Source organism: Tachyglossus aculeatus, chromosome 22 (assembly GCF_015852505.1).
Source record: "Tachyglossus aculeatus isolate mTacAcu1 chromosome 22, mTacAcu1.pri, whole genome shotgun sequence".
Taxonomy (NCBI): Eukaryota; Metazoa; Chordata; class Mammalia; order Monotremata; family Tachyglossidae; genus Tachyglossus; species Tachyglossus aculeatus.
Genome location: NC_052087.1, coordinates 3,846,073 through 4,102,543, shown reverse-complemented (window position 1 = coordinate 4,102,543; position 256,471 = coordinate 3,846,073). Strand labels below are relative to the sequence as shown.

Here is a 256,471-nt window from a genome sequence, read left to right as displayed (position 1 = left end):
AGCGCTCAATAAATCCGATTGATGATGATCAGGTTGTCCCACGGGGGGCGGAGGGGAGGCTCACAGTCTTCACCCCCATTTTACAGATGAGGTAACAGGCACAGAGAAGTTAAGTGACTTGCCCAAAGTCACACAGCTGACAATTGGTAGAACCTGGATCTGAATCCATAACCTCTGACTCCCAAGCCCGTGCTCTTTCCATTGGGCCACTCTGCTTCTCTGACAAAACGCATTTGTGAAGTGCTTACTAAATACAAGCTGATCAAGTTGGATACTTGAAAGTACAGTTCAGCAATAAAGAGAGACTGCTCTCAAAATGAGGTCAACCTAACTCCTCTGTGCCTCAGTTCCCTCATCTGCAAAATGGGGATTCAATCCTATAGTCAACTTAACTCCTCTGTGCCTCAGTTCCCTCATCTGCAAAATGGGGGTTCAATCCTCTAGGACTGTGGAGAGGGATTGTCTCTGTTTATTGTTGTATTGACTCTCCCAAGAATTTAATACGGTGCTCTACATACAGTAATCAAGTTGGATACAGTCCCTGCCCCACGCAGGACTCACGCTCTCAGTCCCCATTTTAGGGATATAATAATAATAATAATAATTAGCATTTATTAAGTGCTTACTATGTGCAAAGCCCTGTTCTAAGCACTGGGGAGGTTACAAGGTGATCAGGTTGTCCTGGGGGTGGCAGGGGGGCTCACAGTCTTAATCCCCATTTTACAGATGAGGTAACAGGCACAGAGAAGTTAAGGGACTTGCCCAAAGTCACACAGCTAATTGGCGGAGCCGGGATTTGAACCCATGACCTCTGACTCCAAAGCCCGAGCTCTTTCCACTGAGCCATGCTGCTTCTCCAATGACTTGCCCCAGGTCACACAACAGACATGGGGCAGGGTTAGAATTAGAATCCAGGACCTTCTGACTCCCAAGCCTGGGCTCTATCCGCTAAGCCACACTGCTTCTCGGCATGGGGCTAGATCTACAGCTTCTAAGCGGGCTCAGCCGGGCTGGGGGGTACCCCAGAGGCCCTCACCCCTTTCTTCTGCAACCCCCTGCTTTGGGAACCAGATAATAATAATAATAATAATAATAATAATAATAATAATAATAATAATGGTATTTGTTAAGTACTTTCTATGTGCCAGGCACCACTCTAAACACTGGGATAGATACAAGCTAATCAGGTTGGGCACAGTCCCTGCCCCACACGGGACTCACACTCTCAGTCCTCATTTTATGAATGAGAGAACTGAGGCCCAGTGAAGTGACTTGCCCAAGATCACACAGCAGACATGTGGTGGAGGCAGGATTAGAACCCATGTCCTCTGACTTCCAAGCCCATGCTCTTTCCACTAAGCAACGCTTCTTGTAGGCATGGGGCTAAATCTACAGCTTCTAGGTGGGCTTGGCCAGGTTGGGGGTACCCCAAAGCACCCCTCCCCTTTCCTCTGCAACTCCTTGCCCCTGCTTTGGGAACCAGATAATAATTATGGTCTTTGTTAAGTGCTTATTATGTGCCAAGCACTGTTTTAAGCACTGTGGTAGATACAAGGTAAGCAGGTTGTCCCCCGTGCAGCTCACAGTCTTAATCCTCATTTTACAGATAACTGAGGCCCAGAGAAGAGAAGTGGCTTGCCCAAGGTCACAGCAGACAAGTGATGGATTAGAACCCACATCTTTGACTCCCAAGCCTGGGCTCTTTCAATCAATCGTATTTATTGAGCGCTTACTGTGTGCAGAGCACTGTACTAAGCACCTGGGAAGTACAAGTTGGCAACATATAGAGACAGTCCCTAACCAACAGTGGGCTCACAGTCTATAAGGGGGAGACAGACAACAAAACCAAACATACTAACAAAATAAAATAAATAGTATAGATATGTACAAGTTAAATAAATAAATAAATAATAAATATGTACAAGCATATATACATATATACAGGTGCTGTGGGGAAGGGAAGGAGGTGAGATGGGGGGGATGGAGAGGGGGACGAGGGGGGCTTTCCACTAAGTCACGCTGCTCCTTTTTTTAATGGAATTGATTAAGCTCTTACTATATGCAAAGCACTGTTCCAAGAGCTGGGGAGGTTACAAGGTGATCAGGTTGTCCCACGGAGGGCTCACAGTCTTAATCCCCATTTTACAGACAAGGTAACTGAGGCACAGAGAAGTTAAGTGAATTGCCCAAAGTCACACAGCTGACAATTGCCAGAGCCGGGATTTGAACCCATGACCTCTGACCCCAAAGCCCGTGCTCTTTGCACTGATCTAGAGGGTCCTCCCAAAGCCTCTTAACTGGGGACCACCCTCCCTGGCTAATCCTGTTGCGCTCTGCCAAGTGCTAAAATAGTGCTCTGCACATAGTAAGCACTCTGAAAATATCACTGATCTATTGATTGATTGATTGATGGAAGCCCCTGCCCTACCCACCACTTATGTTCTGCCTGGGCACCAGGGCAGATGTTCCACAGACAGGCCTGCCTGGGGAGGAGCAGGTGGGATTACTGAGATCCCTGAGCCCACCCCATCCCACCCTGATGAAACACTAAATCCCCTAACCCCACCTTTCCAAAGCCCCAGGAAGCAAGGGGCTAGAAACCAGCACAAACTGGGGGGTGGGGGAGGGCAGAAGGACCCGGGTTCTAGTTCTGACTCTGCCACTTGTCTGCTGGGTGACCTAGGGCAAGTCACTTCACTTTCATTCATATTTATTGAGCACTTACTGTGTGCAGAGCACTGTAGTAAGTGCTTGGAAAGTACAAGTCAGCAATAAAGAGGGACAACTCTCTTTAAGTCAACTTAACTCCTCTGTGCCTCAGTTCCCTCATCTGCAAAATGGGGATTCAATCCTCTAGGAGTGTGGAGAGGTAATGTCTCTGTTTATTGTTGTATTGTACTCTCCCAAACACTTAGTACAGTGCTCTGCATACAGAAGTGGTCAGTAAATAGGCCCGTTTACAGTCTAGAGGTGGGGAGACAGACAGCAAAACAAGTAAACAGACATCAATAGCATCAATATCAGTAAATAGAATTTTATATCTATAAATACACATTTACTTATATACATTTATATACAGACATTTATATATATGTATATATACACACACACACACACATTTACTTCTCTGTGCCTCAGTAACCTCATCTGCAAAATGGGGATGAATATTGTGAGCCCTATGCAGGAAAAGGACAGTGTCCAGCCTGATGATCTTGTACCTATTCCAGTGCTTGGTACAGTGTCTGGCACATAATAAGTGCTTAATATGTACCACTTTAAAAAATACACCCCGTTTATGGGGTTGGTAAGCAGGCACAGGGAGGTTTAGTGGATTGGATCCAAAACGGGAACCCAGGGTCCTAGATTTCCAAACCTCTGTCCCATCCACCAGACTACACTGCCCCCACACCCCAGTATGGTCCAGATGAATAGAGTGAGGAAAGACAGATTATAGGGAGCTTTGGGGACCAGTTTTAAGATGTTTAACATAGCATTTAATAATAATAATAAGGTATTTGTTAAGCACTTACTGTGGGCCAAGCATTGTATTGAGCGTCGGGGGTGAACACAGCCAAATCAGTATGGAAACAGTCCCTGTCCCACTTGAAATTCAGTCTTATGCCCCAATTTACAGGTGAGAGAAATGTGTACTGATTACTCTGCTGGTAATTATGACGTTGGGGCAGCTGATGCCAACCAGCTTGGTAAATTGGAGCTCCCTCTTCCAAACAGAGCTGGGGTAATTGCTGAAAAATTGGGTGGGGCAGTTAATGAAGTTGATGAATTTAATTCCTCCTCCAGAAGCCGTAAAAGAAATGGTTTTCCCATCGTTCACTTATTTATTCATTGTGATTTGTTAAGTGCTTACTGTGTGCTTGGTGCTCTACTAAGCACTGGGGTAGACACAAGGTAATTAGGAGGGTCACAGTATTAATCCCCATTTTACAGATGAGGTAACTGAGGCCCAAAGAAGTGAAGTGACTTGTCTTAATGGAAAGAACAAGGTCCCGGGAGTCAGAGGACCTGGGAAGCAGTGTGGCTCAATGGAAAGAGCCTGGGCTTTGGAGTCAGAGGTCATGGGTTCGAATTCCTGCTCTGCCAAGTGTCAGCTGTGTGACTTTGGGCAAGTCACTTCACTTCTCTGTGCCTCAGTTACCTCATCTGTAAAATGGGGATTAAGACTGTGAGCCCCAAGTGGGACAACCTGATCACCTTGTAACCTCCCCAGTGTTTAGAACAGTGCTTTGCACATAGTAAGCGCTTAATAAATGCCATTATTATTATTATTTAATCTCCTCTCTGCCACTTGTCTTCTGTGTGGCCTTGGGCAGGTCAACTTAACTCCTTTGTGCCTCAGATCCCTCATCTGCAAAATGGGGATTCAATCCTCTAGGCTGTAATCTCATTGTGGAGAGGGACTGTGTCTGTTTATTGTTGTACTCTCCCAAGCAATTAGTACAGTGCTCTGCACACAATAAGCACTCAATAAATATAAATAAATGAATGAATCTTATCTCCCTCCTACTTAGTCTGTGGGACCAGACTATTCTGTATCTAACCCAGTGCTTAGTGCAATGTTTGGCTTAGAGTAAGCAGCTAACAAATACTACAGTTGTTGTTCTTATTGCTAATAATACTAATGATGGTATTTGTTAAGTGCTTTACTATGTGCGAAGTACTGTTCTAAGCGCTGGGGTTGATACATGTTAATCAGGTTGTCCCACGTGGGGCTCACAGTCTTAATCCCCATTTTGCAGATGAGGTAACTGAGGCACAGAGAAGTTAAGTGACTTGCCCCAAATCACACAGCTGGTAAGTGACGGAGCCAGGATTAGAACCCACAACCTCTGACTCCCAAACCCGTGCTCTTTCCATTAAGCCACACTGTTATTATTACGAGCTGTCCTAGAAAAGGAATGCAAAAAGTGTAAACAAACACAGTTACTCTCCCTCTTTCTCTTGCTCTCCTTCCTGGAGGTATATGAGGGAAATTGAAAATCCCGGAAAGATGTTCCTGGCATCATTTTAGTGCTAGACTAGTGCTAGACGTCCTTGGGGGACACAAGGCCTTGGTTCCCTGTATATATGTATATATGTTTGTACATATTTTTTTACTCTATTTATTTTACTTGTACCTATCTATTCTATTTATTTTATTTTGTTAGTATGTTTGGTTTTGTTCTCTGTCTCCCCCTTCTAGACTGTGAGCCCACTGTTGGGTAGGGACTGTCTCTATATGTTGCCAGCTTGTACTTCCCAAGCGCTTAGTACAGTGCTCTGCACACAGTAAGCGCTCAATAAATACGATTGATTGATTGATTGATTGATTGTTAGGGAGGCAGAGCTAGCCCACTCCACTCCTTGAAGCCAAGATGGAGTTCCACAGTCCCACTCCCAAAATGGAGTCCCACTGTGTGTCGAATCACACAGTTGACAAGTGGCAGAGCCGGGATTAGAACCCATGACCTCTGACTCCCAAACCTGTGCTTTTCCCACTGAGCCACGCATGTTGAGTGCTTACTATGTGCCAAGCACTGTTCTAAGCACTGGGGTAGATACAAGTTAGTCTAGTTGGACCCAGTCCCTGTCCCACAAAGAGTTTACACTCTTAATCCCCATTTTACAGGTGAGTTAATTGAGGCCCAGTGAAGTGACTTGTCCATGGTCACGCAGCAGACACGTGGCAGAGCCGGGATTAGGACTCGGGTCTTTCTGGCTCCCAGTACTGGCCTCTAGCCACTAATCAATCAATCGTATTTATTGAGCGCTTACTGTGTGCAAAGCACTGTACTAAGCGCTTAGCACTGTACTAAGAGCTTAGCACTGTACTAGTGGAAAGTACTAGTGGAAAGAGCATGGGCTTGGGAGTCAGAGTAAATGGGTTCTAATCCTGCCTCTGCCACATCAGATGTGTGACTTTGGGCAAGTCAATAATAATCATAATGAGGATATTTGTTAAGCGCTTACTATGTACCAAGCACTGTTTTAAGCACTGGGGAAGATACAAGGTTATCAGGTTGCTCCACATGGGGCTCACAGCCTTAATCCCTATTTGATAGATGAGGTAACTGAGGCACAGAGAATAATAATAATAATAATAATAATGATATTTATTAAGCGCTTACTATGTGCAAAGCACTGTTCTAAGCACTGGGGAGGTTACGAAGTGATCAGGTTGTCCCACAGGGGGCTCACAGTCTTAATCCCCATTTTACAGATGAGGTAACTGAGGCACAGAGAATAATAATAATAATAATAACGATATTTATTAAGCGCTTACTATGTGCAAAGCACTGTTCTAAGCGCTGGGGAGGTTATGAAGTGATCAGGTTGTCCCATGGGGGGCTCACAGTCTTAATCCCCATTTTACAGATGAGGTAACTGAGGCACAGAGAAGTGAAGTGACTTGCCCAAAGTCACACAGCTGACAATTGGCAGAGCTGGGATGGTAAGTGACTTTCCCAAAGTCACACAGCTGATAAGTGGCAGAGCTAGGATTCAAACCCATGATCTCTGACTCCCAAGCTGGGCTCTTTCCACTAAGCCATGCTGCTTATAATAATGATAATAATAGTAATACTTATAATAATATAATAATAATACCTCCAGAGGAGGTAACTGAGGCACGGGCCTGGGAGTCAGAAGGACCTGGGTTCTAATCCCGGCTCCACCAATTGTCAGCTGTGTGAGTTTGGGCAAGTCACTTAACTTCTCTGGGCCTCAGTTCCCTCATCTGTAAAATGGAGATTGACTGAGAGCCCCATGTGGGACAACCTGAACACCTTGTACCCTCCCCAGTGCTTAGAACAGTGCTTTGCACATAACAAATGCCATTATTATTATTAATCCCAGCTCCACCTCATGTCTGCTTTGTGACCTTGGGCAAGTCACTTCACTTCTTCCAATATAAGACTGTTCAAGCTAGCTTCGTTTAGCCAGTCCTCACACAAAGATCACATTCTACTCCCTGACAATCTCCAAGCAAGAGAATAGATAGCAGAAATGGTCCCTTTTCCTAAGCACCAACCTTCCCATTATTACTCAATCATACTTACTGAGTGTTTACCGTGTACAAAGTAGTGTACTAAGCACTTGGGAGAGTACGATATAACCACCAACAGACACATTTCCTTCCCACATCGAGCTTATAAGCTTCTCCGGCTGGGTTAGCCAGAACCACGTTTTACCTCCAGTTCAGCTTCCAGTTTCTGGCGTGCTCTTCTTCTGCCCCTTAAAATCCCTGGAGTTTCATTCTAAGCCACTTGCCATGGCCACTCTCAACATACCAACACTTTGGATCTGTGTTTGTTGGTTTTTGGTTTTTTTGACGGTATTTGCTAAGTGCTATGTGCCAGGCTGAGATGCTGGGGTAGATACAAGGTAATTAGGCTGGACATAGTCCATGTCCCACATGGGGCTCATGGTCTTAATCCCCATTTTCCAGATTAGGTAATTGAAGCACAGAGAAGCCAATTGACTTGCCCAAGGTCACACAGCAGACAAGTGATGAAGCCGGAATTAGAACCCAGGTCCTCTGACTCCCACTAGGCCACGTTGCTGCTCATCTGCTTGGCGAGTGACCCTTTTCGCACCCCCCCACAAAATTTCCCGTTTTCATTTCTGGAGAAATGTATCAGTGGTGGAGAACAGGTGGGGCCTGTCTGGGCTAGTTCCCGGAACAAACATTTATGGACTTAATTATTCCACCTTTACCAAATGTTGTCTTTTCAGTGACACCACAAAGCCCGAACAGCAGATTTCACAGTTTTATAGCTGTTTGTTTATAGCAACCTGTTTAAACACTGGATTTTTTTTTTTTTCACTTCAAAAAAAGCAAAGCCCCCACTGAGGAAAGAAGTATTCTAATTGGCAATGGACTAGTTTTCCAGAAGGAAAAGCTGAGAAGTGTGGCCATTATCTCATTAACAACATGCTCCGGAAGGGAGGTTAGACTGCTGACTGGTAAACCACTGAGGCCTCTCCTTAGGAGTTACTCAGAGGCCTCTGGGACTGATTCTGCTGTTTAATGCCATTAAATACGTGCTCCCCAAGTTGTGAGTCAGTCAATTGTATCTACTGAGTGCTTACTGTATGCTGAGCACTGTGCTAAGCACTTGGGAGACTACAATATAACAATAAACAGACACATTCCCTGCCCACAATGAGGACTTCAGACCACAGCGGGGCCCAGCAGATGTGATATTTGCAAGCCTTGTGAAAAACATTTAGTTGCCCCGAAAATAACATTGAGAATTCAACAAGTCCCATACAAGAAGTCAGCAGGCAATTACGTACAGCTTCTCAGTTGACTTCTCAGTTAAATTTGGAAGTTGACTGAATTAATATACCCGTCTGCACCTAGGAAACACTAAGCTTGGATGAAAATCTCCAGTAGGTACAGAGTTAGATGTCGCGGATTGTGTTGCTAAGGTTGTAGGCTGCTCAACAATGCAAGACAGTAAGCTTCCCAAGGGCAGGGACCTGTCTTTTATTAGTATTATACTCTCTCAAGGGCTCCTTTTGGTGCAGTACTCAGTAATAATAATAACAATGATTGCATTTATTAAGCGCTTACTATGTGCAAAGCACTGTTCTAAGCGCTGGGGAGGTGACAAGGTGATCAGGTTGTCCCACAGGGGATTCACAGTCTTAATCCCCATTTTACGGATGAGGTAACTGAGGCACAGAGAAGTTAAGTGACTTGCTCAAAGTCACACAGTAGACAGCAGGCATTCAGTACAGTCTCTGCACTGTCACTGTAAGCCGACTGTGGATGGGGAATACGTCTATTATATTGTTACATTGTCCTCTCAAGTGCTTAATACAGTGCTGTGCACGTAGTAAGTGCTCAATAAATACAACTGACTGCACTCAGCAGGTGTCCAGTGCAGTGCTCTGTACACAGCAGGTATTCAGTACAGTGCCACAAAAACAGTAAGTACTCAATAAATTCTTAACAGATCAATGAGTTAGTGAATGAATGATCAACAGAGAGGTAGAAAAATGAATCGAGAAGGAAGGCGTGTCCTTTGGGATAATGGCTTGATTTGGGTGTCAAGAGTTAGACTGGGCAGTTGTTTGTCCAATCTTCTCTAAGTCCCTAAAACCTAGTTCGAGCACTTAGTACAGTGCTCTGCACGCAGTAAACGCTCAATCGATACAATTGATTGATTAAATGGGATTGATTGATCTATCAGAGTCCACATTCAGCTTTTAGAAGAGTTTCACTAGAGCCTCATGTAAAATTGTTAACATCCAGAAACAGGAAATAATAACAACAACAACAATAATAATACCTTAGTTTTTGGATAGTGCTTTTATTCCCAAAGTTTTCTCTCATTGCTTATCTCACTTTTGCCCACACAACAACCCCGTGAGGTAGGTAGAAAGGCAGGTCTCATTATCCCCATTTTGCAGACGAGGAAACCGAGATGCAGAGAGGTTAAAGGACATGCCTGTGGTCCACAGTAGAATGGAGGCTCAAACCAGGCTTTCCATTTTCCAGATTGGTGCTTTTCCACTCCCTTTAGGACCACAAGTGATGAGGTCCTGGAGAAAATCAGACCAACAGCATCGAAGCAATACTGGTCCCATCTGGGCCTGGGAATCAGAGGACCTGAGTTCTAACCTTGACTCTACCACTTGCTCGCTAGGTAAACTCGGGAAAGTCGCTTCACTTCCCAGAGCCTCCATTTCTTCATCTGTAAAATGGAAATTCAAAATCAGTTCTCCCACTATCTAAGCCTGGAAGCCCCATGAGGGACAGGGACTGTATCTCATCGGCTTACACCGTATCTTCCCCAGTGTTTAGTACAGTGCTTGGTTCATAGTAGGTGTTTCACAAATACCTCTGTCACGAAGAGGAACACGTGAGGTGACTGAGCGACAGCAGGACATCTAAGAGCTTCTCTAAGGTGAGCTGAAATGGGGTAAAATACCAGCAGGGTGGACAGCAGAAAGCCTTTTATGTTTCAATAAAATGTCACCTCAGACCATGTTTCAGGTAAGTGGACAGTTGAGAGAGGCCAGCAAGAGACAGACACGCCTGGCACACAGTGACTCTAAAGCTTAGAACAGTGCTTTGCACATAGTAAGCATTTAATAAATGCCATTATTATTATTTATTATTATTAATGTGGAAACTGACTGACAATAAAACAAAAGTGGCAGACCTGTTCCCTGCCCATCCTTACAGTCCCACTGAAGGATTCTCTGAGGGAATCAGTTGGTCAGTCCATCAGTGGTAGTTATTGATGTGGCTCACAGTCTTAATCCCCTTGTAACCTCCCCAGCGCTTAGAACAGTGCTTTGCACATAGTAAGTGCTTAATAAATGCCATTATTATTATTATTATTATTATTATTATTAAAGGGGGTTGGCCTATGTTGAAGCAGAGGCTTCTGGGAGATCGCGACATCAAGAAGGAGACAGCAGAACAGGGTCAGGCACCAGTGCAACGGGGAAAGCTTTATGGTCCCGTAACATGGGTAGGAAAGTCAGTCACACACGTCAGCTGCCCCCGACCACATTGATAAAAAAAAACCTCATGCTTTCGAACCTGCCTCATCTTTGAACCCACAGTACAGCTCTATACTTCAGTAGCTGTAAGCTTTTATGTGCATTTGAGAATGGAAAAAAGCACGAGAGAAGTGAGCATTCTCTTAAAAGGAAAACATTTTGGGCCATTGCCTCCATGGCAAGAAAGACATGGAAATATTTTTCAAAAAAAAATATTTGGCTGTCTCATCAGTGAGAACAAAGCATTTTATTTTAACCCCAACCACAGAAAATTGTGTTTCTTATTAGTGACATTAATAATAATTATTATATTATTATTGTGGTACTTGTTAAGCGCTTACTATGTGGTGATGATAATGATGGTATTTGTTAAGCACTTACTATATGCCACGGCACTGTACTAAGCACTGGGGTAGATATGAGCAAATTAGGTTGGACACTTTCCCTAACCCACAAGGGGCTCACAGCCTCAGACCCCATTTTCCAGATGAGGGAACTGAGGCCCAGAGAAGTGAAGTGACTTGCCCAAGATCACACAGCAGAGAAGTGGCAGAGATGGGATTAGAACCCAGGTCCTTTTGACTCCCAAGCCTGGACTCTACCCACTAGGCCACACTTTGCAGCCTTTCCCAGCTGGAGAGGAACATAATTCACTTAAGCAAATTCCCCTGGCATCCTCCTGCCAACTACTCAGATGGAGTGGGTACTGGACAATTGTGCCAGGCCCGTGACCTTCTTCATTCATTCAGTCAGTCATATTTATTGAGCGCTTACTGTGTGCAGAGCACTGTACTAAGCACTTGGGAAGTACAAGTTGGCAACATACAGAGATGGTCCCTACCCAACAGCAGGCTCACAGTCTAGAAACCCGCCACTGCAGGTTCACTGGGACAGCAGAATCTGCTTTTCGGAAAGGCCATTCAACTCCCATACTTTTTTTTTTTTTTGGTATCTGTTCAGCGCTTACTAGGTGCCAGGCAGTTTTCTAAGTGTGGGATAGATACAAGCTAATCAGGTTGGACACAATCCCTGTCTCACGTGATGCTCACAGTATTAATCCCCATTTTACAGATGAGGTAACTGAGGCCCACAGAAGTGAAATGACTTGCCTAAGATCACACTGCAGACAAGTGGCAGAGATGGGATTAGAACCCAAGTCCTTCTGAATTCCAGGCCTGTGCTCTAACACTAGGCCACAGTGCTTCAATGTCCTGAGAGTGTTTCCACATGCTTTGACCAGCCTGCTGTCAGAGCTGGCCTGTCTAAGAAAGCTTTCCTCTACTGGACAACGAGAACTCAACAAGTCACATACAAGAAGTCAGCAGGTAATTATGAATGCCTTCTCAGTTGAATTTGAAAGTTGATTGAGTTTATGCAGATAATCATGAACAGCTTCTAGTTGACTTCTCAGTTAAATTCAGAAGTTGACTGAATTTATGTACCCATCTGATCCTAGGAAACACAAAGCATGGATGAAAATCTCCTTCGGGTACACAGAGTTAGATACTGTCGCAGATTTCTGTTGCCAAGGTTGTATGCTGTTCAACGGTGCGAGATTGTAAGTTTCCCAAGGGCAGGGACCTGCCTTTCCTTGCTTTATATTCTTCTGAGGGCTCAGTTCTGTGCCATGTCGGAAGATACCTGCAAGAGAAGACTGGTACAGGGTGCCAAATTTGGGGCATTGGGAAGGAAGAAACAGCACCAATAGGGTGGAGAAATGTCCAGTAGATGGGAATGGAGTTCAGAGGTCCAGCTCCATCAAAAGTTAACTCAAAAAAATGGCCCACCACTCCCAGCAGCCCTTGGCAAAGAGGTGCATGGGCAAAACATGTTTTACATCTGATATTTGTCCCACCTCCAACCCCATGGCACTTATGTACATATCTTTAAATTATATACTATAAATTATTTATTCATATATTAATATGTCTATGTCTATAATATATATTATATGTCTAGAATATGTCTATTATACGTCTATATAGACATATATAATATGTCTATTATATATCTATCTCCCCTCTAGAATGTAAGCTTGCTATGGCAGGGAACGTATCTGCTAGTTCTGTTATATTATACTTCTCCCAAGAGCTTAGTACAGTGTTCTGCACATAGTAAGTGATCAATAAATATCATTGATTGATTGATAGATTTTTCCAGTTTCCGGGCAGTTAGAACCAAGCTCTGGAATAAGATGGCTGGTTATGCCTTGACCTTTGGGAAGTCTGGTAACCTTTCAGGCACCATCTCCTCCATGAGGCCTTCCCTGACTAAGCCCTCTTTTTATTTTCTTCCACTCCCTTCTGCATAGCCCTGATATGCTCCCTTTATTCATTCCCCCTCCCAGTCCCATAGCATTATGCACATATCTGTAATTTTATTTATTTATATTAATGTCTGTCTCCTCCTCTAGACTGTAATCTTGTTGCGGGCAGGAAATGTGTCTGCTATATTGCTCTGTTGTACTCTCCCAAGCGCTTAGTACAGTGCTCTGCACACAGTAAGTGCTCCATAAATACGATTAACTGACAGATTACAATTTTACAGAATCGGGGCTCTTATCCTCTATCAAACACTCATTCGTTATGAACATTACATTCAGCAAATACAACTGAACTTGACACCTGGCCACGGCAGCTATTAATTTTCTGCCATCAGCAGTGCAGAGGGCTCTGGCTCCTTATCCAGAAACCCCTTTTCAATATTAATCTCATCTTCAAACCGATTACCCTTCTTCGTGACATTTGCAATCAGTTCAGCCGTGCCCCCGAAAAGCCAAAGGAAAAAAAAGGGTGGCTAGGGATAGGGGAGAGAAAAGATGTGAGAAAAAGGGTGTGTCTGAGACAGCCATCTCTGAGAATTGGAAGGAAAACCCAGTTTTTGCAACCTCTCAACCCAGCCGAGGAGAGCTGATGAGTCTTGTTTTCCGATGGGCTTGGCTCCAGAGCGGGCCACGATGGGGTAGGGGCTGTATCTTCAGTCTGATAGAGACGAAGCGTTTCCTGATCCCCTGCCTTGTTAAATTCATCTGCCTCTCTCCTGAGGACCACCCATCCACTTCTCATGCTCCCCCTGGACTCCCCAGGGCCAAAGCCTCGGGGAGCAATTCACGTCCGACTGAGCTGGTATCCCCTGGGTAGCAAGGAACTTTTGAAGAGCTGTTCTTCCGTCTTCTCCTTGACTCTCTGCTCCGCTAAAACAGCTGGGTGTTTGCTCCTGGCCTCAATCGCACACAGTGTCTTGGTGATGCTCTCCTCCTCCAAGTCTGTTTCCTCTTTCTTGTGCTCTACAATGTGACAGAGTAAGAAAGAGGACTGAAAAGTGGCCGTCTCTCCTTTTTCTTCATGGCATTTGTTGAACACTATGTGCCAGACACTGTGGCAGATACAAGATAATCAGGTTGGGCACAGTCCCTGTTCCACGTGGGACTGAGTCTTCACCCCCATTTTATCATCATCAATCGTATTTATTGAGCACTTACTGTGTGCAGAGCACTGTACTAAGCACTTGGGAAGTACAAGTTGGCAACATATAGAGACAGTCCCTACCCAACAGTGGGCTCACAGTCTAAAAGGGGGAGACAGAGAACAAAACCAAACATACTAACAAAATAAAATAAATAGAATAGATATGTACAAGTAAAATAAATAGATAAATGGAGTAATAGACTTAATCCCCATTTTACAGATGAGGTCACTGAGGCACGACGGCATTCACATGGGAGGAATGGGTCTCCAAGGGAGCGGTGAGATCTAATGGAAAGTGTCCCAGTCTGAGGACTTGGGTTCTAATTCCGGCTCCTCCACTTGTCTGCTGGTTGACCTTGGGCAAGTCACGTCACTTCTCGGAGCCTCAGTTTCCTCATCTGCAAAATGGGGATTAAATCCTACCTCCTCCAATTTAGACTACGAGCCCTGTGTGGGACAGGGATTGTGTCCAACCTGCTTAACTTGTAAGTACCCCATCATTTAGAACAGTTTTTGACATATGGTAAATGTTAAATAAATACCATTAAAGGAAAAAGAACAGGGAGAGGGGAGGGTATTGGAAAGGCAGCGGTCTTACCGTCTGAGGCCACTTTCCCTTTTTGTTCCTGTTCCCGTCTGCTCTGGTTATCTTCAAGTTCCAGCTCCTGGGCCCTGGGGAACACAGAGTCAGAGCTAGATGTATCTCAGCGCATTGGTGGACTGTCGACCAATCATCAATTAATTGTACTTATTGAGAGGTTACTTTGGACAAAGCACTGTACTAAGCACTCAGGAGAGACAGTGGGACAACCGTTTCCATAGCCATGATCATTACTGTGAGCCCACTGCTGGGTAGGGACTGTCTCTATATGTTGCCAACTTGCACTTCCCAAGCACTTAGTACAGTGCTCTGCACACAGTAAGTGCTCAAATACGATTGATGATGACGATGATTACTGCTAGTGAAGTTGCTGCTGCCGACAGGCTCCCTAATTTCTGGGGCCAAGGGGGCTGGAAAGACCATGGGTGGCACCTGGGCCCCTCCGTTCCGATCAAATGACCATCGGTCTCCTCGTCGATTGGGTCTGTCACTGCTGCAGCTCTGGCTACCCATCGTGTGACCTTTGGCAAGTCACTTCACTTCTCTGGGCTCCAGTTTTCTCATCTGTAAAATGGGGATTCAGACTGGGAACCCCATGTGGGACATGGACTTGTCCAACCTGATTAACTTTATCTATAGCAGTGCTTAGTACAGTGCTTTGCACATAGAAAGCGCTTAACAAATGCCATAAAAAAACACTGTCATCCTGCTCAAAATGAGCCCCATCTTGGGCTGTTATCATTATTATTGTTACCATTGTACTTCTTAAGCACTTTCCATATGCCAAGCACCATTGTAAGCAGTTAATTAGGTCAGACACAGGCCCTGCCCTGTGGGGCTCACAGTTTAAGTAGGAGACAGAATAGGTATTTAACCCCCATTTTTTAGAGTTGAAGAAATGGAGGAATAGGGAAGTTAAGTGACTTGCCCAAGGTCACACAGCAAGCAGAGTTGGGATTAGAACCTAGGTCCTCTGATTTCCAGGCTCTTTCCACTAGGCCACTCTGAACAACCAGCATTTTTGAACAAGACAGAATGATCAGGAATGGTTTTGGTAATTTGCTCGACCTTGTCTGGAGATTTAGGAGGGACAAAAACCCATGGGAAATAGGTACAGCTCCCCTGGAGAGATTAATAATAATAATAATTGTGATATTTGTTAAGTTTTTACTATTGTGCCAAACACTGTACTAAGCACTGGGGAAGAATACAACCAAATTGCATTGGACACAGTCCCTGTCCCACGTGAGGCTCACAATCTTTTTCCCCATTTTACAGATGAGGGAACTGAGGGACAGAGAAGTGAGGTGACGCTGAAAGTCACACAGCAGACCAGTGACTGAGCTGATTAGAACCCATGACCTTCTGACTCCCGGGAACTAAGTGCATCAAAACCAGTCACTGGGGTCTCAGTGGGCACCTTCTGGCTCCCATCGGGCTGGCAAACAAATATCAGTATCAGGTCTTTTTTTGAGTAAATCAACAAAGTATCATTGCAGCGGACTAAGCTGACTAATTCTAATCGCCAAGGATTTTGAAAGGGAGAATGGCTTTGAAGTTCTCAAGTGGAGTCTGAAATCATGATTCAGGCCGGGAATTCTAAATGCTTTAAACCTCTCCAGTCTTTCCAACTATTTTCCGCCCGTGCTCCGATAGAAACCGGAGAGGGCAAAGGTCATGCAGGCTGGACCCCACCAATAGTGCCCGCTGTGGAACCAGGTGGCAAACACCCAGACCGACCCGGCAGGACCAAGGTCCGTGGCAGGCAGGGGTAACCAGCTGTTCTCCCCGGGGCAGACCTCGGAATCAGAGCACCCCGACTCTTCCACTTATCTTTTGGGTGACCTTGGGCAAGTTCCTTCACTGCTTCACGTCTCAGTTTTCTCATCTGGAAAATGGGGTTTAAATGATCCTCCCTCTGACTTAGACTGTGAGCCCCATGTAGGACAGGGACTGTGCGCAACCTGATTATTCCCTACCTACCCCAGCACTTGGTATAAGCACTTACCAAATATAATAATAATAAAAATAGTAATAATAACGAATGATGATGCTAATAATAGATGGAGCCAGGGGGAAGACAGGGAGGGAGAATCAGGAAGTCTGGGTTTCCGTCAGGTGCAGTTTTCTACACTTCGGGTTGTGCTTCGGATAAAGCCGTGACCCTTAAAAGCCAAGCCAGACTCCATCGGAAATAAGTACCACCATCGCCCCTCCTGGGAGCTGCTGCCCAGCCACAAGCAAAGCTAGGAGCCAGACTGGCGGCTTTCCTGGCCAAGAGTCTCCATCACCTCGCCCCCTCCTACCTCACCTCCCTTCTCTCCTTCTACAGCCCAGCCCGCACCCTCCGCTCCTATGCCGCTTACCTCCTCACTGTGCCTCATTCTCACCTGTCCCGCCATCGACCCCTGGCCTGGAATGCCCTCCCTCCGCACATCTGCCAAGCTAGCTCTCTTTCTCCCTTCAAAGCCCTACTGAGAGCTCAACTCCTCCAGGAGGCCTTCCCAGACTGAGCCCACTCCTTCCTCTCCCCCTCCCCATCCCCCCGCCTTACCTCTTTCCCCTCCCCACAGCACCTGTATATATGTATATATGTTTGTACATACTTATTACTCTATTCATTTCACTTGTACATATTTACTATTCTATTTATTTTATTTTGTTAATATGTTTTGTTTTGTTGTCTGTCTTCCCCTTCTAGACCGTGAGCCCGCTGTTGGGTAGGGACCGTCTCTATATGTCGCCAACTTGTACTTCCCAAGTGCTTAGTACAGTGCTCTGCACACAGTAAGCACTCAATAAATACGATTAAATGAATGAATGAATGAAATACTAAGTGCCAGGATAGATACAAGCAAATCGAGCTGGACACAGTCCCTGTCCCATGTGGGGCTCACAGTCGCAATCTCCATTTTGCAGATGAGGTAACTGAGGCCCAGAAAAGTGGAGTGACTCGCCTAAGGTCACACACAACAGACAAGTGGCAGATCTGGGGTTAGAACCTTCTGATTCCCAGGGCCATGCTCTATTTACTATGCCACACTGCTTTTCCTAGGACTGTCCAGGAACCCTCTTGTGCTAGAGAGGATGACAACTGGTTTTCCATTTGCTTTGATCCTTGCTGGAGTTACCACTTTACTGCTACCATGTTAATCTTCAAAGCCCTACTGAGAGCTCACCTCCTTCAGGAGGCCTTCCCAGACTGAGCCCCCTCCTTCTTCTCCCCCTCCCCATCCCCCCCCCACCTCCTTCCCCTCCCCACAGCACCTGTATATATGTTTGTACAGATTATTACTCTATTTTACTTGTCCATATTTACTATTCTATTTATTTTATTTTGTTAAGATGTTTTGTTTTGTTGTCTGTCTCCCCCTTCTAGACTGTGAGCCCGTTGTTGGGTAGGGACCATCTCTATATATTGCCAACTTGTATTTCCCAAGTGCTTAGTACAGTGCTCTGCACACAGTAAGCGCTCAATAAATACGATTGAATGAATGAATGAATAATCCAATCCCTTATCCTACCCCACTTTGATTACTGTATCAGCCCCTTGCTGACCTCCCCGCCTCCTGCCTCTTCCCACTTCAGTCCAGACTTCACTCTGCTGCCCGGATCATTTTTCTATAAAAATGTTCAGGCCACTCCTCAAGAACCTCCAGTAGTTGCCCATCCACCTCTGCATCAAACAGAAACTCCTCACTGTTGACTTTAAAGCACTCAGTCACCTTGCCCCCTCTTACCCCACCTCGCTGCTCTCCTATTACAACCCAGCCTGCACACTTTGCTCCTTAAATGCCAAACTTCTCACTATACCTCAATCTCATCTATCTCACAGCTGACCTCTCCCACATCCTGCCACTGACTTGGAACAACCTCCCTCCTCATATCCTACAGGCAGTGATTCCCCGTGGCCAGCACCTGCTTCAAAGCCTTACTGAAGGCCCATCTCCTCCAAGAGGGCCTCCTGACTAAGCCCTCTTTTCCTTTTCTTCCACTCCCTTCTGCGTAGCCCTGACTCACTCCCTTCATTCATCCCCAATCCCAGCCCCACAGCACTTATGTCCACATCCATAATTAATTTATATTAATGTCTGGCTCCCTGCTTTGACTATAAACTCGTTGAGGACAGGGAATGCGTCTTGTTATATTGCACTCTCTAGAGCGCTTAGCACAGTGCTCTGCATACAGTCAGCACTCAATAAATAGGATTAGACTGACTGGCTGGAATGTGATTGAAGTGTCCACCCTAGGACCAAGGCAGTCTTGCAGAAAATCCATGGCCCAGTTACTCTGGGCAAGCCAAAATTTCAGCTGGGCATGGAGCAGGAAGGCTGATTGCAAAGCTTGGGGGATGGCAGTTTGGTTACCTAATAAATCAATCAATGCTATTTACTGAGCATTTCTTTTTGATGGTATTTGTTAAGTATTTACTCTGCATCAAACACCGTCCTAAGCCCTGGGGATGGTACAAGTTAATTAAATCAGACACAGTCCCTGTCCTGCATGGGGCTCACAACCCAAGTAGGAGGGAGAACAGATATTGAATCCCCATTTTACAGTTCAGGAAACTGAGGCACGGAGAAGTCAAGTGACTTGCCCAAGTTCACACAGTAAGCAATTGACAGAGCTGGGATTAAGACCCAGGCCCTCTGTCTTCCAGGACCGTGCTCTTTCCACTAGGCAAAGCTGCTTTTGTGTGCAGAGAGAGTGCTTGAGGGAGTAAAATACAAAAAAATTTGGCAAACACGTTCCCTCCACATAATGAGCTTCGGTCTAGAGGAATGGTAAGGAAATTCTGTTTGATGCAGAGGTGTGTGGGCAACCACTGGAAGTTTTTGAGGAGTGGGAAGAGTTGGACTGAAAGGTGTTTTAGAAAAGTGATCCTGGCAGCTGAGCAAAATAAGAACAGGAGAGGTGAGAGACAGGGAGGACAGTGAGAAGGCTGATACGGTAATAATAATAATAATGGCATTTATTAAGCGCTTACTATGTGCAAAGCACTGTGGTCAAGAGAGGCTATTATCAGTGCTTGGATCAGCAAAGTAGCAATTTGAATGGAAAGGAAAGGGCAAAGTTTAGCAATGCTGTGAAGGTAGAACAGCCAGGATTTATTGACAGATTAAATATGTGGGTTGTAGGAGGGAGACGTGTCAAGGAAAATCCCTAGATTACAGGCGTGTAAAACAGGAAGGATAGCGTCATGTCTACAAGATGGGAAAGATGGGGAGGACAGGGTTTGGGTGGGAAGATGAGGAGTTCTGTTTTGGACATACTGAGTTTGAGAGGTTGGCAGGGCATTCCAGTGAGGATGTCCTGAATGCAGCAGGCAATGTGAGACTGAAGAGAAAGAGAAAGGACATAGCTGGAGATGCAGAATTGGGAATCATCCATGTGGAAATGGAATTTGAAGCTGTGGGAGTGAACAAGTTCTCTGAGAGAGTGGGTATAGACAGAGATTAGAAGGGGACACTGAACTGAGCCTTACGAAACTTATTCCCAGAGTTAGCAGTTGGGAGGTAGAGTGAGACACTGAACTGTCAGAGAGATAGGAGGAGAATTAGGAGAGGACAGTGTCAGGGAAGCCAAGGTTGGATAATATTTTCAGGAGAAACGTCAGCTCGACAGTGTCGAAGGCAGTTGAGAGGTCGTGGAGGATTAGGGTGGAGTAGAGGCCGTTGGATTTGGCAAGAAGGAGATCACTGGTGACCTTTGAAAGGGTGGTTTTTGTGAAGTGAAGAGGACAGAAGCCAGATTGGAGGGGGTCAAGGAGAGAATTGGAGGAGAGGAACTGAGAAGACTGTGGGGAGCCCAGCTGTAGATTGTCGTGGGCAGGGAATGTGTCTGTTGTACTCACCGAAGCGCTTAGTATAGTGCCCTGCATGCAGTGAGTGCTCAATAAATACCACTGAATGGGTCCTCCTGAAGGCTGACAGTCGCTGGAGAACTGATTGCTTGCCTGAGGGAGGCAGCTCAGCAGGGTGTCCGCCCATGAGATTCCCAAAGCGTGAGGAGGCCAGGGATGTGTAGTTGCAATCAATGGTATTTATTGAGTGCTTCCTCTGTGCAGAGCACCGTACTAAGCGCTGGGGAGAGTATGATACAACAGAATTAGCAGACATGTCCCCTGCCCATAACAAGGTTACAGTCAAGCAGAGTGGCTAATAGATAAGCCCCAGCCTGGGAGTCAGAAGGACCTGGGTTCTAATCCCTGGCTCCGCCACTCATCTGCTGGGTGTGACCTAGGTCAAGTCACTTCCCTTCTCCGGGCCTTAGTTCCCTTATCTGTAAAATGGGGATTAATAATAATAATAACAATAATGGTATGTGCCAAGCATTGTTCTAAGTACTGAGGCACCGTTCTAAATGCTGAAAGACTGCGAGCCTCACATGGGACAGAGGTTGTGTCCAATATGATTACCTTGTACTTACCCCAGTGCTTGGCACATAGTAAGTGCTTAACAAACACTGTAATTATTATTACACGAGACATGGGCTATGTCCAACCTTGTATTTACCCCAATCCCTAGAAAAGTGCCTGGAACATAATAAACACTTAACAAATATCATTTAAAAAGAAAAAGAAGGAGAAACAGACGTTGATATGCCCAAGCTGTCCACCTCATACTGAAAATGGGCCCGAGGGGGAGAGATCCCCCCTGAAAATGCCCCCCCCCCGCCCCCGACGATCCTAAATCCCTCTCCCTTGCCAGCTTTGGGTCTCCGCGGCAGGTGAGCAGGACCCCACAGTCTCCGTCACTAATGGGGAGATGATATGCCAGGCCCCGACGTATCAATTTAGCTCAATGACGTTATCTGCATGCAGGAGGAGGAAGAGCCCTGGCTGGGCATCCAGATCCAGGAGACTCCCCCCTCCCCCTCCGCCACCTCTCTGACTCCCGGCCACCTCCGCGTCCCCTTACTTACATGCTCAAGAGCTCAGACTCATACTGCAATAATTTATTCTTCTCCAGAACCAACTTAAACCACTCATAAAAAAGCGGAGCCTCGTCCTGTGTGCCTGAATCTGCTTAAGAAATAAAAAATAAATGCGTTAGATTAGAATTCTTCCCCCCCACGATTGCAAGGCCGGGAGTCACCTCAGCTGCCCGTGTTGCGACAATAGCCCTCCCGCCCCCCTGGAATGGAGCTCTGATAGTGTATGTAGAGCTGGGGCCAAAGAGTATCCAGCTGTGGATTCTCGCTACGGGGATTTCTGTGGCACCGCAAAGAAATAGGAAGGGCAGGGGTGTGTGTGCGGATGGGAGAGCAATCCCTGAGGAAGAATTTCCTGTTGCTCTCTGAAGCTGCCCATTTTCCTCCCTTCCAGGTGCTGGATGATGATAATAATAATAATAACAACAATAATAATAATAAATAATAATTATGGTACTTGTTAAGCACTTAATAGGTGTCAGACACTGCTCTAAACACTGGGGTAGATACCGGCAAATAAGTTAGATGCAGCCCCTGTCTCACGAGGGGCTCACAGTCTCAATCCCTATTTTACACATGAGGGAACTAAGTGCAGAGAAGTGACTTGCCCAAGGTCACCCAGGCGGAGCCGGGATTAGAACCCATGACCATCTGAGTCCCAGGCCCATGCTATATCCCCCACGCCACGCTGCTTCTCTGTTTGTCTCATCACCTTGGCCCTAGGGACCTATCCGATGTCATCCTACAATCCTGCCCCAAGTGGGATGTGTCCGATTAGCTTTTATCTACCCCAGCTCTTAGTGTATTGTGCCCAGCACATAGTAAATGCTTAATAAGTGCCATTAAAAAAAAAAAACGTAGAAAGGAAGGGTTGAAAGAACAGATCTAGAATGAAAGGGGTGGGAGGAGCAATTTTGGGGTGGGGAGGGGAAACGATGGAGCTCTGAACATTGAGAGGAATATAGTGAGCATCCTGTAGCTGCATGGGAGAGCAGGCCCAGCCACAGTCCGGATGACATCCCAGGAGCGGAGGAGTTTGTTCCTCTGCCAGGCAATCCAGCCACTCAGGGCTGTGGCCTGAGAGCTCGTAGTGGGCAAGGATTGTCTCTCTTTATTGCTGTACTGCGATAACAGTGATGGTAAGTTAAGCACTTACTATGTGCCGAGCACTGTTCTAAGAACTGGGAGAGATACAAGGAAATCAGGTTGTCCCACGTGGGGCTCACAGTCTTAATCCCCATTTTACGGATGAAGTAACGGAGGCACAGAGAAGTTAAGTGACTTGCCCAAAGTCACACAGGGTCAGGATTAGAACCTGTAACCTCTGACTCCGGGGCCCATGCTCTTTCCACTAAGCCACGCTGTTTCTCCCAGGCACTTAGTACAAGGTTCTGCTCATAAGAAGCGCTCAATAAATGTGACTGAATGAATGAGTGAACTCAGCACCTTCTCCCCTCTAGACTCTAAGCTCCTTGGGGGAGGGGAACATGTCTACCAACCTTGTTGTATTGGACTCTCCCAAGTGTGCAGTACAGTGCTCTGCACCCAGTAAGTGCTCAATAAATACCACTGATTGACCGATTGGTTGGGACTGCTTTAGCCAGAAATGGGTTTGGAATGGAGAACCTTTGTGAGCGTTTTGCAGTATGCTGCATCCCTGTCTGCTTACTCCTTTGATGCATCCACTGATCCAGCTAGTCCCAAAGTCTTTGTGATTACTGAGGTACTTCTTAAGCGCTTGCTATGTGCCAGGCACTGTGCTAAGCACTGGGGTGGATCCAAGAAGCAGCTTGGCTCGGTGGAAAGAGACTGGGCTTGGGAGTCAGAAGTCATGGGTTCGAATCCCGGCTCTGCCACTTGTCAGTTGTGTGACCTTGGACAAGCCACTTAACTTCTCTGTGCCTCAGGTACCTCACCTGGAAAGTGGGGATTAAAACTGTGAGCCCCACGTGGGACAACCTGATCACCTTGTATACCCCCCCGCCAGTGCTTAGGACAGTGCCTTGCACACAGTAAGTGCTTAACAAATACGATCATTATTACTATTATCCAAGAAAATCAGGTAGGGCACAGTCTCTGTCCCACATGGAGTTCACCGTCTTAATCCCTATTTTTCAGATGAGGGAACTGAGGCCCACAGAAATAAAGAGACTTGCCTAAGGTCGCACAGCATAGTAAGGTCTGCTTCCTCTGCTTCTTGCTAAAGGAGACTCCAACATCATCATCATCATCCTGGTTGAGCACTTTGCTGAGCACTGTGTTAAGGGCTGGGTTGAGTTTGTAAAGATTTCAGAGTCTGTGCTCAGATATCCTCTTGGATTTTCCAGATTCCCCCCCTTCCCCCAGCCGCGCCCTTGGAAATGATTCTTATCAATCGAGCGCTTACTTTGTGCAGAGCACTCTACTAAACTCTTGGGAGAGTACAATATAAATGACACATTCCCTACCCACAACGAGCTTACAGTCTTGGAGGGAGGTGGGGGTGGGATAGACATTAATTCCTTCAGAAAATCACAAGCAATATATTGAGTAACCACTCAAGCGCACACATCTAATGTCTGCTGAGGTTCTAGAATCAATGGTATTTATTAAGCATTACCATGTGCAGAGCACTGTACTAAACGCTTGGAAGAGTACACTATAACAGAGTTGGTAGATACGTTCTCTGCCCACAGCGAGCTTATAGTCCAGAGAAAAGTCCCATGTAGTCCAGAAGGTGGGAATGTGGGAAAATGAATTTGGAGAAAACATTTGTATCTGAATTCAGGCCACACAATTTTTTCCAACTAATTTGAGGACAGAACTATGCCTGCTGTTTTGCAAATATGTGAGTATTAATTTACATAAATCTACATACTCCCCTCAAAGACATGGTCCCACTCCAGCAATGTGAAATAGATCATTAACATAACCTGCTGCCGTGTTGGTAAAAATAAAAATAATCTTTGAATGAGTAGAGCGTTCTTATTATTCTTCCAAAGTACTGTCCCCTCAACAATCACATTTTATCCTCACATCATCCCGGTGAGGTAAATAATAATGATGGTATTTGTTAAGCGCTTATATGTGCCAAGCACTGTTCTAAGCACTGAAGAGAAGCAGAGATCATTATACCATTTTACAGATGAGGAAACTGAGGCCCAGAGTGGCTATTGCGACAGGGTTCTGTCCTCTGAAACCAAGAACAGACCTTAGGGCTGGTGTCGGGGAATAATTAGGGTAACTGGGGAGAAAGACCCACCTAGCCTTGTGCCTATATTGTACTCTTCAAATTGCTTAGAACAGTGCTCCGTGCACAGAAAGCGCTCAAGAAATATGATTGAATGAACTGAATCAAATGAAAGCATTGCAGCCCGAATTATCATGGCTCCTTGGCTACACTCCAATCAGCCCAGTGCTACCCAAGAAATGGGCTCTGAATATGAGTGAATCCATTCGAAATGGCTGGGCGACAACTTCTCATTAATCAAAGATTTTAACTGCAGTCAATTAGGAGGTGCTAAATGGAAGCGATCCTACATTTTTATTTGGTAAAGTCATTAGTTGCCGTTTTCCTGACCTTTAAACCCAGCAAAAAGCCCTCCAGACTGAAAGCTTGTTGCGGGCAGGGAACGTCTGCCAACTCCGTTATACTCTCCCAAGAGCTTAGAACAGTGCTTTCCATACGGAAAGCACTCAATAACCTATATTCCTTATGTGCATATCTGTAACATTGATTTATATGAATGTCTGTCACCTCTTCTAGACTGTGAGCTCATTGTGAGCAGGGAGCGTGTTTATCAACTCTGTCATATTATACTCTCCAGAGCACTTAGTACAGTGCTCTGTATACAGTAAGAGCTCAATAAATGTGATTGATTAATTGAAAAAGCAACCTCCCACCTCCATGGTGGCCACCTGGGAGATAACCAGCAGAAACAGAGCAGTTTGAGAGTTGGAGTGTCCCCCAAAACTTGGGGCGGCAGGGGAGGGAGAGAGGAGCTGAGGGGAAACAGCGTGACCTAATGTATTGAGACCGGGCCTGGGAATCAGAAGTACCTGGGTCTAATCCCAGCTCTGCCACTTGTCTATGCCTCATTTCCCTCATCTGTCAAATGAAGGTTAAGACTGTGAGTCCCATGTGGGACAAGGACTACGTCCAACCCAATTAGCTTGTATCTATCCCAGCACTTAGTACAGTGCCTGGCACATTCATTCATTCATTTATTGAGCACTTACTGTGTGCAGAGCACTGCACTAAGCACTTGGAAAGTACAAATCAGCAACAGAGAGAGACGGTCCCTACCCAACAATGGGATCAAAGTCTAGAAGATGGGCACACAGTCTAGAAGCACATAGTAAGAGCTTAACAAACACCATGAAAAAAGTGTCGGGGAGGAGGTGGTGTTCTTGGTGACCAATGGTTAGCTCCAAGACTGAGCTCCTTATCTTCCCTCCCAAACCCTGTCCTCTCCCTGACTTTCCCGTCACTGTAGACGGCACGACCATCCTTTCCGTCTCACAAGCCCGCAACCTTGGTGTCGTCCTTGACTCCACTCTCTCATTCCCCTCACACACCCAATCCGTCGCCAAAACCTGCCGGTCTCACCTCCACAACATCGCCAAGATCCACTCCTTCCTCTCCATCCAAACCGCTACCCCGCTGGTTCAGTTTCTCATCCTGTCCCGACTGGATCACTGCATCAGTCTCCTTTCTGATCTCCCATCCTCTTGTCTCACCCCGCTTCAGTCTATACTTCACTCTGCCGCCCGGATTCTGCTCAAGAGAAGCAGCATGGCTCAGTGGAAAGAGCCCGGGCTTGGGAGTCAGAGGTCATGGGTTTGAATCCCGGCTCTGCCCCTTGTCAGCTGTGTGACCTAGGGCAAGTCACTTAACTTATCTGGGCCTCAGTTTCCTCATCTGTAAAATGGGGATAAAGACTGTGAGTCCTACTTGGGACAACCTGATCACCTTGTATCCTCCCCAGCACTTAGAACAGTGCTTTGCACATAGTAAGCACTTAACAAATCCATCATTGTTATTATTATTATCTTTGTACTTCCCAAGCACTTAGTACAGTGCTCTGCACACAGTAAGTGCTCAATAAATATAATTGAATGATTGAATGAATGAATGTGCAGAAACTCTCTGGGCATGTCACTCCCCTCCTCAATAATCTCCAGTGGTTGCCTGTCAACCTACAAATCAAGCAAAAATGCCTCACTCTCGGCTTCAAGGCTGTCCATCACCTCGCCCCTCCTATCTCACCTCCCTTCTCTCCTTCTTCAGCCCAGCCTGCACCCTCCGGTCCTCTGTGGCTCACCTCCCCACTGTGCCTCGTTCTCACCTGTTCCGCCATCAACCCCTGGCCCACGTCCTTCCCCTGGCCTGGAATACCCTCCCTCCACACATCTACCAAACTAACTCTCTTCCTCCCTTCATAGCCCTACTGAGAGCTCACCTCCTCCAGAAGGCCTTCCCAGACTGGGCCCCCCTTTCCTCTCTTCCCTTCCCCATCACCCCCCTTCCCTCCCTCTGCCCTACCTCCTTCCCCTCCCCACAGCACTTGCATATATTTATACATATTTATTACTCTACTTTGTACATACTTATTACTCTATTTTATTAATGATGTGTATATAGCTATAATTCTATTTATTCTGACGGTTTTGACACCTGTCTACTTGTTTTGTTTTGCTGTCTCTCTCCCCCTTCTAGACTGTGAGCCCATTGTTGGGTAGGGACCATCTGTATATGTTGCCAACTTGTACTTCCCAAGCACTTGGTACAATGCTCTGCACACAGTAAGCGCTCAATGCATATGATTGAATGAATGAATGAACAAGGAGAGCTCTTTGCTTGAGAACAATGTTCTCATGGGGTGAGAGGAATTGTTTTCCTGGCTCAGGCTCGTTGGAAACCAGGTCACTTGGATGATGGTGATGAACTCTACCATCGAAAACAACGGAGTAGCTTCAGTAGGACGGAGGAGCTGTGCAAAAGATTGGCTATAGAGGTTGCAAAGTACTCCTTATCTCTACCAGCTGTGCTCTGTAACAGTGCAACAAGTAAATAAGCATGAGAAAGGATGCAGCACTGGCATATATATATGTATATATTTATGTATTAAAATGCAAGACCCATCCAAGGCCTCCCAAATGGGCAATCTGCACCACAGTAAATGAAGCAGCAGGCAGTTGTCTTGTAGCCTTCACGGTTTTGACTGCTTTCGTTAGTTTATCTAGTTTTCAAGATTCCTGCTGGGCTCTCCCCTCAAAGAATACTCTTCGTTAGAAAAATCTTTACCCCTGATGTTCAACCCTAACAGACAGCCCCCTACCTCACATCCCCTCTGGACTGTAAATTCGTTATGGGCTGGGAACGTGCTGGCTAATTCCATTTTATTGTACTCCCCCAAGCACTTAGTACAGTGCTCTGCACATAGAAAGCACTTAATAACTGTGATTGATTCACTGACTGATTTAGTGCACTATTATTGAACGTTTGCTCAGAGCTCCCAGGAGGGAACAGCACTTAGTATAGTGCCTGGGACATAGAAAGTGCTTAACAAATACCACAATTTCTATTATTATCACTCTGCTTGGGGTCTTTTTGGTTGATGTTTTGTTTTTTAATGGGACTTGTTCAGCGCTCACTATGTGTCAGGCACTGTACTAAATGCAGGGGTAGATACAAGCTAGTCAGGTTGGACACAGTCTACGCTCCGCAGGGGGCTCACAGTCTATGTAAGAGGGAGGAGCATTTGATCCCCATTTTACAGGTGAAGTGAACTGAGGCACAGAGAAGTAAAATGACTCGCCCTGGGTCACACGGAAGACATCTGTCGGAGCTGGGATTAGAACCCAGGTCCTCTGACTCCTAAACCCATGCTCTTTCCACTAGGGCATGCTGCTTCCTCTGTTCTTCGGTCAGCCGATGAACGGACTTGATTGTGCTCCTGAGGGATTGCAGGCGAGTATTAGATCCTAAGGCTCTCAGTCAGAGGACCACAGGGTACATCTTCAGCCCAAACTACTTCCTCCTTCCTTCCATACAGACAGAATGACACCCCCCCCCCCCCCGCCCCTCCAGTACCACCTGGTATCCAGGAATCTAGTCTAGTGTCTAGTTTACATCAGTGATCATGTTTTGTTTTGTTGTCTGTCTCCCCCTTCTAGATTGTGAGCCCATTGTTGGGTAGGGACCGTCTCTATATGTTGCCGACTTGTACTTCCCAAGCGCTTAGTCCAGTGCTCTACACACAGTAAGTGCTCAATAAATACGATTGAATGAATTAATTTTCCCATGTTACCCAACCTGCTGGTCAGCCTTTCTGGCCCCCGGAAAAAGCTGAGCAGAAACGATCCTGTTGGCTTCTCTGTCAGACCTAAGCTAATCTTAGGCTTTGGTCACGTCCTTATGTTTCGAGGAAGAATGTAATTCCCACTAGTTAACGCACACTCAGGCCCAGTTTGAAAACAGGCAAATTTGGAGCAAAAACCATTTGGCTTTTTTTAATGGTATTTATTAAGCGTGTACTGTGTACCAGGCACTGTACTAAGCACTGGGTACTTAGTACTGGGTACAAGCTAATCAGCGCCACATGGACTTCACAGTTTTAATCCCCAATTTTACATTCATTCATTCATTCAATCATATTTATTGAGCACTTACTGTGTGCAGAGCACTATACTAAGCACCTGGGAAGTACAAATCGGCAACGTATAGAGATGGTCCCTACCCAACAATGGGCTCACAGTCTAGAAGGGGGAGACAGACAACAAAACAAAACAAGTAGACAGGTGTCAATACCATCAGATTAGATAAATAGAATTTAGCTATATACACATCATTAATAAAATAAATAGAAAAATAAATATGTACAAATATGCACAAGTGCTGTGGAGAGGGGAAGGGGGTAGGGCAGAGGGAGGGAGTGGGGGTGATTGGGAGGAGGTGCAGAGGAAAAGGTGGGGCTCAGTCTGCTCAGGGACTGAGAAGTTTACAGTTGAGGGAACTGAGGCCCAGAGAAGTAAAGTGACTTGCCCAAGGTCACACAGCAGACAAGTGATGGAGCCGGGGCTAGAACCCAGGTTCTTTGACTCCCAAGCCCGTGCTCTACCCATTAGGCCACAGTGCTTCTTACTTTGGAAGCTCAACCCAACGAAACACAACTGCTCAACAAAGGAGTCTCAAGACGGAAAGGTTGAAGGGAGAGATGGTCTACTGCATGCCTCGGTTTCCTTCCTAGGGACACCCCATCCCTCCTTCTGGGAGCAGGAAGCCTCCTCTCCACCGTGGCCCAGTCACCAAAGGCAGGCAACCATCCCAACCAACCCACTCCAATCCCTTCTCTGACGCCCTTTGGGTTTGAAGACAATCTGCCGCACAATCAGGATTTGTAAACCAGGGTGGGTTGTGTTTCTTCCGGGGACAATGTGGGGGTTGGAGGGTGCGGACACCCACTGGGGGGAGAGGGAGAAAAGAAAATCATTCATAGGGCTGTGATTATCTCTGACGGTTGGGGGGAGAAAGAAAGAAAGAAAGACAGAATTGTTGTCACTACAATTAGGAGATCATCAAAGGCTCATTTTGTTCATCAGCTATCACTGCACTTTGTGTGGAACCCACGCATGTTCTGCTAATTCAATGCGGCGGCTAATGAATAACTGATCTGAACAAAGGGGCCTTTCATTCCTGGCTCACATAATTATCAGAGGAGAGTTGCGTAAATGTCACTGAAGACTAGTGTTTTCAGGCCTGTCTCTAAATTTGGTTATTCACAACCTTTATAGCTCAATATTATTGCTCAACTGTGATCATTTTCTAATTATCCTAATAATACCTATTAAATCACTTGAACTATATAAGCACAGGCCTCCTCAAATACAACTTAACCTAATAAGCATTGGTCATTCATTAAGCTACAGCGCCTTTTTTTTAAAGGGGCTGAAGGGAATATTAAACAATGGAAGAACATTGTTATTACACAAATGTTATTACAAGTTCGAGCGTATTAATTTGGTGGGAGGAAGGGGCAGGGGCTGCTTTGCAGTATTCCAGATTATCCTCCTTTGTGGCATGTGACCAGAAGCAGAGTCTCTCCTGCCTCGGGTCACGGGGTTATCGGCCACTCTCTGTCCAATCACCCAGAGAGAGACAGGACACTGCACTCAATAAAATACAATTGAATGAATGATTGAATGAATGAATTTAAAATCAGGGGATTATATTCTAATCTAGGGCTACGGGGGAACTGAGTTGAATCGATCTTTTTTAGTCATGGAGGACGTTAGATATTTGGGGCAAATAGATCTGGAAACTAGACTATGAGCTCGCTGTGGACAGGGAATGTGTCTACAAACTGTCGTATTGTGCTTTACTAAGAGCTTAGTACAGCGCTCTGCACATAGTAAGCACCAAATACCATTGATTAATTGATTGACTCTCTCTTTCTGGCCAGATTGCTTCTTCCCCCGATTTCAGCTATAGGAAACGACTTTCTGACTCATCATTTGAAGAGGCCAATCTTTTCTTTACAATACTGCTAGCAATACCACTTCATCCGTCTGTCCTTCTCTGAGAAGTAAATCCTTTTCAACCCACTGAAACCTACCCATAAACACACTTTGGCTCATTGATGGATCTCTCGGTTTTGGTGTTGCTGTCTTACGCTGTCAGGTCATGTCTGACCATAGCGACGCCATGGATACATCTTCCCCAGCACGCCCCACCTCCATCTGCAATCGTCCTGGTAGTGTATCCATAGTTTTCTTGGTAAAAATATGGAAGCGCTTTACAATTGCCTTCTTCCGTGCAGTAAATCTGAGTCTCCATCCTTGACTCTCCTATGCCGCTGCTGCCCAGCCCAGGGGAGTTTTGACATGTAGCAGATTGCCTTCCACTTGCTAGCCACTGCCCAAGCTAGGAACAGAACGGGTATGCCCCTGCTTGACTCTCCCTCCCATAACCGAGGCTGGTAGAGTACTGGAAACTCTCCAGGTGCGACCCTGAGAAACTCTTGGTTTGAGATTTGTTTAAATCCAGGCTTCTTACTGCTCACATAAGCAAGCTCCAAACTATGGTCAGATTGCTGCAGTGAACAGAAAGGGAGTAAGATGGTTTCACTGGCCTGAATTCAGAATCTCCAAGCCACCTAAAGGAACTACCCAAACCCTGCTAGGATGCTGGCTAAGAAACATAAAACAGAAATCTGAAAAATATATCTGGGATGGATGGGGCTGGGCTTGACTCAAAAATACTACTAATGATATGAACATTTAAATGATATATTATGAACCATTTATGTATATTAATGTACGTCTCCTCTTCTAGACTGTAAGCTCATTGTGAGCAGGGAATACGTCTGCCAACCCTGTTGTATTCTACTTTTACTCCCTTCCTCTTCTCCCTGACTTGCTTTCTTTATTCACCCCTCCTTCAGCCCCACAGCACTTACATCTATATCTGTAATTCATTTATATTACCTCCTCCTGCTTTTTCCATCACTGTAGACAGCATCACTATCATCCCTAGCTCATAAGCCCACACATAACCTTGGCAATGTCTTTGCCTCATCTTTCTCATTCAACCCACCTATTCAGTCCGTCACCAAATCCTGTCTGTTCTAACTTTCACATTGTTAAAATCTGCCTCCTCCTCTCCATCCAAACTGCTACTACACCGATCCTAACCCACCTTGACTACTGCATCAGCCTCCTTGCTGACCTGTCTTCTGTCTCTCCCCTCTCCAGTCTATACCTCACTCTGCTGTCCGGATCATTTTTCTACAGAAACGTTCAGTCCACGTTTCCCCACTCCTCAAGAACCTCCAATGGTCGCATCAAACAGAAATTCCTTACCGTCGGCTTCAAAGCACTCAACAAGTTTGCCCCCGCCTACCTCAAATCCCTTTAATCAAGTAGTATTGCTTGAGCATTTACTGTACGTAGAGCACTGAACTAAGCATTTGGGAGTGTACAAGAGCTGATAGACACAGTTCCTATCTTCAAGGACTTAACAATCTCCAGAAAGGGGTTTCCCCTTGGGCCAGGCCATCATTCCTGGAGGTTTTTAATAGATGAACCACCTCGCTAGTGTACCTGGAACAGGAGACAAACTGAGTAGGAATCATGAGAGAAGCAGTGTGGCCAAATGGGTAAAGCCTGGACCTGGAAATCAGAGGACCTGGGTTCTATCGTGCTTTAGTTCCCAAAATGGGGATTCAAATGGGGTGGTGGCGACAGTGGGGATTGTCAGGGGAGGAATCAGGATCTGAGAAAAGGGCGATTTGGAATATTGGAAGGGAATCCAGCTGGAGAGGTTTCGGGTTTTGGGTACCAGGGAATGGCACTTTAGCTCCGAGACCCCAGTGGCTTGGAATTTAAATTTTTTTTATGGGATTTGTTAAGCACTAACCATGTGCCAGGCACTCTACTAAGCCCTGGGGTAGAGGTAGATACAAGCTAATCGGGTTGGCTACCATCCACACCCCACTCTTAATCCCCATTACTGTACTAAGTGCGTGGGGGAGTACAATACTACAGAATTGTTAGACATGAACCCCTTGGAGAAGAACGTTTCCCAAACAAAGCCATTCCTCTACTCACTCTCCCTTCTGCGTCACCTATGCACCTGGATCAGTACCCTTTAAGCCCTTGATATTCACTCTATCATCAGCCCCACAGCACTTATGAACACATTCATAATTTATTTTAATGTTTGCCTCCCTCTCTAGACTGTAAGTTCCTTTTGGACAGGAAATGTGTCTACCAACATTCCCAAGTGCTCTGCACACATTAAATGCTCAATGGATATCTTCGATTCATTGATTAACAGGTATGTAGTCCCCATACCTGGAGAGAAGATTGAAATAGTTGACAACTTTTCTCTCCAAGGATCGATACTTAAAAATAAAGGAACTAGTAGTCAAGAAATACACTGAAGATTAATGTTAGGAAGAATTTCTATGAAGATCCTGGGAAAAAATCATGAAACGTGCTGATGTATCTACTGCCACAGAAATATGAATTGTCAGTTCTATGGTGCTTCCAGTGACAACGTATGACTCCGGAAGTTGGACAGTGAAAAACAAGATAGAAAGTGTATCAATTCTTTTGAAATGTGGTACCGGAGAAGGCTTTTGTGAATGCCAGGGACTGCCTGAAAGACAAACAAATGCATTTTGGAGCAAATTAAGTCAATGTGGTCTTTGGAAGGCCAAATGACTCTACTTAGCATATTTTGGACACATCTTCAGAGGACCAATTCTCTGGAGAAGACACTAATGCTAGGGAAAATGTGGAAGAGGCAGACGACCAGCAGGTAGATGGATAGAAACCATAACAAGAAGCAGCGTGGCTCAGTGGAAAGAGCACGGGCTCTGGAGTCAGAGGTCATGGGTTCAAATCCTGGATCCACCAATTGTCAGCTGTGTGACTTTGGGCAAGTCACTTAACTTCTCTGGGCCTCAGTTCCCTCATCTGCAAAATGGGGATTAAGGCTGTGAGCCCCCCGTGGGACAACCTGATCATCTTGTAACCTCCCCAGTGCTTAGAACAGTGCTTTGCACATAGTAAGTGCTTAATAAATGCCATCATTGTTATAATGGAAGAACCGTTAGCAGGGTTGCGGATTAAGGCAGAAGATAGGACGTTCTGGAGAAAATCTATCCACAGAGCTGCTGTGTGTCAGAAATGACTCAACGGCATTTGATGATAACAATCTCCGTTTTACAGGTGACGAAACTGAGTCCCAGAGAAGTGCAGTTTCTTGCCCACAGTCACACAGTAGACAGAAATGCCAACTACTAGGTTTGAGCTCTTTCCACTAGGCCACCCTGCGTTCCTCGCTAACGCCGTAGTACTGCCCCTCCAGACCTTAGAACTTGTTTGTCAGTCTGTCATATTTATTGAGCACTTACCGTGTGCAGAGAACTGTGCTCAGCTCTTGGAAGTGTACAATACAACAATAAAAGGAAACAGTCTCTGATGAAAACGAGCTTACAGGCTAGCTTAAATGTTCCTATTCTTCATCGCTCACTCTATGTGTGGGGACTATGTGTGGGACAGAGATGACTGTATCCACAGACATGAGGCAGAGGGAAAGTGTGTGTATGTATGAGTGTGTGCATTCGTGCACATGCATACGTGTGTGTGTGTGTGTGTTTGTGTACCCAGTATTAAGACTGTGAGCCCCATGTGGGCCAGGGACTGTGTCCAACCTGATTACCTTGTATCTATCCCAGCGCTTAGAATGGTGCTTGGCACATAGTAAGCGCCCAGTTATTATTATTAGTGAGGCCTTTAGTATCAGGAGCATCTTCAAAAACAAAGCACAGAGGTTTCAATCCTAGAAGTACAGGCTTCACACCCCTTCCTTCCAAATGCTTCAGCAAAAGGCCCCCCACTGTCCCCTGGGGCTGCTGAGGGCTTGTGGGCTGAGCAGAAGCAAGTTTAAGAATTGCAGGTGCAATAGCTGGAGGGCCATTACTTTGGTCCCGAGACCTAGAACCAGACATGCGTTAGTGGTGAAGGTTGAGTTTGAATTGCGTCACCATCAGAAGTCTTTGGAAGGTGGGAAATAGCACTCAGGAGGACTGCTGATCTGACCTAGACAGAGTGAGCCACGCGTTTTTATGCCTTCATACCAAATCTTCAAAACTTGCATTGCCATCAAGCCAAGAACTCCCACACACGCACGCGCACACATACACGTACACTCTCAGATTTATTCTTGACTTACCCGACTCTCCCCGCAGGGCTTTCTCGAGTTTAACCCCTTGGATTTCTGCCGCTCGCTGCCGTTCCTCCACCTCCTCCAGCTGACGCTGGATTGCCTGCAAATGGAGATTTAAAAATGATGCGTGTGTAAACGGGTGCACACGGAGACAAGTAGAGCCTCTCAAGAAGCTAGGGATTCTATTCCTGTCTGGAAGAAACGGGCAGTCCACGGACCCTGGATTCAATCTGGAGGCTGTGGGGGAAAAAAGGCTAATCACTCTGCTGGGGCCACAGCCCAGACCAGCACGGCAAACATCCTCCCTGATTAGTCTGCCCTGGGAACCGGAAAGGGCAGGCATTTTCCAACATCACCTTCCACCGGGAAGGAAGTCAAACCTGCAAGCACCACTGCTTGTCCCAGGAGTTTGCTGCACGCAACTGAGTTTCGATCTCCACATTCCTGCTTCTTCTGGGATGTTTACAGGCAAGACGATGAGGAGGAGCGGAAACGCTGCGAAGCTATCTGGGGGACGGTCAGGAGTTTGGTCAGGGGAGGGAATCCCTCATCCAGGCCGATTTCTCACTATGTGACGGTGCGTAAGTCATTTAATTTCTCTGTGCTTGGTTTCCTCATCTACAAAATAGGGATTAAATCCTACAACAGTAATAATAATAATTCTAACAAAAGGCTTTGCCTCAGTTTCCTCATCTGTAAAATGAGGATTCAATTCTTGTTCTCCCTCTTACTTAGACCGTGAGTCCCAAATAGGACAGGGACTCTGTCCAACCTGATTATCTTAATGCTTAGCAAAGTGCTTGGCACATAGTAAGTACTTAACAAACACCACAATTATTATAATATAGACATTAGTATAAAATTCAAGTGCTTAGTACAGTGTTCTACATACAGTAAGCGCTCAATAAATACGATTGAATGAATGAATTTATAATGTACAAGTTAAACTTCAACTTGATTCTCTGTGTCCCAATTATCTCATCTGTAAAACGGGGATTAAGACTGTGAGCCCCTTGTGGGACACGGACTGCTTCCAACTTGATTCATCTGCATCTACCCCAGCGCTTAGTACAGCACCAGGCGCATAGTAAGCACTTAACGAATGCCATAATAAAAATTAAAAAAGAGGCTGGTGGTTCACTCTGAGAAAATGCTCCCACCACCACATCCCTGGATCTTCTAGAGTCCACCAACCCCTGAACCTAAAACTGCCTCCTTTACTAACTTGTGCCTACCTGAGCTGTGTATAGACGCTTCAGTTCTTCCTGCTTCATCAACTGCTTGCTTGTTTTTTCCAGCTTCCTTCGCCTCCTTAGACTCTGCCGTTCCTGGGAGGCCAGAAGGGGAGAGAATAGATATTGAGGAACAGTCAATAAAGCAGGATAACTCGACACAGAGCTTTCCTTCCAGAACACATTCATCCCCCACCGCCCCAACTTCCCCAGGCCTTTGACAGGATGGGTTTTTCGGGGCCCTTTCTTGAACAGGAAATCAGCACTCATCCAATCAATTTATTGAGTGCTTACTGTGTGCAAAGCACCATACTAAGCACTTGGGAGAGTACAATATAACAATAAGCAGACACATTCCCTGCCCACAGTGAGCTTACAGTCTAGCATGGCGTAGTGGATGGTGACCTTGGGCAAGTCACTTTACTTCTCTGTGCCTCAGTTACCTCATCTGTAAAATGGAGATTGAGACTGTGGGTCCCATATGGGATAAGGGACTGTGTCCAACCTGACTTGAATGCATCTACCCCAGTGCTTAGTACAGTGCCTGGCACAAAGTGCTTAACTACCATAATTACTATTATTAGATGGGGAGACATATTAATATAAATAAATAAATAGCACTTGGGAATGGCCAGTGGCAGTTTAGGATTGCGTATGTGGATATGTCACACACACACACACAAACACACACACACACACACACACACACACACACACACACACACATATGTTCCAAGGCCTCATTTATTGCTGAACCCAACACTTCAGTGGCATTCGGCATTTCACATGATATCTTTCTCCACTCAGCCCAGGACTGTCAGGGGCGATGGTTCTGGTCCACAAGGACCCCCAAACTCTAGTAGAATAATAGGTACCTTTCTCCAACCTGGAACCCATGAGCCCCCAAGACAGGATATTCCCCAAAGACGTTCGCTCCAGCCAGCACCCTCATTGTCCGAAACGGAGAAAAAGCAGTGGTCTGCCCGCCGTGAGCCCACCCTCCTCCCTCCCCGTGTAATACTCAGTCCAGTCTTCCTGGGTATCAATTTCTCTATGCAACTGCATGGCTCACTGCGCATCTCAGATTAGAATCAACATACCATTTTGCATGCAATCTGCCTTTAGTGCTTCTTTAACGAAGCTGCTTTTACCCCCCAGGGAAACGTGCATCTGTTTGTTTTCATTTTTTCAATGGTTTTGCTCAACGGGCCACATTTTCAAACCACTCTGTCGCTTGGAGCTTCGGAGAGGTTTCAAGTAAACACGTCCGCTTTTTTCAAATTGAATCCTCTGCAGAGAGAGGTGGCGGTGACAGTGGGGGTTCTGTGGGCAGAAATCAGGATCTGAGAAATGGGCGATTTGGAATATCGGAAGGGAATCCAGCTGGAGAGGTTTCAGGCACCAGGTAATATCACTTCAGCTCCGAAACTCCAGTGGTTTGGAATTTTAATTTTTTTTTTATGGGATGTGTTAAGCGCTAACCATGCACCAGGCTGGGGTAGATACAAGCTGATCAGGTTGGATACCATCCATGCCCCACTCTTACTCCCTGTTTTACAGATGAGGGAACTGAGGCCAAGAGAAGATAAATGACTTGCCCAAGGTCACGCAGCAGACAAGTAGCTGAGCCGGGATTATTCATTCATTCATTCATTCAATCATATTTATTGAGCGCTTACTGTGTGCAGAGCACTGTACTAAGCACTTGGGAAGTACAAGTTGGCAACATATGGAGACAGTCCCTATCAATCGTATTTATTGAGCGCTTACTATGTGCAGAGCACTGTACTAAGCACTTGGGAAGTACAAATTGGCAACACATAGAGACAGTCCCTACCCAACAGTGGGCTCACAGTCTAAAAGGGGGAGACAGAGAACAGAACCAAACATACCAACAAAATAAAATAAATAGGATAGAAATGTACAAGTAAAATAAATAAATAAAGAAATAAATAGAGTAATAAATATGTACAACCATATATACATATATACAGGTGCTGTGGGGAAGGGAAGGAGGTAAGATGGGGGGATGGAGAGGGGGACGAGGGGGAGAGGAAGGAAGGGGCTCAGTCTGGGAAGGCCTCCTGGAGGAGGTGAGCTCTCAGCAGGGCCTTGAAGGGAGGAAGAGAGCTAGCTTGGCGGAGGGGCAGAGGGAGGGCATTCCAGGCCCGGGGGATGACGTGGGCCGGGGGTCGACGGCGGGACAGGCGAGAACGAGGTACGGTGAGGAGATTAGCGGTGGAGGAGCGGAGGGTGCGGGCTGGGCAGTAGAAGGAGAGAAGGGAGGTGAGGTAGGAGGGGGCGAGGTGATGGACAGCCTTGAAGCCCAACAATGGGTTCAAAGTCCCTACCCAACAATGGGTTCAAAGTCTAGAATGGGGAGACAGACAACAAAACAAAACATGTGGACAGGTATCAAGTCGTCAGAACAAACAGAATTAAAGCTAGACGCCCACCATTCACAAAATAAATAGAATAGTAAATATGTACAAGTAAAATAGAGTAATAAATCTGTACAAACATATATACAGGTGCTGTGGAGGGGGGGAGGAGGTAGGGTGGGGGGATTGGGGAGGAGGAGAGGAAAAAGGGGGCTCAGTCTGGGAAGGCCTCTTGGAGGAGGTGAGCTCTCAGTAGGGCTTTGAAGGGAGGAAGAGAGCTAGCTTGGCGGATGTGTGGAGGGAGGGCATTCCAGGCCAGGGGAAGGACGTGGGCCGGGGGTCGATGGCGGGATAGGCGAGAACGAGGTACAGTGAGGGTTAGATTAGAACACAGGTCCTTCCGACTCCCAAGCCTATGTTCTCTCCGCTAGGCCACTGCGGTACTGAACCATCCTTAAAAAGCCCCTCCCTCTAGCTCCCCTGCCTCCTACCCCAGCCCAGATGAGGAAATCTGTGGAGTAAGATACCTTACGGAGCAGGGAGGCCTGTGGCTCTGAAGTGTCATCAGACGAGGAGGACTCGAACTTGCCGGTCTGGGCTCTGGAAGGCTGGCAGCTGCAGCCTGAGACAAAAAACCAAATTTTGGGCCAAAGTGACGCTTTCTCCAACTTCGCAGACCTTCCCCCTCCCTCCGAGGCTTGCACCTGTCCCGTGTCACTCCAGGCCGGCCCAAAGGACAACTGGAAACGCGGCCGAATGTGATTATTAGATTCCTGGCCCCTGGCCAAGGATTTCACTGGGGACAGAAGAGCGAGGTATGCATAATTTTTAAACATACCAGGTATTATGCAACAATCAATTAGTTCTCTAAACACCGTCGGGGTAGCCTGATGCCGAGAATGCATTCCGAAATGAAATCTATTATCGGAGCCCACGTCTGCTGTCGGCCTTGCTACCTAAACGATCGCGGGAGGCTCGCTCTGTAGGGTAATTGAATGCAAGAAGTCTGAGCCAGCTCTTAAACAAATTACCCTTCTGTGGCTCCCTGCATCTGGCCCCCATTTTTACTACATGACATCTGCTCAGTGTAAAATAGGTGGCGTCAGAATGTCTGGTTATGCAAAAAAAAAATCACAAATGTAATCAGAAGCAAAGGGACTTGAAGCACAAGGCTTTATCACACGGTCTCATGCAACGTAAATATTTCATTAATTACGCCTAAACAAATGCCACTTTTCTTTTCCCGACTTAAGAATATTATCACATCATCAGAGCGCTGATTAAAACACCGAGAAAGCTGGTGGTAGAGCCGGGCCATTCCTACCCCGCAGCCCAGAGGAGGAGGAGAGCCGGCTTTCGGTTGGAAAATGCAGATCATGTATTTGAAGATGCAAATAAATTCAAACTGGGTTGTAACAGAATCTCATCTTTTTTTTCTTAATGTTATTTGTAAGCACTTACTATGCGTCGAGCACTGTTCTAAGGGCTGGGGTAGAAACAAGTTAATTGGATCAGACACAGGCCCTGTCCCACATGGGGCTCACAGTTTAAGCAGGAGGGAGCACAAGTATTGAATTCCCATTTTACATTTAAGGAGCTGATTCAGTTGTATTGTGCTTTCCCAAGAGCTTAGTTCAGTGCTCTACATGCAGTAAACACTCAATAAATATAATGGATTGATTGAAACTGAGGGACAGAAAAGTTATAACGTGCTCTCCCAAGCGCTGAGTACAGTATTCTGCACACAGTAAGCACTCAATAACTACAATTATTTGATTGACAATAAATCAATTGACGGAGAAACAGCGTGGTTCAGTGGAAAGAGCACGGGCTTTGGAGTCAGAGGTCAGGGGTTCAAATCCCAGCTCCACCACTTGTCAGCTGTGTGACTTTGGGCAAGTCACTTCACTTCTCTGGGCCTCAGTTACCTCATCTGGAAAATGGGGATTAAGACTGTGAGCCCCCCGTGGGACAACCTGGTCACCTTGTAACCTCCCCAGCGCTTAGAACAGCGCTTTGCTCATAGTGAGCACTTAATAAATGCCATTATTATTATTATTATTATTATTATTAAATGACTTGTCCAAGGTCACACAACAGGTAAATGACAGAGCCGGGATGAAAACCCCAGTCTTCTGACTGCCGGGCTCGTGCTCTAACCATCAGGGCATGCTGTCTTGGTTTCAAACGGCTCTCCAAAGACATTCACACGGATCCCTGGACTCAGGTGTTTCACCGAGGTCTCCATCCAGCTGTCACTGCCAGATTCTTTGGATTGTTTTGTTGTTTTTTTATTTGAAACTGCCATGGGAACATCTGCCACTAAGCCTTCAACCTGCTGCAGGGTTTTAATGAACTACATCTGGATCTGGGGAAATGCTGGGGAGGGGCTAGAGTTGCCGGCTGTTATACACCTCTTCGAGCGATAAGCCCCTTGGGGATGTGTGGGGGGAAATGACATTTCTGACCATCTCAGAAAGGAGGGGTAGTGATAGCTGTTTTCTTTTTCTTAAAGGTATTTGTTAAGCACTTGTTATGTGCCAAGCACCATACTAAGCACTGGGGTAGATACAAGATAATCTGGTTGGACACAGTCCATCTCCCACATAGGACTCGCAATCTTATTCTCCATTTTACAGGTGAGATAACCAGGCACAGTTAAGCAACTTGCTCAAGGTCACCAAGGAGACAAGCAGTGGGGCCAGGATTATAATAACAGAAATTGTGGTATTTTTTAAGCTCTTACTATGTGCTAGGCACTGTTTTAAGCGCTGGGGTAGAGACGAGATAATCAGGTTGGATACAGTCCCTGTCCCACATAGGGCTCACAGTCTTAATCCCCATTTTCCAGATGAGGGAACTGAGGCACAAAGAAGTGAAGTGACTGGCCCAAGTGGAGACAAGTAGAGAAGCCGGTATTAGAACCCAGGACCTTCTCATTCCCAGGCCCGGACTTTATCCACTAGGCCTCATAGAACTCATTATTTCTGATTCCCAGGCCCGTGCTCTCTCCACCTGGCCAAACTGCTTCTCCTTTTATCACTGTGTGCAGAGCACTGTGCTAAGCATAGGGAATTAGGCCCTCAGGGGGCTACTCTCTACCTTCCTACTTTCCTTTCCCTCAGTCCCCCGGCCTCACCCAGCGTCTTGGAGGTTCCTGGGTTGAGCCCACTGGCATCTCACTAAGAAAAATGGGCAGTGAAGAACAACATCCGGAGGGCGCTGACCCACTGGATCGTTTCCCAACACACCTCGCCATCCCTGGGAATTCTAGACTTCATTCATTCCTTCACTCATTTAATCATATTTGTTGAACACTTACTGGGTGCAAAGCACTGTACTAAGAGCTTAGGAGAATACAATATAACAATAAACAGATGTGTCGACTTTCAACAGCTCCCTTTAAGTTGAGAAGCAGTGTGGCCTAGTGGCTAGAACATGGGCCTGGGAATCAGAAGGACCTGGATTATTATTATTACTATTATTATGGTATTTGTTAAGCGCTATGTGCTAAGCACTATTCTAAGCAGTGGGATAATAATAATAATGATGACGGTATTTGTTAAGCGCTGACTATGTGTCAAGCACTGTTTTAAACACTGGGATAGATACAAGGTAATCAGATTGTCCCACATGGGGCTCACAGCCTTAATCCCCATTTTACAGATGAGTAACTGAGCCACAGGGAAGTGAAATGACTTGCCCAAGGACTCACAGCAGACAGTAGCGGAGCCGGGTTTGGAACCCAAGTCCTCTGGCTCCCAAGCGTGTGCTCTTTCCACTAAGCCATGCCTAGTTCTGCAAGTTGACTGCTGGATACTTTGGCCAAGTCCCTTCACTTCCCCGGGGCTCAGTTACTTCATCTGTAAAATGGGGATTAAGACTGTGAGCCCCATGAGGGACATGGAAGACGTTCAACCAGATTAGCTTGAATCAACCCCAATGCTTAGTAAAGTGCCTGGCACATAGTAAGTGCTTAACAAATACCATTAAAAAAAAAAAAAAGCAAGGTCTGAGTGTGATTGTCTTAATGTTCCAGAAGGGAGAACTCGAACTCAGACGAATGCAATGGAGAAGGGCCTAGACAATCAATCGGTCCATCAATCAATGGTATTTATTGAGCGCTTACAATGAGAAGACCACTGTATTAAGCGCTTGGGAGAGCATGATACCACAGAATTATCAGACATGTTCCCTGCCCATAATGAGCTAACAGTCTAGAGGGGAAGACAGACATTAATATAAGTAAATAAGTAATTTATAGCATATAATTTAAAGATACATAATATAAATAATTCATTATGTATAATTTAAAGAAAAGAGTATCATTTAAAGATATGTAATATAAATTAAAGATACACATAATTTAAAGATATGCCCTTGGTAGAAATCTGAGCTGGGCTTCCCCTTTCACCCACACTCAAGAGTCCCTGGTTGCCTTGGCATGGACACTAATGTGATTCTGTGAAGTTGCCAACCCCAGTACCATCTCTCCAGGATCCCCTCTCCTGGCAGCTCAAAACAATCCCAAAAGGAAGGTCTGCTCTGATTCCCTCAGTTCTGCTAGGGAAACTACTGTCTGTTCAGTTATCATCCCATCTCCCTCCTACCATTCCTCCCCAAACTCCCTGAGCAAGTTGTCTACACCCACTGTCTTAAATTTCTCTCCTCCAATTCCCTCCTTGACCCCCTCCAATCTGGCTTCTGCCCCCTCCATTCCACGGAAACTGCCCTCTCTAAGGTCACCAATGACCTACTTCTTCTTGAAAAATCCAATGGTTTCTACTCTTTCCTAATCCTCCTCAACCCTTCTGCTGCCTTTGACACTGAGGACCACTCCCTTCTCCTGGAAACTTTAACCAACCTGGGCTCGCCGACCCTATTTTCTCCTGTTTCTCCACCTAACTCTCTGGCAGCTCATTTTTTTTTTAATGGCATTTATTAAGCACTTACTATGTGCAAAGCACTGTTCTAAGCGCTGGGGAGGTTACAAGGTGATCAGATTGTCCCACGGGGGGCTCGCAGTCTTCATCCCCATTTTCCAGATGAGGTAACTGAGGCACAGAGAAGTTAAGTGACTTGCCCAAAGTCACACAGCTGACAATTGGCAGAGCTGGGATTCGAAGCCATGACCTCTGACTCCAAAGCCCGTGCTCTTTTCCACTGAGCCACGCTGCTTCTCTAATCTCTTTTGTGGTCTCCTCTTCCGCCTCCCACCTCCTAATTGTGGGGGTCCCTCAAGGCTCAGCTCTGGACTCCCTTCTATTCTCCACCAACACCCACTCTTTTGGAGAACTTATTCTCTCCCTTATCTTCAACTACCATCTCTGTGGAGATCAGTCAATTAATCAATTATATTGACTGAGCACTTACTGTCTTCAGGGCACTATACTCTGCACTTGGGGGAGTACAATATAACAACATAACAGAGTTGGCAGATGCTTTCCCTGCCCACAGTGGACTTTCTGTCTAGAGGGAGAGACAGACAATAATATAAATAAATTACAGATAAGTAAATAGGTGTTGTGGGGCTGAGGGAGGGGTGAATAAAGTTCCAAGTTCCAGGATGACACAGAAGGGAGTGGGAGAAGAGGAAAGGAGGATTTACTCAGAGAAGGCCCCTTGGAGGCCCCTTTGAAGGTGGGAAGAGTAATTGTTTGTCAAATACGAAGAGGGAGGGCTTTCCAGACCAAAGGCAGGATGGGTTCTAATTCCATCTCCACCACTTGTCTGTTGTGTGACCTTGGGCAAGTCACTTTGCTTCTCTGGGCTTCAGTTCCCTCATCTGTAAAATGGGGATTAAGAGTCCTGTCCCATGGGGGACAGGGACTGTGTCCAAACATATTAATTTGTATCTACCCCTGTGTTTAGAACAGTCCTTGGCATATAGTAAGTGCTTATCAAGTACCATAATTATAATTATTATTATTATTCTCTGATTTCCAGAGCCCCAAACCTCTCTGATTCATTCATTCAATCATATTTATTGAGCACTTACTGTGTACAGAGCACTGTACTAAGCGTGTGGGAAGTACAAAGCACTTGGGAAGTTTCCTCCGATGGGGAAAGGTCAAAGGGATGTGCAGTTCTCTCTGGAGCAGGGTAGGGTCCAGGGGCCTGGGTCAGCAGCTCAGAGGAATGGGAGTGCTTCCACTTAGGCCCCTGGTTGTCCTGGCCTCATTTCAGGAGCTAACTCTGTGTGGCGATTCTGGGGCAGGGGTGGGGGAGGTGTCTGGAAGTGAGACCGCCAGGGCCACTGAGGCAGGGAGAGCAGGTCAGCCCCCTGGGTGAATCTAAAGCCAAACTCTAAAGCCTAGAACCTCCTGTTCTGATGATGGCAAGGCAGTGACTCGGAGGGAGAATGGGCCTTCAGGGGGTGACACAGCCCAACAGTGTAGAAAATGCATTTTTCCCCTACTGCCTGTGTTTCTCCACACCCACTCTGAACGGTAGGAGGTAAGACCCCAGCCGACTTCCACACAACCCTCCAAATGGGAGCAAGGAAAAGCATCTTACCGGCCGAGTCTCCTCCTCCTGAAGAATCAGTGAGTGGCTCTCCCAGGGAAACGGAGTGTAAAGATGGAGACGGTCCTCTTGTGGCCTCAGAGGCATCTCTGGTGTCCTCTTTCCTCCCGAGGAGTCTCCAGAGGTCACGGCACTGGGGGGTCTCTAAAAGTCCAGCCTCCCTAGTTCTGTCTCGGAGTCGGAGGGATGCAGAGAGAAGCCTCCGCTTGTTCTGGATGCCGGGGGGCCTCCAGGGAGGCTCTCGGGGGGCCTCCCGGAGGCTGACCTTCTCAAGAAGAGAGGGCACATCTTCTACTTTGGCCCGAGAGAGGCTTCCACGTCCAGGAGGGGTGGGAGCCGCTGCCTCTTGGACCCCAGGGCCGCCACCAGGGGACCACTCGTCTCCGGCCGGGTCACCTCGCGGAGACAGGGATGGGGACCCGCCTGGGGGTCGTGGCCAGGAAGGGGTCGCCGGCCTGGCCTGGGTGTCCCGCTCTCTGCCGAGGCTCGTTCCTCGGAGACTCATGGAGCGGCCACAGCGGGGGGGCCGGACGGGGGCCGGACCCTCCCCTGGCGGCCTGGGCTTGGGGTCCGGGGGCTTCTTCCCCGCTTCCGGGCTGGAGATGAGGGGCTCCAGGATGGACCGTCTGATGGCGCTGGCGATCAGGCGCAGGGGGGACTTGGGCCGGACCCCCGGCCTCTCAACTGGGCCGCTTCCCCCAGCCTTTACTGTTCTGGGTTTGTCTGGCCCTGCCTCGCCGGCCCCCCAGGGGAGCATGGAAGGCCTCAGAGCACTTCCCTTCCCACCGTCCTCGGTGCCCTTTGACGCTGGGGCATTTGGGTCAGCCTCACTCCAGTCCAGCAGCCTGGACTTCTGCTCTTGGGTGAGAAGTAGCTTCTTTAGACCCTGCTTCTTCCCCTCACCAGATTCTGGCTCACCTTTGCCCCTCCGAGGGGCCAGGGGGCCATCGGGGTCTTCGGAGGCTGAAGCGACCTGCACCCTCCGGGCCCTGTGCCCAGATTTGGGCACGAAGCACTCTGTCTGCCCAGCAGGGGAGAGGCTCCCCACCTCCGGCCTCTTGTGTCCTGACACAGACCCCGGGGTGGTGGGTGGAGGGGTCTGCTCCGATGGCTCAGATGCGATGGCTCTGATAGCCTGGAAGTGAGGCACATACAGGGGCATTTCCTGGAATGTCTCTTGGGGAGGCGTTCTTCTCTGGAACAACAGGCTGGGAGGCGTGAAGTGGCCGCGGGTGATTTCCAAGGGGCCAGCAGAAGTGGTCACCTGAAGTAGGGGAGGTAAGGTTAGTTCCAGACTCCACTCACTGATAATATAATAATTATTACTATTATTACTAAGAGACTCCGAGGAACCTGGATTCCAACCATAGCTCTGCCACTTGTCTGCTGTGTGACCTTGGGCAAATCATTTTTTTTAAATGCTATTTGTGAAGTGCTTACTATGTGCCAGACACTGTACTGAGCACCGGGGTACAAAAACTAACAAGATTTGGCACAGTCCCTGTCCCATCTGGGGCTCACAGTCTTCATCCCCATTTTACAGATGAGGGAACCGAGGCCCAGAGAAGTGAAGTGACTTGCTCAAGGTCACACAGCAGACGTGCGGCAGAGTCAGGATTAAAGGCCAGATCCTTCCCAATCTCAGGCCCGGGCTGTATCCATTGGGTCACGCTGCTTCTCTGGGAATTGGAAGCCCTGTAGCCAATAGGTCTAAGGTGGCACTGTCCATCATAGAAATCTTTTGGATTGACTTTCTGGTCCTGGTGGCTTCCGGGATTGTGGCCAAGTGGTTAGTACAGGATTGGCTGGAAGGGCCGGAGAGAGGGAAGGGAGAGACCTCAGGGAATCTCTTCCTCATCCTTCTAGGTTGGGTCACGGGTTCAGGCCAGCGGCAGAAGCGGTACTGCCTAATGGTTAGAACACAGGCCTGGAAATCGAAAGGACCTGGGTTCTAATCTTGGCTCGGCCACTTGTCTGCTGCCGTGTGACCCTGGGCAAGTCACTTCACTTCTCGGGACCTCAGTTGCCTCATTTGTAAAATGGGGATGAAGGCTGGGCGTACCATTAAGGACATGGACTGTGTCCAACATGATTTGCTTGTATCTACCCCAGTGCTTAGTACAGTGCTTGGCACATAGTAAGCGCTTAACAAATAACAGAAAAACAATGCCTAGCCCAAGTGGCTGGTGGCAGTGGTTGTGGTGAGTTCTGAATGTGGGCTTTTTCCGGATACCTAGCACAGAGACCAATCTGGGAGCAAGACCCTCGAGGAGGATTTTTTTTCTCCAGTTGCTCAGTTCCAGAAATAGAAATTTCCAGACAACTCAGACCAAGGAGCTGCATCTCCTGGAGAATTTATAGGATAAACCCCTCTTAGGAGAAGGAAAATATCAAGACAAACATGGAGAAGCAACCGTGGCCCAGTGGTTTGAGCATGGGCCCGGGAGTCAGAAAGATCTGGGTTCTAACTCTGGCTCTGCCACTTATCTACTGTGTGATCCTGGGCACGTCGCTTCACTTCTCTGTTCCTCCGTTACCTCATCTGTAAAAGGGGGATTAAGACTGTGAGCCCACCTGGGGCAGGGATTGTGTCCAATCTGATTAGCCTGTATCTACCCCAGTGCTTAGTCCAGTGCGTGGCACGTAGTAAGCACTTTACACAAACCCTAAAAAATAGGCCAGTCCCTCAATGAACAGGGCGCCTAGGTGCATTTTGGAATTCCAGTCCACAGAGGGGCTGGAATCAGGAAGTCCTGCCTTTGGAAACCTTTTCGTGGTAATGACCACAATTTAGTACTCCTATAATACAATTTCTAGATAAGAGAGCCCTTCCTGGTAAAGGAGACGGGAGTGAAGTGAGACCAATTTTACTAAGACTCTAGCTGACCAGGGCTCTGTCACACCTGGGCTTGGGGAGAGTCTTCGTCAGGAGCTGAAGAAGTAGGGTCCTTGGAAGACAGTCCAGATCTCTTGCCGTTTGAACCAACCAGACCTAGGAAGTAAGAAAATGTCATCTCTGCTTTGGGGTTTGGTTCAGTTTTGCTTAAAATAGTTCCAAAGATAGGAGTTTAAATTAAAACCCACTTTCTAGAGAGAAGAAGTAGAAAAGAGGGAGAAAAAGAGGAGGAAGATGAGAAGGAGGAAGAGAAAAGGAGGAAAAAGAGCAAGAGAAAAAGGAAAAAGCAAAGAAGAGCAGGAAGAGAAAGGAGGAGAGGGGAGAAGAAGAGAAGAAACAGGAAGAGGGTGAGTGTATTCCTGCTATGTGAGCTTTGGCAAATCACTTAACTTCTCTGTGCTCCAAGTTTTTCTTCTGCAAAATGCAGATTCGATACCTGTTCTGCCCTCTGATCCTCATTTGGGACAGGAATTATGTCCAATATGATAATCCACTAGATTTTTAAGATCCTGGGGTGCAGGGTTAGTGTCTACCTTCTTTATTGTACTCTCCCAAGTGTTTAGTACAGTGCTTTCTCTGCACCCATTAAGTGTTCAATAAATACCATTGATTAAAATGCTTGATTGATTGACTGATAATCCAAACTGTAAAGGTTCCTGTTCCAAGGAAACTGCAATTCAGTATCTTCGGAGCAGCTCCTGCTAAAGCCCGAAGCCTCCTAGTCAGCCAGTCAATAGTATTTACTGAGCGCTTATTGTGTGCAGAACACTTTACTAAGTGTTGGGAGAGTGCAACAGAACAATAAAACAGTCACATTCCCTGCCCACAAGGAGCTTACAGTTTACAGGGGGAGACAGACGTTAAAATAAATAAATTACAGGTTATGTACATAAGTGCTGTGGGGTTGGGAGGGGGAATGCATGAAAGAAGCAAGTTAGGGAGATACAGAAGGGAGAGGGAGAAGAGAAAAGGAGGGCTTAGTCAGGGAAGGCCTCTTGGAGAACATGTGCCTTCAATAAGGCTTTGATAGTGCCTGACACATAGTAAGCGCTTAACAAATACCATTAAACAAAAATGCTCTTTTGTATTGTACTCTCCCAAGAGCTTAGTACAGTAGCTAAGCGTGGCTCAGTGGAAAGAGCACGGGCTTTGGAGTCAGAGGTCACGGGTTCAAGTCCCATCTCTGCCACTTGTCAGCTGTGTGACTTTGGGCAAGTCACTTAACTTCTCTGGGCCTCAGTTACCTCATCTGGAAAATGGGGATGAAGACTGTGAGCCCCCCGTGGGACAACCTGATCACCTTGGAATCTCCCCAGTGCTTAGAACAGTGCTTTGCACATAGTAAGCACTTAACAAACACCATCATTAATAAATACCAATGATTGACATAAATTGGCCTCAGTTATCCAGATATTCAGGTGGAAAACCAACCTTGTCAGAAATAGCTGAATAGTTGGGGGCCTGGCTCAAAACATTGACTCACGCTGCCCTCCCTTGGATGCATCTGCTCAGGGGATGATTGCCGTCAGAGCCCAACAGTCTTGCCCAGGTGCCCGGGGCAGGTAGGTAACAGCAAAGCCTTACCCCCCTGGCCTGCCCTGTCATGCCCCAAGCTGGCATCTAGCTGGGCTAAAGACAGATGGGGGCATCCCCTCTCCCTAACCCCCTCACCCCCCAAGCAGCTGACACAGCAGCTAAGTGTGTTCTCTGTACCACCTGTCCCAGGGCTTTATTCCCCCCACGCCCACCCGCCCTTGGCTTTTCCCAGCTGAAACCCCCATCCTTGATTGAATATTCCAGGTGCATACGCAGATGGGAACCAATGATCTGAGTTATTGCCAAAATACCCCAATCGGTTTGATGTCCTCAAAAACCCTCTGTTCCCATTGATTTTCCCGGATCCAGTTTTGTGTTCATTTCCTCAAGGAACTCGGCAAATCCTTTCGTGATCAGGCAAGCAGAAGAGGGCTTGGTTTCAATGGGCCCAAGCCCCAGAGAAGCAGTGTGGCCTAGTGGAGAGAGTGCAAGCCTGGGAATCAGAGGACCTGGGTTCTAATCCTTACTCTGCCCATGGCTTGCTGGGTGACCTTGGGCAAGACACTTCAATTCTCTGTGCCTCAGTTGTCTCAACTGTAAAATGGGGATTCAATACCTTTTCTCCCACCTACTTAGACTGTGAGCCCCTTGTGGGACAGGGACTGTGTCCAACCTGGTTAACTTGTATGCACTCCAGAGCTTAGAAAGTGCTTAACACATAGTAAGCACTCAGTAAATACAATACTACTACTACTACTACTAATAATAATAATAACTCCTAGTTTAACACCCTTGGAAGATCACCTGGTTATCCCGTGGTGAGGATTTTGGCCTGTCTGCCCTGGCTGGAGCAGAGACAGCCTGGGGAAACTCATTCAGCTGGTAGGGTGGCCACAGATTAAGGCCCCGTGTTTCAGGAGACTCACTTAAAACCATTATCCAAACCCAGCCCGACACGAGGATGGGGTTGAGACTTTTGTCCTAATAAAAAGTGAAATTAGAAAACTGCAGGAAGATGAAGCCACTTTGTTACTAATTTAGTCATTAGGGGTTGTTTAAAAGGCTTAAATAGGGGGCATGGTGAGTTTCCCGGGGCTACGAGCCTGGTTTTTCTAGGAGTGCTGATCCAATCCCAGGAGGAGGAGCTTGGGAATGGGAGACTCTGGCTGTAGGTGCTCTGCACAAAGGAAATGCTCAATAAATAAGACTGAATGAACATATGGGCCCGGTTCCACATTCAATCAATCCATCAGTAATATTTATTGAACGCTTACTGTGGGAAGGGCACTGTACTAAGCCCTTGGCCCTTGGAAGAGTTCAGTATGACAGAGTTGATAAATGTGAACCCCACCCACAAGGACTTTACGGTTTAGAGTAGGAGATAGACATGGAAATAGATTGAGGATTTATACAAAAGTGAAAACCGGCTCTGATTCCAAATCCTGCTTTGGGAAGGGGAGGGCAAGGGAGGCGAGGCCAAGCTGACAAGTTGTAAGAGAGGTTGAGGGCTGGGAGGAGGAATGTAGGTGTCCAGAGCTGTTCTGGCACCATTCCCATTTGGGCTGGAATGAGATTTGGGATAGTCCCTTCTCCTGAGAGCAGAGAATGCCCCCCCTCCACAGCGCTTATGTATATATACTGAAATTTAAAAGTTACCAATTTATATTAATGTCTGTCAATAAATCAATCAATCATATTTATTTAGCACTTGTGCAGAATACTGCACTGAGCTCATGGGAGAGTACAATATAACAATGCACAGACACATTTCCCGCATCTACCTCTAGACTACGATCTTTACAGGCAGAGAACACCTCTGTTAATGCTGTTTTATTGTAATTAATTAATTAATGAATGATGGATGAGCCCACTGTTGGGTAGGGACCGTCTCTATATGTTGCCAACTTGTACTTCCCAAGCGCTTAGTACAGTGCTCTGCACATAGTAAGCGCTCAATAAATACTATTGATGATTGATTGATTGATTGACTTACTATGTGCCAAGCACTGTTCTATGCACTAGGGTAGATACAAGGCCATCAGGTTGACCCAAGTGGCGCTCACAGTCTTAGTCCCCATTTTACAGATGAGGTAACTGAGGCCCAGAGAAGTGAAGTGACTTGCCCAAAGTCACACAGCTAACAAGTGGTGGGTTTAGAACCCACACCTTCTGAATCCCAAACCCGGGCTATTGCCACTAAGCCATGCTACTTCTCACCCAAGCATTTGGAACAGTGGTCTGCTCATAGTATGCACTCAATAAATATTATTGATTTTTTAAATAGTATTTATTAAGCACTTAACATGTGCAAAGCACTGTTCTCAGCGCTGGGGAGGTTACAAGGTGGTCAGGTTGTCCCAAGTGGTGCTCACAGTTTTCATCCCCATTTTACAGATGAGGTCACTGAGGCCCAGAGAAGTGAAATGACTTGCCCAAAGTCACACAGCTAACAAGTGGCGGGTTTAGAACCCACACCTTCTGACTCCCAAACCCGGGCTATTGCCACTAAGCCACGCTACTTCTCACCCAAGCATTTGGAACAGTGCTCTGCACATAGTAAGCACTCAATAAATATTATTGATTTTTTAAAATAGTATTTATTAAGCGCTTACTATGAGCAAAGCACTGTTCTAAGAGCTGGGGAGGTTACAAGGTGGTCAGGTTGTCCCAAGTGGTGCTCACAGTTTTCATCCCCATTTTACAGATGAGGTCACTGAGGCACGGAGAAGTGAAGTGACTTGCCCAAAGTCACACAGCTAACAAGTGGCGGGTTTAGAACCCACACCTTCTGACTCCCAAACCCGGGCTATTGCCACTAAGCCACGCTACTTCTCACCCAAGCATTTGGAACAGTGCTCTGCACATAGTAAGCACTCAATAAATATTATTGATTTTTTAAAATAGTATTTATTAAGCGCTTACTATGAGCAAAGCACTGTTCTAAGCGCTGGGGAGGTTACAAGGTGGTCAGGTTGTCCCAAGTGGTGCTCACAGTTTTCATCCCCATTTTACAGATGAGGTCACTGAGGCACAGAGAAGTGAAGTGACTTGCCCACAGTCACACAGCTGACAAGTGGCAGAGTCGGGATTTGAACCCATGATTTCTGACTCCAAAGCCCGGGCTCTTTCCACTGAGCCATGCTGCTTGGCACATAGTAAGTGCTTAACAAATGCTATTGATAATAATAATAATAATAATAATAATAATAATAATAATAATAATAATAATTGACAGGCCTCAGCTTCCCTAACTTCTCCCAAGGACCTCTGGCTCCCTCCAGAGGCTCCAACCAGTGGAGACAGTTCTTCTAAAAAAAAGCAACTTCACTGACATTTCATTATCTACGTAAAGCGCTTATTGAGAGCCGGCAGAAAATTAAAGCGACTGTGGATTGCCGGGTCTGGGAGCAAGGAAGTAATTGGCAGTTAACTAGTTTCCTCTCCAAAGAGCTTTCCTCCAAATCACCAACACAAGCCGGGTTGGTGGCTCTTTTTTGGTCTCACTTCGGCCTGTAGCTCATGCCAAGCACTGAGATAGATGCAAGATGAGAGATAATCGGTTCGAAGGCCGTCCCCATCCCACGTTGGCCTCACAGCTTAAGGGAAAGGAAGGACAGGTGTTGAATCTCCATTTTATAGATGAGGAAACAGGCACCGGGAATAATAATAATAACTGTGGTATCTGTTAAGCATCTACTAGAGAAGCAGCATGGTTCAGTGGCAAGATCCCGGGCTTGGGAGTCAGAGGTCATGGGTTCTAATCCCTACTCTGCCACTTGTTTGCTGTGTGACTTTGGGCAAGTCACTTGACTTCTCTGTGCCTCAGTTACCTCATCTGTAAAATGGGGATTAAAAGTGTGAGCCCCACGTGGGACAACCCGATTACTTTGTACCCCCCAGCACTTAGAACAGTACTTGGTACATAGTAAGTGCATGACAAATGCCATTATTGTTATTATTATTACTATATACCAGGCACTATATTAAGGACTGGGGTAGATATGAGATAATTGGGTTGGACACAGTCCCTGACCCCCATAGGGCTCACAGTCTAAACTCCTATTTTGCAATGAGGAAACTGAGCCACAGAGAAGTCAAGTGACTTGCCCCAAGTCTCCCAGCAGGCAAGAGGCAGAGAAGGGATTTGAAACCAGGTTTCTTGACTTCCAGGGTCATTATCTTTCCACCGGTCCAGGCTGCTTTCTGGCCCTGAATAAATTAGGCCTTGAATACTTTCCAAATAGCAAGGGCTTAACAAATACCATAATTATTAATTATTATTATTATTAAATGTCTGCCCTGATTAAAATTGCTAATGTAGCTATCTATAAGTTATCTATTTATATTAATGTCTGTCTCCCCCTTTAGACCTTAAGCTCATTGTGAGCAGGGAATATGTCTATCATTCTATTATACTCTCCCAAGCACTTAGTACAGTGCTCTGCATACAGTAAGTGCTCAATAAGCTTAGTACAGTGCTCTGCATACAGTAAGCGCTCAATAAATATGATTGAATGAATGAATGAATGAATAAATAAGATTGATTGATTAAAAAAAACAAACGGACTCCATCGCCTCCAGCGTCACTGAGCTATTTGACGGAAACAGGGGGAGCTGATCCTGAGAAATCAACTGAAACCAAGGATCTCTGCATCGCCTGGGCTGCTGCCCCTTTACTTACTTGACTGGAATTTCTTCCTCCAGTTCTGGTACTTGTTTGATGATGGAGAATGAAAACTGCAGGCTCTTCGCAGAGCTAGGGAGAAGCAAGAAAGAAATGCCATTTAGCCAGGGAAGCAGCGTGGCCTAGTGGAAAGAGCCCAGGCCTGGGAGACAGAGGACCCGGGTTCTAATCCTTACCATTGACTTTAAAGCACTCGATCAGCTCTCCCCCTCCTACCTCACCTTGCTGCTCTCCTACTACAACCCAACCCAATTAGAGAGTTGGCACTCCTCTTATGCCAAACTTCACACTGTGTCTCAATCTGGTTTATTTCGCCGCCGATTTCTCACCCACATCATCCTCCTACATATCCTCCCTCTCCATACACACTAGACCACCACCCTCCCGACTTTCAAAACATCATCAAGGTCACATCTTCTCCAAGAGGCCTTCCCTGATGAGCTGACTTTTCCCCGGCTCACTCTCTTTGCCCATCTATAAGTCATTTATGCCCTTCCCCAGGGTAGGGGTGAGGACGATTACTGGCCTCTGGGCCAGTTCCATCCAGTACGATGACCCAGCTGGGAGTTGGGGGAATCAAAAGTGTGTTCTTGGCTCCTTTAGATCCCAACAAACTGAAGGTGGGAGTTGAGTTGAGAATTGAGGATGAAGATAATAATAATAATAATAATAATAATAATAATAATAATAATGGCATTTGTTAAATGCTTACTATATGCAAAGCACTGTTCTAAGTGCTGGGGGGGATACAAGGTGATCAGGTTGTCCCACGTGGGGTTCACAGTCTTAATACCCATTTTACAGATGAGGTAACTGAGGCTCAGAGAAGTTAAGTGACTTGCCCAAGGTCACACAGCAGGACCATGACCTCTTGCTCCCAAGCCCGTGCTCTTTCCACTGAGCCACGCTGCTTACCAATCCTTTGGAAGACAAGGGTGCAATTCAAAGTGAGCCAGATGGAAATGAATGAAATCTAACAGCGACGAGTTAAAACGGTGCTCTGATGGATGAAAGTCCAAGAGGCCCGGAGAGAGCAGAAAAAGGCCTGGGGGTCAGAGTGGACCCCAAGATGGCTAAAAGCCGTTCACGTAAGAAAGCCTTGGATGGATCCAGAGCTTGGATGGGTCGGCAGTAGCTTGACAGGAAGGAGACGGGGAGGGAATTTTCTGCTCCCCCTGCTCTGTCAGGATCCGTGTCGGAGTCCAAGCCTCATTCCGGTCTCTGCCCCTCAGACTAGAAAGGGAAAGTCCTGATGAAGAAGAAGCTGAGCCGGGGGGAACTGAGTGACGTCTGACTAAGGAAGCAGTTGGAAATATCGGGGCAGTAAAATCCCCTAAAAGGCCAACAGGCTGGTAATAGATGGTTTGCTTTTAATGCCTGCTGGGAGGCAGGGGAATGGGCATAATGACTAAACCCTCCTTTCCTCTTCTCCCACTCCCTGCTGCATCGCCCTGACTTGCTCCCTTTATTCATCTCAGCCCCGCAGCACTTATATCTGTATCTGTAATTTATTGATATACATTGTTGTCTGTCTCCCCCTCTGGACTGTATGCTTGGGCAGGGACTGTGTCTGTTATATTATTATATTGTGCGCTCAAAGTGCATTGTACGCTGCTCTGCACACCGTAAGTGCTGAATTAATATGACTGACTCTCTAGAAGCCTTCCCCACTCCAGATTCTGTAGCTCAGACTGCGGGGCTTGAAAGGGTGAGCTTGCGTGAGGGCAGCGCAAAGTGATGGACGCTGGTTCGGAAAACCACGATAAAGGCTTGAGCCTAGGCCACATTTTTGAGGCCCCCAGAAGCCAGTGGACTCATCCTGTACTCCCAGAAGATGGGTGGTGGAAGGAAGAGGGGGTTCTCTCCCAGTGTGGCCTAGCAGCTAGAGCACGGACCTGGGGGTCCAAAGGACCTGGGTTCTAAACCTGGCTGCTACTTGTCTGCTGTGTGAACTTGGGCAACTCACCTAGAGAAGTAGCGCGGCTCAGGGGAAAGAGCATGGACTTTGGAGTCAGGGGTCAGGGGTTCGAATCCCAGCTCTGCCAATTGTCAGCTGTGGGACTTTGGGCAAGTCACTTAACTTCTCTGTGCCTCAGTTCCCTCATCTGTAAAAGGGGGATGAAGGCTGTGAGCTTAGATCCTTGTAATCTCCCCAGCGCTTAGAACAGTGTTTTGCACATAGTAAATGCTTAATAAATGCCATCGTCATTATTATTATTATTATTCACTTCTCTGGGCCTCAGTTCCCTCATCTGTAAAATGGGGATTGAGTCTGAGAGTCCCATGTGGGTCAGGGACTGTGTCCAACTTACTTTGCTTGTATCCACCCCAGTGCTTAGAACAGGGCTTGACACATAGTAAGCACTTAACAAATAAAATAATAATAATAATAATGATGATAATAATAATAAAATGGGGATTAGGACTGGGGGCCCCCCAGAGCTGGGGGGGATACAAGGTGACCAGGTTGTCCCACGTGAGGCTCACAGTCTTAATCCCCATTTTACAGATGAGGTAACTGAGGCACAGAGAAGTTAAGTGACTTGCCCAAAGTCACATAGCCGACAAGTGGCAGAGCTGGGATTAGAACCCATGACCTCTGACTCCCAAGCTCGGGCTCTTTCCACTGAGCCACGCTGCCTCCCACTACCAGAACGATTGCAGACGGAGGCGGGGCATTCTAGGAGAGATGTGTCCATGGCATCCCTATGGGTTGGAAATGACTCAATAGCATCAGGCAAGACCCAGCACTTAGTATAGTGCCTGGAACGTAGTAAGTGCTTAACAGATACTATAAAAAAGGCTCCCCCCCCAAAAAAATGCTGGAGGACAGGATGGCCTCACCCCTCTGGACTTGAAACCAGGGAATCAATCAATCAATCAATCGTATTTATTGAGCACTTACTGTGTGCAGAGCATTGTACTAGGCGCTTGGGAAGTACAAGTTGGCAACATATAGAGACAGTCCCTACCCAATAGTGGGCTCACAGTCTAAAAGTGCTATTGAGGTTGCTTCTCCTGCCCTGCTAATCCTCTAGACAGTGAGCCCACTGTTGGGTAGGGACCGTCTCTATATGTTGCCAACTTGTACTTCCCAAGCACTTAGTACAGTGCTCTGCACACAGTAAGTGCTCAATAAATACGATTGATTGGGGAGTGGGCTTGGGGTGTGTGAGCTCTCAGGAGCAGCAGCAATGCCAGAATGCTCAAGCCGGGACCAGAGCAAAGGTCCTGGAGAGGGAACTGGGAGCAGGGGACCCAGGTTGGGGGAGAGGAACCAGGAGAAACCCGAACCTCCACCAACCAGGAATTCCTTTCCCTCCTCCCTTCCCAATAAAGCCTTGGGGAGACCCAGTCTGCTAAGGACTCTCACTGTGACAAGTCCGGACACCGGAGGAATCCTATCCCAGAACCCACTGTTGGTTTTCTGAGGGAGAAAGGGGAGGGGATGGGACAGGGAGGAGCTTGGGTTCAGCAGGGTTTCAGCAGGGAGACCAGGAGACGGGGCTTTGTCTGCAAAGAGGCTTAGGATCCTAGTGGGGTGGAGGCAGGGGGAAGGGGTGGGTCAGTCAATCATATTTATCAAGTACTTACTATAGGCAGAACACTGTTCAAGCGCTTGGGAGAGTATAATAATAATAATGGCATTTATTAAGTGCTTACTATGTGTAAAGCACTGTTCTAAGCGCTGGGGAGGTTACAGAGTGATCAGGTTGTCCCACGGAGGGCTCACAGTCTTAATCCCCATTTTCCAGATGAGGTCACTGAGGCCCAGAGAGGCCCAAAGTCACAGAGCTGACATGTGGCGGAGCCGGAATTTGAACCCACGACCTCTGACTCCAAAGCCCGGGCTCTTTCCATTGAGCCACGCTGCTAATCACGGGAGAGTGATAAAGTGGAGGAGGGGGCGATTCATTAATTCGTTCAATTGCATTTATTGAACGCTTATTGTTTGCAGAGCACTGTACTAAGCTCTTGGGAGAGTTCAATTAAATAATAAGCACACATTCCCTGCCCACAATGAATTTCCAGTCTAGAAGAGGAGACAGACATTAATAAAAGTAAATAAAGTACAGATCTGGACATAGGTGCTGTGGGGCTGTGTTGGGGATGAATGAAAGGAGCAAGTCAGGGTGACGCACAAGGGAATGGGAGATGAGGAAAAGTGGGGCTTAGTCTGGGAAGACTTCCTGGAGAAGATGGGCCTTCAACAAGGCTGTGAAGCAGGAGAGAGTGGTTGTCTGTCAGATTAGAGGAGGGAGAGTATTCCGGGTCAGAGGCAGGATGTGGGCTAGGGGTTGGTGGCGAGATAGACGAGATGGAGGCACAGGGAGAAGGTTAGCATGAGAGGAGCAAGGTGGACTCCACCTTCCCCTCCTCTCCCCTCCTCCAGCTTCCCTTGATCTTCTCCAGTCCCCGTCCAAAACTGGGTGGGATGGGGTGAAGATGGCTTCACTGGGGAGAGGGAGGACAAGGCCATATACAGACCCTCCCCTCAGCTCGCCGGAGGTGGGAGAGAACCTCCGGGCTTGGAGTGACAGGCATGAGGCCTGCCCTCAGCTGCAGAATAAGGAGGGTAGGCCAAGCCCCTTCTCCCAGGGGAGTGCTAGTGGCCCTTCCCACGCCAGCCCTCCCTTCTCCATCGTCCCGCCACTGTCTGACCCGCCGCTGACTCACTGTGGAGGGGTAGGAGTTTTGGAAGGCAAAGGGGGTGCTTACCATCCACGGCTTTGGACTCCACAGGAGGGACACTTGGCCTGGCCGGAGGGGCATTCAGGGAGAGGCGGCGGCGGACGGGCTTCGTGCTGTGGGACCCGGAGATGGGCAGGGGGGCCCTCCCTTCACAGGCCTCGGAACTGGAGAAATCCACGCCCAAATCTGACTCGGACTCCGAGCTGAAGAAAAACAGAAGGCAGGAGGAGGGTGGGGGGAGGTCAGAGGTCGGGGGGTAGGGAGGGGAGAAAGACAGTCCCGTTCTCTGCCCCCGCTGCCTTCATCGCTCCTACAGGGAGATAATAACAACAATAATGGCATTTGTTAAGCGCTTACTATGAGCAAAGCACTGTTCTAAGTGCTGGGGAGGATACAAGGTGATCAGGTTGTCCCACGTGGGGCTCACAGTCTTAATTCCCATTTTACAGATGAGGTAACTGAGGCCCAGAGAAGTTAAGTGACTTGCCCAAAGTCACACAGCTGACAAGTGGCGGAGCCGGGATTTGAACCCATGACCTCTGACTCCCAAGCCCGGGCTCAGAATGGCACTGAGCCATTCTGCTTCTCTAATGCAGGCCCAATCCCGCCACCTCCTGAATCTTCCCAGATCACCTTCCACCCCAATGCCACCATTCCAAGCCCGAGATCTCCTGGGCTAAGGAAGCACTGAGGCTGAAGGGGCTGCCCAGCCACACACCCCGCCCCAGAAGTAGGAATTTCTCCTCCTCTCCCTGCTCCAAGGGAACATGGGTTCCGGAGCCAGGCCTTGCCCCAAGTCTCTTTTGACAGCAGTGGAGTCAAGTTGGCGAAGTTGGACTCCACCTCGCAGCCTGAGACTCAAGAGAGGATTCACGCCAGTAATCCCAGTGGATAGAGCCCAGGCCCAGGAGTCTGAAGGACCCGGGTTCTAATTCCGCCTCCACCACTTGTCTGCGGTGTAGCCTTCATTCATTCAATCGTATTTATTGAGTGCTTACTGTGTGCAGAGCACTGTACTAAGCACTTGGGAAGCACAAGTCAGCAACATATAGAGACAGTCCCTACACAACAATGGGCTCACAGTCTAGAAGGAGGAGACAGACAGCAAAACAAAACATACAGAAAGGTGTCAAAATCATCAGAACAAATAGGATTATAGCTATACGCACATCATTAACAAAATAAATAGAATAGTAAATATGTACAAGTAAAATAAATAGAATAAAAAATCTGGACAAATATATCAAATGCTGTGGGGAGGAGAAGGAGGAAGGGCCGGGGGGATGGGGAGGAGGAGAGGAAAAAGGGGGCTCAGTCTGGGAAGGCCTCCTGGAGGAGGTGAACTCTCAGTAGGGCTTTGAAGGGAGGGGCAAGCTACTTCACTTCTTTGTCCCTTGGTTGCCTCATCTGTCAAATGGGGATGAAGATTGTGAGCCCCATGTGGGACAGGGACTGTATCCAACCGGATTAGCTTGTATCTACCTCAGCGCTTAGTACTGTGACTGGCACACAGAATGTGCTTAATAAAATACTCATCCAGAAGAGAGGGGCAGAGCTCTCTCAGCCCCCCAAACTCTGTCTATCAGGAACCTCAGAGTTCCCTCTGGCTTCCCAACTGTCCCCAGAAGTGTCAGAGGTCAGAAGTCAGGGGTCAGGAGGCATGAAGCTTGCTCTGGCCAGACTGGCAGTGGGCCTGACTTTGGGATCCCCCGGAGGTCTGGAAGAATTGGCTGTGGATTCCATTGTAAGCGCCTTGAGAACAGAGAACACGTCTACCTATTCTGGGTTGTACTCTCTCAAGCACTTGGTACAGTGCTCTGCACACAGTGAGCGCTCAATAAATGCCATTGATTGATTGACATCTGAGACCTCAAGCCATAGGCTGGGCCCCCACCCTCTCTGCCAATTAGGGCTGGGGTTATAGGGTGGTGCAAGGTGGGGAGAACATAATGATAATAATGATGGTATTGGTTAAGCATCTACTATATGTCAAGCATTGTTCTAAGCACTGGGGTAGATACAGGGTAATCAGGTTGGACGCAGTCCCTGTCCCACATAGGGCTCACAGTCTTAATCTGAGCAGCAGAGAATCAGTGTGGCTTAGTGGAAAGACCATGGACTCAGGAGTCAGAAGTCACGGGTTCTAATCCCAGCTCCGCCACAGCACCTCTATAAATGTATATATGTTTTTACATATTTATTACTCTATTTATTTATTTATTTTACTTGTACATATCTACTCTATTTTATTTTGTTAGTATGTTTGGTTTGGTTCTCTGTTTCCCCCTTCTAGACTGTGAGCCCACTGTTGGGTAGGGACGGTCTCAATATGTTGCCAACTTGTACTTCCCAAGCGCTTAGTACAGTGCTCTGCACACAGTAAGTGCTCAATAAATACGATTGATTGATTGATTGATTGTCTGCTGTGTGACCTTGGGAAAGCCACTTAACTTCTCTGTGCCTCAGTTGCCTCATCTGTAAAATGGGGATTGAGAACGTGAGCCCCACGTGGGACAACCTGTTTACCTTGTATCTACCCAGTGCTTAGAACAGTGCTTGGCATATAGTGAACACTTAACGAATACCATAATTATTATTATTAATCCCTATTATACAGATGAGGTCACTGAGGCCCAGGGAAGTAAAGTGACTTGTCCAAGGTCACCCAGCAGGCAAATGGCGGAGCAGGAATTAGAACTCAGGTCCTTCTAACTCTCATATCTGGTGCTCTTTCTATTAGGCTGCTCTGCTTCCCAACCTAACATAATCAAGGAAGGAAACTGAGGCAGTAATCTAGAAAAAAAATTAGAATTTGAATCCCCAACCCTTCCCCTTTGTCTTCCTGCCTTTCTTGTTTGGGTCCCATCCGCAATCCCCCAATCCCCAGCTTCCCATCCTAGTACGCCCTCACCCCAAACAACAGCCCGGAGATCACCGGGGAGAAGGAGGGATGGCGGGCAGAGGGACATGCTTGTGGGCAATGGAGGCTTGGCTATTTCCCAAGGGCTGGGAGGGGGGGGAGGGTGGCGAGTGACTGTCTAGCTCTCCGACCAGCCTGCCCACGTCTCCTCCAGGAAGGCCCAGGCCCAGCCCCGCTCCCCCGGTACCTGCTCCCATCGCTGGTCACCAAGACCCGGATGGCCAGGAAGTTGCGCTCGGTCACCTCCTGCTCGGGAACCACTCTCACGGAGGGCCACTCGGAGGAGACCGAAGAGTAGCCGCTCTCAAAATCATAACGCTCGGGCAGGCTCCTTGGCTTCTTCGGGGAGGTGGGAGCGTCTCCCAAGTAATCCTGATAACCTGGAAAACAGGATGGGAGATGAAGGGGGGAACATTATGCCCTGAGCCTGTGGCCCCTTCAGTGGCCGGAGGGACAATAGGTGATGGATGAAGTTTGGGTTGGTCACCCGCCCCTTAATCTCTCAGCTTCGGCGACCCTAGAGGTTCAGTTTCAAGACATTTCAAAGTCCGCGTCCCCCACAGACCCTCACGCCCTGAGAAGGTGAAACTGGTGAGGCGGAGGATGGGGCAAGATGCAACGTATCCCCTTTTCTTATGGTGTTTGTTAAGCCCTTACTATGTGTCAAAAACTGTTCTAAGCGCTGCGGTAGATACAAATAAATTCGGTTGGATACAGTCCCTATCCTGCATGAGGCTTTCAGTCCAAGTAGGAGAGAGCACAGGAGAACTGAGGCACAGAGAAGTTGAGCCCTGGTCACACCGCAAGCGATTGGCAGAGCCAGGATTAGAACTCAGGTCCTCAGACTCCCAGGCCTGTGCCCTTTCCACTGGGCCAGCTAGCTCAGGGACCCGGATCCTGGCAGGACAGAGCCCAAGATGGCTCAGCCTCTCCTCTAATCCCCTCCTCCTGACTCACCGCAGGGGAGCCCCACCACCCAACTCTCCCCTGACAGAGCTATAATGGTAGTAGTAGTAATAATAATAATAATAATGGCATTTGTTAAGTACTCACTATGGGCCAAGCACTATACTAAGCACTGGGGTGGATACAAGCAAATTGGGTTGGACACAGTCCCTGTCCCATGTGGGGCTCACAGTCTTAATCCCCATTTTATTCATTCATTCAATCAATCAATTGTATTTATTGAGCACTTACTGTGTGCAGAGCATTGTACTGCGCGCTTGAAAAGTACAATTCAGCAACAGATAGGGACAATCCCTACCCAACAAGGGGGTCACGGTCTAGAAGAGGGAACTAAGGCTCAGGGAAGTAAAGTGGCTTGCCCAAGGTCGCACAGCAGGCAGATGTCAGAGTCAGGATTAGAACCCACACCCTCCGACTCGTAGGCCCGTGCACCCTCCACTAGGCCACACCGCTTCTCCGCCTCCACCTCCTAGGAGTACTTTCTCCAGGGAAAGCGCATTCGGCAGTGAGTTGGAAGAAAGCATGGGAAGGAGGAAGGAATGAGTTTCCCCCCAGGGAAGCCTACGTGCCTCGTTGGCTGTCTGCAAACCTCTAGTGCCAGGATATTAGGTGTCACTCCCGCCTCTGCTCCCCGGCATGCCCCAAGGAAGCTAGATCAGAATGCCCACAGATGACTGGAAAACACCTGCTCCCTGCCACTGCCCAGGGGTAACCCCCTTCAGAGCTAATTGTGAAGGCTGTTCCCCTCCATGGTCTCCAGCTAATCTGTTCTCCAAGGGGGCTGGAGTCCTGGAACGGCGGCGAGTCAGGGGGCTTCGCTGCGGGCGCCCTTCGGGAAGATGGACAAAGACCAATCCCCCACTACAGGTCTGGCTCTGTTTATAGAGAAGCCTGCTCCCTTCTGCCAGGAGACAAGGTTTCCAGTCTCAGCCACTTGCTCTCTGTTGACAGAAACAGAGCCAAAAACAGCTAGGCATCCCTAGTCCCCACTCTGGCCCATGCCAGGGAGAGATGGGGGAGGGAGGGAGGGAGAGAGGGAGCTGGGACCTGTGCCAGGGTCTGTCTGAGAACAAGACTGACCGCGGTCACTCAGTCAATCGTCTCCCCAGCCCTCAAAGCCTTACTGAAGGCACACCTCCTCCGAGAGGCCTTCCCTGACTAAGCCCTCCTTTCTTCTTCTCCCACTTCCTTCTGCATCGCCCTGATCTGTTCCCTTTATTCACCCCCACCCCAGCCCCCCAGCACTTCTTATGTCCACATCCATAATATATTTATTTATATGAATGTCTGTCTCCCCCTCTAGCCTGGAAGCTCGTTGCGGGCAGGGAATGTGTCTGTTCATTGTTATATTGTACTCTCCATTCATTCATTCATTCAATTGTCTTTATTGAGCACTTACTGTGTGCAGAGTACCGTACTGAGCGCTTGGGAGAGTACAGAGCAGACACATTCCCTGCTTGCAGTGAGTTCACAGTTTACAGAGGGAGGCAGACACTAATAGAAATAAAAGGAAGATATGTACATAAGTGCCGTAGGGCTGGGAGGGGGGATGAAGCGCTTAGTACAGTGCGCTGCACACAGTGAGTGCTCAATAAATACAACTGAATGAATGAAAATGTGCTCTTCACACCCCCAGGGGTGGCCCCAGCGTCCAACAGCACTGGAGGGGAGCCCAGCTGGGGTACTGGCTGCTTCCCTAGGGAAGTAGTGGGCATTAGGAAGGTGGTCCTGGATCCTGACCCTAAGGGGGTGATCCTTGCCCCCATCCCCCCGCCCCCAGGTTCAGAAATAACCAAGAACACAACTCCCAGGGGATCACTGCCATTGGCTGGCCTCAGAGCACTGTTCTGGGGGTGGGTAAACAGAGTCCAGAGAGAAATTACCCAATTTCACACAGAGGGCACCACTGACCCTACCTGCCCCCACAACCCCGCAGAGTCCTGTGTATGCATTGTTGCCAGGGAGACAGGCACAACAAACTCACAACCAGCTCTGTCCCCGGGCCCAATTCCAGCAAAGGAAAATGACCAGCTCCAGGCCAATGGGAATAACTACACTAATACAATTAACCATTTGTTCAGCACATATTGGGTATCAAGCACTGAGGTAGATCCAAGATCATCAGGTAAGACCCCCACATCCCTGTCCCACGGTGGGGGGAGGGGGGTGCTCCCAGATGGAGGGGGAGGGAGAACAGGTAGCGAAACCTCCCCATGTTGCAGATGAGGAAACTGAGGCCCAGAGAAGTTGAGTCTTGTCTGGGGTCCCACAGCAGGCAAGTGGTGGAGTCAGAATTGAACGTAGGTCCCTGCTGATTCTCAGGCCTGGACTTTCTCCCTCTATACCATAAGCTCGTTTTGGGCAGGGAACATGCCTACCAACTCTGTTGTAGTGTTATTTTGTGCTCTCCCAAGCATTTAGTGCAATGCTCTGTACACAGTAAGCACTCATTCAATATGACTGATTGATTGACTAGACCATAATGCTTCTCAACAGTTGAACTGCACTGTCCTAACTCCAAGAGCCCCTGAGAGGCTCTGAACTGACCTCAAACTGACCACTTCGCCAGAGTCCCCTCACTTCAAAGCTTTATTGAAGGCACATCTCCTTCGAGAGGCCTTCCCTGGATGAGCCCTCCTTTCCTCTTTTCTCCCTCCCTTCTGCATCACCCTGGCTTGAGCCTTTTATTCACCTCCCCTCCCAGCCCCACAGCACTTGTTCATTCATTCAATCTTATTTATTGAGTGCTTACTGTGTGCAGAGCACTGGACTAAGCGCTTGGGAAGTACAAGTTGGCAACATATACAGATGGTCCCTACCCAACAACGGGCTCACAGTCTAGAAGGGTGACACAGACAACAAAACATATTAAGAAAATAAAATGAATAGAATAGTACATATGTGCAAGTAAAATAAATAGAGTAATAAATCTGTACAAACATATATGTGGGGAGGGGAAGGAGGTAGGCCAGGGGGATGGGGTGGGGGGAGAGGAAGGAGGGAGCTAAGTCTGGGAGGGTCTCCTGGAGGAGGTGAGCTCTCAGTAGGGCTTTGAAGGGAGGAAGAGAGCTAGCTTGGGGGATGTGGGGAGGGAGGGCATTCCGGGCCATGGGGAGGACGTGGGCCGGGGGTCGATGGCGGGATGGGCGAGAACGAGGCCCGGTGAGGAGGTTAGCGGCAGAGGAGCGGAGGGTGCGGGCTGGGCTGGAGAAGGAAAGAAGGGAGGTGAGGTAGGAGGGGGCGAGGTGATGGACGGCCTTGAAGCCGAGAGGTAGGAGTTTTTGCCTGATGCGTAGGTTGATTGGCAGTCACTGGAGATTTTTGAGGAGGGGAGTAACATGCCCAGAGCGTTTCTGCACCAAGATGATCCGGGCAGCTGCGTGAAGTATAGATTGAAATGGGGAGAGACAGGAGCTGTAATGTATTTATTTATATTAATGTCTGTCTCCCCTTCTAGGCTGTAAGTTCATTGTGGGCAGGGAATGTGTCTGTTATATTGTTGTACTGTACTCTCCCAAGCGCTTAGTACAGAAGGACACTGGTTCTAATCCCGGCTCTGCCACTTGTCTGCTGTGTGACCTTGGGCAAGTCACTTAACTTCTCTGGCCCTCAGTTACCTCTCCTCTGGAAAATGGGGATGAAAAGCGTGAACAGGGACAGGGAGTGTGTCCAACCTGATAACCCTGCATCTACTCCAGTGCTTAGAACAGTGCTTGGTACCTAGTAAGCGCTTAACAAATACCATCATCATTATTCCTATTATTATTAATAAATATGATCGACTGAGCGACTGCACCGACCTTCTGTTTTGGGGAGCTGGAGGTGGCAGTGTAGGCTACCCCTGAAAAGTTGGGGTGATTCCGAGCCTCACGGGAGTATGTGAGGGGCAGGAGGAAGTTGTCTGAGGGTCAGCTGCTTTGTACCCCCAAGGATGGGGCCTGGTCAGGCTGGGTTCCAGAGTTCTGGGCCTTACCTCCCCTTTGCCATATAATCTAGTAGGACCTGTCCTCCCTCCCCTTTACTTCCCGTGGGACAGGCAGGGGGTCTTATCTGATGATCTTGGATCTACCCCAGTGCTTAGTACAGGACTTGGCACCCACTACATGTTGAACAAATAGTATTAGGTTTGTCATTCCCATTGGCCTGGTGTTGGTCATTTTCCTTTGCTGGAATTGGGCCCAGGGAGAGACCTCACTGTGGGTTTGTTGTGCTTACCCCCATGGCAACAGTGGCTGGCTTGTGGAAAGACAAGGATATCGGGAGTCCGAGGACATGGGTTCTAATCCCGGCTCCGCCACATGTCTGTTGTTTATCCTTGAGCAAGTCTTGTAACCTCTCTGTGCCTCAAGTACCTCATCTGCAGAATGGAGATTAAGACTTTGAGCCCCACGTGGGACAGGGACTGCCCAACCTGATTGCCTTGTAGCTACCCAGCGCTTAGAACAATGCTTGGCACATAGTAAGCACTTAGCAAATACCATAATTATTATAATTATCATTATTATTAGGCATTGTCCCTGAGGCTGGGGCTGGGCTCCACAGTTTGAGGGAACTAAACCCTCCCCGTAGCCCTGGCCCTACTGTCTTTTGACTCCCAAGCCCATGATCTACCACTAGGCCAGTGCTTATTCCCTATCCCAGCGTTTAGTACATATCCTGGCACATAGGAAGTGCTTAACAAGTGTCACAAATATTATTATTATTAGGCCAGCTAATTCCAAGGGCAGTGGAAGTCAGGCCAGCAGGGCCCTGGGCTAGTTCCAAGGACAGCAGCTTTTTCTGATTGGGCCAGGTGCAGCACTGGCCTGCATCTGTAAGCCCTTTGGGTAGGGATTGTCTCTATCTGTTGCTGAATTGTACTTTCCAAGTGCTTAGTACAGTGCTCTGCACACAGTAAGCACTCAATAAATACGATTGATTGAATGAATGAATCTTCTAGACTGTAAGCCCGTTGTGGGCAGGGATTGTCTCTATTGCTGAACTGTACTTCCCAAGCACTTAGTGCAGTGCTCTGCACACAGCAGGCACTCAATAAATATGACAATGAATGTATCATATTTGTTGAGCGCTTAATGCGTGTAGAGCACTGAACTAAGCATTTGCAAGAGAATACAATATATTGGAGTTGGTAGACATGATTCCACCACAAGCTCTCATCGTTCTTATTTAGCTACCCTTTTCTCCCACAACATTCCCAGCACACACTTTTTGTTCTTCTAAAGCTAGGCTACTCAACGTGCCTCATTCTCGTCTGTCCCGCCAATCAATCAATCAATCAATCGTATTTATTGAGCACTTACTGTGTGCAGAGCACTGTACTAAGCGCTTGGACCTTTACCTTTACCACCACAGACCTTTACCTTGTTTTCAGTCTAGAGGGGTGGTCTTCACCTCTCTGGGTAAGTGGGGCCAAGAGGGCAAACTCTCCCCCCGTGCCCTGGCAAAGAGAGACCAACGTCTGGCCTGGCTGTTAGCCCAGTAGGCTTCAGCAGGCCAAGATAGGTCCTCCCCTCTGGGCAAGCTGGACCAAAATCAGGTGGCCACTGGCATAGGTCGCAGGGTGAGCCCCAGAACTGTGTATCCAGCAGTGGGGAGGAGCCGCCCTGAGTCGTTCACACTCTCTCTCTCTCTCACGGTATTTTTTAAGCACTTACAATGTGCCAGGCACTGTACTAAGCTCTGGGGGAGATGCAAGCTACTCAGGTTGGACACAGTCCTTGTCCCATGCGGGGCTCACAGTTTTAATCCCCATTTTGTCTTGTCTAATGCCGTCGAGTCATTTCCGACCCTTAGCGACACCACGGACACATCTCTCCCAGAATGACCCGCTCTCCATCTGCCATCGTTCTGTGTATCCATAGTTTTTTAGGTAATAATCCAGAAGTGGTTTACCATTGCTTCCTTCCATGCAGTAAGCTTCAATGTCCACCCTCGACTCTCTCCCACGCCACTGCTGCCCAGCACGGGTGAGTTTTGACTTGTGGCAGATGGCCTTCCACTCACTAGCCACTGCCCAAGCTCGGAATGGAATGGACAGGCCTCTGCTTGACTCTCCCTCCCGTAGGCGAGACTGGTAGGGTACTGGAAACTCTCCAGGTGCCATCCTGAGAGGGGCAATCCCCATTTTACAGGTGAGGAAGTGGAGGCCCAGAGAATCAATCAGTCAATTGTATTTATTGAGCTCTTACTGTGTGCAGAGCACTGTACTAAGCGCTTGGGAAGTACAAGTTGGGAAGTGAAGTGATTTGCTCGAGTTCACCCAGCAGACAAGTGGCGGGGCTGGGATGAGAACCCAGGTCCTTCTGACTCCCTTGTGGCTCTAGCCACTAGGCCACACGGCTTCTCTCCTGCCCTGTGTCCAGCAGTACGCATTGGGAGAATGCTAGTGATGATGCCATTGTGGTCACTGGGTCACTGAGAGGTCATCTCTGCATGTTACCCTGGCAGTCACCCCTCCAAATACCACATGACATTACTGGGTGGGGTATCCTATTTTTATTTATTGCCCAGTAGAAAGAGCACGGGCTCGGGAGTCAGAGGATGTGGGTTCTAATCCCGGCTCTGCCACTTGTCTGCTGTGTGACTTTGGGCAAGTCACTTAACTTCTCTGTGCCTCAGTTACCTCAGCTGTAAAATGGGGATTAAGATTGTGAGCCCCCCGTGGGACAACCTGATCCCTTTGTAACTTCCCCAGTGCTTAGAACAGTGCTTTGCACATAGTAAGCGCTTAATAAATGCCATCATTATTATTATTATTATAGTAATAGGAGTCAGAGGTCATGGGTTTGAATCCCGACTCTGCCACATGTCTGCTGTGTGACCTTGGGCAAGTCACTTAACTTCTCTGAGCCTCAGTTACCTCGTCTGTAAAACTGGGATTAAGATTGTGAGCTCCACGTGGGAAAACTTGATCACCTTGTATCCCCCCAGCGCTTACAACAGTGCTCTGCACATAGTAAGTGCTTAACAAATGCCATTATTATTATTATTATTCTCTGTGCCTCATTTACCTCATCTGTAAAATGGGAATTAAGACTGTGAGCCCCACGTGGGACAACCTGATTAGGTTGTATGTAACCTAGTGCTTAAAACAGAGCCTGGCACAGAGTAAGCACTAAATCAATCAATCAATCAATAATATTTATTGAGCACTTACTATGTGCAGAGCACTGTACTAACTGCTTATACTTAACCAATACCCTCATTATTATTATAATTATCCAACACCGAATCCCAAATATGACACAAATGGTACAATGGAGAGACCCACATGGACACACAACCACACTCGTGGACAACCAGCCCGGTGGAATCCATCCCTCTGAGGACATAGTTTGCTATCAGGGAGGAGAAGGGAAGGAATGGTTATCCTGGTCCCATAGTTACCACACAAATACAGAGCTGAAAACACATGGATGTGTGGACACGCTTGGCTCTGATGACAGGAGCCCTGAGGAAGTACAAAACGCAGACCCGTCCCCCATCTGCTCTCCAGGGTCCGGGCTCTGGAGCCCTACCTCAGACCGCCAGGGTCAGCGGCATGGCCTAGTGGAAGCCAGAAGGTCCTGGGTTCTAATCCTGACTCTGCCACTTGTCTGCTGGGTGGCCTTGGGCAAGTCGCTTCACTTCTCTGGGCCTCAGTTCCCTCACCTGTAAACTGGGAGTACCGTGTGAAACATGGACTATATCCAACCTGATTAGCTTGTATTCACCCCAGTGCTTAATACAGTGCCTGGCACATAGTAAGCACTTAACAAATATCTGTTAAAGAAAATAAAGCCTCCTCCCTGGATAACTGTTTCTTCCGGTCATATTGATACTATTATGGGAAGCGCTGTGGCCTAATGGAAAGAGCACAGGCCTGGCAGTCATAGGCCCTGGGTTTTAATCCCAGCTCTACTACTTGTCTGCTGAGTGACCTTGGGCAAGTCACTTCACTTCTCTCTGCCTCAATTACTTCATCTGAAAAATAGGGATTAAATCCTCCTCCCTCCTAACTTAGATTGTAAATCCCATGTGGGACAGGAACTGTACCCAACCTGATTATTGGCTTAGTGGATGGAGGACAGACCTGGGAATCAGAAGGACCTGTGTTCTAATCCTGGCTCCGCCACATGTCTGCTGTGTGACCCTGGGCAAGTCATCTTCTCTATTCCTCAGTTACCTCATCTGTAAAATGGGGATAAGAGTGGGAGCCCTACGTGGGACAGGGACTGTGTCCAACTTGATTAACTTATATCTACCCCAGTGCTTAGACTAGTGCTTGGCACATAATAAGCGCTTAACAAGTACCATAATTACTATCTTCCTTGGGACTTAGAACAATGCCTGGCACATAGTAAGTCCCATAAAGAAGCAAAAAAAGGGATCTCTAATTTTACAGATGAGGACAGTGACACACAGAAAAGGGAAGTGACTTGTCCAAGGTCACACAGCAAGTATCATCATCATCATCATCATCATCATCAATCGTATTTATTGAGTGCTTACTGTGTGCAGAGCAGTGTACTAAGCGCTTCGGAAGTACAAGTTGGCAACAGTATAAAGTAGATCGGACTTCTCTGAATCCCAGACCTGTGTTCTTGCCTCTAGGCCATGCCGCTTCTCAGAAAGCGACTGACAGCCCAGCACAAAGGCAGAGCTGTTGTTATCTGAGTTTGAATGCCAGCTGGTGAGACCCTTAAGTGACACACAGCGGCTCACAAACAGAGCAAGTGGCAAGCTGAGATTAAAACCTGGGAGAGTGCAATATAACAAAAGTTGGCAGACGAGTTCCCTGCCCTCAGCGAGCTTACAGTCTAGAGGGGGACACAGATATTAATATAAATAAATCAATTACAGCTATGGACATAAGTGCTGTGGGGCTGAATAAAGGGGGCAAGTCAGGTCGATGTATTAGGGAGTGGGAGAGGAGGAGATTCATTCATTCAGTGGTATTTACTGAGCGCTTACTGTGTGCAGAGCACTGTACTAAGCGCTTGGCAACATATAGAGACGGTCCCTACCCAACAGTGGGCTCACAGTCTAGAAGCAGATGAGTGAAGAGGTATACCTTCAGTAAGGATTTGCTTGCTCTCAGCTGGAATCACCTTCCGCTGGCTCTCCCAAGCACTTAGCACAGTGCTCCGCACATAGTAAGTGCTCAATAAGTACGATTGATTGACGGATTGATTGGCTGCCCAAATCCAAGCTCGAGTGGCTAAAAGTGCATCCCATTAGGCTGCATGGGGCTTTGCACATGTGGTCACTGGGTGTCAGCAAAGCGTAAAGTCAGATTTTTAAAACACACACACTCTCTCTCTTAGTACAGGGCTGCAGATTTTTCATGAAAACTATTCTGCAAATGGATTTTAAGAGTATTCTGAGAGAAATACAAGTATCTTTCTCCTTTTCCATTTTTGGTGGGGATGGCATTTTTATTTTGGCCATACTTTGTCTAAAGGGATATTTGGGTAGCTATTTGGGACGCAGGGTGGCCTAACGGAAAAAAAAAAACATCGGCCTGGGAGTTGGAAGGCCTAGGTTCCAATCCTGGCTCTGCCACATGCCTGCTGTGTGACCTTGGGCAAGTCACCTGACCTCTCTGGGCCTCATCGGTAAAACTGGGATTCAATACCTGATCTTCTTCCTCCTTAGACTGTGAGCCCCCTGTGGGACAGGGACTGGGTTTTTTTGTGTTTTTTCATTTATCTTTTATGGTATTTGTTAAGCACTTACTATGAAGCAGTGGAAATGGCACGGGCTTGGGAGTTAGAAGATGTGGGTTCTAATCCCAGGTCTGCCACTTGTCAGCTGTGTGACTTTGGGCAAGTCACTTAACCTCTCTGTGCCTCAGTTACCTCAGGTGTAAAATGGGGATTAAGACTGTGAGCCCTAAGTGGGACAACCTGATAACCTTATAACTATCCTGACGCTTACAAACAGTGCTTGGCACATAGTAAGCGCTTAACAAATACCATTATTGTTATTATTATTATGTGCCAGGCACTTTACTAAGCATTGATAGATACAAGTTGGACGCAGTTCATGTCCCACATGGGATTCACAGTCTTGATCTCCATTTTACAGATGAGGTAACTGAGGCCCAAAGAAGTGCCTTATCCAAGGTCACACAGCTGACAAGTCGCAGAGCCAGGACTATAACTCAGTTCCTTCTGACCTGGGCCTGGCCCGTGCCACTAAGCTGTACTTCTTCTCAAACTGTGTCCAAGGATTATCTTGTGTATGCTCCAGCTTTTGGGACATACTACAGATTGCTTAACAAACACCAATAAATGGAAAGACCAGTCAGACCAGACAAGCGTAACGATGATGATGATAATAGCATAATGGTGATAATGATGGACAAGGTACCAAGTTATTTGGAGACATGATGCAGTAGTTGCCTCCTGACCATCCAGTCTCTTTCTTAAGAACCTGTCTTTCGACAGCACTGACTTGCAATCCTCTTTCATCCCTGTCTTTCCTTCCTCCAATCTCTGGGGTCCGCTGCTGCTTCTGGTTTCCTGTGGAACAGGAAGAGATAGAAAACTCTGGATATCTTCCTGGAAAGATTCTGAGGAGAAAGGGGTAATCGTCAGATGCCTGAGACAAAGGTAGACAAAGATCCACCATTGCCTTTTTCCCCTAACAGGAGAAATATCTGAAGGTTTGGAAGTCCCACACAGCCCTAAGGTTGATGATGATGGTATTTGCTAAGCACTTACTACGTGCCAAGCACTGTTCTAAGCGCTGGGGTAGATACAAGGTAATCAGGTTGTCACCCACAGGGCTCGCAGTCTTAATCCCCATTTTACAAATGAGGGAACTGAGGCACAGAGAAGTTAAGTGACTTGCCCAAAGTCATACAGCTGATAAGTGGGAGAGCAAGGTTAAACGGAACCTAAGAACAGCGATCCCTGCAAGTTAAGAAGCTGTGTGACCTGGGAGTCGGAGGACCTGAGTTCTAATTTTGCTTTGCCGCTTGTCGGCTATCAATAATAATAATAATAATAATAATAATACTGGTATTTGTTAAATACTTACTATGTGCCAAGCACCGTCCTAAGCACTGAAGTAGATACAAGATAATCAGGTTGTGTCCTTGTCCCACATGGGGCTCACAGTCTTAATCTCCATTTTATAGACGAGGGAACTGAGGCACAGAGAAGTGAAGATACAAAATAATCAGGTTGTGTCCCTGTCCCACACGGGGTTCACAGTCTTAATCTCCATTTTATAGAACAGGGAACTGAGGCACAGAGAAGTGAAGTGCCTTGCCCAAGGTCACAGAGCAGACATATGGCGGAGCCAGGATTAGAACCCACATCCTCTGACTCCTAGTTCACTATAGGCTCTTTCCACTAGGTCATACTGCTTCCCTAGTATTTATTGAGGGCTTAGTATGTGCAGAGCACTGTATTATGCACTTGGGAAATTACAATATAACAGTCGAAAAGACACGTTCCCTAACGGTATTTACCGAGCATTTACTGTGTGCAGAGCACTGTACTAAGCACTTGGGAGAGTGTAATATAACAGAGTGGGTAGAAATGTTCCCTAATTTTATTTATTGAACATTTACTGTGTGCAGAGCACTATACTAAGCACTTGGGTGAGTACGATAGAACAGAGTGGGTATACCCATTCCCTAATAGAATTTAATGAGTGCTTACAGTGTGCAGAGCACTGTACTAAGTACTTGGGAGAATACAATAATAAACAGTGACGTTCCCTGCCCACAACGAGCTTACAATCTAGAGGTGACATTATTATAGAAAAGTAAATAGAGAACTTAGAATGTGAGCCCCTTGTGGGACAGGGACTGTGTCCAACCTGATAAACTTCTATCTATCCAGTGCTTAGTAAAGTAAGTGCTTAACAAATACCATAATCATTACTATTATTACCCCAGTACTTAGAACAGTGCTTGACACCTAGTAAATGCTTAACAATTACTATTAAAAAAAAAAAAGACATATTCCCTGTATCACCCGGGGTTCACAATCTGAGGGAGAACAAGTATTGAATCCTCATTTTATGTTGCGGCAGCTAAGGCACAGAGATGTTAAGTGATTTGCTATAAGGAAAGCCGGAATTAGAACTCAGGTCTTTGGACTCCTGAGCTCATGTTCTTTCCACAAGGGCACACGGCTTCCTGATTTGGTTCCTGCAGATCCGTGGCTAAGTACTCGATCATCTTCTAGACTGTGATCCCGTTGTTGGGTAGGGACCGTGCTTATTTATTGCCAACTTGAACTTTCCAAGTGCTTAGTAAAGTGCTCTGCACACAGTAAGCACTCAATAAATACGACTGAATGAACGAATTCTCCAGCTGTGACGAGGACCCGAGCTAGCTTCTGCTCCCTGGGGCCTCGCCCCCGACGAGTACATCTGCTTCGCATCCCGAATAAATTCAAACCCATCCCTTCCATTTCCATCAACAAAGGAGCACTTTCTCCCTCTCTCCACTAACGTTTTTCTGTTTTAACAATGTTTCAGTTGTGAGTGCGAAAGCTTTTTATCACAGGGCTTGGCCGCCCTCTTAGCCAAAATAAACACTCATTATAGCACATCCTGTGGAAAAAGAGGATTACCTCAACACCCCTGCAGGCTCCGAAGGTGAGCGGCATTCTGGGATAAGGGGTGGCAGTCCCTAGCACCCGCTGCCGGATGAAGTGCTGTCTCTGAACTTGGCCCTTCGAAGAGGGGTGCCTCGGGGTTGGAATCGAGTCTGGCCCCCGAATCTCGGAGGCTGACAATAGTAATAATAACAATGAATGAATGTGACAAGCACTGTTCTAAACACTGGGGTAGATAATAGATGATCAGGTCGGGCACAGTCTCTGTCCCACATGGGGCTCCCACGCTTAATATGCATTTTCCAGATGAGGTAACTGAGGCCCGGAGGAGTGACTTGTCCAAGATCACACAGCAGACAATCGGTGGAGCTGGGATTAGAAACCAGGTCCTTCTGATTCTCAGGCCTGCACTTTATCTACTATGCCATGCTGATGGCGGAGAAACTGCTAGCACATTAATCCAATCACTTATCCTATCCTGCCTTGATTACTGTATCACCCTCCTTGCTGATCTCCCAGCCTCCTGCCTCTCCCCACTCCAGTCCATACTTCTCTGCTTCCTCGGGTCATTTTTCCACAGAAACATTCAGGACACTCCAGAAACTCCAGTGGTTTTATCCACCTCTGCATCAAACAAAAACTCCTCACCATTGGCTTCAAAACACTCAGTCACCTTGCCCGCTCCTACCTCACCTCACTGCTCTCCTACTACAACCCAGCCCACACTTTGTTCCTCTAATGCCAACCTTCTCACCGTGCCTCAATCTCGTCTATCTCGCCACCGACACCGTGCCCACGTTCTGCCTCCAGTCTGGAACGCCCTCCCTCCTCATATCCAACAATGCCTCACCCCTTCATCAAAGCCTTACTGAAGGGACATCTCCTCCAAGAGGCCTTCCCTGACGAAGCCCTGTTTTCCTCTTCTCCGATTCCCTTCTGCGTCACCCTGACTTGCTTCTTTTATTCATTCCCCTTCCCAGCCCCACAGCACTTATATACGTACCTGTAATTAATTTATTTATATTAATGTCTGTCTAGGCTGTAAGCTTGCTGTGGACAGGGAATGTGTCTGTTTATTGTTATACTGTACTCTCCCAAGCACTTAGTACAGTGCTCCGCACACAATAAGAGCTCAATAAATATGACTGAATGAATGAATGGATAGAAGAGTCAGGAGGCTCAAGGGAAGAGACCAAAAAGCCCTGGTCAGGAGCCCAGGTGCTATCCTTGAAATATTACCAGTGGGTAATATTTTCAAATTCCCAGCACAGTCCCAAGAGCCCAAGAACCAGCAGGTACAGGTGTGCAAGCAGCATAAAGGCAGGCTGGGGACCACCAATCCCCCCTGCCCCAAACCCCCAACCAAGCACCCGGGCTTTTAGAAAACACCCAAAGCCATCTTAAAAGGAAGAGAGGAAACAATGGGATTTACAAAGAACTACAATTTATTTTTCATTTACAGCAACCAGTATAAATAAAATAAAACAGAATTCACGGTGGCAAAAAATACAGGGTTCCGAGGGACAGTTTGAATACAAAACGTTCTGTGAAGTTTCTGTCTGCCCGGTTCGAGAGCCGCAAGCCGAGAAGGAGGAGGAAGAGGAGGAGGAGGAAGAGGAGGAGGACAGACAATGCCTGGCCACCACCCTGAAGGCAAGAAGTTTCTGCTAAGGCAAGACGACGTAATCCCGGTGCTTAGTGCGGCACATAGTAGGCGCTTAACAAAAATCATTATTAAGGGATGTGGCACTAATGCCTGAAATGATAGACCTTTTTTTCCCTAATCCTTGTCCTGGCAAGGGGCTTAGGAAGGTATCTGAAATAGTCTGTAATTTCCCCATCTTTGAACGCAGGGAGAGACACTGGAAATACAGGAGATGGACGTTTGAGACAAGCAACTCGAAGTCTTGAAGGCTAGCAGGTCCAAAGGGCGGGCTCACCTGGGGTTTTTTGTTGTTGTTCTTATGGTATTCATCATGTGCTTACTGTGTCAAGCACTGTTCTAAGTCCTGGGGTAGATAAATCAGGATGGACACAGCCCCTGTCCCACATGGGGCTCACAGTCCAAGTAGGAGGGAGAATAAGTACTAAATTCCCATTCTACAATTGAAGAAACTAAGGCACAGAGAAGCTAAAGGACTTGTCCAAAGTCACATAGTAGGTAAGTGGCAGAGCAGGGATTAGAACCCAGATCCTCACTAGGCCACATGAGCCTTAAAATGCACTCTCCCCTGGACCAAATAGGAACACACTCTTTCACGTTGAGACCATCCAATCTGGTTCCATCACAACGTTCCAAACGTCCTTTGTTTCAAACTCCTTTGAGGATTTTTGCTTTCTAAAATAAGTTTGTTGAGGCGGTGCTTGCTATCGAAGCAGAGGAGGGAGCGAAGCCCTGGTGTCTAGCAAGGAAGTGGGGGCAGATGAGGAGGGTCAGTTAAAAAAAGTTTGCATTTCATGGTCAAGATGCCCAGCGGTGAACAGTCAAATTCCCCACAAGCCCAGGCTGGATGGGGTTCGCCCCATGTCCGGCTTTCAGCCTTTGGAATCAAAGTCAATTTCTGGTAGCGGAAGTTGCTGGATAGGAAAAGGGTGCCTCAGAGCTTGTGCTGTGAGATCAGAGACCTGTGGAGCATGCAGAGAGGCAGATGTGCAGGGTGGAAAAAGATTGGGCTGTGTTGAAGAAAGATTGGGCTGGGGAGAGAAGGATGACCAGGTGTCTATGGTGGGTAGTGGAAAGCTAGGGAATCTAAAACTGGTTGGCAAATTATCCAGGGCAGTGGCCAGGGCAGGGCCCGCTGGAGAGTTTACCCAGCCTTGCCACAAACACTCCATGCTCCAGTGGTGTGGCGTGGTCTTGGGGAGGAAACCAGGATCTAAGGACTGGGATGGGATTAGTACTGAGCATGCAAAACAGACAGGAAGGATAGTCACCTCGAGCAGAAATGTTCAGCCAAGGCGTAGGTGGAGCTCTGGAATGCTGAAATGGACCCAAGGCCAGAGAGTGGAAGCAGAAATGGAAAAGGAGAGAAGAGAGAAAGAGAGAGAGAGCACACCCTTAGTCTGGGGAGAGGCAGAATGTTGAAAGATCTGAAAAAAAGAACTTTCTTCCTCATCTTACTGGTGTGTGGGATATGCCTTTGTCAATTCCATCGGGCGCATCTCTACAGAAGTAGTAACTTCAGAAACGGTATTAAGGAAAGATACAAGTTCGGGTCCTGTCTGTATTTCATCTTTTGTCAACCTCAAATGATGACTACATCAGGGAGGGCTTTCTGCATTGGACTTCCCACCATGCCACGTTCACTTTTGCTATCCAGGGCCCATGGAGTAAGCCAGCCTGCTAACATTAAGACAAGTAAAGAACGGGCTACTGGGAAGGGTGAAAAGCGGCAGAGCAGTGCACTAAGCCCAGACCGGATGGCCAAGCCAGTGGTCTTCACTGCAAAATGAACTCTGGTGGAAAAGCCCACCAGGGCTCAAAGGGGAGCCTGGAGATTCCTTAGAAGCAGGATTTCTAGGACACTAAACTTTCCAGGATTTAAAATATTTGTACATTTCAAGGGAGAGTCTATTAACATTGTAAGGGGGTGGTGAGGGAAATCGTAATACGGGACTTGGCTAAAGGGGGTCTTAGGATATAAGATGTGCAAGTCTTCACTGCCTCTGGGTTCCAAATGGGACCTGAGTTCTAATCCCAGCTCCGTCGCTTGCCTGCTGTGTGATGTTGGGCAAGTCATTTCACTCGTTTGTGCCTCAGTTATCTCCCCATACACTGGGGTTGAAGACTGCAAGCCCCACGTGGGACAGGGACTGTGTCTAACCTGATTAACTTGTATCTACCCCAGCACTTAGTACGGTGCCTGGCACATAACGAAAATACTAAAGAACAAAAATGAAGAAACAATTTTTTCAGCTCATGTCCTGACATAATCCTGACATAACACCCAACCTAGTAGGTGGGGCCAGGGAGATTCTGTGATGACCCTGATATAAGTTGTATTTAGCCAGAGCTAGCGAGTCTCCAGTTCCCTGAGTGGTAATGGGCCATTTTCCAATAGCATTTATTGAGCGCTTACTGTGTGCGCTTGGGAAAGTATTTAAATAGTGTTCTCCTTCCTACTTAGACTGGGAGCCCCATGCGGGATGAGGCCTGTGTCAGACCTAATTAACATGTACCTACCCCAGTGTTTGACACACAGTAAGCGTTTAAGAAATATCATTTAGGAAAAAGACAACATCTTCCCTCCGTATGATCGTTTGAATCAAACAATGGTATTTATTGAGCACTGACTATGCGCAGAGAGCACTGTATGAATCTGAAACCCTTCTTGATACGTTTCTTCCCAATGCTGTGGAATTCAGGGTATGCGTGGACTGGAGGAGGATGTGTATTTGTTCAAGTATGCATGGAAGTTGAAAAGGGAATCGTAAGAGTAATTAATTCGGTCTGTTGGAAATTGACATGTTTTGAAGGACAATTTCAGTTTCCATCGTTTCCAAATTAAATTGGTTGTGGTCTCCTGGTTGGAAGTGAGACTCTCAGAAAAGGAGTGAGCTAGTTGGAAAGTTGGGGAGTCACCTGAGTCTAATACTGAGGCCTCACTAAAGGGGGCAGTTGGGGTCATGGTTAGCTATTGCCTGGGAAAGGAAGGAACCTTAAATTTTCTTTATGGTATTTGCCAAGCACTTTTTATGTGCCAGACACTGTTCAAGTGCTGCGTAGGTACAAGCTTATCAGGTTGGACACAGTCCCTGTCCCCCAGTGGAGCTCACGGTCACCATCCCCATCTTACAGGTGAGGTAAATGAGGCACAGAGAAGTTAAATGACTTGCCCAGGGTCACAGAGCAGACAAGTGGCAGAACTGGGATTGGAACCCAGGTCCTTTGACTCTCAGGCCTGTGTTCTTTCCACCAGGTCACGCTGCTTCTCATAGCAGTTGGTGAACTGGAGTACTCTCTGCTTGCTTTTATAAGCAAAGCTAAAATCACCCGCCAGACACATTCCTCCTGAGGGTAGCCAGTTTGGAATAATACAGTAACAGCATCCATTGAATTGTGTAGTTCACTTTGCCTGGCATATTTCCGACGGAAAACATTTGGTCAAAATCTCTTACAGAGGTTTCTGGAGCCGAAATTGTTGACCGTGAGAGAGACGGACATTTGTGCCCATGAGTTCAGTTTTAAGGTGTTCGATTTCATGTTCGTCTATGAAGAATTATTTTGGAAAATTCATAGGTTGCCGAGAGACTTTGTGGAGCCAGAGGCCTTGGCCATCAGTGACAAAGACAGAGCTGCACGTGACAGGAAGTCTTAACTGCTAACCACAAAGAATATTGCTAAAATTGGGATTGAGATTAATAATTAATAATACGAACTGTGGTGTTTCTGAATCATTTACTATGTGTCAAGCACTGTACTAAGCGCTGGGGTAGACACAAGATGATCAGATCCCACATGGGGCTCCCATTCTAATTAGGAGGTAGGACTGGCATTGAATCCCTATTGTGCAGATGAGGAAACAGAGATGGCACAGAGAAGTAAAGTGACTTTCCCAATGTCACACAGTAGGCAGGTGGCAGAGCCGGGATTAGAACCCAGTTCCTTCGTCTCCCAGGCCTGTGCTCTTTCCACTAGGCACACTGCTTCTCATGGGATTTGGGATGAGGGAATCAGGAATTTCTAACCAGTTTGAATTATGTTGTTTTGTAGCAAAACCAGTTAGGAGGCAATCCAGTGAGGGAGAAGAATGTCACGCTCTTTACCGGTAAGAGTAAATCTGATAGGATAACTAGGCAGTGTATTCAGTTCATTCAGTTTGCCATGCACTGATATCACTCTTTCTTCCCATTTCAAGCTGAACTCTGACGTGAAACAACAGGAAAAGGGATGTTTTTAAAATATCACTGTCAGACCACACCTGGTCCCAGGAGAAAGGAAGAACATTATCTGGATGAGGACGGAGATTCTAGAAGTTGTGAGGGCAGTTTATGTAACTGGGACAGTATCTGCTGCTCTAGAGATGGTTGAGAACGGGAGGAAACGCTTGTCTACATTACAGAGGGGAATCGTTTGTGACACTCTGATGTTTTGGGGTGCTTATTGGCTCAAGGACCAAGACCCAGGGGGTGGTCCGGGGAGGTGGGCTGGGGGAGGAGGGCGTAATTTGGACGTGGCCAATGGAACCCATTTGACCATGCCAAGGTGACGATCACGATCATGAATCCAGGCACACCTCCTGGGGTCCAAGTGGTCAGGAGGAAGTGTTGGGGTGGGGTGAGAGACCCTTAGAATCAGACTATTGATCCCAGAATTTTTGCCCAGTGAGCAGTACTAGGGACAATACTGGAATTAAGGAAATAAGTTCAGCATGAAGGCAGAATGGCTACTTTGCTAGTCAACGCTCCTGGGGAGGCACAGTCGCTTCAGCAAAATCGATCGTGGGGCTTCATACCAATGCCAGTCAATATCAACCATTAACGAAGTCGCAATAAGACGGGTGGAATTTGTTAATAATCAGGAGATGTGGGATCTGTGAATAGTAATAAGGGGGGCAAATGGTGATGGGGTTCACCAAGGGGCAGGCTATGTAAGGAAACGGCCTCTCTGAAGATTTTACAGCAGCAAGATGTAGCGTCAGAGAGCCGCGGACAAGTTTGGTCATCCACATTCCAAAATGAACTCCAGTGGCATGGCTGGAAGGGGAAGACTGAAGATTTTCCCTTGGGACTCTGGGACACTCTGAACTTCAAAGCCCTGGAAGGTTTTATACATTCTGGGATCAGATGAACGATGAGGGTAAGGGAACGATGGGGAGAGGTTTATGATGCTTCTGAGCAGGGCGGGGTAGGATGGAGGTGGGAGTCATAGAGGGCTTTCTTTGCTAAGGGAGTTGTACAATTGTGTGCCAACTTTGTTCTCCGGGACTATGCACTTGGGGTGTGGAGACAGTTGGAAGGTTTAATAAAGGGGACCTGCCGTGAACCATGATCCTGGTGTGTGGTAACCGCTCGAGACGCGTGGGACCGACGTGACAGTTTTCCAGGAGTATTAACATTTCCCACTGCCTAGCTGCTCCCCAACTTGACGGTACGTTCACCCTGGGAAAATATGACTCACGAAATTTTGGCTGAAAACAAAACTTTAGCAACATAAATCTGCAGAGAGGCAGACTTCCGCCTAAACATCACGCCCACTCAAAACACAGTTTGGCTAAGACCGGGACACGCGCTTTAAGGCCTGGGACACCAGGATCCAAGGAGTCACTTGAACAGAAACACAGGGCCCAGTGACAATGGGAGCGTAGTAGAGGAAACCTCAAATTGTCAACGGCCCTGCCGCTCCCGGGCACCCATCCCTGACCCTTTCCGGGGGAAGGGGAGATCCCCCTTTCTCCTTTCCAATGGAGCAAATGGCTCCATCAAGCCCACAGAAAAGCAACACCCCAAAGAAGAACAGCCTGTCCAGCGACCGACCTGGATTGGCTAGTCCGAACCCAAGAGGGAGTCCTGGTGATGGGAGTGGCTGGGGCCTGGCTGTAGCAAAGCCGCTCTGATTCGATCCCGACACCACAGCTGGGATTACAGCGGGATAGCAGAAGGACCACTAGCCAGGTAGCCAAGTGAGCAGAGACCACCGGCATCTTTCCAGCCAACAACATCTCTCCCCCATCCCTTCACCCTGAGCTACAGTGACCACGGCACATGGAAGAGGTTTCCTCTGGGGAAGTGGCGAGAATCAGTGTCAACACAAGCACAAACAAAAAGTCCACAACCCTGCAGTCTGTGGCTGCCCGAGGAATGGGCTGGGGCTGGCTAAATGGCTTCTAATCACTTCGTTTTTGGGGATTGCCAGCTTTGGAATACAACCTCACAATTGGGGTGGGGGAGACAGAGGGTTTGCGGCGATAGCCGGAGAAAAATGTCTTCAAAGGACAGGCTGCTGGGGACAGCAGAGACAGAGAGAGTTGGCTCTTTAAAGCCCAGCCACCTCCTAGGATCCTGCTGAAAATCCGGGCTTCCGGAGGGGATGGATAAATTCTAGATAAAAAGACCTCTGCTGAGGCTGAACCTTAGGAGTTGAGAAAATGCCGCGGGCACCCCTTGGAAATAAATAAGTCTGTCAATCCAGGTGGCCTGTTCGCTTTCTTTTTAACTCTCTAATCACCATCCATACAAGGTTCACGCAGCACAGCCCGGCCAGTACCCTGAGCCCTGTTCAAGAAAGAAAGACATCTTCTTGGTTGAAATCAAAACTTGAAATGTAAACCCAAAATTATGGCTCTTCATTACAATAATTTTTTTATAAAAGAGAAAGCTATAAAATATCCTTCATGCTGTCGCCGGGTTGTGAAAATGTTAAGGACACCCTTCTTCGCCATCGGCTGTTCTCCAAGATGGAGAAGAAGGCACTTTTTGGGTGTTTTTTTTTTTCTTGGTATGTGTACCTGACGTCGAAAGAACGCTGTTCATTTCAACATAAAGCCCTGCCAGTCCTGTCAAAGGCGTGCGAGCTCTCTAATTCTGGAAATGTGAAAGGCACTTTGGGACGGGGGAGACCATCTGAGTAGGGGAAAGGCACTTCAGTGGAGCTTGACCCTCAAAAATCTCTGCCCCCAGTCAAGCAGGCCGGCGAGGGAGGACTCCGTCTCCCGGTATATGTCCGCCAGGACCTCAAGCAGCACACATAGCCAGGGCAAGCCAAAACTGAGGAGTTCAAACAAGTAGCCATAGTCGTACGCGTTGTCCCAGAAGTGCAGGCCGAGAGCACGCAAAACCCGGCCCGTCCGGTTACAGAGGCGTCGTGGGATGTTGAGCAGGTCCCTCATCCTGCTGAGGGGCCAGCTCGCAGCTTTCCTAAGGAAGGAAGTCACGGTACCTGGCGGGAGGGTCTCGGCACTGCTGTCAGTAGTGCAAACGCTCTCTGTTGGGCTCTTGGGGGCCTGGGCTTCCTCCGCCTTCCACTTGACCACTGCCTCCTTTGGACAGATGGAAAGAAGAAGTGGGACGGGGGAAGGGGGTTCATTTGTTGGCGGCCTTTTGCCAAGGCTACAGCTCAAACCCTGCCCTCAGGGTCAGGTGACGCAGGTCGGTGGCGGAATTCCCTTTGGGATTGCGGAAGGGACCGTTTCCAGAAGAGGGAGATGGATCCGTCATGAGCTTTGTACCAAGATGGGACATGTCTCCAGGAAAGAGCTTCTTGGCCCTTTTAGGCCCCGGACTTGTGGACTGGCCCCTCTAGAGTGTAAGCTCATTGTGGGCAGGGAAAGTGTTATACTCTTCTATTGTACTCTCCCAAGAACTTAGTACAGTGCTCTGTGTATAGTAAGTGCTCAATAAATATGATCGACTGAGTCCCCTTCTCCAGAGGTTTGGAGGAGGAGATCCTGCCTGGAGGCAGGAGGTTGGATGAGGTGAAATACCCCCATCTCCTCGTCCCCTCCCTCAAAACCCAGATTACTATGGGGTTGGAAGACACCCGTGGGCACTTAATAATAACAATTATAATAATTAGGGTATTTGTTAAGCATTTACTATGTGTCATGCCCCGTTTTAAGCGCTGGGATAGGTAATCAGGTTGTCCCATGTGGGGTTCACAGACTTAATCCCCATTTTACAGATAAGGTAACTGAGGCACAGAGAAGTGAAGTGACTTGCCCAAGCACTTCTCAGGGGACTACTTGCTGCCCATGTTCTTTCAGGTCTCTAGACCACAACAGGGCACAGGGAGAATCTGGGCAGTTTTCCCCTACAACCCTGGGCTGTCTCAAGTGCCCAGGAGAGCCGGACTCATTCATTCATTCAATAGTATTTATTGAGCACTTACTGTGTGCATAGCACTGTACTAAGTGCTTGGAAAGTACAATTCGGCAACAAATTGAGACAATCCCTACCCAACAATGGGCTCACAGTCCAGAAGTTGGGGAGACAGAATGATTGTGGTATGTGTTAAGCGCTTACTGGCTGCAGGTTACAGCTTGCGTAAGTCCACCGCTTCCAGGGGGAAACTGAAGGCCAAGCGTGAGTGATCCCAGGTCCCCCACCGTTCACGCTGGCCCTGGGCCACGGGGCAGGTTCTCTTACTCCAACCCAGCCTGCACCCTTCGCTCCTCTAATGCTAATCTTCTCATTGAATCTCAATTTCGTTTATCACACCGCTGGCCTCTCACCCACATCTTGCCACTGTCCTGGAAAGCCCTTGTGCTTCATATCCAACAGACAATGACTCTCCCCACCTCCAGCGCTTAGAACAGTGCTTTACACATAGTAAGCACTTAACGAATGCCATTATTATTATTATTATTATTATTATTCAAAGCCTTATTGAAGGCACGTCTCCTCCAAGAGGCCTTCCCTGACTAAGCCCTTCTTTCCTTTTCTCCCTCTCCCTTCTGTGTCACCCTGACTCTCTCCCTTTATTCACCCCCGGCTCCCAGCTCCATTGCACTTATGGCCCTATCTGTACTTCATTTATTTATATTAATGTCTGTCTCCCCCTCTAGACTGTAAGCCTCCTGTAGGCAGGGAACGTGTCTATTATATGTTATTATTTTGTACTCTCCCAAGCGCTTAGTATAGTGCTCTGCACACAGTAAGCGCTCAATAAATACGATTGACTGTCTGACCGACAGGTTGTTTTGGTTCCTCTGTCAAGCCCAGCTCCAACCTGCTGTTCAGGATGACCCAATCTCGGGACAAGTCCCGGGAAACAAGGACACGGGGAATTAAGCAGGGGAGCCTCAACAACATGGGTCTGGGAAAACGGCCCCCAATCAACCACCAGAATCATCTCCGGCTCCGTGTCGACAAGTATACATACCTCTTGTAAGTTCTTCAACTCCGCTCGCCTCTTCCTTTGGTTTGTGTTTGTTTTACCACGAGTGAAGTGTGATTTGCAGTAAAATTTACCTGTAAAATCCCATGAGAAATCAATTTAGTCATCTCAGAGTGCACGTTAACAGGAATCGGAGACTACCCTGCAGCAGGCCAGTAAACAGAATTCTCTCTCCATAAGACGAGATTGGTCATCGATCAATCAATTTATTGTATTGAGTGCTTTAGTATTATTTATTTATTGAGTGTACTTACTTATATTTATATAGTATTTATCGAGCGCTTACTATGTGCAGAGCACTATATTAAGCACTTGGGAAAGCACAATGCACCGTAGTTAGCAGACATGTTCCCTGCCCCAACCCCACAGCACTTCTGGACATATCTCTAAATTATTTATTATCTCCACTTCTAGACTATAAGCTCATTATGGGCAGGGAACATGTCTGCTAATTCAGTTGCATTGTATTCTCCTTAGAACAGTGCTCTGCACATAGTAAGTGCTCAATAAATACCACCGATTGACTGATTGAATGAGGTTACAGTCTAGAGGGAGAGATAGATGTTGACACAAATGAATCATTTATATTATCCTTTAAAAAGATTGGGGACTCTCTAATCTTGGAAGCAGTTTTTATGAAGCGTTCTTCCAAACCCTCCCCATCCTCCAAGATTATTTACTGAATGCTTTCTTTCTGAGAATATCTATGGATGTTGAAGCCTCTACCAGGAGTACCGATGAAAGGGAATCCATGAGATCCCAATAATAAGACCTCCAGGGAATTGGGGTGCTAATCACTTCACTGTACACCCAACTGGGAAGACAGCATGGTGGAGTTGGAAGAGTGGCGGCCCTGGAAGTTGGAGGTCCCAGGTTCTAATCCCAGCTCTGTTGAGTACAGTACAGTAATGTACAGTCTTGGGCAAGACACAACCTCCCCATGCCTCAGTTTCCCCATCTAGGGAAGCAGCATGGCCTTGTGGATAGAGCATTGGCCTGGGAGTTAGAAGGACCTGGGTTCTGATCTTGACTCCACCACTCGTCTGCTGTGTGACCGTGGGCAAGTCACTTCACTTCTCTGGGCCTCAGTTACCTCATCTATAAAATGGGGACTAAGACTGTGAGCCCCATGTGGGACAGGGACAGTGTCCAACCTGTCTTGTATTTACAAGACACGCTTAGTACAGTGCTTGACACATAGTAAGCAGTTAACAGATACCTTAAAAAAAAAACCCTCCCCAGTGACCCATAGCCATGGAGGTCAGGGAAGGAATGAATGATAGGATTTGGAAGTTTGTGCCAAGATCCACCCTGGACTTGCCTGTTACTAGTATGACCTGTGAAACAGTAGATGGACTAATGACCTGATCTGTGGAGGCATCACTGAGCCATAAAGAAACCAGGCAGCAGGAAGGAGGGGAAGCCAAATGTCAGCTGACGCTGACACTGGATAACAGAGCTCGCCGGGATTCAGCTGAGATTCCTTCCTCAAGTGAACGTTGCTCTTCCTGTCACTTTCATGGCCTTGACCTCGAGCAGCAGAAGTGAATTACCGTGGTTGGAACAGAAACCCCAGTTCGAGGTGCAGGCCCCAGCCCCTCAGATGAGAGCATCTCAGAGCTGCAGCCTTCCCTGAGGGAGAACTCCAAGGGTGGGATCGAAGGGCCTAAGCGGAACTTGTGATACAAATACCACTGCAGCGCCTCACGGACTGTCTCCCACCCTTGCCCGTCCGGGTCCCTTACCCGATTTGAACATTTCCAACCAGGAAAGACCCAAAATGGTGGCTTTCTGAGCAAATGGTTCTTAGTTAGCCCTTCCCCATTCCTCAGGCCACCCCAAATCCCCATGCCCTCCAAATGAAAAGGGGCATCAGTAGCCAGAACCTTCTCCTCACCCTCCCAGAGAAGGGGGTGGTAGGCAGGGAGCAAATGAGCAACGGGATGGAGCGCCGGGAGTTACGGTTTCTTTCGAGCCTGCCCTACGTCTGACCCACGTCTGACCCAGAAGAACGGAAGAAAGCAGCCTTGTGGCCTCTCTGACCTTCAATAACCTTCTCCCATCGCCGCCCCCATCCACCAGAGACCGAGCCTGCGAGTCAGAGGACCTGGGTTCTAACCTTGGCTCCGCCACAGGCCTGCTGGGAGACCTTGGGCAAGTCACTTCACTTCTCTGGGCCTCCCTTTTCTCACCTGTTAAATAGGGATTTCATACCTGTTCCTGATCCCGCTTAGACCGCAAACCCCAGGTGGATCACAGGTTTTGCCCAACCAGATGATCTTGGATCTACCCCCAGTGCTTAGTACAGTACTTGGCACATAGCGCTTAACAAATATCATTATTATTATTATTATTTATTCCCTGGGTACTGAACACAGTCCTAGGTGCTGTAGGGTGGCACATGCATTGGCTTTGTCCTCAAGGAGTTTACAACAGCTGAAACGCTGGGCAACCAAGCAGACATAAAGAACGAAGAAAGAGAGACATGTAGGGCCACACCTAGCATGTTTTTTTTTTTTATTAATGGTACTTGTTAAGCTCTTACTGTGTGCTAGGAACTGTACTAAGTATGGGCCGAACTGAGCTTGCCCTAGGTCAGCCTCTATGAATGTGCCTTCTCTCTCCAAACAGATTAAATCCTTTACCCCCAAGGGAGTTCTCCCAGAGGACAATGAGAGCCGGCTCCTCCTCTGACTGGGACCCCACTCCAATCAATCAATTGTACCTATTGAGAGCTTACTGTGTCCGGAGCAATATACTAAGCGCTTGGGAGAGTACAGTGTAATAATATCATGAATTATAATAATAATATATTATAATATAATGATATATTCCAGTGTGCCCAGGCCCAAGGGCACATGGCCTAGAGGCAGAAGCACGAGCCTGAGAGTCACAGGATCTGGGTTCTAATCCCAATAACACCACTAGCCTGATGTGTGACCACAGACAAGTCACTTTACTTTTTTCGTTCTTTTTTTATGGTGTTTTTATGGTGTTCGTTAAGAACATTCTATGTGTCAGGCTCTGTTCATTCATTCAATCATATCTGAGTACTTATTGTGTGCAGATCACTGTACTAAGCACTTGGGAGAGTACAATACAATAAACAAACACGTTCTCTGCCTACAATGAGCTTACAGTATAGAGGGTGGGGAGATACATTTATACACTAGGATTGATGCGGCTAATCAGGTTGGACAGAGTCCCTGTCCCACCTGGGACACGAGTCTTAATCCCCATTTTAGAGAGGAGGTCACTGAGGTGACTTGCCCAAGGTCACACAACAGACAAGAGGCCCACTTCTCTGGACCTCAGTCCCCTCATCTGTAAAATGGGGATTAAGACTGTGAGCCCTCTCTGAGGCATGGGCTGTGTCCAACCTGATTAGCTTGTACCTATCCCCAGCACTTACTACAGTGTCTGACACACAGTAAGCACTTAACAAATGCCATTAAAAATAAAAGGGAGAGAGACACTCATCTGGATCCCATCCAGCCCAGCCAAATCTGGTTTCCGAGCCCACCCTGACCGGATCCCCATGGGAGAGATGGCCATCCGCCCCGAGTACGCTCACCTTCGTCCACGTCAAAGCCGTAGATGGCCAGGCGCAGCGTGGTGGCACAGATGGTACACTTGAAACACTCGCGGTGGAAGAAATGGCCCTCGGCGCTCAGCCGTTCCATCACGTACACCCGCTTCTTGCAGAAATGGCAGCTGTCACTGCCGCCTAGGGTCTGGGGAAATTCTTTGCGCAGAGTTACCTGGGAGAGATAAAGCGGGAGGAAACTGAGGCAGGCCGGCGCTCCCTGCCAGGGGCGTCTTTCCGGGCTGCCGTCCGCGCTCTCCCGCAGAAAGCCGCTCCGGGGGAGCCGGACAGGGTGGGACATTGACCCTCCATCTCCTGTCATTTCTTCTCCAGGCTGTTGAGACGGATGGGCCCCCCTCAGAACCGTCTCCAAGGACTCGTAGAGTACGGGTGAGGGACAGGGCCGCAATTCAAGCAGAGAGAGCCCTCCTAGCTTGGCCCCCGCCCACCCAACCAGCCAAGGGTACCGCAGCCTATCCACCCACTGCCAGAGACCCCCGCCCACCCAAATACCAGTACATGGATGGGCCTCCCCCAAAACACTCCGTACTCTTCATGCCGCAGAAAGGAACTACCCAGTGGCCCCCTGGGGAGGGAATCTTGCCCCCCATAGCTGGAGGGAACGCCAACGTCATGACTCTCCAGAACTACATCCATTACTCAAATGGGATCAATGCTGAACTGTGGGACCCTATGGGGAACAACCTCTGAATAATGATGGTATTCGTTAAGAACTTACTATGTGCCCGGCACTACTAAGAGTTGGGGTGGACACAAGCAAATCGAGTGGGACACAGTCCCTGTCCCACATGGGGCTCACAGTCTCAATCCTCATTTTACAGATGAGGGAACTGAGGCCCAGGGAAAGAAGTGACTTTCCCAAGGTCACACAGCTGACAAGTGTGCAGAATGTAGAGCGGGGAGGCCAGGGGAAGCTGGGATGGGGACGGATGGAGAGAGGAAGACAGGAAGGTGGAAGAAAGCAAAGCCAAAGCCCCCATCGGTCACTTTGGATCAGCACTGGGCAGTTGCAGGATAAGGGAGTGGGAGAACTGCTTTTCAGAGGAAAGGGCGTTTGCTCTGAAAGCAAAGCCTGAAGCCAATAAAAAACGGCCACGGCTCCGTCGAGACTGGCGTCTCCATTCAAACGCGACCAGACCGAGGAGAGGCTTCTGGGCCACATGACTCAGCTTCGAAAGATGGGCAGAAAAATGACTTTCCAGTGAGAGATGCCCAGTGTCTCCCGGGGACTGGGCCCTGGTCCTCCCCATGGGCATGACTGCCTGGCTTGCGTTTCACCTTACCCGTTCTGGAGTGCCCGAGGTGGGGCTGGGTCTGTGGTCGTTCCTATACAGATCCATCAGCACGGCAGCCAACGCCCCAATGCCACTGGACACATTCCCTACTGTCATCTGACCAGAAAGAAGAGGAGGAGACAGGGACAGAAGCACAGGTGGGGGACTATTGCCAAGAAAGGGGCAAACAGGCCAGCAGGAAGCATGCACACTCACACATTAGCGGGCCATTAGCGGGTGAGGAAGAAACCCACATCCCAAAAACAGACTGGAAATGAAATCAGGATATTTTCAAGAGAGAGAGAGAGACACAGACAGGCAGAAAGGACGGGAATCTCAATAACAATAATTATGGTACTTGCTAAGTACTTACTATGTGCCAAGCACTGTTCTAAGCACTGGGTTAGTGAGGGAACTGAGGCCCAGAGCAGTAAAGTGACTTGTCCAAGGTCACAGCAGACAAGTGGCAGAGCGATTAACTAACTGATTAACACAAGTTAATCAGGTTGGACACAGTCCCTGTCTCACACTGGGCTCGCACTCTTAATCCACATTTTTTACAGATGAGGTAACTGAGGCCCAGAGAAGTGGAGTGACTTGCCCAAGGTCACACAGCAAATACGTGGTGGACCCAGGATCAGAACCCAGGTCCTTCTGACACCGAGGCCCGTGCTCTATCCATTAGGAGACCCTGCTTCTCTTCAAACATGTCTCTTGGCTCCTGGGCACTCGGAAACATTCTGATTCTACTGCTGAAATTTTCTCAATGCAGGGAAAGGGAGAAGAGTTTCATTTCCCCTCAGACCATGAGTACAGCATCGAAGCCATAGCTTAATTAATAGACCTCAAATCAGAAATACATCAGTTGAATCCACAGGACAAGTTCTATTGAGGAGTGCAGTAATGTAAAAGAAGATATCAGAGGGCGCTGGTCCTCTCCCCTCATCCTCTCTTTTTAAATAACAGCGGGGAGGAGTGGATAGGGCATGGGACTGAGAAGCAGAAGGACCTGAGTTCTAATCCTGGCTCTGCCACTTGTCTGCTGTGACCTTGGACAATTCACTTTACTGCTCTGGGCCTCAGTTCCCTCATCTGTAAAATGAGGATGAAGACTATGAGCCTCAAGTGGGACAGGGACTGTTTCCAACCCGATTTGCTGTATTTACCCCAGTGCTCAGTATAGTGCTTGGCACATAGTAAGCGCTTAACAAATACCACATGGCATAGTGGATAGAGCTTGTGCCTGAGAGTCAGAAGGTCACAGGTTCTAATCCCTCCTCTGCCACTTGTCTGCTGTGTGGCCTTGGACAAGTCACTTCACAAAGTCACTTCTTTGTGCCTCAGTTACCTCATCTGTAAAATGTGGATTGGGACTGTGCACCCCATGTGGGATAGGGACTGTGTCCAGTCCAATTTGCTTGTATCCACCCCAGCATTTAGGACAGTGTCTGGCACGTAATAAGCGCTAAGCAAATTCCATAATTATTATTATTACAGAGCCTGGGACGTAGTAAATGCTTAAAAATACCACAATAGTCAGTCAGTCGTATATCTTGAGCGTTTACTGTGTGTATTCCTTTCTAGAAATCCAACACCCTCATGATACAATCAATCAATCAATGGTATTTTTTCAGCACTTAATATAAGCGGAGCACTGAACTAAACGCTTGGGAAAGTGCAATACAACAGAGATGGTAGACGGGATCCCTGTCCTCAAGGAGTTTACAGCTTTGGGGTGAAGATTCTACCATCTGCAGCCTCGATTAGGAGGATCCCAGAATTTAGTAGCCTGGTTAACCTCAAAGATGCTGGTTTGGCAATTACATTTTGCAACATGAGCTGGTCCTGGGTCCAAATGCATCTTTAATCTCTAATCACCCCACTTTAAATCTCCTCACTGTCACTTCTTCCCTTCTGTGACACCTAATTCTCACAACCCCTGTAGCACTTTTTTTCATGGTATATTTTAAAATGACATTTGTTAGGCATTTACTATGTGCCAGGCACCATACTAAGCACTGAGACACTGTACTAAGCACTTACCATTTACCAGCACTGGGGTACATTCAAATTAATCAGCTTGGACACAGTCCCTGTCCCACATGGGGCTTGCAGTTTCAATTTTACATTTTACAGCGGAGGTAACTGAGGCACAGAAAAGTTAAGTCATTTGCCCAGGGTCACATAGCAGACATGTGTCTACCAACTCTGTTATATTTTATTCTCCCAAGCACTTAGTTCAGTGCTCTGCGCATAGTAAGTGCTCAATAAATACAACTGATTAATTGATCGATGTGGAGGCAGGATTAGAACTCAGGTCCTCGGATTCCCAGGCTCGGGCTCTTTCCACTGAACCATGTTGCTTCTCACTTGTGTATCTACCTTATATACTCAATTCTTCCCACTAGCTGTAATTTATTTCTGTATTTATCTCCCCTGCTGGTTTGTAAGATCCTTGAGGGTAGGGATTTTATCTTCTAATATACTCAAGCACTTAGTACAGTGCTCTGTACCTAGTAGGCGATCAATAAATACCATTGATTGGTTTCTCTAAGATTCAACAAAAACCACCTGGCAAAGGCATTCAATCAGTTCTCTTCCATCCCAACTTATCCTCGCTCCTCTCTCACTGAACCCCAGCTTATACCCTTCAGTCTCTTCAATAATAATAATAATGGCATTTATTAAGCACTTACTATGTGCAAAGCACTGTTCTAAGCGCTGAGCACTGTTCTAAGCGCTGAACCCAACCTACTTAATGTATCTCGTTCTCATCTCTCCTTGCCAACTGTCAACCTCTTTCACTCTGCCTGGAGTTCCCTCCCCCTTCATGTCTGGCAGACCACTGCCCATTCCAACTTCAAAGCCCTTCAGAAAGTTTTATCTCCCTACTGTATTTCCTCTTTACTGCCATTCATTCATTCATTCAATCGTATTTATTGAGCGCTTAATGTTTGCAAAGCGCTGTACTAAAAGCTTGAGAAAGTCCAATATAACAACAAAGAGAGGCATGCCTACTCACAGTGAGCTCACTGTCTAGAGGGCGAGACAGACATTAAGATAAATAAATAAATAGATAAATACATTACAGATATATACATATATGCTGTGGGGATGGGAGGGAGAATGTATGAAAGGGCAAGTAGGAGCGGCGCAGAAGGGAGTGGGAGAAGAGGAAAGGCGGGCTCAGTCAGGGAAGGCTTCTTGGAGGAGATATGCCTTCGACAAGGCTTTGAAGTGGGGGAGAGCAATTCAGACAGATAACTTCAGCACTAATAACTCCAGGACCTCTGAGTCACCTAAACACTTGTATACTGCTACTCACAGAGCACTTTTGTACATTCCTTTAAACTTCGTGTCTTCCCCCTACCTGAAATTTATTTTAGCATCTGTCTCGCCTGCTAGATTGTTCACTCCAAGAGGCTAGAGATGGTGTCTACAGACTGTACTGTACTATCCCAAGTGCTTAGTCCAGTGCTCTGCACAGAAAAAGAGCTCAATACATAGTGCTGATTGATTAATAGAACCCAGTGACGCAGGGTAACAGCTGCCCAGGTGAACATCTCAACTTCCATTCTTTTCCGAAGACCAGTATGCGCCTTGAGTAAGGGAAGCTTGATTCCCGACACTGACAGCTTCTTTTGGTTCTCCTGAATGGGTTGGACAAAGTAACCAGCATTCCCAGCATCCCGGCCTTCCCACCCACCCTGGGATAGGCAACCAACGGCTTATGGTCCACCCTGGGACTACTGCCCAGAAGAAGGGATGCACTTACAAGACTCCCTTTCCCCATTTCCCTTTTGGCAGCCCAGACCATGGAAACCTGCTAAACAGGTCTTCTGTTACCAGCTTCCCACATGGAGAGAGAAAGAAGAGAGGACGAGAGAGGAAAAGAGAGGAGCCATTTTTAATATTACTGTGCTCAAAGCAGTGTGTTCTCTTCATATTCACCTGTACCCTGGCCCAATACACACATACGCACACACACACACACCCCTACCCACTCAATCTCCCCTGGCTTCTGACCTTCACTCTGTGGAATCCACTGGGCTGGTTGGTTTCTCTTCTCCACCCAAGAAGGCAATTAGTCAAGGATAATAACTCTCCCAGGCCCAAGCGAGGGCATACCCTCATTGCTCATTAACGCCAACACAAAACCCCAATTAAAACAGGAGTTACTCAACTACTGATACAATACTAGACGCCAGCTACCTTACTCGAAGGAAACAGCCTGATTACTGTCCCTGGAGTCACCACTACAGGGGCAGAGGAAATAGTCCCTTGCCTTCAACTACTCTTGACCTCGAGAGAGAGGGATTTCAGCCCATCCAGCCCCTTCTCCCCAGCGTCCCTCCACCAGAAGCTGCCCGCGTGGGCTCCTCTGGACCGACTGGGAGTGGCCACGCAAAGTGTGGTGACTCAGATTCCCTTCCCGAAAACCAGTGTGCCAGTCCAAATTGCTCCCTGTTTATCTGTTGGCAAGGAGCCACTCTTCCCAAAGCCATCCATTCATCTGCGTGGCCAACACCCAATCCCCAGCTTGGCTGGTGATGAGGGCTGGGTTGTCCAATGCATGGGCTCATCTTGCAGGTGGGCCAACGGACCCGTATGGCACAGACCGGGTTGAGCTCTTCTCTCCTCTGGGCTTTCAGTCGGTCAATCGTCTGACTGGGGAAACGGCATGGTTTAGTGGACAGAGCACGGGCCTGGGTTCTAATGGCAGCTTAATCCCAGCTCTGCCACTTGTCTGCTGTGTGACCTTGGGTAAGTCACTTCACTTCTCTAGGCCTCAGTTCCCTCATCTGTAAAATGGGGATTGAAACTGGGAGCCCCATGTGGGACAAGGACTGAGTCCAACCCAATATGTTTGTATCCACCCCGGCGCTTAGTCCAGCACTTAGTATAGTGCCTGGCACATAGTAAGTGCCTAACAAGTACCATAATTATTATTATTATTATTACAGAGTCTGGCACATAGTAAGTGCTTAACAAACACCACAAACAATACCACAATCGTCAGTCAATCTTATAGAGGACAGCTGAGCCCCCCAAACTGAAACCCGTGAAATCCACTAAGGCCTATCTTTGATGGAGCCTGGATGCTCCCTGACTCTGGGATATTGAAGGCATTTCCAAAAGGCCTTCCCAGACTAAACCCCACTTTTCCTCATCTCCCACTCCCTTCTGTGTCTTCCTGATTTTTTCCCTTTGCTCCTCCCGCCCTCCCAGCCCCAAAGCACTTATGTACACATCTGTAATTTTACTTATCCCTATGCCCTTCCCCACTTCCAACCCCAAGGCACTTATGTACTTATCTGTAATTTTATTTATTTGTATTGATGTCTGCCTCCCCCCATTCTAGACTGTGAACTCCTTGTGGGCAGGGAATGTCACTGTTTTTGTTGTATTGTACTTTCCCAAGCACTTAGTACAGTGTTCTACACACAGTAAGTGTTCAATTGATTGATTGATTGACAAGGGATCAGGCAAATGGGCAGGTGGGAGAGGAAACCTTTACAACTTGGGAGAAGTCAGTCATCTCCTGCTTGGTCCAAGCTCCTCATGAACAAGGCATTTTCCTTTTTCAAGGTCCCCCACCTCCCATTTTAGCCAGCCTGGGAAAGTTTCCCCCCCTCTGGACTGTGGGACTATGCCCCAGTGCAATCAGAAGAAGGAGGAGCTCTGAGGCCTTGCTCAGATGCAGGCCTCACTGCTGGGACTCGTTAGCCCTCCGGCAAACCTGGTCAATCCAGTTTTAAAATAAACAAGACAGGAGGCTTCCCCTGGAGGGGGGTGACTGGAGACGGGCCCCTTCTCAAATCCGTAACTTCCCAGGGTTCCCAACGCAAGCCCTGGCACTGGACTGGTCGATACCTCCTCAGGGTAGCCACAGTGATCAACACCAGGACAGGCAGCTAACCAACGAGGCCTGAGGCTGCTGGGAATTGGAGGCCAGAAAGGAAGAACCCAGCCCAGCCAGGCAGGCTAACCAACAGAGCCATGGAAAATAATAATAATAATGATGGTGGTATTTGTTAAGTGCTTACTATGCGCAGGCACTGTACTAGGCGCTGGGGGAGATACAAGCAAATCGAGTTGGACATAGTCTGCATCCCAAGTGGGGGTCAAAGTCTCGATCCTCATTTTCCAGATGAGATAACTGAGGCCCAGAGAAGTGAAGTGACTTGCCCAAGGCCGCACAGCAGACAAGTAGTGACCTTCTGACTCCCAGGCTCACGCTCTATTCACTCCCCCATGCAGAATTGTGAGAGGAACTTATTTCCCAGTCCAGGGCAGCATGGGAAAAGAGGGTATTTATTGACTAAGGGAAAGTTTCCAGGACAGGGGCCGAGTTTTGCGTGGCAAATCAACGTCGGGCCAAACATATCGTACAGAATCAGCCTGCTTCTTGGTGCTAACTCGTTGTCAACGACTATGACGGGAAGTCAATACTGATGCTTTTAACTCCCTCCTAAACCCCCCCCCACCTCCTCTTTCTCTTGCCCCTGATGACCTTGTCACTGATTTCCCTGAAAAAATTTAAACCGTAGTGTTTGATCTCCCTATAATCTCCCCGCTCCTTGTCAGTCCCATTCTCCTCCCACTCACCTTTGACTTTCCCATCCTTCCCAGCAGTATCTCAAGATGAGATCTCCCACCTCCTCTTTAAAACTACCCCCTCCAATTAAGGCTCTGTTCCCACCTCTTCACACCTATTAAAACACTTGCTCCCTTCCCTCTTCCCTCCCTGACCATCATCTTCAACCACTCACTCTCCAATAGCTTTTTCCCCACTGCTTTCAAACAAGCCCATATATTTCCTCTCCTAGAAAATCCCTTCCTTAACCCCATGGCTCCCTCGTACCATTCCTTCCCAAACTGTTCGAGAGAGTTGTTTACACTAGCTGCCTCCACATCTTCTCTTTCCATTCTCTCCTCGACCCCCTCCAATCTGGCTTCTGCCTTCTTCACGCCCAGAAACTGCCCTCTCAAAGCTCACCAATAACCTCCTTCTGACCAAATCCAATGATCCCTACTCCATCCTAATCCTCCTCAACCTCTCAGGTGCCTTTGACACTGTGGGCCACTTCCTTGGGTAGGAAATATTATCCATCCTCAGCATCACTGACACTGTCCTCTCCTGGTTCTCCTCCTCTCTCTCCAGCTGCTCATTTTCAGTCTCTTTCACAGGCTCCTCCTCTGCTTCCCACCCTCAAATTGTGGAAGTCCCTCAAGATTCAATTCTGGGGTCGTATTCTAGTCTCCATCTACACCCACTCCCTTGGAGAACTCATTCGCCCCCAAGCCCTGAACTACCAACTTCCCAAATCTATCTCTCCAGGCCTGATTGCTCTCTTTCTCTACTGTCTCACATTTCCTCCTGCCTTGAGGACATCTCTTTTTGGATTAACATGTCTAATACAGAACTACTCATTTTTCCACTCAAACCCTGTCCTCCCCAAGATTTTCTGATCACTGTAGACAACACCACTAGCATCCCTGTCTCACAAAGCTGTAACCTTGGCACTGCCCTTGAATCGTCTCCATCATTCAACCTACATATTCAGTCTGTCACTAAATCCTGTCAGTTCTACCTTCACAACGTCTCCAGACTTCATGCTTTCCTCTCCATCCAAACTGCTACCACACTGATCCAAGCTCTTAAAACAACCCGCCTTGACTAATAATAATAATAATCATGATTAGGGTATTTGGTTAAGTGCTGACTATATGCCAGGCACTGTTCTAAGCGTTGAGGTAGATACAAGCAAATAGGCTTGGATAACAGTCCCTGTTCCATGTGGGACTCACAGTCTTAATCCCCATTTTACAGATAAGGTAACTGAGGCACAGGGAGGTGAAGTGACTTGCCCAAGGTCACACAGCAGACAAGTGGCAGAGCTGGGATGAGAACCCATGACCTTCTTGCTCCCAGGCCCATGCTCTAGCCACTACACTATGCTGCTTCTCATACTGCATTAGAAAACTGTATTAGCCTCCTTGCTGACCTCCCTGCCTCCAGTATCTCCCTTCTCCAGTCCATACTTCATCCTGCTGCCTGGGTCATTTTTCTTAAAGAAATGACCATTTGGTCCACATTTTCCCTCTCATTAAAAGCCTTCAGTGTTCGCCCATCTACCTCTGCATCAAACAGAAACTCTTTGCTGTTGGCCTTAGAGCCTTCAACAGTTTTTCTCTTCCTATCTTATCCTACAGATTGCCTCGATAACCCAGACCTCACACTTCACTCCTCTATCATCATCAATCGTATTTATTGAGCGCTTACTATGTGCAGAGCATTGTACTAAGCGCTTGGGAAGTACAAATTGGCAACATATAGAGACAGTCCCTACCCAACAGTGGGCTCACAGTCTAAAAGGGGAAGACAGAGAACAAAACCAAACATACTAACAAAATAAAATAAATAGAATAGATATGTACAAGTAAAATAAATAAATAAATAGAGTAATAAATATGTACAAACATATATACAACACTACCAACTCTACCTGTACCAACTTACTCACCTCAATCTCATCTATCTCACTGCTGTCCCCTTGCCCACTTCCTCCCCTAAGCCTGGAACTCTCTCCCCATCTTCAAAGCCCTATTTGGTTTATATTTTTGTTTTGTTGTCTGTCTCCCCCTTCTAGACTGTGAGCCCGCTGTTGGGTAGGGACCGTCTCTATATGTTGCAAACTTGTACTTCCCAAGCGCTTAGTACAGTGCTCTGCACACAGTAAGCGCTCAATAAATATGATTGAATGAATGATTGAATGAAAATCACATCTCCCAGAGGCCTTCCCTGACTACCCTTCTCTTTGTGTTGCCCGTGTACTGAAACCCTCTTAAGCAGTGTAATATTTACCCCAGCCCCACAGCACTTACATACCTATCCATCTGTAATTTCCTCATCTGTAAAATGGGGATTGAGACTGAGAGCCCCATGTGGGATGGGGGCTCTGTCCAACCTGATTACCTTATATCTACCCCTGCGCTTAAAACAGTGCTTGACACATAGTAAGCGCTTAACAAATACCACCATTATTACTACTCCTTTGTATTGTAATCGCTCAAGGACTTACTACAATGCTGTATGCACAGTAAGCCCTTAAAAAATAAACCACTGATTGACGGCCCCTCTGGCTAACCCCAATGGTCCCAGACAAGGCGAGGCAGTGAAGAGTGGGCTGGGTGCCTTGGAACCAGAAACTCTGTCTTGCATCTCCAAGAAGCCACAGAAGCTCCGCATTACAGGCCTGGCCCGGGCTGCTCACTGAGTGTTTATTTCTACCAACTCAAAATCCTGGGTGAGAGCACCAAAGGCAAGAACGCAGCTGAGAAGTCTGCCAGGAGTTTCCTGTGGCTAACACCCAAGGTCCCTGGAAGGATTTCTCCATCCCAATCCCAGGGTTTAACTAAACGCTGGTCACTGGGACGTTCCGGCCTGAATTCTTTTAAGGCAAACGGCGTGGAGCAGGAAGGGTGTCTAGGTGGTAGTCGACCTCGGGAGCCATCCGGAATTGCCCACCGTGGGGGTTTATCCGCCTCGCGCCAACCTAGCTCCTTGCCAGGAAAAGTCTTCCAAGTTATTGCTCCACCCTCCCCTCCGGGGAATGGGAACTCAGCCCTTAGCCTGGAATTCTATACGTCCCGGATCACAGGTTTGGTTGCCGGACTTAGTACCGTGAATAGTGGATACAGCACGGGCCTGGGATTCAGAAGGTCCTGGGTTCTAATCCCCGCTCTGCCACCTCTCTGCTGTGTGATCTTGGACAAATCACTTCTCTTCTCTAGGCCTCAGTTACCTCACCTGCAAAATGGGGACTGGAAACATGAGCCCCAGGTGGGACAGGGACTGTGTCCAGCCTGATTAGCTTGTATCTACCCCGGAGTTTGACACAGAGAAAGTGCTTAACAAATACCACCATCATCATAAATACCACTGACTGTATGGATTCTGACATGTGTGCCCCTGTCCCGGAAGCCCAGAGTGAGAGGGGAGGCTTCAACTGGACTGTAAGCTCCTCGTGGGCAGGGGACGGCGAGTGGTGTTGCTCCACCCTTGGGTTGAGGCTTTGCACTCAGAAGGATGGGTCCCCTTCATATGCAAAGGACAACTAGACATTTTTATATAGAGAGAGATATTGATGCGCTCAGTAAAGGCCCCTCACTGACATCCCTAGAAACCAGCAGCCAGGCCCTGAACATTTTTGATGTACCAGTCAATCAATAAATCAATTGATCATATTTACTGAGTGCTTACTGTGTGCAGAGCACTGTACTAAACACTTGAGAGGGTACAATATTCTTCCCAATATTACTTCCCAAGCGCTTAGTACAGTGGTCTGCACACAGTAAGTGCTCAATAAATACGATTGAATGAATAAATATAAAAGAGTTGGTAGACATGTTCCCTGTCCACAACAAACTTACAGTCTAAGACTGTCCCTAGGAGAGATGCAAGCCCGAGGGACACTGAGGTTTTTGGGAGGGGTTTGGGCTGAAATCCATTGCTAAAATCCACCCTTTCCTCTCCATCCAAACTGCTACCATGTTAACACAATCACTTATCCTATCTTGCCTTGATTACTGGATTGGCCTCCTCGCTGAGTCCATCTCTTCCCACCCAGTCCATACTTCACTCTGCTCTCCTGGATCATTTCTCTACAAAAGCATTCAGTCCACATTTTTGCACTCCTCAAGAACCTCCAGTGGTTACCCATCCACCTCCACATCAAACAAAAACTCCTCACCATTGGCTTCAAAGCAGTCAGTCACCGTGCCCCCTCCTACCTCACCTCCCTTCTTTCCTACTACAAGCCAGCCCGCACACTTCACTCTAATGCCAACCTTCTCATTGTACCTCACTGTACTCTATCTTGTCCATCTCACTGCCACCCTCTCACCCACCTCCTACCTCCGGCCTGGAACGCCCTCCCTCTTCTTATCTGCCCCGCTTCAAAGCCTTACTGAAGGCACATCTCCTCCAAAGGCCTTCTCTGACAAAGCCCTCATTTTCCCATTTTCTCACTCCCTTCTGCATCACCTGACTTGTTCCTTTTATTCCTCACTACCACCACCCTCCTCATAACCCCACAGCACTTATGGCCATAGCCGTATCAATGCCTGTCTCGCCTTTTGGACTGTAAGTTTATTGTAGGCTGCGGATGTGTCTGTTATATTGTACTCTCCCTAGTGCTTAGTACAGTGCCCAGCACACGGTAAGTGCTCAATAAATAGGATTGACTGATTGAGTGGGAAAAAGAGTCTGTCCATGTGGCTTTGCATGCACACTCCTGTTCTGGTCTCATGCACGTGCGGAGAAGAAAACCCCAGGCTGATGCCAAGCAGGCACCCCGAGGCCCGCAGGGGTGTTGCTTATATTTGGCGATGGATGGAGTACCTGGCTTGGGTCTGGCTGGAACGTCCCTCTCCTGACCGGAGACTTTGCAGAAGGGCAGAGTTCTGCAGTGGACGCTGAGGGCTGAGATTAAACACAAGCACCCAGGTGAGTCAGGGAAGCCTGAAAACGTGTCAGACTGAAGCAGCAGCAGGGGACACGTCTGTGGCCTCGTTCCCAGGCTCTCTTGCCGCCTGACTTAGGAGCAGAGTATGAATGCCCAAAATTCACTTTCCCTGACAGGCCGCTGAAACTCAGCTCAAAAGTGTATCCCAGTGAGCCAGCATTATCCACTGGGCCCGCTGACAGCTGACCATCCGGCTGGCTCAAAGGCCCAGGACGCTGCTCCTTGGTATCAGCCTTCTGGGAGACTCCTCCAAAGGCATTCAAACAATTTCAAAGCTGTAATTTATTTCAATTAATGTCTGTCTCCCCATCTAGACTGTAAGCTTGCTGTGGGCAGGGAATGTGTCTATTTATTCTTATAGTGTACTCTCCCAAGCGCTTACTACAGTGCTCTGCACAAAGTAAGCACTCAGTAAATACCACTGACTTGAGTTCCAACACCAAAAAATAAGAACAACAATGCGTGCCATAGCCTCTACTTAACAGCGTATCAGTTGTATTTATTGGGCCCTTACTATGTACTAATTGCCTGGGAAAATACAATACAACAGAAATGGAAGACAGGTTCCCTGACCACAAGGGAATTTACAGTCTAGAGGGGGAGACAGACATTAATAAAAATAAATACTTATGGGGAAGGGGTCTGAGGTCTAGAGGGGAAGCCAGACTAGCTGAATGTGTCATCTGTCTCAGTGGGAGCCACTGTCTGGTTGGCATGACGTTGGAGGTAAAGAGGCTGGGTGACCCCGCTTCCCATCCAAGCAGAGAAAGCCCAAGGGGCAGGGGCAGAAGCAGCAGGGTGGAGGCTGGGCAGAAGTTAAGTGACTTGCCCAAGGTCACCAAGCAGACAACTGGAGGAACCCCGATGCCCTCCTTCTCTCAGCCCTGTCTTGCTCCAGGGGCATGAGCTGTTTGCTCATCATGATTTTTATTGTCTAATGGTATTTGTTAAGTGCTTACTATGTGCCAGGCACTGTACTAAGCGCTGGGGTAGATGCAAGCTAATCAGGTTGGACACAGTCCCAGTTCCACTTGGAGCTCACAATATTAGCTCCATTGTACAGATGAGGGAATTGAGGCTCTCAAAAGCGAAGTGACTTGCCCAAGGCCACAAGGCAGACAAGTGGCGGAGCCAGGATTAGAACCTGGGTCCTTCTGACTCCCAGGCATGTGCTCCCTCCACTGGAACCGGGGCTTTGGCTCTCTGCCGGTTGAGTCCCCCTGGTCCTCGAGACACACTGATTCCAGCCAAGTGAAGGCCCGGGAGCCATCAGACAGTCATCCCTGCAGATGTCTTTGTCCATCATAATAATAATAATTCTGGTATTTGTTAAGTGCTTATTGTGTGCCAGGCACTGTACTAAGCCCTGGGGTGGATAAAAGCAAATCAGGTTGGACACAGTCCCTGTCCCATATGGGGCTCACAATCTCAATCCCCATTTTACAGATGAGGAAATTGAGGCCTGGAGAAGTGAAGTGACTTGCCCAAGGTCTCACAGCAGACAAATGGCGGAGCTGGGATTAGAACTCACAACCTTCTGACTCTCTGGCCTGTGCTGTAACCAGTACACCATGTTGCTTCCACCAGCGGGTAAGCAGGTAATGCCTTCCCTCGTTCCAGGCTTCTCTGCCGAGACCAACCAGGACTTGCCCCTTACCCCCACCCCGACTCCTCATTTTCCCCCCAAAACCTCAAGACTCCTTCAAAGTGAGAGGGTCCTCCCTGGAGTCAGCTGTGGGAGGGGTGAGTCTCCTCAACTTCCCACCCAATACCGATACTTTGGGAAAGTTTCCTCCTGTCCTTGGTTAGGGCCCACCTTGGGGGAACTGTAGCTGCAGCCACCCTATGGGCTGAGCTTCCCAAATAATAACAATAATGATGGTATTTGTTAAGCGCTTACTATGGGCGAAGCACTGTTCTATGCGCTGGGGGCAGTACAAGGTGATCAGGTTGTCCCGTGTGGGGCTCACAGTCTCAATCCCCATTTTACAGATGAGGTAACTGAGGCACAGAGAAGTTAAGTGACTTGCCCAAAGTCACACATCTGACAAGTGGCAGAGCCGGGATTAGAACTCATGACCTCTGACTCCCAAGTCTGGGTTCTTTCCACTGAGCCACACTGCTTCTCCAAACTAATAACGATGCTATTTGTTAAGCGCTTAGGATAGGTCAAGCACCGTTCTAATAGCTGGGACAGATACAAGGTAATCAGGTTGGATACAGCCCCTGTCCCATATGAGGCCCTCAGTCTTAATCCCCATTTTACAGATGTGGGAACTGCGGCCCAGAGAAGTGAAGTGACTTGCCCAAGGTCACACAGTGGCCAAGTGGCGGAGTCGGGATTAGAAACCAGGCCCATATTCTATCCACTAGGCCTTGCACTGTGGAGTCACCTCCCTCAACGTCGCCTTGGCCCCGTGGACCCAACAACCACCATCTCCAGGCATGGTGGGAAGGGGAACTGTTGGGGGGGCCCTGGGACACCCCTACTGAGCCCCTCCTGCTAGACTGTAAGCCCCCCGTGGGACAAGGACTGTGTCCAACCTGATTACCTTGTATCTACACCGGCAGTTAGAACAGCACTTGGGGCACAATAAGCACTTAACAAATAACCCCACAGCACTCTCCCAGCCTGACGGAAACTTGGGCTCCGGTTCAGAGCCCGCCTGGCACCACCCAGGACCACACGTGGGCTCTGGCACTGGGCCCCCCCCCCGTCCCATCCCTGGCTGCCCCCACACCAGTTCATCAGGAATGACGCCCACCCCAGCCCCCAGAGATCTTGGCCGAAGCCTTGGCTGTGGAACCACCCATGATGGGGATGGGGAGGACTCGTAAATTGATTAAATGTGTCTGCGAAGACAAAAGTCTGGTCTTGCCGGGACGAGCCAGAGCTGGTCTGGTGTCCCCCAGCGAGCTGAATCTGCAGTGACTGGTGCCCGGGGCCTGTCTGGTGGCAGAGGAGAAGAACCCCTTGTGAGAGAGCCCAGGGTGGGCAGAGAGATGCCTTCCCACCCCCATCATGGCACGGCTGAGGACCAGCGAGTCTTAGTGGATAAAGCTCGGGAGTCAGAAGGCCTTGGTTTCTCTGCCGCTTGTCTGCTGTGTGACTTTGGGCAGGTCACTTCACTTCTCTGGGCCTCAGTTCCCTCATCTGTAAAACGGGGACTGAGACCATGAGCCCCACGTGGGACAGGGACCGTGTCCAACTTGATTTGCTTGTGGCCACCACAACGTTCCCCTCTGAGGGTTGCACCTGGAGAGTTTCCAGTACTCTACCAGTCTCGGCTACGGGAGGGAGAGTCAAGCCGAGGCCTACCCATTCCATTTCTAGCTTGGGCAGTGGCTAGCGAGTGGCAGGCAATCTTCTACAAATCAAAACTCACCCGTGCTGGGCAGCAGCAGCATGGGAGGGAGTCGAGGGCGGAGACTTGAGTTTACTGCGTGGAAGGAGGCAATGGTAAACCACTTCCATATTTTTACCAAGAAAACTCTCGGGATACACTACCAAAACGATGGCAGACGGAGAGCAGGGCGTTCTGGGAGAGATGTGCCCATGCTGTTGCTACGGGTTGGAAACGACTCGACGGTGTAAGACAAGGGTTTAGTACAGTGCCTGGCACGTAGCAAGCATTTAACAAATACCACAATCCTTATTATTATTATCAATCTCTAACTAAGCCGCTCCCTGACTACGCTATTGTCAATGACCTTTGCTTGTCATTCCCAATAGACATTTCACCAGACAGTTTCTCATACCACCCGGAAATGACATGCCAGCACGCCAAGTCCCGATGGCTACAAAACCCAGGACCCGTGATCTTCTTGCTCAATCTGCCCGGTGTCAGGCTGTTCTTTGCGTAAAGCACTTCAGCGCTGGGATCCGAGTGTGAGGGGCTACCTTTTGGGCAGGAGAGGACGAGTCAACGGTTGAAGGAGCGAAGACTGCAGCAGCAGAACAGTCAGATGAGAGGCAAGAAGGAGAGGAGAGACGGTGAGAGACGGACAGGGCCTTGGAGGGAAGTTTATTCTGCACAGAATGGAAAGAGGAAATGTTAAGAGGAAAGAGGAAATGTTAAGACGCTCACATCGATCAAGAGGTGAGATGACGTCAGCCATAGGGCTGCTCGGGAGCAGAGGAATCCAGCCCACATTTCTCGTGACGGACAGGAGCTTTATTTTCCACAGGCTCGCACAGTCATTTAAGCAGCCTCCGCTTAATCTCCCTCCACACCCTCACGGTGCAGTCCACGGAGAAGCCAAAGCGCTTCCCAGGAAATTCCGGGACTCCAGGCTCCTCTGCCTTTGAGCCTGTCCCCTGCTTCCCTCTGCTGATACCAGACGTTGGCTTGGGTCCGAGATTCCTCCCCGCATTCCCTCCTGCTTAAGGAAGAGACTTGAGATGCCGAGGTTAAGTCTCTGTCACACTGCTCCAACAGTCCAGCCCCAGAAATCAAGTCCAATCACCCTTCCCCCGACCAGGGCCACTTGCCCGAGGTCTGCCATGGTCCGTGGGGAAATTAGAGAAACGGGCCATTTGGGACCTGAGCAAAGCAGTCTGGAAATGGAGCTTCTGTTCTCACGTCAAGGGCCGGAACTTGTTCTGGCTGCTTTTTTTTTTTTTTAAGTGGTATTTGTTAGGTGCTTACTAAGTGTCAAACACTGTTCTAAGTGCTGGGGTAGGTACATGTAAATTTGATCGATTGGACACAGTCCCCGTCCCACAACGGGCTCACAATCTAAATAGGAGGGAGTACAGATATTAAATCCTCATTTTACAGCTGAGGAAATTGAAGCCCAGAGAAGTGAAGTGACTTGCCCAAGGTCACACAGCAGACACGTAATAGATCCAGGATTAGAACCCAGGCTCTCGGGAACCCCAGGCCCATGCTTTTTCTACAGGGCTGCGCTACTTTCTCCTGTCTTTACACTAAGCCACGTGTTCCTCTACATAAACTCCTGGGTCCTGAATTGTCACAGCCCTCCTACACGCTTTCTGACTCTCTCCAGGTGCAGACTGACTTTTCCTCAGGGAAAAACTGACCCTCCCACTTCCAGTATAAGCCATGGTTTATCACAGGGAGACCAGGCCTGACTTCCAAAGCCAGACATATTATCCCAATCCCCTTTCTCCCACCCACCCACCCACCCAGAGAACCTTGCCGTGTTTCACCTGAGGGAAATGCTCAGATCCAAACATGGAGGCGAGGTGAGCAGCTTTCTCCTTTATGTTCTTGGCCTGGAATTCCCTATTTGCTAAGTTCTGAACCCTCTTCTGCCGAGGTCACCCGAGAAAGGAGAAAGAACAGAGACAAAGAAGGTAGGGTGAACAGCAGCAGGCTGAGCAGGAAAGGAAGTCTGGGCCCAGCTTAATGTGGTCCCAGAAATAGCATGGAGAGAGGGAAAATAGGGACTCCAGGGGGCCAGAAAGGGCAGCAAACAAGGAGGGTTATGACCAAGGCTCAAGGGCAAACCCAGGGGAAGCAAGAAGCCAAGAACTTTTAAGAATGATGATAATCATAATAATAATCGTGGTATTTTGTTTAGTGCTTACTAAGTGCCAAGCACCGTAATAAAAAATAATACCATAATTGTGGTATTTGTTATCGCATTTGTATTAAGCACTGGGGTAGAAACAAAATCCTCAGGTCCCACATGGGGCTCATAGTCTACATAGGAGGGAGAACAGGGATTGGACCCTCATTTGGACAGATGAGGGAACTGAGGCCCAGAGAAGTGAAGGTCACCCAACAGACAAGTGGATGAGCCAGGATTAGGCAGAGGCTCTTTCCACTAGGCCACGCACCTTATGTATCTTCTCCTCCACATGCTGAAGGCGCTGCAACATGCCTGAGAGCATAAAGGCCACGGGGCAGGCGGCAGGGGGTGGGACTGCGTTTTCCGACTGCCCCGTGGTCCTGGTTATGGGCTGGGGACTCCCAGCCGGGGGGTCACTGCCACGGGTAAGCTGTGCTGCAGCCCCAGGAGCTCGTTCAGACCTAGTGAACTCCTGCAACTGGGAATCAATCAATCAGTGGTATGTATTAATAATAACAATAATAATAATAATAGAATAATAATTATGGTATTTGTTACTATGTGCCAAGCTCTGTTCTAAGCACTTGGGTAAATAATAATAATAACAATAATGGCATTTATTAAGCACTTACTATGTGCAAAGCACTGTTCTAAGTGCTGGGGAGGTTACAAGGTGATCAGGTTGTCCCACGGGGGGCTCACAGTCCCCATTTTACAGATGAGGTAACTGAGGCACAAAGAAGCAAAGTGACTTGCCCAAAGTCACACAGCTGACAAGGTAATCAGGCTAGACAAAGTCCCTGTTCCACATGGGGCTCACACTTTAATCCCCATTTCACAAATGAGGTAACTGAGGTACTTCATGCCTTGGTCCTATTCCCTCTGTAAAGATGAAGGAATCCCGTTAAATTATCGTACAAACTCTCACCCCGCTCCCCATGTTAGAAATCAATCAGTTCTGGGAGCACAATCATGGATGTATTCGTGAATCCCAAGAGCTGATCCTTGCCCAAATCTGGCCCCACCCTCAGTTCTAGCCCCAGCCTCCCGGTTTCCTGGAGACCACAGGCTGTGATTCATCAGGATTTGGGGACTACCCAACTACCCTCTCTTGTCAGCCCTGTTGAACCACCTGCCACTTCACACCAACAACCCGATTCCTCTCCAGAGGAAAGGACCGTCAACCCCAAGGACAGCTGGAGAAGCAGCATGGACTAGTGGATAAAGAACAAGCCTGGCAGATAGAAGGACCTGGGTTCTAATCCCAGCTCTGCCGCTTGTCTGCTGTGTGACCTTGGCCAAGTCGCTTCACTTTTATGGGCCTCAGTTACCTCATCTGCAAAATGGGGATTGAGACTGTGAGCCCCACGTGGGACAGGTGACTGTGTCCAGCCCAATTTGATTGTATCCACCCCAGTGCTTAGTACAGTGCCTCAAACACGGTAAATGCTTAATAAATACCAATTATCATTATTATTAGGTGCAGATAATAATAATAATAATGAGAATAATAATAAATGATAATAATTGCAGTATTTGTTAAGTGCTTACTAAGTGCCAAGCAATGTACTAAGCACTTGGGGAGAGTCAAGAAAATCAGGTCCTACATGGGACCTGCAGTTTAAGCAAGAGGGAGCACAGGTGTTGAATCCCCATTTTCCTGAGGCACAGAGAAGTGAAGTGAGTTGCCTCTGGTCCCCCAGCAGGCAAGTGGAGGAGCCGGGATTAGAACCCAGGTCCTCTGGCTTTCCGATCTGTGCTCTCTCTCCAGTAGTCCACTCTGCTTCCAGCTGTCTCTCATTGTTTCATGTCTGCCAGCTACAGCCTCCTGGGCGGAGCTCCAGGTGACTCTGGCCACCAGGAAAAACGAAACATACCAAGTGCTCCAAGTGGGCCAGACGCCTGAGTGCTTTCGCCTGCCCAAGCGCCAGATTTCTGGCTGAGGAAAACGGGGGTGACAGAACGGTTCCCCAGAGTCTCCGGAGGCGTGGTCGAGCCCCATAGTCTCTGGCCTGTGAGGACGGGCCGGGCGGGCACCTCGGATACACTCTCTCGGCGCCCAACCCAGCCCACTTGCCCCGGGTTCCCCGGAGAGCCTACCTGCCTCTTCAGGGCCGAAGGAGGCCCAGGATGCGGGTCCTTCAACTTAGCCAAGGGAGGAAGAAAAGGAGAAGAGGCAGAGAAGCAGGGGCCCGGCTTGGCCTGGTCCTGGAGTCCAGATGTGGGGAGTTCACGAAGCCGTAGTGGGAAAGGTGAAGGAAAGGTGAGACACAGTGAAGCCAGGTGAGAGAGGAAAAGAGGCGGAAGGAGTTTGGACGGGGAAAACCAGCTGAGACACAAAACTTCGTACCCAAGTGTCCAGTATAGTACTCTGCACACAGTAAACCCTCAATAAATAGCATTAATAATAATTATGGTAGTTGTTAAGTGCTTATTATGTGCCAAGTACTGGGGCAGATACAAGTTAATCAGGTTGGACAAAGTCCCTGTCCCAGATGGGGCTCACACTCTTAATGTCTGTTTTACAGATGAGGTAACTGAGGCACAGCGCAGTGAAGCGACTTGCCCAAGGTCACATAGCAGACAAGCAGTGGAGCTGGGATGAGAACCCAAGACCTTCTGACTCGCAGGCCTGTGCTCTATCCACTAAAACACGCTGTTTCTCAAGCCACTGTATTGATCGATAATGAGAGTGCAAATGCAGCTGAGGGTCTTGTCTGTAAATGATGATGACGATAGTATCTGTTAAGCACTTACTATGTGCCAAGCACTGTTCTAAGTGCTGGGACAGATACAGGGTAGTCAGGCTGTAAATCCCGGCGGGGGTTTCTGCCAACACTGGCTTAGGACATGGTGAATGTTGGCCTGATTGTTCTTTATTTTATGGTAATTGTTAAGCACTTCCTATGTGCCAGCTTCTTTACTAAGCACTGGGGTAGATCCAAGCTGATCAGGTTGGACACAGTCCCTGTACCACATGGGGCTCACACTCTTCATCCTCATTTGAGAGATGAGGGAACTGAGACCCAGGGAGGTGAAATGACTTGCTCAGAGTCACCCAGCAGACAAGTAGTGGACGCCGGATTAGAACCCTGCTCCTTCTGACCCCAGGCCCATGTTCTACCCACTAAGCCACGCTTCAGCCCCTGGCTCACTGTTCCTGCAGACACCTTAGGACCAAGCCACCTGCCCAACCTGAGTGACATGAATCAGAGAGTCTGCAGAAGGGTGAGCTGCCGCACTTGAAACCAAGTGGCTACTAGACTCTTAGCTCCAATGGACAGAACAGAGTCTTTCCGGCTTCCTGCCCAGGAGAGTTGAGTGCTTCAGTGAGCCTTTCTTAGACTATTAAGGCAGCTCGGGGTCTGTCTTCTGAAGATTCTGGAAATGGGAGGTCTGAAAAAGGAAGGAGGAAACTGCATCTCTTCCCTGGAAGGGAGCCTTCCCCATCCCTGGAAGCAGCATGGCTCAGTGAAAAGGGCACGGGTTTGTGAGTCAGAGGTCATGGATTCGAATCCCGGCTCTGCCGCTTGTCAGCTGTGTGACTTTGGGCAAGTCACTTAACTTCTCTGTGCCTCAGTTCCCTCATCTGTAAATGGGGATTAAGACTGTAAGCCCCACTTGGGACAACCTGATCACTTTGTATCCTCCCCAGCGCTTAGAACAGTGCCTTGCACATAGTAACCACTTAACAAATGCCATCATTATTATCATCATTATCCCAAGCTTTTCCAAAGATGTTACGTCAGCTGACAGCGAAAGGCTGTGGAAACTGGGCCCTGGACTGTGAGTTTGTGGGTGGTAAGGAGTTCGTGCCTCTGGGCTTTCGGGTGTAGTTTCTAGATACAATTCCCAGCAGACAGCTGTGTTTTCCAGAAGCACCTGGGCCACTGGACAGAATATCAGGGATGGACAACCGGGAAGCTAGGGGGTGATGGATGGTCCAACATTAACTACGAAAATGAGTGTACAGGAGGACAGCCAGAACGCAGTCTTCCTAGTGACCCAGAGCCACATTCCGACAGGGGTCTGGGCTGGATGGAGCTTGGAAATAACCCAGAAAAGCAGCACAGCCTAGTGGATAAGGCACGGGCCTAATTTATCTACTAGGACACGCTGCTTCTTTAGCCGTCCTAGCGGTTGACGGCCCAGTGTCTTCCTCTGGAGGGACCTGGGTTGTAAACCCGGCTCCACCTCTTGTCTGCTACGTGACCTTGGGTAATTCACTTCCCGCTCTGTGCCTCAGTTCCCTCAGCTGTAAAATGAGGATTAATACTGGGAGTCCTGTGTGGGACAGAGACTGTGTCCAGCCCGATTATCTTATATCTACCCCAGCGCATAGTAGAGTGCCTGGCACATAATAAGCGCTTAACAAATACCATAAAAGAATTGCTGAGGGGCTGCTATTTCTGAAAGAATAATGACTTTGAAAACTATGGCGCCCTCGAATCTTGCTGGAATTGGCTGTCATTCCTTTCTTCCCTCCTTACTCTTGGGGCTCTGCAGCGATCATGTACCCAGCTGGGACAAAGACCACTTCCTCAGCAGGGGGCCAGAAATGCACCCGTTTTTTGGACTCTACTGACCTAACCGGGCCATGGAGTCACACTACATAAGGAAACCTGAATGACCCTGGCCTTAACACACAGGGTAGAGAGAGCAAAGGCCAACCTGAGAGGCCCAGTGATTCCCTTAAAGACACAGACGAACAAACACACAGGATCTTTCCTGGCCTTCCTCAGGCCCCAGAAGCTCCTGGCCTCTGGCTGGATCTTACTGAATGACCTTTCCCCCGTGTCCCCAGAAACCCCAACTCAAACTGCACCCCATCAAAGTCTAGATATCCAAGCAGCACAACTGTAGCCCATCAGGACTACAAACCAGGACCCTGTCCGGAGGGGACGACAACATATTTCTCCCAATGCCTGGGGTGCTCTGGTCCTCCCCGAGGGATCTGAAATGCCTGTGTATCCAAAACACCTCTTCCAGTTTGTCATCATCATTCACCAGTGGCATTTACTGGGTACCCACCATGAACACCTAACGCACTTGGAAACATACGATAGCTATAAAAAGCCTCTCCTCTCCAGGAGCTGACACATCGAATGAGAAAGACAAGCAGGTGCAAAGCACCCAAATACGTGACTGGTAGAAACGACACGAGCACAGTAAATACAAGAAAATCGAATCATTAAATGAACAGCGAATCAAAGGACTTGCACCTGAGAATGAGGTCACCAAGGAATGCTTCTTGGAGGAGGTGACATTTTAGGAAGCTTTGAAGGTGGGGAGGTAAGTGGATTGATTTCCTAGGGAAGGGAGTTATCCATGGGGGAGGCTTGGGACAACAGTTTGGAAAGAGGACAGTCATGAATGAGATACAGTTAGGTTAGGCTGCTGGGGTAGTTGGAGAAGAGAGTACAAGGGCCCAAGGGAGAGATCCGGCATAGAGCCGGGTAGCCGACCGACATGGGTTTCTGACTCACCTGCCTCCTGAGAGAGTGATTCGGGGCGTTTTCTTCCAGTTTGGCCTGCAGTTGGATGGCCATCGACTTGACTTTATTTTGATTCCTTCCCTCTTGCAAACGGCCAAATTCTCGCTCGGAGACCGTACTCCGGTTAGAAAAGCTCGAGGGCTGTAAAAACCCAAACAGACCGGTTAGTTCTCCGATCTAAGAAACAGGGCCCGACTTTCCTCTGCTCCTCACGACTCCATGCTACGGGTATCCGATAGTGCACAGTGGCCTTCCCTGACTTGCAGGTAGGCTGGCCAGGACTTCTCTGTCCAGCGCACCCAGTCAATCTCTCAGAGCAGGAAATGGCACCTTACGGGCTAGGAGAGCAAGGGCTTGTAGGAAAGGAATTAATGTTTGAGCTTTCAAAGACACCCGAGAGTCAAGCTGGTAAGGAGGTGCAGGGTGGGATGGATATGTTTATTTTGTCTGTTTTTAATGGTTCCTGGAGGAAAGTCATAAATCGGACAGGTTTTGCCCCTTTGAAAGTCTACTCAGAGGTAACTTGTGAAGGAACAGAGTACCCCAAATCTGACCCAGAATTTTATGCCATCTCCAAATGGGGGCTTTGCATCATGCCTGGGCCTCTTTCTTTAAATTTTTTTATGGTACTTGTAAGTGCTTACTATGTGCCAGGCACTGTACCAAGTGCTGGGGTAGATATCAGCTAATCAGGTTGGACACAGTTTACGTTCCACTTGGGGACCCCGGTATTAACCCCATTTTACAGATGAGGGAACCGAGGCCCGGAGAAGTGAAGCAACTTTGCCCAAGGTCACATGGCAGACAAGCAGTAGGGTGGGGATTAGAACCCAGTTCCTTCTGACTTACAAGCCCTTGCTTTATCCATTAGGAGACAGACAGACACACACACACATACACCCACACTCTCTCTCCCAGGACTGAAGCCAGCCTGAGTTTTTGCTTCCCAGGGGCATTTACATAATTCCTTCTCCACCAGACACCAAAGACCAAATGCAAACACATCGGAGAAGCGATGTGATCTAGTAATAATAATAATAATAATAATGATGGTATTTGTTAACCGCTCACTATGTGCAAAGCACTGTTCTAAGTGCTGGGGGGATACAAGGTGATCAGGCTGTCCCACGTGGGGCTCACAGTCTTAATCCCCATTTTACAGATGAGGTAACTGAGGCACAGAGAAGTGAAGTGACTTGCCCAAAGTCACACAGCTGACAATTGGCAGAGCCGGGATTTGAACCCATGACCTCTGACTCCAAAGCCCGTACTCTTTCCACTGAGCCATGCTGCTTCTCAACTTCTAGTGGTAAGAGCCCAGGCCAGAGAGTCTGAGGACTTGGGTTCTAAACCCAGCTCTGCCGGTTGCTTGCTGTGTGACCTCAGGCGAGCCACTTCACATCTTTGTGCCTCAGTTTCCTCAGCTGTAAAATGGGGACTCAATACCTGTTCTCCCTCCTACTTAGACTTTTCGCCCCATGAGGGACAGGGCTTGATTAACTTGTACCTAAGCCGATGCTTATAACAGTGTTTGACACATAGTAAGTGCTTAATAAATATGATTAAATAAAACCACATCTACACGAATTGGAATATGAGAAGCCAGTGAAACGTAAGCAGCATCTCTGATGTAGTAGGGGTTTCTGTTGGGAACAGAATGGCCAGCAACCAGGTGGTCTCATCCAAAAAAGATTCCACAGACCCTGGGGGACATCTCGTGGCTTTTCTGAACGTATCTACCGAACCCTCCGAAGAGTCTCTCTTCCATGGAGAAAGTGACAGGGCAGTACTCACCTCTGGAAAGTGGCTTACGGTCTTTCGCCGCCTTTTGTTCATGTCATTTTCTTCGGTTTTACTTTCCACCTAGAACAGGGAGCAAAGCACGGTTAACTCCCGGCTAACGCGACTGTCCAACTCCTTGTGTGGGGACCAGGGGCCCGGACAGAGAACGTCGACGGATTGTCCCAGGACTGTACTTAAAGCAGCTCTGACTGGTAGTGCTGAGCTCTGAAGAATGGCCTAGAGCACAGGCCTGGGGGGAGTCAAGAGTTCCTGGGTTCTGATCCTGGCTTGGCCACGTCTCTGCTGTGTGACCTTGAGCAAGACACTCAACTTCTTTGTGCCTCGGTTTCCTCATCTGTAAAACGGGGATGCAAAACCTGTTCTCCCTCCTGCTTAGGCTGTGAGTTCCATAAGGGAAAGAGATTGTGTCCCACCTGACTATTGTGTAACGACCCCAGAGCTTAGTACGGTGCTTGGTACATACAGAGCACTTAACAAATACCACAATTAGAAGGATTATCATCATCATTATTATTATGATTATTATTATGAGGATTCTGTGAATCCTCATTTACAGAAGAGGACACTGAGGCAGAGAGAAATTACGTGACTCGCCCATGTTCACACAGCAGGCAAGTGGCATAGATTATTTATTCTATTTATTTTATTTTGTTAGTATGTTTAGTTTTGTTCTCTGTCTCCCCCTTCTAGACTGTGAGCCCACTGTTGGGTAGGGACTGTCTCTATATGTTGTCAGCTTGTACTTCCCAAGTGCTTAGTACAGTGCTCTGCACACAGTAAGCGCTCAATAAATACGACTGATTGATTGATTAGAACCCAGGTCTTCCGCTGATTCCTAGGCCTGTGCTCTTTCTCCAAGACCATGCTGCTTCACAACTATGGTCATGGGTTCTAATCCCAGCACCGCCTCTTGTCAGCTGTGTGACTTTGGGCAAGTCACCTAACTTCTCTGTGCCTCAGTTCCCTCATCTGTAAAATCGGATTAAGACTGCGAGGCCCACGTGGGACAACCTGATAACCTTGTATCTATTCCAGCACTTAGAACAGTGCTCGGCACATAGTAAGGACTTAATAAATACTATTATTATTAACTAGCTTCCCACGTGCTCTCTCTCTCCCTTCTTGCTCAGCACTACCTCACACAGTTCACTTCCTCCCATCCACAGGACAGCTACACGATCCTGATACGAAACCTCACAACTACAGGAAGACCCACTCACTCTGTGCTACTGGGTGATTTAATGTCATAGTATCGACTTGCCTTCACACTGAAAATCCATGTAGGAAGGCGTTGCTACTGGGCCACCCTACTGTGAGGTGTTTTCTGTGGAAAGACCCCTGTTTATTGGAAACTTTCCATCCCAGCTTGCTTTTCTACCCTCTGTTTTGAGCAAAGGAAGTGAAAAAGGGGAGTCCTTTAAAGCTTGTCAAAATCATGACCCTCTGTCCCCTAGGCCCGCATCAAAATGGGAGATCAAAGAGGGCTGCCTTCCTTTTAACATCTTCCTCCTCTTCTCGTAAATCACTATTTGGAGGATGGAAGTGATTTTCCCCCTACCATCTGGGACCAAACCAAGACAAACAGATGGCTTTATTCCCCGTCTGTGGCTCCAGGCCAGCCCTGCCTCTGAGTCATCTAGTTTCCCAGCCTGGAAGCACCACTCTGCTCGGAGACACAGCCTGAAGGGGGTAAAAGTACAGAATGTCCTACCAGGCGGAACACTTTTTTTCTTTTTTTGCGCATGTGGTTTCTTGGGGCTTTTCTTCTTTCTTTTTATCATGGACTTTGCCTTCACCCAGAGAAGCAGCACATTCTTGCTCCCCACGTCTCAATGGACGGCGGTTTGATCATTTAGGAAAGCAACTGCCGCCCTATCCTGAGGAGATGCTATTGCCCAGCCCCGCCCCTTCCCTCACAAGCACCTGGAACCTGACCCTCCTTCTGAACTTGGCTGACGCAGTTCACAAGAAAGTCAGAAAACATTTTCCGCAGCCAGTCGCGGACTCAAATGACCCCAAAGAGCAACCCGATCGGCTTCACCTTGTGAGTTACTCAGCCCAGAGAGGAACTGAGTCTCATCGAGACACTTCCTTCTCGGAGGGGTGGGAAGCTGACTGATTGGATCCAGATCCAGTCAAGGCTCCAAGCGTTTCCTGAGGTGCTTTCTCCCCATGCCCCCAGAGGGTCCCAGAAATGAGAGCCCTTCCTCCCCCAACCCATTCCTGAACTGCTAGAGATGCCTTCCTAACGGGAGTGGTGACTTCCTCAGGGAGCTACGCTTATTCTTTGGAGCCACCAGAGACAAACATCTGGACAGATTCATGATAGAAATGACAGCAGAGTCACCCATGGTTTCACCCTAGTTTAAACACTGTCTTGCTCTAGACTCTGATGTCCTTTGAAAAAATTTTTTAAATGGTACTTGTTAAGCGCTTACTATGTGTAAAGCACTATATTGCTCATTGGGGTCTTGTCTTATGCTGTCAAGTTGTCTCCGACCCAAAGCGACACCATGGACATATCTCTCCCAGAACACTCCACCTCCATCTGCCATCGTTCTGGTAGTGTATCCAGAGAGTTTCCTTGGTAAAAATACGGAAGTGGTTTACCATTGCCTCCTTTCGCGCAGTAAACTTGAGTCTCCGCCCTCAACTCTCTCCCACGCCACTGATGCCCAGCACAAGGGAGTCTTGACTTGCAGCAAATTGCCTTCCACTCGCTAGCCACTGCCCAAGCTAGGAGTGGAATGGGTGGGCCTCTGCTTGACTCTCCTTCCTGTAGCCGAGACTGGTAGAGTACTGGAAACTCTCCAGGTGCGACCCTGAGAGGGTGGCTCACTGGGGTAGATACAAGATATTCAGGTTGGACTGTGTTCCCACATGGGGCTGATGGTCTAATTTGGAGGGAGAAGGATTTAATTCCCATTTTACAGATGAGGTAACTGAGTCAGAGAAATAAAGTGACTGGCCCAAGGTCACCCAGCAGATTAGTGGAGGAGCTGGGATTAGAACCCACATCCTCTGATTCTCAGGTCCTTGCTCTATCCACTTGGCCATGCTGCTTCCCACGCTGCTTTTGAAGAAGACAGAAGGGAGAAATAGGTGTCCCTACAAATTACTGCTCTCTTGCCTTCTGGGAGCCTTTACGCACCAAATCCTCAACACTTTAGCTTCTGGGAAATATTTCCTCTCTTGTGGCCTGCCATTTTTCCCAGGAGGACTGATCCAGGTAACGAGGGAATACAAAGCATCTCTCAACCAGAAGACCCTGTTTCCTCAAAGACCAATAACATTTTCTTAACTGCAACTTTGGTACTTCTGCAGTCTGTCGGCAGGGACGAAATCAGTCAGTCAGTCAGCAACGGTATTTACTGAGCACATACGGAGTGCAGAACAATGTACTAAGTAATGAGAAGAGTTATAACAATATAACAGACACATTCCCTGCCCACAATGGGTTTACAATCCAGAGGGGACTCACAAAATTTCCCCCAACACTTCAGGACATGTCCCTCAGACCTTACTACTTAAACACTAACTAATCCTGAACATCCCTCTTTTTATTTCTTCCTCCTGTCCATTAATTATTTCAGTATCTGGCTCACTTTCTATGTAGAAAGCTCCTTGTGAGCAGGATTGTGTCTACTTACTCTTCTGTATTCTGCCCAGTTTTGTTCACAAATATTATGCTAATAAGAATAATAACCATTACTATTATTGTAGCATTTGTTAACATTTACTATGTTTCAAGAACTATTATAAGCACTTGGCTAGATACAAGGTAATCATGTCAAACACAATCCTTGCCCCACACTGGGGCAAGCAGCATGGCTTAGTGGAAAGAGCAGAGGACATGGGTTCTGAACCCGGCTCTGCCACTTGTCTGCTGTGTGACTTTGGACAAGTCACTTAACTTCTCTGTATCTCAGTTACCTCATCTGTAAAATGGGATTAAGGCTGTGAACCCCATGTGGGACAACCTGACTACCTTGTGTCCACCCCAGTGCTTAGAACAGTGCTTGGCACATAGTAAATGCTTAACAAATACCATATTTATTATTATTATTACTATTATGAGGCCCACAATCTAAGTAGGAGGGAGAACAGGGATTGAATCCCCATTTTCACAGATAAGGAAACTGAGGCACAGATAAGTGACTTGCCCAAGGTCACCCAGCAGGAAAGTGGTGGATCTGGGTAAGAACCTAGGTCCTTTGACTCCTGGATGAATGTGCTTCCCAAAAGGCTGCTCTGTTTCTTGATTGATTCATTCATTTATTCACTGTTCCTGAGACTGAGAAATCCTGAGTCTGGGATGAACCCAAGCACCGGAAGTTGTAGAAGAGGAAGAAAGAGGAAAAAAGAAAGGACTCTTGTGATCTCCAGGAAACAGTCAGAATTCACAATCTGTTTGGCACAGTCCTTAGTATTTTTCTAATTCCGCTGAGAAGTGGGGAATGAGCCATGGGTCCTCTCAGTGGTGACCAATTGGAGGAGCTGGAGATGATCCGCATGGACATAAATAGTCGGGTATAAAGGCCCAAGATTGTCAAGCAAGTGGTATACCAATTAGGCATGAAGTTCTCCAACTGTATTCAGACCAATGTGCCCTAGAATGTAATCTCTGAAAAATACCCATTTCCCCAAAAGTCCAGAGGGAAGGAAGTTGGCTCTCGGTTCTTGGCAAGGCTGGGGTGGGCAGCTGAGGGGGAATGGTGGTGAGACGCCAGGAAAAATTCTCCCCACTCCTTATCCCCTCCCCGTTCCCTCCACCCCGGGGTGGGGGCTCTTAAGAGTTCTTCTCTCCCTCATACCGCAGTCTGTGGGATTGGAGAGGTATGGAAAGTTCAGAGAGACCGACGGCGAGCTGGAATCGGGCATGGGAATGCTAGCCCCTCCCCTGTCTGCACCCACCAGCTTGGCAAACCTGACCTGGGCCCATTAACTGGTCCCACCCATCAAGTTGGCAAGAAGTAGGCCCGAGGATTCCTGAAATCTCAGCAAATCTTCCTTCCACGAAGCTTCCCTCATTCATTCAACTGTATTTACTAAGCGTTTACTGTGTGTAAAGCACTGTACTAAGCACTTGGGAGAGGACAATACAACAGCAGACATATTCCCTGCCCACATTGTAGGGAACATATCTACCCACTCTCCCAAGAGCTTGTACTTGCGTGGTACTCTCCCAAGCGCTTAATACAGTGCTTGACACACAGTAAGCAGCATGGTGGAGTGAACAGAGCGTGGGCCTGGGGGTCAGAAGGTCATGGGTTCTAATCCTGGCTCCGCCACTTGTCCGTTGTGTAACCTTAGGCAAATCACTTCACTTCTCTGTGCCTCGGTTACCTCATCTGTAAAATGGAGATTGAGACTGTGAGCTCCTCGTGGGACAAGGAACAGTGTCCAACCCAATTTGCTTGTATCTACTCCAGCGCTTAGTATAGTGCCTGGCACATACTAAGCGCTTAACAAATACCATAAAAAAATGAAAAAGTAAGTGCTCAATTAATGCCATTGGATTGACGGACAAATTCGAGGACAGTCAAAGCTAAGGTGCTGGTGTGTTTTCCTTGACAGGCTCAGATCTGGAAGGAATGGGAGGAAGATCCAGAGTGGAAAAGACCCCACATGTGAAAAAGACAGGAAATTAATCAAAAAATCTGGTCCCACAGTGTTCTGGAGGGGCCAGACATTCTAGTTCCCACCCCAGCCATCTAGACCAGGCAGGGAAGAGGAGGAAATCAAACCACCCTCTCACCTCCTCCCCACCCATCCTCCCTAACCCTAACCCCATCTCCAAATGGGGACTTTGCATCGTGCCTGGAATTTTTCTAATGGTATTTGTTAAGTACTTACTATGAAACAGGCACAGTATTAAGTGTTTGGGTAAGTACAAGCTGATCAGGTTTAACACAGTCACAGAACCAACCATCCTCTCACCCATGTTCTGCCTCTGGCCTGGAATACTCTCCCCTCTCAAATCTGACAGACAATTACTCTCCCCGCTTCAAAGCCTTATTGAAGGCACATCTCCTCCAAGAGGCCTTCCCAGACTAAGCCCCACCTTTCCTCATCTCTCACTCCCTTCTATGTCACCCTGACTTGCTCCCTGTGCTCTTCCCCTTCCCAGCCCACAGAACTTATGTACCAATCTGTAATTTTGTTCATTTATATTTATGTCTGTCTCCCCACCCCACACCACCCCCAAGACTGTAAGCTCTATGTGGGCAGGGAATGTGTCTGTTCATTGTTGTACTGTAACCTCCCAAGTGCTTAGTACAGTTCTCTGCACACAGTAAGCGCTCAATAAATATGATTGAATGAATGAATGAACGAGAGAGAGTTCAGCCCTGCCGCTGAGGGAGCAGTGAGTGGTGGGAGTTCATACATCTCTCCTCAGCTTCCTCCATCTTGTCCCTGGACCCTCTAGACTGTAAGCTTGTTGTGGACAGAGAACGCGTCTACCAACTGTACTTACTACAGTGCTTTGCACACAGTAAGCACTCAATAAATACCAGTGATTGATTGATTAATGTCTGTCTCTCCCTCTAATAATGATAGTAATAAGAATTTCCCCACCACAAGAGTAAGCAGCGGATGCAGTCTGCTTCTTTCTAAGGAAAATGCTCCTGTCTACTTCTTGTCAACGTTGCCGAGAGTCTTCTTGGGAACTGTCCGAAACCTCTCATACAAGTCCCAAGTAGCAGGGGAAACACTGGCCAGCAATGAGGCTACTAAAATGAATTCCCCAGACTAAGTCACTCTGCAGCCCTCAGGAGAAGAGTCCTGCCTGGAAGGCAGCCTGATCCCCAGAAACAGAGAGAATGCACAGACCCCAAAAGTCAGAGAAGAGGAAGGCACAGGAAGGGAAGGAAGAGGAGAGAGGGAGAAAGAGTTGCAAGAAAGCAGACTCACCCTCGGGGTCCGCTTTCTGGGCAGGATCAGGTTCAGGTGGCTATTGAAGACGGTCGAGTTGTCCGAGAGCAGGGCGTTGTTTTGACCTGTGGAATCTGTTTGAGAGAAAGGGGATCTGAAGGGTAGCGTTGGGTCTAGGGACCCAGGGTCGGCACTGGGTTTGGAAGTCACTCAGGGGAGAAGTGCCCGTTGCAGGGGGCTTCTGCTCGTGTTTCTCATGTAAAGCATTGCAGGTGTGCTCATCTGTCTGCTTATCTCTTCTTCCCTCACCATTCTTTTTAGGACTCGATTCGGGAGAAGGCAGTTTCTGGGACATAAGGACACTGACTATTTCCGGGGCGCCACCAGGAGCCCACCCCAGCATCCATCCCACAGCCCCCTGAGCCAGGGGACGCCTCCCTGAAGCTGGGAGTCGGGACAGGCTCAGTGCGGACAAAGGGAGAGAAACACATCTGCTGGCGACCTCTGGCCCACACCCTTCCTCTGGCCTGGAAGGCCCTCCCTCTTCATATCCGACAATGACTCTCCCCCACCTTCAGAGCCTTATTAAATGCACATCTCCAAGAGGCCTTCCTGGACTAAGCCTTCATTTTCTCTTCTTCCACTCCCTTCTGTGTCACCCTTGCACTTGAATTTACCCCTTTAATATTCACCCCTCCCTCAGAGCTACAGCACTTATGTCCATAGCCATAATGCATTTATTTACATTCATGTCTCTCTCCCACTCTAGACTGTAAGCTTGGTGTGGGCAGGGAATGTGTCTGTTATATTGTTATATCGTACTCTCCCAAGTGCTTAGTGCAGTGTTCTGCACACAGTAAGTGCTCAATAAATACGATCAACTGACTGTAAGCTCACCGTGGGTAGGGAACGTTCCTACCCACCCTGTTACAATGTACTCTCCCAAGGGCTTAGTTCAGTGATCTGCACACAGTAAGTGCTCAATAAATGCCATTGATGGTTCCATATGGAATCCATCCCCACAGGGGACTGTTCTTCCAAAAAGGCCAAAGGGATTGGGAGGTTTGGAGAGATCCATGGCCCAGCATTCCAGGCTGGGATGTGCTAGAGAAGTGTGCTAGAGGCTGGGCTGTTCTAGAGATATGCTAGAGAAGCAGAGTGGCTCAGTGGAAAGAGTACGGGCTTGGGACATGGGTTCTAATCCCAGCTCTGCCACTTGTCTGCTGCGTGACTTTGGGCAAGTCATGAAACTTCTCTGTGCCTCAGTTACCTCATCTGTAAAATCGGGATTAAAAGTGTGAGCCCCTGGCGGGACAACCTGATTACCCTGTATTCACCCCAGCACTTAGAACAGTGCTTGCACATAGTAAGCGCTTAACAAATACCATAATAATAATAGAGGGAGAGCTAACGAAGGAGAGGGGGTGAGTTAAGGGTGTTAGGTGGCCCATTTCTAATCAAGATGATGATGTCCAAGAGGCAATCAGCCCATGGCTTCTACCAGCATCCAGGGCTGGCCGATCTCGGAACTTATTGTTTTTCTCCCAGTTCCGGGACAAGAAGTGGTGCCTTACCCACAGCCCTAAGGGGCAACCCTTCGAAGAGCTCGTAGAGCTTGGAGAGGTACAGGACCATGCTGAGTTTGTCAGGCTCCTGGGCGGATGCCATCTCTTCCCCCGTGGTGACCGGAGGGATTCCGAGCTCCCGCTCAGCAATGTCAAACGCCAGCTGGTTGTTCCCCGCCACGTCCTCCTCTTGGAGGGAGTCGAAGTCACTGCGAAGCAAAGCGAGGAGAGTCGGGGAGGTTGGCAGGAACCATTGGCCACTGGCCAAAGCAGAGTCCCCCGGGACCCTCTACCATTCCCCTCCTCCCTGGCCTAGCAGATGGCCCTGTGAACCCCTCAGGGGGCACAGCCCAGGTACTTTGGCCCAGTTAGCCGGGATGGTCGAGGAGGGAGGGGTCGACGAGCGACGAGGGGGCTGGAAGAAGAGAGGGGACATCTCGTGATTAAAGAATCTAAGACAGGGACCACCCTCCAATGGGGCCCAGAAGCTGGCTTGGAACTTGACTACCTCATATCTACCCAGTGCTTAGAATAATAATAATAATAATAATGGCATTTATTAAGCACTTACTATGTGCAAAGCACTGTTCTAAGCACTGGGGAGGTTACAAGGTGATCAAGTTGTCCCACGGGGGGCTCTCAGCCTTAATCCTCATTTTATAGATGAGGTAACTGAGGCCCAGAGAAGTTAAGTGACTTGCCCAAAGTCACACAGCTGACAATTTACGGAGCTGGGATTTGAACCCATGACCTCTGACTCCAAAGCCTGTGCTCTTTCCATTGAGCCACGCTGCCAAGAATGGTGCTTGGCACACAGTAAGTGCTTAACAAGTACCGTAATTATTATAATTATTATGAAGCTGTGGTTTGGGAAGATGGCGGGAAGAAACCATCTCAGTCCCCATGGTGCCAGAGAAACTCCAGGCCCTCCCCAGAACGTAGGACCACTGAAGGGCCGGCTCGTGGTGGAGAAGCAGCGTGGCCCGGTGAAAAGAGTACGACCCTGGGAGACAGAGGACCTTGGTTCTAATACTGGCTTTGCCACTCATCTGCTGTGTGACCTTGGGAAAGTCACATCACAGCGTGGCTCAGTGGAAAGGGCCCGGGCTTTGGATTCAGAGGTTTTGGGTTCAAATCCCAGCTCCGCCAACTGTCAGCTGGGTGACTTTGGGCAAGTCACATAGCTTCTCTGGGCCGCAGTTACCTCATTGGTAAAATGGGGATTAAGACTGTGAGCCCCCCATGGGACAACCTGATCACCTTGTAACCTCCCCAGCGCTTAGAACAGTGCTTGGCACATAGTAAGCGCTTAATACATGCAATCATTATTATTATTATTAAAAGGGGGATCCAATACCTGTTCTCCCTCATATTTAGACGAGGGAGAAGCAGGGTGGCTTAGCGGATAGAGGACGGGCCTGGGAATCAGAAGGACTGGGTTCTAGGCCTGCTGTATGACCTTGGGAAAGTCACTTAACTTCTCTGGGCTTTGGTTACCTCATCTGTAAAATGGGGATTAAGAGTGTGAGTCCCTTGGGGGACAGGGATTGTGTCCAACCTGATTAACTTGTGTCTATCCCAGAGCTTAGAACAGTGCTTGGCACATAGTACTTGTTGAATAAGCACTATAATTATTGTTATTATTAGATTATAAACCCATGTGGGACCTGATTATCTTGTATCTACCCCAGTGCTTAGTACAGTGCTTGGCACATAGTAAGCACTTACCAAGTCCTTACTTGTTAGCTTGTTAACTTGTTGAGGACTTAACAAGTCCTCGTAATTATTTTATTATGAGACTTTGGGACCTGATTATCTTGTATCTACCCCAGCGCTTAGTGCATTGCTTGGAACATGGTAAGCATTTAACAAATATCACAATTAGCACCTGTCTATTTGACAGGTATTCCCTGTCACCTGTCACAGGTGACACCAGCCCTGGACATCCCTCCCCTGAAGTGTAGCTGACCCCCAGCTCTGGGCCCCCCAAATGAATCTTCCCTATAGCCTCAGGCATCTCCCCCCAAATGGAGCTTCCCTTCAGCTCTGGACATCTCTCCCCAAATGTAGCTGCCCACACCTCCCCAGTGTAGCTGCGCCCCAGCTCCGGACACTCCTCCCCACATTGTAGCTGCCCACCCGGGCCTGGGCTCCCCCAGAGTTTCAGGCTTCCCTCTGAGCCCGCTCCCCACACACTCACATGAGGTTAGGCCTGAAGCGGTGAATGATGGCACACAGTGCCAGGCCGCTCTGCCAGGAAGTGGTCAAGTCCGTGACCTCCACACGCCAGTATCCCTCCGTCTGCTTCTGGCACCACGACAGCAGCGTGTTGGGACGGATTTCAGATTCTAGGGAGCAAAACCCAACGTTACGATGGCAGAAACTCTGGGTTCGAGCCCACCATGGGTTGTGGGGAGCAGGGCCTGCTGGGGGGAAAGAGGTGGGGCCCTCACTCCACACCCCTACCCCCTTTTCCAAGCTAGGCCAAGCCATTCTGGCCCCCAAAGAGGGTGGATGTCTGTCATCCTCTCTCCCATCGGCAGAAGGGTAGAGGAAGCAGCATGGTATAGTGCATGGAATACGTGCCTGGGAGTCAAAAGTTCATGGGTTCTAATCCCGGTTCCACCACTTATCTGCTGTGTGACCTTGGGTAAGTCACTTCACTTCTCTGGGCCTCAGTGACCTCATCTGTAAAGTAGGCATTGACACTGAGCGCTCCACGTGGGACAGGGACTGTGTCCAACTCCATTTGCTTGTAACCACCCCAGCAACTAGTACAGTGCCAGGCACATAGTCAGTGCTTAACAAACACCATTATTATTATTGCTATCATTAGCGGGTCTTCCCACAGCAGGACCGGGGCGGTGGGGGGGGGGGGCGGGTTCAAAAGATCAGGGAAGTCTACCCCGTCGAGTGAGGCTGATGGATTTTCTCACGGAGCTGGCTCTCTCCAGGGGGAAGTGGTGCAGCTCATGAGTGACATACAGATGTTTCACCTAGAATCAATCAAAGGTATTTATTGAGCGCTTACTGCATGCCGAGTGCCGTACTAAGCGCTTGGGAGAGGACACTACAACACAATTCCAGTATTAGTGCGACTAACATTGTAACTGACCAGTGTAGGTGCTCCCCAGCTCTGCTCAGTCAGCATGACAGACCCCCAGCTCTGGACTCCCTCCCGCATAGACGCCCTGCAGGTCTGGATGTCTCCCCCAAAGTGTAACTGCCTTTCAGTTCTGGACATCCCCGTCCCCAGGGGACTAGCTGGCCAAGGTGGCAAGACAGAGTGCTCCCCGTTCACTGTGCTTTGGTGGACCACTGTCAGCACAAAGCCATAGCTCTGCCTGGATCAGGCCCGCTGTCCCGGAAACTTCCCTCGGCCCTGGTTCCGGGAACAACCTTTGGAAACTAGGCCCCAAGAGAGCCCGCCATTGCCTCTCCCTCCCACCCGGGCCCGGGGCCGAGGTAAGGCTGCTAGCCTGAACTCGGGGGGCCCTCAGGCTCTGGCCCCCTGAGATGAGGGGGCAGGAACTCACCTCTGTTTGGTTTGGTTGTCTGTCTTCCCCTTTCTAGACCGTGAGCCTGTTGTTGGGTAGGGATTGTCTCTAATTGTTGCCGAATTGTACTCTCCAAGCACTAAGTCCAGTGCTCTGCACACAGTAAGCGCTCAATAAATATGACTGAATCGAATGAATGAACGAACCTGATGGGGTCGGACGCAGGTGGAGTTCAAGTTAGGGTAGCGGGTCCCCGGGTCCAGGGTGTACTGGTCGAAGTTCTTGTTGATGTTCTCGGGCGTCGTCTGAGGAAGCAGGCGGTAGAGACTCTCCCTGGGGCACACGACGGTGGGGACGACTCAAACACTTCCCTCGGGCCCTCCTTCCACCACCTGCCTGCCCTTTTCCCCTTGAGCCCCATGGGGGACAGGGCCTGTGTCCGACCTGATTACCTCAGAACTCCCCCAGGGCTTAGAACAGTGGTTGACACATAATAAGCACTTAAGAAATACCACACACAAAAAAAGACGAGTTTGGTTTGCCTCAGGGTTGGACTGGGCTGACAGGACTGCCCAGGAGGTAGAGCTGACAGTGGCTCAGACCCGATCCAAGGACCCACCCAGCCCAGAGATAACACACAACCTGAGCCACCGCCATTTCCGATGACTACCCCGTGACCAGTGACCCAACCAACGTGGTTTTTTGTGTGTGTGTATGTGTGTGATATTTGTTAAGAGCTTATTATGTGCCAGACTTTGTATTAAGCCCTGAGGTAGATACAAGCTAATCAGACTGGACACAATCCCTGTCCCACATGGGGCTCACAGTCTTAATTCCTAAGCACTGAGGTCGATATAAGTTAATCAGACCGGACTAAGTCCCTTAACAAATATCATAATAAAATTAAAAAAATAATAACATTGCCTGTCCCCACCCGGGATTCTAGTGAAATCTGCCGGAGGAAGGTCATGGGTGAGTGGAGAAGGGGAGCAGCTTTGGTGGTCTTGATTTTCACCATGGGGGAATTCTGCTGGGGTAGGCTGGAGTGGAGTCCCTGTCGCAGTGAGCGCGGGTGAAGGGGAGAGAGAGATTATAATTATAATGGTAATAATAATAATAATAATAATAATGATAGTAATATAATAATAATGGTATTTGTTGAGCGCTTACTATGTGCCAGGCACTGTACTAAGCGCTGGAGTGGATACAAGCAAATCGGATCAGACAGAGTCCCTGTCCCACCTGGGGCTCACAATTTTAATCCCCATTTTACAGATGAGGTCACTGAGGCACAGAGAAGTTAAGTGACTTGCCCCAGGTCATACAGCAGACAAGAGGCAGAGCCAGGATTAGAACCCAGGACCTCCTGACTCCCAGTCCATACTCTTTCCATTTGTCCAAGCTGCTTCTCTACAGACGGATTCTCTATGGGCAGGGAATGTGTCTACTAATTCTGCTGTACTGTGCTTTTTACAAAGGAAGTGTTCAATAAATACCATTGATTGATTGATCACCTGGGCCCAAGAAGAGGCCATGGACAGGGCAATAATCAATCCCACGAGGGTTTGCTGCACCCCCTCAGGTGGGCAGCCCTCCAGCTGCAAACTTGGGAGAGACTTTCCTAACCTCTCCTTCCCTCCCTACACCCACCAAATCAGTGCCCTGGAAGAGAGGAGAGAAATCAGCTAGCTTTAATAGCATCATTAGGCCTCTAATGTAAAGTATTGTTTGCAGCTATTGTTTGTCCCCCTATGTGATGTTTTCATTTTGTTTTTTTAAACGGTATTTGTTAAGCACTGACTATGAATCAAACACTGTTCCAAGCGCTGGGGTAAGCACAAGTTAATTAGGTCAGACACAGTCCCTGTCCCGCATGGGGCTCACAGTCTACGTAGGAGGGAGAACCCATTTTACTGTTGAGGAAACTGCTGCACAGAGAAGTGAAGTGACTTGCCCAAGGTCACCCAGCAAGCAATTGGCAGAGCTGGGATTAGAATCCAGGTCCTTCTGATTCCCAGGCCCTCGCTCTTTCCAATAGTCCATGCTGCTTCTTTCCTTATGTTGATCAGCAGTGGCCTCTGATGGCTGAGAACAGATGCCAAAGATCACCCGGAAGAACTCTCCCTCTCATACCCTTCCTCTAGAATATAAGCTCCTTGTAGGTGGGGAAAGCATCTACCATAACATTAATTGATTTATTGTCATCTCCCAGATGGTCAGAGCCTCCTCTTCTTCCTCTCTTCTTTCTCTCCCTCTCTCTCTGAAGCCCAAGAGACCATTACAATCAATCAATCAATAGTATTTACTGAGTGCTTTTTGTGTGAAGAGCACTATACCAAGCACTTGGGAGAGTACAATACAACAGAGTTGGAAGAAATGTGCACTGCCATAAGGAGATTTCAGTCTAGAGACCATATAATAATAATAATAATGATGGTATTTGATGGTATATTACCTGTATATATGTATATGTTTGTACATACTTGTTACTCTATTTATTTTATTTTGTTAGTATGTATGGTTTTGTTCTCTGTCCCCCTTTTAGACTGTGAGCCCACTGTTGGGTAGGGACTGTATATGTTGCCAACTTGTACTTCCCAAGTGCTTAGTACAGTGCTCTGCACACAGTAAGCGCTCAATAAATATGATTGATGATGATGATGATGATGATGATTTGTTAAGCGCTTACTATATACCAAGCACTGTTCTAAGTGCTGGGATAGATACAAGGCTATCAGGTTACCCCACATGGGGCTGACAGTCTTAACCCCCATTTTACAGATGAGGTAACTGAAGCACAGAGAAGTGAAGTGACTTGCCCAAAGTCACACAGCTCAGTGGCAGAACTGGGATTAGAACCCACGTCCTCTGACTCCCAAGCCCGGGCTCTTTCCGCTAAGCCATGCTGCTTCTCTAATGCGCCAAGTGTCACGGAAAAGTCTCTCTGACTCACGTCATCAGTCAAATTCCGGAGAGAGGCGCGGCGTGGTGGCCCAAAACAGAGCCAGGCATGAGTTCCCTAACAGCCAGCCATTAGGCAACTGCAAATCTCTTTATTCCTCCCCCCTCCCAGCCCCACAGCACTTACGCACATATCTGTCATTTATTTATTTATATTAATGTCTGTCTTCCCCTCTAGTCTGTCAGCTCACTGCGGGCAGGGAATGTGTCTCTTATGTTGTTATACTGTACTTTTCCAAGAACTTAGTACAGCGCACAAAGTGCGTGCTCAATAAATACAACTGACTGGTCACTCTGGAGACAGAGCCAGCCAGCTGGGGGGGGGTCTGTCTCTCATTCATTCATTCAATTGTATTTATTGAGCGCTTACTGTCTGCAGAGCACTGTACTGAGCAGCCTCCAGAGCCGGCCACGGTCGGCCACACTCACCGTTCGGCCAGAACCTCCAGGGGAGGGCTTCCTTGGTTCCAACGCTTCACCATCCAGGCCGTGTCAAAGGCCGCCAAAAATCCCCGTGCACAGCCCGTCCCCATGGGCCAGAAAGGCTGCAAGGCAAAATGTGAGCAGGTTAACGGGAAGCAGTGTGAAGCAAAGAAGTTTGGCCTAGTGGATAGAGCGCAGGCCTGGGAACCAGAAAGACCTGGGTTCTAATTCCGGCTCTGTCACTTGCCTGCTGTGCGACCTCGGTCAAGTCACTTCTGTGCCTCAGTTACCTCTTCCGTAAAAGAGCCCCATGTTGGGCAGGGACTGTGTCCAACCTGATTAGCTTCTATCTATCCCAGTGCTTAACACATAGTCAGCATTTAACAAATACCATCATAATTATTATTTATTATTAGCCTGGGCCCCACGCTCAATCAATCCATCAGTGGTATTTATTGAGCACTTACTATACTACTACTAATAATAATGATGGGATTTGTTAAGTCCTTACTATGTGCCAGGCACTGTACTAAGTGCTGGGGTGGATACAAGCAAATCGGGTTGGACACAGTCCCCTGTCCCATGTGGGGCTCACAGTCTCAATCCCCATTTTACAGATGGGGGAACTGAGGCCCAGAGAAGTGAAGGACTTGCCCAAGGTCACACAGCAGACAAGTGGGAGTCAGGATTAGAACCCATGACCATCTGACTCTCAGGACCGTGCTCTATCCACTATGCCATGCTGCTTCTCGTTTTCTGCTATGTGCAGAGCACTGTACCAAGCTCTTGGGAGAGTACAGTGCAACAGAATAAGCGGACATGTTCCCTTCCCACAACTCCAGCCATGCGAGCAGAGGGACCACCTCCCATCTGAGGGGGGACACTGAGGCACGAGGGAGAAGCTTCTGTCAGTGATCCTTGGATCACTGTCTCCTTGTCAAGATCCCAGGCCACCCTCGTGGCTCTTGCCCCAAAGCGAAGACAACCAGTCTTTCAAATGAACATCCCTCCTAAACTGTAAGCTAGCTGTGGGCAAGGGATGTGTCTGTTGATTGCTACGCCGTTCTCTCCCATGCGCTTAGTACACTGCTCTGCACACAGTAAGAGCTCAATAAATATGATTGAATGAATCAATCAACACCTGGCTCCGCCACTTGCCTGCTGTGTGACCTTGGGCAAGTCACCTCACTTCTCTGGGCCTCAGTTTCCTCACCTGTCAAATGGTGACTAAGACTGTGAGCCCCATATGGGACCTGGACTGCATGCAACCTATCTTGTATCTACTTCAGCGCTTAGTACAGTGTAAGTACTTGATGAATACCATTTCAAAAAAAAAAAACAAACAGCCAGAGGGTGTGCAGACAAGCTGACAGCAAGGACAACCGGTGGCCCCAGATCCGCACCCGTTTCAGCCACAAAAATGCCTCCCCAAGAGGCCAGAGAAGTCTTTCCAAAGAGCTGGTTTGGGGCTGATCCCTGGCCCAATGGCCAGAATTCTGTTGTTAATAATAATAAATAATAATAATAATAATAACAACAATAATAATAATACTTGTAAACTGCTTACTCTGTGCTAAGTGGTGGGGTAGATACAAGTTAATCAGGTTGGACAAAGTCCCTGTCCCACATGGGGCTCACACTCGAAATCCCCATTTTACAGATTAGGTAACTGAGGTAACTTAGAACCCAGGTCCTTTTGACTCCCATTCCTGTGCCCCATCCACTAGACCATGCTGCTTCGTTAGAATAGTAATGATGGTATTTGTTAAGTGCTTACTATGTGCCAAGTACTGTTCTAAGTGCTGGGTTGACATACTGGCCTTGGGTAGAAAAGGGATTGGAGAAGCAGCATGTCTCAGTGGAAAGAGCCCAGGCTTTGGAGTCAGAGATCATGGGTTCAAATCCCGTCTCCGCCAAGTGTCAGCTGCGTAACTTTGGGCAAATCACTTGACTTCTCTGTGCCTCAGTTACCTTATCTGTAAAATGGGGATTAAAGCTGTGAGCCCCCCGTGGAACAACCTGATCACCTTGTAACCTCCCCAGCGCTTAGAACAGTGCTTTGCACATAGTAAGCACTTAATAAATGCCACTATTATTATTATTTAGGAAATTTGCATCTTTTATTCACCCCTCCCTCAGCCGCACAGCACTTACATCCACATCTGTAGTTCATTTACTTCCTTACTGTCTGTCTCCCCCTCTAGACTGTAAGCTCTTTGTGGCTGTTTAATACAGTGCTCTGCACACAGTAAGCACTTAATAAATACCACCGACTGATTAACTGGTGCACAATTTTTAGCCGCCTGTCTTCTCCGTTTGACTTTCTGCTCCTCAAGGACCAGGACGGAGCTTAAGATCTTCATTGTTCTCTCCCAAGCACCCGAAACAGGGATCTGCCCTCAGGAGGGGCTCAACAAATTGAAATGACCGAATGCGTGCAGGCACGCACGAACGAAGAAATGACCGAACGAGCGCACGAATGAACGCCTGAATGAGCACGGAAGCGTGGGTTTTAAGAGACCTGAACCCAGCCGAGCCGCACCTCGAGTAAACTGTCGCCCACCAGGGCCACGAGGAGCCGACGGGAGCCCCTCTCGCGGACCAGCGCGGCGTTCTCGGAGGCGTACATGGAGGTGAAGTCGAACATGGCGACGTCGGGCTGGCCGTAGTGATTGATGGCGAAGTCTAACGACGGCAGCTGGTAATCGGTGGCGAAGTCGGCCGCTTCCCTGGCATAGGCGAGCAGGTTGTTCTGGTTGACGTTGTCCCCGCAGAGCAGCGCCTCGGTGTCGATGGAGTCCTGGAGGGGCCAGAAGGCATCAGGAGCCTTATCACCACCAACCGAGGCGGAGGCCTGGGGCAGGGCCAAGGCAGGGGTACACGTGACGAGCGGAAGTTGGGGGCCACGGGGCGTGGGGGAGGTTTGTCTGGACCGAGCATCTTTCCAAACTAGACCTACATGAATATTTCACTCATTAAATCGTATTTATCGAGCGCTTACTGTGTGTAGAGCACTGTACTAAGTGCTTGGAAGAGTATGAAATAACAATAAACAGACACATGCCCTGCCCACTGTGAGTTTACGGTCTTGATTAAATTAGTCTAAATTATAGATCTAGAGAAGCAACATGGCCTACTGGCATGATCACGGGCTTGGGAGTCAGAGGTTGTGAGTTCAAATCCTGGCTCCGCCATTTGTCAGCTGTGTGACTTTGGGCAAGTCACTTCACTTCTCTGGGCCTCAGTTCCCTCATCTGTAAAATGGGGATGAAAGACTGTGAGCCCCTCGGGGGACAACCTGATCACCTTGTAACCTCCCCAGCACTAAGAACAGTGCTTTGCACATAGTAAGCGCTTAATAAATGCCATTATTATTATTATTATCTGCCACTTGTCTGCTGTGTGACCTTGGGCAAGTCACCTCACTTCTCTGTGCCTCAGTTACCTCATCTATAAAATGGGGATTCAGACTGCGACTGCCATGTGGGACAGGGACTGTGTCCAACTTATCTTGTGTCCACCCCAGGGCTTAGAACAGTGCTTGGCACACAGTAAGCACTTAACAAATGCCATTATTAATATTATTATATTCACATTCAATCGTATTTATTGAGCGCTTACTGTGTGCAGAGCACTGTACTAAGCACTTGGGAAGTACAAGTTTGGAACATATAGAGATGGTCCCTACCCAACAGCAGGCTCACAGTCTAGAAGGGGGTGACAGACAACAAAACAAAACATATAAACCAAATAAAATAAATAGACTATGTACAAGTAAAATAGAGTAATAAATATGTACAAACATATATACATATATACAGGTGCTGTGGGGAGGGGAAGGAGGTAAGGGGGGGATGGGGAGGGGGGAAGGGGGAGAGGAAGGAGGGGGCTCAGTCTGGGAAGGCCTCCTGGAGGAGGTGAGCTCTCAGTAGGGCTTATTATATAAGTGCTATGGGGCTGGGAAGGGGGATGAATAAAGAGAGCAAGTCAGGGTGACACAGAAGGGAGTAGGAGATGAGGAAAGTAGAGCTCTAAATGCTCCTAAAACAGGCGAGGGGAGAAAACTTATTCTTAAGAGTGGGCACTTGCACAGCTCTGACAGCAACGTGGCAAACAAAACCTCAGGCTCCATTCCAAACTGGCCTCGTGGGAACAAAGAGGCCTGTGAGATGCCAATAGGGGATTCTGAGGCAGGTTCCCTGGGCTGGGTATATCTTTAAATTACATATTTTTTAAAAAAATATGGTATTTGTTCAGCGCATATACTACACATCAGGCACTGTACTAAGCACTGGGGTAGATACAAGGTTGTCAGGTTGGACACAATCCCTGTCCCACGTGGGGCTCACAATCTTAATCCCCATTTTGCAGATGAGGGAACCAAGGCGCAGAGAAGTGAAGTGACTTGCCCAAGATCACACCATAGACAAGTGGTGGAGCTGGGATTAGCTGGGATCGGCCCCCCTTCTGGACTGTGAGCCCGTTGTTGGGTAGGGACTGTCTCTATATGTTGCCGATTTGTACTTCCTAAGTACTTGGTACAGTGCTCTGCACACAGTAAGCGCTCAATAAATACGACTGAATGAATGAATGAGTGAATGAACGAACCCAGGTCCTTCTAACTCCCAGGCCTGGGCTCTAACCACTAGACCACACTGCTTCTCGACTGATTCTTAAATTGGGCACGTGCACAGCTCCAAGAGAAATGTGGCAAAACCTCAGGCTCCATTCCAAACTGGCCTCGTGGGAACAAAGAGGCCTGTGAGATGCCAGGAGGGGATTTCAAGGCATGTTCCCTGGACTGGGGATATCTTTAAATTACTTATTTTTTAAGGTGGGATTTGCTAAGCACTTATTAAGTGCCAACCACTCTACTAAGCACCTGGGTAGATACAAGCGAATTAAGGTTGTCAGGACGAACTCAGTCCCTGTCCCATGTAGGGCTCATAGTCTTCATCCCCATTTTATAGATGGGAGGTAACTGAGACCCAGAGAAGTGAAGTGACTCGCCCAAGGTCACAGAGCAGACAAGTGGCAGAGCCGTGATTAGAACCCAGGTCCTGCTGACTCCCAGGCCCGGGCTCTATCCATTAGGCCACGCTGCTTCTCGTGTTATAAATTATTCATTTATATTAATGAATAATAGTTAATGAATATTAACTATATATTAATTGTATATTAATTGTATATACTTGTATATTAATGAATAATCCCTCTACATTGGAAGCTTGTTGTGGGCAGGGAACGTGCCTGCCAGCTCGGTTGAATTGTTCTCTCCCAAGCATTTAGTCCAGTACTCTGCGCACAGTAAGAGCTCAATGAATACCATTGACAGATTGACCCACATGCTGGAGGAGGAAAATTTGGAATGGGGGAAAAGGAAAAAGAAGAAGGGATGAAAAAAAACCTGGCTTGGGGAATAGGCATCACTGTCTAAGTGGGCAAGCACACAGGATTTCCAAAGACTATGTGCCTGGCACATAGTTTTCCCATCTTGGAGACCGGGGTCTGGCTCCTGGGACCACCTAATCACCCCCGAATTCCCCAGTTTATCCAGTCAAGTTTCCAGCCAATAACAAAAACAACACAAAGCTGCAGGTCCCTGCCTTACCCCTCCCACTTTGGTACGTTCCTGTGTCCCTCTGGGTTTGAGACCCGCTGGCTCCGTGTCTGCCACCACCCCTGCCAATGTCAATAGAGTCGCCCAGGAGACCCGTTCTCTGGGGCTCTTTGGGGTGGGGGTCCGTGGCTGGTAGACACATGCCCATCCGCTCCAGGCCAGAAGATGGGGGTCAGGGCGAGAACCGGATTATACACAAGCCTCCTTGTCCCAGTTTTGCTGCCAGAAAGATTGGCAAGAGAAGAGACACGTTCTTCCCAGCGTTTCCTAGTGGCTAGAGTCCGGGTTTGGAGATCGGAAGGATGTGGGCTCTAATCCCAGCTCTGCCACTTGTCTGTTGTGAGACCTTGGGCGAGACACTTCACTTCTCTGGGCCTCAGTTACCTCATCTGGAAAACTGGGATTAAGATTGTGAGTCCCATGTGGGTCAGGGACTGTGTCCCCCTTGATTAACTTGTATCTAACCCAGCATTTAGAACAGTGCCTGGAACACAGTGAGCGCTTAGTAAATACTCTAAACAAACAAACACACGGGCGGCGGCGACTGATACAGGTTAGTCCTGGAGCGGGCACCTGGACTTCCTTGCCATGCCAGCCCGACGTCAGGCTGTTGCCATCCCGCACGGCAGCAGAGCTCCAGTGCTGTTGCCTAGCCGGGCACACCACCCTTGGTCGGAGTGGACGGGGCAAGGCTGGGTCAGGAAGGAGCTGTGATTCCATGCAGATGGATTTACAGGGGAGGAGGCGTAGGTGGAGAGGGCCCTTGGGGCGGGCGAGCAACGGAGGTTGCCAGGGGAGAGATAGAGAGGGCTACTAACCCCCCAGCCCAGCCATGGGGCAGCCACCTGTCCCGAACGAGGGAGTCCCTGCCCATGAGGAAAAAGAGGCTGCCCCCAGTCCAACGATATGGACCAAAACGAAAAGTGGCAACGGGCACAAGTCTGTCCCAACCACTCTCTTGTGCTTGGTACCAGTCCACTAGGCTGGTGACCCCAACGAACCGCCCCCTCCCCACCCCGACACCGCCCCGGCCCACAGCGGAAGCCACGCAGAGAGGGTGAGTGGGGTTTCCGGGGTGATTCCGCCCAGACGCCCCCCACAACTGGGATGGTGGTCAGGCTGGGGACTGGGCATCGGGTGGGCTTAGTGACCACGCCTCAGTTGCCGACCACCGTTTACTCAGCTTCCCTCTGGTGTCTTAAGGTGTCTCTGTGAGACGTACATTGATAATGACTCCTTTGTCCAGAAGGCTCTGCTTTTTGGCCGTCATCACGAAATAGTGGGTGCTGTCTTTGTAGTAAACAATGTTTTCCAGGTCGATTCCTGAAGAGAAGCGACACATAAACACAAACACACACACACACACACGTATAAAGCAGAGACCCGGTTGCCCTCCTCTTCTCCCCTCCCTGCAGTTGGAGCCACGCTGCTTGGGTGTGGGTTGGCGACTGAGTAAGCTAGGCCAATGGTGGCACTGCCAAGGTCCTGTGGGTTGGACAGCCCAACAGCATGCTAGGAACTCGAAGGTGCCCTCACAGAGATGATACTGGAGTTGGTAGACTGCCTCATCTCTCTGGGGGCATTGGGTGAAACCCTATCCCTCTGCAGCTGGGCAGAGGGAAGTAGCGATCCAGGAGGACCCGGAAGCGGGGAGAACATTGGCAGTCAGTCGGAGCACTTTTCCAAGAATTGTTTTAAACCCTCTGGGTACATACGTTCCCGAGACGAGGAGCACCATTTGAAATCCAATTGGAAATCAGTTGAGCCAACCAGCCTGGACCGTTTGAGACCCATTGTTTGCCCTTTTAAACATCCCTCAACCCCTGACCTGCCAAACCTGATCAGAGTGGCTCCAGACAGTTCCGGCCTTAAGGGAAATTGGACCAGTTGATCCGCCATCTCCTGCTTCTACCTTTTTTTAAAACTTTAACCATACAAGTCTAGGACATCCCACCCTCGCCCTTGGAAATAACCACTCGCCTGCTCCTCCAGGGTAAATAATGTCAGGTAATCGATCGGCCAGGACAGAACTCCCGCTCGGCCTCCAGAAAGGAAAAACACCCACCCGTTTCCTCTTTCAAGTCCTGAAAGAATTTCTGATTAAAGATGAAAGCCACACCGCTGATTTCCTCCACCTTGGCTTCGGCTGTGGTGTTTCTGTTGATGAAGTTGGCAGTGATTGCGATAGCCAGCTTCCCGCGGAATTCTTTCCTTCGGAAACCTGGTGGAAGGAAAGGAAAAGTCGGCCCCGGATCTGGGTGTGGCCTGGGGGGTGAGGGGAGGTGAGCCCCCGGGAGATCAAGTCTGAGAGCCTGCTTGACCAGGAGAAGCAATGTGGCGTAGAGGAGACAGCATGGGCCTGAGAGCCAGAAGGACCTGGGTTCTAATCCTGGCTCTGCCACTTGTGTGCTGTGTGACCTTAGGAAGTTACTTCACTTCTCTGGGCCTCAGTTATCCCATCTGTAAAATGGGGAGTAAGACTGTGAGCCCCATATGGGACAGGGACTGCGTCTAACCTGATAATCATGAATCTATCCCAGCGCTTAAAACAGTGGGGCACATAGTAAGCACTTAACAAATGCCATCATTATTTTTATTATAGCTTCAATCTGAATAACTGCTGGGATTAGAAACCCAAATGGCCTGAGGCTTTGTCCAAGTGGAACAGAACGAGACAGACCTTTCTCCTTGTGCCTTTAATAATAATGATATTTGTTAAGCGCTTACTATGTGCCAAGCACTGTTCTAAGGGCTGAGGTACATACAAGGTAACCAGGTTGTCCCACTTGGGGCTCACAGACTTCATTCCCATTTACAGATGAGGTAACTGAGGCACGGAGAAGCAAGTGACTTGCTTAAAGTCACACAGCTGACAAGTGGCGGAGCCGGGATTAGAACCCACGACCTCTGACTCCCAAGCCTGAGCTCTTACCACTAAGCCACGCTGCTTCGCTAAAATAATAATAATTATGATGCTTGCTAAGCACTTACGATGTACCAAGCACTGTTCTAAGCGCTGGGGTAGATACAAGTTAATCAGGTTGTCCCTTGTGGGGCTCACAGTTTTAAACCCCATTTTACAGATGAGGTAACTGAGGCACAAATAAGTTAAGTGAGTTGCCCAAGTCACACAGCAGACAATGGCGGAGTCAGGATCAGAACCCATGACCTTCTGACTCCCAGGTTCGTGCTCTATCCACCAAGCCACGCTGCTTCTCGACCCCAGCGGTCACAATCCCTGCCTGGCCTTTCGATATTCCATATTTCAGTTCTTAGGGCAGTTCTTAGTGCCTTCCCCACAGCACCTGTATATATGTATATATGTTTGTACATATTTATTACCCTATTTATTTATTTATCTATTTTGCTTGTACATATCTATTCTATTTATTTTATTTTGTTAGTATGTTTGGTTTTGTTCTCTGTCTCCCCCTTTTAGACTGTGAGCCCACTGTTGGGTAGGGACTGTCTCTATATGTTGCCAACTTGTACTTCCCAAGCGCTTCGTACAGTGCTCTGCACACAGTAAGCGCTCAATAAATACAATTGATTGATTGACTGATGAATGTGGAGACCCTTACAAGCCCAAACTGGGCAAGGTCAGCCAAGGGGGTGGGCAGTCAGTGTGGTAGGGAAGGGGGAGACACGGGTGGGCTTCTCTTTTACAGTGGGCTTCACCCTGGGGAAGACCATGGCAGACCATGCCAGCAGGCCCCACAATTCATTCGTGGTTCAGTCTGAACGTTCAAAGCCTGGTTATTTCCTACAGGGCCGGACCATAGCAGGAGATAGAGGTGGGGATAGCATTTTTCTCATGTGGGGGCTGGGTCAGACCCGTGTCAGCTTCACAGACATCACTAGAGTTGTTCAGCAAATTGGAGACCAAAGCCAGTGGCCCCTTCCCAAGGAGGGAAATAGAGAGGCTGGCAATAGGGAAGAAGTGTAAAATTTAGCAGGATGGATGAGTGGATAGAGCACAAGCCTGGGAGTCGGTAGGTCCTGGGTTCTAATTCCGGCTCTGCCACTTTGCCCGCTGGGTGACCTTGGACTCTACTTCTCTGTGCCTCAGTGACCTCATCTGGAAAACGGGGATGGAGACCGTGAGCCCCATGTGGGACAGGGACCATGTCCAACCCAATTTGCTTGAATCTACCCCAGTGCTCAATATGGTGTCTTGCACATGGTAAGCGCTTAACAAATACCACAGTGATTATTACTATTATTATTAGCAACAGCAGGTCCTTTCTTGCGAGGGGAAGGCGTGGCTGGATGAGGTTTCTCCCTGTGCCAGGGAGATTCAGGGGTTTGGAATTTTGTTTAATGGGTGATCCCCAGCCCTTCACAATGACGGCCTATCTCTCTGGGATCTTCCCGGCTTCTGTATGGAAACACATCTCCTGCGCCCGGGCCAGGACTCTGAAAGCCTCCTGGAAATCCCACCCTTGCCCGACACCCGGGGAGCAGAGGATGCCAGCGGCTGGCAGGGGTTTGTCCATCTATGCCCTCAGGGAGGGTCCTTGGTTCAACTGGTAAAGGAGATGTCTGCCACACTGGCCAGACTGGAGAGCTCCCAGTTCAAGGGGCGGTAGCCCCCACCCTGGCCTGGTGGCAGGAGGAATGTGGGCAGGGAGGCAAGAGGGAAAGGGTCGACGGGAGTCAACATGGCCTAGTGGAAAAAGAACAAACCTGGGAGTCAGAGGACCTGGTTTCTAATCCCAGCTCTTCCACTTGTGCCCTGTGGGGTTATTTTATGGTATTTAAGCGCTTACTAGGTGCCAGGCACTGCGCTAAGCACTGGGGTAGATACAGGGTAATCAGGTTGGACACAGTCCACGCCCCAGATGGGACTCACAGTCTTTAATCCCCATTTTACAGATGAGGGAACTGAGGCCTGGAGAAGTTAAGTGGCGTGCCCAAGTTTGCCCAGCAGACCAGTGGCTGAGCCAGGATTAGAAGCAGGTCCTTCTGACTCCCACGCCCATACTCTAACCACTAGGCCATGCTGCTTCTGTGTGGCCTTGGACAAGTCACTTCACTTTTCTGGACTTCAGTTACCTCACCTGTAAATTGGTGATTAAATCCTCCCCTCTCCTACTTAGACTGTGAGCCCCAGGTGTGATGGAGACCGTGTCCAACCTGATTATCTCATATCTACTACAGAGCTTAGAACAGTGCTTTGCACATAGTGAGCGCTTAACAGGTACTATTAAAAAAACCAAGAGTCCCTCCCTCCCACCCCTTTCCTGGCTAGTTGATGCTGACTCCCTCTGGCCACGTGCTGGGCCACTGAGTGGTGTTTCCTAGCCAGGAGACCCCCAAGGATCGGGGAGACTGAAGGATGGTCCACAATCGCCATCAGCAGCATTAGAGAAGCAGCGTGGCTCAGTGGAAAAAGCCCGGGCTGTGGAGTCAGAGGTCATGGGTTCAAATCCCGGCTCTGCCAATTGTCAGCTGTGTGACTTTGGACAAGTCACTTAACTTCTCTGTGCCTCAGTTACCTCATTTGTCAAATGGGGATTAAAACTGGAAGCCCCCCGTGGGACAACCTGTTCACTTTGTAACCTCCCCAGCGCTTAGAACAGTGCTTTGCACATAGTAAGCACTTAATAAATACCATCATTATTATTATTATTATTATCAGCCGAGGCTGACTTGCCCAGAGTGGCTTAGTGCCCTTCTCCTCAGTTTCAGGTCCCTTCCCCATCTAAACTCCCCATTCCCTTCCCCATCTCTGCCCACCACGAGGCACTTCCTCCCCCCTCCACAACACCAGGGAACCCCCCCCGCCATACCAGCCAGTGTGTTCCTGCGTCCGTCAGCTCCCACGATCACGTCGAATTCAAACTCCGACAGAGGGTGGTCGGCTGGGAGGTATTCTGCCCGCCAGCCTGTTTCTAAATAAAAAAAGTGGGGTGCCGTCGAATCAGTTCTCAGGGCGGGGATGTAGTTAGTCTCAGAACCACGTCCCACATCCAATCCACATGGAGCCTACCCTAGGCTCTCTACACCGCAGTCCTCGACGTCGTTGCTAGGCTGGAGGCTCCTTGAGGGCAGGGACTGTGTCTTTCAACTCTACTGTACAGTGACCTTTTAAAATTGTATCTCCTCCAAGAAGCCTTCCCTCACTAACCCTTCTTTTCCCCAACCTATCTGCCCTCTCTTGTGTGTCCCCTATGCACTTGGAGATATTCACTCCCCTTTTTGATATTCACACCACCCGCAGCCCCACAGCATTTATATGCATATCCATATTCTCTGCCACTCTGCCCCAGTGGTTCCTCACAGTCAGGGATCCTGTCTACCAACTCTGTTATATTGTATTTTTTCAAGCATTTAGTACAGTCTCCACACTCAATAAGCACTCAATAAATAGAAGTGGTGTGGTGTAGTGGAAAGAGCACGGGCTTGGGAGCCAGAGGTCATGGGTTCTAATCCCGACTCCGCTGCTTGTCAGCTGTGTGACTTTGGGCAAGTGACTTAACTTCTCTGTGCCTCAGTTACCTCATCTGTAAAATGGGGATTAAGGCTGTGAGCCCCATGTGGGACAACCTGATTACCTTGTATCTACCCCAGCGCTTAGAACAGTGTTTTGCACATACCACAGATACCACCATTATTATAATTATTAACTATTCCTGAGCGCTCACACTAAGGAGAGAGGCTGCCCTCATTCATTCATTCATTCATTTGTTCAATCATATTCACCGAGTGCTTACTGTGTGCAAAGCACCGTACTAAGCACTTGGGAAAGTAAAACAAGAAACAGACATGGACCCTGTGAGAGACGCTGAAGCCAGACTCGTATTAAAGTGATCGGAGGACCCTGGCCACCGGGTGGTCCCCGCTGGCACAGTGAGGGTCCTGGGAGTTGGTCAGTCCCTCCCACCACAGAGGATATCAATGTCTATCATTTTGAGCACATAATTATGTATTTGGATACTTTCCCTTCACAGAATTGCTCTCTATTCTTCCTCCTGTGCTCGCTCTTTAGAAGTTGCTTTCGTCTACTTGCGTCCATTAAGTTGAAAGCCCCTTGAGGGTAGGGGGCATGTCTTCTACTATTGTGCTCTCCCTTGGGCGCTCAATAAATACCATTATTAAGCTCGGATGCCCTCTGACCGTGACTGGGATGACCCGAGGATCAGGGATGGTGGAGGGAGAGGATTGGGGTGGCCGGAGAAGGTGGGGTGGGGAAAGTATGTCCTGAATTTCCTGCTGCAGGAAGGCCCCTCTCCCCACCCACTTCTGCCCCACAGAGTAGGAAATGGGTGGGGGTCCGGGGGGTGCCTACGTTCATTTTCTTCATCTTTGGGAGGCTCCAGGACCTGGACGAACTCCACGTTCACATATATCTCCACTCCCAGCATCAGCGCCACTTTGAACAGGATGAGCTGCAGCTGCCGGATACCTGTTGGAAAAGCTCCCGGTTAAAGCATATCAATATGAAGCAGTGTGGCTTAGTAGAAAGAGCACAGGCTTGGGAGTCAGAGGTTGTGGGTTCTAATCCCAGCTCCGCCACTTGTCAGCTGTGTGGTTCACTTCTCTGCACCTCAGTTCCCTCATCTGTAAAATGGGGATTAAGACTATGAGCCCCACGTGGGAAAAACTCATTACCTTCTATCTACCCCTGTGCTTAGAACAGTGGTTGGCATATAGTAAGCACTTAACGAATCCGTAATTACTATCAATAGGATCGCTCCCTCCTCCTCCCAGAAAGGGGTCTCCCCAGCTGTGCCTGCCAAGAGCCAGTGCCAGACCTCCCGCTTGGGAGCACCCCAATAATCGTGATGCTGGGTGCCAGTCAGAGCACTGATTTACTCTCCTGGCCTGCCACATGCCAAGATTGTGCCAGCTGGGCCCACTACATGGCAAATCGGGGACCACCTCCTGACCCAGCCCACATCCCTGAAGCTCAATCAAGGACACAACCCATCAGTTCTCACCTTTCCCCGCTCATCACCTGCTGTGCCCCCACTTACACTCTTCCCAAACCCACCTGCTAGTCATCCCACCCTCAACTCTCCCATCTCAGACGCCCCCTTCAAATTGGCCACCTCCCTCCTACACCCCTTTTCCCCTTACCCCCTACATACATCCTAACCCCACCTCCTCCAGGAGAATTTCCCTGCTAATCCCCACTTCCCTGGTCAGCACTGACCTACATATCTTCATATTATATATTGTAAAATTACTTATTTTTTCATATTAATGTCTGTCTCTCCCTCTAGATTGTATCCTCGTTATGGGCAGGGAACATAGCTAATTCTGCTGTACTGTACTCTCCCAAGCACTTAGTACAATGCTCTGCACACAAGAAGTGCTCAATAAGTACCAATGATTGCTTGACTGAGGGCACCCCAGCAGCCAAAGAGCACTTTGGGGTATATATGTTTATACATTGGTTAGCTACTTATTTCACACTTCATAGGGCTCTGTGCCCTGTCCACGTGGAGTACAGAAAAGGGGAAGGGTAGTGACAAGGCCAGCTGGCATTGCCCCTTCCCTAGAGAGCCACTCGACCTCCTTGGTCCACCAAGGGCCTGCTTAGAACCCACAGCACTTATGTCCACGGCTGTAAATTATTTATTTCTATTAACGTCTATCTTGCCCTCTAGACTGTAAACTCATTGTGGGCAGGGAATAGGTCTGTTTATTGTTCTATTGTACTCTCTCAAGAGCTTAGTACAGTGCTCCGACTCAGGAAGCGCTCAATAAATACAACTGACCGAATGAATGACTGACCCGGGGCTTCCCACATTTGGCTGGCAGTGCCCAGGACCCCCGGTCTGTGCCCTTGTTATAAGCTGGTTTTGTTCTCATGAGCACCGGAGGACGGGAGCCTTGCCAAGCAGCTCCTGGACTCCAACATAGCCGCAGCTCCTGCTTGCCTATCAGGCACCTCCCCGGAGTCTAGAAGGAAAAATCTGTTTCAAATGGGCACATTCTTCCCTGGTGCTTCATTCCAGGGAGCCGCCACTCCCTCCCCTGTCACCCGGCTGCCCCTTGTGCCAATCGGAGAGGCAGCAAGCACTAGAGCGGAGCGACCAAGGAGCTTCCCCAGGCCAGTGATTGTGCCACTGAACTCTCGCTGTCCACCAACCAAGCCCTGTCAGGCCCTACTCCTCTACCTTCAAACTGCCCCATTCAATTTCTGCACTTTGCTCTCACCTTCCCCATCTCCCCAGGACCCTCTTCTGGCTGTGATGACCTCACACCCCTTTGCCCTCCCCTCAGACCCCTCTATCCTCCCCTCACTCCCTCAGCTTCGGACCGCTTCTCTTCTTTCACTGAAAAGAGCCAAGTCCTTGTCTCAGAGTCAAGAAACCAAGGTTTCTCCCCTGAGCCCTGGGAGACTGAGGCTAAATCCATGCCCTCCTTGGGCCTGGGTTTTTTTTGCCTGCACATTGATTAGGTGTAAGAACCCAACTCCTCCCTCCCAGAGCTGGTGTACAGTCTCCACCCCCTTGCCCTTTAGGGATCCAGGTTGTTGCGATATCCCCCCCATTCTCCTGTCCAGTATCAGACTGGGGGCTGGCACTTACTGATGTGATCGATGGAGCCCGCGCAGAACTTCCCGTAGAACTTCTTGGCCCCGAGGCCGCGTAGGTCGTGGATGGTGAAGGGCCAGAGGTGCAGGACGTTATTCCTGGAGAAGGTGTCTCTCTTCTCCACCACGACCACCTTGGCCCCCAGGAAGGCTAGCTCGATGGCCGTACGCAGGCCGCAGGGACCCCCGCCGACGATCAAACACTGAACGGAGAGAAGACAGAGGGAGAGAATGTGAGTTCAGGACCCACTGAGAGATGCTCACCCTGCTAGGGGACACCTCCTCCATCAGCCCAGCCCCTTCAGTCGCCTCCACCCGGGGCCTGACAATTGTGACATGGGCAGTCATCATATGAATGTCTGTCTCCCCCTCTATTAATTCATTCAGCCACATTAATTGAGTGCTTATTGTGTGCAGAGCCCTGTACTAAGCCCCTAGGAGAGTCCTGTCTTATGCCATCAAGTCATCTTTGAGGCACAGCGACGCCATGGACACATCTCTCCCAGAACATCCCACCTCCATCTACAATCGCTCTGGTAGTGGCTCCATTAGAGTTTTCTTGGTGAAAATATGGAAGTGGTTTACCATTGCCTCCTTCTGCACAGTCAACTTGAGTCTCCACCCTCGACTCTTTCCCGTGCCGCCGCTGCCCAGCAAGGGAGAGTTTTGGCTTGTAGCAGATTGCCTTCCCCTCGCTAGCCACTGCCCAAGGTAGGAAAGGAATGGAATTGACAGGCTTCTTCTTGATTCTCCCTCCCGTAGTCGAGACAACAATAAGCCATAGACTGTAAGCTCATTGTGAGCAGGGAATGTGTCTACCATCCCTGTTCTACTGCACTCTCCCAAGTGCTTAGTATAATGCTCTGCACAAAGTATGTGCTCAATAAATACCACTGATGATGATCGATACAATGGGCAGTGCTGAAAAGCTAGGGATCGGAAAGCCGGAGAGAGGGTGTGGCCCAGTGGCAAGAGCCAAAGCCTGGGAATGAGGTGGCCTGAGTTCTAATCCTGTCTTCAGCATTTACCTGCATGGGCAAGTCGCTTCACTTCTCTGGGCTTCAGTGTCCTCATCTGTAAAATGGGGGTCTGGCACTTGTGGCATGGACATTGCTGAGCAGCCAGCCAGCGATCGGAGAGCCGGCGAGAAGGGATGGTCTAGAGGCAAGACCCAAGGCCCTGGAGTGTGATGACCCGAGTTCTAATCCTATCTCCACCACTTACCTACTTCACTTCTCCGGGACTTATTTCCTTATCTGTAAAATGGGGGCTATATACTCCTTCTCTCTCCCCCTTAGACTGTAAGTTCCAAGTGGGGACAGGATCTGTTTATCTTGCATCTCCCTCATGCTTATCACAGTGTTTGGCAGTGCTCTGTTCTTTGACACTGAACAAATACCACTGTTATCAGCGGTAGCCGCCTGGAGAACTCAAACCAGGCCTGAGTCCATTTCTGGACATCCTGGTGTGGGAGGAGGAGTTCTCCCCTGGCATACGCTCACCCCCCACTTCCCAAACTCATTCTCCGGGTTACGCTTGGTGCTAATCACAGAACATGAGCTGAGTTAGAGGGGGGCACCCTCCATTCTTTCTCTTTCACTGGGGGTTTGGGGAAGTTTTCCCGAATAACTCGGAGACAGAGTCTGCAAGAACCCAAATGACTGGGTCGTGAGGTCATCACTCAGCCAAATTTCACCAAGGCTGCAGGTCAGCGGAGGGGCCCGGCTTGCGGTATTTATAGCCAGGAGGTTGAGCAGACCCCTCCCCACCCGCCCCCGCCACTCTGGCTACAAGTTCATTATCTCACAATCAAAACACGTTCTTTGGGTTTGCACATAGCCAGACCGTGATGAGAGTTTTATAAACAAGAATGTTTTGTTCCAATTCTTCTGAGGTTTTATTCTGGGTTCGGTCTAGACCTGCCGCATTTCTCTTCCGACAGCGGGTCCTACGGGAAGCAGCGTGGCTTAGTGGATACAGCACGGGCCTAGGGGTCTGAAGGATTAGAACCCCGGCTCTGCCACTTGCCTGTTGTGTGACCTTGGGTGAGTCACTTCACTTCTCTGTGCCTCGGTTACCTCATCTGGAAAATGGGAATTGAGACCGTGAGCCCCAGGTGAGGCAGGGTGTCCAACCCGATTTGCTTGTAACCACCCCAGCGCCTAGTATAATGCCTGGCACATCGTAAGCGAGCGCTTAACAAGCATCACAGTTACTATTATTGTTATCCTAACCGTTGGCCCGCCTGCTGGCTTTGGGCACAGGAAGTTTGTCATGGTGGGGGCGGAGAGGGCAAGGAGCGGTAGTATGGAGGGAGTTGGGAGAGAGAGAAAAAGGGTGAGAAGGAGAGAGGCTCAGTCGGTTGGAGCAGAGGATTCTTTATCACTTAGGTGGAGACAGAACCCCCCAGGCTGGACTGTTTTCACACCAGTCATCCTGGAGTCAGCACTGACATTCCTGGCGAGATGCTCGAACCGAGCCAGCTCAAGGGCCCTACCCCATCCGCTTCCGAGGCTCACCTATGTTCCCGGCAATGCTCCGGTCTTGGAATGCAAGACCGCCCCAGGTAACTCGTTGTGGGGGAGAGAGTTCAATGCCCAGCGGGAGCAGGGCAGGAGCGGGCGGCTCAGCTCCAGAGCCCAGGGAATACAACAACCAGTCGGGAGAGGAGAATGCACAGCAGAGCCAGACCTACCAGGCTTTGGAGGATACGTTCTGCACAATCCCAACGTGTTCCTAAGCCCCTTTGACCGCTGCAAATCCACCTCTCACCCCCTCGGCCTGTTCTCGGCTGACTTTACCCTCCCTTTAGTCAGGGGAACTTAATTTATTACCCAGTTGGGAAGCATCTAGAGCCAAAACCAGCAGGAAGTCTATTGTAAAGCCAGTCTTTAAGTGCTCAGGCCCCCACATTTATTAAATAGCAGGATAAACTTGCGAGAAAAACAGGCTTTTGGTTTAGAAGGAAAGCTGGAAGTGGGGGATGACTTGAAAGCCCCAGCCAGCCTAGAATGAGATAACCACAGGGTGGAAGAACAGAGTCCAAGGCCACACCTCATTTTCTCTCGATTTCCTATTCATCTGCTCCTGTTCAGATCATATAAAAAAAAATAATAATCTGTGGAATTTACTACGGGTTTACTTTTTTTTTTTTTTTAGTGGTATTTGTTTACTGCGTGCCAAGCACCATACTAAATGCTAGAGTAGATATAATCTAATCAGGTTGGAACACAGTGCATGTCCCACATGGGGCACAGAGCCTTAATCCCCATTTTACAGATGTGGTAACTGAGACACGGAGAAGTTAAGTGACTTGCCCAAGGTCATGGCAGCAGACAAGTGGCGGAGCCAGGATTGGAACTCAGGTACTTCTGATTCCCAGGATTGGGCTCTATCCACTAGACTACACTGTTTCAGTCATTTATTCAATCATACTTATTGAGCGCTTACTGTGTGCAGAGCACTGTACTAAATGCTCAGAAAGTACAATTCAGGCAACACCAAGCACTGAGGTGGATATAAGATAATCAGATCAGACATGATCCCCGCCCCACTTGGGGTCCCAGACTAAGAGGAAGAACAGATATTAAACCCTCATTTAATAGATGAGGAGACTGAGGCCCAGAGAAGTGAAGTGACTTGCCCAGAGTCACATGGCAGGAAAGTGCCTGTGTTGGGATTAGACCCCAGATCTGGACCTTTTCTACTAAGTCCACTATGAGAAGTAGCACGGACTCGAGAAGCAGTGTGGCCTAGTGGAAAGAGTGCAGGCCTGGGAGTTAGAGGACCTGGGTTCTAATTCCGGCTCCACCATTTGTCTGCTGGGTGACTTTGACCAAATCACTTCACTTCTCTGGGCCTCGGTTACCTCTTCCGTAAAATGGGGATTAAGACTGTGAGCCCCATGTGGGATGGGGAAGATGCCAATCTGATTATCTCATATCTACCCCAGTGGTTAGGACAGTGCCTTTCACAAAGTGAGCACTCAACCAAAAAAGCACTAAAAAAAATGGTCATCCTTGGAATTTGTGACACCTCTATGGGTCTGGGATGCCTGGCATGGTCTCTTATGGCAGGCAATAGACTCCCCAGACTAGGGGCAAGGAGTTCCCACTGATTTGCTGTGTGATTTAGACTGAGTCTTTAACGTCTCTGAGCCCTCAGGATTTGGGAGGCTGAAGCTCGGACGGCCTCTACGAGAAGACGGCTCCACCACTTCCCTGCTGTGTGTGATTTTGGGCAAGTCACTTCATTTCTCTGGGCCTCAGTGACCTCGTTTGCAAAATGGGGATTAAGACTGTGAGCCCCATGTTGGACAGGGACTGTGCCCAACCTGATTAGCTTGTATCTACTCCAGCACTTAGAACAGTACTGACACATAGTAAGCACTTAACAAATACCCTCATCATCATCATCATTATTATTATTATTTTTATGACTATCTATAAAAACACTGTGGGACCTCTGAGAGGCCTGTTTCAGCCTGCGGTGACACTTGAGAGGATATTGACCGTGCAGAGAGACGATTATCCAACTATCTGGGCCCGGGATCATTTCGGATCATCAAATGTCCAGACCGAACATCACGGATTCATTCATTCATTCAATCATATTTATTGAGCGCTTACCGTGTGCAGAGCACTGTACTAAGCGCTTGAGAAGTACAAGTTGGCAACATATAGAGACGGCCCCTACCCAACAGCGGGCACGGATCGTGGTTGGGCACGTTCTGACATCCGTTTCACAACGTGGGGTCCTCGAGGTGGGTCCCACCCGACTCTGGGATATGGATTGCGAGGTCTTCGGCTCCCCCTGACCCACATTCCAGGGCTGGGGCAGACCTGCCGGGGCCGGCATATGAGTCGACGTTTGTACCGAGGGCTTGCTGCAGATGCAGTCGATCGATGGTATTTACTGAGCGCTTACCGTGTGCAGACCGCCGTACTAGATGCTTGGGAGAATACAATATAAAAGAGTTGATAGACATGTTCCCTGCCCGAAACGAGCTTACAGTCTAGAGAGCAGAACACCCCCAAAAGAGAAGCAATGAGGGCTACTGCATAGAGCAGGAGCCCGAGAGTCAGAAGGACCTGGGTTCTAATTCCAGCTCATCCACTTCAAATCACTTCACTTCTCTATGCCTTTACCTTATCTGTAAAATGAGGATTGAGACTAGGAGCCCCATGTGGGATGTGGACCGTGTCCAACTGAATCAGCTTGTGTCTATCCCAGCACTTAGTACAGTGCCTGGCACAAAGTAAGTGCTTAACAAATATCATTAGAAAAAAAAAAATCATGATGAGGAAACAGCTCGAGCAAGACAGGGCTGGGGGCGGGAGGGCACCCGGCAACTAAACCCTTTCCCGGAGGTCTTGAGCTTCTGGTGGCTTTGCCGTTTCTTCCTTAGTGGCCATTAGTGTCCCAATGCACAGACCAAGTTCTGCTCCCAGCAACCTCCCGTGGAAACGTGCCCCGCTACAACTCAGCCGCCCCGGCCAAACCAAGACCCCACAGCCCACCATGCCACTGTCCCCAACTGCTTCCCCCTCTGCTGAGTACCCAACCAACCAATAAATCAATCAATCATATCTAGTAGAGAAGCAGCATGGCCTAGTGGATAGAGCATGGGTCTAAGAGTCAAAAGGACCACCTGTCTGTTGTGTGACTTTGGGCGAGTCACCTCACTTCCTTGGGCCTCAGCTTATTCAATCCTCAATGAGAACTGAGACCTTGAGCCCAAAGGTGGGTGGGCAGGGATTGTGCCCAACCCGATTTGCTTGTAACCACCCAGCACTTAGTACATGAAGCAGAAGAAGCAGCGTGGCTCAGTGGAAAGAGCCCGGGCTTTGGAGTCGGAGGTCATGGGTTCAAATCCCAGCTTCGCCAATTGTCAGCTGGGTGACTTTGGACAAGTCACTTCACTTCTCTGGGCCTCAGTTACTTCATCTGTAAAATGGGGATTAAGACTGTGAGCCCCCATGGGATACCCTGATCACCTTGTAACCTTCCCAGTGCTTAGAACAGTGCTTTGCACATAATAAGCACTTAATAAATGCCATTATTATTATTATTACATCGCCCCCTCCCTCCCTCTGCCCTACCCCATTCCCCTCCCCACAGAACTTGTATATATTTATACATATTTATTACTCTATTTATTTTATTTGTACATACTTAATACTCTATTTATTTTATTAATGATATGTATACAGCTATAATTCTATTTATTCTGATGGTATTGATACCTGTCTACTTGTTTTGTCTTGTTGTCTGTCTCCCCCTTCTAGATTGTGAGCCCGTTGTTGGGTAGGGATCGTCTCTATATGTTGCCGATTTGTACTTCCCAAGAGCTTAGTCCAGTGCTCTGCACACAGTAAGTGCTCTATAAATACGATTGAATGAATGAATGAATGAATGAGGAGGAGGAGCAGGAGGAAGAAGATACTTAGAACTCTAGGCAAGGATGGCTGCAGCGTGGCTCAGTGGAAAAAGCACGGGCTTTGGAGTCAGAGGTCATGGGTTCGAATCCCGACTCTACCACTCATCAGCTGTGTGACTTTGGGCAAGTCACTTGACTTCTCTGTGCCTCAGTTCCCTCATCTGTACAATGAGGATAAAGACTGTGAGCTCCCTCTGGGACAACCTGATCACCTTGTAACCTCCCCAGCACTTAGAACAGTGCTTTACACATAGTAAGCGCTTAATAAATGCCATTAAAAAACATGGCAGTTTGTTGCAAACTGTGGACACCACCTACTCTCCAATGTCTGCTGGATTCCCATTATTCCACTGCTCCTCTGGGAATTCCAAGAGACAGATAACGAAATGAGGAAATCCCTCTTCACTTTGCTCTGGAGTCTGGGGAGAAGAAAGTCTTTTCCCAGTGCCCTAAAGTGGGTTAGGCTCCCGTGCTTTCCAACCACGCTGCCCCGTTTATCTAGGGGTGGACACACAGGAGGTGAAGGTTAAAAGTGCCTATTGTGGGAGAGATTGCTCAGCTGTGGTGGCAGTTGAGTGCCGAATTAACGGATAAGAGAAAGAGAGTTCAAAGAAAAACCTTGGCCGGAGGAAGCAGCCTCCTGTAGGAACAAGCTGAATCCCTCAGGCAATGAGGAAACGGAGGGAAATTTATTTATATTATTGTAAGCTCATGGCAGGCAGGGAATGTGCCTGTTTATTGTTATATTGTACTGTCCCAAGCGCTTAGTACAGTGCTTTGCACACAGTAAGTGCTCAATAAATATGATTGAAAGAATGAATGAATGAACAAATCCCAGTTGATAAGTGTGATCCTCGTTCAGTGCTTACTATAATAATTATAATGATTATAGTATTTGTTAAGCACTTTCGATGTGACAAGCACTGTTCTAAGCGCTGAGGTAGATACAAGGTGGACCCATGTGGGGCTCACAATCTTAATCCCCATTTTACAGATGAGGTAACTGAGGCACAGAGAGGTTAAGTGACTTGCCTTTGGTCACACAGTAGACAGATGGCACAGCTGGGATTAGAACCCACTTCCTCTGACTTCCAAGCCCATGCTGTTGCCACTAGGCCACATTCATTCATTCATTCAATCGTATTTATTGAGCACTTACTGTGTGTAGAGCACTGTACTAAGCACTTGGGAAGTACAAGTTGGCAACATATAGAGACGTTCCCTATCCAACAATGGGCTCACACTGCTTCTCATACTTAATAACAGTAATAATAATAATAATAATGACATTTATTAAGCGCTTACTATGTGCAAAGCACTGTTCTAAGCGCTGGGGTGGTTATAAGGTGATCAGGTTGTCCCTCGGGGGGCTCACAGTCTTAATCCCCATTTTACAGATGAAGTAACTGAGGCACAGAGAAGTCAAATGACTTGCCCAAAGTCACAGCTGACAATTGGCGGAGTGGGATTTGAACCCATGACCTCTGACTCCAAAGCCCGTGCTCTTTCCACTGAGTCACGCTGCTTCATGCTGGTACTTCTACCAAACACTGTCCCAAGTGCCAGAGTAGATGCAACACAATCAGATGGAGTAGTCTCTGTCTCACACTGAGACTCACAGTCTAATAAGGAGAGAAGGTATGGAATCCTCATTTTACAGATAGGGAAACTAAGGCACAGAGAACTGAAGTGACTTGCCCAAGGTCACACACAGCAGAGCGGGGATTAGAACCCAGGTCCTCTGATTCCCAAGCCAGTGGTCTTTCCACTGGGTTACGCTGCTTTAGTTCTCCAACATTCCCGAAACTGAGGCCCGGCAGTTTAACAAGAATGTTCCAAGCTCTCCCTTAAGGAAACCAAGTCAGCGACCAGCACAAGTGTCACTTTCGCCGATTCCCCTTCCCTCCCTGGGTTGGCAGGTGAGTTACCAGCCACGTATCTCGGCTGGGATGCTTGTCCTCTACACTGTAAGCTTGTTGTGGGCAGGAATGTATTGCTATATTGTTACGCTGTACTCTCCCAAGCACTTAGTACAGTGCTCTGCACACAGTAAGTACTCAATAAATACGATTGAATGAATCCAAGTTTACACTCTTCCTTTTCACCTCCAGAGCAGGAAAGAGTGAACTCACGCCTCACGGAAAGAAGCAATGTGGTCTAGTGGATAGAGTCGATCAGTCAATTGTATTTATTGAGTGCTTACTGTGTACAGAGCACTGTACGAAGAGCTTGTGAGAGTACACTATAACGACGAACGGACACATTCCCGGCCCACAGTGAGCTTATAGGCTAAAGGATGAACTTACAGTCTAGAGGATAGAGCCTGGGAGTCAGAAGGACCTGGGTTCTAATCCTGCCTCCATCACTTGTGTGCTGTATGACCTTGGGCAAGTCACTTCACTTCCCTCAGTTACCTCATCTGTAAAATGGGGGTTCCGGCTGTGAGCCCTATGTGGGACCCGGATTGGGCTCATCCTGATTAGCTTTGTACATAGTGAGCACTTAACAAATACCAAAATTCTTCTTCTTCTCAGTATTATTAAGCAATTGGAGTTGTACTGTATGACCTGGGGCAAGTCACTTCACTTCCCTCAGTTACCTCATCTGTAAAATGGGGGTTCCGGCTGTGAGCCCTATGTGGGACACAAGTGATGGAGGGCAGTAAATACCAAGACCTATTTACCAGTGCAGAACAGGACCATCCCTCCCACCCCTCAATCAATCAATGTTTTTTGCTGAGCACTGTCTGTGTGCAGAGCTCTGTACTAAGCACCTCCCCCTGCTCCAGAGATGTGAATGAGGAGTTCCCACCAGCGGAGGACAGAAGCCACCCATCCTTCCCACCCATCCACAAGAGCTACAGTGAGCTCTGACTTGAGGAGGGAGAATTCCCTCCAATGTCAAACTGCAAAGTGTGGACAGTCTGAGGAACATGGGCCCAGAACCACCAAGGGCCTTCCAAAGGGCCCTTGGGGGTTAATTATAATAATATAATAATAATTATTATTATTATTATGGTATTTGTTAAGCGCTTACTATGTGCCAAACACTGTTCTAAACACTAGGGTAGATACAAGGTAATCAGGCTGTCTTATGTGGGGCTCAGAGTCTTAATCCCCATTTTGCAGAAGAGGTAGCTGAGGCACAGAGAAGTGAAGTGACTTAATAATGATGGTATTTGTTAAGCGCTTACTATGTGCCAAGCACTGTTCTAAGCTCTGGGGTAGACACAAGGTACTCAGCTTGTCCCGCGTGGGGCTCACAGTCTTCATCCCCGTTTTACAGATGAGGGAACTGAGGCCCAGAGAAGTGAAGCGACTTGCCCAAAGTCACACACCTGAGAAGCGGCGGAGCAGGGATTAGAATCCATGACCTCTGACTCCCAAGCCCGTGCTCTTTCCGTTAAGCCACGCTTCTTCTCTAATATCTAATGCTCTGCACACGGTAAGCACTCAATAAATACGACTGAATGAATGAATATCCTCCCACCCAACTGGGGGCTCAGTTGCCCAGGTCTCCGGGAAATGAATGTCCCCCGCTAATCCTGCTGGGCCCAAGGTCAACCAATTCTCCCAGGAGAATTGGTTACCACGCTGGCTTCTCAGTCGCTCAACACTTTCCTGGAGTTAATTCCCCTCTCTCTGGCTGGTCTCTTGGTCAACCAAGTCTCCCAGAAGTTAATATGCCCCCCACTCCACTGGACCCTCAATTGCTCAAGCCTCCCAGGGGTTTATTTCCCTCCTCCCCACTGGACCCGCAGTCCAAATCTCCAGGGAGTTAATATCCCCCCATCCTACTGGGCAAAAGACCCCGGGTTAGGGGGTATCCTGATTCTGATTTATAATCCAGGCAACTGACTGTAGGCCACCCCCTCTGCCCCTTCTTCCTCCATCCAGAGCTCCTCACCTCCTACTGCCTGCCCTGTCTCTTGGGCATGTTGTGGCTGCAGTAGTTGAGGCACCCTACGTTGTGGGGTGTTTGACTGGGGCCCCACTGGAGAGCCACATTTGGTTCCAAGAAGTGCCAGACACAACTATTTATTCTGATGGCACCTGTCTACTTGTTTTGTCTTGTTGGCTGTCTCCCCTTTCTAGACTGTGAGCCCGTTGTTGGGTAGGGACCGTCTCTATAGGTTGCCGATTTGTACTTCCCAAGCGCTTAGTCCAGTGCTCTGCACACAGTCAGCACTCAATAAATATGATGGAATGAATGAATAAATGAACAAACTCAGAGGCCACAGGCTGTGCCCACCTCTGCACTAGGGAGATTTGGAGTGGCTGAAGCCGAGGGGGAGAAGAGAACAATCTAGGAAGCAGCGTGGCTCAGAGGAAAAGAGCCCGGGCTTTGGAGTCAGAAATCATAGGTTCAAATCGAGGCTCCGCCACTTGTCAGCTGTGTGACTTTGGGCAAGTCACTTCACTTCTCTGTGCCTCAGTTACTTCATCTGTAAAATGGCGATTAAGACGGTGAGCCCCCCGTGGGACAACCTGATCACCTTGTATCCCCCCCAGTGCTTAGAGCAGTGCTTTGCACATGAAGCAGTGTGGCTCAGTGGAAAGAGAACGGGCTTGGGAGTCAGAGGTCATGGGTTCGAATCCCGGTTCCGCCACTTTTCAGCTGTGTGACCTTGGGCAAGTCACTTAACTTCTCTGGGCCTCAGTTTCCTCATCTGTAAAGATTGTGAGCCCTACGTGGGACAACCTTGATCACCTTGTATCCCTGTATCCCCCCAGCACTTAGAATAGTGCTTCGCACATAGTAAGTGCTTAACAAACACCACCATTAGGAAGACTTCCGGAAGGAAGTGGGGAGTGCGATTTGGGGAAGAGGAGAGCGTTGTGCGAGTAACCTCATTGTGGACAGGGAATGTATCTGATATAGTGCTATCTTGTCCTCTCCCGAGTGGTTAGTACAGTGCTCTGTGCGCAGGAAGCACTCAAAAAATACGATTGACTGATTTAGAGGTGGACAGTGAGTAGTCTGTTTAGCTGGAATGGAAAGAACAGCTTGATGTAGGCCGAGATGCACTCTGTTCTCTGATCGGGGAATCCTGTAGGCTGGAGGCCAGGGAAGCCAAGGTCAGGAGCTCAGGCATTACATCCCTCGGTAGACTCCCTCCCCTTTCAGAGCGCCGGGCTTCTCCAGCAAGTCCATCCCCTCCCCTCTCCAGGGGCCACATTGTCCAGAATCCAAATGACCCGGAGTTGGCGGGGGTGGAGGGAACTCCATCACGGGGGACCACCCAGATACCCCTAAAACCAGGCCAGAAGCTCTCCTCCCCCAGATCAAGTCAAAGAGAAGCAGTGTGGCCTACTGGATTGCCCTGGGAGTCAGAAGGACCTGGTTTCTAATCCACTTGCCTGCGGCGTGCCCTTGGGCATGTCACATCACTGGGCCTCAGTTACTTCATCTGTCAAATGGGGATTAAGACTGTGAACTCCATGTGGGACAGGGATTGTGTCCAACCCGGTTTGCTTTTAACCACCCCACCACTTAGTTCAGTGCCTGGCAGATAGTAAGCACTTAACACATAGCACAGTTATTATTATTAGGGGTAGGCAAGGAGAGCAGATGAGCAAGGTGTGGACAACTTTGAAGCCGGGATAAGGAGTCCTTGTGTGATGAGGAGGGAGATGGGCAGCTGCTGGAGGGTTTGGAGGGCAATAATAATAATAATGATAGTATTTGTTAAGCTCTTACTATGTGCCAAGCATTGTTCTAAGCACTGGGGTTGACAGAAGGTAATCAGATTGTCCCACTTGGGGCTCACAGTCTTAATCCCCATTTTACAGATGAGGGAACTGAGGCACAGAGAAGTTAAATGATTTGCCCAAAGTCACCCAGCTGATAAGTGGCGGAGCCAGGATTAGAACCCACAACCTCTGACTTCCAAGCCTGTGCTCTTTCCACTAAGCCACACGGAGGGCAAGGACGGTGTGTCCTGAGTGGTGTTTCAGAAAGGACCTGGGAGTTAGACGGAACCGGATTCTAATCCTGGCTCGACTCCTTGTCTGCCGTGTGACCTTGGGTAAGTCACTTCACTTTTCGGGGCCTCAGTAACCTCATCTGAAAAATGGGGATTAAGACTGTGAGCCCCAGGTGAGGCAGGGACTGTGTCCAACCCGATTAGCTTGGATCTTCCTCAGAGCTTAGTATAGTATCTTACTGGGATGTAGAAAGCGTTTAATGAATACAAAAAAAAAAAAGAAAGAAAAGGAGATCAGACAGCAGAATGATGCCTGGGCTAAAGGGGGAGAAGCTGGAAGTGGGGACATCAGTGACGAGGCTGATACAATACTTCCTGCTTCCTCCCCATTCCATATCAACTATGCCCTTGGATCTGCAACCTTAAATATTGGATTAACACAGTAATCCAAGCGCTCATCCTATTCCACCTTGATTACTGCATCAGCCTCCTCACTGACCTCCCTGCCTCCTGTCTCTCCCCACTCCAGTCCATACTTCACTCTGTGGCCTGGACCATTTCTCTACAAAACTGTTCAGTCCAGGCCTCCCCACTTCTCAAGAACCTCCAGTGTCTGCCCACCCACCTCCACAGCAAACAGGAACTCCTTACCAGGGTAAGCACTCAGTCACCTTGCCCTCTTCTCCCTTACCTTGCTGATTTCCTATTATAAGCCAGCACGCTCACTTCTCTCCTCTAAGGCCAACTTACTCTCCGCCACATCTCTTCTGTGTGACTTTTGGCAAGTCACTCACTCCTCTGTGCCTCAATTACCTCATCAGTAAAATGGGGATTGAGAGCGTGAGCCCTATGTGGGATTGGGACTGTGTCCAACCCAATTTGCTTGTATACACCCCAGCGCGTAGTACAATGCTTAACAAATATGACAATCATTATTATTAGCTCACTGCTGAACCCACTACAGGGTTGGTAGACACATTCCCTCACAACGAGCCTGCCTGTATCCCAACCCAAGGTCCAGTCGGTGGTTTCAAGGTGCATCCCCTCCCAACACAAGGGACGCTGGGATGAGGGCAAGCCCTGGCTTCTGCCCAGCTCAAGAACCCATCTCCCCATGGAAGCAGACGGAGAAACGGGATCCCTGGGTCTGGGAAGAGAGACCCTCAGGGCTCTGACACCAACTCAGGACTCACAGCCAGAAATGCCGTCTAACCACAAATCAGCCACACCAGCACCACACCCAGATAGCACGAGTGTCCAGGCCCGCCAGCCTGAACTACAGTCTGGGATCAGTGAATTCAGCCTGTCAGTCAATGGTATCTATTGAGCCCTTTCTGTGCACAGGGCACTGTGCTAAGCGCTTGGGAGCATACAATACAACATTAAACAGACACAGTTCTTGCCCACAGCAAGCTTAAAGTATAGAGGGGAACATAGACAGTAATATAAATTACAGATATGTACATTAGTGTTGTGGGGCAGGGAGGGGTAATGAATAAAGTCAAGGTGACACAGAAAGAAGAGGGAGAAGAGGAAAGGAGGGCTTAGTCAGGGAAGGCTTCTTGGAGAAGATGTGCCGTCAATAAGGCTTTGAAGCGGGGGAGAGTCATTGTCTGTCGGATAGGAGGAGGGAGGACGTTCCAGGCCAGAGGCAGGATGTGGGCGAGGGGTCGGCTGCAAAATAGACAAGATTGAGGCACAATGAGAAGGTTGGCATTACGGGAGAGGAGTGTATGGGCTGTGTTGTAACAGGAGGGAAGCGAGGTGAGGTATGACGGGGCAAGGCGAGGGAGGGCTTTGAAAGCTTTGATAGTGAGGAGTTTCTGTGAAGAGGAATATTCAGAAACCACCCACCCGGAGCCACAGGTAGTAAAAGGAGTGAGTGCGAGGAACAGCTGAGGAAGTGAGTCAGGAGATCAATTTATCAATCAATCAATGGTACTTACTGAGCGCTTCCTATGTGCAGAGCACTGGATTAAGCACTTGGGAGAGTACAATACAGTAGAATTAGCAGACACGTTCCCTGCCCATATCTAGATGACAAGCCAACTGGCTCGGGGCTACTTTCCCTGAGGGCCTGGCCCTGGAGGGCTGTCTGGGTGTTGGGGGAAAAAGACAGAGATAGAGATGCAGAGGGACAGAAAGACAGTAGAACAACACGGAGAAAAGAGAAGCGGCATGGTCTAGTGGGCAGAACGCAGGGAGTAAGAAGGACCTGGGTTCTAACCTAACCCTGGCTCTATTTGACCTTAGGCATGTCACAGCGTCTCTGGGCCTCAGTTTCCTCATCTGTCAAATGAAGATCAAGACCGTGAGCTCCAATGATGTCTATTTATTTTTACTGATGTCTGTCTCCCTGCCTCTAGACCGTGAGTTCACTGTGGGCAGGGATTGTCCCTCTTTATTGCTGTACTGCACTTTCCCAAGCGCTTTGAACAGTGCTCTGCACAAAGTGCTCAATAAATACAATTATTAATAATAATAATAATAAGAAGAAGAATGGTATTTGTTAAGGACTTATTATGTGCTAAGCACTGTGGGGGTTACAAGGTAATCACATTGTCCCATGTGGGACTCTCAGTCTTAATTCCCATTTTACAGCTAAGGCAACTGCAGCACAGAGAAGTTAAGTGACTTGCCCAAAGTCACACAGCTGACAAGTGGCGGAGCCAGGATTAGAACCCATGACCTCTGACTCCCAAGCCCGTGCTCTTTCCATTGAGCCATGCTGCTTCTCTAAATGAATGGATGACTGAATGCCAGGGCCTGTGTGCAACCTAATTAGCTTGTATCTACCCCCGTGCTTAATACAGTGCCTGGCACGTAGTAAGCGCTTAACAAATAAAAAAAGAGAGAGACAGAGACCCAGAGTGAGACAGGCCCAATCAATCAATCAATCGTATTTATTGAGCGCTTACTATGTGCAGAGCACTGTACTAAGCGCTTGGGAAGTACAAATTGGCATCACATAGAGACAGTCCAGTAGGCCCAGGGTGACGACAGCCGAGGGCCTTCGGAGGTGCGGGGGTCTTCCCAGACTGACCGATTGCCCAGGGAAGAGCCCCCAGGGATCACAGCTGGCAAGGAAAAAGACCCCAGGCTGGCTGCGCCAACTACACAACTGTGAGCCCATTGTTGGGTAGGGCCCGTCTCTATATGTTTCCGACTTGTACTTCCCAAGCGCTTAATACAGTGCTCTGCACACAGTAAGCGCTCAATAAATACAACTGAATGAATGGGATGGGAAGCATGGGCTTCCCAGCATTCAGGTTGAGAGGTGTGTGGGACCCCTTCCCCCGTCCCCGGCTTCCTGGAATACCACATCCCATTGGAAAGTGTTTAACCCTGTCTGAGCCCAGGGTCTGGTGGTGGTACTGGTACTACTACTACTACTACTACAACTACTACTACTACTACTACTACTACTACTACTACTACTACTACTACAACAACAACAACAACAACAACATAGCTTCCTGGAATACTACATCCCATTGAAAGGTGTTTAACCCCATTTGAGCCCAGGGTCTGTTGGTAATAATAATAATAATGATAAATAATATTTGTTAGCATTTACTATGTGCCAGGCACTGTACTATTCATTCATTCATTCAATTGTATTTCTTGAGCGCTTACTGTGTGCAGAGCACTGTAACGTACTACTTAGTGTAATAAGCACTGGGGTGGATATAAGCAAATCAGGTTGGACATAGTCCCTATCCCACATGGTATTTATTAAGCGCTTACACAAGCAAATCACCTTAGACATAGTCCCTATCCCACCTGGCATTTATTAAGCACTTACTATGTGCCAGGCACTGTTCTAAGCACTGGGGTAGATATGAGTTAATCAGGTTGGACACAGTCCCTATCCCACATGGGTCACCCCAGTCTTCATCCCCATTTGACAGATGAGGTAACCGAGGGACAGAGAAGGGAAGTGATTTGCCCCAAGTCAGGGAGCAGACAAATGGCACAGCCAGGAGTAGAACCCAGGTCTTTGATTTCCAGGCCCGCGCTCTACCCATTAGGCCACGCCGTTGAATCTAAGTGTGGAGGTTGCCGCCGTCGGGGGAAAGCAACGTTGGGGTTCCCGTCACATCTGCTCCTCTGGCACCAAATCCCACCCCAAGGGATTGGGCTGAGCAAGGAAGGGCAAGGAGCCGGGGGAGGAGGGGGCAGGGCTGCTTGAATCAGTGTCTGGAATTTGTTTAAGAGCAATTTCTCATAGACAACATGATTTCATCGGAAAGCCGAGTGCCAAAAAGTTGCTTTCTGACGATGTCATTCCATCTGACCTGACCACAGAGAGAGACTTTCCAAACATCCCGCCCCAGAGACGGAGGCTGCCCTCTCCCCACCCTGTCTCCCATTTTTCTTTTTCTTTTTTTACTGTATCTGTTAACCACTTAATGTGTGTCGAGCACAGTTCTAAGCTCTGTGGGAGATACAAGTTTACTGGGTTGGACACAGTCCCTTCCCCCCATGGGGCTCGCAGTCTTCATCCCCATTTTACAGATGAGGGAACTGAGGCCGAGAGAAGCGAAATGACTTGCCCAAGGTCACACAGCAGAAAAGCGGAGCAGACAAGTGACAGAGCCGGGATCAGAACCCAGGAGGGAGAACAAGTATTGAACCTCCATTTTACAGTGAGGAAACTGAGGCACCGAGCAGGTTATGCAGCAAGCAATTGGCAGAGCCGGGATTAGAACCCAGGTCCTCTGCTCTTTCCACTAGACCACGCTGCTTCCCGTTTTGGGGAAAACGAGAAGAATTAGCTAAAACATAGAAAACCACACGACTCCAATCACACAGACGGCGCCATGGAAATGCTCTGAGCGGACTCACAGACTCTCCTCCGCCTCCCGCCAGGGAATCTGAGCCATTGTTCGGCGGAGACTGGAATATCTACTGGATGTTCAATCAATCGGTGGTACTGATGGAGCACCTACTGAGTGCCAAGCACTGTATTAAGCATAATATTATATTGATACAGTGCAATAATAATAATAAAACCTCTTAATGCTATATTAATATTCATTCATTCAATCGTATTTATTGAGCGCTTACTGTGTGCAGAGCACTGTACTAAGCGCTTGGGAAGTACAAGTTGGCAACATATAGAGATGGTCCCTATCCAAGAGTGGGCTCACAGTCTAGACGATATTAATAATTAATAATATATTAATAATCTCTAGCATATAATTATTATGGTATTTGTAAGTGCCTACTATGTGCCCGGCATTGTTCTAAGCACTAACGTAGATACAAGCTAATCAGGTTGGACCAGTCCCTGTCCCACCTAGGGCTCATAGTCTCCATCCCCGTTTTACAGATGAGGTCACTGAGGCCCAGTGAAGTGAAGTGACAGCAGTCAAGCTGTGGAGCCGGGATAAGAAGCCATGACCTTCTAACTCCCAGGCCCGGGCTCGATCCACTAGGCCATGCTGCTTCCATAATGTAATGTTATAAAATATAAAATAATATATGTATTAGGTATAATAGAACAGAGTTAGCAGACAAGTTCTCTGCCCACAGTGAGTTTGCAGGCGTAAATGTGTGTGCTCTCTCTCTCTCTCTCTCTCTCTTTCCCTCTCCCTCTTTCTCTCACACCCTGGGTGGACTGAGAGGGCCAGACTGTATGCGAGCACCTTAAGGATGGGACATTTTTCTCACACTTTCTCCCCAGGCACCCCCTTCCTACCACCATTCTGTGGGGGAACCAGGGAAGATGGGGGATGAAGGAGCTGAAGGGAGGGAGGAACAGATCTGGGACAGGCTGTGCCCGGGGAACAGGTAGGGCTGTTGGGGACAGTCTCAGCGGCTCTGGAAGTTTCACAGAGAAAAGGCCACAAGGTAGGACGGAAGGACGGGTGGACCGACAGACAGAAACCAGCAGCAGGGACCTCCTCACTCTCCCATATCTGCTCCCCGATCCCAATCCCATCCTCTATGACTTTCCAGGGCCTGGAAGCCTCGTTCAGCAACCACAGTGGCCACAGGGTCTACTGCTCTAACCGGGGCTAGGAAGCACTCCAGTGCCTTCCCTCACTGGCCCTCACTAAAACCAGGAAAGGAATCAGGATCATAATAATAATAATGATGGCATTTATTAAGCACTTATTAATAATAATAACGTTGGTATTTGTTAAGCACTTACTATGTGCAAAGCACTGTTCTAAGAGCTGGGGAGGTTACAAGGTGATCAGGTTGTCCCACGGGGGGCTCACAGTCTTAATCCCTATTTAACAGATGAGGTAACTGAGGCACAGAGAAGTGAAGTGATTTGCCCAGAGACACACAGCTGACAGTTGGCAGAGCTGGGATATGAACCCATGACCTTTGACTCCAAAGCCCGGGCTCTTTCCACCGAGCCATGCTGCTTATCAATATGTCACCTTGGGCTACAAGGTGTATGTATGGGCTACAAGTTTGTATGTGCAAAGCACTGTTCTAAGCACTGGGGAAGTTACAAGGTGATCAGGTTGTCCCACGGGGGGCTCACAGTCTTAATCCCCATTTTCCAGATGAGGTAATTGAGGCACAGAGAAGTCAAGTGACTTGTCCAAAGTCACACAGCTGACAATTGATAGAGTCAGGATTTGAACCCATGACTTCTGACTCCAAAGCCCATGCTCTTTCCACTGAGCCATGCTGAACTAGGCTCTCCTGGGGCTCTGGTGGACACACTCCGAATCTGGGCTCATTGGATTTCCTGGGATGGTGGGTTTGGAGAGTGGGGAGGGGGGTTTCAGATTGGCAAGGTCTAGGGTTCTCCACTTCTGCCCCAGTTTGGGTCCCCTGCCCCCAGGCCCTTCCCAATCAATCAATCATATTTAGTGAGCACTCACTGTGTGTGCACAGCACTGTACTAAACACTTGGGAGAGTACAATACAACAGAGTTGGTAGACACATTCCCTCCTCACAATGAACTCACCATCTTCAGGAGCATTTCCTGAGCATTTCCCTGTTCTGTCCCTAAACATCCCTGGCTTCTTCTCCATCAATCAATAGCACTTATTGAGCGCTTCCTTTTTTTTTCAATGGTATTTCTTTAGGGCTTACATGTGCCCCGCACTGTACTAAACACTGGGGCAAATACAGGCTAATTCAGTTGGGCATGGTTCCTGTTCCACATAATAATAATAATAATGATGGTATTTGTTAAGCACTTAATATGTGCCAAGCACTGTTCTAAGCACCTGGGGAGATACAAGGTTATCAGGTTGCCCAAGGTGTGGCTCCCCATTTTCCAGATGAGGTCACTGAGGCACAGAGAAGTTCAGTGACTTGCCCAAATTTTCACAATTGAGGCAGAGCCAGGATTAGAATCCATGACCATTGACTCTAAAGCCTGGCCCCTCTCCACCGTCAGGATTAGAATCCACGACCACTGACTCTCAAGCCTGGGCCCTCTCCACTGAGCCACGCTGCCTCTCTAAGAGCTCAGTCTTAATCCCCATTTTCCAGATGAGTTCACTGAAGCACAGAGAAGTGAAGTGACTTACCCAAAGTCCCACAGCAGACCAGTGGTGTGGCCGGAATTAGAACCTGGGTCCTTCTGATTCCCAGGCCCATGCTCTATTCACTAGGCTATGTTGCTTACTGTATATAGAGCATTCATTCATTCATTCAATTGTATTTATTGAGCGCTTTATTGTGTGCAGAGCACTGTACTAAGTGCTTGGAAAGTACAATTTGGCAACATACAGAGATGATCCCTACCCAACAATGGGCTCACAGTCTAGGCACTGTACTAAGCCCTGGTTGCGATGGTAAACGCAGTCCCTGCCCACACCAAGCTTACAATAGTGGCACTTCTGCTGCCGGGGGAGGGAAGGGAGCTACCAGAGCTCAGCTTGAGAGGACGAGAGAGTATAAACAGTACCGGGCAGGAAAAACCCGGAAAACCGAGCTGGAAGTTCTAACTCTGCTTGGGAAAGGCCCGTCTGTTGTTTCCTCTCCCCGACAGAGAGAAGAGAGGGTCTAACGGCTCCAGACTAGGTCTGCGGAGATTGGTAGCACACACCCCTCGGCTCGGAGGCACCAGACGCCCAGTCGAGTCAGTGAATCGCCTTAATTGAGCACTTCCTGTGGGCAGAGCACTGTACTAAGCGCTTTGGAGAGTACAATAAAGCAACAATAGCAGACACATTCCCTGCCCACAGTGAGCTTACGGTCTGGAGGCCAGCCCAGCCTCATCACTCTGCTCTTCATAATAACTGTGGTATTTGTTAAGTGCTTACTATGTGCCAGACACTGCACTAAGCGCTGGGGTAGATACAAGATAATAACAATAATAATAATGTTGGCATTTGTTAAGCGCTTACTATGTGCAAAGCACTGTTCTAAGTGCTGGGGTGGATACAAAGTGATCAGGTTGTCCCATGTGGGGTTCACAGTCTTAATCCCCATTTTACAGATGAGGTAACTGAGGATCAGAGAAGTTAAGTGACTTGCCCAAGGTCACACAGCAGACATGTGGCAGAGCCGGGATTCAAACCCATGACCTCTGACTCCAAAGCCCGTGCTCTTTCCACTGAACCACGCTGCTTCTTGGGTTGGACATGGTCCCTGTCGCACATGGGGCTCACAGTCTTAATCCCCATTTTACAGATGAGGTAACTGAGGCCCAGTGAAGTGGCTTGCCCGAGGTCACCCAGCAGATGTGGCAGATCTGGGATTAGAACCCAGGTCCCCTGATTCCCAGGCCTCACTGCTTCTTAGGCCCATCCTCGGCCTCCCGATCCGCTCCTCCCACCAAGCGTCCAACCGGGAACTCCCTCCATGCTCAAGTACACAAAATCACCGCAGAGCGAGGTTTCTGGGTTCCGCCAGGAAACACGGTCGCATGAGCTGAGCGACCCCATGGGACCCATCCTCCGGTCAAAAATAGGGGCTTGGCACCTGAGGTGAGCCCTGTTCTCCTCAGAAGAAATCGCCGGAGAAACGATTTCTCAGCAGTGGAGGAAAAGCCAGGCCTCAGTGGTGTGACTCCCTAGCATTGCCTGCTCTTGGGAACTTACAGATTTCTTCTTCGCCGGCATCCGCAAAGGTCACCGGCGGATCCTACCAAAAGAGCCGACGGGCTTCCGCCAACCCCAATGCATGACCTAATCCAAAACAGCCTTACTCTCTTGCCCTTCTATGAAAAGGCAAGGAGGGGGCGGGTGGTTTAGTTGGGGAGGGGAAACGATGTCCTATACATTGTCCATGGCCTTGGACTTACCTCTGGACTTTGAGCTACCCGTAATCCCGTTTTGACAGGATCCAGTAAATAATGGCTTTGTCAGTCAGTCTGTCGTATTTATTGAGTGCTTACTGTGTGCATGGTACTATACTAAGTGCTTGGGGAAGTACAATGTAACACATTCGCTGTCCACAGAGAGCTTTCAGCCTAGAGGGGAAGATAGACATTAATATTCCAACTTGTACTTCCCAAGCGCTTAGTACAGTGCTCCGCACACAGTAAGTGCTCAATAAATACGACTGAATGAATGAACGAATGTGTCTGCCGGCAGGCCCTCCCCGGAGCCCAGAGCCAACAGACCACTGTGCTCTGCTCCGCCCAAACGCTGGCCCAGGGGCTGAGGGGGCAATGGTGTTAGAAGCCTGCAAGGGAGCAGAGGTCCAGCTGACTGGTCCCCCATGCCTCGTTCTCGCCTGTCCCGCCATCGACCCCCGGCCCACGTCATCCCCCGGGCCTGGAATGCCCTCCCTCTGCCCATCCGCCAAGCTAGCTCTCTTCCTCCCTTCAAGGCCCTACTGAGAGCTCACCTCCTCCAGGAGGCCTTCCCAGACTGAGCCCCTTCCTTCCTCTCCCCCTCGTCCCCTTTTCCATCCCCCCCATCTTACTTCCTTCCCTTCCCCACAGCACCTGTATATATGTATATATGTTTGTACATATTTATTACTCTATTTATTTATTTATTTATTTATCTTACTTGTACATATCTATTCTATTTATTTTATATTGTTAGTATGTTTGGTTTTGTTCTCTGTCTCCCCCTTCTAGACTGTGAGCCCGCTGTTGGGTAGGGACTGTCTCTATGTGTTGCTGACTTGTACTTCCCAAGCGCTTAGTACAGTGCTCTGCACACAGTAAGCGCTCAATAAATACGAGTGATTGATTGATTGATTGATTGATCAGAGCCCCAGGCCAGGCCAGGACCACCCAGAGACCAGACCAGGGATGCGGGGGCCACCACTGGGACGGACTCCTCTGGCCAACCTACTTTGCCGCACACCAGTTGAGTGTCATTCTCTACCGGCCCCGTGGCCCTGGGCTCCCCTCTAGACTGTAAGAGCACTGTGGGCAGGGAACTGTGCCTACCAACTCTGCTATACTATACTCTCCCAAGCACTTAGTACAGTGCTCTGCACAAAGTAAGCACTCAATGAATATCACTGATGGATAGATTGATTGATTACCCAGCAGGGGAATGGAATCAAGGGGTGGGTCCAGCTGGCAACCTCCCAGACCGGGCAATTGGTTCAATTCCCTTCGCTGTCCCTTCCAAAAAGATGCCAGGCTCTTTCCTGGCAGGGTCCGGCTGGGCCCAGCCTCGGGCACGTCCAGTCTGCAGAAGCAGAGAACGGGAGCTGAGAAATGATGTGCATAATACAGCGCTTTGCACACAGTAAGCACTCAATAAATACAATTGAATTAAATATGATTGAACTGATGGGCAACCTCTGCCAACCCCCTCCCAGTCCTTGCCCTCGGGACCGGGCACTGTTCTCAGCAGATAAATTGAGGGCTGACTAGGGGCGTCCTGCCTGCTGGGACAGCCTCCCTGCACCCAAAATCATCATTACTAGCTCCAAAACCCTTACCATCAGCCGATGCAGTCAATCCCCTTGTCCCCCCATCTCACCTCACTACTCTCCTCCCACAACCCAGCTCGTCTAATGCCAACCTTTCACTGTACCATGATTTCATCTATCTCGCCACCAACCTCTTGCCCACATCCTGCCTCTGGCCTTGAACGCTCTCCCTCCTCATTGCTGACAGACGATGACTCTCCCCTCTTCCAAAACCTTATTGAAAGCACATCTCTTCCAAGAGGCCTTCCCTGCAAAGCCCTCCTTTCCTCTTCTCCCATTCCCTTCTATGTCACCTTGACTTGCTCCCTTTATTTATCTCCCCAACACCAGCCTCTCAGCACTTATGTACATATCCGTAATTTGTTTATTTGTATTACTGATGTCTCATACTGACATCTGTCTCCCCCAAAAGGCAGTACACTCATTGTGGGCAGGGACTGTGTCTGTTGTATTGTTATATTGTACTCATCCAAGCTCTTAATACAGTGTTCTGCACACAATAAGGGTTCAATAAACACTATTGACTTACTGACCCTTAAGTTTATAGTGCACCAAGCACCACACTACAGTAATGGCACAGAAATCAATTCAGACCCAGAGCTCACCCAGAAAGGGCCCCCAAACTAAGTAGAGTAGACAGCCGGAATGATGACGCTACAATCCAAACTATGAGACAAACAGGTTCAAATTAATCGAGCCTAAGCCCCAGTCATCACTAAGCCCGTTATAAGTCCTCTGAGGGGGAGGGAACGGGGTGGGAAATCCACAAAGCTCTGCGCTTCCCGCAAACAGTCCCGACCTCCGTCCCCAATGTCACAGAGAGGAGGGAGGCTGCTGGATGCTCTTTCACTCATTCATTCATATTTTTTGAGCACTTACTTTGTGCAGAGCACTGTACTAAGCACTTGGGAGAGTACAACGCAATAATAAACAGAGGTGTGGGGCGGTAGAGCAGTGGGCTGCTGGAAATGAGCTTCCCGCGGCAGTTGGGTAATCTGCCCTGGAAATGACACTGGGCCACTTCCTTTTGGGCGGCTTCCCCACCCGAGGCAGGATGAGGAAGCCCGGCTGGACCTAGGCCAGAGAGGGAATTTAGCACCTGGGAATGCCGCTATATGGAGCCGGGACACAGGTCCAGTTTCCTGCTTCCCCACCCCATTCCCGGTACTCTGTGCAGGACCAAGCCTGCCGAGGGAAGACATGTTCAATCATCATCATCAGTGGTAATTTTCTGGGTGCTTACTGTGTGCAGAACACAGCACTAAGTACTTGGGAGGACACAGAGTTGGTCGACACGTTCCCTGACCACAGTGAACTTACAGCCTAAACTTCAGCCAAATCAATAATATTTACTGATCGCTTAGCCACAGTTTCAAAAGTCCTGCCCAGAAGCAATCAGTCGTATTTATTGAGCACGTACTGTGTGCAGAGCACTGTACCACGAACTTGGAAGAGCACAGTAGGGCAGATTTGGCAGACATTTTCCCTGCCCACAACAAATTTACAGTGTAGAGAGAGAGATGGACATTAATATGAATAAATAAATTAAGAAGGCACAAAGTCACCCAGCCCCAAAAGGAGCCTGGTGCTCAGCTCTTCCCCCCGACCCATCGCAAGAAATGGGCCCCAGGTTTCCTCACACAAGAAATTCCTCACTCAGTTTTCCAGGTTAGTCCTGTCTCTCCCACTCTCCACCCCCTTTCCTTCTGAATCAATCAATGGATGGTATCTATTCTTCTTATACTAGCTTTATGATGAATGATAATTGTGGTAATTGTTAAGCACTTACAGGATAATCAGATCAGATACAGACCCTTCCCCAAATGGGGCTCGCTGCCTAAGGGCTGGGTGAACACATATTGAATCCCCATTTTATGGATAAGGAAAGGGAGACACAGAGAAGCGAAAGGACTTGCCCAAGGTCGCATAATACAGAAGGGGCAGAGAAGGGATTAGAAGCCAGGTCTCCCAACTCCCAGGCCCCTGGTCTTTCCACTAGACCACACTGCTTCTGGCTGGGAAACCATGGGGGCCTGGGGCCCGGGATAACATCTCTTTCTTCCTTCCTGTCCCCCACAATCTGAGAGAAGAGGAGCAGCGTAGCCTAATGGATAGAGCACGGGCTTGGGAGTCAGAAGGACCTGGGTTCTAATCCCAACTTGTCTGCTGGGGGACCTTGGGCCAATCATTTCACTCCCCTGTGCCTCAGTGACCTCATTTGTAAAATGGGGATTAAGACCGTGAGTCCTATGTGGAACAGGGACTGTGTCCAACCCGATTTGCTTGTATCCATCCCAGCTCTTAGCTCGGTGCCTGGCACATATTTAGTGTTTAACAAATACCACTATTATCATTATTTTATAGTAGGGAGATGTCCAGGTACTCTCAGGATGGGCAGAAGCTGCCCTCACCGGATCAGAAATTGAGATGATCAGGTTGGATTTTCCCACAACCCTGTTAGCCTGGAGCTGGGGCGGTAGGGTTGGCGCATACAAGTGGCATGGAAACCCCGCCCTGAAACGTCTCAGTTGTTGACTTTTCCCCAGGAGCCTGCCCACCTGTAATAAAATAATAATAATGATGGCACTTGCTAAGCGCTTACTATGTGTCAAGCACTGTTCTAAGTGCTGGGGTAGATACTAGCTAATCGGGTTGGACACAGTCCCTGCCCCACAAGGGGTTCACAGTCTTAATCCCCATTGTGCAAATGAGGTGTCACTGAGGCACAGAGAAGTGAAGTGACTTGCCCAAGGTCACGCAGCGGACAAGTGAAGCAGCGTGGCTTCAGAGAAGCAGCGTGGCTCAGTGGAAAGAGCATGGGCTTGGGAGTCAGAGGTCATGGGTTCTAATCCTGGCTCTGCCACATGTGGGACAACCTGATCACCCTGTATCCCTCCCAGCGCTTAGAACAGTGCTTTGCAAATAACGCTTAACAAATGTCAATATTATTATTATTATTATTATTATTACTAAGTGGCAGAGCCAGGATTAAAACCCAGGTCCTTCTGACTTCCAGGACCACGAACTATCCACTAGGCCATACTTGTCCCACATCTAGCCCAGGAACTCCCCAACCCCGACCCCGGTGGGCCTGGGGTATAGTGGATAGATCCCGGAGCTGGGATTCAGAAGGTCATGTGTTCTAATCCTAGATCGGCCACGAGTCTGCTGTATGACCTTGGGGAAGTCACTTTACCTCTCTGTGCCTCAGTTCCCTTCTCTGTAAAATGGGGATTGAGACTCTGAGCCCCACCTGGGACAGCGTCCGATTTGCTTGGATCCACCCCAGCGCTTAGTACAGTGCCTGGCACATAGTAAGCACTTAACAAATACCACAATTACTATTATTATTAGGTCTGAATCTGCTCCCTCAGCTCTCTCCAGGGCTCAGCACGGAACGTGGGCTTGTCATGACGACGGTGGGAACCCCCGTGGGGAGGGTCCCTGGGTCTAGGGGGTTTGAAATCCCTCCGTGTCCAGAATGCGGAGCCCCTCCCGGGCCGGCTGGTGCCACGTGGCCAGCACAGGGGGTGGCGGGACTGTGTGCCACCCGGGCTGGGAGCAGGCACGAGGCCGACCAGAGCCCGCGGGCCACTGGGAACCAGCCCCGGCGCCTTCTGCCAACCCACGGGTCACCACAAGGCTAAATCCAGGCTGGGGGTTTGCAAACCCAGCAATCCATTTCCACGGGGTTGGCAGACGGCTCTCCGGGCGGTGGGGTCGGGGGTGGGTTTCCGAGACGGGCAGGGAGACCGGCCACGTCCTCTCACTTTGGAGACCGGCCGCCCGCCGTCCTCGCTCCTCCAGGCTCAATGGATGACTCGCAAATGACCACTTTCCCGCCTCAATCCTTCCCCCAACACAGCACACATAAAAAACACGGTCCCACACCCCCAGAGCCAGTCTGAAACCAGGCAGTTCAGTTTCGTGTCAGTCCAAACCGATCCAGGCCCACACACGCCACACACACACAAACACACATTCTCACACACCCAGAGCCAATCTGAACCCTGTCAGTTTAGCTTCATGTCAGCCCAACCTGACCCAGGCCCACATACCTCCCCAACACACATACACGCTCTCTTTTTATCTCTCCCCCAACTCCCTCAGCCCCACACCCACCCACCCAGAGATGGTATTCATATCCTAGCAGCAGGAAAAATCATCACTAGATAGGTTTCTCTTTCCCACCAAAGTGAGTTACCCTCTCAGGAGGCTCATTTTTTTTTTTTTTTGTATTTGTTAAGCCCTCTCTAGGTGTCAAGGAGTGTTCTAAGCTCCGGGGTCTTGCCTTTTCATTCATTCAATCGTATTTATTAAGCGCTTACTGTGTGCAGAGCACTGTACTAAGCGCTTGGGAAGTACAAGTTGCCTTGTCTTAGGCTATCAAGTCGTCTTTGACCCATAGCGACTCCATGAACACATCTCTTCCAGAATGCCCCACCTCCACCTGCAATCATTCTGGCAGGGGATCCATAGTGTTCTTGGTAAAAATACAAAGGTCATCTACCACCGCCTTCTTCTGCACAGTAAACTTGAGTCTCCGCCCTCAACTCTCTCCTATGCCGCTGCTGCCCAGCACAGGGGAGTTTTGACTTGTAGCAGATTGCCTTCCACTCGCTAGCCACTGCCCAAGCTAGGAATGGAATGAACAGGCTTCTGCTTGACTCTCCCTCCCGTAGCCAAGACTGGTAGGGTGCTGGAAACTCTCCAAGTGCGGCCCTGAGAGGGGAAAGCTCTGGAGTAGATACAAGTTAATCAGGCCAAACACAGTCCCTGTCCCACAGAGGGCTCACAGTCAAGTAGGAAGCAGAACAGATACTGCATCCCCACTTTGTAGTTGAGGAAACTGAGGCACAGAGAAGTTAAGAGACTTACCCAAGGCCACACGGCAGACAAGTAGCAGACCTGGGATTAGAACCCAGGTCCTGATTCCCAGGCCCATGCTGTATCCCCAAAGCCACGCTGCTTCCAAGACTGTAAGCTCGTTGTGGGCAGGGAATGTGTCTGTTTATTGCTACTATATAGTACTCTCCCAAGCACTTAGTAAAGTGCTCTGCACACAGTAAGGGCTCAGTAAATATGATTGAATGAATGAATGAGCACAACACGAGGCATGAACCCATGAGCCCCATGTCCCCGCATTCAGTTTACTACTGTATTGTTCTCTCCCAAGCACTTAGTACAGTGCTCTGCATACAGTAAGCGCTCAATAAATACGATTAATTGATGTAGTGTGGAACGGGAGTGCAGAGATGAGGATGGGGAGGGAGAGATGAAGGGGGAGGATTTCCTCAGCCCTGCATACCCACCCGGGAGACGGCTCTGGTCCCAGAATTGATTAGGATTCAAACCACCAAAGCAGGGGGAAACCACACCAGACCCCGGAGGGAATTTTAACCGGATTCTAAGTGAATCGGATTAACTCCCCGGTGGCTTTCCTCTGGAACGGACTCCTCTCTCGGTTCGGGTTACAAACAGAGACCACCGTGAGGTCCTGGCCAGTCTAGAGCTTGTTGCGGTCCGGGAATGTGTCTGTTTATTGTTATATTGTACTCTCCCAAGGGCTTGTTCAGTGCTTTGCACAGTCAGCGCTCAATAAATATGACTGACTGACTGAACACCAAGACACGCAGCAGCAGGAGGAGCAGTCGCAGCAGCAGCCCACGTGTCTTTCTCTGCCCAGAAGGCCAGATGCCCGCTCTGCAACCAGAACCAACACACTGAGGCAAGGGCCTGAGTGTCTCGTGGGTGGGACCCAGGTGCCCCGCTGCAGATGGGGATCCCAAGTGGATTCCTCCCATGTAGAGAGAGCAAATGGTGAGAGCTAGCCGCCCACCACGTGCGTGGATAACGGAATGAATTCATCCCATGTGGGAAAGTGGATTCTTTCCATGTGGGAAAGTAAGTGGATTCGTCCCGAGTGGGAAGTGCATATGGGTGACAGCTATTCGCCTCACCTACGCGCGATTAATGTATGATTGTGTTCCTCTCATTAGGGAAGCTCAAATACTGCTAATTGATTACATTCCTCCTGAAAGGGAAGCTCAATCCATTGCGCCTAAACAACTAAATAATTCAATTCACCTAGCGGAATAAATTTTATATAAAATTCAGGCTTTCCATCCCAAGTCTCTCTCTCTCTCGCCACGTCAATTACTGAACGAACCCATCACCGGACGACGGGTGACATAAGACTGACTGAATGAACAAAGTAGGTTGACTCTCTGGCAGCAGGCAGAGAAAGCAGGGCTTCCAGCAGGGTTGGGGCCGGGACCGGAAAACAGGGCACCACATGTCCTCCACGCTTACAGAATTATCCATTTTGGGGTTTTTTTTAATGGTATTTCTCAAATACTTTCGAGGCGCCAGGCACTGTACTAAATGCTAGGGTAGATGCAAGATAATTAAGTTGGGTATGGTCCCTGTCCCACATAAGGTACACAGCCTTAACCCTCATTTTGCAGTTGAGGGAACTGAGGCCCAGAAATGTGAAGTGAACGAATGAATGAATAATAATAATAATAATAACGATGGCCTTTATTAAGTGCTTACTATGTGCAAAGCACTGTTCTATAGGGCTCACACTCTTGGGTCCCATTTTACAAGTGAAGTAACTGAGGCCCAGAGAAGTGAAGTTACTTACCCAAGGTCACACAGCAGACAGGTGGCAGAGCAGGATTAGAACTCAGGTCCTTTTGACTCCTAGGCCCGGGCTCTATCCACTGGACCACATTGCTTCTCAGGGGATGCCTCTCCCTTTCATATAAACATTGCTGGGTGGGCATTTCTGGTGCTAACCTCTTCAAATGCACTAAGAAGCCTTGGCCAACGTCTGGCATTTCCGCCATCAGCCGGGTTTCCCAGACGGAACTGGGGGTCAGTATCGGCCCAGGGGATCCACTCCAGGGAGACTCCAGGTTTCCTCTTCAAGGTAGAATCGGGGACGGGGCTTGGAGATCCGGGTCTGGATTTTGGGAAAACAATCCTTCCATTTTCCAGGCTCTGAGTTGATTTGAAGGAGTAGAATGCCTCTCTGGGCCCGGGCCAGGGGTGTACCTTTGGGTGAGTTTCCAACAGAACTGCAGGAACCTGAGATTCTTTGGCCTTAATTCAAGCCAAGTGAACTTGGTTCGTTGACCCCAGCTGGGAAAACTGCAAGCCACACTGGTCTTTCTCCTGAGCTCTTCTCAGGCAGGGAAGGTGATGCAAGTCCAGTGGCTGCCCACACAAACACACACAGACGCCCATGCACATAATAGTAATAATTATGCTACTAGTTAAGCGCTTATACTAGGTGCCCAGCGCTGTTCCAAGCGCTGGCGTAGATACGAGTTAATCAGGTTGGACACAGTCCCTGTCCCATTTGGGGCTCACACTCTTTAAAGCTCATGTTCCAGATGAGGGAACTGAGGGCCGGAGACGTGAAGTGACTTGCCCAAAGTCACACAGCTGACATGAGGAGGAGCCGGGATTAGAATCCAGGACCTTCGGACTCCAAGGACAATGCTCTGTCCAGAAAGCCATGCTCCTTCTCATATATATATATACACATACACCCCTCTCTCCCCCTTGACGCTCCACTCCCAGATAATGTCTGCAGCCCAGGATGGCAATTGAACACTTGATTAATCATTCATTCAATCGTATTTATTGAGCGCTTACTGTGTGCAGAGCACGCTTGGGAAGTACAAATCGGCAACATATTAAAAACTCGAGTTCACAGCTTGGCCTTCAGAAGTCCGAGCGGGCTAATGCCCCCAATCCAAAGATGATTCATCCATAAGCCCTCTCTCTTGGGTAGGTTTCTGGGGCCGTGAGGCCGGGTTTAGAATCTCATGCCGAAACGCCACTCTCCTCCCCTCGCCTATGGATGGTGGCCGCCAGCCAGCCACTGGATGAAGGCTCCCCTGTGAGGAGAAAGCACCTCCCTTATCACCCTGGCCAGGGCAGGGCGGGAGGCCGGCAGAACATGATTCACGGGGAGGGAATGCCTGATAAGAGAGCTGTCCTGAACCTCCTGTTCCTAGCTCTCTGCCTGTTTCTCCCTCACGCATAACGTGCCCTGCTTCTTGCCCCCCAATACCCCCAAACACCCACACACCCTGCAGCAGGACCTAGGGACCATGCAGGGCATGGGATGATGACACCCCAGAATTCCCAAACGCCACCGACTTGGACCCCAGAATTTTTCGGGCAGGATGGCCCTCCCTGTCACGCCCCGTGGAGCCTGAAAGGAATGAGCGGAGGAGCCGAGATAGCAGCACCACCTTTGCCCTCAGCCAAGAGGAGGAGGAGGAGAAAGGAGAGGGTGTTGACACTTTTTGAATCCTTGCCAGGTACCAGGGCTCGGCCTGGGCAGTTTCCCTTACCCCCATGCTAGGGGGAAAGGATCGCCTGCCTCCCTCAACCCACTGGCCTTGAAGACGTACCTATCTGTAATTTATTTGTATTGATGTCTGCCTCCCCCGCTCTAGACTGTAAACTCGTGGGCAAGGAATGGTGATGATGATGATGGTATTTGTTAAGCGCTTACTATGTGCCAAGCAGTGTTCTAAGTGCTGGGGTAGACACAAGGTCATCAGGTTTTCCCACGGGGGGTTCACAGTCTTCATCCTTATTTTACAGGTGAGGTGACTGAGGCACAGAGAAGTTAAGTGACTGGACCAAAGTCACACAGCTGATAAATGGCGGAGCCTGGATTAGAACCCATGACCTCTCACTTCCAAGCCCGTGCTCTTTCCACTAAGCCATGCTGCTTCTCTGTTGACTGTTGTATTGTACTTTCCTGAGCTCTTAGTACAGTGTTCTGCTCACAGTAAGCGCTCAATAAATAAGATTGAATGAATGAATGAATCCAGTCGGCCTGGGTGGGGCGGGGGTCCGGGGATCTGGGGCTGTCACTCCAATGTCAGGTGGGGGTCTGGCATGGCAGCAGTTGCAATTATAAAGATAATCACATTTGTTAAGCACTTACTAAGTGCCGAGCACTGTTCTAAGCGCTGGGGTAGATACAGGTAATCAGTCCCTGTCCCACACGGGGCTCACCATCTCAATCCCCATTTCCTAGAATGGAGGCACAGAGAAGTGAAGTGACTTTCCCCAGGTCGCCTAGCAGATAAGCAGCGGAGCCGGGATTAGAATCCAGGTCCTTCTGACTCCCAGCCTGGGCTCGCTCCACTAGGCCACACTGCTTCTCTTGTGGCTGCGGAAGGGGACAGGGCTGAGGGTGGCATCCCTGGTGCCACCCTGGGAAAAATCCACGCAGTGGTGGTCGCTGCCCGGCCCAACTCAGCTCATCCCAGGGGGTCTGCTGACCCTAACAGGGGCTCAGGAAAGAGGCCACCGCTGCTGCCTGCGAGATCATGAGAAGAAGTAGGGGGGAAGGCATGGGGGAGGTCCTCACACCTGCCCAGTGGGCCCTCAAAAAGTGGCCTGACAGGACTACAGTTGGGACTATGGGGCAAGGAGGAGAAGGGAGCGGAAGCAGCAATGGAGAGTACTTTCACCTTCTTCTTCCTCTCCCCTTCTCCTCTTCATAATAATAGTAGTAGTAATTGTGGCATTTATTAAGCGTTTATATGTGCCAGTCACTGTACTAAGTGCTGGGTGTGTACAAGGAAGTCATGTTGGACACTGTCCCCATCCCACATAGGGCTCACAGCCTTAATCCCCATTTTACAGATGAGGTAACTGAGGCCCAGAGAAGTGAAGTGATTCGCCCAAGGCCACACGGCAGACAAGTGGCAGGGCTGGGATTAGAACCCATGTCCTTCCGACTCCCAAGCCCATGCTCTAGCTACTTTTTCATTTATTCATGCAAGCTTTTTCATTTATTCATTTGCTCGTACGTATTGAGCACCTACTGTGTGCAAAGCACTGGACGAAGCGCTTGGGAGAGTACAATATAACAATAAAGCAGACACATTCGCTGCTCACAATGAAATTACAGTCTAGAGACCTCCCCCTCTTTTCCTCCCTCCGCTCTCTACTCTCCTCCCCTCAGCCCCCCCAATTCCCACCCCCTGCACCTCACCCCTTCGATTGTCCCCCGTCAAAGTGTGCTCCCGTGTTCCAGATGAGAAGTCGGCAACCCGCCTCGCACTTCAGCCCACACCTTGCACTATCTCATATCCGACACGCACCTAGCAAGCTCTGTCTGGAGAAATTCCCGATTTTTTTTTATGGTATTGGTTAAGCACTTGTCTTGTCTTATGCTGTTGACTCATCTCCAACCCATAGCGACGCCATGGACACATCTCTCCCAGAACGCCCCGCCTCCATCTGCAATCGTTCTGGTAGCAGATCCAGAGAGTTTTCTTGGTAAAAATCCGGAAGTGGTTTACCATCGCCTCCTTCCGCGCAGTAAACTTAAGTCTCGGCGCTTGACTTTTTCCTGTGCTGCTGCTGCCCAGTGTCAAACACCAGAGTAGGTACAGGTTAATTAGGTAGAACACAGTCCCTGTCCCGCATGGGGCTCACAGTCTAAGTAGGAGGGAGGGTGAACAGGTGTTTAATCCCCATTTTATAGTTGAGGAAACTGAGGCCCAGAAAAGTGAAGTGACTTTCCCAAGGTCCCGCAGCAGATAAGTGGTGGAGCCGGAATTAGAACCCAGGTCTTCAGATTCCCAGGCCCATGCTCTTTCCATTAGGCCTCACAGGCCCCAATACAGGGGTCTTAGTTGGCCACGTCTCCAGAGTAGGCACCAGAAATATCCTCTGGGTGAGGCGGGGCTGATTGTTCCTCCCCTCCCACACTATCCCACCAAAGCATAAATCCTTCGAGCCCTCTGGGAACGTCTGGGAGTCCAGAAGCCCCCCAAGTCCAGTCTACTCCGTGCCCAAAGACCGGAGCAAACTATTTCCTGTGCTTCCTCCCGCCCGGCCTGCTACTCTGTTCTCTGCTCTCTCTTTTGGGTAGCCCCACCCTGTCCCTTATTCATTCATTCAATCATATTTATTGAGCATTTACTGTGTGCACAGCACTGTACTAAGCGCTTGGGAAGTACAAGCCGGCAACATACAGAGACGGTGCCTACCCAACAGCGGGCTCACAGTCTAGAAGGGGGAGACAGACAACAAAACAAAACATATTAACAAAATAAAATAAATAGAATAAATATGTACAAATAAAATAGAGTAATAAAAACATATATACATATATACAGGTGCTGTGGGGAGGGGAAGGAGGTAAGGCCGGGGGTGGGGATGGGGAGGGGGACCCTTATGCAAGGGTCACTGCCCCAACATCTCCCAGTATCCCTCAAGCTGGTCCAGCGTGATAATAGATGTGGTATTTGATCAATGCTTACTATGTGCCAACCACTGTACTGAGCACTGCGGGAAGAGACAAGATCATCGGGTCAGTCCTATCCCTGTCCCACTTGTGGCTCCCGGTTTGAGGGGGAGGGAGAGCAGCAGCGATTGATACCTCAGGAATTCAGTCCCCCCCAAGGTGTTCCCCCTGCTTTCCCATTAACACAGGAGGGTCCCCCACTAATTCTTCCAGTTGTTCAGTTCTCCCAAAAGCTTCTCCTACCCCCAACATTGACCCAAAAGTGTCTCCCCAACCCCCTCCCATCTCTCTGATGATGATAATAATAATAATGGAACTTGTTAAACACTGTGTGCCAAGCACTGTTCTAAGCACTGGAGTACATACAAGTTTATCAGGTTGGACACAGTCTCTGTCCCACATGGGGCTCACAGTCTGAATCCCCATTTCACCGATGAGGCAAGTGAGACACAGAGAACTGACTTGCCCAAGGTCACCCAGCAGGCATGTGGCAGAGCGGGGATTAGAACCCAGGTCCTTCTGACTCCTCAGCCCGGTCTCTGTCCATTAAGTCGCGATGCTTCTCACACCCGGCACCCAGGGGACATACACAGACACCATATAGGTTCTGGGCAACATCTCTTAGAGAAACGGAACAAAGCCACTGCGAGGAAAAAAAGTTGCTTTGAACCTAGCGGGAGGAAAGGGCCAGAATCTGAGCAGGCAGGGCCACTAGTCTCACCTTCTTTTTCCCTCTTCTTGGCCCACACGTCAGTCAATCATTCCTTCCTACAATCATATTTGTTGAGTGCTTACTGCATGCAGACACTGTACTAAGCGCTGGGGAGTGTATAACAATAAACAGACACATTCCCTGCCTTCAGTGAGCTTACAGTCTAGATGGGGAGACAGATGTTACTATAAATAAAATCACAGATATGTACGTAAGTGCTGTGGGTGTGGGAGAGGGAATGAACAAAGGGAGCAAGTCAGGACGACGTAGAAGGGGTGAGAGAAGAGGAAAGGGGGGCTTAGTCTGGGAAGGCCTCTTGGAAGAGATGGGCCTTCAGGAAGGCTTTGAAGCGAGGGGGAAGAGTCATTGTCTGTCAGATTTGAGGAGGAAGGGCGTTCCAGGCCAGAGGGAAGACGTGGGCGAGGGGTCAGCGGCGAGGTAGATGAGCTCGCCACCCCCTTGCTCGGCCCCATCTTCCCCAGGGGGGCTCAGCAAACCCCACTTCCCACCCCCAGGCCTGGCCCCTGATGCCCACCCCCACCTTTCCAGCATGACTCTAAACCCACCAGGCCGACCAAATGCTCAATGTCAATAAGGCAAACTGCCCGGATGGACAATGAACCCCACCCTCTCTGACACTGTAATAATAACAATAATTATTACTATTCTTATTATACTGATTGTGGCATTTATTTAACACTTCCTCTGTGCCAAGCACTGTACTGAGAAGCAGCGTGGCTCAGTGGAAAGAGCACGGGCTTTGGAGTCAGAGGTTGTGGGTTCAAATCCCAACTCCACCACTTAGCTGTGTGACTTTGGGGAAGTCACTTAACTTCTCCGTGCCTCAGTTACCTCATCTGTAAAATGGGGATTAAGACTGTGAGCCCCACGTGGGACAACCTGATCACCTTGTATTCCCCCCAAGTGCTTAGAACAGTGCTTTGCACATAGTAAGCGCTTAATAAATGCCATTATTATTATTATTATTACTAGACATTGCTTGTGTGAAATTTAGGAGGTCTCCAGGGGAAACCACATGGGAGCAGATGTGGGAAACGATTCTATCCATGCAGTCAGAGAAGCACCGTGGCCTAGTGGGAAGAGCCTGGGCCTCAGAGTCGGAAGGACCTGGGTTCTAATCTTGCCTGCTGTGTGAGTTTGCCCCAAATCACTTCACTTCTCTGGGCCTCAGTTCCCTCACTGTAAAATGGGGATTAAGACTGTGAGTCCCATCAGTCACCCTGGCTCCTCCACTTGTCTGCTGTGTGACCTAGGACGAGTCACTTCACTTCCCTGTGCCTCTGTTCCCTCATCTATAAAATGGGGATTAAGACTGTGAGCCCCATGTAGGACAGGGACTGTGTGCCACCGATGATCTTGTATCTGCACTAGCGCTTAGCACAGTGCCTGGCACAAAGTAAGTGGCTTAGTGGAAAGAGCCTGGGCTTGGGAATCAGAGGTTTTGGGCTTTAATCCCACTTCTGCCACTTGTCAGCTTTGGGCAAATCACTTAACTTCTCTGGGTCTCAATTTCCCTTATCTGTAAAATGGGGATGAAGTTGGTGTGGCCCACATGGGACAGCCTAATTACCTTGTATCTACTCCGGCGCTTAGAACAGTAAGCACTTAACAAATGCCATCATTATTATAATTATAAATGTATTTATTGAGCTTTTACTGGGTGCAGAGCACTGTAATAATAATAATAATAATAATAATAATAATAATGGTATTTGTTAAGTGCTTACTATGTGCAAAGCACTGTTCTAAGCGCTGGGGAGGTTACAAGGTGAACAGGTTGTCCCACGGGCGGCTCACAGTTTTAATCCCCATTTTACAGTTGAGGTAACTGAGGTACAGAGAAGTGAAGTGACTTGCCCAAAGTCACACAGCTGACAGTTGGCGGACCCGGGATTTGAACCCATGACTCCAAAGCCCGTGCTCTTTCCACTGAACCACGCTGCTTCTTCTGTACTAGGCACTGTTCACGTGGGACCCGATCTGTGTCTAACCTGATGATCTTGTATCTACGCCAGCGCTCAGAATGGTGACTGGCACACAGTAAGTGCTTAACGAATGCTATTTAAAAGAAGTCCAAAAAATAGTGCGCTCCCACCCACCTGGGGCCCCTGAAAAATGGCCCAGTAGCCCAGCCAAGCCGGAAGCAGAGTTCTCTGGAGACAAATACTGCGAAAACCAAGGGGGTCGAGCGGGGCTCGGCTCATTTACCTTGCTGCTCACGCTGGCCTTGCTCCGCCTGAACTCTCGGAGCGTAGCTCTCTTGTCCAGCTTGTTCCACAGAGCTTTGGCCTTCCACGTGGTCACCTTGGATTTGAGCCTGGAGTAGAAGTTCTTGTGGTCCTGCGGGTCGAGGCTGAGCTGCCTGGTGAGGAGGTTGAAGGCCTGCAGGGTGCCTTTACACGTGCTGGCCTGGACAAAGTTTTCGAAAATCTGGCCGGCCTGGTCCTGGTTCCTGTTTTCATTTCCCTCCATGGTCGGCGGTGCTGGGGAGCTTAGATGGGATGTCGGGAGCGGAGGAGGACCCGGATGCCAGGGGAGGTCGGCAAGATTGGGGCACCTAGAAAAAGCAGGAGGGAGCACAGGTCAAGCTTGGCCCTGTCTCCTCAATGATAGTAACAGTGGTACTTGTTAAGCGCTTACTATGTGCCAAACACTATCCTCGGGGCTGGGGTAGTTACGAGTTATTCAGGCTGGATCCAATCTCTGACTCACATGGGGCTTCTGGTCTTAAATCCCACTTTACAGATGAGGGAAAAGAGGCCCAGAGAATTGAAGTGACTTGCCCAAGGTCACACAACTTGACACATGTCCACTTGTTTTGTTTTGTTTTCTATCTCCCCCTTCTAGACTGTGAGCTCATTGTTGGGTAGGGACCGTCTCTATATGTTGTCAACTTGGACTTCCTAAGCGCTTAGTACAGTGCTCTGCACACAGTAAGCGCTCAATAACTACAACTGAATGAATATGGAGGAGCCGGGATTAGGAGGCAGGTCCTTCTGACTCCCAGGCAATGGGCTAGGATGGGTAACAGCATAGTTGCCAAGGAGACCAATCAGCCTTGGGCTGCAGACCAAGCTAGCTCTCTTCCTCCCTTCAAGGCCCTACTGAGAGCTCACCTCCTCCAGAAGGCCTTCCCAGATTGAGCCCCTTCCTTCCTCTCCCCCTCGTCCCCCCTCCATCCCCCCATCTTACCTCCTTCCCTTCCCCACAGCACCTGTATATATGTATATATGTTTGCACATATTTATTACCCTATTTATTTTACTTGTACCTATCTATTCTATTTATTTTATTTTGTTAGTATGTTTGGTTTTGTTCTCCGTCTCCCCCCTTCTAGACTGTGAGCCCACTGTTGGGTAGGGACTGTCTCTATATGTTGCCAACTTGTACTTCCCAAGCGCTTAGTACAGTGCTTTGCACACAGTAAGCGCTCAATAAATACAATTGATTGATTGATTGATTAGGAGTCCAGAAGCCCCCCGAGTCCAGTCTACACTGTGCCTGAAGACCGGAACAAACAGGCTTAATAATAATGATGATAATAATAATAATAACAATAACAGCATTTGTTAGACACTTACTCGGAGTCAACTTTGGGCATTGAGGCAGATACAATGGCGGATACCATTTCCCTACCCTTTTTTTATGGTACTTGATAAGCGCTTACTTTATGCCAAGGACTGAACTGAACTGGGGTTGAGGACAAAATAATCAGTATGGACACAGTTCCTATCTCACATAGGGTTCCCACTCATTCATTCATTCATTCAATCATATTTATTGAGCGCTTACTGTGTGCACAGCATCATACTAGGCACTTGGAAAGTACAAGTTGGCAACATATAGAGACGGTCCCTACCCAACAACAGGCTCACAGTCTAGAAGGGGGAGACAGACAACAAAACAAAACATGTGGACAGGTGTCAAGTCACCAGAACAAATAAAAATAAAGCTAGATACATATCAATCTTAGTAGGAGGGAGTAGGGTTTAAGCCCCATTTTACCAAGGAGGAAACTCAGGCACGGAAAAGATACGGGACTTGTCCAAGGTCACGCAGTTGACACGTGACAATGCCAAGATTAAACGCCGGCTTATCTGGCTCCCGGGCCTGGATCCTTCCCACTGGATCACCCTGCTTCTCTATCCCAAAATGTTAGGAATTCAAAGTCTTTCACCCAGGGAATAGGCAGATTCTGAAGTCACAGAAACCAACTTGCATCGGACAAGTGTATTAAAACGAAACAAAAAAAAATGTTCCCACTGGAAAGATTTATTTTTATCCAGGATGTGTGCGGAGGGCGAGAGGAGGCGGGGAAGGGGAGGATGGGTTGGGGGAAAATGTTCCAACAGGGAGGCTCAGAGTGAGACGCCACAGATGAATTTGTCCACAGGGCAGTTGGCACAGGAACAAAGGATTTCCAACCACAGGCAGACACAGCTACATTTTGCATACCAGTGGCTGATTGACTAGAGATGTTCTCTAGCTGGGAAAGCGAGGAACTCTTTGCCAACACTCAGCATGCTCTGCCACGGGCCTCGATTTGGCTCCCACACCCTTGCCCGGGTTGGCCAGGGGTGACATCCATTGCGGGATGCAGACTGAGGCTCAGAAAGCAAGGAAACTGGCAGTTGCCTCCGAAATTGGCCCCAGAGAGACGGCATGGCTTAGTGGACTGAACACTGGCCGGAAAGACGGAGAACCCGGGTTCCAACGGCGGCTCTGCCAACTGCTCTTCTGGACTGTGAGCCCACTGTTGGGTAGGGACTGTCTCTATATGTCGCCAACTTGTACTTCCCAAGCGCTTAGTACAGTGCTCTGCACACAGTAAGCGCTCAATAAATACGATTGATTGATTGATTGCTTGCTGGGTGACCTTGGGCAAGTCGCTGACCTCCTCTGGGCCTCAGTTCTCCTTCCTACTTAGCCTGGGAGCCCCATGTGGGACAGAGACTGTGCCCAACCTAATTCACTCGTACCTATCCCAGCGCTTAGAACAGGGTGTGACACATAGTAAGCGTTTAACAAATTCCATAAAAAAAAGGGACCACAGAAGGCATCATTCAATTGATCAATAGTATTTACTGAGTGCTCACTGTGTGTGGAGCACTGTACTAAGAGCCTAAGGACTTCTGAAACACTTTAATCACCACCAATCACAGATATCTTTTAGACTGGGTAGGGACTGTCTCTATATGTTGCCAATTTGTACTTCCCAAGCGCTTAGTACAGTGCTCTGCACATAGTAAGCGCTCAATAAATGCGATTGATGATGATATCTGGAGTCAGAGGTCATGGGTTCAAATCCCGGCTCTGCCAATCGTCATGTGACTTTGGGCAAGTCACTTCACTTCTCTGGGACTCTGTTACCTCATCTGTAAAATGGGGATGACGACTGAGAGCCCCCTGTGGGACAACCTGATCACCTTGTAACCTCCCCAGCGCTTAGAACAGTGCTCGGCACGTAGTAAGCACTTAACAAGTGCCATCATTTATTTATTTATATTTATTGAGTGCTTATAATATACAATCCTGTAGGTTCGTCCTCTAGACTGCAAGCTCATTGTGGGCAGGGGATGTATCTACCAACACTGCCATATTGAACTCTTCCAAGCACTTAGTACAGTGCTCTGCACACAGTAAACACTCAATAAATACCACTGATTGACTGATGCAGGGCACTGTATTAAGCGCTTGGGGGAGTACAGTGGACTAGAGTAGGAGCTTCCAGTCTAGAGCTAATTCCCCTGACGTCGCTGCGGTCAAGTCCTGTAACAACACGGACAGGGTCGGGACTGCATCTCGACTGTTCCCCTTGCTGGTTTTGCTTTAACAGATTATTTCCTTCCCTGTGTGACCCTGGCTTCTCTCCCTTCCTCCTACCCCACCCCATTGAGATTGAGAGTCCCGTTGGTTGTGGCCCTGGATCAATCAATCAATCAATCAATCAATCGTATTTATTGAGCGCTTACTATGTGCAGAGCACTGTACTAAGCGCTTGGGAAGTACAAATTGGCATCACATAGAGACAGTCCCTACCCAACAGTGGGCTCACAGTCTAAAAGGGGGAGACAGAGAACAGAACCAAACATACCAACAAAATAAAATAAGTAGGATAGAAATGTACAAGTAAAATAAATAAATAAATAAATAAATAGAGTAATAAATATGTACAACCATATATACATATATACAGGTGCTGTGGGGAAGGGAAGGAGGTAAGACGGGGGGATGGAGAGGGGGACGAGGGGGAGAGGAAAGAAGGGGCTCAGTCTGGGAAGGCCTCCTGGAGGAGGTGAGCTCTCAGCAGGGCCTTGAAGGGAGGAAGAGAGCTAGCTTGGCGGATGGGCAGAGGGAGGGCATTCCAGGCCCGGGGGATGACGTGGGCCGGGGGCCGATGGCGGGACAGGCGAGAGCGAGGTACGGTGAGGAGATCAGCGGTGGAGGAGCGGAGGGTGCGGGCTGGGCAGTAGAAGGAGAGAAGGGAGGTGAGGTAGGAGGGGGCGAGGTGATGGACAGCCTTGAAGCCCAGGGTGAGGAGTTTCTGCCTGATGCGCAGATTGATCGGTAGCCATTGGAGGTTTTTGAGGAGGGGAGTAATATGTCCAGAGTGTTTCTGGACAAAGATAATCCGGGCAGCAGCATGAAGTATGGATTGAAGTGGAGAGAGACACGAGGATGGGAGATCAGAGAGAAGGCTAGTGCAGTAGTCCAGACGGGATAGGATGAGAGCTTGAATTAGTAGGGTAGCGGTTTGGATGGAGAGGAAAGGGCGGATCTTGGCAATGTTGCGGAGCTGAGACCGGCAGGTTTTGGTGACGGATTGGATGTGAGGAGTGAATGAGAGAGCGGAGTCGAGGATGACACCAAGGTTGCGGGCTTGTGAGATGTGTGTGACACACACACACATCTCTTCCTCTACACTTTAAACTCGGCTCTAGACTGTAAGACTGCTGTGGGCAGGGAATGTCTGTTTATTGTGATATTGTTCTCTCCCAAGTGCTCAGTACAGTTCTCTGCACACCATAAGCGCTCAGTAAATATGATCACACGGGACAACCTAATCACCTTGTATCCCCCCAGCACTTAGAACAGTGCTTTGCACATAGTAAGTGCTTAACAAATGCCATTGTTATTATTATGAATGCTCTCCTAAGCACTTACTACAGTGTTCTGTACCCAATGAGCCCTCAATAAATACCATTGATAGATTCCACACTGACAAAACCCCTTGTGAATCTCCCAGATCACTCCAGCGATCGCCCGCTCCCTCTACTGCTGTCCAAACTCTTTGACAGATTGCTTCTGCTGCCTCCACTTTCCCTCCTCCTTAATAATAATAAGGATGGCATTTATTAAGCACTTACTATATGTCAGGCACTGTACTAAGCACTGGGGTGGAGAAGCAGTGTGGCTTAATGGAACGAGCACGGGCTTGCAAGTCGGAGGTCGTAGGTTCTAATCCCAGCTCTGCCACTTGTCAGCTGTATGACTTTGGGCAAGTCACAACTTCTCTGGGCCTCAATTACCTCATCTGTAAAATGGGGATTAAGACTGCGAGCCCCACGTGGGACAACCTGATTACCTTGCATCTACCCCAGTGCTTAGAAAAGTGCTTGGCACATAGTAAGTGCTTAACAAATACCCTAATTATTATTATTATTACAAGTAAATTGAGTTGGACACAGTCCTAGTCCCATGTGGGGCTCACAGTCTCAATCCCCATTTTACAGATGAGTCAACTGAGGCACAGAGAAAAATCATAATAATAATAATTGTGGTATTTGTTAAGCACTTACTACGTGCTAGGCACTGTACTAAGCACCGGGGTGAATACGAACAAATGGGGTTGGACACAGTCCCTGTCCCACATAGGGCTCACATTCTCAATCCCCATTTTACAGATAAGGTAACTGAGTTTGTACATATTTTATTCTATTTATATTATTAATGATGTGTATATATCTATACTTTTATTTAGATGCTATTGATGCCTGTCTACTTGTTTTGTTTTGTTCTCTGTCTCCCCCTTTCAGCCTGTGAGCCCGTTGTTGGGTAGGGATTGTCTCTATCTGTTGCCAAATTGTACTTTCCAAGTGCTTAGTACAGTGCTCTACACACAGTAAGCGCTCAATAAATACGATTGAATGAATGAGATACAGAGAAGTGACTTACCCAAGGTCACACAGCAGACAAATGGCAGAGCCCGGAAGAGAACGTATGGCCTTCTGACTCTCCTGCCCATGCTCTTTCCACTATGCCATGCTGCTTCTCGACCCTATCTTACTAGACTCACTATATCTGTAGTATCTGTTAAGCGTTACTCAATAATAATAATAATAATAATAATAATAATGATGGTATTTGTTAAGTGCTTACTATGTTCAAAGCACTGTTCTAAGCGCTGGGGAGGTTACAAGGTGATCAGGCTGTCCTCCACACTGATCTCCCAGCCTCCTGCCTCTCCTCTCTCCAATCAATCAATCAATCGTATTCATTGAGCGCTTACTGTGTGCGGAGCACTGTACTAAGCGCTTGGGAAGTACAAGTTGGCAGTCCACACTTCACACCGCGGCCCGGCTCATTTTTCTAAAAAAAAAAAAAAAGTTCATTCCACGTCTCCCCACTGCTCAAGAACCTCCAGTAACAGTACTAATAATGATGGCATTTATTAAGCACTTACAATGTGCAAACACCGTTCTAAGCGCTGGGGAGGTTACAAGGTGATCAGGTTGTCCCTTGGGGGGCTCACAGTCTTCATCCCCATTTTCCAGATGAGGGAACTGAGGCACAGAGAAGTGAAGTGACTTGCCCGAAGTCACCCAGTTGACAACTGGCGGAGCTGGGATTTGAACCCCTGACGTCTGACTCCAAAGCCCGGGCTCTTTCCACTGAGCCACACTGCATCTCTAGTTGTCCATCCCTTCTGCTTCAAACAAATAAAACTCAAACAGCCGTATCTTACCATCCTATCTTACCTCACCGATTTCCTATCACAACCCAGCCAATACAATTCATTGCTTTAATGCTAACCTACTCATTTTACCTCAGTCTCATCCACCTCACCGCCAACCCCTTGCCCCTGGCCTAAAACTGCCCTTCACATCCGACAGACAATCATTCTCCCCACCTTCAAAGCCTTCCTAAAAATCACACCTCCTCCAAGAGGCCTTCCCTGACTCCCTTCTGCTATTTGATCTGTACCCTTTAAGCGCTTGATATCAGCTCCACGGCACTCATATACATATCTGTAATTAATTTTAATGTCTACCTGTTAATTTAATTAATTGTTGGGTAGGGACCGTCTCTATATGTTGCCGACTTGTAGTTCCCAAGCACTTACTACAGTGCTCTGCACACAGTAAGTGCTCAATAAATACGATTGAATGAGTGAATAATTAATTAGTTAAAATTAATTTTAATGTCTAATGTTTAGAGAAGCAGCGTGGCTCAGTGGAAAAGAGCGCGGGCTTTGGAGTCAGAGATCATGGGTTCAAGTCCCGGCTCTGCCAATTGTCAGCTGTGTGACTTTGGGCACGTCACAACTTCTCTGTGCCTCAGTTCCCTCATCTGTAAAATGGGCATTAAGACTGCGAGTCCCCTGTGGGATGACCTGATTACCTTGTATCCCCCCAGCGCTTAGAACAGTGCTTTGCACATAGTAAGTGCTTAATAAATACCATCATTATTACTATCATTATTATTCTCTGTGCCTCAGTTACCTCACCTGTAAAATGGGGATGAAGACTGTGAGCCCCACCTGGGATGACCTGATCACCTTGTAACCTCCCCAGTCCTTACAACAGTGCTTTGCACATAGTAAGCGCTTAATAAATACCATCATTATTACTATCATTATTATTCTCTGTACCTCAGTTACCTCACCTGTAAAATGGGGATGAAGACTGCGAGCCCCACATGGGACAACCTGATCACCTTGTAACCTCCCCAGTCCTTACAACAGTGCTTTGCACATAGTAAGCACTTAATAAATGCCATCATTACTATTATTACTTCTTCTTCTAGATGATAAACTCTATGGGAGCAGGGAATATTTCTACCAATTCCGAGTGCTTACTACAGTGCTCTTTCCACAGTAAATAAATACCACTGATTGATTGCCAAGCACTGAACTAAGCCCGGGGGTGGATAGATACAGTCACAGCCTAAGCAGGATGGAGACCAGGGACTGAATCCCCATTTTACAAATGAGGAAGTTGAGGCATAGAAGAGTTAAGTGACTTGTCCAAGGTCACACAGCCGGCAAGCAGAGGAGCCAAGATTAGAACCCAGGTCTTCTGACTCTCAGGCCTGTGTCGGTTGAACTTCTCTGGTTCAAACCTGTCGTCTCCCAAACGGAGATTTGCAATGGACTTCCTGCCCCTGGCCTGTCTCTTCTTCAGTCTATTCCATATTCTGCGACCAGAATCATTTCTCCCAAAACAATGTTCAGTACGTGTCACTCCCCTCCTAATCATAATAATTGTGATATCTGTTAATTGCTTAATATTCATTCATTCAATTGTATTTATTGAGCACTTACTGTGGGCAGAGCACTGTACTAAGCGCTTGGAAAGTACAATTCAGCAACAGATAGAGACAATCCCTACCCGACAACAGGCTCCCAAGTCGAAGCAGCAGTCTCGAGAAGCAGCGTGGCTCAGTGGAAAGAGCCCGGTCTTAGGAGTCAGAGGTCATGGGTTCTAATCCCGGCTCTGCCACTTGCCTGCTGTGTGACCTTGGGCAAGTCACTTCAGTTCTCAGAGCCTCAGTTACCTCATCTGGAAAATGGGGATTAAGACTGTGAGCCCCACGTGGGACAACCTGATCACCTTGTATCCTCCCCAGCGCTTAGAACGGTGCTTTGCACATAGTAAGCACTTAACAAAATGCCATCATTAATATTAGAAGGGGGAGACAGATAACAAAACAAAACAAATGGACAGGCATCAATACTATGTGCCAAGCACTGTACAAAGCACTGTAGTAAATACAACATCATCAGGTGAGACAAAGTCCTTGTCTCAAATAACGCTCAGCCTAAAAGGGAGCATGGCTCAGTGGAAAGAGGCTGGGCTTTGGAGCCAGTGGTCATGGGTTCAAATCCCGGCTCCACCAATTGTCATCTGTGTGACTTCAGGAAAGTCACTTCACTTCTCTGTGCTTCAGTTCCCTCATCTGTAAAATGGAGATGAAGACTGTGAGCCCCCCATGGGACAACCTGAGCACCTTGTAGCCTCCCCAGTGCTTAGAACAGTGTGTTGCACATAGTAAGCACTTAATAAATGTCATCATTATTATTAAAAGGGAAGAAGCAGCGTGGCCTAGTGGATAGAGCACGGACCTGGGTGTCAAAAGGACCTGGGTTCTAATCCCGACTCTGCCACTTGTCTTCTGTGTGACCCTGAGTGAGTCAGTTTGTTTCTCTGTGCCTCAGTTACCTCATCTGGAAAATGGGGAGTAGGCCTGTGACTGTGTGGGACAGGGGACTGTGTCCAACCCGATTAGCTTGTATCTACCACTGCGCTTAGTACAGTGTCTGGAGCATAGGAAACAGTTACCAAATACCACTATTATTATTGGGAAGTACAAGAGTGATGTGTAGACTGTGAGCCCACTGTTGGCTCTATATATGTTGCCAACTTGTACTTTCCAAGCGCTTAGTACAGTGCTCTGCACACAGTAAGCACTCAATAAATACGATTGATTGATTGATTGATTGATTGAGTTACAGGCCAGAGGCAGGACTTGGGTGGGGAATAAAGTCAATGCTTAACAAATGTTAACCACCCTAAAGGCCTCTCCCTGAGGGCCTTTATCCAGGCCCTAGGTACTTCACTCACTCATTTATTCAATCGTATTTATTGAGCGCCTACTGTGTGCTGAGCACTGAGCACTGGGGAGAGTAATAATAATAATAATTATGGTATTTGTTAAGCACTTACTATGTGCCAAGCACTGTGGTGGATACTGGGTAATCAGGTCGTCCTACATGGGGCTCGGTCTTAATCCCCATTTTACAGATGAGGTAACAGACACAGAGAAGTTAAGTGACTTGCCCAAGGTCACACAGCAGACAAGTGGCGGAGCAGGATTAGAACTCACATCCTTTGACTCCCAAGCCTGTGCTCTTTCCACTAAGCCACGCTGCTTCGTCCTACAATATAAGTACAATATATAAAATTGTACAATACAAGCTCATTATAAGCTCATTGTGGGCAGGGAAAGTCTGTTTATTGTTCTGTTGTACTCTCCCGAGTGCTTAGTGCAGTGCTCTGCACCTTTCACAAAGCAAAACCATTTCATAGCAGTCGAAACTTGCTAACCAGTCTCCCAAATCCGGAAAGCATCGTGTGCCTTCTGAGGAATCATTTGCTTAGGAAATGCATATATGTTTGTACATATTTTTTTTACTCTATTTATTTATTTTACTTGTACATATCTATTCTATTTATTTTATTTTGTTAATACGTTTGGTTTTGTTCTCTGTCTCCCCCTTCTAGACTGTGAGCCCACTGTTGGGTAGGGACTGTCTCTCTATGTTGCCAACTTATACTTCCCAAGCGCTTAGTACAGTGCTCTGCACACAGTAAGAGCTCAATAAATATGATTGATTGATCTGCACACAGTAAGCGCTCAATAAATACGATTGAATAAAAAAATAAATACAACACTAAACAGACATGTTCCCTGTCCACAATGAGCTCACAGTCTAGAGGGGGAGACAGATACTAATATGCATAAATTAATAAATTATGAATCTATACATAACTGCCGAGGGCCTGGGAGCCTCAGAAGGTCACGGGTTCTAATCCCGGCTCCACCACTTGTCTTCTGTGTGACTTTGGGGAAGTCACTTCACTTCTCTGGGCCTCAGTTCCCTCATCTGTCAAATGGGGATTAAGACTGGGAGAGGGACTGTGTCCATCCCGATTATCTTTTATCTATCCCAGTGCTTAGAACAGAGCCCGGTACATAGTAAGCGCTTAACAAATACCATCATTATTATTATTCTGAGGAAAAGGGGCTGGTGTGGAGGAGGCGGCTGTATTCTCCCAAACGGGAATGATCTAGTCGAGAGCGGATGCAGGCGGAAGGATGGGTAGAGTGCAGACAGGGAAATTGCAGACAGGAATGAAGGGGTTCATCAGAGGGGGAGGGCAACCAGGAAGTGTGGAGGATGCAGGAATGATGATTTGATCAGTCAGCAGGGAGATAAGCGGGTGGCTAGACGAGAGAAGCAGTGTGGCTCAGTGGAAAAAGCCCGGGCTTTGAAGTCAGAGGTCACAGGCTCAAATCCCAGCTCCGCCAACTGTCAGCTGTGTGACTTTGGGCAAGTCACTTAACTTCTCTGGGCCTCAGTTCCCTCATCTGTAAAATGGGGATTAAGACTGTGAGCCCCCCGTGGGACAACCTGATCATCTTGTAACCTTCCCAGCGCTTAGAACAGTGCTTTGCACATAGTAAGCGCTTAATAAATGCCATCATTATTACTCTATTTTATTTGTACATATTTATTCTATTTATTTTATCCTGTTAATATGTTTTGTTCTCTGTCTCCCCCTACTAGACTGTGAGCCCACTGTTGGGTAGGGACCGTTTCTATACGTTGCCAACTTGTACTTCCCAAGCGCTTAGTACAGTGCTCTGCACACATTAAGCGCTCAATAAATACGATTGAATGAATGAATGTTGCCAACTTGTACTTCCCAAGCACTTAGTACAGTGCTCTGCACACAGTAAGCGCTCAATAAATATGAATGAATGAATCATTATTAAAAGACTCAGTCTTTTTGGTTTCCCACTCTGCCACCCAACCTCTTCCCTTTGCGCGGAGGAAGGGGGGCTTCATTTGCGCTTAAGGGAATCTTCGATGATGTAGTTTTCCCTTGTAATAACAAACAGTGTGGTAATTATTAAGTGCTTACTATGTGTCAGGCACTGTACAAAGGTAATCGGGTTGGACAAAGTCACTGTCCCACGTAGGACTCACAGTCTTAATCCCCGTTTGACAGATGAGGAAACTGAGGTCCAGGCAAGTGAAGTGACTTGCCCGAGGACACCCAGCAGACGAATGAGAGATGGGAGAAGAAGCCAGGTCCTTCTGTATCCCAGGCCCGGGCTCTATCCCCTAGGCCATGCTACTTCTCACTGTACTTTGGTAGGGAGGGAGAGAGGGGCTTTTCACCATCTCATTTGCACCCCCGCCCCCAACAGAGAAGCAGTGTGGCCTAGGAGATAGAGAGGTTCTAATCCTGGCTCCACCACATGTCTGCTGTGTGACCTTGTCCACATGTGTTGTTTTATTGTCTGTCACCCGCTTCTAGACTGTGAGCCTGTTGTTGGGTAGGGACTGTCTCTATATGTTGCCAACTTGCACTTCCCAAGCGCTTAGTACAGTGCTCTGCACACAGTAAGCGCTCATAAGTATGATTGAATGAATGAATGAATTGCTCTGCACACAGTAAGCGCTCATAAGTATGAATGAATGAATGAATTGCTCTGCACACAGTAAGCACTCAATAAATCCGATTGAATGAAAATGGGAATTCAATATCTGTTTTCCCTCCTACTTGGACTGTGACTTAGTACAGTGCTAAGAGCTTAGTACAGTGCTCTGCACATAGTAAGCGCTCAATAAATACGATTGATGATGATGTGAGCACCATATGGGACAGAGACTGTGTCCCTCCTGATTGACTTCTATCTACCCCAGGGCTTCGAACAGGTCTTTACACATAGGAAGAGCTAAACAAGCACCATTAAAAAAAAAAAATGACAGGAACAGGGTTTCCATTTTCTCAGAAGAACCCCCGCTACCATACATATTTCACTTTCCAAGAATAGCTCCAAACCGTCTTGTTTTTCTCAACTGGGTCATTTGTTTGTGATCCTTTTCCTAGGGCCCTCACTGGTCTCCTGCTTCTGTGGGGAGAGGAGGGCTCATCCCAAAATAGAGGACGCATGACCCTAGTTAAATTAAGAAAGCTCAGGATCCCAGAGGGCTTTCTGAAAAGCACCGTGGCCTTGTGAAAAGAGCAGTGGTTTGAGAGTCAGAGGCTGTTGTCTAATGTTTTCAAGTTGTGTCCGAACCATAGCCATGGACACATGGCTCCCAGAACGCCCCACCTCCACCTGCAATTGTTTTGGTAGTGGGTCCGTAGAGTTTTCATGGAAAAATCTGGAAGTGCCTCCTTCTGCGAAGTAAACCTGAGTCTCCGCCCTTGACTCTCTCTCAGGTCACTGCTGCCCAGCACAGGTGAGTTTGGACTTGTAGCAGATTGCCTTCCACTCACTAGCCACTGCCCCAGCTAGGAATGTAATGGACAGGCCTCTGCTTGACGCTCCCTCCTGTAGTTGAGACTGGGAGAGTACTGGAAACACTCCGGGTGCGACCCTGAGAGGAGGAGAGTCAGAGGACCTAGGCTCTAATCTCAGCTCTCCCATTTATTTTTAATGGCATTTGTTAAATGCTTATAATCTACCAGGGACTGAACTAAGCTCTGGAGATAATTGGGTTGGAACAGTCCCTGTCCAACACAGTCTTTATCCCCGTTTTGTAGACGAGGTAATTGAGGCGCAGAAAATTTAAGTGATCTGCCCAAGGTCACACAAGAGGGAGTCATAGGACGTGGGATCTACTTCTGGCTCTGCCACTGGTCTGCTGTGTGACCTTGGGCAAGTCACTTCACTGGGTCTTAGTTTCCTCATCCATAAAATACATATCTATTCTATTTATTTTATTTTGTTAGTATGTTTGGTTTTGTTCTCTGTCTCTCCCTCTTAGACTGTGAGCCCACTGTTGGGTAGGGACTGTCTCTATATGTTGCCAATTTGTACTTCCCAAGTGCTTAGTACAGTGCTCTGCACATAGTAAGCGCTCAATAAATACGATTGATGATGATGATGATAAAATGGGAATTTCATACTTGTCCCTCCTAATTAGACTGTGAGCCCTATGTGGGATGTCCTGTTTATCCCGTATCTACTCAAGAGCTTAGTACAATGCTTGGCACCTAATAGATTATAAGATTCTTGTGGGAAGGAAATTTGTCTTATATTGAACTCTCCCAAGCTCTTAATACAGTGCTCCGCACACTGTAAGCACTCAATACCACTGATTAACAAATATAATTATTAATTATTACTTTCTAGGTGACCCCAAGTCCTATAGCAAGGAAAGCTTCATCTCCCTGGGTCCCAGGACCTGAAGCCAGACTCCACACTACTCAACCAATCATATTTATTGAGCAGTTACTGTGTGCAGAGCGAGAAAACAGAATAACGGAGTTGGTAGACATGTTCCCTGCCCACAGAGAGTTTACAGTCTAATCAACCCATCTTCCCACGATCGGTTCTAATTCCGGCTCTGCCCCTTGTCTGCTGTGTGACCTCTGGCAAGTCTCTTCACTTCCCTGGGCCTCAATTACCTCATCTGTAAAACGGGGATTGAGACTGTGCGCCCCATGTGGGACAAGGATTGTGTCCAACCAGATTTGCTTGTCTCCACCCCAGCGCTCAGTACGGTGCCTGGCACAGAGTAAGTGCTTAATACCAGAATTTTTATTGCACGTGCCTGCAGAGGTTTGAAAATTGCCCCGGCTCCCTGGGTGTCAGCTTCCCCAGTCAAATCCCATTCCTTCTGTGTCCAAAGCCCAGGCTGCAGTGGGATGGGGATTTATGGAGCATTTAGTGTGTGCACAGAGCACAATACAGAGAACGGAGCTCCCAAGCTGGCGCAGTCTGGCCATTCCTCCCCTCCCCACCGCCCCCAGCCCGGAAGGAAATGCCAATCTGATAAACGGCTGCCGAGTCCAAGAAAGATCACCACCTCACGGGCAGTCATTTTTTGAGCTATAAATCGCCCACAGGTGACAATATTCCCTTCTCCCCAGCCCAGGCTCTCCCAAAGTGTGCCAGGCCGGCATGCTTCCTGTGCGCAATCTGAGGGGGTTCTATCTCCGCCCCATTCGCCCCCAAATCCCTTCCTCTTGGTGAACAGCAGCAAGTTGGCCGACCCTGGTTATCTTATCTGGTGGGAGCCTTCTCTGTGGACTCTGCTGTCCGTGGGGCTGTACTGTCCACCCCCCACACATCACCACAAGGCACGGGAGATTGCTCAAACGGGAAGCCAAAGGTTGACCGGGCGGCCCCCTTCCCCCAGGGGAAGCATTGTGGCCTAGTGGCTAGAGCCCGGGCGTCAGAAGTTCATGGCTTCTAATCCCGGCTCCGCCGCTTGTCTGCTGTGTGGCCTTGGCCAAGTCACTTCACTTCTCTGCGCCTCAGTTACCTCATCTGGAAAATGAAGATTAAAAGTGTGAGACTTACATGGGACAACCTGATTTCCCTGTATCTGCCCCAGAGCTTAGAACAGTGCTTGGCACATAGTAAGCGCTTAACAAATAATAATAATAATAATAATGTTGGTATTTGTTAAGCGCTTACTATGTGCCAAGCACTGTTCTAAACGCTGGGGGAGATTCAAGGCGATCAGGTTGTCCCACGTGGGGCTCACAGTCTTCATCCCCATTTTACAGATTAGGTAACTGAGGCCCAGAGAAGTGAACTGACTTGCCCAAGATCATACAGCTGACAAGTGGCAGGGCTGGGATTAGAACCCATGACCTCTGACTCCCAAGCCCGGGCTCTTTCCTCTAAGCCACGCTGCTTCTATCATTATTATTCTCTGGGTCTCAGCTACCTCATCTGGAGACTGTGAGGCCCCACGTAAGACAAGGACTGTGTCCAGCCTGATTTGCTTGTATCCACCTCACCGCTTAGTACAGTGCCTGGCACATAGTAAGCGCTTAACAAATACCACAGTTCGGTTCCAGAAAGAAAACTCTGGGAACGAAGCCTGGGAGAGGACTGCCTTGCCGCTGGTTTATTTATTTCAGATTGCCCAGGCCCAGCCCAAGCACACCCAGAAGTCTCACAAAAGACGGCAGTTTAAAGGGTCTGTCAGCCTGGGCTGCATGGCTCAGTAGCCCCTTTGCCAAACACAGGCTTGGAATCAATCGATCAATCAATCATCGCAGCAGAACAAAGAACCTGGAACGTGGTAAATGCTTAATAAGTACCATAATCAATTAATTATCTCTTTCATTTAGACTCTGAGCCCCATATGGGACAGGGATTGGGTCCAACTTGTATCTCTCCCAGCACTTAGAAGACTGCTTTACCCATAGTAAGTGTTTAACAAATACAATGATAATAAAAATTAAAATAAGCCTTCCCTGACCTTCCTTTTCCCCCAACCTATTCACCCTCCCTTCTAAATTGCCTAGCACTTGGGAGTGTACCCCTTAATCTCTTTGACATTCACTCTTTCCCCAATCCCTTGTGGGTTGTGTGTGTATTTTTATAGGCTGTGGCTTTCCCTATCTGTAATTTACTTTAAACCTGCCTTCCCCACTAGACTGTAATCTCCTTGATGGCAGAGAACATGTCTGTAAATGCTACTGTATTAAACTCTCCCAGGAGTTCTGTAAAGTGTTCTGTACACACCAAGCGCTCAATAAATACCACCGTTGGATGGCTGGACCTTGGCCATGGCCTTTTGAGGTGTAGGACAGAGTCTGCCCCAGTTGTCTACACGCGCTGCCTAGAATTCCTCAACAACAACTCTCTCCTCGACCCCCTCCAGTCTGGCTTCCGTCCCCTTCATTCCACGGAAACTGCGCTCTCAAAGGTCACCAATGACCTCCTGCTTGCCAAATCCAACGGCTCATACTCTGTCCTAATCCTCCTCGACCTCTCAGCTGCCTTTGACACTGTGGACCACCCCCTTCTCCTCCACACGTTATCTGACCTTGGCTTCACAGACTCCGTCCTCTCCTGGTTCTCCTCTTATCTCTCCGGTCGTTCTTTCTCAGTCTCTTTTGCAGGCTCCTCCTCCCCCTCCCATCCTCTTACGGTGGGGGTTCCCCAAGGTTCAGTGCTTGGTCCCCTTCTGTTCTCAATATACACTCACTCCCTTGGTGACCTCATTCGCTCCCACGGCTTCAACTATCATCTCTACGCTGATGACACCCAGATCTACATCTCTGCCCCTGCTCTCTCCCCCTCCCTCCAGGCTCGCATCTCCTCCTGCCTTCGGGACATCTCCATCTGGATGTCCACCCGCCACCTAAAGCTCAACATGTCGAAGACTGAGCTCCTTGTCTTCCCTCCCAAACCTTGTCCTCTCCCTGACTTTCCCATCTCTGTTGACGGCACTACCGTCCTTCCCGTCTCACAAGCCCGCAACCTTGGTGTCATCCTCGACTCTGCTCTCTCATTCACCCCTCACATCCGAGCCGTCACCAAAACCTGCCGGTCTCAGCTCCGCAACATTGCCAAGATCCGCCCTTTCCTCTCCATCCAAACTGCTACCCTGCTCATTCAAGCTCTCATCCTATCCCGTCTGGACTACTGCACTAGCCTTCTCTCTGATCTCCCATCCTCGTGTCTCTCTCCACTTCAATCCATACTTCATGCTGCTGCCCGGATTATCTTTGACCAGAAACGCTCTGGACATATTACTCCCCTCCTCAAAAACCTCCAATGGCTGCCGATCAATCTGCGCATCAGGCAGAAACTCCTCACCCTGGGCTTCAAGGCTGTCCATCACCTCGCCCCCTCCTACCTCACCTCCCTTCTCTCCTTCTACTGCCCAGCCCGCACCCTCCGCTCCTCCACCACTAATCTCCTCACTGTACCTCGCTCTCGCCTGTCCCGCCATCGACCCCCGGCCCACGTCATCCCCCGGGCCTGGAATGCCCTCCCTCTGCCCATCCGCCAAGCTAGCTCTCTTCCTCCCTTCAAGGCCCTGCTGAGAGCTCACCTCCTCCAGGAGGCCTTCCCAGACTGAGCCCCTTCTTTCCTCTCCCCCTCGTCCCCCTCTCCATCCCCCCGTCTTACCTCCTTCCCTTCCCCACAGCACCTGTATATATGTATATATGGTTGTACATATTTATTACTCTATTTATTTATTTATTTATTTATTTATTTATTGTACTTGTACATTTCTATCCTACTTATTTTATTTTGTTGGTATGTTTGGTTCTGTTCTCTGTCTCCACCTTTTAGACTGTGAGCCCACTGTTGGGTAGGGACTGTCTCTATGTGATGCCAATTTGTACTTCCCAAGCGCTTAGTACAGTGCTCTGCACATAGTAAGCGCTCAATAAATACGATTGATTGATTGATTGATTGATTGGACTCTCAACTAGGGGAAGTCACTTCACTTCTCTATGCCTCCGTTTCCTCATTGTAAAATGTGGATTCATTCATTCATTCAATCGTATTTATTGAGCACTTACCATGTGCAGAGCACTGTACTAAGCGCTTGGGAAGTACAAGTTGGCAACGTATAGAGACGGTCCCTACCCAACAGTGGACTCACAGTCTAGAAGGGGGAGACAGATCACTCCCTCCTACTTAGACTGTGAGCCCCATGTGGGCCAGGGATGTTGTCTGGGCTGATTACCTCAGTGCTTAGAACAGTGCTTGGCACATAGTTACCCCAGTGTTTAGAACAGTGCTTGGCACATAGTCAGTGCTCAACGAGTACCGTAATTATTGTTGTTATTGCGGGGCGAGAAGAACCAGGGCCACAGCTTCCCCTGCTCTCAGCACTTATGTCTGTATTTGCAATTTATTTATTTATATTACCGTCTGTCTCCTTATTATTAATAATAATAATGTTGGTATTTGTTAGGCGCTTACTATGTGCCAAGCACTGTTCTAAGAAAGCTTTTTGTGGGTAGGGAATAATAACGATGGTTTTTGTTAAGCACTTACTATGTGCCAAGCACTGTTCTAAGTGCTGAAAAATATGGACTGCTTCACGAATTTGCGTGTCAACCCTAATAATAATAATAATTAATAATAATTCATAATATATAATAATAAATATATTATTAACAATAATAATTATTATTTTATTAATTATTATTATTGTTATTATTATGGTATTTGTTAATTGCTTACTATGTGCCAGGCACTGTTTTTGTGCAAGGACCATGCTTCTCTGTATCATTCCAATTTTAGTATACATGTTGAATGTGTCTGTTATATTGTGCTTTGCACACAGTAAACACTCAATAAATGTGATTGACTGAATGAATGAATCCCACAGATTGAACATTTGCTAAAAAAAATACCAAACCCCAACTCCTGTAGGTTAATATGACTGACTGAATGAATGAATCCCACAGATTCAACATTTGTTAGAAAAAAAAAAAATCAAACCCCAACTCCTGTAGGCTTCATTCGCGAGCTGATCGCGGCAGATTTTCCCGGCTGCGACCCTGGAGCAGGGAACATATTTCAGGGCGGTGATGTCATATCTCCCAACTCCAGAGAGCTGACGGGATGGGGGTGGGGGGGGTGTTCATTAAAGCCAGATAATGGAAATCTCTCCAGAACATGCCGATGTCAGAGGGGTATTGCTGAGGCCCAAGCGGGGATTGAGATAACAGAGGAGTTTTTGGCAGCCCTGGTGGACTGCAGACAGGGAGACCGTTTGACTCTGCCGTTGCCAGAGTCCGGACGAATGCTATTACCCGACAGATGGAGAGACAGCGAGGCCCGTCGAGGAACGGGGGAGATAGCAAAAATAATGATAATGGTATTTGCTAAGTGCTTTCTACGTGCAGGGTACTGTTCTAAGCGCCGGGGTGGATGCAAGCAAATCGGGTTGGACACGGTCCCTGTCCCACTTGGGGCTCACAGTCTCCATCCCGGTTTGACAGTTGAGGTAACTGAGACTCAGAGAAGTGACTTGGGCCAGGTCACAAAGCTGACAAGTGGCGGAATCAGGATTAGAACCCATGACCTTCTGACTCCCAGGCCCAGCGTCTATCCACTAGGCCGTCCTGTTTCCAGATGAGTGCTCGCTCAGGGGGCTGGCCTTCAGCCCCACAGGAGGCCACGGTCAAAGTATTGTCCACAGCCCTCATTTCTTTATTTACAATAATAATAATAGTGCTTGCTAAGCGCTTACTATGTGCCTAGCACTGTACTAAGCACTGAGGTAGGTACGACAATCATGTTGGACACAGTCCCTGTCCCACACGGACCTCCCACTCTTCTCCTCCTCTAAACTGTAAGCTCCTCGTGGGCAGGGAATGTGTCTGTTCTATTGTTCTCGTCCGAGCGCTTAGAACAGTGCTTGGCACAGAGTAAGTGCTCAATAACGATGGCAGTTGTTACTATGTGTGAAGCACGGGGGAATACAAGGTGATCAGGTTGTCCCACGTGGGGCTCACAGTCTCAATCCCCATATTACAGATGAGGTAACTGAGGCACAGAGAATAATAATGATGGCTTACTAGGTGCGAAGCACTGTTCTAAGCACTGGAGTGAAGTCGGTTGCCAAAGGTCACACAGCTGACAAGTGGCGGAGCCGGGATTCGAACCCATGACCGCTGACTCCCAAGCCCGGACTTCTCTTTCCAGTTAGACACGGACGAATTAGGCTGACGGGGATGGAGAAGGTTTGGGGAGAATTAGGGCTTATAGTGGGCTACTCATGAATCAAGCCACTGTATTAAGTACTGAGTACTAAGTGCTTGGGAGAATAAAATACAACAGAATTAGCAGACAAGTTAGTTCCCTGTCAATCTCACCCACGAACACGGAAGCAATCATCATCATCATCAATCGCATTTATTGAGCGCTTACTATGTGCAGAGCACTGTACTAAGCACTTGGGAAGTACAAATTGGCAACCTATAGAGACAGTCCCCACCCAACAGTGGGCTCACAGTCTAAAAGGGGGAGACAGAGAACAAAACTAAACATACTAACAAAATAAAATAAATAGAATAGATATGTACAAGTAAAATAAATAGAGTAAGAAATATGTACCAACATATATACATGTGCTGTGGGGAAGGGAAGGAGGTAAGATGGGGGGGATGGAGAGGGGGACGAGGGGGAGAGGAAGGAAGGGGCTCAGTCTGGGAAGGCCTCCCGGAGGAGGTGAGCTCTCAGCAGGGCCTTGAAGGGAGGAAGAGAGCTAGCTTGGCGGATGGGCAGAGGGAGGGCATTCCAGGCCCGGGGGATGACGTGGGCCGGGGGTCGATGGCGGGACAGGCGAGAACGAGGTACGGTGAGGAGATTAGTGGCGGAGGAGCGGAGGATTGAGCACTTACTGTGTGCCCTTCTAGACTGGGAGCCCGTTGGTGGCTAGGGACCCTCTCTATATGTTGCCGACTTGTACTTCCCAAGAGCTTAGTACAGTGCTCTGCACACAGTAAGCTCTCAATAAATCAATCATTGTATTTATTGAGCGCTTATTGTGTGCAGAGCACTGTACTAAGCGCTTGGGAAGTACAAGTTGGCAACATAAATACGACTGAATGACTGCAGAGCAGTATACTAAGTGCTTAGGAGGGTACAACAGAATTAGCAGACACAAAACCTGCCAAACACACACACACATACACACAAAAGAAGCAGTGTGGCTCAGTGGAAAGAGCTCAGGCTTGGGAGTCAGAGGTCATGGGTTCAAATCCCGGCTCCATCACATGTCTGCTGTGTGACCTTGGGCAAGTCACTTAACTTCTCTGAGTCTCAGTTACCCCATCTGTAAAATGGGGATGAAGACTGTGAGCCCCACATGGGACAACCTGATCACCTTGTATCCCCCCAGCGCTTAGAACAGTGCTTCGCACATAGTAAGCGCTTACAAATACCAACATTATTAGTATTTCTTGAGTGCTTACTATGAGCAGGGCACTAAGCACTTAGGAGAGCAGCATGGTGTAGTGGATATAAAACACAGGCCTGGGATTCTAATCCTGGCTCTGCCACTTGTCTGCTTTGTGGCCTTAGACAAGTCACTTCACTTCTGTGCCTCAGTTACCTCATCTGTAAAATGGGGATTAAGGCTGTGAACCCTATGCAGGACAAGGACTCTGTCCAACCCGACTTGCTTGCAACCACCCCAGCTTGGCACATAGTAAGTGCTTAACAAATACCATAATTATCATTACTATTGGGGGTATTTATTCAGTGCTCACTGTGTGCAGAGCAGTGTACTAAGTGTTTGGGAGAGTACACGTTGCTTGAGAGAAGCAGCGTGGCTCAGTGGAAAGAGCATGGGCTTTGGAGTCAGAGGTCATGGGTTCAAAGCCAGCTCCATCAACTGTCAGCTATGTGACTTTGGGCACTTAACTTCTCTGTGCCTCAGTTACCTCATCTGTAAAATGGGATTAAAACTGTGAGCCCCCCACGGGGACAACCTGATCACCTTGTAACCTCCTCAGTGCTTAGAACAGTGCTTTGCACATAGTAAGTGCTTAACAAATACCATCATTATTATTATTATTACAAGACAATAGAATTAGCAAACATGTTCCCTGCCCATACACACATACACGCCTGCACATATAGGAGGAGGCTGAAGGCCCAATCGGACCCGCCCTGATCCCAGGCCCAGTCGGTCCCATTAAGATGGTTCCCGGGCCCAAAGCTCTGGTGCAAATGTGGCCATGGGCCCTGCTGTGGCCCCATGGTGCAGGCGGGGCTTAGGGAAGGGCCCCATCCTAGCGACACCTCCTCCAGGAGGCCTTCCCAGACTGAGCCCCCTCCTTCCTCTCCCCCTCCTCCCTCACCCCATCCCCCCGCCTTACCTCCTTCCCCTCCTCACAGCACCTGTGTGTATATATATATATGTTTGTACGTATTTATTACTTTTATTTATTTATTTAACTTGTACATATTTATTCTATTTATTTTATTTTGTTAATATGTTTTGTTTTGTTTTCTGTCGCCCCCTTCTAGACTGTGAGCCCGCTGTTGGGTAGGGACAGTTTCTATATGTTGCCAACTTGTACTTCCCAAGCGCTTAGTACAGTGCTCTGCACACAGTAAGCGCTCAATAAATATGACTGAATGAATGAATGACACCCCCAGAGCCTGCCACCAGCTGGGGGTAAAGCAGCGCCTTCGCAGAATCACCCCTGCAACACACCGTGTCCTCCTCATCCTCTTCCCAAAATGGAAGCCGCCCAAAGTCAGCTGGAGTCCAAACAGTTTAGCTTCCCATTAGGCCAAACTGATTCAGGCCTAGGTCCAGGCCCATCATGACACCAACCCATACCCACACACACACACACAAACACAAACTCCCGTTCATTCATTCAATCATATTTATTGAACACTTACTGTGTGCAGAGCACTGGACTAAGCGCTTGGGAAGTACAAGTTGGCAACATATAGAGACGGTCCCTACCCAACAGCGGGCTCACAGTCTAGAAGAATAGGGGCAGAAAAGGGGGAAGGGATGGGTGAGGGCAGAGGGGAAGTTGGGGGCAGAGAAATAGGGGCAGAAAAGGGGGAAGGGATGGGCAGAGGGGGAGAGGGCAGTAAAATAGGGGAAGGGAAGGGGAGGGGGGAAATTGGGGCAGAGAAATAGGGGCAGAAAAGGGAGGAAGGAGAGGATGAGGGCAGGAAGAGGAGGGGAAGTTGGGGGGCAGAGAAAGGGGCAGAAAAGGGGGAAGGGAGGGGTGAGAACAGGGGGAAGTTGGGGGCAGAGAAATAGGGGCAGAAAAGGGAGGAAGGAGAGGATGAGGGCAGGAAGAGGAGGGGAAGTTGAGGGGGGCAGAGAAATTCATTCATTCATTCAATCGTATTTATTGAACGCTTACTGTGTGCAGAGCACTGTACTAAGTAAGCACTTGGGAAGTACAAGTTGGCAACATATAGAGCCGTTCCCTACCCAACAGCGGGCTCACAGTCTAAAAGAATAGGGGCAGAAAAGGGGTAACCCAGAGCCAGTCTGAGTCCAGGTAGTTTAGCTTCCTGTCAGCACAACCTGACCCAAGCCCATCTCACTCACACACACAGTCTCTCGCTCCGCACCCCACATTCCCCCTTCCCTCACACATTCCCCCCAACACAGCCCCAGAGCCAGACTGAGCCCAACCAGGTTAGCGTCCTGTCAGCCCAATCTGACCCAGGCCCATACACATCACAGCACAACACACACACACACACACACACACACTCGTCCCCCCACTACCCTTCAACCCACAGGGAAATTCTACAATTCAGCATTCACCAGGACCGATTGAGGGTTCCGACACTGGGATCAAAACGCTCTGGCTCCCAACCGCAGACTAACACCTCCCCACCCTGTTAAACAAAAACACACCCTCCTGCGCGATTCACGGACTTCAACCCTCCGAGGACAGACACAAGGGAAACCAACATTTTAGCTTCCGACGCCTCCTTCGCGATTGGAGAGAATGACTCGAATTCCCACAGGCAATGCACAGATGTGGCCCGGAAGCAAAGGGTGACAAGTAAGACCTCATCACCCACCGAGAAACGGAGTCCAGACCACCTGAACCACCAAACGTTGCGTGGACTTTTCCTTGGAGGACACACGTAGGCCTCATTCTAGCTACTGGCATTCGCAACTGACCTGGAAGTGTTTTCCTAGAATGAATGATAATAATAATAGTATTTATTAAGCACTTACTATGTGTCAAGTAGAGAAGCAGCATGGCTTAGTGGAAACAGCACGGGCTTGGGAGTCCGAGAATGTGGGTTCTAATCCCAGCTCTGCCACTTGTCTGCTGTGTGACCTTGGGTAAGCCACTTAACTTCTCTATGCCTCAGTTACCTCATCTGGAAAATGGGGATTGAGACTGTGAGCTCCATGTGAGACAACCTGATTACCTTATAATTATCCCAGTGCTTAGAAAAGTGCTTCACACACAGAAAGCGTTTAACAAATACAATTATTATTATTAAGTAATGTACTAGGCACTTGGGTAACTATGAGTTAAACAGGTCAGAAATAGTTCCTGTCCCACATGGGACTCACATTCTAAGAAGAGGGAGACAAGGAATAGAATTTCCTTTTTACAGATGAGGAAACTGAGGCCCAGAGAAGTTAATACAATTGAATGAATGAATGAATGAATCTGAGCCCCGTCTGGAGCAAGCACCGTGTCCAACCTGATTAGTTTGTATATACCCTAGTTTAGTACAGTGCCTGGCACTTAGTAAGTGCTTCTCAAATAACCATTAAAAAATGAACATGCTGCAATGAAGCAATGAGGAAGCAGATAAAAGTCATGGAGGCATATCTCTAAAAGAACCGAGTCAAATATCTCGGCATCAGGCCAGGTCGGCACCAATCAATGGTACTTATTAATAATCTGACTGGTATTCCCAGCCAACGCTGATGCAGGGACCCCCCTCAACAGTGTTGCTGTGGTGACTCGAGCATCCCCTGAGCACGGCCCTTCCGTCCCAAGTTCGATGAGACCTGGGCGCTGGGAGAAGCGACATGGTCTGCCGATCGTGCCGATGTCTTTTCACCTTCCCTGGGCTTCAGTCTGTTTGTGAAGTGGAGATATGCATTCGTTCATTCAGTCATATTTATTGAGCGCTTACTGTGCGCCGAGCACTGCACTAAGCACTTGGGAAAGTACAATACAACAATAAACAGTGACATTCCCTGCCCACAACAAGCTCACAGCTATCAATCCAAGTAAATAAAATGACAGATCTGTACATAAGTGCTGTGGGGCTGGTGCCGGGGGGGGAGAGCAAAAAGGGCAAGTCAGGGTGACGCAGAAGGGAGAGGGAGATGAGGAAAAGTGGGGCTTAGTCTGGGAAGGCCTCTCGGAGGAGATGGGCCTTCAGTAAGGCTTTGAAGGCAGGGGGAGTCATTATCTGGCGGATAGAGAAGCAACGTGGCTCAGTGGAAAGAGCCCGGGCTTGGGAGTCAGAGGTCATAGGTCACAGCTTGTCAGCTATGTGACTTTGGGCAAGTCACTTCACTTCTCTGGGCCTCAGTTCCCTCATCTGCCAAATATATATGTTTGTACATATTTATTACCCTATTTATTTATTTATTTATTTTGCTTGTACATATCTATTCTATTTATTTTATTTTGTTAGTATGTTTGGTTTTGTTCTCTGTCTCCCCCTTTTAGACTGTGAGCCCACTGTTGGGTAGGGACTGTCTCTATATGTTGCCAATTTGTACTTTCCAAGCGCTTAGTACAGTGCTCTGCACATAGTAGGCGCTCAATAAATACGATTGATGATGATGATGAAGAATAATAATAATAATGGCACTTATTAAGCATTTACTATGTGCAAAGCACTGTTCTAAGCGCTGGGAGGTTACAAGATAATCAGGTTATCCCACGGGGGGCTCACAGTCTTAATCCCCCATTTTACAGATGAGCGAACTGGGGCTCAGAGAAGTGAAATGACTTGCCCAAAGTCACACAGCTGACAATTGGTGGGGCTAGGATTTGAACCCATGACCTCTGACTCCAAAGCCCGGGTTCTTTCCACTGAGCCATGCTACTTCTCCACTTATTGAGCACTTACTGTGTGTAGAGCACTGTACCAAATGCTTGACAGAGTTCAATATGACGGAGTTCAGCCTATCATTGTCATATTTATTGAGCGCTTATTGTGTGCAGAGCACTGCACTAAGTGCTTGACAGAGTACGACGGAGTTCATTCAATCATGAATGAACTCAATCTCTCCGGTCGTTCATTCTCAGTCTCTTTTGCAGGCTCCTCCTCCCCCTCCCATCCCCTTACTGTGGGGGTTCCCCAAGGTTCGATTCTCGGTCCCCTTCTGTTCTCGATCTACACTCGCTCCCTTGGTGACCTCATCCGCTCCCACGGCTTCAACGATCATCTCTATACCGATGACACCCAGATCTACATCTCTGCCCCTGCTTGCTCCCCCTCCCTCCGGGCTCGCGTCTCCTCCCGCCTTCGGGACATGTCCATCTGGATGTCCGCCCGCCACCTAAAACTCCACATGTCCAAGACTGAACTCCTCGTCTTCCCTCCCAAACCCTGCCCTCTCCCTGACTTTCCCGTCACCGTTGACGGCACTACCGTCCTTCCTGTCTCACGGGCCCGCAACCTCGGTGTCATCCTCGACTCTGCTCTCTCGTTCAACCCTCACATCCGAGCCATCACCAAAACCTGCCGGTCTCGGCTCCGCAACAGTGCCAAGATCCGCCCTTTCCTCTCCATCCAAACTGCTGTCTTGCTGGTTCAATCTCTCATCCTATCCCGACTGGACGACTGCATCGGCCTCCTCTCTGATCTCCCATCCTCGTGTCTCTCCCCACTTCAATCCATACTTCACGCCACTGCCCGGATTGTCTTTGTCCAGAAACGCTCTGGGCATGTTACTCCCCTCCTCAAAAATCTCCAGTGGCTACCAATCAATCTGCACATCAGGCAGAAACTCCTCACCCTCAGCTTCAAGGCTGTCCATCACCTCGCCCCCTCCTACCTCACCTCCCTTCTCTCCTTCTCCAGCCCAGCCCGCACCCTACACTCCTCTGCCGCTAATCTCCTCACCATGCCTCGTTCTGGCCTGTCCCGCCATCGACCCCTGGCCCATGTCCTCCCCCGGGCCTGGAATGCCCTCCCTCCCAACATCTGCCAAGCTAGCTCTCTTCCTCCCTTCGAGGCCCTACTGAGAGCTCACCTCCTCCAGGAGGCCTTCCCAGACTGAGCCCCCTCCTTCCTCTCCCCCTTGTCCCCCCTCCATCCCCCCGTCTTACCTCCTTCCCTTCTCCACAGCACCTGTATATATGTATATATGTTTGTACATATTTATTACTCTATTTATTTATTTACTTTACTTGTACATATCTATTCTATTTTATTTTGTTAATATGTTTGGTTTTGTTCTCTGTGTCCCCCTTCTAGACTGTGAGCCCACTGTTGGGTAGGGACCGTCTCTATATGTTGCCAACTTGTACTTCCCAAGCACTTAGTACAGTGTTCTGCACACAGTAAATGCTCAATAAATACGATTGATTGATTGATTCAATTGTATTTATTGAGTCCTTACTGAGTGCAGAGCACTGTACTAAGCGCTTGGAAAATGGGATTAATACTGTGAGCCCCATGTGGGACGTGGACTGTGTCCAACCTAATTGGCACGTACCTACCCTAGTGCTTAGGACAATGATGATGGCATTTAAGCGCTTACTATGTGCAAAGCACTGTTCTAAGCGCCGGGAAGGTTACAAGGTGATCAGGTTGTCTCATGGGGGGCTCACAGTTTTCACCCCCATTTTACAGATGAGGGAACTTAGGCACAGAGAAGTTAAGTGACTTGCCTAAAGTCACACAGCTGACAATTGGCAGAGCCGGGATTTGAACCCATGACCTCTGACTCCAAAGCCCGGGCTCTTTTCCTCTGAGCCACGCTGCTTCTCTAATGCCCGACACACAGTAATGACAGTGCCCGACACATAGTAAGTGCTTAACAAATACCATTTAAAAAAAAACAATCAAGATTTTTTTTTTCTACCTCAAAGCTGGTTCAACCCTCTCCCCTCTGCGAATTGGAGACATAACTTTAACAATAAATTTCTAGGAAACTCCAATTGGGCAAGAAGCGTGTCTACCAACTCTGTTATACTATATTCTACCGAGCACTTATGATAGTGTTCTGCACTCAGTAAGCGCTCAATAAATACCGCTAATGATAATGATGACGTTTTTCAGGTTTATCGCCCCTAGTACATAGTGGCAGCTGAAAAATCCGACCAGGTTTCAACTCTCTGACTGGAGAAGCATTCATTCATTCATTCATTCGTATTTATTGAGCACTTACTGTGTACAAAGCACTGTACTAAGTGCTTGGGAAGTACAAGTTGGCAACATATAGAGACGGTCCCTACCTAACAGCGGGCTCACAGTCTAGAATGGGGAGACAGACAACAAAACAGAACATGTAGACTGGTGTCAAAACCATCAGAATAAATAGAATTATAGCTATAGGCACATCATTAATAAAACAGAGTAGTAAATATGTACAAGTAAAATAAATAGAGTAGTAAATCTGTACAAATATACACAAGTGCTGTGGGGAGGGGAAGGAGGTAGGGCAGAGGGGGGGGGATGGGGAGGAAGAGAGGAAAAAGGGGGCTCAGTGTGGGAAGGCCTCCTGGAGGAGGTGAGCTCTCAGTAGGGCTTTGAAGGGAGGAGGAGAGCTAGCTTGGCCGATGTGGGGCGAGGGCCGGGGGTTGACAGCGGGAAAGGTGAGAACGAGGTACAGTGAGGAGGTTAGTGGCAGAGGAGCAGAGGGTGCGGGCTGGGCTTAGTACAAGCCCTTAGCGCTTAGTACAGTGCTCTGCACATAGTAAGCGCTCAATAAATACGATTGATTGATTGGGCTGGAGAAGGAGAGAAGGGAGGTGAGGTAGGAGGGGGCGAGGTGATGGACAACCTCGAAGCCGAGAGTGAGGAGTTTTTGCTTGATGCGTAGGTTGATAGGCAGCCACTGGAGATTTTTGAGGAGGGGAATGACATGCCCAGGGCTTTTCTATGCAAAGATAATTTGGGCAGCAGAGTGAAGTATAGACTGAAGCGGGGAGAGACAGGAGGATGGGAGATCATGGGAGACAGGATGAGATGCTGATGCAGTAATCAGAGAGGAGGCAGATGCAGAAGCAGTGTGGCCAGGTGGAAGGAACCACAGGCAAGGTTTAATCCCAGCTCTGCCACCTCCCTGCTGAGTGACCTTGGGCAAATCGCTTCACTTCTCTGGGCCTCGGGTTCCTCATCTGTAAAATTAGGGTGGAATACCTGTTCCTCCTCCCTCCTAGACCAGGAGCCCTATGTGGAGCAGGGACTGTGTCCAATCTGATTATCTTGCACCTCTCCCGGCATTTAGTCCAGTACTTGGCACATAATAGGCACTTCCCTGTTATTATTATCATCATTATTATTATTATCATCAACAATTCCCAAGAGGAAGGACTACTCCCAGAATCCTCCTGCCCAGCTTCGGGAGTCAGCTCGATGCCCGGTGAGAATCTGGGCCGAAGGAACCGTTCAAAGCAGGCTGCGGGGGGTGGGGGGGGGGTCTGCCTCTTGTGGTCCCGGCACAGCGACTCATAGCCCCGCTAGCCCAAGTAGCCCTAGGATGTCTCCAGACAATGCTCCTTCTGGAAATCGAAATGTCACAACGGATGCCGATCCTCTCAGAGGCCAAGGAGATCACGCTTTTTCTAAAGGCAATGCTTAAGGAAGAAAATCGGGGGGCCCAAATCGCCCCACCTGAATACCAGCCTCCCGATTCCTGTTTCTAAATGATTGCGATGGGAATTTCAAACTAACTGGGTCAATGTAAATGATTGCTCTACATACCAGGGCAGCTAATTAGGTAACCAGTGTTAGGGAATACCATTTAAATGAGCAATTGGAATGGCGCCACATCCAATGACGACACCAAGCTTGTGGCACAACTGTTTCGAGTTCCGCGGGGTCAGATGGAGTTTGACGGAGACGGAGTTTCTAAGTTCTTAGATGGAGTTTCTAAGTTCTCAATAGAAGTTGCAAACAGAAATCAGACAAAGATCTCATAATGGTGATATTTGTTAGGCGCAACTGTACTAAGCACTGGGGTGGATTTGGGATAATCAGACGGGGCATATCCCCACGATAACATGGGGCTCAAGTTCTAAGTAGGAAGGTGATCAGATATTGAATCTCCATCTTACAGAAGAGGAGTTAAGTGACTTGTCCAAGGTCACGCAGCTGGAAATCGAGGGGATGGGGGGGGTTTAGAACCCCGGTCCTCGAACTCCCAGGCCCATGCTTTTTCCACTAGACCACGTTGCTTCCCTTCTTCATAGATGCCTCAAACAGAAATTGCCTCTTGGATCAAAGCCCAGAGAGTCAACTGAGCCTTGCTTCTACAATGACTGGCTGAATATCTTGCACAGGTGAGGAAGAGAGGTACAGGGGAGGAGGAGAGAAGCTTTCGTGAATTTGCTGAAGTTTCCACTAGGCAGAATTTGGGCAAATAAATCTGTTTGTGAAGAAAGAATCTAAGGGTTCACTTATATGATAATTCCTGTGTGGGACACGGACTGTGTCTGACGATTATCGTGTCTCTTTCCCAGTGCTTTACAGAGTGAGAGCTTAACAAATATCTGTTTACTGTTATACTGTACTCACCCAAGAGCTTAGCACACTTCTGTGCACAGTAAGTGCTCAAGAAATACGATTGAATGAAAAACCATTATTATTATTATGAGTCGAATTGTACTTTCCAAGTGCTTAGTACAGTGCTCTGCACACCGTAAGCGCTCAAATACGATTGAATGAATTATTGGCACCGGCTTCTCGGCCCACACAGTGAAACACTGAAACCTGACCTCAAGGCACTCGAAAGCCAGGGTAGTTGCTCAAACCCAGACAAACAGAAACCAGGGATCTTCAAACTGTGAGATGGTGCTATTCCTGAGTGACTTAGAATAAAAAGCAAAGCAGAGTGACAACTTTTTAGCAGAGGTGAGCTCACCTCCTGCCCAGGCCAGAGTGGCAGAAAGAAATATGGGTTGGAGATACCATGCTAAGGCCACTGTCCCACGGCCCGAATTCTTGGGTCAGGAAAGATAAAACAAAACTACGATTCACCACTCTTCCCTTTGGACTGTTTCCTGCCAGGCCTGAGCCTCTCTAATCCAATAATAACAACAACAATAATAATTTTAATGGTATCTGTTAGGCACTTACTATGGGTCAAACACTGTTCTACATCTACACTATGTCTCATTCATTCAATCGTATTTATTGAGTGCTTACTGTGGGCAGAGCACTGTACTAAGCGTTTAGCACTGTCCTGTGCTGGGATAGGTTACCTGTTAATTAGGTCGGACACAATCCCATTCCCAGGGGTTTCAGAATCTAAGTAGATGGGAGAACCGTTCCTATTTTACAATTGAGGAAAATGAGGCACCAAGAAGTGATTGGCCAAGGTAACAAAGCAGGCAATTGGCGGAGTCAGGATTAGAACCCAGGTCCCTCTGACACCCAGGCATGTGCTCTATCCACTAGGCTCTGGTGCTTCCTTTTAGACTGTGAGCCCACTGTTGGATAGGGACTGTCTCTATATGTTGCCAACTTGTACTTCCCTTGCGCTTAGTACAGTGCTCTGCACACAGTAAGCGCTCAATACGATTGATTGATTGATTGATTCCCATAAAGAGGGAAAACAAGTACTGAATCCCTGCTTTGCCAATGGAGGAACTGATACCCAGAGAAGGGAAGTGACTTGCCCCAAGTCACACAGCCGACATGGGATGGAACCAGGATTAGAACCTAGCTTCTTCTTCCAGATCCATACTCTACCCACTAGGCCAAGCTGCTTCTCTAATAATGAGTACAGTGCTCTGCACACAGTAAGCGCTCAATAAATACGATTGATGGATTGAATAACTATGGTATTTGGGTGTCAAACACAATGTACCCCAGCACCGCTGGGATAGATGAAGGAGATTAGGCTGCACTGGGCAGCAGACAGGCCGGTGGCAGGATGCCCAGCCAAGAAAGGCCAGGCCCACTGCCAACTTCATTTCTCACAACTCGGGAAACTGAGCCGGCCGGAAGTAGAGTAGACGCCGACGGCACTTGGGAATACCGGCTGCGCCTTTGCTGACCCGGAAGTTACCGACGCACGTTTCAGACATCTCCCAAGTTAAAAAACACAAAGGAATGAGAAACAGCGTGGCTTAGTGATAAGAACCCGGGTTTGGGAGTCAGAGGTCATGGGTTCTAATCCTGACTCCGCCACTTGTCAGCTGTGTGACTTGGGGCAAGTCACTTCGCTTTTCTAGACCTCAGTTTCCTCATCTGTAAAATGGGGGTCAAGACTGAGGGCCCCCTGTGGGACAACCTGCTTACCTTGTATCTACCACAGTGCTTGGCACACTTAAATACCATAATTATTATTATAGGGAACCTTTTCTCAAAATCCACAGAACCTAGAGGGTGTCCCTGGGGAGCGCAAGTTAGGGAGGAATCCCTGGCCTCCTCCGTTGCTCTAGAGCCATCCATGAGTTCCCCTCCCGGGGTCCGGCAAGCCTGGAATGGAGCCTGGGCTTCACTTCTCTGTACCTCAGTTCCCTCATCTGTAAAAATGGGGAGTTGAGACTGCGAGCCCCAAATGGGACATGAACTGTGTCCATCCTGATTTGCTTGTATCTACCCGAGTGCTTAGTTCAGCGTCTGGCACGTAATAAGCCCTTGGCCATTTAGTAGCTCAATCAGGAGGACATAAGATTCTTAATCTTAGGATAATGGGTTGGAGCCTCAGGTTGGGCATATCTATCTCATCGGGTTGGAAACTCCTTGAGGTCAGGAATCATTGCTTCCAACTCTACCATCTCCATTGTCCTCTCCCAAGCAAGGCTCCACACACAGGAAGCGCTTAGTAAATACCATTTACTAGAGAAGCAGCACAGCTGAGCACAGGCCTGGGAGTCAGAAGGACCTGGGTTCTAATCCTGACTCTGCCACATTCCTGCTCTGTGACCTTGGGCAAGCCACTTAACTTCTCTGGGCCTCAGCTATCTCATCTATAAAATGAGGATTAAGAGTGTGAGCACCATGCGGAACAGGGATTGTGTCCAACCTGTGTCCAACCCCAACGCTTAGATCAGTACGTGGCACATAGTAAGCGCTTAACAAGTGCCATAATTATTTTTACCACTGACTGAGAGCCGGAAACAGTTAAAAGGAACTCTTCGTTACTGTGATCGCCGGAGCTGGATTTCTCATGAACCACCTTGCCGGGTCTGAAGCCCACCACAACCAGAAAATCCGTAAATTATACTCCCTTCCTTCTGTCTAGCTGTCCAATCAATCAATTCATCAATCACCTTTATGGAGTGCTTACACTGTGCAAAGCACTAATGATGCTAACAGTATTTAATCACTATGTGTCAAGCACTGTTTTAAACGCAGGGGTGGATATAAGCTAATCAGGCTGAACACAGTCCCTGTCCCACATGGAGCTCACAGTCTAAATCCCCATTTTACAGATGACATAACTGAAGCGCAGAGAAGTGAAGTGACTTTCACAAAGCAGACAAGTGGAGGAGTCAGGATTAGAACCCAGGTCCTTCTGACTCCCAAGCCCATGCTCTATCCACTAAGCCACGCTGCTTCACTGGTCCTATAGAGACGGTAGACACTCCCCTCATCCTCAAAAAGCTAAAATCTAACAGAGGAGGCAGACCTTAATTACATAAATTAATACCACTGATTGATTGAGGCACAGTAACTAGGTTGGTTTGAAACGAAGGCTGCTGCTTCTCTTTTGGCAAGAGCCTGATATTTGGACAGGCTAAACTGACCTCAGGGAGCCTGGGTCCTTAATTGCTGTATGGATGCTAGATGGCTTGAAATTCTCTCATTCATTCTCTCTCTTTTTTTTTTTTCCATTTTCCAAACTGTTCTCTCCCAGCTGAGACCTTATATGTCCAGACGCAGGACAGAACTTAAATATAGACGGCAAGTTCCAGTTCCTTAAAAAGGTAGGGAGAAAAACTGCTTCCCAGACAGCCTGGGGTCCCAATTCTCGGACAGGCCATGGGGTAAGAGGAGCATTTTATCTGCAAATACGGGACCCCTGCTCCCCTTGCCCTCTGCCCCCGCCCCCCGGCCCAGGCTCCTACCAGAGCTAATTGACCTTCCCCACTAGCTCAAGGACTCTGAATGACGGGGTCAGGGAATGGGGAGTGGAGAGGGTGGCCCCGTACGGCTGAGGAAGGGCCATCCTTCTCGGTATCAAGCAGAAACTTCTGGCCGTAATAATAATGGTATTTGTTAAGTGCTTATTATGTGTCAGGTACTGTACTGAGCTGGGATGGATAAAAGAAAATAAGATTGGACACAGTCCCTGTGCCACAAAGGGCTCACACTCCCAATTTCCATTTGACAGATGAGGTAAATGAGGCTCAGAGAAGTGACGTGCCATGCCTAAGGTCACACAGCAGACAAGTGGCAAAGTTGGAAATACAGCCCATGACCACCTGATCCCCAGGCCCATGCTCTATCCACTACGCCACACTGCTTCTCCAAAGGCTCGCCCGGCATTCCTTTCTCAGATGGGAGAGGCGGGCATATTTAGGAAGGATGCGGCCCCCAGATCCCACGGGCTTTGCGAGAGGGAAGGACCCGGAAGGCTCCCAAAGACCCCGGCACGTAGCAGCCACAGGACCGGCTGGGGAGAGGAAGCGGGAAGTCCGGAAGGGAAGCGTGGGTGGGACAGAGGAGAGCCGAGTCAAGAGATTCTGGGGGAAGAGGATTGGGTGGGTGGGTGGGTGGGTGGGTAGACAGCTGGCTGAGCCGGTGTGGGGAGGATTCTGAGGGCGGGCCGAGGGCGAGAGCCAAGTTTGAATCTTTTCCTGGGAAGGACGGGAGCCCACTGAGGAAACTGGAGCAAAAGAATGACTCTTTCCCCCTTCAAACCCTTACTAAAGGCACATCTCCTCCAAGAGGCCTTCCCTAAGCCCCTCCTTTCCCCTTCCTCTCCCTTCTGCGTCACTCTGACTTGCTCCCTTTATTCTTCCCCCATCCCAGCCCTTCAGCACTTATGTCCAGATCCATAATTTATTTATTTATATGAATGTGTCTCCCCCTCTAGACTGTAAGCTCACTGTGGGCAGGGAATGTGTCTGTTTATTGTTATATTGCACTCTCCCGAGTGCTTAGTACAAGAGCCCGGGCTTTGGAGTCAGAGGTCTTGGGTTCAAATCCTGGCTCCGTCAATTGCCAGCTGTGTGACTTTGGGCAAGTCACTTCACTTCTCTGTGCCTCAGTTACCTCATCTGTAAAATGGGGATTGACTGTGAGCCCCACGTGGGACAACCTGATCACCTTGTAACCTCCCCAGTGCTTAGAACAGTGCTATGCACATAGTAAGCTAGAGTGACACTTTGACGCTTATAAGGGCCGTAAGCCCGAGTCCTACCATTAAAAGACAGTCTAGACCATTCTAGACTGTGAGCCCGCCGTTGGATAGGGGCCGTCTCTATATGTTGCCAACTTGTACTTCCCAAGCGCTTAGTACAGTGCTCTGCACATAGTAAGCGCTCAATAAATACGATTGATTGATTCCAAAATCCACGATCCTCTCTGGATAGGCTGGTGAAGCCGGGTCGGGTCTGAGCTCATCTGTTGTAAAAGCGGAGATTTCGCCCAAAGTCATCAAGAGCTAGCCACCTCCGAGAACACCACCCCAACCCCGTGAGACCTTCTCACCCACAGCCTCGCTTCAGAAACCGTCACTCCCGGGATGGACCTGGGTTCCAATCCCAGCTTCGCCACTTGTCTGCTGTATGGCCTTAGGCAAGTCACTGGACTTTTTTTTTAAGTGGTATTTGTTAAGCACTTACTATGTGCTAGGGACACTATACTAAGTCCTGGGCTAGATACAAGCTAATTGGGTTGGCCACAGTCCATGTCCCACAACGGGCTCGCATTCTTATTCCCCATTTTACAGATGAGGTTACTAAGGCCCAGAGAAGTGAAGTAACTTGTTCCAGGTTACCCAGCAGGAGACGAGCAGTGGGGCCAGGATTAGAACCCACTTCCTTCTGACTCCCCAACCAGGGCTGTATCCGCTTGGCCAATGAGTTTGCCCTCAGACTGACTTTCTCCACTGCTCAAACACAGCCAGGATATCTCAAGTTGAAGGTCCTCTTTTATTGCAGTAAACCTTCCTTAATAATAATAGTAATGGCATTTATTAAGCGCTTACTATTACTAATAATAATAATGGCATTTATTAAGCGCTTACTATGTGCAAAGCACCGTTCTAAGCGCTGGGGAGGTTACAAGGTGATCAGGTTGTCCCACGGGGGGCTCACAGTCTTAATCCCCATTTTACAGATGAGGTCACTGAGGCCCAGAGAAGTTAAGTGACTTGCCCAAGGTCACACAGCTGACAGTTGGTGGAGCCGGGATTTGAACCCATGACCTCTGGCTCCACAGCCTGTGCTCTTTCCATTGAGGCACAATGCTTCCTTCCGCCCATAGTGCTCTCCTCCCCGGGGCAGCCCGGCCCGTAACCCCAGCTGTGGCCCGGAGGCTCCGCTCTCATTCATTCAGTCGTATTTATTGAGCGCTTATTGTGCGCAGAGCACTGTACTAAGCGCTTGGGAAGTACAAGTTGGGGGGCTGAGAAATCAGGGCAGAAAAAGGGGAAGGGATGGGAGAGGGCAGAGGGGAAGTTGGGGGCAGAGAAATAGGGGCAGAAAAGGGGGAAGGGATGGGTGAGGGCCATTAGCCAACGCCGAGCTGGGCTGGCCCGGATCGGCCAGCTCACTCGCACCCACTCCTCTGGGCCTAGGCACCGCAGTCTCCCGGACTGGGGCTTTTGGCAACCTGAGTGCCAATTCTTGAGCCACCATGGAGAAGCAGCATGGCATAGTCAGGTAGAGCACGGGCCGGGAGTCAGACGGTCCCGGCTTCTAATCCTGGCTCCGCTCCATGTCTGCTGTGTGACCCTGGGCAAGTCACTTCACTTCTCTGGGCCTCAGTGACCAGTGTGAAATGGGGATTGAGACTATGAGCCCCTCATGGGACGGGGACTGGGTCCAACCCAATTTGCCTGTATCCACTTCAGCGCTTAGTACAGTGCACACAGTAAGCACTTAAATACCATTTCTAAGTGCTTAGTACAGTGCCTGGCACCATAGTAAGTGCTTAACAAATGCCATCATAATTTTTATTTAATACATATTAAATACTTATTTAATACATAACTATTATCATTATTATATAGAGAAGCAGCGTGGCTCAATGTAAAGAGCACGGGCTTTGGAGTCAGAGGTCATGGGTTCAAATCTCGGCTCCGCCAATTGTCAGCTGTGTGACTTTGGGCAAGTCAACTTCTCTGCGCCTCAGTTACCTCATCTGTTAAATGGGGATTAAGACTAAGCCCCCTGCGGGACAACCTGATCATCTTGTAACCTCCCCAGTGCTTAGAACAGTGCTTTGCACATAGTAAGTGCTTAATAAAAGTCATTATTATTATTATTATTATTATTATTATTACCTACTGTGCCCTGGGCTGATGAGGTGGGTTTCTGTCCCACCAACCACAGGACAAGCAGTTTTGCAGCTTCTCCTCCAGGAAGCCTTCCCTGCTTAAGTCCTCCGCTCCTCTTCTCTCACTCCCTTCTGCACCGCTCATACTTGTTCCTTTATTCATCCTCCTACGCATCCCCACAGCACCTATGTATACATCTGTATATATCCATAATTTATGTATTTATAGTAATGTCTGTCTTCCCCTCTAGACAGTGAGCTCGTTGTGGGCAGGAATATGTCTGTCGGTTGTTATAGTGTACTCTCCCAAGAACTTAGTGCAGTACTTTGCACACAGTAAGTGCTCAATAAATACGATTGAATGAATGAATGAATGAGAAGCGTCGTTGCCTAGTGGAAAGAGTATGGGCCTGGGAGTTGGACAACTTGGGTTCTGATGATGGCTCTTCCACTTGTTATCTTGGGCGAGTCATTTCACTTCTCTGTGCCTCAGTGTGTTTGTTTGGGTTTTTTTTGGTTTGTTTTTTCTGGTATTTTACTAAGCACTTACTGTGTGTTAGGCACCATTCTAAGCACTGGGGTAGGTACAGATTAATTAGGTTGGGCCCAGTCCCTGCTCTGCTAGGAGCTCACAGCCTAAGTAATGATAATAATGATGGCATTTGTTAAGTGCTTACTATGTGCCAAGCACTGTTCTAAGTGCTGGGGGGGAAGGGAGGCTTGTCAGCTCATTCGTTCATTCATTCAATTGAATTTATTATTAATAATAATAATGGCATTCATTAAGCACTTACAACTGTTCTAAGCACTGGGGGGGAAGGGAGGCTTCTCAGCTCATTTGTTCATTCATTCAATTGTATTAATTATAATAATGATGATGGCATTCGTTAAGCGTTTACTATGTACGAAGCGCTGTTCTAAGCGCTGGGGGGGGATACAAGGTAATCAGGTTGTCCCACATGGGGCTCACAGTCTTCATCTCCATTTTACAGATGAGGGAACTGAGGCCAAGAGAAGTGAAGTGACTTGCCCAAAGTCACACAGCTGACAAGTGGCAAAGCCGGAATTAGAACCCATGACCTAACTCCCAAGCCCAGGCTATTTCGACTGAGCCACGCTGCTTCTCAGCACTTATATACTTAATCCATTATTTATTTCTATTCATGTCTGTCTTCCCCTCTAGACTGTAAGCTTGCTGTGGACAGGGAACATGTCTACCACCTCTGCTATATTGTCCTCTCCCAAGCGCATAGTACAGTGTTCTGCACCCAGTAAGCACTCAATAAAAACCATAAATTAATTGAGAGGATGGTTTAACCTCAGAAAAGTGAGGTCACTAGCCCTGACAGGTTTACAGCTCAGCTTCCCAGGAGTCTGACCAAAAGTAAAATAAAAATGCCAGAGTGGGAAAAAAAATATAAGGGAGGGAGGAGCTAGGCTCGAGAACTTGTTTTATTTTTTTTTTACTTCCTAAATCATGCCAGAAATCCAGCAGTGGAAGGAACAGGATTGTTCTGGGGAGAATCAATCCGAGTATGGAGGTCTGCCGGAGGGTCTCTAAAGGGAGGAAGCAGCCTTATCAAGTCCTCCCAGCCCCCAGGAGTCAGAGATCTCCAAACTCCTGCTTATCAGTCTGAAACAGCCACACAGTGACCTCAGCAATGGGGGATGGCAAGAGAGAGAGGAAAACAGAAGAGGGGGAGGAAAGGGTAGAGGAGGGGAGGTGGATGGAGATGTTACACTCAACCAGGGGAAGAAAGAGGGCAGAAAGGCTTTTTCAAACACCCGAGACTGACCAACATGCAGGGATAATAATCAATGTGGTATCTGTTAGGTGCTTCATATGTGCCAAATCCTACACTGAGTGCTGGAGCGGATACAAAATAATAATAACAATAACTATGGTATTTGTTAAACGCTTTCTATGTGCCAGCCACTGCACTAAGCGCTGGGGTGGATACAAGCAAATCAGGTTGGGCACTGTCCCTGTCCCACGTGGGGCTCACGGTCTCAATCCCCATTTTACACATGAGGTAACTGAGGCACAGACAACTGGAATGACTTGCCCAAGGTCACACAGCAGACAAGTGGTGGAGCCGGGAATAGAACCCATGACCTTCTGAGACTCCCAGGCTTGTGCTTTATCCGCTATGCCATGTTGATTCTGCTTTCAGTAAGCTTGGTTCTAATTACAGTTCCCCCACTAGTCTGCTGTGTGACCTTGGGTAAGTCACCTTACTTCTAGGGGCCTCAGTTACCTCATCTGTAGAATGGGGATTAAGAGTGTGAGCCCCATGCAGGACAGGGACTGTATCCAACCTGATTAGCTTGTATCCACCCCAGCGCTCAGTACAGTGCCTGGCACATAGTAAGTGCTTAATAAAAAACATTTTTTAAAAATAATAATAATGATAACCAGGTCGGGGACACAGCCCCTATCCCACAAGGGGGAGGGAGAACAGGGAGCGAATCTCCCTTTGACTAATGAAGAAACACAGCAAACCACGTCTGCTTCCCACCTCTCCACTCCAAAGCCACTTGGCAGGGTTTCCTGGGGCAGAGTGCAGTTTCACCTTCAGAGAAGGCAAGCTAGCTGATTCCGAACGGAAGGATCCTGTAATGATTTCCACTTCGGGTACCAAAGTCGAGAGTCCCACATTATCAAATCTCCGCTTCCTGGACACAAGAAAGAAAGAAATGAAACTCTGAGGAAGGAAAGGGAGGGGAGAACGAGAAGGCAAAGGGAAGGGGACACACAAATCACTGCATACCTCCCTTCCCTTTTCTTCCAGAGTCTTAGAGGGATGTGTTTATTAACAATTACAAGTCCAAGTTCAAATACCTCTTGGCAATCTCAACTCAAGTGTGGCTTTTTTTTTTAACATGGTATTTGTTAAGCACTTACTATGTCCCTGTGCCAGGCGTGACACTAAATCTCTGGGGTAGATCCAAGCTAATTCATTCATTCAATCTTATTTATTGAACGCTTACTGTGAGCAGAGCACTGTACTAAGTGCCGGAAAGTGCATACAATTCAGCAACAAAGACAATCCCCTACCACAATGGGCTCACAGTCCAGAAGGGGGAAGACAGATATCAAAACAATTAAACAGGCATCAATAGCATCAATATAAATAGAATGCTAAGATGCGTATATACATATCAAAACAAGTAAACAGGCATTGATAGCATCAATATAAATAAATAGAATTATAGTTATGTATATACACATCAAAAGAAGTAAACAGACATTAATATTAATAAACAGAATTATGGATATGTACATATACAGACAAATGCTGAGTGGTGGCAAAGGCGGGGTAGAGCCAAGGGAGCAAGTCGGGGCGATGCTGGGGGGGGATGGGGAGCTGAGGAAATATACCTGTATATATATAACCTGTATAGATAAACCATATATAAACCTGTATATATGCATATATGTTTGTACATATTTATTACTCTATTTATTTATTTTACTTGTACATATCTATTCTATTTATTTTATTTTGTTAGTATGTTTGGTTTTGTTCTCTGTCTCCCCCTTTTAGACTGTGAGCCCACTGTTGGGCAGGGACTGTCTCTATATGGTGCCAATTTGTACTTCCCAAGCGCTTAGTACAGTGCTCTGCACACAGTAAGCGCTCAATAAATACGATTGATGATGATGATGATGAGGTTGGACACAGTCCCTGTCCCACATGGGGCTCCGGGTGTTCACCCCCATTTTCCAGATGGGGGAACTGAGGCCCAGAGAAATGAAGTGACTTGCCCAACGTCCCACAGGAGACGAGTGGCAGAACCTAGGTCCTTCTGAATTCTAGGCTGGAGCTCTATCCATCAGGCCACACTGCTTCCCTGAAGATACTTTGGTCCTTATCTGGGAGTCCCAGCTGCTCTGGGAGAGGCCTCCCCATGGGAGAGAACTTTGGGGAAGTGGTCTGTAACAGCTGGCAAAGGTCCGGGAATCCTGAAAACCACTGGCAAGCCAACTTCACCCTTGCCAGGCCAAGAGATCCACTGCCCACGCCCCAGTTTCAAAGCTAGGGGCACCGGGAAGGTGGGAAAACCACTAAATCCTTTCCAATCTCTGGGCTCCTCCCCCGGAGGTGCCAAAGCGATCCTATCTTTCTCAGAACGCCACTTCAAAGTCATCCTGGGGGAACCTGCCTTCATCAATGCCCAAGGCCCAGATGAATCAGCCCCCCTTCAGCTCTAAGTGGGAGTTGGGGTGTGACTAAGTGGGAGTTGGGGTGTACGAGAAAGGCCTCGGGAGGAGGTGGGAGGGGGAAGGGAATGTGGAGGATGCTCTCATTTGGGCCCTTCCATGGAGGGTCTGGGTCATACCTACATTAAGCCAGTGGCTGAGACGGCGTGGGGCAGGTCTCTTTTTTTTTGGACAAGTGGCATGGCGGAGTCGATAGAGCACAGGCCTGGGTGCCAGAAGGTCATGGCTTCTAATCCCGGCACCGCTGCTTGCCTGCTTTGTGGCCTTGGGCAAGTCGCGTCACTTCTCTGGGCCTCAGTTACCTTCTGTCCCTAACCTGGGGTCAGCTTGACCCCCCAGGCTACCTCCCTCCTTCTCGGGTGGCATCCCGCTTTCCTTCCGCGCCACTGATTTCCGTTTAGGGACTTCCAGCCCTAAACTTCCGATCTTCTGCCGGCCAGCACCCAGTAGCCAGTGTGTTCGGGAAGGGGGAAGGAGGTGCTTACCACAGTGCTCTGCACACAACATGTGCTCAATAAATACCACTGATTGATCGAGGAGAGTAGTTTTTCCTGGGATCCTTGCCTTATCCCTTCCCACCCATCTCTCTGGCTAACCTCTCCTCATTCATTCAGTCATATTTATTGAGCGCTTACTGTGTGCAGAGCACTGTACTAAGCGCTTGCTCTTCCCTACCCTATTCGCATTTCGGCATCACCTACGCCCATGCTTTCAGAGCCCCGAGCACTTTGAAGCTCACCGTGCTCTCACCCCCAGAGCACTTGTGTTTATATCCTCACACTCGGGCATCTCCCCTATCTGTAATTGTGTTTTATTGTCTTTCTCTGCCATTAATCAATTGATCATTGGCTCTTATTGAGGGCTAACTCCATTCAGAGTACTGTACTAAGCTCTTGACTGTAATCGTTAGACTGTAAGCTGCTTGTGGGCAGGGATCAGGGAGTGCACTCTCCCAAGTGTTTAGTACAGTGCTCTGCACAGCAGGAAGCGCTCAACAGATGGGATCGATTGTTCGAACTCCTGTCCAGCAATCTCACTGTGGTTGGCTCAAAGCTCTGGAGGAGAGAGGCAGGCGGCCACTGTGGCTGGAAATAATAATAATAATAATAATGGCATTTATTAAGCGCTTACTATGTGCAAAGCACTGTTCTAAGCGCTGGGGAGGTTACAAGGTGATCAGGTTGTCCCACGGGGGGCTCACAGTCTTAATCCCCATTTTACAGATGAGGGAACTGAGGCGCAGAGAAGTGAAGTGACTTGCCCAAAGTCACACAGCTGGCAATTGGCGAGAGAGACCTAGTGAAAGGAGCACAAGCCGGAGAGTCAGAAGGACCTGGGTTCTAATTCCGCAAGTCACTTCTCTGGGCCTCAGTTCCCTCGTCTGTAAAATGGGGACTGAGGCTGTCATCCCCATGTGGGACAAGGACTGCGTCCAATCGGATTAGCTTGTATCTACCCTCGGGCTTAGCTTAGTGGCTGGCCCATAGTAAGCGCCTAACGAATACCATAAAAAAAAACTGAAAGGAAGGGGAAGTGAAAATAGGGTCTGCTCTGCCAAGTGCAGAGCAGGAAGAAGCAGTGTTTCCATGTTCATCCATTCACTCATTCAATGGTATTTATTGAGCGTTTACTGTGTGCAGAGCACTGGACTAAGTGCTTGGGAAGTACAAGTCGGCAACATATAGACGGTCCCTACCCAACAACGGGCTCACGGTCTAGAAGGGGGAGACAGACAACAAGGCAAAACAAGTAGACAGGTATCAATACCGTCAGAATAAATACAATTATAGCTATATACATATTAATAAAATAGGGTAATAAATATGTACAAATAAAATAGAGTAATAAATATGTATAAATATATACAAGTGCTGTGGGGAGGGGAAGGGGGTATGGCAGAGAGAGGGAGGGGGGCAATGGGGAGGAGGAGGCGAAGAGGAAAAGCGGGGGCTATAATGATGGCATTTGTTAAGCGCTTACTATGTGCCAAGCACAGTTCTAAGCGCTGGGATAGATATAAGGTAATCAGGTTGTCCCACGTGGGGCTCACAGCCTTCATGGCCATTTTACAGATGAGGGAACCGAGGCCCAGAGAAGTTAAGTGACTTGCCCGAGGTCACACAGCAGACAAGTGGTGGAGCCGGGATTAGAACCCACGATCTCTGATTCCCAAGCCCATGCTCTCTCCACTAAGCCACGCTGGGGCAACATGTTCTAATGGCTAGAGCCTGGGCTTGGAAGTCAGAGGACCTGGGTTCTAATCCCAGCTCCGCCACTTGTCTGCTGTGTGACCTTGGGGAAGTCACTTTACTTCTCTGGGCCTCAGTTCCCTCATCTGTAAAATGGCCATGAAGACTGTGAGCCCCATGTGTGACATGGACTCCGCCTAACCTGATAAGCTTGTATCTACCCCAGTGCTTAGTACAGTGCCGGGCACACCTGTCTACATGTTTTGTTTTGTTGTCTGTCTCCCCCTTCTAGACTAAGTGCTTAGTACAGTGCTCTGCACACAGTAAGCGCTCAATAAATACGATTGATGATGATGTGAGCCCGTTTTGAGTAGGGACTGTCTCTATATATTGCTGACTTTACTTCCCACGTGCTTAGTACAGTGCTCTAGACTGTGAGCCCGTTGTTGGGTAGGGACCATCTCTACATGTTGCCAACTTGTACTTCCCAAGCGCTTAGTACAGTGCTCTGAACACAGTAAGCACTCAATAAATACGACTGAATGAATGAATGCTCTGCACACAGTAAGCGCTCAATAAATAGGATTGAATGAATGAATGAAAATCCCTAAAACAAAAACCTGGGTGTTAACGCTGGTTCGGCTAGTTGCCTGCTCTGAGACCTTGGCCAAGTCACTTAACTTCCCTGGGCCTCATTTTCCTCATTTGTAAATAGGGATTAAATCCTCCACCCTCCTACTTAGAATGCGAGCCTCATATGGGACAGGGACTGTGTCTGACCTGATTAACTTGTATCTACCCCACTGCTTATTACAGTGCTTGACATATAGTAAGTGCTTAAGGAACACCACAATAAGGAGAAGCAGTGTGACTCAGTGGAAAGAGCCCGGGCTTTGCTTCTAGACTCTGAGCCCACTGTTGGGTAGGGACCGTCTCTATATGTTGCCAACTTGTACTTCCCAAGCGCTTAGTACAGTGCTCTGCACACAGTAAGTGCTCAATAAATACGATTAAATGAATGAATGAATGAGTCAGGGTTCATGGGTTCGAATCCCAGCTCTGCCACTTGTCAGCTGTGTGACTTTGGGCAAGTCACTTAACTTCTCTGTGCCTCAGTTCCCACATCTGTAAAATGGGGATTAAGACTGTGAGCCCCCTGTGGGACAACCTGATCTCCTGGTAACCTCCCCAGCATTTAGAACGGTGCTTTGCACATAGTAAGCACTTAATAGATGCCATCATTACTATTATTTTTAGAAGGAGAACGGTGTGTGGGAGCAGAGGGGGGGCCGGGGGTGGGGGAGGAATTCCCAATTGCTATCTCTGAGCAAAAGAGGAGTAGGTCAGTTTTCCAAATGAAAGGGACCTGGCTGCTCACAGTGCTGGGTTTAATCAATCAATTGATTTATTGAACGCTTACTATGTGCAGAGAGTTTAGGGGAGTGCAATACAGCAGAATTAACAGATACCGTTCCCTGCCCGTAATCCCTAGCTTTAACTCACTGCCCTGTTCTTCCTGGCCTTTGGACATAAATCAAATTTATTGAGCACTTTCTATGTGCCTCTGCACATTAGTACTAATTGTACAAGTACTTTGGTACTCGGGAGGGTACAATACAATAGGCATATTCCCTGCCCGCAACGTAGAGTCTTAGCGCAGCCAAAGGGTGACTTTCTAAGTACGGGAAGAACAAAGGATTTTCGAGTTTTGCAATGTTTCCTTTTCTAGAATTGGCCAGGGGTCTGGCCGACCTGTGTGGCTCCCAGATGTCTCCTCAGACAGGAGTGAACGCCCCCTCAACCCATCACAGCCACCCTCCCTCCCTCAGGACACCTTTCCGCAAATGTCCTGAGGCCCCTCAAGCTCAACATATCCAAAAATGAACTCTTATCTCCCCTCCCATTGACTTTCCCATCACTACAGATAACACCACCATCCATGCTTGTAACCTTGACATTATCCCAAAAATGAACCCTTATCTCCCATCCCATTGACTTTCCCATCACTACAGATAACACCACCATCCAGGCTTGTAACCTTGACATTATCCCAAAAATGAACTCTTATCTCCCCTCCCATTGACTTTCCCATCACTACAGATAACACCACCAGCCATGCTCATAACCTTGACATTACCCTTGACCTTTCCCCTCTTCCAACCCCCAGATTCAGTCAATTGGTGGTATGGATTAAGACTGTGAGCCCCCCATGAGACAACTGATCACCTTGCAACCTCTTCAGTGCTTAGAACAGTGCTTTGCACATAGTAAGCGCTTAATGCCACCATTATTATTATTATGTATTGAGCGCTTACTGTGTAGTTGGCACCTTAAGGCCTAGTGGATAGAACACAGGCCTGAGAATAAGAAGGTCATGTGTTCTAATCCCAGCTCCTCCGCCTGTCGGCTGTGTGACCTTGGGCAAATCACTTCACTTCTCTGGGACTCGGTGACCTCATCAATAAAATGGGGATTGAGATTGTGAGCCCCACATGGGACAGGGACTGTGTCTAACCTGATTTGTTTGTATTCCCCCCTGAGCTTAGTACAGCCTGGCACACAGTAAGTGCTTAATCAATACCACAATTATTATCATTATAATTTTATTTCCTAAAATCCTGGATACTCAGACTCCACAACCTCTTGAAGCCAACATCAATAGAGTATAAGCATGTGTTTCTTTCCCCTACCTCCAATTTATTTTAGCATTAGCCTCCCCTGCTAGATTGGGGAAGCGGCGTGGCTCAGTGGAAAGACCACGGGCTTTGGAGTCAGAGTTCATGGGTTCGAAACCCGGCTCTGACAATTGTCAGCTCTGTGGCTTTGGGCAAGTCACTTCACTTCTCTGTGCCTCAGTTCCCTCATCTGTAAAAATGGGGATTAAAATTGTGAGCCACCCGTGGGACAACCAAATCACCTTGTAACCTCCCCACCGCTTAGAACAGTGCTTTGTACATAGTAAGTGCTTAATAGATGCCATCATTATTTAAAACCTGCCACTAATTCTCTTGTACTTTCTAAAGTGCTCAATAATAATATTAATAATAATAATAATAATAATAATCAAGAGAACGTTCTGCACACAGCAGGTGCTTGGTAAATGCCATTAATTAGTGAATCTCAGATTCAGCCCAAGTCACAGCTGGGGCACAAACATGGATCAAAACACCTGGCCTAATTATAACAGTTCAATAACAGAAAGAGCTCGCTCCTAGTGCATCAGATACGAGGCTGGAAATGCATCTGCCAGTATTATTATTATTAAATGGTATTTTTTAAGTACATATTATGTGGCAAGCACTGGTCTAAGTACAGGGGTGGATACAACAAACTAACCCAGTTGGACATAATCCACGTCCTACGTGGGGCTCACCACCTTAATCCCAATTTTACAAATGAGGTCACTGAGGCCCAGAGAAGTGTATCGCTTGCCCAAGGTCTCACACAGCAGGCAGAGCCGGGATTAGAACCCAGGTCCCACTCGGCCCCGCTGCTTCTCGTGAAGCACGTGGACAGGGGACTTGTTCTTTCAAATAGACGCCCGCTCCGCCCTGCGTACAGACTGTGTTTCTGAGTCATCGGAAGAGCCATCGCCGGTCACTGTCGCGAACCAGCTGGGAAGCATAAGCAAATCAAGGATTTCAGGATTTTTTTTTGAAGACATAGCCAAAAGTGGCCACGCGGAAAGCAGGCCAGGATCCCCATCACTTAGAACAGTGTTTGGCACATAGTAAGCGCTTAACAAATACCATCGCTATTATTATTAAAAGTTTAATCTAAGAAGCAGTGAGGTCCAGAAGATGGGTCTGGTAGCTGATCTATCAATCAGTGGTAATTATTGAGTGCTTATTCATTCATTCATTCATTCATCGTATTTATTGAGCGCTTACTGTGTGCAGAGCACTGTACTAAGCGCTTGGGAAGTACAAGTTGGCGACATATAGAGACGGCCCCTACCCAACAGCGGGCTCACAGTCTAGAAGAATGGGGGCAGAAAAGGGGGAAGGGATGGGTGAGGGCAGAGGAGAAGTTGGGGGCAGAGAAATAGGGGCAGAAAAGGGGGAAGGGATGGGTGAGGGCACAGGGGGAGATGGCAGGGACTGTATTAAGCGCTTGGGAGAGTACTATGAAACAGAGTTGGTAGACAAATTCCCTGCCCACAGTGAGCATAATCAATCGTAACAATAAAGTCTTCTAGACTGTGAGCCCACTGTTGGGTAGGGACCATCTATTTGTTGCCAACTTGTACTTCCCAAGTGTTTAGTACAGTGCTCTGCACACAGTAAGCGCTCAATAAATATGATTGAATGAATGAATGAACAATAATAATAATAATGATAGCATTTATTAAGCACTTACTATGTACAAAGCACTGTTCTAAGCGCTGGAGAGGTTACAAGGTGATCAGGTTTTCCCACGGGGGCGCTCACAGCCTTAATCCCCATTTTACAGATGAGGGAACTGAGGCACAGAGAAGTTAAGTGATTTGCCCAAAGTCACACAGCTGACAATTGGCGGAGCCGGGATTTGAACCCATGACCTCTGACTCCAAAGCCCATGCTCTTTCCGCTGAGCCACGCTGCTTCTCTTCTCTAATCGTACTTATTGAGCGCTTACTGTGTGCAGTACACTGTACTAAGCACTTGGGAGAGTTCAATATAACAATATGAAACATTCTCTGGCCACAGCGAGTTTACAGTCTAGAGGGGCCCACAATCTTAATCCCCATTTTGCCGATGAGGTAACTGAGTCAGGGGACGTGGGTTCTAATCCCAACTCTGCCGCTTCAATCAATCAAATGTACTGAACTCTTCCTACTGTGTGCAGAGCCGTGTAATATGCACTTGGCAGTGTGGTTCAGTGGAAAGAGCCCGGGCTTTGGAGTCAGAGGTCACGGGTTCAAATCCCAGCTCCGCCAATTGTCAGCTGTGTGACTTTGGGCAAGTCACTTAACTTCTCCGGGCCTCAGTTACCTCATCTGTAAAATGGGGATTAAGATTGTGAGCCCCCCGTGGGACAACCTGATCACCTTGTAACCTCCCCAGCGCTTAGAACAGTGCTTTGCACATAGTGAGCGCTTAATAAATGCCATTATCATCAACATCACTTGGGAAAGTTCAGTACCATTAGAGCTGGTACACACCATCTCTGCCCACAAGGAGCTCTGTGTGACCTTGGGCAAGTCATTCAACTTATCTGGGCCTCAGTTTCCTCATCTGTAAAATGGGGATATAATATCTGTTCTCCCTCCTTCTTAGACTGGGAGCCCCGTGTGAGAGACGTTAATACAATCATTCATCCTATCCCACCTAGGTTACCATATCAGTCTCCTCTGGGCCTCAGTTTCCTCATCTGTAAAATGGGGATATATCTGTTCTCCCTCCTTCTCAGACTGGGAGCCCCGTGTGAGACACATTAATACAATCACTCATCCTATCCCACCTAGGTTACCATATCAGTCTCCCTGCTGACCTCCCAACCTCCTGTCTCTCCCCAGTCCAGCCCGTACTTCGCTCCACTGCCCGGATCATCTTTTTACAAAAACGTTCAGGACAGAGAAGCAGCGTGGCTCAGTGGAAAGAGTCCGGGCTTGGGAGTCAGAGGTCACGGGTTCAAATCGCAGCTCCGCCATTTGTCAGCTGTGTGACCTTGGGCAACCCACTTAACTTCTCTGTGCCTCATCTGTAAAATGGGGATTAAGACTGTGAGCCCCACGTGGGACAACCTGATCCCCTTGTATCCCCCAAGCGCTTAGAACAGTGCTTTGCACATAGTAAGTACTTAACAAATACCAACATTATTACGTCACCCCATTTCTCAAAAATCTCAAGTGGTTGCCCATCCACCTCGGTATCAAACAAAAACTCCTCAACATTGGCTTTAAAGCTCTCCATCACCTGGCCCCCTCCTACCTCACCTCCCTTCTCTTAGAGAAGCAGCGTGGCCCAGTGGAAAGAGCCTGGGCTTTGGAGTCAGAGGTTGTGGGTTCGAATCCCAGCTCCGCCACTTGTCAGCTGTGTGACTCTGGGCAAGTCACAACTTCTCTGTTCCTCAGTTCCCTCAGCTGTAAAATGGGGATGAAGACTGTGAGCCCCCCGAGGGACAACCTGATCACCTTGTAACCTCCCCAGCCCTTAGAACAGTGCTTTGCACATAGTAAGCGGTTAATAAATGCCATCATTATTATTATTATTTTTCTCTCCTTCTACAACCCAGCCCGCACACTTCGTTCCTTCTTTCCTCACTATACCTCCATCCCGCCTGTCTCACCATTGACCCCTGGCCCACGTTTTGCCTCTGTTTTGGAATGCCCTCCCTCCTCAAATCTGAAACACGACTCTCCCCCTCGTCCCAAGCGCTTAGTACAGTGCTCTGCACACAGTAAGTGCTCAATAAATACAATTGATTGATTCAAAGCCTTACTGAAGGCACATCTCCTCCAAGAGGCCTTCCCAGACTAAGCCCCACTTTTCCTCATCTCCCACTCCCTTCTGTTACCCTTTTTCCCTTTGCTCTTCCCCCCACCCACCACATCTCTATAATATCTCTATTTTTATTTATTTATATTGATGTCTGCCTCCCCCATTCTAGAGTGTGAGCTCACTGTGGGCAGGGAATGTCACTGTTTACGGTTGTATTGTACTTTCCCAAGAGCTTAGTGCAAAGTAAGCGCTAAAGATGATTGAATGAGACAGAAACCGCGCTGACTTAATACAATGATTGGCACATAGTAAGTGCTTAGAAAATACCACAATTATACTGTCACTACTCTCCACCCAGAAGAGGAGCCATGAGTTGGGTGTGGGGAGGGGGGCAGAGAAACAAAAATCCTCTGGTCCATCTTAGAAAGCAACTTCTATCTTTAGCCTGGGCTAGATTTTCTCTCCTCCTGTTATCTGAGCCTCTTCAGGTGGTAAGTTTCCCTACAAAAGTAATTCACTCCCGGCAGCTGTGGTGACCCTCTTTCCACGTCAGCGGATGGTATTTACAGTCTGGTGGTGGACGTCAGAGCCAGACAGCTGACACCACGTCAGCACCTGGAACTTTCCTGGTTTTTTATTTTATGGTATTTGTTCAACGCTTACTAAGTACCAGGCATTGAACTGAGCGCTTGGGTGCATACGTGTCCCACATGGGGCTCACAGTCTTAACCCACATTTTACAGAGGAGGGAACTGAGGCGCAGAGAAGTGACCTGCCGAAGGTCACCCAGCAGACAAGTGGCAGAGGTGGGATTAGAACCCAGGTCCTTCTGACTCCGGGGAAGGTGCTCTATCCATACTGCTTCTCTAGGACCTTGCTCGGTTAATGTAGATGTCCTTCTCCAGTGTGTACCAGCAGGGCAGGGCCCCTATCTTGCCATCCCAGCCCCCAGCTGCCCCTCTGGTCTTTAGGAAGCAGGTGGCCGAGTGACCTGGAAAATAGAGGACTTGCGTTCTAATTCTGGTTTGACACTTGCCTGCTGCTTAAGTGACCTTGGACAAATCACTTAACTTCTCTGGGCTTGGATTTCCTCGTTTGCAAAAATGGAGATTATGTGCCTGTTCTCCCTCTCCACACAGACTTTGAGCCTCACGTGGGAAAGGGACTGTATTCTGACCTGATTATCTAGAATTTAGTACAGTGCTTAGCACATAAGCACTTACTAAATGCTAATCAATCCATTGTATTTACTGAGGACTGACTGTGCCCGGAGGACTGAACTGAGCCCTTGGGGGAGTAGAAGAGAATAGAATTGGTAAAAATGTTCCCTGCCCACAAAGAGCTTACAGTCTTCAGGGAGAGACAAACATTAATATAAACAAATAAAGGAGATGAACATAAGTGCTGTGGGCGGGTTGAATAAAGGATGTGAATCCACGGGCAAGAGTGATCCAGAAGGGAGTGGGAGAAGAGGGAATATGGGCTTAGTGGGGAAAGACCTCTTGGAGGAGACATGCCTTCAGTAAGGCTTTGAAGGTGGGGAGAGTGATCGTCCTTCAGATATGGAGGAGGGAGTTCCAGGCAGGAGGCAGGATGTGGGCGAGGGATTGGCGGTGAGATAGATGAGATCTAAGTACAGTGAGTAGGTTGGCATCAGAGGATTCAAGTATGCAGGCTGGGTTGTAGTGGGAAATCAGTGAGGTAAGTTAGGAGGGGACAAGCTGATTGAGTGCTTTAAAGCTGATGGTAGGGAGTTTCTGTTTAAACACAGAGGTCGAGAACTGGAGGGAAAGATGATGGGACAGTTTTGTAGAAAAATGATCCAGGCAGCAGAGTGAGAGTATGGACGGCAGTGGGGAGAGACAGGAGGCAGGGAGGTCAGCGAGGAGGCCGATGGGGCATTGAAGGGGGAATAGAATAAGTGCTTGGATTCACGGGATAGCCGTTTGGATGGGGAGGAAAGGATGGATTTTTAACCATGTTGTGCAGGTTGAACCGACAGGATTTGGTGACCGATGGAATATGGGGGTCAAATGAGAGAGATGGGGTAGAGGGCAAGGCCAAGGTTACGAGCTTCTAGATTGACTGTGAGCCCGCTGTTGGGTAGGGACCATCTCTATATGTTGCCAACTTGTATTTCCCAAGCGCTTAGTACAGTGCTCTGCGCACAGTAAGCACTCAATAAATACGACTGATTGAATGAATGAATGAGTATGTGAGGAAGGGAGGACGACAGTACCATCTACATGCTAATACCACAGTTACTGACATTCCTGGGAAAGTGCCAAGTCCGTGCCACCTTGGGTCCCAGGAGGCTGAAGCCCAGGCAGGGGGAGGTTGGGCATTGGGGTGTGCCCAGCCTCCCGTCCCCCAAAACACAACACATACACACAAACATACAAACACCTCTCCCCATTCCTCCTGCATCCTCCCTATGGGCCATGGTGAAGTAGCCCAAATCCCTGGCATATGGAAGTGTCAGGCAATGCCACCAGCTGGGACTTCAGGGTCAAATCCCTGGCTCCCAGTGTCTGAGGAGGACAGCCTCCCACCACAGCCTCCCTTCCTAGGACACACTATTTAACGAGTTAACAGTCAATTGATCGTATTTATTGAGCGCTTCCAAGCCGGTACTAAACTCTTGGGAGAGTATGCCACAACAATATCACAGACACATTCCTTGCCCACAGTGAGCTTCCAGACCAGAGGGAGAAACTGTCAGTAATTCATTCACTCCTATTGATTGAGCTCTTACTGTGTGCAGAGTACTGTACTAAGTGCTTGGGAGAGTATGCCACAGCAATATCACAGACACATTCCTTGCCCACAGTGAGCTTGCAAACCAGAGGGGGAAACTGTCAGTAATTCATTCACTCCTATTGATTGAGCTCTTACTGTGTGCAGAGTACTGTACTAAGCGCTTGGGAGTGTATGATACCACAATAAACAGACACATTCCCTGCCCACAACGAATAATATACACAAACAACTTCTTCCACTCCTGGAAAGACCTCTGAGAAGCAATGTGGCCTAATGGAAATAGCACAGGCCGGAGAGGCAGCGAACCTGGGTTCCAGCGCCATTTGCCCGCTGTGTGACCTTGGCCAAGTCACTTCACTTCTCTGCGTCTCAGTTCCCTCATGGGGATTAAGACTGTATGCCCCGCATGGGCCAGGAACTGCATCCAACTCTGCTTGTATCCACCCCAGCGCTTAGTACAGTGCCTGGCACATAGTAAGCGCTTAAATACCATCATTATAGTAAGCTCTCCGCAAATGCTCCAGCTCTGATTATTTAGCTCAGGATAACCAGGGGACGTTCGGAGCCCTGAGCCGGCGGGTGTCCTGGCTTCTCCAAGGTGAGGGGAAGGTAATGGAACGGTACCCTGGTGGGCTGAGCGACAGCAGGCCTGGCTGCCTCAGTTTCCAGCCCCCCAAGGGGCAAGAATAATAATAATGGTGTTTGTTGAGCGCTTACTATGTGCCAAGCACTGTTCGAAGCGCTGGGGTAGATACAAGGTAATCAGGTTGTCCCACGTGGGTCTCACAGTCTCCATTCCCATTCTCTGGGGGCACAGAGAAGGTAAGTGACTTGCCCAAGGTCACACAGCAGACAAACGGCAAAGTACACACCATCACCGCAACCCCAACCACAGCAATGGGTCCTGGCATTCATTCATTCATTCAATCATATTTATTGAGAGCTTACTGTGTGCAGAGCACTGTACTAAGTGCTTGGGAAGTACAAGTTGGCAACATATAGAGACGGTGGGTCTCGGGGAGGGGAAACAACCGGCTAAAGCTTCCAGGGCACAGGTTCGGCCCTCAGTGGGTCTTTATTTGAGCCCATTCAGTGATGGAGTGGAAGGAAATGGCCGGGGGAGGGTGAGAAATGAGGAAAGGAGAGTTGAGGTGGGTTAAAGGAAGAGAAGCAGTGTGGCTTAGTGGTTACAGTGCGCGTCTGAGAGTCAGAGGGATCTGGGTTCTAATTCTGACTCCTCCACTCTTCTGTGTGACCTTGGACTTCACATCTCTGTGCCTCAGTTACCTTACCTGTAAATTGGGGATTAAGGTTGCAAGCCCCATGTGGGACAGGGCCTTTGTCCAACCGGGTTACCTTGTATTCATTCATTCAATCGTATTTACTGAGCGCTTACTGTGTGCAGAGCACTGTACTAAGCGCTTGGGAAGTACAAGAAGAGAGAAGAAATAGAGAAGCTTGACTCAGTGGAAAGATCACGGGCTTTGGAGTCAGAGATCATGGGTTCGAATACCGGCTCCGCCACATGTCTGCTGTGTGACCTTGGGCAAGTCACTTAACTTCTCTGAGCCTCAGTGACCTCATCTGTAAAATGGGGATTAAGACTGGGAGCCCCACGTGGGACAACCTGATCACCCTGTATCCCTCTCAGCGCTTAGAACAGTGCTTTGCACATAGTAAGCGCTTAACAAATGCCATCATTATTATTACAAGTTGGCAGAGCTTAGAACAGTGCTTATCACATAGTAAGCACTTAATGAATACCATCATAGAGAAGCAGCATGATGTAGTGGATAGAACTTGGGCCTGGAAGTCGGAAGGTCATGAGTTCTAATCCCAGCTCTGCCACTTGTCTGCTGTGTGACCTTGGATAAGTCACTTCACATCTCTGGGCCTCAGTTCCCTCATCTGGAAAATGGGGATTGAGACTGTGAGCCCCAGATGGGTCAGGGACTCTGTCCAACCTGCTCTTGTATCCACCCTAGCATCATCATCATCATCATCATCATCATCAATCGCATTTATTGAGCACTTACTGTGTGCAGAGCACTGTACTAAGCGCTTGGGAAGCACAAATTGGCAACATATAGAGACAGTCCCTACCCAACAGCGGGCTCACAGTCTAAAAGGGGGAGACAGAGAACAAAACCAAACATACTAACAAAATAAAATAAATAGAATAGATATGTACAAGTAAAATAAATAAATAGAGTAATAAATATGTACAAACATATATACAGGTTGTTCCCAAGCAGTGCCTGGCACACAGTAAGCCCTTAAATAACATACTAATTATTATTACTGTATCTACCCCAGCACTTAGAACAGTGCCTGGCACATAGTAGGCGCTTAACAAATGCCATAATAATTCTTACTGTACCTGCCCCAGCGCTTAGTACAGTGTCTGACACATAGTAAGCACTTAATGTTTAGAGAAGCAGCATGGCTCAGTGGGTTTGGGAGTCAGAGGTCATGGGTTCTAATCCCGGCTCTGCCACTTGTCAGCTGTGTGACTTTGGGCAGGTCACTTCACTTCTCTGTGCCTCTGGTCCCTCATCCGTAAAATGGGGATGAAGACTGTGAGCCCCACGTAGGACAACCTGATGACCTTGTATCCCCCTCCAAGCGCTTAGAACAATACTTGGCACATTCATTCATTCCATCGTATTTACTGAGTGCTGACTGTGTGCAGAGCACTGTGCTAAGTGCTTGGGAAGTATAAAATCAACATGAAGAGACAGTCCCTACCCAACAACGGACTGAGCACTTAAATACCATCATCATTATTATTAATGAGTACCAAAATTAGAGAAAGGGAAGGAGAAAGAGGGAAGGGGGGAAAAGTCCTTGCTTCCTCGGACTGGACCACCCCCTGCCATTGGGCAATGCACCACTTCCTGCTTCTAAAGAGGGGAGCGTTGAGGCAGGCCTGTGTAGGGCTGACCCAAGGAGGCCGCATTGATAGTAATAATAATGACAGCATTTGTTAAGCGCTAATGTGCAAAGCACTGTTCTAAGCGCTGGGGGGGAGCACGGGCTTTGGAGTCAGAGGTCATGGGTTCAAATCCCAGCTCTGCCAGTTGTCAGCTGTGTGACTTTGGGCAAGTCACTTCACTTCTCTGTGCCTCAGTTACCTTACCTGTAAAATGGGGATGAAGACTGTGTGCCCCCCATGGGACAACCTGATCACCCTGTAACCTCCCCAGTGGTTAGAACAGTGCTTTGCACATAGTAAGCAGATTGCACATTTTACAGATGAGGTAACTGAGGCCCAGGGAAGTGAAGTGACTTGCCCAAAGTCACACCGCTGACAATTGGCGGAGCCGGGGTTAGAACCCACGAGCTCTGACTCCCAAGGCCGGGCTCCTTCCATTGAACCATGCTGCTTCTCATCAAACAGGGCTGCCCCACGACCCCACTGATCGATGGATGGATCGATGGATCGATCAATCAGCCGATGGGCCCCCGCTCCCGGCGGGGCGCACGTGTCTGGCAGGGTTGGCGGGGGCAGGGGGCAGCTGAAGGCCGGCTGACAGTGTCCATCTGACATCGTTCAAAGTCCGCCACCACGGGGACAGAAGCGGCCGGCCCGAGGGAAAACGGCCACGGGGGAGAGGGGGCAGAGGGAGAAGGGACAGGGAGACGGGGGGGGGGGGGGGGAGAGATCTGGGGAGGGGGAAAGAGGAGACGGAAGGGGCAGGGGAGGGGCAGACAAATGAGGGCAGGAAAGGGGGAAGGGGAGGGGGAGGGCAGTGGAGGGGAGGAAATTGGAGGGAGAGGGGAGAGGAAAGGGGGTGCAGGGAACTGGGGACAGAAGAGGGGGAAGGGGAGCATGAGGGCGGGAGGAAGTTGGGGCAGAAAAATAAGGGCAGAAAAGGGGGGAAGAGGAGGATGAGGGGAAAGGGCAGGGGAGATGGAGGCAGAGGAATGGGGAGAGGGGAGAGGAAAGTTTGGGGCAGAGAAAAACGGACAGAAAAGGGGGGAAGGGAAGGATGAGGGACAGAAAAATAGGGGCATAAAGGGGGGAAGGGATGGGTGAGGGCAGAGGGGGAGAGGGCATGGAGGAGGGAAATTGGGGCAGAGAAATAAGGGCAGAAGGGGGGAGAGGGCAGATTGTGGCAGAGAAATAGGGGCAGAAAGGGGGGGAAGGTATGGGTGAGGGCAGAGGGAGAGAGGGCAGTGAAATAGGGGCAGAAAAGGGGGAAGGGATGGGTGAGGGCAGAGGGGGAGAGGGCAGGGAAATAGGGGCAGAAAACGGGGAAGGGGAGGGGGGAAATTGTGGCAGAGAAACAGGGGCAGAAAAGGAGGGAAGGTATGGGTGAAGGCAGTGGAAAAGGACAGTTGGGGGCAAAAAAATAGGGGCAGAAAGGGGGAAGGTATGGGTGAGGACAGAGGGCGAGAGGGCAGTGAAATAGGGGCAGAAAAAAGGGAAGAGGAGGGGGAAATTGGGGCTAAGAAATAGGGGCAGGAAAGGGGGGAAGGGGAGGATTAGGGCAGAGAAACAGGGGCAGAAAGTGGGGAAGGGATGGGTGAGGGCAGAAGGGGAGAGGGCAGTGAAATAGGAGCAGGGAAAGGGAGGGGGGAAATTGGGGCAGAGACGCAGAAAAGGGAGGAAGGAGAGGATGAGGGCAGGAAGAGGAGGGGAAGTTGGGGGGCAGAGAAATAGGAGCAGAAAAGGGGGAAGGGATGGGTGAGGGCAGAGGGGGAGAGGGCAGTGAAATAGGGGTGGGGAGGGGGAATTGGGGCAGAGAAATAGGAACAGAAAGGGGGGAAGGGGAGGATGAGGGCAGAGGGAAGGGGGAAGTTGGGGGCAGAAAAACGGGCAGAAAAGGGGGAAGGGATGGGTGAGGGCAGAGGGGGAGAGGGCAGTGAAATAGGGGCAGGGAAGGGGAGGGGGGAAATTGGGGCATAGAAATAGAGGCAGAAAAGGGAGGAGGGAGAGGATGAGGGCAGGAGGAGGAGGGAAAGTTGGGGGGGCAGAGAAATTCATTCATTCAATCGTATTTATTGAGCGCTTACTGTGTGAAGAGCACTGTACTAAGTAAGCGCTTGGGAAGTACAAGTTGGCAACATATAGAGACGTTCCCTACCCAACAGCGGGCTCATAGTCTAAAAGAATAGGGGCAGAAAAGGGGGAAGGGATGGGTGAGGGCAGGGGGGAAGTTGGGGGCAGAGAAATAGGGGCAGAAAAGGGGGAAGGGATGGGTGAGGGCAGAAGGGGAGAAGGCAGTGAAATAGGGGCAGGGAAGGGGAGGGGGGAAATTGGGGCAGAGAAATAGAGGCAGAAAGGGGAGGAAGGAGAGGATGAGGGCAAGAAGAGGAGGGGAAGTTGGGGGGCAGAGAAATGGGGTAGAAAAGGGGGGAAGGGATGGGTGAGGGCAGAGGGGGGAAATTAGGGCAGAGAAATAGAGGCAGAAAGGGGAGGAAGGAGAGGATGAGGGCAAGAAGAGGAGAGGAAGTTGGGGGGCAGAGAAATAGGAGCAGGGAAGGGGAAGGGGGAAATTGGGGCAGAGAAATAGAGGCAGAAATGGGAAGAAGGAGAGGATGAGGGCAGGAGGAGGAGGAAAAGTTGGGGGCAGAGAAATAGGGGCAGAAAAGGGGGAAGGGACGGGTGAGGGCAGAGGCGAAGAGAGCAGCGAAATGGGGCAGAGAAATAGAGGCAGAAAGGAGAGGAAGGAGAGGATGAGGGCAAGAAGGGGGGGAAGTTGGGGGGCAGAGAAATAGGGGCAGAAACTGGGGAAGGGATAGGTGAGGGCAGAAGGGGAGAGGGCAGTGAAATAGGAGCGGGGAGGGGGGAATTGGGGCAGAGAAATAGGAACAGAAAAAGGGGGAAGGAGAGGATCAGGGCAGAGAGAAGGAGGAAGTTGGGGGCAGAAAGGTGAGCCTACTGTTGGGTAGGGGCTGTCTCTATATGTTGCCAACTTCTACTTCCCAAGCGCTTAGGACAGTGCTCTGCACACAGTAAGCGCTCAATAAATACGATTAATTGATTGAGAGGGCAATGACAGCAATGAAATAGGGGCAGGGAAGGGGAGGGGGAAATTGGGGCAGAGAAATAGAGACAGAAAGGGGAAGGAGAGGATCAATCAATCAATCGTATTTATTGAGCGCTTACTGTGTGCCGAGCACTGTACTAAGCGCTTGGGAAGTACAAGATGGCAACATATAGAGACGGTCCCTACCCAACAGCGGGCTCCCAGTCTAAAAGATGGGGAAGGTGGAAGTGGGGGAAAACGGGTAGGGGCTGTCGGGGGGAGGAGACTGGGGAAGAAGGATTGATTGATTGATTGAGGGCAATGAAAGCAATGAAATAGGGGCAGGGAAGGGGAGGGGGAAATTGGGGCAGAGAAATAGAGACAGAAAAGGGAAGGAGAGGATCAATCAATCAATCGTATTTATTGAGCGCTTACTGTGTGCAGAGCACTGTGCTAAGCGCTTAGGAAGTACAAGATGGCAACATAATAGAGACGGTCCCTACCCAACAGTGGGCTCCCAGTCTAAAAGATGGGGAAGGTGGAAGTGGGGGAAAACGGGTAGGGGCTGTCGGGGGGAGGAGACTGGGGAAGAAGGACAGGGGAGGAGATGGGGGAGGAGGAGGGAAAGTTGGGGGAAGAGAAATAGGGGCAAAAAAGGGGGAAGGGATGGGTGGGGACAGAAAAGGGAGGATGGGGAAAGAGAAATAGGGGCAGAAAGGGGGAAGGGATGGGTGGGGACAGAAAAGGGAGGATGGGGGAAGTTGGGGCCAGAGAAATAGGGGCAGAAAGGGGGGAAGGGATGGGTGATGGGGCAGAAGGGGGGGCATCCCGTGCCCTCCCCAGCGAGGTGGCCGCGGGGTGACCTGATGCCCCTGTGTCCGGGGGGCGGCTCTCACCTGGGCTAAGCTTAAGCTGGGGTGGCATAGCTCCGCCACCGCTGCCGCTGCTGCTGCTGCTACTGCGCCTGCCGGGGTGGCCCGGACCGGCCGGGACACCCCCCATCCCCGCCCGGCCACGCCCCCGGCCCGCCCCCGGCCAATCAGGGCCCGCCCCGCCGCATGGCCACGCCCCCCGCCGCGCTCCCGACCAATCCGGGCCCGCCCCGCCGCGGGGCCACGCCCCCCGCCCGAGGGGGCCGCCCGAGGCCCGGCGCACCTGAGCGGCCGCGCCCCCGGCTGGGGGAGACGCCCCCTGCTGGGGGAGACGCCGGGCGCTCCGCAGCGCCACCCGACGCCCACGGCGGGGACTGCAGCACTTGGCACAACGCGCTCCTCGAATCCATCGTATTTATTGAGCGCCTACTGTGTGCAGAGCACTGTACTGAGCGCTTGGGAAGTCCAAGTTGGCAACAGAGAGAGACGGTCCCTACCCAACAGCGGGCTCGCAGTCTAGAAACCGTATTGATTGAGCGCTTACTGTGTGCAGAGCACTGGACTAAATCAATCAATCGTATTTATTGAGCACTTACTGTGTGCAGAGCACTGTACTGAGCGCTTGGGAAGTCCAAGTTGGCAACAAATAGAGACGGTCCCTACCCAACAGCGGGCTCGCAGTCTAGAAACCGTATTGATTGAGCGCTTACTGTGTGCAGATCACTGGACTAAATCAATCAATCAATCAATCGTATTTATTGAGCGCTTACTGTGTGCACAGCACTGTACTAAGCGCTTGGGAAGTACAAGTTGGCAACATAGAGAGACGGTCCCTACCCAACAGCGGGCTCAGAGTCTAGAAACCGTATTTATTGAGCGCTTACTGTGTGCAGAGCACTGGACTAAATCAATCAATCAATCGTATTTATTGAGCGCTTACTGTGTGCACAGCACTGTACTAAGCGCTTGGGAAGTACAAGTTGGCAACATAGAGAGACGGTCCCTACCCAACAGCGGGCTCAGAGTCTAGAAACCATATTTATTGAGCGCTTACTGTGTGCAGAGCACTGGACTAAATCAATCAATCAATCGTATTTATTGAGCGCTTACTGTGTGCACAGCACTGTACTAAGCGCTTGGGAAGTCCAAGTTGGCAACAGAGAGAGACGGTCCCTACCCAACAGCGGGCTCACAGTCTATAAATCGTATTTATTGAGCACTTACTGTGTGCGGAGCACTGTAGTGAGCGCTTGGGAAGTCCAAGTTGGCAACAGAGACGGTCCCTACCCAACAGCGGGCTCACAGTCTAGAAAGGGGAGACAGAGAACGAAACAAAACATATTAACAAAATAAAATAAATAAATATGCACAAATAAAATAGTCATAAATTCATACAAAATAATCATCTAATAATCATTCATGATAATAATAATCATGATGGCATTTATTAAGCGCTTACTATGTGCGATAATATTACTCTATTTTATTTGTACATATTTATTCTATTTATTTTATTTTGTTAATATGGTTTGTTTTGTCATCCGTGTCCCCCTTCTAGACTGTGAGCCCGCTGTTGGGTAGGGACCGTCTCTAGATGTTGCCAACTTGTACTTTGCAAGCACTTAGCACAGTGCTCTGCACACAGAAAGCGCTCAATAAATATGAATGAATGAATCCCCATTTTACAGATGCAATAACTGGAAGGTTAATCAGCCCCTGGCCCACATGGGGCTCACAATCCCCAATTCACAGAGGAGATAACTGAGGGGTTAATCAGTCCCTGGCCCACATAGGGCTCACCATCTCAATCCCCATTTTACAGATGAGGGGCTGAGAAGTAAATCATTCCTTGTTCCTCATCAGGCTCACAGTCTCAATCCCCATTTTACAGATGGGGGAGTAAGGGGGTAATCAGTCCCTGTCCCATGTATTAATAATAATAATGGTATTTGTTAAGTGCTTGTTAGGTGCCAAACACTGTTCTAAGCGCTGGGGTAGATACAAGGTAATCAGGTTGTCCCACATGGGGCTCACCTTCTCCATCCCCATTTTACAGATGAGGGGACTGAGAAGTTAATCAGTCCCTGTCACACAAGGGGCTCACAATCCCCATTTTACAGATGAGGGGACTGAGAAGTTAATCAGCCCATGGCCCACATGGGGCTCACAGTCTCAATCCCCATTTTATAGATGAGGGGACTGAGATGTTAATCAGTCCCTGTCCCACATAATAATCAATCAATCGTATTTATTGAGCGCTTACTGCATGCAGAGCACTGTACTAAGCGCTTGGGAAGTACAAGTTGGCAACATATAGAGACAGTCCCTACCCGACAGTGGGCTCACAGTCTAGAAGAATAATAATGATGGTTATTTGTTAAATGCTTACTAGTTGCCAAACACTGTTCTAAGCACTGGGGTAGATACAAGGTAATCAGGTTGTCCCACATGAGGCTCACCTTCTCAATCCCCATTTTACAGATTAGGGGACTGAGAAGTAAATCATTCCCTTGTCCCACATGGGGCTCACGGTCTCAATCCCCATTTTACAGATGAGGGGGCTGAGAACTTAATCAGTCCCTGTCACACATGGGGCTCACAATCCCCATTTAGCAGATGAGGGGACTGAGAAGTTAATCAGTCCCCGGCCCACATGTGGTGCACAGTCTCAATCCACATTTTACAAATCATCATCATCATCAATCGTATTTATTGAGCGCTTACTGTGTGCAGAGCACTGTACTAAGCACTTGGGAAGTATAAGTTGGCAACATATACAGTCCCTACCCAACAGTGGGCTCACAGTCTAAAAGGGGGAGACAGAGAACAAAACCAAACATACTAACAAAATAAAATAAATAGAATAGATATGTACAAGTAAAATAAATAAATACAGTAATAAATATGTACAAACATATATACATATATACAGGTGCTGTGGGGAAGGGAAGGAGGTAAGATGGGGGGATGGAGAGGGGGACGAGGGGGAGAGGACTGAGAAGTCAATCAGTCCCCATCCCACATGGGGCTCACTGTCTCAATCCCCATTTTACAGATGAGGGAACTGAGAAGTAAATCATTCCCTGTCCCACATAGGGCTCACAGTCTCAATCGGAGGGAGAACAGAAATGGAGTTTCCATGCATAGTTGAGGAAACTGAGACCCAGAGCAGTTGAGTGACTGGCCCAAGTTGACACAGCAAGCAGGTGGTAGAGTAGGGATTTGAACTCAGGTCCTGTGATTTCCAGGCCTGGGCCTTTTTCTGCTAGGCCACGCTCTTCCCCACCCCGGGGACAGCCAAGGCCAAAAGCAAACACCCCTTCTTCCCATTCCTGTTCGGTCAGTTGATGGTATTTATCAAATGCTGCCTCTGCACAGAGCACTGTGCTAAGCACTTGGGAGAGTACAATAGACGTGAGTCTTTTTTTATTTTATTTGTTAAGGGCCGGGCACTGTTCTAAGTGTGGGGGTAGATTTGAGGTAATCACGTTGGACACAGTCCTATGTGGGGCTCACAGTCTTAATCCCCATTCCACAGATCATCATCATCATCAATCGTATTTATTGAGCGCTTACTATGTGCAGAGCACTGTACTAAGAGCTTGGGAAGTACAAATTGGCAACATATAGAGACAGTCCCTACCCAACAGTGGGCTCACAGTCTAAAAGGGGGAATCGAGGTACAAAGAAGTGAAGTGACTTACCCAAGGTCTCACAGCAGACAGGTAGTGGAGCGGGGATTAGAACCCGGGTCGTTCTGACTCCGAAGCCCGTGCTTTGTCCACTGGGCCACACTGTTTCTAGAACTTGTGGTTAAGGAACTTCGGTGTTTTCCAAGAGGCGGACTGCAGGCAGGGGAATAGATGCTTTGGAGGAATCCTGAAGGCTGAGGTCTCCACAGTCGGCCTATGTTCCCCCTGAGCACTTCTAACTGGGTAGGAGCAGAACCCAGATCCATCCCTGCCCATAGTGACGGGTGTCCGGCCCCAGTTTGGACAGGAAATCCCAGTGCAATTCTGATCCCTGTTCTTTGATCCCTTCCCACGTCATTCCTCCATCCTTACGAAGCAGCCCGAAAGGGCTCCAAGATAGCAACGCTCATCTCTGAAGGGGGCTACGATGAAGGGAAACAGTGTAGCCCAATGCATAGAGCCCGGGCCTGGGAGTTGGAAGGACCTGGGTTCCAGTTCCAGCTCCGCCACTAAATAATAATCAATCAATCAATCAATCGCATTTATTGAGCGCTTACTGTGTGCAGAGCACTGGACTAAGCGCTTGGGAAGTACAAGTCGGCAACATATAGAGACAGTCCCTACCCAACAGTGGGCTCACAGTCTAAAAGGGGGAGACAGAGAACAAAACCAAACATACTAACAAAATAAAATAAATAGAATAGATATGTACAAATAAAATAGAGTAATAAATATGTACAAACATATATACAGTAATAATAATTATGGTGCTTGTTCAGCGCTTACTAGGTACCAGGCACTTTACTAAGCGCTGGGGTCTGCTGAGTGATCTTGGACAAGTCACTTCATTTCTCTGGGCCTCAGTGACCTCGTCTGTAAAATGGGGATTTAGACTACGAGCCCTTTGTGGGGCAAGGACTGTGTCGAACCTGACTCCTCTGTATCTACCCCAGTGTTTAGAACAGGGCCTGGCGCATAATTAGCATCTAACAAATACCATTAAAAAAAAACAAAACATGAGGGTGATATCTGAGACTGTATGTGAGATTACGGCTGCCAACTCAGACGGGGCCTGGTCTGACTACAAAAAGCAAATTCTGCCCAGGGACAGGTGCAGCTCTACATGACACACCCCTCTCTCTGTCTATAAATATGCATAGCTAAATATATCGTTAAAATCCCTTTCAGTAGGCAAGATGCATCCAAGCTGAGCGCTTCCACCATCAGCCGCCCTTCCTGCCCACCTCCTCTCCTCCTTCCCAATTCCTGCAGAGGTTTTCTAGGTCCCAGGATTACAGCCTCGTTTCCTATTACTTTCTCAGACAACAGCCAGAGGGAATCTGGGCTGCTGTCCGGCCAGAAGAGCTTTTCAGGGCAGTTTGTGGGTGGCCACCATTTGGAATTTGCCACAGACTTGTTTCCATCGCTATGCCAAGCTCCAACTGTGGATTAAGAAACGGGAGCATGTGTGCGCTGGGAAAAACGTCAGTGAAAATCCTTTGACCCCCTTGCCCTTTCCCACCCCTTCCCCCCCGCCAGCCCAGAAAGGGGGTGGAGGATGGAGAGGGGAAAGACAGCAGAAGTGGCTGGGGCAGGCCCCCCCTGAACCACTGTAATCTAACCATCCAGATCTCCCAGAGAGAAGATGAAGGTTTGGAATCTACAGAGCAGATTCCAGTTGCTTATTAAATACGATCGGGTTATGAGAAAAGAGAAGGTTTGGCCCCAGACAGCCCAAGAAACCTGTCTTTGGAGGGAGAGGGACTCTGGGATCGTCTGAGGGAGAGAGATTGGAAACATTTGTGCTCACTCTCAGAAGTCACTTCAAACGGCAAGAAGCGAGGTCAGCTCTCTGGGACTCAAAAATTATCAGGGAGAAACCCATCTCGTCTACGTCTTCCTGTGTTGCGAGAAGTAGAGAGAGAGTCAAGGACAGGAAATGTGGGTTGTTTTAAATCACAATAATACCTAAAGACTGTTTGCTGAATGGTACTTGTGAAGTGCTTACTACACACCAGGCACTGTGCTAAACACTGGGGTAGATACAAGCTAATCAATTGTATTTATCAATCAATCTTATTTATTGAGTGCTTACTGTGTGCAGAGCACTGTACTAAGCACTTGGAAAGTCCAAGTTGGCAACATATAGAAACAGTCCCTACCCAACGGTGGGCTCACAGGCTAAAAATCAGGTTGGACAAAGTCCAGGGCCCGTGTGGGGCCCACAGTCTTAATCCCCATTTTACAGATGAGGCAACTGAGGCCCAGAGAAGTGACTGGCCCAAGGTCACCCAGCAGAAAAACGGTGGAGCTGGGGTTAGAACCCAGGTCCTTCTGATTTCCAGTCCTGTGCCCTATCCGTTATGCCACGCCGCTTCTCTGTGCAGGGAACCCACACAGCTGCACTAGGCAGAGTAGAAACACTAAGTGCTTAGTACAGTGCAAGCGCTTAGTACAGTGTTCTGCACACAGCACTCTCTCAATAAATACGATTGAATGAACACAGAACGGGTGGGTGGGACTGAGGCCTATCATGATGGCAGGGAGGCTGTCAGAGACCATCGGGCTTCAGCCTTGAGTCAAAATCAGGAGTGAGGAGTCTAATAATAATAATATTAGTGCTATCTGTTAAGTGCTTACTATTAATCCATCCCTGGTATTTACTGAGCACTTATTACATGCAGAGCACTGTACTGAGCGCTTGGGATAGTCCAATACAACTGAATTGGCAGACATGTCCCCTACCGACAACAAGCTTGCATGCGCTGTCTGTCTCCCCCGCTCTAGACTATAAGCTTGTTATAGGCAGGGAATGTCACTGTTTATTGTTAATAGTAATAATAATTATTATTATGATATTTGTTGAGCACCTACAATGTGCCAGGCACTGTACTAAGCACTGGATGGACACAAGCAAATCGAGTTGGACGCAATCCCTGTCCCACATGGGGGTCACCCACTCTCAATCCCCATTTTACAGATGAGGTAACTGAGGCCCAGAGAAGTGAAGTGACTTGCCCGAGGTCACACAGCAGATAAGTGGCAGAGCAGAGATTAGAACCCATGACCTTCCAACTCCCAGGCCCGTGCACTGTGCCACGCTGCATCTCATATTGCTCTTTCCTAAGCGTTTAGTTCAGTGCTCGGCACACAGTGTGTGCTCAGTAAATACGTTACAACCAATGAGGTAGATATAAGATCATCAGGTCAGTCACAGTCTGAGTGGGAGGAAGAACAGGTATTCGATCCCCATTTTACGGAAGAGGAAACGGGAACACGGAGAACGGTCACACAGCAGGCAAGTGGGGATTGGAACCCAAGTCCCCTGTATATATGTATATATGGTTGTACATATTATTACTCTATTTATTTTACTTGTACATATTTATTCTATTTATTTTATTTTGTCATCTGTCTCCCCCTTCTAGACTGTGAGCCCACTACCTCCTTCCCTTCCCCACAGCACCTGTATATATGTATATATGGTTGTACATATTTATTACTCTATTTATTTATTTATTTATTTTACTTGTACATTTCTATCCTATTTATTTTATTTTGTTGGTATGTTTGGTTCTGTTCTCTGTCTCCCCCTTTTTGACTGTGAGCCCACTGTTGGGTAGGGACTGTCTCTATGTGTTGCCAATTTGTACTTCCCAAGTGCTTAGTACAGTGCTCTGCACATAGTAAGCGCTCAATAAATACGTTTGATTGACTGATTGATTGTTGGGTAGGGACTGTCTCTCTATGTTGCCAACTTGGACTTCCCAAGCGCTTAGTCCAGTGCTCTGCACACAGGAAGCGCTCATTAAATACGATTGAATGAATGAATGAATGAACTTCCAGGCCTGGCGGCTTTCATCCGGCCACACTCCTTCTTGGAGCTCCAAAGGAATTCCCCGGGAAGGCCTTGAGCCGGGCCGTCGAGCCCCGTTCCCCTCGATGACAAGTCTAACCACACCTGAAGCCAGGTGAGACGCTCAGCTGACCGGGCCGGACCGAGCATGCGATGACGAGTCCAGGAGATGAGAGAGAGAAAGCTGAGCAGCCTGTCGGGGCTGGCTGGCTTCCCACACAACTGTAAAGCGGAGTATTTGTCTCCCCGCCTGGAATCAAAGACTAGCGACGAGATAAAAATAATAATGATATTTGCGAAGCGCTTACGACGTGCCAAGCGCCGTCCCATATGAACCACAGCTACCTCAGTTCTTTATAACAATTCATTATAGAAGCAGCGTGGCGCAGTGGAAAGAGCCCGGGCTTTGGAGTCAGAGGTCATGGGTTCAAATTCCGCTCCACCACTTAGACTGTGAGCCCCCCCTTCTAGACTGTGAGCCCGCTGTTGGGTAGGGACTGTCTCTATGTGTTGCCGACTTGTACTTCCCAAGCGCTTAGTACAGTGCTCTGCACACAGTAAGCGCTCAATAAATACGATTGATTGATTGATCGTCAGCTGTGTGACTTTGGGTAAGTCATTTCACTTCTCTGGGCCTCAGTTACCGCATCTGTAAATTGGGGATTAAGACTGTGAGCCCCCCACCATAGGACAACCTGATCACCTTGTAACCTCCCCAGCGCTTAGTACAGTGCTTTGCACATAATAAGCGCTTAATATATGCCATCATTATTATAGAACAGTGCTTGGCACATGGTAAGCGCTTAACAAACACCATCATTATTATGAATTTATTTAGTGCTGACTACGTGCCGAGCACCATACTAAGTGCTGGGGTAATAATAATCATTGTGGTGTTTGCTAAGCGCTTACTATGTACCAGGCACTGTACTGAGCGCTGGGGTGGATACAAGCAAATCGTGTTGGACAGAATCCCTGCCCCAGATGGGGCTCACACTCTGAATCCCCATTTTACAGATGAGGTAACTGAGGCACAGAGAAGTGAAGTGACTTATCCAAGGCCACTCAACAGATGAGTAGCGGAGCCCGGATTAGAACCCACGATCTTCTGACTCCCGGGACCATGGTCTAGCCACTGCACCATGCTGCTTCTCTAGATACAAGGTCATCAGATCCCATCACAGTCTCAGTAGGAGGGAGAACAAGTATCGAATCCCCATTTCGCAGATGAAGGAAACAAAGCCCAGAGAAGTGACTCGCCCAAGACCATCCAGCAGGTCCGTGGAGGAGTGAGAATTAGAACCCAGGTCCTCTGACTCCCAAGACCATGCTCTTTCTGCTAGGCCATACTGCTTTTCAATAGGAAATGCCTATCAGTAAATGTATTTATTTATTTATTTTACTTGTACATATTTATTCTATTTATTTTATTTTGTTAGTATGTTTGGTTTTGTTCTCTGTCTCCCCCTTTTAGACTGTGAGCCCACTGTTGGGTAGGGACTGTCTCTATATGTTGCCAATTTATACTTCCCAAGCGCTTAGTATAGTGCTCTGCACATAGTAAGCGCTCAATAAATACGATTTATGATGATGATGATGATGATCAATCAATCGGTGGTATTTATTGAGTAAAGAACGCTTCCTGGCTGGGCGGGGCGAGACACCCAGGAATCTCCAGAATCAGAAAGCCAGGAGACTGGCAGCAAACTCGATCGATCAATCAATCAATAATATTTATGGAGCTCTTATTCTGTGCAGAGCACTGTACTTAGTGCTCCTTAGAGTTAGCAGACGTTAGTTCCAGCAGATCACTCAATCAGTGGCGTTTATTGAGAGCTTCCCCTCCCCACAGTACTTGTTTATATTTGTACATTTAGTACTCTATTTTTTTTTACTTGTACATATTTACTATTCTATTTATTTTGTTAATGATGTGCCTATAGCAATAATCCTATTTGTTCCGACGATTTTGACACCTGTCTACATGTTTTGTTGTCTGTCTCCCCCTTCCAGACTGTGAACCCGTTGTTGGGTAGGGACTGTCTCTATATGTGGCCGACTTGTACCTCCCAAGTGCTTAGTACAGTGCTCTGCACACAGTAAGCGCTCAATAAATAGACTATGAGCCCACTGTTGGGTAGGGACTGTCTCTATATGTTGCCAATTTGTACTTCCCAAGCGCTTAGTACAGTGCTCTGCACATAGTAAGCGCTCAATAAATACAATTGATGATGATGATGAATAAATACGATTGAATGAATGAATGAATTGAGCCCTTATTCAACCATTCATTCAATCGTTTTTATTGAGCGCTTACAGTGTGCAGAGCACTGTACTGAGCACTTGGAAAGTACACTTACTGTACTAAGTGGTTAAAGACACCCTTCTCTTGAATCCACACGCATCCGTTCCGCCAAGGGCAGAAGTAGCCCTCTTTGGGTGATGATTCCAGTTTGGGACCCGCAGAATTCCCTGGGATGAACTCAATCAAGTGCCAGACATGCCCCTTCAAACTTTCCTCCAGCTGGGCTTTCGGGCTTCATCCACGGCAACTGTCTAAATTAAAGGCTCCTCTCTGCCCCGATGAAAGAGTCAGGCTCCCTCCCGGCTATTTCTCAACACAGGCAGGTGAGATGGAAAGAGATTAATCTCTCCGAACCTGGCCCAGGCAATAAATCCAGAGGTAGTAATTCCACCGGTTGCTAAAATGAGAACTGTCTACGGAAACACGGCATCTATTTTCCACGGCACTTTACTGGAGACTCTTGAAGAGCGGGTTTTCACAAGGCCCAGCTGAACCGATCTGTTTATCCCAGTTCTTTTTCTAGCAGGGTAGGGATTATCTCTGTCTGCCGCCGAACTGTACTTTCCAAGTGCTTAGTACAGTGCTCTGCCCACAGTAAGTGCTCAATAAATATGACTGAGTGAAAGAATGAAGTACCAATGACCTTTCTGCCTCTTGGTAGATATCAGAAAGAGTAATGTCGTCTCCCAGAAAGATAACAGGCCTGGGAGTCTGAGGACGAGGGTTCTGATACCGACATTGCTGAGTGATCTTGGGCGAGTCGCTTCACTTCTCTGTGCCTTAGTTTCCTCATCTGTAAATCGAGGATTCATTACCTCATTGAGCTCACCCTCCTGCTCAGGGTGAGCTCCATGAGGGACAGGGTCTGTGTCCCCCCTGATTGCCTTGTATCTACCCAGGGCTTAGAACAGTGCTCCACACATGATAATAATAATGTTGGTATTTGTTAAGCGCTTACTATGTGCCAAGCACTGTTCTAAGCACTGGGGTAGATACAAGGTAATCAGGTTGTCCTACGTGGGGCTCACAGTCTTCATCCCCATTTTACAGTTGAGGTAACTGAGGCACAGAGAAGTTAAGTGACTTGCCCAAGGTCACACAGCTGACAAGTGGCAGAGGCTGGATTAGAACCCATGACCTCTGACTCCCAAGCCCATGTTCTTTCCACTAAGTCGCACAGTGAGAGCTTAACAAACACCATAATAATAATAATAAAAAGATCAAATCAGTCAGTGGCATTTATTGAGTGCTTACTGAGTGCAGAATACTGTACTAAGCACTTGGGAGAGCCCAATACACCAGAGTTGGCAGTCAACTTCCCTGTCTACAAGGAGCTTACCTTCTAGAGGGGGAGACAGACATTTAAAAATCAGGCGACTGATACAGGAAAGCAGTTTCCTGCGGCCTTCTTGCGAACAGAACCCTCTTTTTTTGTTTTTCATTTTTTTAATGGTATTTATTAAACGCTTACTATGTGCCAGGCACCGGGGTAGATACAAGCAAATCAGGTTGGACACACACACACTCTCCAAGATCCGATTAATTTGCTTTATCTTGTATCTACCCAAGCTCTGAGAACAGTGTTTGAGAACCAGCTAGTGGATAGAGCACAGGCCTGGGTGTTGGTAGGATATGGGTTCTAAACTCGGCTCCGCCTCTTGTCTGCTGTGTGACCTTGGGCAAGTCACTTCACTTCTCTGTGCCTCAGTTTCCTCATCTGTAAATTGGGTTTTAAGACTGTGAGTCCCATGTGTGAGAAGCAGCGTGGCTTAGTGGAAAGAGCCTGGGCTTGGAGTCAGAGGTCAGGGGTTCTAATCCCGGCTCCATCCCTTGTCAATTGTGTGATTTAGGGCCAGTCACTTCACTTCCCTGGGCCTCAGTTCCCTCTTCCGTAAAATGGGGATTAAGACCGTGAGCCCCATGCGGGAAAATCTGATTTCCTTGTATCTCCCCCAGCGCTTAGCACATAGTAAGTGCTTAACAAATACCATCATCATCATTATTATTATTATGTGGGACAGTAACTGCGCCCAACCTGATTAGCTCTAACCCAAGCGCTTGACACATAGTAAGCGCTTAACAAAATACCATTATTATTATTATGTAAAAAGAGCTTAATAAACTCCCCGCCCCCCCACAAAAAAAAGGCTTCCAAATAAAGATTCCTGAGTGCCTCTGATATGGTGCTGGGCTGACTGCTCTAGGGACCAGCTAATAATAATGTGTGGTACGTGTTAAGCATTTAATGTGTGTCGAGCACTGCATTAAACCTTGGGGTAAGGCACAGAATAATACACAGTTTAAGGACATCTGTCATAAGGGAAGGAGGGTTTCCACTTATTATTCCATTATTCCACTTATGGGGATGAAATCACTGTTCCCCTTATCCCAAGCCTCTGACCAAACCAGAAGTTTCCAAACACAGAGCTGTTCTGAGAGGATGAGGAGAGGTCTGAGACTGGTTCTTTCTTACTCATTAGCTTTTTAAAGTTGGCTTGCCAATCCCAAACCCCGCTGTGGGCTGCCAATGTGCCAGTTTGGTTTTCTGTACTTCCCAAGAGCTCATGCCTGTCTTTGATGCTATTGAGGCCTGTCTACTTGTTTTGTTTTGTTGTCTGTCTCCCCCTTCTAGACTGTGAGCCCGTTGTTGGGTAGGGATTGGCTCTATCTGTTGCTGGATTGTACTTTCTAAGCGCTTAGTCCAGTGCTCTGCACCCAGTAAGCTCTCAATAAATGTGATGGAATGAATAAATGAATGAAAGTAGGCGCTCGATAAATGTTGCTGCTTTGCCTGTCTGTGCCTCACAGTAGTAATAATAATAATGGCATTTGTTAAGCGCTTACTATGTGCACAGCACTGTTCTAAGCACTGGGGGGTTACAAGGTGATCATGTGGTCCCAC

The 256,471-nt window shown here is 48.5% G+C and overlaps 1 protein-coding gene and 5 non-coding genes across 11 annotated transcripts; 1 reads left to right on the top strand and 5 right to left on the bottom strand.

The window, feature by feature from the left end:
- Window positions 1-13,524: 13,524 nt before the first annotated feature.
- On the bottom strand, window positions 13,525-243,800 carry MICAL2 (microtubule associated monooxygenase, calponin and LIM domain containing 2). 6 transcript variants are annotated; one of them, XM_038765412.1, is made up of 36 exons: window positions 243,741-243,800; window positions 223,793-223,949; window positions 183,630-183,978; window positions 146,195-146,402; window positions 143,944-144,060; window positions 142,445-142,546; window positions 138,718-138,873; window positions 137,875-137,975; window positions 133,575-133,832; window positions 131,039-131,154; window positions 127,855-127,981; window positions 127,057-127,147; window positions 126,352-126,499; window positions 124,161-124,360; window positions 122,626-122,720; window positions 115,702-115,770; window positions 113,899-114,048; window positions 111,457-111,459; window positions 108,048-108,149; window positions 106,776-106,904; window positions 102,751-102,831; window positions 91,353-91,460; window positions 90,037-90,223; window positions 86,448-86,536; window positions 84,507-84,606; window positions 62,290-62,482; window positions 59,210-59,385; window positions 54,488-54,562; window positions 48,278-48,366; window positions 45,366-46,638; window positions 39,377-39,471; window positions 36,472-36,564; window positions 35,243-35,336; window positions 21,511-21,610; window positions 14,584-14,657; window positions 13,525-13,804 (listed from the first exon to the last, which is right to left on the bottom strand). In XM_038765412.1, exons 3-36 carry the CDS (start codon window positions 183,891-183,893, stop codon window positions 13,626-13,628), a joined length of 5,442 nt encoding a protein of 1,813 aa, XP_038621340.1. In that variant the 5' UTR covers window positions 183,894-183,978; window positions 223,793-223,949; window positions 243,741-243,800; the 3' UTR covers window positions 13,525-13,625. The 6 variants fall into 6 exon arrangements, with proteins under 6 accessions (XP_038621340.1, XP_038621338.1, XP_038621335.1 ...); XM_038765410.1 differs by lacking the exons at window positions 13,525-13,804; window positions 14,584-14,657; window positions 21,511-21,610; ... (7 more) ...; window positions 62,290-62,482; window positions 111,457-111,459 and adding exons at window positions 77,760-78,253; window positions 78,563-78,608; window positions 108,681-108,890; window positions 110,513-110,620; XM_038765407.1 differs by lacking the exons at window positions 13,525-13,804; window positions 14,584-14,657; window positions 21,511-21,610; ... (7 more) ...; window positions 62,290-62,482; window positions 111,457-111,459 and adding exons at window positions 108,681-108,890; window positions 110,513-110,620 and having other exon boundaries at window positions 81,214-84,606.
- Window positions 31,382-31,519, bottom strand: LOC119944300. Its single transcript, XR_005455793.1, has one exon. It is a non-coding gene; the product is annotated as a small nucleolar RNA SNORA7 (small nucleolar RNA).
- LOC119944336 lies at window positions 69,045-69,182 on the bottom strand. Its single transcript, XR_005455825.1, has one exon. It is a non-coding gene; the product is annotated as a small nucleolar RNA SNORA7 (small nucleolar RNA).
- LOC119944367 lies at window positions 106,113-106,250 on the top strand. Its single transcript, XR_005455853.1, has one exon. It is a non-coding gene; the product is annotated as a small nucleolar RNA SNORA7 (small nucleolar RNA).
- Window positions 118,405-118,542, bottom strand: LOC119944233. The gene has a single exon (XR_005455730.1). It is a non-coding gene; the product is annotated as a small nucleolar RNA SNORA7 (small nucleolar RNA).
- LOC119944285 lies at window positions 173,987-174,124 on the bottom strand. Its single transcript, XR_005455779.1, has one exon. It is a non-coding gene; the product is annotated as a small nucleolar RNA SNORA7 (small nucleolar RNA).
- Window positions 243,801-256,471: the final 12,671 nt, after the last annotated feature.

Coding starts and splice junctions, on each gene's coding strand:
- MICAL2 (XM_038765412.1), bottom strand. CDS start 183,893: ATGGAGGGAAATGAAAACAGGAACCAGGACCAGGCCGGCCAGATTTTC. Junction 115,771..122,625: donor CCAGAAAGCGGACCCCGAGG/GTGAGTCTGCTT, acceptor TCCCTGTTCTAG/GTGGAAAGTAAAACCGAAGA. Junction 84,607..86,447: donor AGTTGAAGAACTTACAAGAG/GTATGTATACTT, acceptor ATCTGTCCAAAG/GAGGCAGTGGTCAAGTGGAA.